General features: G+C 34.9%; 2 protein-coding genes and 1 non-coding gene across 3 annotated transcripts; 1 reads left to right on the forward strand and 2 right to left on the reverse strand.

Annotated features, from left to right (window-relative positions):
• Positions 1-5756: 5756 nt before the first annotated feature.
• Positions 5757-202043, forward strand: LOC138695252 (dual specificity protein phosphatase 22-like). Its single transcript, XM_069819696.1, has 6 exons — positions 5757-5809; positions 154585-154701; positions 165093-165217; positions 184772-184943; positions 196017-196195; positions 201568-202043. The coding sequence occupies exons 1-6, from the start codon at positions 5789-5791 to the stop codon at positions 201899-201901; spliced, it is 948 nt and encodes a 315-aa protein (XP_069675797.1). The 5' UTR covers positions 5757-5788; the 3' UTR covers positions 201902-202043.
• Positions 54388-54459, reverse strand: TRNAD-GUC (transfer RNA aspartic acid (anticodon GUC)). Its single transcript has one exon. It is a non-coding gene; the product is annotated as a tRNA-Asp (tRNA).
• A 35951-nt stretch (positions 202044-237994) lies between the features above and the next one.
• Positions 237995-243903, reverse strand: EMC8-9 (ER membrane protein complex subunit 8/9). Its single transcript, XM_069812926.1, has 5 exons — positions 243674-243903; positions 243383-243459; positions 243213-243282; positions 240933-241027; positions 237995-238430 (listed from the first exon to the last, which is right to left on the reverse strand). The coding sequence occupies exons 1-5, from the start codon at positions 243884-243886 to the stop codon at positions 238265-238267; spliced, it is 621 nt and encodes a 206-aa protein (XP_069669027.1). The 5' UTR covers positions 243887-243903; the 3' UTR covers positions 237995-238264.
• Between the last annotated feature and the right edge of the window lie 42820 nt (positions 243904-286723).

The raw sequence follows: 286723 nt of genomic DNA on the forward strand, positions 1-286723 counted from the left end.
GATGGATAGATGAATAGATGGATAGATGAATAGATGAATGAATGAATAGATGGATAGATAGATAGATAGATAGACAGACAGACAGACAGACAGACAGACAGACAGACAGACAGACAGACAGACAGACAGACAGACAGATAGATAGATAGATAGATAGATAGATAGATAGATAGATAGATAGATAGATAGATAGATAGATAGATAGATAGATAGATAGATAGATAGATAGATAGATAGATAGATAGATAGATAGATAGATAGATAGATAGATAGATAGATAGATAGATAGATAGATAGATAGATAGATAGATAGATAGATAGATAAATAAATTAATTAAATAAATAAATAAAATAAATTAATTAAATAAATAAATAAATCTTATTGTCTTCTATCGTCTGATATCTTCTTCTACCCCTAACTCTTTTCTCGTTCACCATTCCTTCCAGTGCATCATTCAGTAGGCAGTTTCTTCTCCGCCAGTAACCTAGCCAATTCCTTTTCCTCTTCCTGATCAGTTTCAGCATCATTCTTTCTTCACCCGCTCTTTCTAGCACAGCTTCATTTATTGTTCTGTTTGTCCATTTCACACGCTCCATTCTTCTTCATATCCACATTTCAAATGCTTTTAGTCGTTTCTCTTCACTTCATCGTAGTGTTCATGTTTCTACCCCATATCATACAATTCCACATTCCACACAAAGCACTTCACTAGTCTTTTCCTTAGTTCTTTTTCCAGAGGTCCGCAGAAGACGCTTCTTTTTCTATTAAAAGCTTCCTTTGCCATTACTCTCCTCCTCTTGACTTCCTGGTAGCAGCTCATGTTACTACTAAAGGAAGTAACAGATTATGCTGTTTAATTTTAACCAAGGTTCCCTAGTAATTTAAAAAAGCTACTTAAATTGTGTAAATATAGGAAATACAAAGGTTTAAATATATGCTGAGTCATTTAGATACAGATTTTATTCATTTTATATTATTATTATTATTATTATTATTATTATTATTATTATTATTATTATTATTATTATTATTATTATTATTTCATTTTAATGGCAGTTTTATTAAAATTCCCCACGTTGTGTATCGTTGGAATCAATCCATCTTCTGGATTTTGAGTGATACTAGTATTTTGTGCATGTTGATGTAACTTAATTTACATACAAGCTTCTTCGTGACAATGTTTGAAAACAATCGATGTATCGATCTGATATCATGTCCTCCAGACATAAAGGTTACCGAGAAATTCCAAACATTTGTAACCATGGCATTAGACGGTGGCAATTGGCCAATGATCGTCTCACACCCAGGAAAATGAATTCCTCCAACTGTCTATACCTCGATATCAACTATTGTATGGTATGCGCCAAAACAAACAGTACTGAAATTACTGCTTAACTGCTGTGCATGTTTCCATAGCAACGAAGTGTTTATTTATTGTATACTGTAGCAGGCGATCAAGGATTCATCAGATGCATGTGCAAGACCAAGTGCCGAAATATGATGTGTTTTTGTGTGAAAAATGAAATACAGTGCAATTCTAAGTGTCACTCATCTCTCCCTTGTTGCAAGAAATAGGACTCTTTCATTTTAGTAATTTAATATTCTTATGATTTTCATTCATTTAAAAGTATATTTTGCATATTCAAGTATTCATATTCGCAGAATAGTTGTTGAAAATTTTCAGACTTTTTGTATATATTTAATTATTGTTTGTGTCTTTAACATTTTTTTTTGGAAAAATAAATTAAGATTATGCAACTGTATGAAACATTGAATTGTTTTTTTTAATATATTTTTAAATTTAGATACATTACGTTGTATATAATACCTAGGTAATACATACAATGCCTAGAAAAATTATTAAAAAAAAAATAAGAATTTTATACTTTGCCAAAAATCGTCCGGCATTTTATACAGTTTTTAGGCATTCTATATGAAGGGTATGTGTCTTTAACATTTTTTTTTTCTTTTTTGGAAAAAGAAATTAAGTTTATGCAACTGTATGAAACATTGAATTGTTTTTTTTAATATATTTTTTAAATTTAGATACATTACGTTGTATATAATACCAAGGTAATACATACAATGCCTAGAAAAAGTATTAAAAAAAATAAGAATTTTATACTGTGCCAAAAATCGTCCGGCATTTTATACAGTTCCTAGGCATTCTATATGAAGGGTTTGTGTCTTTAAATTTTTTTTTTGGAAAATAAATTAAGATTATGCAACTGTATGAAACATTGAATTGTTCTTTGAAACATATTTTTTTTAAATTTAGATACATTACGTTGTATATAATGCCTAGGTAATACATACAATGCCTAGAAAAAGAAGAATTTTATACTTTGCCAAAAATCGTCCGGCATTTTATACAGTTTCTAGGCATTCTATATGAAGGGTATGTGTCTTTAACATTTTTTTTTTTTTTTGGAAAAAGAAATTAAGTTTATGCAACTGTATGGAACATTGAATTGTTCTTTGAAATATATATATTTTTTTCATTTAGATACATTACTGTGGCAGAGTCTGACGTGTTGTATATAATGCCTAGGTAATACATACAATGCCTAAGAAAAGTATAAACAAAATTAAGAATTTTATACTTCGCCAAAATCGTCCGGCATTTTATACAGTTCCTAGGGATTCTATATAGAGGGTTCAGAACCATAGTGGGCCAAGCGCCATTTACTAAAACCGTATAAAACAAGGGTTAAAATGAAGTTACTACCATAATTCAATGGAAACATATAGCAAGTAATATAAAGTATACACATTCAAACTAAATGATATGTCAATCTTCATTAAACTATGATATTCACTTGACTTTAGCCCTTGCTTTCTCCGTTTTTAATAAATGGTGCTTGGCCCACTATGACTCTGAACTCTTTATATAATGCCTGAATTTTATACTTTGCCGATAACATATATAATAGTTTGAGATGTGAATTATGTGTTGTGTTGATTTCTGCAAATTCCGGTTCTCACAACAAAGGAGGTGTTTATTGTCGAGCATTATTTCCGGTCATACGGAATACTAAAATTACAAACATACTCTGAAAATCAAAATAAATCATTATAAAATGGAGGGCGACATACTGTAAGACTGACTCCGTAAGACGGAACTTCTCGACGACAGCTAACATTGTTGTGTTATTTGGTGTCGCATTGTTAAATCACTCCTGATACCGACGTCCTACTCCGTATGACCGGAAATAATGTTCGACGACAAATATCTTCTCCTCTGTTGTCAGAACCATAATTGCAGCACTAACCCCAACACTAAATGTCAAACTATCATATAAAATAAATAAATATTTGGTTGCTAGGGAAACTTGGATAGCAGATGAGTGATATTTTCAATATTGTTTGTTTTGGCGCATACTATAAATACGAAGAAACCGATGTCAAATAGAAACTAGGGTTACATCTGAAATTAGGACGAAGAGCTTTCAGGAAGAATAAATACCAAGATATCTTTTATCATACTATGAAGTGAAGTCAAGCCCTTATAACAGAAGAGGTGCAGATTTAACATTTTTCATTGCTTTTAATAAATAATAAAATTCACAATATTTCGAAGATTGCTTCTATCTCATTTTTCAAGTAAAATAGAAAGTGAAGCAACAAGGATGTCCTACTCGTTGGGGTCGTTAAAAAAGTTGAATCCACTTGATTGACCTCATTTTTTCCTAAATTGTTTTCTCGTTTAGAACACTATATTAACTCCATCAAAAGATTTCTTTTTCATCAATAAAGATGAATATTATGTAATCAAGATTCTATGTCCATAAACGCCAATACTTCGTTTTCATATTTAATAATAAATTTCACCAGAATAACCTGTGGGGAGACCTCGTGGGAACATGTCGATTCATGGTCTCGCTGGTCAAAAGAACTACCTACGTAATGATATCGCTGGGTACTAGTATGAAGTGGCACAGACTGAAGTAAGATATCAATTAAGTCAATAGATTTCACTTCCAAATTTGTCTACGTTTCTTCAGTGTAGTGCCGACCCACGCTGGAGACGAGTGTCCTATCAGGTTGGAGCTCACACAGTTTCTTCCCTATTGCAACAAATCCCATTCCAAGGACGCGTTCTTGCGTACCTTTAACTTTCTCTTCTTCAATCAATAACATTATCATCATCAGAATCGTCATCGTCGTCATAATCATTATCACCATCGTCATCATCGCCATTATAATGAATTAAACCCCAAATTAGTCGAGAACAGCTAACTCAATAAAACCAAATCACCAAAAACCAGCTGACGAAACCAATCAACTAAGCCAACCAAAATCTCAAGCATTTAACCAAACCAACAAAAAATATAACCAACAGACCAACCAACCAACAAAAAAAAAAAATAACTAAACAAAGCAATAAAAATAAACAAAAACCAACGAAAAATACAACTAAACCAACAAACTTCCTGCCCAAATCAATAAAGAAATAATAACATAACAAACAAAAAACTGTCAAAGAAACCAACTAATAAAACTAACAAAAGACCCAAACATCCAAACCAACAACAAATCCAATCATCCAACCAAACAAATGGAAAACCCAAGTAAACAAATTAAAAAAAAGCAAACAACCAACATAACGAACAAAAAACCTAATCAACTAAACTAACAAAATATATTGCTAAACCAAACAAAACAAAACCAATAAAATACACAACTAAACCAAACCAAACCAACCAAAAAACCAGTCAAATAAACTAATAAATAAACAATCAAACCAACAAAAACCCAACCAACAACCCAAAATAACAAAAATCGATCAACCAAAGAAATAAAAATCTAATCAACCGAACAAATAAAAACTACAGCAAGACAACCAAACAAAAAAATTACCGACTATCCAACTAAACAAACAAAAAATCGAACCAACTAATCAACCAAACAAAAAAAAAAACAATAAACCAAACCAAGATGAAATGCAATCACCAACTAACAACAAACCATCCAAACCAATAGAAAAACCAACCAACCAAATCAATAAAAATCCCTACGAACCAACAAAAACACAACCAAAAAATAAGAACCAAACTAACAAAAAATCTAACTAACCAACAAACAAACAAACAACTGACAAACTCAGTTTGTAAAATTCGATGTTAAGTACAAGATAAATAAAAAAAAATGACTGTAGAAGAAACAAATGTAAATTGATAAATAAAGCAAACGAAGTCACATTCTAAAATTTTATTTAAGTAATTCTTCTGAACTTATTAAGAAAATGAAACAGTTGTATGTGCATTTCGAGTATTTTTAGTTCCTTACCATTTTTCTTTATAAAAATTTCCTGTTAAACATACAGGGAAGATAGAATTTACAAAAAATTGATTTCCCATGTTAAATCCCTGTGTATAGTAAACTATGTTATACAGAATCTTCTCAATGAGCACGTGCGCACATCTTAAAAAATCCAAGGGATGCGGGCAGGAAAAGGCCAAGAGCATCAAGTTTGCCAAGGAGATGACAGATTTTGAAACGCGCTCTTTTCCTCTCTAAATTTACACTTAGTGTAGGCTGAAATTAAAAAGTAACGGTCTGCTGAGAGGCAAGGAGTGCGGGTAAGAACTGCTGGATTACAACAATAGCGAACATTGATACATATTAAGAGAGCAGGCCTGCCTGCCGACACAAATCGCAACCGAGATTGCCCTGCCTCCCTCCTCGCCCCCCAGTGGGTCGGGCGGGTATCGATTTGCCCCGGCCGGCCGGCAGGTTGCGGCCCTCAGTCGAGATGTGAACGCGTCGCAGAGAGGATCAGCCGCCATGGGCAATGGCATGAACAAGGTCAGTACAATCCTCAGCATGCTTCTGTGCACAAGGTCAGGTCGCTACAACACCTGCCACAAGGTCACAAAAGGTAGGTACAACACTAACGCTATCTGTGGCACATTCCCTTCCTGCCAATACACGAGGAAAGTGCAGCATCAATCTGAAACAACTGCCTCAAAATAGAACAAATCCATTTTTTGAAGCTATTCATCACACGAAATAAGGATATTGCTATGGACTAAGCGTTGTTAAGGACTTGTGTTTCGTAACATGTCAAGTGCAGAAGTGTGGTCACGTGACTAAGGGTATTGAAAATAAAACGAGCTCCAAAGCATGCCGCTAAAATTTCTTGTCAATAGTCATGGCAAGTGGAGTGCATAGACACGGAAAGTACAGTATTCTTTGAGATTATTTTATTCCGAGGACGTTATAACTACTATCGTAAGCCCCTTCTATAGGCTAAATAGTCCAAGGATATTAGAAAGCATCAAGCGTGATTAATAACGCAAGGAAATAATCTTTCATTCAAAATTTATTATCAATATGTATGGAAGTTTCATCATATTATAAAATTACTTCACTTACATCCATAGTTATGTTGGCATCCTGTCAATATAAGTGAAACGTGCAGCATGAAACCGAAATAATTGGCTGAGAACAGGACAAATCCATTGTTGGAAGTCATCCGTCACATGAAATCAGGTTATTGCTAAGGGCTAAGTGTTCCTGAGTACCTGTATCTCCTAACATGCCAAATACAAAAGTGAATGTTGTCCTGTGTTGATGTGAACAAAGATAGCTAATAAAATCAGTTGTAAAACATGCCGTTTAAATATCTTGAAGTGCAGTAGCTATTCTTAGATATTATTTGGTTCAGAGAGAGATAAAACTATTGTTGAAAGACCATCCTACAGACAGAGTAAATATATTATAAAGCATGAAGGTTGTCTAGTAACGTATGGAAGTAATTTTTCATTCAGAATGTACTGTCAATGTATATGATAAGTTAATTATGGCCTACTGACAAATTGTTTCACTTGCATCCAGAGTTATGTTAGTATCCAGTCAATATAAGTGAAAAGTGCAGCATCAAAGTGAAATAATTGGCTAAGATCAGATCAAATCCATTGTTGGAAGTCATTCGTCACATAAAATCAGGTTATTGCTAAGGGCTAAAGGTCCCTGATTACCTGTACAGATATCTCCCAACATGTCAAATGCAAAAGTGGGTGTTGTACTGTGATCGTGTGAACAAAAGTACTGTAAATAAAATCGGTTGTAAAACATGCCGTTAAAACGTCTTGAAGTGCAGTAGCTATTCTTAGGTGTTATTTGGTTCAGAACGAGATAAAACTACCCATTGTTGAAAGACCATCCTACAGGCTGTCTGAAGATATTACAGAATACCAAACGTGGCTAGTAACGTATTGGAATGATTTTTCATTCAAAATGTATTAACAGAGTATATAATAAGTTCATTATACTGCCAAATTATTTCACTTACATTCATAGTTGTCAATATAAGTGAAAAGTACAGCATCAAACCGAAATAATTGGCCCAGAACAAAACAAATCCATTCTTGGAAGTCATTCATCACATAAAATCAGGCTATTGCAAAGGGCTGAGCGTCTCTGAGGATCTCTATCTCCTAACATTCCAAATGCAAAAGTCAGTGTTGTTCTGCGATCGTCTGAACAAAGGTACTGTAAATAAAATCAGTTGTAAAACATACCGTTAAAATGTCTTGAAGTGCAGTAGCTATTCTTAGATATTATTTGGTTCAGAGCGACATAAAACTATTGCTGAAAGACTATCCTACAAACAGAGTAAAGATATTACAAAATATCAAGGTTGACTAGTAAAGTATGGAAGTAATTTTTCATTCAAAATTTATTATTATACTATCAGGTTGTTCCACTTGCATTCATGGTTATGTTAGCATCCAGTCAATATAGGCTGAGTGAAAATTGCAGCACAGTTGGCTGATAATTTGCTAACTGAATAAATCCATTATTAAAAGTCACCCAACGCATCAAATCATGTCTCTGCAAAGGCCTAAGCATTACTAAGGAAATGTATTTCTAACATGTCAAATGCAGAAGTGGGTGTTGTCCTGTACTCATGTGACCAAAGGTGACGCAAATAAAATGAGGTCTAAAACATGCCGTTATAATTTCTTGTCAATACAGTCTACAAGGAAAGTGCAGTACTCTTAGGGATTATTTGCTTCTGAACGAAATAAAACTATCGTTGCAAGATCATTCTACAAACAGTCCAACGTTATTGCAAAGCACCAAGCATGAGTAATAATGCATAATATTTCATTTTAAATATTAATGTATATGGAAGATCCACTTCACTATCAAATTACTTCACTTAAATCCAGTCCACACCTGTGGAGTAACGGTCAACGCGTCTGGCTGCGAAACCAGGTGGCCCGGGTTCGAATCCCGGTCGGGGCAAGCTACCTGGTTGAGGATTTTTTCCGGGGTTTTCCCTCAACCCAATACGAGCAAATGCTGGGTAACTTTCGGTGCTGGACCCCGGACTCATTTCACCGGCATTATCACCTTCATATCATTCAACCGAGATGTTGATACAGCGTCGTAAAATAACCCATTAAAAAAATCCATAGCATATAGGCACCCTGTCAATATATATGAAAAGTGCAGCATCAATTCCAAATAACTAGCTAAGAACAGAATATATCCGTTGTTTTTTTCTTGCAGTAGGTTATTTTACGACGCTTTATCAACATCTTAGGTTATTTAGCGTCTGAATGAGATGAAGGTGATAATGCCGGTGAAATAAGTCCGGGGTCCAACACCGAAAGTTACACAGCATTTGCTCATATTGGGTAAATCCTTTGTTAGAACTTATTTATCATGTAAAATCATGCTACTGCAAAGAGCTAAACGTTACTAAGGACTTGTATTTTCCAATATGCCAAATTCAAAAGTGAGTGTTGTTCAATAGTCATGTTACCAAATGCATTACAAATAAAATGAAGTGTAGAACATGACATTAAAATTTATTGTCAATGGGCTTTAACGACTGAATTAGGCATTTCAGAGTACTATGAGACACTATCAAATTTCGTGAGTTTTCATGACATGTGGACATGTTAAAAAGGTTTTCGTATTAGTGCATGAAAAAACAAAACAGGCATTTGTTCTAAAATCCAAGGTCTACTAATATCGTACAAAATTCATATTTCAAATTTGTTTACCATTAACCTATGTAAATACAAATTTACTTTGTGTATATAAATACAAAAATACAGATAAATGCAAATTAAAGATAAATACAAAATACAAATAGAATAACATAATAATACCCTAAGTATAAATAAGAGGACATAATAATGTTTGATAAATTTTAGGACCGAATACGCAGTACTCGTGCTTGGTGACACTTCAGAAATATATTTAAAAAAATCTAAGTACCACAATAATAGCCAATCGAGAACATAACATTTCAAGCAACTACAGGGATCTTATAAATCCCCTGTTACTTTATTTCATGACTAGTTATGTCTTTTATTGAAAGCAATATCTAACAAACAATAAAGATACAATTTGGTTCTAAGCTTAAATACTACACTAATTCATATAAAAAATTAATGACAAAAACTAAAAAATTCATAATTCAATAATTAACTCACCATTATCATTATTCATCAAGGATTAGATATTTTCGCCTGTAGCGTCCACATCTGTTGATCTAGGCCACCCAAAGTCCTTTAGATCGTCCTATATTTCGTTTGTCGACCGGTCTGTAATTTAAAAAATGCGTGGAATTCTACTAGATATCATTATATTTACATAGGATATCCAGTTCTTTATACAGGGTGATTCACGAAATTCTCCTTCGTTTTATGGAGGTGATTCCTGAGGTTATTTGGAACAAAAAAGGTACGGAGTTACGATAATTTGAAAACTGCAGAAAAACGTTTTATTTCAGGATTTCTCTAACAAAAATGCAAAGCAAATAATAAAAACACAAACAATTGATTGTTTATGAATAAATCTCTCTCATTTAGAGTGTATTTAAATCATATTTTCGAAAATGGCTCCCTGAATGTCAAGGCAACAGTCCGCATGGGTGTGAACCGCACGTGTAGCATTTCACAGCTTCACACATTTGTTCCTTATTGTTGCCGCGACATCCATAATGCGTTGAAGCAACTCTTCGCGTGTTTGTACCTTGATCTGATACACGATGTCTTTCATCTATCTAAGATGCAGTAATCTCAGGGTTGAATCTGGGGATTTGGGAGGTTATGATACGTTTCGAAAATGTGTTGTAACTCTGTAATATTATGAATGTGATTCCATTAATTTATTTACATTTTTTGTTTCAAATAACCTGAGGAATCTCCTCCATAAACCGGGGGAGAATTTCTTGAAACACCCTGTATAATGAATTACTTTTTCATTAAAGCCAAATGTATTTAGTTCTTCTCTGAGTGATTAGGATTTTTTATACCGGTAATCTAATTTTGTGTAGCCTTCTAAACTTTCATAGAGTAAACATAGTACCGATATTACATTATTTCAAAATTGTGACATTTCTTAATTTATTGTTAAAAGATCTGATGGTAGGCCTTCCATTTAAAAATAACCTTTACTGTTCTTTTTTTATTAAAACTTTGTTCTAAATACGAGTACTGATAGTTTCCGGTAATTTAATTGAGTTTAACGAATGTTTGTTGTCATGAGTTTAAATTAAATTGCCTGAGGATAAATGAAGGGTTCAGAGCCATAGTGGGCCAAGCGCCATTTATTAAAATCGGAGAAAGCAAGGGTTACAGTTAAGTGAATACCATAGTTTAATGAAGATTGAGAAATTATTTAGTTTTAATGTGTATACTTTATTTTGCTATATGTTTCCATTGAATTATGGGAATAACTTCATTTTAACCCTTGTTTTCTACGGTTTTAGTAAATGGCGCTTGGCCCACTATGGTTCTGAACCCTTCAAATATCATCATGCATTATTCGGAAAAGATAATTCCAATGCAAACAACTGCAATTCTTAAACAACTAAACATTCAAGGTTATAATAATAAGATACAGAAAAAAAATCGAATCGAAACAGAGATGATAAGAATAAAAGATTCCTTCGAATAAAAACAACTGGACATTTGATATAACAACACTTTCTGTTGAAATCTTTTATCATTGTTTATCTATAATTCTGAACATGTTTAATTTTATTGTAAATCACTTTTATTTACAAAAATTAAATTGTGCAATTACTGGAATCAATATATTATTGTTGCATGTTGAAACTGCGAATCTAAACTAATCGTTTGATAGCTGATACATCGAAGCAGAGACGATACAAATGAAACAAATGAACGTAGGGGGGAGAGAGCTATCATTTATTAATATTGAGCAGCATACTTTTAACCACAGTCTGTAATATATACAGTCACGAAGCTTGAGTTTATGAGGGTACTTGAAGCAATAGACTGTGCAGGTACTATTTCGCATTGTTTGTGACGAGGCGATAGTAGCGATCCTAGTGGTTAGCAACTATCTATGGATGCATATTTACTACGTATTGAGCTTCGTGACAGTATCTAATAGACTGTGCTTTTAACTATCAGTCTATTGCGATTCTCATTAGTCAATCTAGCGTCAAGGAGCTTGTTCATTGGCTGAGAAACATTCATTCACGTGGGATTGTCAATGTAAGACAAATTACAAACTAAAATTGTAAAATGAGTCACTTGTTCCAAGATATTTTTTCCATTACTACTTTTTATCTTATATTATCTTTGCCTCAAAAATTCTATTTGCTTGAAGATATTTCTATATAAAAATCAATGCACACATCATAAAGTTCATATAACACTCCTTGTATTATAATCATTGTTTGATATTATTGCTTCGTCATTTGCAAATAAAAAAGGTCATTGTATAATTTTATTGCGTCTTTTAAAACTATGTAGCAATAACATGTTAATTCAGACACCTTTTTGATAGTTTCTTCCATATACGTATATTAGGTTATTAAAAAGTCACGAAAGATTTCAAAGTCCACTAACTTTGTTAAGAAGTATGAAATTGGAATGGAATTTACGGGAAGGGGGCACTTCCACCCGTTAAGGTATATTGCGCTAACCCTCAAGCTAGGCGCATTCCCAAACTCACATCGGCTGACTACACTAAGGTTCGCTACATACCCAGATTTCAAGCAGGCAACCCCCCCTCGTTCCTAGGCCAGCCCCCTCCGTGCGTCGCCAGCCGGCGATCGGGGAAAGCTATTGAATGATCACGAAATAGAGAAATGGTGACAGAATAATGTAGATGCCTAGTATGGGGAAAGTCGGGAGAACCCCGAGAAAAACCCCAACTGCGGCCTTGTCCCCCATAAGTATCACTATGGATTATTAAATGAAAAATCCCAGACCTGACCGGGATTCGAAGCCGGGCCGTCTGTGTGACAGACTGGAGGTCTAACCACTCAGCTACCGCAAGGGTCTTGTTAATAAGTAAGTTTATAAGAACATTTTTATAATTATACAGTTTTGTCGATAAAATAGTAAGGTGTATTCACGCACAAAACAAGACGGCACACTGACGAGTAAATCATTTACTGTCACCTTACAACTTGATTCACAATGCATGTTCCATATTTTGAATTTTAGTTTCCTGGACTCCTTGTGAAACCATCGCAGCATTAACATCGTTTTCCATGGACTTTGGACTACAACAACGTTGTTATTATTATTATTATTACTAGTATTATTATTATTATTATTATTATTATTATTATTATTATTATTATTATAAATATTACTATTGTCTTATATCTTTATACTTCGTATCTCTTATTTACTTTCACCTAATGTTCACATTTTATTATGCATTTTCCTTTCTTTCTATATGTTATACAGGGTGATCCTTTTGGGTATGGATAAAATAAAAATACCGTAAAACATTTACTTACTTACAAATGGCTTTTAAGGAACCCGGAGGTTCATTGTCGCCCTCACATAAGCCCGCCATCGGTCCCTATCCTGAGCAAGATTAATCCAGTCTCTATCATCATACCCCACCTCCCTCAAATCCATTTTAATATTATCCCCCCATCTACGTCTCGGCCTCCCTAAACGTCTTTTTCCCTCCGGTCTCCCAACCAACACTCTATATGCATTTCTGGATTCGCCCATACGTGCTACATGCCCTGCCCATCTCAAACGTCTGGATTTAATGTTCCTAATTGTCAGGTGAAGAATACAATGCGTGCAGTTCTGTGTTGTGTTACTTTCTCCATTCTCCTGTAACTTCATCCCGCTTAGCCCCAAATATTTTCCTAAGCACCTTATTCTCAAACACCCTTAACCTATGTTCCTCTCTCAGAGTGAGAGTCCAGGAGGGGTAACATTAGTAGCAAAAGAACTAGCTAGATATAGAATAGACTTCGTGGGAGTACAAGAGGTTAGGTTAGATGGGAATGGCATATCACAAATAGGAGATTACTTGTTGTATTATGGGGAAGGAAACAATAATCACCAATTAGGAACAGGATTCTTTGTTCATAAAAGAATAAAATCAGCAGTAAAAAAGATCAAATTTATCAGTAAAAGGTTATCATATTTAGTACTTAAGGGTAGATGGTGCGACATCATAGTTATAAATGCTCACGCCCCTACAGAAGAGAAAGACGACCATATAAAGGATAGCTTCTATGAGGAATTGGAACATACTTTTGATCAGTTCCCTAGATATCACATGACAATTTTATTGGGGGATTTCAACGCTAAAGTAGGACGGGAGGATATTTTTAGACCAACTATTGGAAAAGAGAGCCTACACGCAATTAGTAGTGACAATGGAGTTAGATTAGTCAACTTTGCCACATCGAAAAATCTAATTGTCAAAAGTAAAACATTTACTACTGAACTTTAATTATTGAAACATTATGCATACAACATTGAAAGACGGCAGATTCCTCAGAGCTCAACATAACCCCCATTGCGCACCCTGCACAACTCATAATGGTGATGCAATTCAGCCCATGTTCATTGTAACATTAGAGGAATGATTTGTTGAAAAGCTTGAGTAATTTTTACTCTCAGATCATCAATGTTCCTGGGTTTCTGTGAATAGACAATGTCTTTAACAAAACTCCACACGAAGAAGTCAGGAGGAGTTAGATCTGGGGAGTTTGGGGACCAAGCAAAGAGATAGCTGCTTCTCATACTGGGTTTCGCCTGCGACCTCCTGCATGTTTTTTTTTTTTTTTTAACACAGAGCCTGTTTCTACAAATGTTCGATACCACAACATTATGGAATCGTATTTAGGTACATTACGCACTCTCAAATTTAGCATACCAAAGAACACATAGTGACCGCTGTTGATTTGTAGTAGCCATTAATAATCTACGATTTTCATTTGTCCTTTCAGATTATGCAATGTTGATGTCATATATGGAAACTCCCATCTTTTAATCGTAATATAACCAGCAAGAAATTGTTCCTATCATAATAGCTTTATAATAATAAAAAATTAATATTATACTCGTACATACCCAAACGGATCAGACTGTCTACTATGTCTGATTTCTACTGACTTGTTCCGTGTGTGAAATAATGTAGTGTACTTTACTTTGTAAATTTTAGTGTCTTTTGTATCGTAGTTTTACTACGTACGGCAGTATGGCCTTAACTCTGCCAAGTTAAATAAACCATTATTATTATTATTATTATTATTATTATTATTATTATTATTATTATTATTATTATTATTAAAACTATTATTTATCTTCTGGTTTTAATTTGTAAAAAAAAAAAACATATCATTTTTTCATTAAATAATAGCTTGAATTTCTGTATATTTATTTCAGTTGTCATAACAACAATAATGAAACAACTGAAACACAAATTTATCTGAAAATAAACTCACTCTCTTATTAAAAAAATTGTATTATTTCTCTATAGGCCTAAACTTACTTCTTAACAAAATGATCTGGACTTTTAAATGTTTCATTAATTTTGAATAACCCTACATGTTATACCCCTTGATTTTTTTCTTTTCTTTTCTCTTCGTTGTCCCCATACATCATTATTTCGCAATTATCCTACGGGTATATTCCCATTCAATTAACTGCAAGTACAAACGTATTTTTAATTTATTTTTCCACGTTTACATTCATGCAAACAAAATTTGCATTCGCCATGTTTATTAATTAATCTAGAGGTGTTAAATTAATATTGTAAACTGGAGAACAAGTCCTCCTAGCGTAAATGCAAATACTTAAATATATTCAATTGAAATTCATTTGTTTCTATCGTACAATATGAGCTAACAAACAAACAAAAACAATTAAATTAATATGATTTACAATAGGTATTATGTTACAGAGTAATAATAAAGGTATCATAAAATAATAAGTTAATATTAATAATAATAATAATAATAATAATAATAATAATAATAATAATACTTACTTACTGGCTTTTAAGGAACCCGGAGGTTCACTTCCGCCCTCACATAAGGCCTCCATTGGTCCCTATCCTGAGCAAGATTAATCCATTCTCTATCATCATATCCCACCTCCCTCAAATCCATTTTAATATTATCTTCCCATCTACGTCTCGGCCTCCCTAAAGGTCTTTTTCCCTCTGGCCTCCCAACTAACACTCTATATGCATTTCTGGATTCGGCCATACGTGCTACATGCCCTGCCCATCTCAAACGTCTGGATTTAATGTTCCTAATTATGTCAGGTGAAGAATACAATGCGCGCAGTTCTGTGTTGTGTAAATAATAATAATAATAATAATAATAATAATAATAATAATAATAATAATAATAATAATAATACTTACTTACTGGCTTTTAAGGGACCCGGAGGTTCATTTCCCCCTCACATAAGGCCTCCATTGGTCCCTATCCTGAGCAAGATTAATCCATTCTCTATCATCATATCCCACCTCCCTCAAATCCATTTTAATATTATCTTCCCATCTACTTCTCGGCCTCCCTAAAGGTCTTTTTCCCTCTGGCCTCCCAACTAACACTCTATATGCATTTCTGGATTCGCCCATACGTGCTACATGCCCTGCCCATCTCAAACGTCTGGATTTAATGTTCCTAATTATGTCAGGTGAAGAATACAATGCGCGCAGTTCTGTGTTGTGTAAATAATAATAATAATAATAATAATAATAATAATAATAATAATAATAATAATAATAAAAATAATATTAATAATAATGATAACGAAACCTAGCATTAAATTAGTGAAGTCTGTTCCGTTCACAATAAAATTGAATGACTTTTTTTTTAACTGTATCCATCTAAACCTCCCTCCCTTAGGCTTATATAGAGCGAGTCAAACCTAAGAGACCGGCACTCCTGTTACTCTATTCACTACACTCTGGCAAGCAGATCTCAAGCTCTCGCGGATAACGTTCTTACTGTCTTATAGCACTACAGCCTGGCAAGTAATATTCGAAATATTTATTTTAGGAAATGTAGAGAATTTAAACTGAATTTCAGCTGCTCATATTTCGTCCATTACGTTCTATACTTAATGAAGGTGACGGGTGAAATTTTGGTCATTTTGAGTCAAAAATCGCATTTTCGTTTTCTTGTAAAAAAATGAATCAGCAATGTCTTATTTATATGTTGAGCAACTTTTAATGCTCTGCGGCGCTCGAAAGCATAACAATTACGCAAGCTGTTTTCTTACACTTTTTTCAGCACTTTTTTTCAGGTTCGAAGTGAAAAGGCTCTTACAATTTTGATGATAGGAACATGAAATTTTTACAGCATGGTCTATAGATTTTATACTGTGGTTAATAAAACAGCGCATGGGTTTCATGATTAAATAAATACTTTTTAAAATAAAAAAATGAAATATTTATGGTGGGAATGGAAAATTTCTGTATTTAGGTATGCAGTGGTTGCAACATTTTTTCCTCTTTCACAGTAAAGATATAGGTAAATTAATGCGTGTTGTTTTTCCAAATATGTCACTGATCTTGGATAAAAAATTTCATACATTTTACTGAAAAATTGAGCGACACATTTAATTTTGAAATACACAAATTTTTTAAAACATTTTTGTTAATAACTCATAAACTAATTCACTCACATTTATTTAATGTTAAGGTACTGGTTATTATGATCCCTGATGTATAGATCTGGTTCCATTTAGAAATGATTTAATTCATGTAAATATTAAATAGTGTTGGAGAAAATGCGGAACCTTGTCTAACTCCGTTATTAACATATTTTCTTTCGGATATAAGATTATTTATTTTGACACTTATTTTATCGTCAGTGTAGATTTCTATTATGTTTTGTAATAGCAGATTTGGTATATTTTTTCTTGTAAAATGTCAAATAAAAGGTCTCTTCGAACTTTGTCAAAAGCTTTCACAAAATCGATAAATGCTAAATATGAATGTTAAATTTGTTATTTATTTGTGTTACATGTAATATTTACGTACGAAAGATCGAAGTAATGCATTAATTATTTCTTATTGAATGAAGTTAGTACACTGAATATTGCATTTTCTTTGGCAGTGCGTGAAGTGATTAGGCTACATGCTTTTTTACGTACTAGGACTTTACACACTGATAGGCTAACAGTGAAAAAAAAATGCAACTTTATCAAACATAATTAAACAATAAAACCATATTCCTAATGACTATTACACTTTTACTACGTCATACTACTTCTGACCAATGAAACGGTACGAAAGGACGTATTTCAACCAATCATGGCTGCTTATCGCACAATTTTATCGCGTCCCTAGCATTTGTTTAATTTTATCGCGTCCCTAGCATTTGTTTCTTTGTTTGCCAACATTTGAAACTACGCTGGTCTGGACGTCAAAAATATATATATATATATATATATATAAAATTACAAACCACTCCAGTCGATGCACAGCTGTTTCAAATATGACTCGTATTGGCATTCTTGAACAAGAATTAATAAAAATCACTGATCATACCTATGCATCTTATGAAATCCTATTTAGAAATAAATGAAGAGCACCATTCGGAAATCCTGAATAAGTTGAATACACCATGTAGGCCTAAATCAACGAGTTCCACTTCTATTACGCACACGTCCAATATAACATCAATTGAACCACCAACCACATTCAAATTTGAAAATTGTACATGCAATAATTATTCCTTTTAAAATGATTCATGTTTATTTCTTATGTCATCGTCGTTAATTAAAACTTTTCTAACACTTGTGTATATTAGTTAGGTTATGTTATAGCTTCTGCTATATGATATTATGGATAGTCACGTATCAGAGATTGTTTAATATTAAGATTTATTGAAAATCATCTGTCAAGTGGCGTTGATTACTGGGATTCGGATAATTGAAGTGGAATGCAACTGTTTTAAGAAAAATGAAACTGAATCAACAAAGCCTTTTTGACTAGTAACACTGCCATCGTGATATAGATCGAGAACTTCTCGACGAGAAAGCATTGCTAGTAATCATAACTCACTACTGCCATCTAGCATGCATCTAGCGTAATATTTATAACGTTGAGATGGTACAATAATACATTTGAAGACAGTTGTATTTTCGTAAGTCAGTTAATATTTTATTGTATTGGAGTTCTTCGTTACTTCTAATCTTTATATACTTTCTTCTAATCGTGTAATAGTCAATTAAATCCCACTCGAGTTTGATTTTCTCTAGATAAATCAAAACCTCTAGTGAGATTACTGTTGATAAAAAATAACAATACTTGTAAAATACAAAACAAAGCAAAGAATGTTATTTTTTTGTTTGTCTTTTCGAGTTTCATTTTTTTTCCTAACCAATTTCAAAATATTTCAATTCCTTTAAACAGGTTAGCAGGGACGGAAGATAATTAAGTTTTGTATTATATTGTATTATATTGTATTTATTAATATTCCATGGTATTCATACATGCTTACAGCTAGAATATGGAACAAGTCAAAAAAACTTAATACTATTATAAAATCTTAATTTATAGTCACAGTCTAGATGAAATATATACAGAAGAGATTTACAATATAGTCTCCTAGTACAACACATAGTTTTAGTATCAATTTCATGAAGTGTTATTGAATGTCATGAATTCACCTACAGAATAGAAGGCTTGAGAAATTAGGTACTTCTTTAATTTGGCCCTAAATAATTTTACGTTTTGAGTTTCATTTTTTATATCGATAGGGAGGCAATTAAAAATTTTTACTGCCATATAACGCACTCCTTTTTGATAGCACGATAGACTTGCCGATGGAGTATGAAAGTCATTTTTTGACGTGTATTTATGCTATGAACTGTTGAATTAGTTACAAAGTTTTCACGATTACATACGAGGAAGGTTATTAATGAAAAGATATACTGACAAGCCATGGGCATTATTTGTAGGTTTTTGAAAATAGTCCTACACGATTCCCTAGATTTGGCACCTACTATTATTCTAATTACTCTTTTTTGTAATAGAAATATATTGTTACTATATGTGGAATTTCGCCAGAATATTATTCCAAAACTCATTACCGAGTGGAAATATGCAAAGTATATTGTTTTTAAGGTATTGCTATTTACTATCTTTTGCATAGATCTAATAGCAAAACAAGCTGAATTTAGTTTGGGGGTAATTTCTTTAATATGATTTTTCCAATGTAATACATTATCGATTTTTAAGCCAAGAAATTTGGTTGTTGTTGTTTCTAATAGGGATCTATTATTAATTATTGCGCTAGAAATTTGCGACGTTCAATTTGGACATGATTTAAATTGAATTATGTTAGTTTTGTTACAATTTAATACTAATTTATTGACTGAGAACCAGTCACATATTTTGAAGAGAATTTCCTCTGTTGAAGATTGGAATGTGTTGGGGTTATTGGCTATAATTACTATACTTGTGTCATCTGCAAATAATATGGGATGACCTACATCTTTTATTAGGGGGCAAGATCATTTATAAACACTAGAAAAAGTAAGGGACCTAATATTGATCCTTGAGGAATTCTATTATTAATAGTTCCCCATGTCGATGCAGATTTCATAGTTGCTTACTATAAAACGATTTTATTTCGTGTGCAATACTATTTTTAAAATTATACTCATTTCCATAAATTGAAGCACTTCTATATAGATGTGTCGCAAACGAATAACCAAACATTATTTTTATTTGCTGGTGTTAACGCTCCGTTGCGCGCGCAACCGCATGCATCGTAATCATAGCAACGGTCGCGATGTTTGTTTTCGCAAACCCCACATAAATTTGCAGTGTGTTGTTTAAAATACACCGCCTACAGCAAAGTTTGTTGGAGATTTTAATATTGTTTTCTGTAAATATCAATTACCGTAAATTACGTTTTAATATTATATCAAAACTCAACTTGTTTCAAAATAAGTTTATTATTACACTCTATTAAATTTGGATTTAGGCACTAACGTAATATAATATTTATAAATCCTGAGGCAAAATAATGAAACATTCTGTGTTTACTGTTGTTTAAAATGTGCGTAGGATGTTCAAAAAGTTAGTTGCTATTATTACTGTTCAGGCTTTGCTAAGCAAATCATTTTTCTGGCGTAAACAAAGCCAGGTATGAATGAAAATATCCCTGCCGTGACAGTGCGGTCTAGAACATCAGCCTATCAGGGAGACGGTCCGAGTTCGAGTCCCGATCTTGGTTTTGAAGCAGAATAATCTTTCCCCGCAATGATTGGCACCTAATCCGGGATCAGGGGTGAAACACAAAATGACAGAATTTCAAATGCTTATTGTAATAACACTGTGAACCACATTCGAATGGTAATGTTATTAGTAGTTAGACCATGAACAAATGTAATTTGTGTGACTAGCCCAATAACACCTCCTTCTATCGCAGCGGGCATTTGGACGTCGAAGTTGCGTATAAAATTAACCGTGCCGAGGTTTTTCAGTAATATCTCGGCATCGAGAGCAGCTACAAACCTGTGCGACAAGTGGTTTGGTTTCTAATCGTAAGTTCTGCAATATTACGCGATAATAGACACGTATGATAACTTTGTGAACCACAGTGAACATTCTTTTGTGAGCTGGGATTAATTTCGGAATGTTTTGTACCAAAAATATAGTTTCAAAATACCTTCCAGACTTTGATATTTCAATATGAAATTCAAAACTAAATGAATAGTGTCTTAAATTTTCAATCAAAGAAAAAGTTAGGCATCTTCCCCCGATCCACTCTAAATAGCGGTAGAGTTCATTCTCCTCATTTGACAGTGAGTCAAAATGACTTCGATATGCACACTCAGCTTTTCTAAAAATAAGTTTCTTTTTTCTTTTGTACGGAGAGGACCCGCAGACTAGCTTTACAGCCTCTAATGGGATTATTGTGGTTTAAGTCCGAACGGCCACGTTTTTTGTAGATATCGTGGTACCATCTGTCGATTCAGCCATGTAGGCTTAGGATTCGTGTGAAGTTCCATTAGAGTAAAGCAGTGCTGCTCATCGGAGTGACTACTACCGCGGAGGAATCGGAGATTACGAATAAAGCTCTCCACCGGTGATCTCCGATACTACCGTAGGTGGAACAGGGGACATACGGAGGGATGCGGGGGTTCGGAGCGAAGCGACAGTTAGCTCAAGGACGACCGGCGCGTACGGACTGACGGTAGTTGTGAGTGGAATAAAATGGCACCAAATCGGATATCCGTCGCATGGAAATTCTTTAATTTAGTTGAAGGTAATAATAAAGTCGCACACTGTAAACATTGTGGGCGAATTTACTCTAAGGGTGGTGGAACTTCGAATTTGTTAGACCATTTGAAGCGATCGCACAATCGCGAACTTGATGAACACAATTACGCAAAACATTTGATACGATTGCTTTTTAAATTGTTTTAGTGCTATTGCTCCCAAACGCTCACAGTCTATGAAAAAGTCTTGAAATTTCTCTAAAACGTAACTTTCGAGGCAATAAAAAACAAATGAAATATTTACAAGACGACTCGAGTTATATTTTACTGTTTGGATTAAAACATTTCTGAATGAAACTAAAGAAACATCTGGTAATAATAAAATTACAATTATCCTTAAGTTGATATCCACTTATATTTTTATTACAGAGCAGGACTGGCGCGTTTTAGAAGAGGCAGTTCAAATACCGACACCCTTTAACACAATAATCACAATCTTGTCCGCTGAAGAATCTGAATAAATTATGTTGGACGGTAAACTTTATCCCACTGATAGCCCACGTTTCTTTTGTTTCATTCTGAAGCTCCCTTAATATATTTTACGTTAACTAAACCGATTAGAATAATAATTGACAAACCCTGTTTGCGATTAAACGAGAGTTTCTAGGAGAATTAAAGTATAAATGTTATTAATTTGATCAATGACATAAAACTAATACGGCTTTCCACATATACTATGAATTTCAAAACTAGAAAAAAAATCTGTCAGCTAACGTAGCACTTTAAGCAACACAAAAAAAGAGCCGAAGAAAGGGAGAGAGATTAACATAAAAGAGGGATTAAACAACAACAAATTAGAACTTATTTTAAAAGATACGCGGACGTCAGCGGACTCGAATCACTACCTGATCCGATTAAAGGAATGCTCAGCGGAAAGTGTATGTCTGCGCCACAGCACATATACAACCTGCGCGGCATCAATCGGAGGTAACCGGACGTCTCCGATTGAAAGCGCGCAAACAACCGCTCCGGAGAAAACCTAATCATAAGCACCACTAGAGTAAAGTCTTCCAATATTACATCACGCTGACACCGTTTTGGCTAATGCTGTACTAATTATGATAATGAATACCATAAGAAAGAGTGATAGTGTAATGATAGAGGAAAACATGCATTATTATTAAGTCTATTATTATTATTATTATTATTATTATTATTATTATTATTATTATTATTATTATTACTTACTTACTTACTTACTGGCTTTCAAGGAACCCGAAGGTTCACTGCCGCCCTCACATAAGCCCGCCATTGGTCCCTATCCTGAGCAAGATTAATCCATTCTCTACCATCATATCCCACCTCCCTCAAATCCATTTTAATATTATCTTCCCATCTACGTCTCGGCCTCCCCAAAGGTCTTTTTTCCCTCCGGCCTCCCAACTAACACTCTATATGCATTTCTGGATTCGCCCATACGTGCTACATGCCCTGCCCATCTCAAACGTCTGGATTTTATGTTCCTAATTATGTCAGGTGAAGAATACAATGCGTGCAGTTCTGTGTTGTGTAACTTTCTCCATTCTCCTGTAACTTCATCCCTCTTAGCCCCATATATTTTCCTAAGCACCTTATTCTCAAACACCCTTAACCTTTGTTCCTCTCTCAAAGTGAGAGTTCAAGTTTCACAACCATAAAGAACAACTGGTAATATAACTGTTTCATAAATTCTAAGTTTGAGATTTTTTGACAACAGACTGGATGATAAAAGCTTCTCAACTGAATAAAAACAGGCATTTCCCATATTTATTCTGCGTTTAATTTCCTCCCGAGTATCATTTATATTTGTTACTGTTGCTCCAAGATATTTGAACTTCTCCACCTCTTCAAAAGATAAATTTCCAATTTTTATATTTATTATATTTTTATATTTATTATTATTTTTATTATTATTATTATTATTATTATTACTGTTATTATTATTATTATTATTATTATTATTATTATTATTATTATTACTATTATTATTATTATTACTGAATAACTTGAACGTAAAATTTGCACCACTATTATTTCTTGCCGACTTGTAATAAATGCAGACACTGGGTTCATAATTAATGAACCAAGCCTTGTAATACATCCGCAGAACCGAATTTCTCTTAAGTTCAGCTGCATATTAATTAGTGCCCTAAGAATTATGTTTTGTGCAAGCAAAAAGAACAGGTTAGCCGCAATGCTTCTCAACTCATCGCTATATTTTCAGGTCGCAATTCATACATCTTATCTGTAAATCTCTAGCGTGTTGTCTTCATATTTCGGAGGTCTTGGATCTGTTCCCAAGAAGTCTGTCGTGTTCTTTTTCCCCCAGGCGGTATATTCCCTTGTTCTGTTACACGCTACGACCGCTTTCTCCAAATTGGGCCACCGCATTACAGAACGTGCCCGAAAAATGGGAACAAGTTATTATCTTCTTCCCATTTCACTTATTATTTTCTTTCCTTCCGCCTTCTTATTTTCAGTTTTTTCTTCTCTTTCTTTCTTTCTTTCTTTCATTTATTTATTCATTTATTCACTCACTCGTTAATTAATTGTGCTAAAACTTGAGTGCGATAAAGTCAGGGTTGGGTAAAATGATAGAATAAGAAGAGAGAGGAAAGTGTCAGGTGTCAGAAGAAAGTGTGAAAAATGCAGTAAGATAGAAATAGAAGCAATGGATTAAAGTGAACGAACATCTGAATAAATGAAAAATGAGAGAGAGAAAAATTAGTAGTGAAATTAAGTGAAATGGATAATTCATGTGAATCAATGTTGTGGGTTGGGAGTAGCATCAGGGGTACTATAACTGCAGGAGTAGTATAGATATGAATGAACAGGGATGAATATATTTACCTTTAAGCAATATACCTTTGAATTTAAAGGTCATGTTGATTCAGATAAGTTTTTGTGAAATTAAATCAATAATAATATTGTATTCTCAGTCAAACACTTATCAAATATATGATGGCAGAAAAATAAATTCTGTTACATCATGTTACAATTTTAAATATCACAAATATTTTCGACTTTTTATAAGTCATCCTCAGGTCAGTTTTCTGACAGACAATTAATAGAACTAGGTGAAAAACATATCAAACACATTTATACACTGGTAATTAAAATGCTCATGCATGCATTTAAATAAGTATGGTTTCCATAGCCTTAAAATTGATTAATGTATATAAAGTCAGAGATTTAAAATTTAAACACATGGTTGCATTAATGATTGATCTGCCATTGTGTGCGTTTACATGAAGGTTAAACGGCGTCTATGGCCTTAGACTGGACATGTAGAATCGAGGTTCTTTGATCTTTGACTGAACATAGTTATCTGAGCATTTACTGTATGCTTGAATTGTGAAATTAAAAAAAGTTATAAAATTAAAATTGAAAAATTGTACATTATTATCCGATGTGTTGTAGAAAGTGAAGAGGATTCTCAGTCTGTTTCACCGTGGTGATAGGCGTTTTGTCTGAAAAGATTAAGTAATCAAGTTTTATAATTTTTAAAAGTGATATACTACTGGGTTCAAAAAGTTCCCGGAATTTTACTACCATTTTTCGTATTAATATATAACAAGGGATATTATACATTTGTTTTGTTGGTAACATTCATGATGTCATTTCCTTAAAGTTTGTTGATAATGGCGATTGTTGGTTTTGAGTTGCAGGCAATTGTTTATCATAGTGTTTTGTTTGTTCGTCGCATTTTGCAATTATGTCCACAGAGCAACGTACAAACATCAAGTTCTGTGTTTTGTTACACAAAACTCCTGCAGAGACATTAAGATTGTTGGAAGAAGCATATGGCGAAGCAGCAATGAAAAAAAATCAAGTGTATGCCTGGCATAAACGCTTTTCTGGTGGCCGCGATAGCATCAAAGATGACGTACGCAGCGGCCGACCAACAACTGCAACAAATGAAGCAATCGCTCAGCGTGTGCATAATGTTGTGAGGGACGACCGACGTAAAACCATAAAAGAGATAGCAGCAGAGGTCGGAATATCAGTCGGAAGTGTACACAATGTTCTTCACAAGCATCTCAACATGCATTACGTGTCTCAGAAGTTAGTTCCGAAAATGTTGTCGGCAGAACACAAAGAAACAAGAATGACTCTTGCTGGGGACATGATCAGTATGGCTGATGAAGATTGTGATTTCTTAAACAAAATTATTGCTGGTGATGAAACTTGGTGCTACTTGTACGACCCAGTCCCTAAACGACAGTCATCTGAGTGGAAATCGAAAACATCTCCTCGGAAGCAAAAATTTCCTAGGGACACTTCCAAAGGTAAAATTATGGTGGAAGTTTTCTTCGACTCTCAGGGTCTCATCCACCATGAGTTCATTCCAGAAGGTCGTACTGTAACGAAAGAATTGTACGTAGAAATCCTCCGTCGCCTCCGGGACGCAGTGAGAAGGAAACGTCCAGGAAAGTCGGTAGAAAACAACTGGTTCCTTATGCATGACAATGCACCTGCTCATCGCGCAATCATTGTAAAGAATTTTCTTGCCAGGCACAACATAACTGCTTTGGATCACCCACCATACTCTCCTGATCTCTCACCACCTGATTACTTTCTGTTTCTCCGTCTGAAAAGTCATCTGAAAGGACGGAGATTCAATGCTGAAGAGGTTATCGCAAACGCGACGAGAGCACTAAGACGGGTTTCACAAAATGGCTTCCAGGCCTGCTTCCAGGAATTCTACACGCGTTGGCAAAAGTGTGTTGTTGCGGAAGGCAACTATTTTGAAGGGAATGCTGTAGAATAGTGTTTAAGGTACGTTGTTTCTATGATACTAGCAAATTCCGGGAACTTTTTGAACCTAGTATGTATAAGCCTTTATAGGCATTTATGAGATTTTGAAAGTGGGATAAGACCCGGTACTAATTTAAAATTGTAACATAATGTAACAGAATTTATTTTTCTGCCATCATATATTTGATAAGTGTTTGACTGAGAATACAAAACTATTGACTTAAATATACCTTTCGGTGAGGCGGCACTTCACATTATTAGTATACAGTGCCGTCTCCCCGTTTTACAACGCCTCTCGTACAAGTCATGTAGGTCGTTACTTATTTTTAATTTATTGTTGCAATTCTTCCACTAGTCTTTTCTTGTCCGTCATCAATTCTTCCACTAACCTTACTCCTCACCCATTATTATACCAAAATACTATACTCCTAATTCTTGATTCTCCTTCTGTATGGCACATTTCCCCTCACTTCACATCTCTATTATTAAAGATATAAATATACGGAAGGAAGCAATAAACGAAGGAATTAAGAGCGAAGAGAAAGGGATAAATACGTAAATAAACAGAGGAGAGAATAATAGGGAAATAAGTGATGTACGTATTGTAAAATAGAGCGAAAGAAAATTTATAGAAATAATTAAGAAATGGAGTATACAGAGACATATTTGTTTAAGAAAATGCAAGTGAAATAACACCTTATTTAATTTTTCCCTTGTCCTTATAAATTTTAGCTATATAAATGTGCCACGTATTTTACGGTATGATATTTTATGAATGGTAGTACAGTGGAAGCTCTTAAGTTCGACAGAAATCAAGTTCGACGTCCTATAGTTCGACTACATACGTAGGAGAATTAGATACGCCCCTATACGGGCATTAGAAATGGGTTTGCCATTTGAATGGGAATTGGTCCTGTGTCTTGTAGGGATACTTTTGTTAAAGGAAAGCAGAATATTTTATTGATTAGGACATCCATATTGATCACTGATTTTAAATTAATGAACTCTTATTTTTCTATTTGAGAATTGTGCCGTTTGTGAGACGGAACTGTCGAAACCCACTGTGGTACTAGAAGCGCATACACAAGTCTCGGGGCGGGCAAGAAATGCAAGTACATTACTGTATTCGTTGATGGGTAACCAATAAGAATTTGTATTCATTTCACCTGCCACACCCACTACCCTTATTGCACTGAACTTTCAATTCCGTTTTGTCGAACTTAGGAGAGTCCACTGTGCTATGAAACGCCTGACAGTATAGATTATACGCACGTCTTTCAAGATCATTATTATACTCAGCGTAAGCAGGGTAAAATTCGAACGTATTACAGTAAAAAAATAAATCATGAATGTAATCCCATGTGCTAAACTAAAAAGATTATTGTGTTCGGATACACGATAAATTATTTGGTAACCTGTTACGCCACAAAGACCTTCATGGTAAGCCTGGACAGTAGACAGACCCCCCCCCCCCAAGCTTAGACCTTCGCGTTAACTAGTGAGGCGTTCGCAAAGAAAAGAAATCGCCTGAAAGTATTAACTAACCTAAAAACATGGTATTTTTCATGTCTAAAAAAATAACTTCGAAGATTGAGAAATTTTTTACATAATGTGATTCAATATACTATCCCCGATTACCTCTAAAAATATACTCCTCCCACCCTATATAAGATTTAATATGAAAGCGAGAAAAGGAAGGGAGACAATCTAGGTATGAGAGACAATAGAAGAGAATAGATAGGGAAGGATAGAGAGCAATAGAGCTAGGACAGAAGAATAGGAATTAAACGGGAAATACTTGGTAAATGAATATATTAACACAAAAGTAAGTATGTGGGCAGATATATTAAGGTGATGGATCGAAAATCAGAAATGTAAAGGTCCGCAATGACTGTGAATTGGACCACATTCTGCAGAAAAGAACCAACCCACAAACAAATTTACTGTTTTACTTCGGAATATGTATTATATGAATTTCTCGTGTTAATTCTATCGTACCTGGTTTACATGTATGATTTGAGGCTTTCTCGGCGTTGGTTCGCTAATATGTTTTCGCGGGATATCAGCCGAGTTAAGATTTTGGAATGCTCCAAGCTTTCGACTGCTATCTCTGCAGCCATCTTCAGGGAAGTGATGTCCGAACAGAAAGTCGAAAGTTTATATAGATATTAGGCTGTCTCGGGTGAAACGGGATTGGTTGGCGGATCGGCCAATCCGGGGCCGGGAATTGTCATCGCTCGTAAGCTCCGCCCCTCCCGGGATTCCTGCGTGAAGTTTGGCGGGCGGCGAGCCCTGTTCCGCCGGTTGGAATCGGTTGCCGTCCTCGGTCCGTGATCTTCATGACCTTGATTGTAAGAGGGCCTGAGTTGGTCTAAGGCCGGTGTCCATGCCTGACTGAGCTGGAGTCCACTGTCTCTGTTAAAGTTGTCAATCAAGGTCATGAAGATCACGGACCGAGGACGGCAACCGATTCCAACCGGCGGAACAGGGCTCGCCGCCCGCCAAACTTCACGCAGGAATCCCGGGAGGGGCGGAGCTTACGAGCGATGACAATTCCCGGCCCCGGATTGGCCGATCCGCCAACCAATCCCGTTTCACCTGAGACAGCCTAACATCTATATAAACTTTCGACTTTCTGTTCGGACATCACTTCCCTGAAGATGGCTGCAGAGATAGCAGTCGAAAGCTTGGAGCATTCCAAAATCTTAATTCGGCTGATATCCCGCGAAAACATATTAGCTGGTTTACATGTTTCGATAGAATTTAACACAAGAAAGTCATATACAAATTCCGAAGTAATACAGTATTAAAAGTTGTGTAATCAAGATGTATTAATATCTTAATAATCAAATAATTCCAAAAATCCATATTTTTAACAAATATACTTCATATAATACGCTTTTGGTTAAAGCAATAAGTATCTAGTTATATTTTTTCACGATCGTGTTTTTTGTTGTATTTACAGCTATTGTTGTTAGGCCTTGAAAGTTAGAATTCCCACACAGAAATTTGTTGCTACGGAAACCATTCTTCATAATATAAAACTATACTGAAATAGACCAATTACAGTGCACTTATTGTTACTTAGTTACCGTTACAGTATAGTTTTGCTAAGGCTTTGGAATAATATTTCTCTACATTTTCAATGCAAAATATATTGTATTTGCAATTTTAAAAATATCATCGTGCAAAAAATGTTGTACAATACACGTTTGTGAAGTGCATTAGAAAATCTGGGAAATTTAAAAACTCGCTCTTCTCTTTTTTCAGATTTTTCCTCTATTTTGTAAAAAGTACTTCCCAACTCTGTATCGCAGACTAATATACTATTACTTGTGAATTTGACACTCACGTTTAACTTTAAAGTGCATTTTTCATAGTTTAGATATAATGTAGGTTGGTTCCTTTCTGCAAAATATGGTCCAATTGTGAAGTTGGCTGTCAATATCAATTAATTCATTCATTCACTCATTAATCAATCCATACCTCCGGTCACTCACCCATATCTATCCGTCAATAAATTCGTTCGCTCATAGACTCATCCCTACTCCCAACTACTTAACCTATTTTCCCACCTAGCTATGTGAGAATTGTATTGCAGTGTTGGAGTGGGGTGCGGAAGTCACTTGTTGACAGTCGTAGACTAATGCAGCAGCAGCAGCAGCAGTTTGCGGAGGTGCTTTGGAAATAACGCCGAACACTATAAATCATATCTGTCGCCTTTCATTTCTATCTAGGCTGTCAGTTCTGCAGCGTGCTGCAAACTCGTTGCGTAAGGCTCATAGACGACGGCGGGGGATATTTGTGTGTAGCAGAATACCAGTCCTACGAGATTATAGTTTCTTTCTTCTTTTTCTTCTTCTCTCGTCTTCCTCGTTTGTCCTTCCTTAATTTTCCCTCAAGATGGAACCTGCATGTACAGCTCGATTCAACGTTATTGGCCTCTGTCCTTGGTTGTTTGGTTAGTGAGCGAGCTGTATGTTGCGTCATAAGTAGACATAGGATTTTTAGGCACTAAAAATTGCAGTTTTAGGCGCCTAAAATAAGCTCAAAATTTGTAAAATTAGGCTCTATCTTAATGAAAATAGGCATTTTAGGCACATCAAGGTATCATACTTATTTCTTTCACTGAAATTTTTAGTTATACACTAAAATACGCACAAAAAAGTATGTTTAAACATTAAAAAAGAATACTATATTATATTTATAAACAGAGCTGCACAAATTTAATATATTGAAACTAATGAAATAATGATTATTGATATCAAGATTACTCATCTTAAGTTATTGAAATTCAGTTCCATGCTCAGACTTTATTATAATTATCTGCACAGTACACCACCAGAATTTTTTCTAAATTCTCCACAGTTAACCTTTGCCTTTTGTCACTGAGAATCATTTTGAAAGCAGAAAAACTTCTTTCAACCGAAACTGATGTGAGAGGCGCAAATTTTAAATTAGGTACAATAGAAACATCAATACTTACTGGAACATTTACACTTTCCCCCGATATCACTCTTGATACTTTTTCCAACAATGAAAATCCTACATTCTTATTTAATACGTTGTCCCACTTATTTTTAACTTTTTTCCCAGTTTCGCCCAAAGCAGAATGTATGTTCACTTGAGCTTCCTTTACTATTGCTATTTGGCTACAAAGAGATTGTCTTTCTCGTTCTAATTGTTCAATGCTTGCAGGTATGAAAGAAAAGTTTGATGTTATGTAGGCAATATCGTTTTTCACTCGTGAGTCATTCAGACAATCTTTCACTGCTTTCACACACGCTGCACTATCAGTTTCAGGTAATTTATCAATAACTGTGACCACTTCTTTAAAATACTTAGAATGATACACCACTGACTGAATCCAGGTTGCCCATCGTGTAACAACCGGCTGAGGTGGGAGTGGGATATCTGGAAAGTTCTCTCTGAATATTGAAATCCTGGATGGGGCTTTACAAAAACATTTTTTTGTGTTAGAAATAAACGAATTGACAAGAGGAAATTCATTCCGGATTGTTTCAGAAACCCTGTGAAGGCCATGTGCTAGACAGGTTACATGCGTGAGGTTAGGATAAAATGTTTTAAGAAGTGGAGCTGCAGCAGCCATGTACGAGGCAGCATCAGTACAAAACAACAGAACTTTAGAATCGTCTATATTACCTGAGTATAAAGACTGTAGGCCTTTATTTACAAAATAAGCAATGGCTTGGATATTCACTTTCGAATGTTCCTTAACACATACGAGGTGTGGAATCGAAGGTCCATCAGGACTAAGTTTTCCTACTACCATATTTGCTATATACCTATTCATAGGATCTGAGGTTTCATGCACAGAGACCCATATGTAAGAATCACTTATATCCTCCCGAATAGAAGCTAAAGTTTCATTGTATATTCTGTCTAAGTAATTTTTTCTTAGGGTCGACTCAGATGGGATATTTTGTTTGCAGTATTTTTGTAAAAACTGTCTTAAAACCGGATTTTCAATTGCATTCCAGGGAATGTTAGCAGCAACAAACGCTCTGGTTAAATCAGCATAGAAATTGCTGCTGAGATTGGATGAAGTAGGCTGTGTTAGTAAAGTTTGTTGCAGTTGATTTTTCTGCTGAGCTTTAGCCTTATGAGCCGCTCCTTGCACATGCTGCTTTAGGTGGCACTTCTTTTCTTGCGAAATCTAAAAATGTAAAGTAAACTGAATTAAAATAAAATCCTAATTGTTGTATTGCCGTATTTCTATCACAAAGTTAGTGGGTTCGAACAATCAAAATTTTAATGACCTGCAAATACTTTAACTATCGAAATTTAAAAGGTTAAAGTGTAGTGGTCTTAAAAAGAATCATACCTCAGGATAACTCAGTCAATGTATAAATATTATAGGCCTACTCATTAAAATTAATAGAATTTATATATTTCAACTATTGTTACATACCTGTTTGCTACAAATCTTGCAGAATATTATTTTTCCATCATACAGTAAGTGAATTCTGAATATTCTGTTAGCCATTGCCGGATCAATGTAGATTTTGCACTTATATTTTTCGGCATTATCGCGTTAAACTTCACAGGAAAACGTCCTACCGCTCAAAACTTCTCAACACAAATAAGGTGAGGGAAAGAGCAACTGTTAACGAGCATTCAAATGAACCGTTGTTATTGAGATTCAATTGGACAAAAATACAAAGTTCCACTTATTGTTGCATTTCCTGGTAGTGTTAACACTAGGAGGGCCATTCTTTTAAATATTTTGTAACGGTTTACCCTACTAATTCGCAGTTTTACGACTTTTCATAAATATTTCAAAAACAATCTTTCTCCAAAAATTGTGATTTTATGACACTCTGAAGGGCAGTACAGCTAATCGGTTTCAGACCGAAAACAGTCATTTTTATAGTATAGTATATCTCTGAATCGGTAGCAGCACATGTTGTGATTGTTGCGTGCTTCAAAACTAAGGTTGGTTCTTTGTCGGCATTTATGCCTCCAAACATGTTAAATTCGATGAAATCTATTGCGAGTGTCGTGAGATTCAAAACATTTTGTTTCCTTTATCAATGGTTTCATGGCCGGTGTGAAGCAAACTTTCCACTTTTTAAATGCCTTAAATTTCGCAGTGAATGCATGTATAAATTATAAAAAGTAAGAGTAAAATGCGAAACTTTACAGTGAGTTAGGCATTTTTAGGCGAATATTAACAAATTAGGCTCTAATAACCGTTTTAGGGCATTTTAGGGCACTATAAAACTCTTTGAATACCTTTCAATTTCCATGAAACACAAATATTAATAATTATTTTTACTTTTCTCCTAAAGAAACAAAATAGGCATTTGCCCTAGAATCCGATGTCTGGTCATAAGAAAGAAATTTAATCACAAACGTTCATAGGAAGGGAAGAGGGAAGAGAAAGAATGAAAATAATATATATGTTCGTAGTTGAGGGACACTCATGTCAAGAAAATACAGAGTGTTTCCGAGATGGTGTTACAAACTTTCAGGGATGATGGCGAAGGGCACATGCATCAATTTGAGATAAGGAACCCTGGTCCGGAAATGAGAAAGTCGAAAGTTACGAGCAAAAATAGTTCTGTGAAAATTAAATAATTTTATTCCTCCGTACACCTTATTTATGTCTATTTATCTCTACATCTTACACATACTGTATTCATCTGACGTTGTTTACGTTGTCTACTTACAGTATTCCATTCAGTGCGCTGTCTGAGGGATGGAGACAGGAAACTACACTAAAGCAATGCAGATATCATAATGTGTAACGGACATGATCGGTCCTGATATGCACATCTGTAGACAGCAGTGTATGTGTACGAGTTGCAGTGTGCAGTCGATCAGTCCTAGTGAAATGGAGGAGTACACGAGAGCGGAATAAGCAGATCTGATTTTCGAATACGGATGAGCCAATGGGAACAGTAGACAAGCTCACAGATTGTATCGGGACAAGTACCCACGTAGGAGGCATCCGTTCTATATCATTTTTCCACGACTGTTCCAAAAGTTAAAGGAAGGAGGGCATGTAGTGCCAAACTACAATTCCATTTCCACACAACTATTTTTGCTTATAACTTTCGACTCGGTCATTTCCGGACCATGGTTCCTTATCTCAAATTGATACATGTGCCCTTCGCCATCATCCCTGAAAGTTTGTAACACCACCTCGGAAACACTCTGTATAAGTCATCATGGCATTGTTTAGTCAACAGACTTAGAGGTTAGTAACGGGACGTGTAGAAGAATATTGTGTTTTAAGACTGAGTGTACCGCGACATGATAAGAAGGAAGTGTTAACAGACTGTGCGGCCTGACCTGTGCGACCCAGCCCGCCAGTAGTGATGAATAACTCGCTCTTAGTCTATGTATAGTAGAATCTCTCTTAACCGGCACCAAAGGAACCAGGCTAGTTCCGGATACGAGATTTTGCCAGATAATTGAATAAATACGGTATATACAAAAAAAAGTTCGTAATTATTTCATGGTGCCAAATGTTGAAACTGCAGCAATATGAAGTTTATTTCTCTATCATTTGCTCATAAGTAAATAAACATAAAAACTGTGTGGATTTTTCTTATTAAAACACATCATATACCACAAATAATACAAATTTTAGGTTCGAATATTCATGAAAAAGAAAGTTCGTGCAAACTTCCTAATGTGGCAAAACTGACGGCCCAGACTGTGGCGATCTGGCAGATTGAAACTTTTTTTCTGCCCACCCAAAAGTACCGTCGTTTTGGTAATGCCGGTTATTTGGGTACCGGTTACGAGGGATTTTACTGTATTTACTTTTTGCAAGATCCAAAATCCCTGAATCAAGCTGTAGTTTCGAAACGTTTAAACTGTTAAGTTCCAGCACACGAGGGAATATCTTTATTTTCTGTTCACAGTCACCGCAAAGCTAATATAAATTGTATTATTTAAATAAGACAGTTTATTTAGTCCCACAACAATGGAATGAGTATACGTGAACACGGGGTAGCTATATATTACATCACGTGTCGTTCAGTAAACACCCTATTCATAAAAACAAATAAAGCGTACCACAGGGTCACTCTCAGGTTCCTTACTCCTAAACAAGTACAGTATTCTTCAGGTTAGCAATGTTTATTATATTATGCACTACTAGTTGAAATAAAGGTGCTTAAAAGAAGTGCGAAAGTACAAAAGTGAGTAGAGGAATTCAGAAGATAATAATTTAGAAATCTTCTCACCATTCGTGAGCTGCCACAAGGGACAAAGAGTACTTAACCATATAAATGTTTACAAGTTCATTGAACCATTGATTTTGTTTTGATAATGAAACTCCTACAAGTACATAGCTGAAAATACATTTTTAGATTAGTGGAAATATACCTAGTTTTAGAGAGAGAGGCAAGTGTTACAAAAAAGTAAAGAATGCTAATGAACTTAGTTTCATTTCGAATATAGGTGATGCTTCAGGAGAGCAATTGATCCTTTCAATGCAGTTAAGGTTACAATCGGCCACTAGAGGGAACCCAAGAGGTGGAACCTAAACCGAGAGGATTCGATCCGACACCGGGATGGGAATCCGGTGTGGCTTAGTGGATAAAGCATCAGCACGTAGAGCTGAAAACCCGGGTTCAAATCCCGGTGCCGGAGAGAATTTTTCTCCGTTCCACTACTCTTTCATTGTACTCTTAAAGACATCGTTCATGAAGAGTAGCGGTACCTCTTGCTCCAACCAGAAGTCCGATTACTTCAAGCTCTTTTAGCCGGTACTTTTGGAGGTAATATGAAAAGGTAGGATTGTAGATATTCTAAGTGGCGATATAATTGCGTGTAATTTATGCAAGACTCACATAATCTGTTCTAAAGGATGATATTTAAAGCAGCACTGTAATAAAAAAACATATAAACCATTTGAAATTGATAGAAGTGAGTCTGACGGTCTACCTTTTTTTTTCGTCTTCATTTTCTTCCTCTTTTCGCCTTAATTTTTTTTATTATCTTAGTATTTACTTCTCTTCGTATTAATTTCTTTCCTCTCTTCGTTCCCAAGTCATTTTCTTTTGCTCCTTTTAGTCGTTTTTTAAATTATTCCTTATTACCATTTTTCCTCTTTCTAATCATTTATTCTCCTTCTTCCTCTTCTTATTATTTTTCTTATGGTCGTATTTCTGACATACGTATTAACTAGCACACCCAACGGCCAGTACACCAGGAGGTGAGCGAGGATGGCATACGGCGGATTTTCTCGGATTATTTTCACTTCCCCGACAAATCTTCTCCCAACCGGATCACAGTCCGCTCAGGGATTTTCTCTGAAAAAAAAACAAGGCTTGATTTCTAGCAGGTTCTGAAGGACGCCAAAGCACAATGCGCTACTAATATGCTTATATTGCTGTCTGTGCCCGAAACTTCCAACAGCTCTTATATGATACGTCGTCAGAGTTAGGTAACTGAATGTGAAAAATAATGCACTGAACTTTAAAAATTAGATTCCAGCTAGTTTACAATTTGTGTTATTGTGACTATTACACTTTTACTACGTCATACTACTTTTGCCCAATAAAACGGTACAAAAGGACGTATTTCAACCAATCATGGCTGCTTACTGCACTATTTTATAGCGTCCCTAGCATTTGTTTAATTTTATCGCCTCCGTAGCATTTGTTTAACTTTATCGCGTCCCTAGCATTTGTTTCTTTGTTTGCCAACATTTCAAACTACGCTGGTCTGGACGTCAAAAAAAAAACAAACAAACAAACAAACAAACAAACAGAAAATTACAAACCACTCCAGTCGATACACAGCAGTTTCAAATATGACTCGCATTGGCATTCAAGAACAAGAATTAATAAAGATCACTGGTCATACCTATACATCTTCCCTGAAATCCTCTTTACAAATAAATGAAAAGCACCATATCCTGAATAAGTTGAGGAATACACCATGTAGGCCTACATCAACGAGTTCCACTTCTTTTACGCACATGTCCAATATAACATCAACTGAACCACCAACCATTAAAACATTCGAATTTGAAAATTGTACATTCAATAATTATTCTTTTTCAAATTATTCATGTTTATTTTTTATGACATCGTCGTTAATTAAAACTTTCTAACACTTGTATATATTATTTAGGTTATGTTATAACTTCTGCTCTATATGATATTATGGATAGTCACGTATCAGAGATTGTTTAATATTAAGATTTATTGAAAATCATCTGTCAAGTGACGTTGATTACTGGGATTTGGATAATTGAAGTGGAATGCAACTGTTTTAATAAACATGAAACGGAATCAACAAAGCCTTCTTGACTAGTAACACTCCATCGTGATCTAGATCGAGAAGGCATTGCTAGTAATCGTCTTCAGAGTTCAATGAAGATTCCATAGTTGGCACAACTGATAGCAAGATAACAGGTAATCATAACACACTACTGCCATCTAGCATGCATCTAGCGTAATATTTGTAATGTTGAGATGGTACAATAATACATTTTGAAGACAGTTGTATTTTCGCAAGTCAATTAATATTTTATTGTATTGGAGTACGTCGTTACTTCTAATCTTTATATACTTTCTTCTAATCTCGTAATAGTCAATTAAATCCCACTCGAGTTTTGATTTTCTCTAGATAAATCAAAACCTCTAGTGAGATTACTGTTGATAAATAGGTGCTGATTTCGGTCAGAAAATCAATCTTCAAAACCCATACATAGACTAATAAAAAAAAGTACGGTTCGTTCTCGTTTCCTCTATAATCTCACAGAGTGTAAAACTCGTTTAGTTACACTCTGTAAAAGGAAGGTTTCAGTTGGCAGCATCGAACTTTCTGGCTTTTACCGGAGAGCTGCCTTTTGTGAGTGAAGAGGTACAAGTGGCCCGCCCGCTTTCTTGCTTCGCAAATTGAATCCAGTGCGCAGGACTTTGTACTTTATCTTGTGAAGGATCTTGATTGATCGTTGACAAGTGCACGAAATCCAGAATCTTGGAGTTGCATTGCTGCAAACTCCACTCAGATAGCTTTGTTCTCGTTTAAGATTCATACACAATACAAATACTACCAAAGTGACTTAACTTATTCTTTATTATTAGGACCAAGATTCGTATGAAAATATACTGTATATATTATTTGTGCGAAATCGTACGTATTTGCTTGCTTTTCGCACAAAACCAATACGCGGTAAGTGTGAAATACCACATTCAGTATTCCCAACGTAACACACATAACAATTTCCCTCTTCTTACCGCTTAAGCGCCATATTCATTTTACTGCTTTAGGCTTTTAACATATTATTTTTAGAGACGTTTAACATAGTAATAATTATAAATTGGAAACTTACCACTGCAATTTCGCCTAAATTGAACTGTTAATTATTGTTTTTAAATATTTTCAAAAATTAAGTAAACTCTACAATACCATGAAAGTTACTGCATTTGTAATGCAAGTAACATTAAGGAAGCCGTGAAAAAATCAACAAGATTCCAGATGCCGATGTTATTACTGCAATATGTTATATAAATAATATTGTTAAAATATTAAAATGAAAAATAAATCATTACATAAACTTACCGTTTGTTTTAAGTTCGCATTTATGGACTGGGGGGAAAAAAAGACAGACGTATATCACGGCCTGCTGGAATATAGTAAACACAGAAAACATTTTATAGCAACAATGTTGAAGATAGATATATTTGTTTTCCAAAGTTGCCGTCATTGAACAGAAACCAAGATGGAGATTTCATTGCAACTAATTAGAAATTCCTCTTTCAGGTATGTAATAAACGATCTTCGCACAAAATAATGTACGATACACGAGCGGTATGTTTGTTTTCATGTTTTCGGAAATTAAAAAAGCTCAACTACGTTTCGCTTTTTCAATCTTTTCCTCGAACATGAAAACGTCAACATACTGCTCTTGTAACGCATATTACTATTACTTGCTAGTTAAAAGTCATGCAAAATAGGCCTACAGACGTGGACAAAATATTAGACTAAATTGATTATATGTGCAACAAAGCTGTATTTATCGGCAGAAATAATGAACAAAAATGTATTTTGCACAGAAATAATGAACAGAAAATTGAGTCTGGAGGTTACTAATATTTTATTAACACGTTGATTTTGTCAGGGATGTTGGAAACCAAAGTTTGACACTTTCTTTGAATGTCAGCATCATTTAGGCGGATATCAGACAGTGCTAAAATGTGCCCATGTTTTGTTGTAAGCCTCTTTTTGTTCACTTTCTTCTTCAGTATAGATCACAGATGATCAAATTTCGTTCATGTCCGGTCTTCTTGCAGGCCATGGGAGAATATCTTCTGCAGTATATAATTAAAACATCAGTAATACCAACACAGCCAGACAAACTATAGTCTACTTAACCATTGGAAAAATATACCAGAAGATGTAAACAATCATATTTACAACAATAGAGACTCTGTGAATTATACTGACATTTGATATGACGAATTATATTATGTTTCCAAAAAAAACGTTTTAGGGTAATAATTTGTCCACGTCTGTAGTATATTACGGTATAAGATTGGGAAGTGCTTTTTACATAATCGAGGAAAAGTTTGAAAAACGAGCAGAGAGAGATTTTGTAACGCACTTCACGAACGTGTAGGTATTGTACAACATATTTTGCACGATCATACCTTTAAAATTGCAAATACAATAGGCTATATTTTACATTGAAAAATTAGAGCTATATTATTCCAAAGACTTAGTAAAGCTATATTACTGTAATGGTAACTAAGTAACAATAAGTGCACTGTAATGGATCTATTTCAGTATAGTTTTATGTTATGGAAAATGGTTTCCCTAGCAACGAGTTTCTGTGTGGGAATTCTAACAATAGCTGTAAATACATACAACAAAAAACACGATCGTGCAAAAAACATTTTTATACGCTTTGAACGTCTGTGATGACGAATATGCGAAATTAATAGACCATATTTCTGCATATTTCAGGCGTTCCTGTATATAATAGACTATTGTGCAAAAATTGTAACATTTTTTTCAGAATTTTGTTGCATAAATCCTCAAAATTTGTATATTTTATAAAAATAAACATAAGATTTTGGGTTGTTTGGTTGTAAGCACGCAATGTTTTTTCGTTAACTGTTCTCGATAGATGGGTATTCCTTGCATAATATTTGCTCGTCAATATTATGAAAATATTTCTGTCCTTCTCTCCCATTCCTTCACGCAATAAACCACTTAAGAATTTGAGCAAATATCTTGCGATTAGTTTTTCATATGGAATGAGATGAAGCTTGCAATGCCTTGGTTTCCCCTCTCATGTTCGAACATTGCATAACACTAGTCGGTACTATGAAGATATGCGTTTGTTTAATATATTTTGTTTGATTTATTTATACGTATACTTTTGTCATATTAATATAAACAAAAATTACATATACTCATTACTAGAGACCGGAACTTTGGCAGAATGCCTTTTTAAATGTGTTAAATCCATCTTCATTTTGAAAGTAAATCTGTACTAATTATACCTTTGTGATTGAAACGTCACAGTTTTATGTTGCCCTTTTCTTCCTTTTAATATAAATGCCTAATTACAAAATAAATGCTTTTTTACCTTTATTTGATTATTTATCTATTATTTATTAATTTATTATTAAAAATTACTTACATGTATATTGTAATTATTTATTTCTATAACCACTACAATGAAAGTGACTTCACCGAATGTATATTATTGTCTTTCAGTCAGTTCATATTCTCTTTGCAACAATGAGTGCTGCCGTGCAAAAATGTATAACAGTAAGCGTTTTAATTATCGCTTGTGTTTATTTGACAAGGCAACAATGAGTGCGGGTCTAGCGTTATTTTTAACGGTATTTTTTCTTTCAGTTTTCATCGTGACGTTGTTGTAGCTATAGTCCCGTCGCTCTTATTTTCGGCAGCCAATCACGTTGCAGGTCGGCTACATTTAAACGTGTGCGTCTTGTGATTCCCTGATGATGATGATGATGATGATGATGATGATGATGATGATGATGATGATGATGATGATGATGATGATGTCATACATTTCCTAAGGCTCGATAAATACCATAATCGCCCACTATTTTGGCTCTTTCGTTGGCGTTCGCAGAAAGCAAACAAGGACGTTATTTGCCGCTCAATTATTTGCTGAATTACATTGCGTTTGATTTATTATCATAGGAGCTACGACATGATAATGTTTAACGGTGTGGCAAATAGATTCCTCGTATGGTAGCTCGGCAACGAAAGAACAAAAATGGCGAACGATACTACCTACCTAGACTTTATAGAGCCTTCACTTCCTAAGACGTAAGCAAAGAGGAGGAGTCACGCCGGGAATAACAGCATCGCGACTTATAGCTAAATATTTCATATCGCAACATATCAGTACTACCAAACCCAAAATTCACTTTCCAAGGCTACTGGGAAGAAGATTTCTTTGCTTCCAACAGTAATTGCAACATTGAGTCGAAAATCTCAATTTGCATTCGACTTGTGTAAAGCTTTTCTTGCTGCGGAAATCCCTTTGTGGAAAGTGCAAGGTTGTGGGTCTAATGCAAGGTTTTTGTAATTGCCTTTTATTGCGTATTTTAGCTATTTATAATGTCTTTTTGCCTGCCTATTTTAGCTATTTATGATGCCTTTTAATCTCTAGATTACAAAGGATTCCAAATGAAACAATACGGAATGTAATGGAACAAGAAGAAACACTAGTGGAATGACTAGAAAAGAGAACGTTGCAATGGCATGGCCATGTTCAGAGGATGCCAGAGGATAGATGGCCCAAACAGATCCTGTCATGGTCTCCATATGGGAGGAAGAAAAGGCAAAGACCTCGCAGTAGCTGGAGAGGTGGAGTAGCCAGGGTAATGCAGGAGCGGAATTTGAAAGAAGGCGACTGGCTGGACAGAAAACTTTGGAGGATGGCAGTAGGAGGCAACCCCTGAAAAGGGGAGACGCCTTTAAAAGTAAAAGTAAGTTTGATGCCTTTTTGCCTGCCTATTTTAATTATTCATAATGCCTAAACTTCCGGTCTCTGCTCATTATTATGCGTAACTTCGCAAGATATGTGCCTGGCATTCTTATGCAGCTAAAAAATAAAGACGCACGGAGAGGAAGAACTAAGGAGAAAGACACCGATCATATGTAAGGAAAGGGGAAGATTGGACAAATGCAAAGGGAGCTTCGCTTCTACAGAGACTCGGCAAAGATGAACCGAACATAAGGCCTCTGAACGGTTTTCAATGGATTCGGATATTTTAGTTTACATGCGTCACTTCTAAGTATTGTTGGATGCCTAAGTAGTAAGGCGAAGTTTTTAATATCTCGATATCCCCTCTCATGTTTGAGAGGAACAACAAGTTTTGATGGTGAAATCATTGCAATAAGTGAAAGTCTCAGGAATCTTCTATGCCACATCAATAAATTTAGGAATGCAGTTATATTGTCAGACTCCAAAGCAGCTATTCTATCAATCGTCTATAAACACACACCTTCATCTCAAACAGCAGAAATAACTAAAATGCTCTCTCAATTAATATCACTCAATAAAAGAATAGTGTTCCAATGGATACCATCCCATTGTGGAATCCTGGGAAACGAGAATGCGGATGCTTTACCAAAAAAGGGCAGCACTGCTACTTACAGACCTGTTACTAAATCTACGTATAATAATAATAATAATAATAATAATAATAATAATAATAATAATAATAGTAATAATAATAATAATTATATTATTATTATTATTATTATTATTATTATTATTATTTATTTTAGCTGGCAGAGTTAAGGCCGTAAGGCCTTCTCTTCCACTCAACCAGCAAAAAGTGTATATTCATATGCATGAACTTACAAAGAATTCAATAATTTGATTTAGATGAGAGTTACATGTATACAAGAGTTATTTACGAATTAAATAACAAAATACTGTGAACTATTAATTAAACACTGAAATAAACTGTGTAGCAGAATTAAACTAAAATACATAGAATGTTAATATATTACAAATAATTTTAGATAATAGAAAGAGATTATTATGAGACAATTTTGAAAATACAGCACAATCAGGATGATGTCTAAAGAAAAAAGTAACAGTGTAGTCAGTGATAGTTTAAATCAGTATGATTGGAGTGAAATGCTAATAAGGTTATCTTTTAAGCTGTTCTTAAAGGTGTTTGTTGTCTTGCAGCCCCTAATACTTTGTGACAAGGAATTCCATTGGCGCGAGGTGGATATTGTAAAAGATGATGAATAACAAGATGTTCTATAGAGTATAGATAAGAGAAACGAGAAGAAAGGTAATTTGGTGTATTACTCTGTGAAGAGATTTATTAAATCTACATACTTAGACTTCAACAAACAAAATTTGATAACTCAATCCCAAGGGAAAAAATGGAACTCCCTGCATCAAAATCCACAGTTAATTCCCGATTTACCACGAAAATCGTCTGTAGCTGCATTTAGATTGGCAACAGGCCATGATTGTTTGGCCAAACACCTGCATAGAATTGGAATATATCAGTCCCCTAACTGCCCATTGTGCAACTCAAACCAAGAAATGGATTCGGAACACCTCAAAATCTGCGCTTCAGTGGCTGGCCATGATAATATCTTTGAAAAATATTGGAGTGCAAGAGGTCAAATGACTTTATTGTCAAACGCCTGGCATTAGAAAACAACAACAACAACAACAACATGTTTGAACATTGCACGACACCAGAGGATATACCATCTACTGAGTAAAGAAAAATGTCGTCTGGAAGCGTAGGGAAGGGCAGGGTCATAAGTACGGCTAATGACATTATGTCAAGTCATCCGCGCTGGACACTGTGCTGCTAGGACTTGAATGCTGGGCAGAAGCAACACTGATAAAGACCTTCCGTCGGTGCGGTGGACATCCGTACGGGCTGAAAGCGAACGGCTCGCTCTCCACGCTGAATATTAGATTACACGTGTGCTGTGGCATCGACAGGTTGCAAGGGTAGTCTACCTACTCTCATTGCTATGTGACGCGATGACGTACAATAGACATTATTAGGCTTACCATTATACCTTGGTCAGTTTATTTCAGCGTTGTCAAAGCGTGCATGGAGGTCACGAGGTCGTCTATTTCAACAGTGATTTCCAAGTTCGATTGCATATGTAAACAGATCCATGTAAGTGATATTCTAATATTTTCTTACCGAATATAAAAATGAGGTGCTTGGTATCAAAGTTGGACAACTCCAGTTTTGCATTTTTTTTTACAGGAGAGGCGAAAAACTAGATCATTGGAAACCAATGTCACCGTTATACGTACATATTTTAAAAAATTCTCATGGGTCATGGAAATATTTTTTCAGTCTCAAAATGTGATTAAAATTAATATTCAGCTCGAAATTTACGTTTAAAAAGTGGAGTTGTCCATCTCTGAAACTAAGTCATGGAGTTGTCTGTTTTTGAAACCAAATAAATCATCATCATCATCATCATCCTTCACGAATTAGGCCTCTGTAGACCTGTTTCGGCCCCATCTAGCAGTCTTCTAAAAGCTCTTCCTGGTCGACGATGTCCTCTAGGTTTATAATGCATCATAATTTTTGGGATTCTTGAATTTTCCATTCTTCTTACATGATCTAGCCAATGGAATTTGTATCTGCTGATTTTTTCTTCTACTGACTCTACTTCTAATTGTTCTAAAATTTCTTCATTCCTTTTTCGACCTAAAAAAGTATATCCTGCTGTCCTGAAAAATTTCATTTCCGTTGCTTTGATCCTGTTCATGTCTTTTTTATTTATTTATTTATTTATTTATTTAATGACCAAATCTCGCTTCCGTATAAAAGGGAGGGTAATGCTAGTGTATTATATATTTTTATTCTTGTAGATTTTTGTACTAATTTCGCTTTTAATGTATTGTTTATTATTCCTAGAATTTGTGTAAATTTTGTAATTTTCTTGTTCACATCTTTTTCATTTTGATAAGATATTTCACAACCCAGATAATTGAAATTTTGTACTTGTTCGAGGCATTGGTTATTGTGTATTATCTTACTTCTGACTGGGTCTTGTCCTAAAAATGCCATTACTTTTGATTTTTGTGCTGAAATTTCCATCCCAAAATCTTTTAATATTCTATTTAATGTATATAATCCTCTTTGTAAATTATCCTCTGAATTGGAATTATCTTAGGGAAAATTACATTACTTTCAAGCCTCAAACAAGCAGTATAAGGACAGAAACCAAATAAAGACATATTTAAAGTGAAATTGTCTACTCTTGAATCTAAGTCTCTTCTAACTCGGTTTCAAAGCAAATTTACGTAAAACAGTACTTATTCATCCATCGTCGACTACCTAACAAAATAGTATAACATCAACAACAATATTTTATGTTATAGTTATTTGTCTTTTTATGAATGGCCAACGTATACATAGTGAAAAATTGTGTGTTAAGTAATAGCATAATATATCTTCAAGTATACATTATGAAACACAATAAAAAGAAATAGTCACCGGCGTGGCTCAGTCGGTTAAGGCGCTTGCCTGCCGGTCTGAATTTTCGCTCGGGCGCGAGTTCGATTCTCGCTTGGGCTGATTACCTGGTTGGGTTTTTTCCGAGGTTTTTTCCAACCGTAAGGTGAATGCCAGGTAATCTATGACGAATTCTCGGCCTCATCTCGCTATCACCAATCTCATCGACGCTAAATAACATAGTAGTTAATACAGCGTCGTTAAATAACTAACAAAAAAATATGTAATCTTTGACACATTTTATCATACATTTGTGAAACTCAAATCGTGAAATCGACAGAAAGTCTGGGTAAAAAATTAGACTGATATTTATAAGTGTACAGATTCTGAAGATGCTCGGTATCTGCAATGGTCTTGACAGATATATATATATCTACCCCTTATAGCGCTTTAATTAATTGAACCCTCTGCAGCAAAATGGGGTCTCTTTCTGAGCCTTAATAACAGCCGCAATAATTAACTTGTGTTCTGAATCGAACTCCTAGCTGTCTCTTCTGGTTTTGGTTGCTTTTGGTAGCGTGCTAACGTGACATACAGTCCAACCACAATGATAATGTGTATAGGAATTACCTAAAACGCTATTTCCTTGTCGACTTTTGTATAAACGCTATACGTATCCTAGCAACCAATTATTTGTGTCACATATAAACAACAAGAACGGAAAATGTACTCATTGATGTAAAAGTTTGTCTTCGCGTTTCGTTTATGTTCTGTGAAAGACAAAGTTGCAGTAATAAATTCCAGGAAAATTTGAATATACTAGGGAACATGCGCTATGATATTGTGACCCTACGAAAATCTATTTGGAGATTTTCACGAAAATATAGCATCATTAATGTCCAAGAAAGGCTCTATCTGCCTGTCTGTGAACAGAAATTTCTCGTAAACTATTGATACTAATTTGTTAATGTCTAGTATCTGTGAATATAGATAAAAATAATCTACATTAAGCCTATATAAAAAAAAACAAAAGGCTCTTCTTTCTTATTCTTATTACAAACAACGTATTTGCACAAATTCGTGGTAGTATCAAGGATAAAGAAAACGCCCTGACAATAAGATTGTCGCGTAAGATGTATGTGATGTCATCAAACATGAAACCTCCGTACTTTTTCGGATAAAATTTTATTGCATTAAGTTCCAAACATTTTCAGTTTAAGGTAAACCAGACAAAATAGATTTATGAAATTAAAGTACGACAAGCATATTATATTTGAGATTTTAACTTATCTAATAGTCTTTGGAACACAGCATCGATAGTCTATTCGCAAAGTCAATTCTTGAAAAAGGGGATTCCAACGAAGGACGTGGACATCAGTAATTTAAAAAATAAGTTAAGAAAAGTGGTTGGGAAAATTTGGAGAAAAGGGATTAAGTCTGTGGCTCGCTTCTTTTAGGTTCCATACCGTCATTATTTTGTCTTAATGCTCGAGGGAAACCACGGGAAAACAGGATGATAAGTCAATTAGCTTACTGTGTGACTATTATGAATTCCCGAGGAACCATAAAATCGGCCCTTATGAGGGATTTCTCATTTTATTAATATAAAGTATAAATTTACAACAAGTTTATTGGTTCAAAGTAAGCTACATGGTCGCTTCTTTTAGGTTCCATACCGTCATTATTTTGTCTTAATGCTCGAGGGAAACCACGGGAAAACAGGATGATAAGCCAATTAGCTTACTGAGTGACTATTATGAATTCCCGAGGAACCATAAAATCGGCCCTTATGAGGGATTTCTCATTTTATTAATAAAAAGTATTAATTTACAAGTTTATTGGTTCAAAGTAAGCTACATGGTCGGCAGTCTTATCTAGCCTTTTCCTTTTTATCCTAGTATTCCCCTTGTCCGCCTTCCATTTCTCTTTTCTCCTTGCATTTTCCTTTTTCTCCTTGTATACCCCTTGTTCTCCTTGAATTTCCCTTGTCCTTGTATGTCCCTGCTTCTTCTTGTATTCCCCTTGCTTTCTTTGTATTTCCTTTGTTCTCCTTGTTTTCACCTTATTATTATTATTATTATTATTATTATTATTATTATTATTATTGTATTCCCCTTGTTCTCCTAGTTTTTCCATTTTTATCCTTTTATTTCCCCCTTTTTTCCTTGTCTTTCCTTATTCCATTTCTACCTCACTTGTTCTTCATGACTTCCCCTAATTCATCTTGTATTCCCCTTCTTCTTCATGTCATCTCCATGTTCTCCTTGCCTTCCTTTTCTTCTCTATGCCCTCCTTATCTTCTCCGTTTTCTCTTTGACTTCCCGTTATTCCATTTGTCTTCCCCTCGTTCTCCTGGCATTTCCCTTGTTCTCCTTGTCTTCTCCTTCCATCTTGTATTCCAATTTTCTTCTTGTCTTTTCTATGTTTTCCTTCTCTTCCTTTTATTCTCCTTGTGTTTCCCTTGTTCTCCCTATATTCCCCTTGTTCTCAATGTGTTACCTTTCTTCCCTTTATCTTCCCCTTGTTTCTCTTGTATTTATTTTGTTCTCCTTGTCTTCCTCTTATTTTTCTCGTATTCTTCTTGTTCTCCTTATCTTCTCCATGCCCTACTTGTCTTTCCCTTCTTCTTCTTCTCCTTCTTCTTCTTCTTGTCTGTCCTTCGTTCCGCTTATCTTCTCTCTTTCCTTCTTGTTTTCCATTGTTGTCCTTATATTCCCGTTGTCTTCGTCTTTTTCTGCTTGTATTCCCTTATTATCCTTGTCTTCCTCTTACTATCTTTGCCTTCCCCTTGTTCTCCTTATTTTCCACTTAATCTTTTTAGTCTCCTTGTTCTTCTTTCCTTCTCCATGTTCACCCTATATTTCCCTTGTTCTACTTGTCTGCCCCTTAGTATCCTAGTATTTCCCTTGTTCTCCTAGTTTTCCCTTTGTGTGATCACACCCACACGTAGTTCTACGTAAAGATACACCTCTCGATCACTTTGCTGCAGGTAATACTTTGTTTTTATACCCCGTGTAGGAGAAAACAGAAGGAGTGTTATTACCCAGACAAACAACGCCCAAACCCAGACATGGAATGTCACTTGGCAGAAGATGCGACGCTGATGCCCCTTGCGCGTCGGCCTCCCACGCGACGCGTATTGTGGGTCAAGGCCCGTCGTTGCATCTAATGATCACACAGACATTCGCGGTCTGCGGAGATTTCAGCCTGAAGGAGTGTCCAACCGACTCCTCCAGATTTCATGTGCTGCTATGGCAACCTGCTATAGTTGTAATCGATCCTTCGCATGCGTACTGAACATCAAAGTTTGCTGAACTAGAGAAAGTGTTTGTGGTTATTAGATGTTTACATTTCGGTTTAGAAACTTCCAATGTCTGACCTGGGCGATACGAGGACTTCTCACCAAAGGGTCCGCGGTTCGACAGCCGGTAGATATCATGAGATTTGAAACGGTATGGAGGAAAATTCATTTCCTAATCAAATAAAAATGAACTGTATAGAAAATTGTTTATACTGTATGTATCCAATGCACATCCACTTCACTTGCGTGATTCGAATTCCGTATATATCGCGGATAGATGGCAGGACTGTGACCCATTTTCAAGTTGCACACCACTTCGACGGGCCACGCTGTGCATGATGTATATCTGTGGAGAGTTATGCATGAGTGCATTTCCAATGAAGTAACTTTGTAACATTCATTCATTCATTCAGGTCTTTCACTGCAAACCCAGCATTCTCCAGTTTTTCCTATTTTCTGCCTTCCTTCTTGTCTCCACATATGATCCATATATCTTACTGCCATCTATATTTTCTTCTGCCACGAACTGTTCTCCCGTTCACCATTCCTTCCAGTACATCCTTCAGTTTGTTTCTTCTCAACTAGTGACCCAGCGAATTCCTTTTCCTCTTCCTGATCAGCTTCAGCATCGTCCTTTCTTCATCCACTCTTTCCAAAACAACTTAGTTTCTTACTCTGTCTGTCCATTTCACACGCTCCATCCTTCTCCATATCCACATTTCAAATGCTTCTAGTCGCTTCTCTTCACTTCGTCGTAATGTCCATGTTTCTGTCCCATACAATGCTACATTCCACACAAAGCACTTCACTAGTCTCTTCCTTAGTCCTTTCTCCGAGGTCCGCAGCGACTGATTTGGCAAAACTTTTCCGCATATAAGACACTCGTGATTTTGTTTATATTCATCTCCACACTACGTAAAACCATATTACAAGTATTCATCACTATATTTACGAACGCAGTACGTTTTTGTGAACCCTAAACGGAACTTTCGCTCAGATTATTTCAATTCGCACTTGTCATCTAACCTAGAACTGTCGGCCTCGGTAGTGTAGTTGGTATCGCGCTGGCCTTCTATGCTCGAGGTTGCGTGTTCGATCCCGGCCGAGGTCGATGTCATTTAAGTGTGTTTAAATGCGACAGGCTCGTATCAGTAGATTTACTGGCATGTAAAAGAACTCCGGCGGGACAAAATTCCGGCACACCGGCGACGCAGATATAACCTCTGCAGTTGCAAGCGTCGTTAAATAAACCATAATTTAAATTTAATTTTTTCTAACCCAGAACTTGATTCAGATTGTCTTTTTCGAATTAAAAATTTGTCCATGATAAAATCTAAATAAAGCACTTTTGATAAAACAGTCGTCCACACCTGTGGAGTAACGGTTAGCGCGTCTAGCCGCGAAACCAGGTGGCCCGGGTTCGATTCCCGGTCGGGGCAAGTTACCTGGTTGAGGTTTTTCCGGGGTTTTCCCTCAACCCAATATGAGCAAATGCTGGGTAACTTTCGGTGTTGGACCCCGGACTCATTTCACCGGCATTATCACCTTTATCTCATTCAGACGCTAAATAACCTAAGCTGTTGATAAAGCGTCGTAAAATAACCAACTAAAATAAAAAAAATAAGATAAAACAGTCGCACTATCACCCGCTCACCCTGTATACTGAAACTGGCCAATATGTTTTGACGATTCTAAACTATGTTTATTACTAAGTGGGGAGAGTAAACGAATTACTAAGCACTGTTGGAGGTGTGCACTTTCATTCGAATTATCGGCAGGCAGAACAATTAAACTGAGCACTGTTGCAGGTGTTAACGTTTCATTGATAAAATCTGTTTCAGAATAGAGTCCCGTCACTCTTATTTCCGGTAGCCAATCACGTTGCAGGTCGGCTACATTTAAATGTGTGCGTCTTGTGATTCGCTGATGATGACGTTATGCATTTCCTAAGGCTCGATAAATACTTGATAAAATCGCCCGCCATTTTGGCTCTTTTGTTGGCGTTCGCAGAAAGCACACGAGGACGTTATTTGCCGCTCAATTATTTGCTGAATTACAGTGCGTTTGATTTATTATCATAGGAGCTACGACATGATAATGTTTAACGGTGTGGCAAATACATTCCTCATCTAGTAGCTCGGCAACGAAGGAACAAAAATGGCGAACGATACTACCTAAACCCAATTTCAGTTTGGTTGATAGGCTTTCCCCTCTACTCACACTCTCTACCATTATACCTGGTAAGGTTTATCTTGTCTCAGTAGCAATAAAAGCAAGTCCCTTCAAATGAAGGTGGAGATTATAGGAGGGTTGTAAATTTTCAATATTCCTTTCAAAACCTTGTTATTGTACAGGCTACCGGAACTCAATTTCTTGAAAGACAAGCTCAGTGACGGAACTACACAGTACAAAGAGAGATATTTTGTAATTTTATTTTGCGCTACAGAATGTATCAACTGGTCCCTTCCGCCACTGGTTGGATGGACGGCATCGCTCCATTCCCCCATTGCCATAACAATACAGACGAAGTAAGACATATATCCTTTCTCTCTCTTTTCACAGTGAGACAAGATACATCACACAGACTCTAGTGAAGGGGAAGCTGCTACTGTCCATCTTACTAACGTTCGACTAACTGACTTTCAACACAGTGACAAAATTTTGTTATTGAAAATGTTTACCGGTAATCTATATTTCGAAAGCCTATACTAAGCGTTTATATTTCATTTTATTGCTATTTATATCAACTAGCATATTAAAAAGCTACTGAGAGCAGAAGATAAATGTTTTCTTCACCGCTAGTTGCTACTCTACAGCATAAACGACGGAACAATCTGCACTGTGTTACTCCCCCCCGACTTCATAATACAAACTAACATTCCTTAATTTAATTATTAGTTGGAAATATTATAAGAACGACACTAAAATATACTGAAACATGTAATTGTCAAACTTGTGTCACTGTATTTTATATTCACTTATGTACTTTATTTAATATTTTATTTTCTTGTGTGTACAACTTGGGGGGTGCAGGTATAAGAGGTAACAGCTACCGTTCTGTCACTGACGGACTCAGGGCAAGTAGAAGGGGAAAGAAATGCCTTCGCATCCTCTCAACTTGTATGAAATGTCGTTTACATAGACTTTATAGAGCCTTCACTTCCTAACATGTAAGCAAAGAGGAGGAATCACGCAGGGAATAACAGCGTCGCGACTATAAAATGTACCATATCAAAGACTTCGTTATAAATAGATTTTCTGGGTGGCAAACAATTTATTTTTCAGTTCCAAAATTCTGCGACACACCGGTTGGGAACCGCTGCACTAAACCACTGAGTGAAATAGAACAATAATAGCAATAATGAAATGATTACAATTGATAGAACAATTTTAAAACGACTACGAAGTAAATTAATTGCTACGTCAGATTTTAGTTTTCCCGTCGCATCAAATTAGCTTGCTGTGAATATTTATTTAAAGCAAGGTAAATAAAATAAACGTTTTCAATGTTGTGTGGCAATTGTTCAGCCACAATTACGTCTCTTGTGTTGGTGGATTAATTAAATAAAACGGAACTCGCCCGACAGAAGTTCCGGCTTGCGATTAAACTTCCCGTACTGCACGAATCAGCGCTCCGCTCTTCATTGTCGCCCCATGCGCGGGCTTTGATTCGCATCCGAGCTTATCGCACACACGCGAAAAGCGAAACAACGCTGTTCAACGGACCGATATTCATGAATTACGAACTGCAGTATGTCTATTCCAAAGTCCTTAGATATGTACATAAAATGTAACAATTATTTAATTTGTAATTTAATGGTAGGTCTTAAATAACTTATTTAATTTAGTAACCTAAAAATACTAGGCTGGCATGGCCTACTAAGTCCGTAAAGAGGAAAAATATGTATTTACACATATGACCAGACCCATCTAGTGTTAAGTAACGCAGTAACTACAGCTGATGGTCAGAAACGAAGGAATGATCAATGAAATTTTCATTTTAAATTATGAACAATGCAGTTTATGAATACACATAACTGAAGACCGTTATTATTAAAATGAAACAGAGGAATTTAATGGAATGTACATTTAGACTATTGTTACTGAACTCATAATTCGTAAAAGTAGACTAAATGTATTTTGTGCACTTAAGATCAAGGAAATTGACGTTGCATTGTTTGATTTATTATTATTATTATTATTATTATTATTATTATTATTATTATTATGTTTCTCATTAATCTGTAAGTAGATTTCCTTTTTATTTTCATAAGTTTATTTATACACACTTTCATATCTGTGGTCATATCGCGTGTTTAGGATCAGTGGGTATACTAGTAGGCCGTTTTTATTATTATTCACCGTCTTGTTATAGTCAATCATGAATCTTATGAACCTTTACTCCATCATTTCAATTCGTAATAAAATCATTATGACTTACTAACTTTTTTTGTTTTAGTTCATCTCCTCATTTTACTTAAATACAATCTTCAAGATTTCTTATTTCTTCAGTTTCTTGTTTTAGTTTAGCTCTACTGTCACTTCTTCAAGTTCTTGTTTTAGTTTAGCTCTATTTTCCTTCATTATGATTTCTCACTTTTTCAACTTCTTGTTTTAGTTTAGCTCCATTTTCCTTCATTATGATTTCTCACTTCTTCAACTTCTTGTTTTAGTTTAGATCTATTTTCCTTCATTATGATTTCTCACATCTTCAACTTCTTGTTTTAGTTTAGATCTACTTTCCTTCATTATGATTTCTCACTTCTTCAACTTCTTGTTCTAGTTTAGATCTATTTTCCTTCATTATGATTTCTCATTCTTCAACTTCTTGTTTTAGTTTAGATCTATTTTCCTTCATTATGATTTCTCACTTCTTCAACTTCTTGTTTTAGTTTAGATCTATTTTCCTTCATTATGATTTCTCACTTCTTCAACTTCTTGTTTTAGTTTAGATCTATTTTCCTTCATCATGATTTCTCACTTCTTCAACTTCTTGTTTTAGTTTAGATCTATTTTCCTTCATTATGATTTCTCACTTCTTCAACTTCCTGTTTTAGTTTAGATCTATTTTCCTTCATTATGATTTCTCACTTCTTCAACTTCTTGTTTTAGTTTAGATCTATTTTCCTTCATTATGATTTCTCACTTCTTCAACTTCTTGTTTTAGTTTAGATCTATTTTCCTTCATTATAACCTTCATTATTATTTCTCACTTCTTCTACTTCCTGATTTAGTTTAGCTCTATTTTACTTCATTATAACCTTCATTATAATTTCTCACTTCTTCAACTTCCTGTTTTAGTTTAGCTCTATTTTACTTCATTATAACCTTCATTATGATTTCTCACTTCTTCAACTTCCTGTTTTATTTTAGCTCTATTTTACTTCATTATAACCTTCATTATGATTCCTCACTTCTTCTACTTCCTGTTTTATTTTAGCTCTATTTTACTTCATTATAACCTTCATTATAATTTCTCACTTCTTCAACTTCCTGTTTTAGTTTAGCTCTATTTTACTTCATTATAACCTTCATTATGATTTCTCACTTCTTCAACTTCCTGTTTTATTTTAGCTCTATTTTACTTCATTATAACCTTCATTATGATTCCTCACTTCTTCTACTTCCTGTTTTATTTTAGCTCTATTTTACTTCATTATAACCTTCATTATAATTTCTCACTTCTTCAACTTCCTGATTTAGTTTAGCTCTATTTTACTTCATTATAACCTTCATTATGATTTCTTACTTCTTCAACTTCCTGTTTTATTTTAGCTCTATTTTACTTCATTACAACCTTCATTATGATTCAAATCAAGATTTCAGGTATAACTCCCTGTAAAGTTGATTTGAATAATTTCGAGGGAAAAATTGTTCCGGAGCCGGGTATCGAACCCGGGACCTTTGGTTTGACGTACCAACGCTCTACCACTGAGCTACCCGGGAACTCTAACCGACACCGATCCAATTTTTCCCTCTATATCCACAGACCTCAAAGTGGGCTGACAACCGTCAAGCAACCAACTTCGAGTGCACACTAACTCCGTGTGACTCCCGGCTCCGGAACAATTTTTCCCTCGAAATTATTCATTATGATTTCTCACTTCTTCTACTTCCTGATTTAGTTTAGCTCTATTTTACTTCATTATAACCTTCATTATGATCTCTCACTTCTTCTACTTCCTGTTTTATTTTAGCTCTATTTTACTTCATTATAACCTTCATTATGATTTCTCACTTCTTCAACTTCCTGTTTTATTTTATCTCTATTTTACTTCATTATAACCTTCATTATGATTTCTCACTTCTTCTACTTCCTGATATAGTTTAGCTCTGTTTTACTTCATTATAACCTTCATTATGATCTCTCACTTCTTCTACTTCCTGTTTTATTTTAGCTCTATTTTACTTCATTATAACCTTCATTATGATTTCTCACTTCTTCTACTTCCTGATTTAGTTTAGCTCTATTTTACTTCATTATAATTTCTCACTTCTTCAACTTCCTGCTTTAGTTTAGCTCTATTTTACTTCATTATAATTTCTCACTTCTTCTACTTCCTGATTTAGTTTAGCTCTATTTTACTTCATTATAATTTCTCACTTCTTCAACTTCCTGCTTTAGTTTAGCTCTATTTTACTTCATTATAATTTCTCACTTCTTCAACTTCCTGCTTTAGTTTAGCTCTATTTTACTTCATTATAATTTCTCACTTCTTCTACTTCCTGATTTAGTTTAGCTCTATTTTACTTCATTATAATTTCTCACTTCTTCAACTTCCTGCTTTAGTTTAGCTCTATTTTACTTCATTATAATTTCTCACTTCTTCAACTTCCTGCTTTAGTTTAGCTCTATTTTACTTCATTATAATTTCTCACTTCTTCTACTTCCTGATTTAGTTTAGCTCTATTTTACTTCATTATAATTTCTCACTTCTTCAACTTCCTGCTTTAGTTTAGCTCTATTTTACTTCATTATAATTTCTCACTTCTTCAACTTCCTGCTTTAGTTTAGCTCTATTTTTCTGCATTATAATCCTCATTATGATTTCTACTTCTTCAATTTCATGTTTTAGTTCATCTCCTTATTTTCCTTCATTATGATTTCTCACTTCAAGTTCTTGTTTCAGTTCATCTTCCTATTTTTCTTCGTTATAATTATAATAATGGTTTCTTATTTCTTCAACTTCTTTCTTTAGTTCACGTTCTGGTTCTATTTCATTATAGTCTAATCATTATTATAATTTCTTACTTCTACAACTTTCTACTTCAGTTCATCCTCTTGTTTACTTCAGTGTAATAATAATGATTTCTTACTTCTTGAATTTCTTGTTTAAGTTCATCTCCTTATCTTACTCCTTGATAATCATTATTATGATTTCTTACTACTTGAATTGCTTATGTTAGTCCATCTCCTTGTTGAAGTTCTCCATTATAGTGTTCTACGTCATTGTAATCATTCTTAAACTTCATAATAGTGAGAACAATATCATATGCGCAGAATGCAATGCACGATTTATTTTTTATTTGATGAAAGCTATTTTTCCTTCGAGCTGGTAACTTTTTCAACACCCAGTTGATTAGAAACTGTGAGCGCGATGTCCCGACATGTTCCCACGTGGTTTACTTTTTGTGTGGAGGTATCACAACGTCAGAGGTGAGCTCGCAGTGAAAGCCGGTGCTGTCTCAGACGAAATTGAACACGATCCAATCAGTCCGCCGAGCCAATATATCTCACAGTACCAGGGATACCAGGGACCTTAATAAGCTCCTTCCAGATTAGACTTATATCTGTCCAGTTCATTCTGACTATAATCCAAGCCTTACAAAACTGATAAACTGACAACTTGGATGGCCGGTCATGTTTCACCTACATTGAAGTACCGGAAATAATACAGTAATACAGGTTCATTGTTATTTCTTTAAGAAGTAAGTGTACCATATTTGACTAGAGTTTCCTTATAGCCAATTCTCTAGTCTCCCAAATCCAGACAACTCATTATGACCTAGCTTTCCGCGTTATTTCTAAGACAAATGTCAGAATGAGACTTAAAACAAATAGGCCACGTACCTACATACAAGGGACAATCATTAAGTTCTCGGACTGCCTTGAATGTAGGCAATACACAAAACATAAGAAACAGAGAGGTTAGCTAGAACGAAGGAAACGCCTGGAATCTATACTAAATGCATCACATGAAAGACAGAGAAGAAGACTAGCCACAAGGCGTCTAGTCTATAGAGAGATTCCAGGAAAAATGCTATAGATCTTTGACACGTTTGAATAAAATCACGTGTAGAATCTCAGTTGTTAAAGACAATCTGACGCTGTTTGATAGACTGACTCAACAGGAATGGATGCAATGATCTTCACTGACACACGCATGTATGTTTAACGATACAATAAATACAAGTACAGTTGGGAAATATATTGATTGCTCCTTGTAGTTCCCCCTTCAAACAAATATTTTGACATATTTCAAGTTTTAGCTTTTAAAAATAAACTGTCATTGAGATTCTTATTACGCGGAGCATGGAGCATTCCAAAGCACTTCAGGCCAAACAGGCTTTTTGTACACCCGTGATGGAATGAGTTACGTGTCGATTGTGGTAGCAGATTAAACAGAAACCAACATCCGCCACACCACGCATTCCTCTCCAGCTATCAAATCCGTATACTATATCTCTGGTGGTGGTCAGGTGTACGTCACAGTTCTATGAGCCGTCATGTCTCCATAAAAAAAGGAAGGACCCGGGGAGCAACGGTACCTCTTATGCAGATCTACGAGTCGTCTAGAATTCACAACTACTGTCATCTACCAATCTTTAGACGAACAGCGAGGAACATCCACTAAACCCGATGATTGATTCGACGCCACGCTAACACAAGTGATGCCCAATTTTTTGAGACGAAGATTGTAATGAAAGAAGAATTGTAGAGAATGTTGGTGGAATGACAAGAGAAACACGGAAATATCCAAAGAAAGGCCCTCACAACTTTGGGCTTATCACCACAAATATAACTCAGCCATTTTTAGGATCTGAACTCTTAGAATTCTGTGATACTGAATACTCAATGCTGACATAATAGCGATCATAGTAAGTCACTGAATTAGGAAAAAATCACTAACTATATCAGTTTATATAAACGAAAAATAGGTCCAAAAAATTATAGCTGTGGGCCTAATTGTAAACATACAGAAGCCTACAATAAATAAAGAAAATATATAAACAAATATGAAATAGACAAAACAGAAACCAGAATAGTTACGAAATCGGTACTTTTTAATCAAATTAAAAGATGAGACGTTTAAGCTTTGAGCTAACACAAGTACTGGGAGAAGTAGCTGAATATAACAAATATAAAAGTAACAGACGGAAATTTTTCTATGTCAATAACTCTATTATTATAGACAACATCGATTTATGGATTATTTCATTTTCCCTCTATTTCAATAAAATAGGAAGGAATGTTATGGACACTCTGTACATACAATGTTTTGTAGAAATGACGTTAGCACGATTCGGAAGATAGCTACTAGAACTAAATAAAAATATTTAAAATTACATTTCATTTGTTCTGAAGATGGCTACATCTTCTATGACTTAGTGCTCTCGAATTTTAAGTACAGATGACAAAAACGATATGTGATGTCATGAAGAATTCCACTGAAAATCGTTGTTTTGCATTCAGTCCTGCAGTGAACATGTCCTACTATTTTGTAGATCTAATTTTGTTACATACTGTATAGTTTTCTTGAAATGTTTCGTAGAGACTTTTTATTGACACTTTAACAAGGCTGATCTAAGCGGCATGTTATTACAAAACAAAATCCTAGCAAACAGGAAGGATTTCAAGTCTTGCTAGATGCACGCACGCCCTCGTGTTTGCGTTACAAGTTCTCAATCGTGCAATAAACAGCAAACGTGCAACATGTTAGAACCTATTAACGGGAAAACAAGATGGTTATCTACAAATCGTACGCCAACAGCTGACTTGATACAATAAGGTACAACGTGTTCGGATTTCAGGATTGATATCTTCTTTTTATAAGTAATGTAAGGGTAATTAGCATTTCTCCTCGGCAATTAGCACCACATCATCATCATTAGTCTTCGCCCCCTCTTCAACATAGTACCTATACAATATCCATATATCACCTGCAAAGAATTCACTCTATTAAATTGTCTTCCTACACTTCTCCTACTTTTGCTTTAATATGTTTTGTAATTCCAGTTGGCTTCTTTCTTCCAATTATTCTGGTAGCTCTGTAACGTTCTAGCTCTAATACAGTGGACACTGTTTTATTTCACGATGGGTATTTCGAACTAGACACTACCCCTCTTGAAATTACTATATTTTTCCTGTATTTTTTTGTGTAATGAGGAAGTAACATTATGGCATCATCATCATCATCATCATCATCATCATCATCATCATCATCATCATCAATATCTACAAGGATTAGGAGAGAGAACATAGATAGACGTACGTATGCAATTAGGCGTACATCTCGTGTGCAATGTTCTGAAGACGGTCTATTCTATAGGCACGCTTAACTTTTTTGTATCACTAAAGTAAAGATATAGATGAAGGTATCCCCTTCACAGAGTGATTCAGAGGAATAATAAATATTTTAGGGTGTAGCAGTATGGACTAACCTGAGTAAAAAGTTAATATAAACATGAGTCCAATTTTCAGTGGGTGTGGACATACAGCTGTTTCAATGTTATATATATATATATATATATATATATATATATATATATATATATATATATATATATAATTCACAGGCAAACTGAAACGTAGATACTCAATATGAAATAAATCTGCCCAACAGTTAGTAGAAATCGCTGGACACGACAGACTAGTACAGTGAAACCTGTTCAAGACGGAAGTGACATGGTCCTAATATTTTTTCCGTTGTGGACAGGTTTCCGTATTATTCAGATGTTATATTAAAATGGAATATTTTATCATTCGTATACATGAAAAACAAAAATGGCATGCCTCAAACTGCAAGAAGTACAAAATATTCCGTTTAACACTATTCACATTAAATCAGCTTTCTGTCGCTTACTCCGCTGGTGAATCGTCTTGATTAAAATCTCATTTTCTGTATAAATGTTATCGTAACTCACTCATTAATCATTAAAAACAACTAAAGTTTACTAATCTGATTGAATTTAATATCTAACACTATGCTATAATACTGTAATGTATATCACTGCACATTATTAACTAATTGGACTAGAAGCCATCCATCAGAAGCCTTGAATTTGGTTTATCTAATTTCTTTCCCCGTTCAATGGCTTGCTTTGCAGAATAGATCCAGAAATTGGCGTGTTCTTTGAAAGGTCATGAAGAACCCATTCCCACAACAGTTCATTTATTTCCACATAAACAGTTGCTTTCTGGTTTCTTTTGTCACCAATATTGACCGCAAGCCACTCACTCATTATGATCTTTATTTTTTAAAGTGTCACACCTGAGTTTTCCACAACTGAACTTCAACATTATTTCATATACACTTCGTTTCTAATTTTCCTTTGACTCGATAATCTTTACTTCATCACTTAATGTTAATGCCACATTTTACGCAACCTTTTTTGTTACCTGGAAATCACTACACTTGCGCTCTTGTCTAGCTACGACAGTATACGGGTGTGAAACATTGAAAATCTTTGAAGGGACTCGTCTGCCTAGTCAACAGGGTAATAAAATTTATGATCGAAAGGCCAACACATCCTCGCACCCTCTAAAATTTTGCAAAGAAAACTTGTTTTTATCTTAGTGACTTACATATTTAGTATATTCCTTGAAATTACACGCTGTTTCAAAATACAGTTACAAAATATAGTGTGTCCAAAATATTATTTCCGTTTTGAACAGTAGCAGGCAGTTTCCATTTCCGCGTTGGACAATTTCCGTTTTATTCAGAAAAACTTACATATAATGCATACGAATTTCGCCGCGACCAATAAATTGTTCTGAAATAGACAGGATTCCGAATTATTCAGGTTCCGATTTAAACAGGTTTCACTGTACTAAAATTATTATATTTCATATGCATCATTCCCTGATAAATTGACTCGTAGTAACTGAATATGAACAAAATCCGTCCAATAGTTTAGTAGAAATCGCTGTACACAGACAGACTAGTCCTAGAATTATATTTCATGTACATCATTCCCTGATAAATTGACTCTTAGATACTGAATATGAACAAAATCCGTCCAATAGTTTAGTAGAAATCGCTGTACACAGACAGACTAGTACTAAAATTATTATATTTCATGTACATCATTCCCTGATAAATTGACTCGTAGATACTGAATATGAACAAAATCCGTCCAATAGTTTAGTAGAAATCGCTGTACACAGACAGACTAGTACTAAAATTATTATATTTCATGTACATCATTCCCTGATAAATTGACTCGTAGATACTGAATATGAACAAAATTCGTCCAATAGTTTAGTAGAAATCGCTGTACACAGACAGACTAGTACTAAAATTATTATATTTCATGTACATCATTCCCTGATAAATTGACTCGTAGATACTGAATATGAACAAAATCCGTGCAATAGTTTAGTAGAAATCGCTGTACACAGACAGACTAGTACTAAAATTATTATATTTCATGTACATCATTCCCTGATAAATTGACTCGTAGATACTGAATATGAACAAAATCCGTCCAATAGTTTAGTAGAAATCGCTGTACACAGACAGACTAGTACTAAAATTATTATATTTCATGTACATCATTCCCTGATAAATTGACTCGTAGATACTGAATATGAACAAAATCCGTCCAATAGTTTAGTAGAAATCGCTGTACACAGACAGACTAGTACTAAAATTATTATATTTCATGTACATCATTCCCTGATAAATTGACTCGTAGATACTGAATATGAACAAAATCCGTCCAATAGTTTAGTAGAAATCGCTGTACACAGACAGACTAGTACTAAAATTATTATATTTCATGTACATCATTCCCTGATAAATTGACTCGTAGATACTGAATATGAACAAAATCCGTGCAATAGTTTAGTATAAATCGCTGTACACAGACAGACTAGTACTAAAATTATTATATTTCATGTACTGTACATCATTCCCTGATAAATTGACTCTTAGATACTGAATATGAACAAAATCCGTCCAATAGTTTAGTAGAAATCGCTGTACACAGACAGACTAGTACTAAAATTATTATATTTCATGTACATCATTCCCTGATAAATTGACTCGTAGATACTGAATATGAACAAAATCCGTCCAATAGTTTAGTAGAAATCGCTGTACACAGACAGACTAGTACTAAAATTATTATATTTCATGTACATCATTCCCTGATAAATTGACTCGTAGATACTGAATATGAACAAAATCCGTCCAATAGTTTAGTAGAAATCGCTGTACAGACAGACTAGTCTTAGAATTATATTTCATGTACATCATTCCATGATAAATTGACTCTTAGATACTGAATATGAACAAAATTCGTGTAATAGTTTAGTAGGAATTGCTGTACACGGACAGAATACCCAACGCCAATTTTCGATATAAGATTTTTAAAAGATGTATTACGGCGATATCTCGATATCTGTTTTCTTCACAGCACCACAATACTCTCTCTAATGAGAAAGTAAATTCATAGAGAAAAGTCTCTCTCTCTCTTCATATTTACCTATCACGAGTCTTCTATTAGATGCGGTTTGTTTTCTTATCACGTTACAACTTGAAGTTCTGTGCGATTCCACTGCACAAGGTTTGTGTGGCAGATCAGAATCAGAGCACGATTATAATAATGGTGTCTGCCAGGAAGAACACAATGGACGTTATCGCATTGTGGAGAATATTGTGCAGCCCAGACCTGCCAGCAATTGTGAGCACTTCAGAATGCAGGGAGATTTTCTTGTTTATTGTGAAGCACAATAGTTGGAGAAAGTTACGCAAGTGTCCCCATCTGTATGAGAAGAAGCTATTACATTATGAACTAATAGCAATAAATGTGAAGACGGACGTCTTGGAAATGGAATGGGATATTTGCATTGAATTTACTTCTCGTCGGAAGACAAGAGAGAAAGGTGTAGATGGGTAGTGCAAACTGCGGTAAAGTCCCGGGGGAAAAATAAACACAATTCTTTACATTAAACGTGACAGGCAGTTCGAACGTAAGATGAAGCAAAACTCACCAACTCGCCAGCGTTCCCAGAAACCGAAAATTAAAATAATGCTGACTTTCTTCAATAATAAAAAAAGGTCTTATTCATCAGTAATTTGCTCACTTTCCTATCCAGAAACACAAAATGAATTCAATGCCTGTTTTCTTAAATAATAAAAAAGGTCTTATTCATCAATAATTTGCTCACCTTCCTTTCCAGAAACCGAAAATGAATTCAATGTTTATTTTTTTAAATACTAAGAAAGTTCTTATTCATCAATAATTTGCTCACCTTCTCTTCAAGATATCGAAAACGAATTCAATGCTTAATTTCGTCAGTAATAATAAAGGTCTAAATTCATCAATAATTTGCTCCAGAAACCGAAAATGAATTCAAGACGTATTTTCTTAAATAAGAATAAAGATCTTATTCATCAATAATTTGTTCACCTTCCTTTCCAGAAACCGAAAATGAATTCAATGCTTATTTTTTTAAATAATAAGAAAGTTCTTATTCATCAATAATTTGCTCACCTTCTCTTCAAGATATCGAAAATGAATTGAATGCTTAATTTCGTCAGTAATAATAAAGTTCTAAATTCATCAATAATTTACTCCAGAAACCGAAAATGAATTCAAGGCGTATTTTCTTAAATAATAATAAAGGTCTTATTCATCAATAATACCCTCATCTTCGTTTCTAGGAATCGAAAATGAATTCAATGTTTATTTTCTTCAATAATAATAATAATAATAATAATAATAATAATAATAATAATAATTTCATCACTTTTCTTTCCAGAAATCGAAAATGAATTCAATACTTATTTTCTTTAATAAAGGACTTATTCATCAATAATTTTCTCACCTTCCTTTCCAGAAATCGAAAATGAATTCAATGTTTATTTCCTTCAACAATAAAAAAGATCTTATTCATCAATAATTTGCTCATCATCCTTTCCAGAAACAGAAAAAGAATACAATACTTATCTTATTTTCTTCAATAATAATAAAGATCTTATTCATAAATAATTTATTCACCTTCTTTCCAGAAACCGAAAATGAATTCAATACTTATTTTCTTCAATGATAATAAATGTGCTATTCAACAGTCATTTGCTCACCTTCCTTTCCAGAAACAGAAAATGAATTCAATTCTTATTTTTTCTATAATAATAAAGATCTTATTCATCGATAATTTACTCACTTTCTTTCCAGAAATCGAAAATAAATTCAGTGCTTATTTTCTTCAATAATAAAAAACGTCTTATTCATCAATAATTTCCTCATTTTTCTTTCTAGAAACCGAAAATGAAATTATTTTCTGCAATCATAACAAAGATCTTATTCATCAATAATATTTTTACATTCCTTTCCAGAAACCGAAAATGAATTCAAGGCTTAGTATCTTCAATAAAAGTAAAGATTTTATTCATCAATAATTTGCTCATCTTCATTTCCAGAAATTGAAAATGAATTCAATGATTAATTTCTTCAATAATAATAAAGGTCTATTTCATCAATAATTTGCTCACCTTCCTTTCCAGAAACCGAAAATAAATATAATGCTTATTATCTTCAATAATAACAAAGGTCTTATTCATTAATAATTTCCTCACTTTCGTTTCCAGAAGCCGAAAACGAATAAAATGCAGATTTTTTCAATGATAATAAATGTCATTCATTAATAATTTGTCCCCCTTCGTTTCCATAAAACGAAAATGAATACGGTGCTGATTTTCTTGATGTTCAGAAAATTAATATTGATTGATTATTTCTGAGTATATTGATAATTAGCTTAAGATGTTTCTAATTGATTAGTATAAACAATTGCGTAACATGAGCTACAAGACAAAAAATAACAATAGGAACTTGACAATTTGCAGAGATAGATGGCTCTGATTGATTGAAAATAAATGGATTCTTGCACTCTATCGGCAAATTAGTACATGAGAGAAATACTCTTGATTAAAGTTTACAGAAAGCACTGTTAATTAACTTGGATTTATGGAACTAGAACACTACGAATATGTCTAGAAAGAAAATGTCAGTTCTCTGCTTCACCACCGCATCGCTGCTTGTCATCATTACATATATGATACATTTTTACATATTGCATTCGTTATCTCGCTTTCTGCCAATAGGAAACGCTGAACACGTCCATCATCCCAAACATCAAAACAGCAGACTGTCGTGTTTATCAGTGCTCACAACCAGTTTCATAGCGGAAGAATGCTCTTATCTTTTAAAATTTATCAGTGCAGCATCGTGCATGTAAAGTGAATCTAACTGTTCCATTTATTACCGCGAGGTACTTTGTTAAACGTATGAACATAAATTTAAAATATCTGAAGCTTCTGACTTCACAATATTTCATTCAAGGTTATTCCAAAATCACTTCAATATTTTCACAACGGTTACTAGTGAAATTATTTTCGTATTTTGAGTATTGGAATCTATTAACCTTTGTAAAATTTAACTGGATATAAAATTACTTATTATAGTTTTTAAATTAAATATCGTAACGAGGAAAATTTTCTATACAGCCATTACTATATTACTATGTCAATCGTCATTCTCAACAACGTAGCCGTCTTCGACTTTTTCATCGTAAGTTAATGAGTAACAGCGCAAAAATGTCACATTATAATAGACATGAAACTCTGCGAATTAATTATAATCGTAATACAACTTATTATTATTATTATTATTATTATTATTATTATTATTATTATTAGAGATATCTAATTTCCGCAAACCACAGATTCGCAAAATACGGTTTTTCAACTTATGAAAGGACAAATTTTATATTTCAAGCCCTTTCAGGCCAAAATATAGTAAATTTAAGTTCGTGAAATAATAAGAAATTTTGTGTATACGTGAAATTTTTGTTTTAGCAAGAATTTATTCGAAATCAGTATTTTTTCAAGATAACCTTTTATATTCTTTTACGAAATTTTAATTTAAAGTGCCGACAATATTATAAACTGTATAGTTTAAATAGTAGGCCTACAGTATATTATGAAACAAGTTTATAATGTACTTTATGCTCGACCATGCCGAAATGTAGTAATTATACACCTGGTAGCAGTACTTTAATGCATGTCATTAAAGTACACCTATTCATTAAAGTTCAGGTTTTCGATTATTCTCGGATATGCAATCGAAAGATAACGAGGGAAACGTCACGGAGGCTGGAAATCCAATACTGTCGCACAAAGTTATGTTCTGTTACTACAATAATTAGCGTTAATTGTAAATAATATTCAAATAAATTCAATTTGTCATCTCGTTTTTCAATTCTAAATCAATTTCCAGGTTATACCAAAATTAGTTCATGTTATTCTCTACATCAAAGCCAACGACATTATTGTTCCTCGGAAAAAATCAATACTTTCGCGTCTGCGCACATCTCACACGAGCTATGCACAAGATCGCTTCCGATCTTGAGTCAGATACAAATAAAATGAATACGTCTGAATAATTTCAAGTTAGAAATATGGTCGAGCATAAAAAGTCGTATGAAACTTTCCTATAATGGTAATTAAGACGCTCGTATGAAAATGATGAAACTCGCTTGCGCTCGTTTCATAAACAAACATACTTGCGTCTTAATTACTATCATTATAGGCTCGTTACATAATGTACTATTATGGTATGAGTCAATATTTAGTAAACGGGCGAAACGAGTTTCCTAATTTTCACGAATGCAGTAATTTTACTGTTAACATTATAAACCTGTTTCATACGTTATTTTTTGTACGACAGCATTATAAAACAATTAATAAAGAAATGACATCAGATTTGTAATGATGAGTAGTTTGTTATTGTCTATGAAGAAAGAGGTTGCTATGACAACAATGATGTATTAAATATTATAGGACGGCAAATCGTTCATATAATTTTTTACAAAAAAAAAAAAAAAGTCGCCCTAAATAAGGTTCGAATAGATCGGCCTACTAATCAATTCATAAAGAATAATCATGAAAACCAACTGTGTGACAATTTGAAAGGAAAAAGAAAACATTAAGATAAATGATACGAAAACATAGGAAATCATTTACAATAAAAGTTTGTTGGGTACAAATGATTACTAATTATAGCTAAGGATGATTTTAACACATGAGATCCTATGGCATCAATCGTTGCATCAGAAATTTTAAATTGTTTAAGTTGATTTAAAGTTTCTCGTGGGATCGTGCCACGGGCACCGAACATGAGTCCAAAAACTATCCAATGTGTGATGTGGTATTGTGCTCCGAGATGCTGACAACAAGGCTCATATATGACTTAACTTAACTTTATGGCACAAGTTATGCCGTCATACTAGAAGTCATGACGTTTTAGTTGCCATGGTAATATCTTACGGCACTAGTACAATACTTTTTGTTAAATTTTAACTGCTTGTATACTTTGTGACCTGGTAGAGTGTAAGAGAAGGCCCTATGGCCTTAACTCTGCCAGTATAAATAAAGAATTATTACAATACTGTGCCATATTATGCACGATTTTCACTAACATAAAGACTGTTTATAATGCTGAAATACAAAAAAAAAAAAAAAAAAAAAAAAAAAAAGTCTGTACCTATTTCGTGATCATTTGGCATATAACTTAGGTTTTATTAACATTTCTTTATAACTTATCGCGAGCTACGGTACTCAACAGTTTAACAAATCATTTTGTATGACGTCTGTTACATGTAAGTTGTATCCGTTACTGACAAAATTTATTGACAGTTGAAGGCGGCACAGCGCTGTATCTCACACATTTTTGTCCCTTACATTTTCTGTCGAATGTTCATTCAGCATACACGTATTTTCCCAACGAGTTATTGCTCGTTGTATTTTCCTCAAAAGGGCACGCCACTCGAGTCCATTGCTGCCATCCAGCGGTAAAAATGTGTAGTATCTTAACATACTACCACGCGCTCTACATGCAAGATGTTGACTTTCTCTGTCAGGGACCAGCTTTGGGTGACCCCACTGTAGTCGTCCGTCTGATGAATATGAATGCGTCCGTCAGCATCTCTGTGGACCAACCAATCCGGTCTCAACTCGCTTTGTTGCGTTTGTTTAAGCGGCTCGGAGTCGTTAGTGGCTCCATGCCAGGCTTGCCACCTGTGAGAACCGTAATTACCTGCACACAATTACACTCACAGCGCCCCCGTTCTCATATTACACCGCACAGGGTGTGTCCCAAAGCTCTTCACTGTATCGCAATCCGATATTGAAGTGTCAAGGGCCATACCGCCAGGAAACTCTGTACAAAACACGAAGCTTTGTTTACATGAACTGCCGCAGGCAGTTACAAGTTGTTCAGCAGGGTTCAGAGTTTGACCCCCGATAAATCATACAACGAAATAATCATTCTCATCTCCTTCTTCTTTCCACATTTCAGATGTTGTAACTTGTCATGGTCTACAAAAATTTCTTTGTCTTGATGGTTGGTTATAGAAAGTTTGCAAAAAATTCTTGAACATAAAATAATTGTTAGAATCACCAACTTTCCCGTATTTCTCGGGAATTTTCTGTATTCGTTTTAACTATAGCAGAAAGCAATGGTGGATTATTTAAAAAAGATGTAGGTCAAGCTTTGTGCCATTAATGATGAAGTCACATGTCAATTCTATTTATCATACCAATGAAGTAGTTAAGTAAACTTATCCCACTGCTGATCCGGAGCTGTTGTCGGGCGTGGGTTCGATTCCAGCCTGGTTGATTATGTCGTTGAGAGTTATCCGAGATTTTCCCAACTGTAAGTCGAATATCAGGTAATCACTTGATAAATCCTCGATATCTCACAAAATACTATTTCGCTATCACCAGTTCCATCAACGCTAAATAATATATTAGTTGATACTACTTCGTTAAATTTAACAAGCGTTTCTTTCCCCATAGTTCTGCAGTTTTTACTAACTTTCTAAATACAGTCCTATGTTGTGTAGGTCTATGGGATCATCCTTATAAAATCTTGTATCAATTTGTAAACTAGTACATGGTTAAAATTACCTATTTGTTTACATATTATATATACACACTTTTACAAATTATTTTGATACACCCTGTATATACACACACTTTTACAAAGTATTTTGATACAGCCTGTATATTCTTATTGTTGATTGTAAGATAGGAGACCTCTTCAAAGACAAAGTCCTTTCCTATTTTATCTTATATTAACTAATTTCAAATAAAATATATATTTTTTGACCATTATGTACATATATAGACACAAAATTGTTACTGTAAAAGCATATTTTAGATCACAGAAAATAATTTCGTTTATTTAATATTAATATATTATAAAATGGACCTGAAGATTATTACTGTTAGTCGAAAACTTTTATCTATTTAAATATAAAAACATAGAGTATGACTATTATTTATGCCATATATGTTCTATGATAAGTTAAAGAATTAACCGTCCCAACCATACTACTTATGTCACTATCAGAGTGTTGGAGAACAGCGCTTAGAACCGGTTTATATTCGACCGGTTGCAGATCAGCCGGCCAGGTTTGACATTCGTTCGGATATCCGGCCTTGAAGCGGTTGCACCTGGCTAGACAGAACCACAGATATAGAGGACAGAATACCAAGCGCATTTCACCATACAGGAACTCTGATAACATTTTGTAATTACACAAATGGCGTAATTGAAGGAACTCTACTTTTCCTAATTAAAAAACGTGTTAGTTGAAATAGGATTATAGCTAATTGATTGGACACTTTGGTACATTTATCTTCATAACTACTATATAAATCAACTAATGGACACCGGTAACAACAAAGGAAATAAGCGTAATGCATAGATGAAATCTGACGTGTAAACAAATACAAGAATAAAATAAATACAATTACTTACAAAATAGAAGAGCAGATATGTACACACTTACTATTGTAACTTTAAACTCAAAATACACAGGCTGCCTCTGAAAGAGTAATTGTTAATACAGCCTATGTCTTTTAATTATTCTAAGTGGATGTATTATTATTTCTCTAATAAATCGTTTTTAGGGAGATACAAAGTTATTAACAAAAACAAAAGCACTATTAAGTCTAATGATTGTAGCTTCATGATGCGTGCTGTTGCATTATCTGGATTTCCGAATGAATGAATGAATGAATGAATGAATGAATGAATGAATGAATGAATGAATGAATGAATGAATGAATGAATGAATGAATGAATGAATGAATGAATGAATGAATGAATGAATGGGAAGAGAGAAGGAAATATCAATTGAAAGGTACACGATGATAATCGCTTCCTCGCAACGATTTTTGGAACTTCTGGATGGCTCAATATTATCTGTCTTTCATGATCCAGAGCCGTCCAACCGAGTGAGACTCGGACATTCGTTAAACCGAACACTGGACTATACCGCGAGACAGAAGAGCTTCGCATACTGTCTATAGCGCCAATGTTCAGTAGCAATGTGTCTTTTCTATCTTTCGTAACCGGTTATGCACGACTCTAGTCACTATGCAGGTTTCAAAGAAAACTTCTAGGCCTGACCGGTATTCGAACCCTGACTACTTGGTAATGTGGATTAAAGTATAAAACCGGAAAGATATGTACGTCTTACAAGGGGTTGATCAAATTAAGAAACAACTTAAATGTTCACCAGAGATGCGAACAGTACTGTTCCAGTTTCCAGAGACCTGAGCAGGAGGAATTCACTACAAAAGAGGGTGAAGAAAAGGAAGAAGATTTAAAATGATTAACATGCTTAAACACAGGAGCCACAAATCAATGTTCACGATTTCCCGGCACAGGAAACATTTCACTAGCCACGAAATAGGAAAATAATATCAACGCCACGTGAAATGTAACTCTGGTACTTAAAATAGCTTTGTTAATGCTCCGCGCTTAAGTTTATGTGCCGAGACATTTAAGAACGTTTTATAGCTTTCCCGCTAAAAGGAGGAACTCACTTCCCGGTTTCGCCTTACGAGTGTTTAATAAATGATCACGGAAAATGCAATCGCAATGACAGCTCCATTTTAGAGTCATGTCAACAGTTCTTATCATCTGTTATGACTTGATGTCTTCTGAATTTCTAAGAAGTTCAATTTGGACAAGAAAATTTAGGGTCTTCCACCCGTCTATTATACCAAAAGTCGTAGAAAGTTAAAAAGAAGAGGTCTGTCACACTGAAGTCATAGATTTATTTGGAAATGTCTTTTTGGTGAAAGTACAGTAGTTTTATGCCCTGGTTTTCTCTTTATAAGCTGTGGTTTTGCCAAAAAATAGAAAAATGTCCACAAAGTTTATACATACTTTCTCTTCATATGACTACTATTTTCTTATTGGAAGCTAAACAATGATATCACGAGATGTCGTATGATATCCATAGCAAATACCTTGCTATAATAATACCGGACAGCTGTATACTAGCAGCATTGACGTGAGTGCGAAATTACAGTCACTCTATGCGAAATGTCGAGGAACTGACATCTACCGGAGAGGTGTGGTATTACGATCACAAATACAAATACGTATTAACACAGCGAGAATCGGACTATTGTTTAAAATGTGAGGTACTAATGCCAAATAATATATGAGACACTTAAGAAATGTTGAATTGTTACAAGCTCGCTGTAACGTATCTGCAGCGAAACTAGCCACAGAAATCGTGTTTCAAATCATCTAAATCACTAGGGGAAGTAAACATTGTGTTTCACAAACCCCCAAAGAAACAAACGCAGTGTGAAATCGGGGCTCCTTGGTGGCCACCGTGCGAGAGCGCAGTTGTCGTCTGTTGCACGGCCAATCCAGCGCTGCGGAATTTTTTTTCTAGATCATTTATAACACCTTGGTGCCAGTCACCCTGTTGGAAGATGAAGTTCCCCCCTTCCCTATGCATTTGAGGCAATTCCTCAGAGTGCAAAGTACATGTCAATAGCACAGATAGCCATCTTAGCTATTAACTTATGCTTGCACCAGCGCAACAACCAACACAGTAATACCAACAGTGTGTCTTATCGAAACTTCTACAGTTCCTCAAGATGCTTGTCGATATCAGACACAGTTTTTGTTTTATAAACATTGAAAATGTTTATTTCTTTTGTACTAACCCGGTATTCTTTGCAGCTTATTTCCAAAGAATTCCTAGTTTATACTTTATAGTACGTAAAAATATTTAAGGTTTGTAACAAACACGATGTACAATTCATACAATTCAATTTTTAGTCCGGTCTAACTTAATAGTCAGTTAAGCAGCATTTATAAAACCGACCCTAAGTGATATTTAAGAGAGTAGTCTGAATTCTGCTGGGATGGTAATTACATTGCATAAAAAATCTCGCATGTGTTTTATCTGCATATTTTAAACTCGCGCTAATGAAGGTGGAATAGACAGTTCCGTCAGAAAAACGCTAACACCAAGCTGACTCACGCTCTGTATTGATTGTCCTGCGCCCTGCCATAATGAATTAATTAGGCTAAACAACAAAACGACGAATTGGACGGTACTCGTGGAGTTCTCCATCGTCACCAAGGTGATGGCCACACCCTTTGCTTACTAATATAATTTATTTTTATATTTGGATTTTTATGTACTAGTCGTTAACTGAAGGATATTACTGGAGAATCTTTTAAGTGTATTGTAAATATTAGTAATTTAAATATGTAACTGTTTTATTAATTAAGGCTGATTGAGTGGAAGAGAAGGCCTTATAGCCTTAACTCTGCCAGCGAAAATAAAACATTCTAATCTATTCTAAAACATTATATTTATTTATCACGACTTTTACTGACTATCTCTGTGGTCTGATAGTCAACATGCTGACTTCCAGATATGAAGGTCCCGGGTTCGATTCCCCAGCTCGACTCTCAGGAATTTTTCCTTGAAGAAAAAAGTTCTCTGGGTGTCTACAGTCTGAAAATTTGTGTGATTGTGAGTGTGCCGGGTTAACTAACCACTCTTCAAATAAAATGCAATATATCAGGACTGTCGATGGGCAGAAGCCAGAACACAAGTTGACAAGTAACGCCATCAATGAGCACAACCAGAAAGCATTAAGAGATGCTATAAAGTTAACCATGCACTTCAAAAATTACTTTATGCTCGACCATGCCGAAATGTAGTAATTATACACCTGGTAGCAGTCCTTTAATGGATATCGTTAAAGTACACCTATTCATTAAAGTTCAGTTTTTGATTATTCTCGGATATGCAATCGAAAGACAACTAGCAAAACGTCACGCAGGCTGGAAATCCAATACTGTCGCAGAAGGTTATGTTCTGTTACTATAATAATTAGCGTTAATTGTAAATAATATTCAAATAAATTCAATTTGTCATCTCGTTTTTCAATGTCGAATTCAATTTCAAGGTTATATCAAGTTTAACGTTTATCTTTCTCTCTAGATTATATCAAGGTCGTCGACATTCGTTGCCCGGAAGAAATCAATACTTTCGCGTCTGCGCACATCTCACAATTTACGAGATTGCACAAGGTCAGTTCGCTCCCCAGTCACATAAGAATAACATGAATACTTATGAATAATTTCAAGTTAGAAATTTGGTCGAGCATAAAAAGTCGTATGAAACTTACCTGTAATGGTAATTAAGACGCTCGTATGAAAATTATGAAACTCGCTTACGCTCGTTTCATAAACATCCTCGCGTCTTAATTACTATCATTACAGGGTCGTTGCATAATGTACTATTTTACGAAAAATAATAAATGATAAGACGGTACAATTTCTATGAAAGAGTAAATACTCATATTTATGAATATCATTAGCTGTAACTTACTCTTTTTTTCCTGTTTAGCTCTCCAGTTTTACCGACATAAAAACTATGCGGTGTAAGGAATGAGGGTATTTTCTGAGAATTGACACTAGACACGACGCAGAACCGCCTCAGAGACATCACAGGACAATCAAAATCATAAAAGCATTATAACAGTTTTAAATACAGTTTCTGATACACACTATACAGAGTTGGTGACTGGGTAGAGTCGATTTTAGTAGGCTGTGTAAAGTGAACTCAACAACTGAAGAGTATCATATTGTTACGAATTCATGTTCTGTGTTATGCAATTTTATAAACCATGGCATATTTTTCAGTAAATCAACGGAAATTTTCTGTGGAGAAGTTTTTTTAACCGCGAACATTGTGCAAACACAAAGAAATTTCATAATTGAATACGAGAGAAGATAATGATGAAAAGTAGTATAAAAAGAAAAAAAATGAGAGAAGAAAAGCGAGGAGATTACAATGAAAACAGAAACAAGAATACTAAACGAAACAGAAGTGTTATAGAATGTTTCTCGACGCTGGGTGTGTGATCTCCGTGGAGGAGTGCGTATATTAAAACTTCTGTGACCCCGAGTCGGTTTTAATTAGCAGAGCCCCTCGAATGTGAATCGCCTGTCGACCGATCTAGTTTGGAGGTTAAGTGCCTTGTGGGCGTGCGGGAAATGGGAGGATGGACGGTGCACAAATTCGCCCAGTGGCGACACTATTTGCATCCATCATTTCCAGACGTCCAGGAGACCCCATTTTCCAGCAGCCATGTCGGCACCTGCAACACCGTGACGGGTTATTCTCTATTGAAAAGATAATGGTGTAAGTGAGATTGTTTTAATTGGTTATTTAATGACGATTTATCAACTACTAGATTATGTCCACACTTGTGGAGTAACGGTTAACGCGTCTGGCTGCGAAACCAGGTGGCCCGGGTTCCAATTCCGGTCGGGCAAGTTACCTAGTTGAGGTTTTTATCCGGGGTTTTCCCTCAACCCAATACGAGCAAATGCTGGGTAACTTTCGGTGCTGGACCCCGGACTCATTTCACCTCCATTATCACCTTCATTTCATTAGACGCTAAATGACCTAGATGTTGATAAAGCGTCGTAAAATAACCAAATAAAATAAAAACAGTGTTACATGAATTTCACTGAATAGCTATGTAGTTTTATTCGAACAACAGACGACAGAGTCTTCTCGAACCCTCCTGCACTGCGAAATGACACAATTCATTTCAATGTGCAGATTTACACCAGCCATCTCCTCCTCGTCCGTCCCGTGATCACTTGATCACATTTACGTCCCCCTCGCGTATGTGGTACCTAAGAGGTTACGTCCATTTTCGGTTTTCCCCTTCAAAATTTTCTAGAGCTCCTTCAGTGGAGCAGCGTAACCCGGAGTGAGACTAGTGGCCAACAGGCTTGGAGCTCACATATTTAGTTTCGTACAGCCCCCAACCCCTTGCAAGGACGCGTTTGCGTACCTTTTAAATTTGTCCTCCCAATTCTCCTCTTTCGATTTTTCGATTTTTTTCGATCAACCCAATATGGGCAAATGCTAGGTAACTATCGGTGCTGGACCTCGGACTCATTTCACCGGCATTATCACATTCATCTCATTCAGACGCTAAATAACCTGAGATGTTGATACAGCGTCGTAAAATAACCTACTAAAAATAAAAAAATATTTAAAAAAAACTACTAGGTTTTATAGCGTCGATGGAATTGGGGATAGTGACATAGTATTTAGCGAAATGACGCGAGAATATTCCATGTGATAATATGACATTCCGCATTAAAGTTGTGGAAAACCTCGAAAAAAGCTAACTAGGTAATCAGCTCACGTGAGAATCGAACTGAAGCCCTTCGGATCAGCAGGCAAGAGGGAATAAAATATACAGGGTGAACCGTAAGTAATATCATTAATTTTAGGATATTATTCCTTCAGATATTTCAAACAAAAAAGTTTAATACAATTTTGCCCGTGTTTGCTTTCTGTCCGAGATAAAAACTGTTTTACTAGGGCATTCGAAAAGTAATGGCAACACAGTTACTGTTTCACACTAAATTTATTCAGGTTACCTTTGAAATTACAAATACAGTCTCTAGCCAAATCAACAAGACGTTGCCAAATTATTGGAAGACGTGGACTCCATCTGCAGCAGCATTTCTGCATAGCTCTTTCACTGATCAATATAAAGCTCTCCGGAAGTAAACTGTTGATTCAAAGCGAATGCCATGCTTCCACCCAACTTCCAATAGTTCAACATGGTAGGACTTCTTTCTCATAGGCTTCTTTTAATGTCCTAAAGCACTAAGTTGCACGTTTTTCTCTTGCAACTTGGATTTTTATGAAGCACCTTTGTTCGTATCTTGAGGGCTGTATTGTTTACTACAAATCAGAAACAGCCACTGTACAGTATTTACAAAATATGGCTACTTCGAGACTTTCAATATAGCTAATTTATGAAACAATCGCTGCTGTATTACGTAGTACAAGATTTCAATGGTCACCACTAGGAGCACTAATTTACAGCATTGTTGCCATTACTTATCAAATGCCTTCGTATATGAAACATTACATAGCGTGTTTTGGGAAAGCCATTGATTTAATTCCCAGTATGCTTAGTCAGTTTAAGAAAGCAGTGCATTATGGTAATGGATGATGGAAATAATTTGAGTTTTGTCCTTTAAATGTGCAGAAATTTTATCCGAACAAATGTACTTACTTACTGGCTTTTAAGGAACCCGGAGGTTCATTGCCGCCCTCACATAAGCCCGCCATTGGTCCCTATCCTCAGCAAGATTAATCCGTTCTCTATCATCATATCCCACCTCCCTCAAATCCATTTTAATATTATCTTCCCATCTACGTCTCGGCCTCCCTAAAGGTCTTTTTCCCTTCGGCCACCCAACTAACACCCTATATGCATTTATGGATTCGCCCATACGTGCTACATGCCCTGCCCATCTCAAACGTCTGGATTTAATGTTCCTAATTATGTCAGGTGAAGAATACAATGCGTGCAGTTCTGTGTTGTGTAACCTTCTCCATTCTCCTGTAACTTCATCCCTCTTAGCCCCAAATATTTTCCTAAGCACCTTATTCTCAAACACCCTTAACCTATGTTCCTCTCTCAAAGTGAGAGTCCAAGTTTCACAGCCATACAGAACAACCGGTAATATAACTGTTTTATAAATTCTAACTTTCAGATTTTTTGACAGCAGACTAGATGATAAAAGCTTCTGAACCGAATAATAACACGCATTTCCCATATTTATTCTGTGTTTAATTTTCCCCCTAGTATCATTTATATTTGTTACTGTTGCTCCAAGATATTTGAACTTCTCCACCTCTTCAAAAGATAAATGTCCAATTTTTATATTTCCATTTCGTACAATATTCTCGTCACGAGACATAATCATATACTTTGTCTTTTCGGGATTTACTTCCAAACCTATCTCTTTACTTGCTTCCAGTAAAATTCCCGTGTTTTCCCTAATCGTTTGTGGATTTTCTCCTAACATTTTCATGTCATCCGCATAGACAAGCAGCTGGTAACCCGTTCAATTCCAAACCCTCTCTGTTATCCTGAACTTTCCTAATGGCATATTCTAGAGCAAAGTTAAAAAGTAAAGGTGACAGTGTATCTCCTTGCTTTAGCCCGCAGTGAATTGGAAACGCATCTGACAGAAACTGACCCATACGATCTCTGCTGTACGTTTCACTGAGACACAAATGTAACATTTTAAAGTTAATTTTCAAAACGAAAAATAAATCACGTTATAATGTTTCGGTTCCATACGCTAAGCTCTGTCGGATGACCATACTGCCTACACGTTACCCCTGTATTGACTGGATAATTGTTCACCTCTGCTGAGGTCAGCAGTCGGCTGGTTTTCCCTGACCTTCTATGTACTATTGCGTCAAGGATTTAATATACTGTATAAAGAAATATCATCTAGCAACTCCATGATCATTTATGAAGATCCTGCGTGACCCGCTAGATTATGCAAGCTTCACGAAGCTTCATTACGATGAGTCACATCGCTGGAAACTCACAGCAGAAAGGGCGACAGTTACTCTTAGGGGATTATTCCTGTTTTAAGCAAATAGTGACGCGTGTTTATTTGCTCCTGCAGGTATCACCACATATGAAATATTAATAGCGCCGGCCACTGCATTTGCAACGGCAAACAGGAAGACGCGCGGTTTTAACGCTGCATAAAGTCACAGAAACACAGCATTTCAAACATATGAAATGGTAGAAAAATAAGTGCATACACGGTATGCGCCAAAACAAACAACACTGAAATTATCGCTCAGCTGTTGTCCACGTTTCCCTAGCAACCAAGTATTTACAGTATTTACTGCATATTATAACAGTTTGACAAATGTGAATTCAGTGTTGTGTTGATTTCTGTAATTACTACAACTAGGTGATTCTCAATCAGATTATTTAACGTTGTTTTAGGGTTATTATTTTTAAGCATTGTTAGCTTGTAATATTTGGGGCTAAGAGGGATGAAGTTAGAGGAGAATGGAGAAAGTTACACAACGCAGAGCTGCACGCATTGTATTCTTCACCTGACATAATTAGGAACATAAAATCCAGAGATGGGCAGGACATGTAGCACGTATGGGCGAATCCAGAAATGCATATAGAGTGTTAGTTGGGAGGCCGGAGGGAAAAAGACCTTTGGGGAGGCCGAGACGTAGGTGGGAAGATAATATTAAAATGGATTTGAGGGAGGTGGGATATGAAGATAGAGACTGGATTAATCTTGCTCAGGGCGGGCTTATGTGAGGGCGCCAATGAACCTCCGGTTTCCTTAAAAGCCAGTAAGTAAGTAAGCTTGTAATGTTTTTGTTAATGCTACAGTTGTATAGAGCTTTGTGATGTGAAAAAAAGTGCTCAGCAAAAAATGCTCTATACTAAAAAAAGTAGTAAAAAATTAGGAAATCGGTGAAATAATACGGCTATAATGGAGCAACAGTGGAAAGACAAAGTCCACACCTGTGGAGTAACGGTTAGCGCGTCTAACCGCGAAACCAGGTGGACCGGGTACGATTCCCGGTCGGGACAAGTTACCTGGTTGAGGTTTTTTCCGGGGTTTTTCCTCAACCCAATATGAGCAAATGTTGGGTAACTTTCGGTGTTGGACCCCGGACTCATTTCACCGGCATTATCACCTTCATCTCATTCAGACGCTAAATAGCCTAAGCTGTTGATAAAGCGTCGTCAAATAACCTACTAAAAAGAAGACAAAAGCAAGCGGAACTGAACTATAGGAACATCATTTTATTTTTACTAACATTTATTATATTAACCTGGCTATACCTTTCGATTAACAGTTGAGAATCGGAAACACCGTTTGCTACCCCCCCCCCCTCCTTTCCACGACTGGAGTTCGATGATACTGGAGTAAAATACAAACAAATCACTCTAGGTATTAGGTATAGGAGGGAAGAAAAGTAGTTCATCCATTTACGTAAACTAGGAAATATCGCGATTTTGAGTTTGATAGTTTTCATTAGGTTTTTATTTAATCAAAATACAGTACAGTATTAACAATAAGTGTTCTTCACGAACTGAGCTATCCATTCGGACGTATTCATTATGCAGTGTATATTATACTGTCTACAGCACATTAGCATACACTATAGAGAATGAAATTAAATTGAAAAATAATCATAATATGGATATTTAAACACATTTTTGAAAATGGTGGCCGTTCATTTTGATACAGGCTTCAGTTTCTTTTTGTGCATATTATCGCACTATAGACTACTGTACCTAATTCCAATTACCAGTTTCGTCCTTCGTACTAGTAACTCATGTTGAAATAATTCTGTACCTACTCTATAAAAGAGTACCTTACGTACTGTAAATTCAATCTTCATTTCTGCCCGATCCGAAAAGATTAAAATTACTCAGACATGCTATCTACTGTCCGTCCAAGTGGTTTTGTCGCAGGGCTCTTTTATTTAAGTTATTTTATACAGTTGTATAATATTACGTAGACGTCCAATTCCTAACAGAAATTAATGTTTTCATAAAAGGCTAAGATAGCCCAGCTACTATCCTGTATAGGGGGGGGGGGCGAGCAGATGCGGGTGGGGGAAACCGGGATGCGACGTAGGCAAACGGACGACAGTACCCGTGGGTAAATATGATTCAATATTGAAAGCTCTTTCGTCACTGGAAAACGCGAACATATTTCTGGAACGTACTATACTCACTAATTCAGTAGTGTTTACTGTGACCGTAAGGCGACTTTTACTGCATACGCGGCCTTGATTCTATGTAGAGAACGATTGGAAGTTTACTAGTATAGGGGGGAGGATGGGAGTGAAGTACATTCAAAACTTAGGTACAATAAAAATTGAAATAAGAATAAAATGATGTCCCTGTACTTGTAGAAAATCTTCGCAAAAAAAAAAAAAAAAAAAAACTACAGAGAAGGTATTTATCGTCGAGCATTATTTCCGGTCAGTTTCAACATAATTCTTTCTTCACCCACTCTTTCCAGCACAGCTTCATTTCTTATTCTGTCTGTTCATTTCATACGCATCATTCTTCTACATATTCCACATTTCAAATGCTTCTAGTCGCTTCTCTTCACTTCGCTGTAATGTCCATGTTTCTGCACCGTGCAATGCTACACTCCACACAAAGCACTTTACTAATAAAAATTGTTTATTTATACTGGCACAGTTAAGGCCATAGGGCCTTCTCTTACACTCTACCAGGTCACAAAGTATACAAGCAGTTAAAATTTAACAAAAAGTTAAAGAACAGAATACTAACATATTACAAAAAAATAATAAGAATAATAATAGCATAATAAAATCGACACTAAACAACATGAAAATAATACCATAATATAAAAAAGAAAGTAAAATACATTGGAATATAGTGAAAGCAACTCATTTAGTACAAATGGTTAATATGGAAAAACGTAAGGAAGAATATATCAAAATGGAATGTAATAAAATAATAATAAAAAAAGAAAAGAAATACGAAAATTAAATAAAATTCACGATAAAAAGGCTATGATAATAAATTCATCGGCTGATAAAGAGAACAAAAAGGGGAAAGAAGGAAAAAGAAATATATAGCCTATATTTTTACAAAACTATGGCAGAGAAAAGGGCTTATAACTGAAAGGAATCTAATTCAAAAAGTGCAATTTACTAGTCTCTTTCTTAATTCTTTTTCTAGAGATCCGCAGAAGATGCTCCTCATTCTATTAAAAATTCTTCTTATATTCCCCTTGTTTTCCTTTTATTAATTTCAACAGTTGCTTATCAAGAAAGTGAGCTTCCATTTGTACTAAATGAACTACATAATGCCAACGGTTCTACTGCCTCTTTGAATTAAATTTTCCCCGTCTAAAATTATTCTTCTTCAGGCCTGAATCGATCATACATAGCTCTAAGTACAATAACCCTTAAGCCTCCTCGAACGAAAGCTAGCTTCTTGGTTGAAATAACATGACACACATTTCCCAATAAGGTTGTCATTGATCGAGGTGCTTTCTGTTTTGTTTACGTACCCTTATCGATTCTGAGCCAGGCGGTCGCCAGGGAGTGAATGGCGAAGCTTCTCTATTTGATTAAACTTATAATTACGTTAGGTGTCTAGCTCACTTGAGACGAACCAGCCGTCCTGGGACAACAATTTTGCTTTATATCTATTTACCTAAACAGTTACACCGTACGTCTTTCTCGATGTTAGCTTATGAAGTTTTCTAGAGAGAAATTTCAACTTCGCATAAAGATAACAAAGGGGTGTGAAAATATCATCCAGACGACTTTTTATAAACGTTGAGTAACATACTAGAAATTAAACCCTGATCATTTTTTAAGTTGTCTCATTTTTTATCTACTCCAAATAACCTTACTTACTTACAAATGGCTTTCAGAGAACACAGAGGATCAGTGCTGCCCTCAAATAAGAGCTCCATCGGTCCCTATTCTGAGCATTCTCTACCATCATATCCCACCTCTCTCAAATCCATTTTAATGTTATCCTCCCAACTACGTTTCGGCCTTGCCAAAGGTCTTTTTCCCTCAGGTGTCCAAACTAATACTCTACATGTATTTCTGGATTCGTCCATACGTGTTACATGCCCTGTCTATCTCAAACGTCTGAATTTAATGTTCCTAATTATGTCAGGTGAAGAATATAATGCGTCCATACATTATTTCAATGTACCGAAGTACATATGATATTTTCATGCAGGTATTCTGCGTCATCATACGATGAAAGAGTAATGGAACGGAGAAAAATTCTCTCCGCGCCGGTGTGGCTTAGTGGATAAAGCATCAGCACGTAGAGCTGAAAACCCGGGTTCAAATCCCGGCGCCGGTGAGAATTTTTCTCCGTTCCATTACTCTTTCATCGTATGATGACGCAGAATATCTGCATGGAAATATCATATGTACTTCGGTACATTGAAATAATATATGATATGCGTAAATCACGAAGTGATTTAAGACGGCGCTTATTCCGTCGGATCCCGGCCAACTAGTCACTCATAATGAGTGCACCTCAGCACATGTGTGGACTTCGGTCCTATGTTCATAGACATCTATGACGTAGTGCAGAGGGCGGCCACTAGAGGGAACCCAAGAGTTGGAACTCAATCAGAGACAATTCTGTCCGACGCCGGGGATGTATCCGGTGTGGCTTAGTGGATAAAGCATCAGCACGTAGAGCTGAAAACCCGGGTTCAAATCCCGGCGCCGGAGAGAATTTTTCTCCGTTCCATTACTCTTTCATTGTATAATGCGTCCAGTTCTGCGTTGTGCAACTTTCTCCATTCTTCTGTAACTTCATCCCTCTTAACCCCCACAATTTTCCTAAGAACTTTATTTTCAATAACCTTAATCTCTGTTCCTCTCTAAAACTGAGAGTCCAAGTTTCACAACAATACAGAACAACCGGTAATATAACTGTTTTATAAATTCTAACTTTCAGCATTTTTAAGAATGGACTGGATAACAAAAGCTTTTCAACAGAATAAAAGCAGATATTTTTCATATTTTTTTAATAACTGCCTCCCATTGGAGGTAGCCCTGAAGGACTCAGTATACTCTCCTATATGAATTTTACAATAGTAAATGTTTATATAAATTTTGTAGAAGAAAATTAAAATAAACATATATGAATTATAAAGTGAAGAAAAAAAAATTAAACAGAGTGAATATGATGACTCAGAATTTGGCAAGAGCGTTTCAAAACTGAAGTTATGATGTCAGTAGTAAGTGTCTGTGGTAGTTCAAAAGTCTTCCTGAAGCTATCAAAGAACTTGGGAATCACACCACGTCCTCCGATCAGAAAACCAATCACCTCAATGTCTTCAAGCTGGTATTTTGCTTTGAAGTAATCAACTGTTGGCAGATAAATGTTGATCTTTTCTTTATTGACATCCTCCGGCTGACTACTCCCCGTTTCAATCCTTATGGTAGGATCAATTATATATCCTTTCTTGGTAGTCTGGGAATACGCTATGATGTCAATACGTCTAGAGGAGCCATTAGTAGCAAGGCAAAAAACTTCCTCTTCTACTGTCCAAGACTTTTTTCTTAAAGCAGTTGCAATTAAGGATCGAACATGATGGTGTCTGGCATTTCGGAGGAGTAAACCTCTGTTACACTGACCTTGGAGGTGGGCGTTTAATATCATATGTTTATTCTACGTTTAATATCCTCCCGAGTGTCATTTATATTTGTTACTGTTGCTCCAAGGCATTTGAATTTTCCACCTTTTCAAAGGGTAAATTTCCAATTTTTATACTTCAATTTCGTACTCTGGTCACTATACATAATCATATTCCTTGTTTTTTGGGGGGATTTACTGCCAAATTTATTTCCTTACTTCAAGTAAAATTCCTACGTTTTCCCTAAGAGTCTGTTGATTTTCTGCTAACTTATTCACGTCATCCGCATAGACAAGCAGCTGATGTAACCCGTTCAATTCCAAACCCTCTCTGTTATCCTGGACTTTCCTAATGACATATTCTAGAGCAAAGTTAAAAAGTAAAGGTGATAGTGCATCTCCTTGCTTTAGGCCCACAGTGAACTGGAAAAGCGTCAGACAGAAACTGACCTATACGGACTCTGCTGTACGTTTCACTGAGACACATTTTAATTAATCGAACTAGTTTCTTGGGAATAAGTACTAAATTCGACAAGAGTATTACAGTAAATAATTTCTCTCTTAATCGAGTCATATGCCTTCTTGAAATCTATGAATAAATTATGTATTGTGCTTTTACGCTCCCATTTTTTTCTCCAATGTCTGTGGAATGCAAAAAATCTGTTCAATATTCCATCCCTTTATAACCTATAGGCCTACATACAGAGAGAAATAATTGTAGTGCTAGAAATCAATTCCAAGAACGCTGTGGACGTACTTCTTATATATTCTCTCGATTTTTTTACATAACCTTTATTTTTCATCTATGAACAAGACTGAGTCATCAGAAAATGCAGCATACGCGTTCAGTAGAGTGGCTTATTTTTTTTAATGGATTCTGCATTTGGTATCTGCATTGTGCATATTCAGGAGCTGCTTGCATTTTCGTTATCAGGATACAGGAACAAAGTTGAACGCCCACTGGACGAGGCTATTGCGTGACAATCTGAAGTGTATGTATCGAGTAAACACTAAAGAAATTCCAGTGTTAGTCACCATCGCCTTAGAAATAAAATCTGAGTTTCCAGGTCACGTGGAAGCCCGGGGATTCCCAGTACCTGCACTACACGAATTGACCGAGAACTGTTGATGCACGAATAGATCTGTTACGTCCTCCGTATTGATTCATAACGGGGAATTCAAATGAGTAATGCCTTAGGAGTAAAATAATTATCGGCCATAACATATATCAAGGTTACAGTTGCCTCTTCTCCTCCCACTTGTAGTTACCTCACATTCGCGTTTTTCAATTCACTCTCGTCTCCACTTCTCTCCCTCATTTCTTCCTATTTAATTTCTGTCTTCTTCCTCTATTTGTCTTAAGGCAGAGATGGGTATCGTGCCTCACTTGAGAATTTGTGCCTCACTGACCTTCACAGAGCTTATCGCTCTGAGTGACATCATCTTCACAGTCCTCGTTCCTCCCTCACGTAGCTCCTAGGCGTGGGCAGGTTCTATATCAGTTTCATAAGCAATATCAGTGGTGGCATAATGGCATTATCAAAGCAGTGTGTACGCGTTAGAAAACGATTATTTCATGAGAAATGGGAGGAAGAGTTTTTTTGCTGTTTAGAAGGGGAGAACATACGATGTATGTTATGCTCGAAAATCCTATTAGGCATTAATAAATTTAATATACAACGACATTACTCCTTATGTCATAAAGAACATGCTGAACTAGAAGGTAAGACAAAATAAATGTTATTTTTCGTACTATTCCGAAGAACATTTATGATCTTAACATTTGCATAGTATACTAAATACGACATTATACCTTAAACACGCTGCATTAAAAGGTACGAGCAATTAAATGTTGTTTGTACGTATTATTTCCAAAAGAAATTTATAAAAAAAAATATTAAATGTGCGAAGAAAACGAAATATGATTTTCTGAAATTATTTTAGGTCGAGAACGTGCAAATCTATTAAGTAATCTTGAGAAACGCCAGAATATTCAAGAAAATAAACAATGGAATATTATTGGCTAGTTACGCAATTTCTCACCTGTGATTTAAATCAATTCAGCGACGGAGAAACAGTAAAGAGGTTTATGATTAAAGGTGCCGAATTAATTTGCCAAATTGAATAAAAGTTTTCGAGTCTCTCACGTTAACCAAGCGCTTTCCTAATAATTCGCCACTGACCGCCTTAGCGATTACGATAAGGTGACGCAGGTCACAGCAGTTTATATTTCCCATCCTACTCTGCAGTCTCCTCTCCTAGTAAACAAACTATTTCAAATCGAGTGCCTCACGTAACCGAAAATTGTGCCCATGTATGTCTTAAGGTAATTTAAATGTCTCTTTTCTCCCTGTTTGTTTCTTGTTTTAATGTCTGTTGTTTCTTCATTTGTTCCCTGGTTTTCTGTTTATCTCTTGTTTTTCTGTATCTTTTGTTTCTCTATTTCTTTCTTTGTTTTCTGTTCCTCTTGCCTTTATTTGTCTTTTGTTTTCTATTTCTCTCATTTCTATATTTGTCTTTTGTTCCCCTATTTGCTTCCTGTTCCTTTATTTGTCGGTTCTTTTTCTGTTTAACTCTTATTTCCCTATTTGTTTGTTTGGTTTCTTCTTTGTCTGTTTATTTGTTTTTCTCCGTTCACAGATTTTATATTCTTTTACTGGTTTATCTGTCTCTTGTTTGTATATTTTTTTCATTTTTTCTTGTCTTTATATTTGTCATTTATTTTTCTATTTACAGTATTTTCTTTTTCACTTATTCCTTTATTCCTACATTTTCTATTTTTTTAATCTGTCTTGTTTTTCTGTTTGTCCCTTCTTCCTGCATTTGTTGTTTAGATTCCTTTATGTATCTTATCTTTGTATTGGTCTCCTATTTTTCTATTTATTTTCTTCCTTTCTAAATTATATATTTTTATTGATTTTTCTGTATCCCTCTTGTTTTTCTCTTTGTCTCTTATTTTTGTATTTCTTTTCGGTCTTTTTTTCTTCCTATATTTTCCATTTTCTCCTGATTTTCTGTTTGTATCTTGTTTTTCATTTAGTCTATGTGTTGTGTCCATAATTATTGTTTTGTTTCCTCTATTTCTTATTTTTCTATTTATCTTTCTCCTCTCTTTGTTGCTAGATTTTCAGTTTATTTCTGTTTGTCTGTTGATTTTCTATTTGTCTCTTGTTTATGTATTATTTGTTGTTTGGTTCCTTCTTTGCCCCTTCTCTATATCTCTTCTTCGCCTGTTTGTCATAGATTTAGTTTTTTTTTCTCTCAATGTTAAGTTGGTGTCTTGTTTCCCTTTTCGTTGTTTGTTTTCCACTTTGTCTCTTTTCTTCTTATTTTTTTCTTCTTCTCTTCGCTCCCAGACTATCTATTTCTTTCTTGGTTTTCTGTTTATCTCTTGTTTTTATATTTGAATTTTGTTTCACTGTTCGTTCCTTGGCTTTGTTTGTCTCTTGTTTTCTTATTTCTTTCTTCTTTTTCTGTTTGTCTCTTTCGTTCCTATTTGGTTTTTTACTTTCTATTTGTATTTGTTTTTATTCGTAATTATTTTATGTATTTTTTCTTGATTCTATTTATCTTTAGTTTTTATATTTGAATTTTGTTTCACTGTTCGATCCTTGGCTTTGTTTGTCTCTTGTTTTCTTATTTCTTTCTTCTTTTTCTGTTTGTCTCTTTCGTTCCTATTTGGTTTTTTACTTTCTATTTGTATTTTGTTTTTATTCGTAATTATTTTATGTATTTATTCTTGAATCTGTTTATCTCTTGCTTTTGTATTTCAATTTTGTTTCACTGTTCGTTCCTTGGTTTTGTTTGTCTCTTTCGTTCCTATTTGGTTTTTTACTTTCTATTTGTATGTTGTTTTTATTCGTAATTATTTTATGTATTTTTTTCTTGATTCTGTTTATCTCTTGATTTTATATTTTTTCTGTATGTCTATTTATCTCCTGTTTTCCTCGTTACTTTCTCCTCCTCTTCTTTCTCCTTTCCTCTCCCTTGTATAAAGAAATGCGTGCCATTTACAGCCACACTCACACTACTGTCTGCGGTAAGATTTGCAGCAACTCTCCAGATTCCTTTCACTTACCTGTGAACGCAAATGTGGGAAGCAGGCTCACAGCCATCAGGAGGCTACTCCACGATAACAAAGTACCCCACGTCCCGAGCCGCCGTTTTGCCGTATTTATAATTCAGCAACAGCTGAAGCAATTTGCATGAGAGTGCAGGGCTGCCAACACTCGATTCAGGGATCGCGCTACTTTATTCACGTAATTGTTTGTGTTTACACGGTCCTTGACTTTGGTAAGCATGAAGATTATCCAGTTGTTCAGAAGGCAGGGACCGTATCATATGTGACAGCCTCAAATTGAGATTTACGTACGTTCTGCTCATTTCCATCAGACCTCGCATATTTAATTTGTAGGAACTGTGGTTCTCAAACTGTGAACCGCGGGACCGAGCAGTAACTAGGCCTACATAAATTTATTATTTATAATATAATATAATATTTATAAATCCCGAAAAGACAAAGTATATTATTATGTCTCATGGCTAGAATATTGTACGAAATGGAATTATAAAAATTGTAGATTTATCCTTCGAAGAGGTGGAAGAATTCAAATATCTTGGAGCAACAGTAACAAATATAAATGACACTCGGGAGGAAATTATACACAGAATAAATATGGGAAATATCTGCTATTATTCTATATATTATTTAATGTACCGAAATACATATGATATTTCCCGGCGCCGGGAGAGAATTTTTCTCCGTTCCATTACACTTTCATTGTATGATGACGCAGAATATCTCCATGGAAATATCATATGTACTTCGGTACATTAAATAATATATATGATATGCGTAAATCACTTCGTGATTTAAGACGGCGCTTATTCCGTCGGATCCCGGCCAACTAGTCACTCATACCGAGTGCACCTCAGCACATGTGTGGACTTCAGTCCTACGTTCATAGACATCTATGACGTAGTGCAGAGGGCGGCCACTAGAGGGAACCCAAGAGTTGGAACTTAAACTGAGACGATTCTGTCTGACGCCGGGGTGGGCATCCGGTGTGGCTTAGTGGATAAAGCATCAGCACGTAGAGCTGAAAACCCGGGTTCAAATCCCGGCGCCGAAGAGAATTTTTCTCCGTTCCATTACTGTTTCATCGTATGCTATTATTCTGTTGAAAAACTTTTTGTTATCCCGTATGCTCTCAAAAAAGCTGAAAGTTAAAATTTATAAAAACAGTTACATTACCGGTTGTTCTGTATTCTTGTGAAACTTGGACTCTCACTTTTAGAGAGGAACAGAGATTAAATTTATTGAAAATAAGGTTCTTAGGAAAATTTTTGGGGTTAAGAGGGATGAAGTTACAGGAGAATGGAGAAAGTTACACAACGCAGAACTGCACGCACTGTATTCTTCACCTAACATAATTAGGAACATTAAATCCAGACGTTTGACATAAACAGGGCATGTAGCACGTATGGTCGAATCCAGAAATACACGTAGGGTATGAGTTTGAAGACATGAGGGAAAAAGACCTTTGGGGAGGCCGAGACGTAGATGGGAGGATAATATTAAAATGGATTTGAGAGAGGTGAGATATGATGGTAGGGACTGTATTAATCTTGCTCAGGATAGGGACCGATGGCGGGCTTATGTGAGGGAGGCAATGAACCTCCGGGTTCCTTAAAAGCCAGTAAGGAAGTAATGTAACGAGTTTCTTTCTAAAGGATATTGTCAGAACATAAACACAATATTAGGTTATTCAGCACATTATCTATTGTGATGTAAATACTTATGCAGTAACATGAGCTTCTGCCAGAAAGTCAAAAGGAGGATAGCAATGGCCAAGAAAGCTTTTAATAGAAAAAGGAGCATCTTCTACAGACCTCTCGAAAAAGACTAGTGCAGTGCTTTGTGTGGAGTGTAGCATTCTATGGGGCAGAAACATGGACATTACGACGAAGTGAAGAGAAGTGACTAGAAGCGTTTCAAATGTAGATATGGAGAAGGATGGAGCGTGTGAAGTGAACAGACAGAATAGAAAACGAAGTTGTGTTGGAAAGAGTGGGTGAAGAAAGAATGGTGTGAAACTGATCAGAAAGAGGAAAAGGAATTGGCTGGATCACTGGTTCAGAAGAAACTGTCTACTGAAGGATGCATTGGAAGTAATAGTGAACGGGAGAAGAGTTCGGAGCAGAAGAAGATATCAGATGATAGACGACATTAAGGGAAGACTCCACTGAAAATAATGAACATTTTTCCAAATTTTTTTAGCTATTTCACTTATTCAGAACTTATATTTTCATACCCCAAATGGATTCAGCTCAATTCTGATTACAAATACTCATATGTTTACACTTTTTAAATTAAGGCTGGAAGGGGGTGTGGAATTTAAAGAGCTGTCAAAATTGTTTTTCATCGAAAAATTCTTTTTTAAAATTTCTGATTACAAATCTAGTAACTTTTTGTTGGCTCCCTGAAGTTACTACATGAATGTAGCGGAGGAGAATATTAATTTACATAAATATTCATTTCATTTTCAAATCTATTTTTCTGTGTTCATTTTTGTTGATTCAACACCAACTTTCTTATGCCAAATATTAATCAATGTAGGTAGTTGGCCTCCTTCCAGTCCTATCTGGCCATGGCGTCAGTGACGTAGAACTTCTCCCATATTTCTGCTTTCTTACGTTGGTGTTCGAGGACGGTGCTCTCGTATGCTGATGTTGATGGCAGTAGAGATTGCAGCCGTAGGTCTTCTAGTAACATAGGTTCTCTGGTTAGGTCATAGATGATTCTGGATGGTGCAAATCTGGACAGGACAAGTACCCGCTTCAGATATGTCGCTTTCACTTTCTCGAGGTCCTTCAGGTTACTTTTAGTGAGGTATTGCCAGACTATTTCGGGCCAACTACCTACAGAGACACCTGGTGACCAGATTCGCGACTTACGGCTTCCACTTCAAAATATGCCGCAACACCAGCTTTCACGACCCGAACGAAGAGTGCATGTGTTTACTTTGTGACGAACTATGTGAAAGATACCATGTAATGGAGTGTAAAAACCGATTAGTTTCACTGACCAAGTTCTGCAGCAGCGAAAACTAAAATAATATATTATCCTGCACATTGTGCGCACTTCCGTTATTATTAAATATTAATCAATCTGGATGAAATTTTACTGCAAGTATTTATGAGGTAGCTGCATGTTTCTATGCATTTATTTTGTGAGAAATGCTACTAGTTTATTTTATTAATATTTTTTCTTAATTCATTTCTCACAAAATAAATGCATAGAAACATGCAGCTACCTCATAAATACTTGCAGTAAAAATTTCATCCAGATTGATTAATATTTGGCATAAGAAAGTTGGTGTTGAATCAACAAAAATGAACACAGAAAAATAGATTTGAAAATAAAATGAATATTTATGTAAATTAATATTCTCCTCCGCTACATTCATCTAGTAACTTCAGGGAGCCAACAAAAAGTTACTAGATTTGTAATTAGAAATTTTAAAAAAGAATTCTTCGATGAAAAACAATTTTGACAGCTCTTTAAATTCCACGCCCCCTTCCAGCCTTAATTTAAAAAGTGTAAACATACGAGTATTTGTAATCAGAATTGAGCTGAATCCATTTGGGGTATGAAAATATAAATTCTGAATAAGTGAAATAGCTGAAAAAAATTTGGAAAAATTTTCATGATTTTCAGTGGAGTCTTCCCTTAAGATATATGGATCATATGCTGAAACAAAGAGGAAGGCGGAAAATAGGGAAGACTGGAGAAAGCTGGGTTTGCAGTGGAAGACCCGCCCTTGGGCAGAACACTAAATGAATTAAAATTCTCCCCCTTTTCTGCTTCTTTCCATCCATCGTATTCTTGTCTTCCTCCCTCAACCCTTGTTCAGAATATGATACATGAATTAATTGACGTCTTTTTTTCCAAATAAGCAAGGACTGATTCAATGGTCGACGGCTACCTTGAGATGTGTTTAAGGCTGCGAGGATGTTTTTTCTCTCAACGTAATTCTGTTTCACCTGTCATCCCCACTTCATCGCCGTCCCATTAGCGTCATGTCTAGTCTTTGCATATCCTGAATAATCCCCGTAGTTCAAACAGGTCGTGAGATAAACAAATATTTGCAAACGCTCCTCGCCCTCTGCCTCCAAATGAAGTATAATCTCATATTCTCCGGTTTTAGTCAAGAACCCAGAGTTTTTACTTTCCACGCACGGGACTGGACTTTGAACTCTTTTGACACCAAAAACATTTATGTCAAAATTAATTTCGTTTTCGGTGTCATTATATAATTATTCATAAATAATAATAATAATAATAATAATAATAATAATAATAATAATAATCGTCTAAAATTGAGGATTCTTATCATTCCCCACGTGTCTGAATCATCATTCATCATACATTAATTCTCCTCAAAGGATTGTATGTCACATAATACAGTAGAATCTTGTCACAGAATTGTACAAGAGGCAATCAATAAGTTTCCGGACTGCCCTGAATGTAGGCAAACTTCTCCGTTTTCTATAACCAGAAAAACGCCTGAAAATTATACTAAATGTATCACTTGAAAGCCAAAGAAGAAAACTAACTATAAGGCGTAAAGGAAAAGATTCCAAAAAAGTTGCAATACGCCCTTGATATGTTTGCACAAAATCACGTGTAGAAGCTCACAACCAAACATTCTGATGGGGGCAGATAAAAAAGTTATTTTCTTTTCTTCCACCACGTTAATAATGTCAAAAGAAGTGCTTATACAAATTTTGGTCACTCGGCTGCAATTACTAGGCAGTCCAGAAAGTACTTTTCCCTTGGGCCGTTTACAGAAAAAAAGCATTAAGTACATGGAAAGATTTATTTAAACAGATACAGTAACATGAAACTTTAAAATTAAGGTTTCTCAGAACTTCAATTTTTAGTTGCTTCCCTTTTGAATTGGGCCGTCGAAATACAAGTGCAGTTCCAGACTGCCCTCAACACACAAGACATAAGAAACGGAGAATTTACCTAGAACCAGGAAAACGCCTGGAATCTATGCTACATGCATCACTTGAAAGATAGAGAAGTAGTCTAGCCATAAGGCGTATATGGAGAGATTCCAGAAAAAATCGCAATATATCGTTGACATGTTTGCACAAACTCACGTGCAGAAGCTCAGTTTTTAAAGACAATATGATGCTGTTTAATAGACTGACTCAACAGGCATGGAAGCAATGATCTTCAGTGATACGCGCATTTATGTTTAACGGTGCAATAAATACAGTGCAGTTCGAAAATACAGAGTGGACCGCTCGAATGTAGGCTACCTAATTTCAATTGTATGTGACTGGTGAACGGTTGAAGATAGAACCTTACGGTAACGTTTAGCCTATATGAAAGGAAAACTCAACAAGTTTCGAATCCTGTCGGTAGGTGGTGCACGGATACGGTTTCTTTTCGTGGATTGTATCGATTGTCAAAATGGCGACACCGCAGATGAAAGCGCAAACTCTGTTGTGGTATGCGCAGTTTAAATCATTTGTTAGAGTTCAAAGAGAGTATCGGCGAGTGTTTAACCATGATGCTCCAACTGCTAAAAGCATTAAGAAGTGGCACGATACATTTTTAGCTACAGGATCGGTGTTGAAGAAGCATGGTGGTGGTCGTAGAACATCCGACGAAATGGTTGCAAATGTTCAAGCCGCGTATGAGCGAAGCCCGCGGAAGTCATTAAGAAGAGCCTCGCGGGAACTTCAAGTACCAAAATCAACATTGCAACGCATTGTCCACAAACGTCTCAAACTGTACGCATACAAAGTGTAGTTAATGCAACGTCTGGAGCCGGATGACAAACCCAAAGGAGTGGAATTCGCCAATACGATTTCTTTCCCTGGGGTTACGTCAAAGATAAAGTGTACGCCACCCCAGTCAGAGACCTTCGTGATCTTCGGGAGCGCATCATAGAGGCTATTGAGAGCATTCCAGAAGACATTCTCCAACGTGCTTGGCAAGAAATCGTTCATGCCTCGATATCGTCACAGTGACAGCTGGAGCTCACGTTGAGATATGGTGATGTGCATATCGAAACTTGTTGAGTTTTCCTTTCATATAAACGTTACCGTAAGGTTCTATCTTCAACCGTTTGCCAGTCACATACAATTGAAATTAGGTACATTCGAGCGGTTGATTGCACCTTGTAACTATGTCACACGATACATCCACGTAAAATTTCCATAACATTTACATTCGCAAAACATTTTCATGGTTTTCATTTCTGTTATATCGCAGAATATTTTTTGGTTCCGTTACTAGATTATGGAGGACGAACCCAGAACAACAAAAATTTAATGTGGTGTTCGCAAACATATTTACAAAGGGTATATTATATTCGCGAAACATCAAGTAGAAAGAAATAGTATTTCGTGGTCTACGTAATGAATGTACTGTAGATCTGGACTAGTTACTTCACATGATAAAAAAGCAAGAACTTTCACACCATTCGGACCATGCTCCTGATTGAGGAAGAATATAGGCAGCAGAGTCTTTACAATCGATGAAAACGACTGAAGCAAATCTGAAGAGTCTGGATCACACACTATTCAACACATCTCTCAAGGATCTCGAATGAAGCAGCAATTAAATTCCCTACAATGGAAACTGTTCAAAGAGCTTACGGAACACTAGACTACAAACAAAATCTGCCTCCTGAACCTGAACCAAGAACTCTGAACGAGCTGGAAATTACTGCTGATATAACTCTAAATGGTGACGAACTTGACAGTATGACATATCGTCCTTGTGTGAAGAAAAGCTTTGTGACAGACTGTGACAAATTACGTTCACGATAAATGAGGGGCTCACAACCAGACTGGACCAAGTCCACCAGTGGTCAGTTTGTGGATTAATACAATCTCGGATGAAGAAAACTTAGATTTATTCATTGCCATAACAAACAAATTCCATAACTCATTTGTTACTCCACAGAGGGCAGCATTTCCTATGGAAGGTGAAGGTTGCTAAGCACGAGCCAGGAATTTTAAGACTCAATTTCTCGAAATTATCCAGATGGACTTGGTCCACTCTGGTTGTGAACCCCTCAAATATCAAACTCCTAAATCGCACCTTTTCACATAGAGTGGATCGGGGGAAGATGCCTGACTTTTTCTTTGATTGAAAATTTAAGACACTGTTCATTTAGTTTTTAATTTCATATTGAAATATGAAAGTCTGGAAGGTATTTTGAAACTATACTTTTGGTACAAAACAGAAAACACTAATTGCCTTGTTTATAGATACAGGTTTTCTTCTTACTTGTACTGTAGGCATCTTTCCCCGATAGTCGAGTAAGATGGAAAATACAATTAACACATTTACTGATATATGTATTTTACCTGAACTTGGTTTGATACATATATATATATATATATATATATATATATATATATATATATATATATATATATATAACAAAAATGACTTAATCTAAAGCTCATGGACACTTTTTCACTCGTTTATCACTACTTAGGAACACAGTCATTGCACATATTTTATTGCCGTGTGCAAGACTCGTGAAATCACTTCTTGCACACGGTGAATTCAATCCAGTATATTTTTTGACATCATTCTTTTCTAGGAGGCGTTTAAGGGTACAGTAAGAAGTCCCGTATGTTTGCGATGCTCTAAAACAGTACCCTCTGTTATAACATGTTCCATCGCAAGTTGAAGACTGCCCTCAATCCACTGACTTCTTTCAGGGGATCTTATGTAATGTTTACACATTCCATAAATAAAAAATAAAATAAAATTCTTGCAACAAGTTGCCATCTTACCCCCGAAAAAGTGATTATTTTCCCCAAGTATCGGGGTAAGATGCCTAGTGCTGTGACGCAACCTAAGATGGCGGAACAAGGTCGTTGGTTGTTAACAATACAAACTTTAGAACCTTTACTACAATATCCATTACAAAGGTTTGACAGTTATTACGAATTCAAGGATGTATTAAAATTTTAACATACCTTTGAAATTGCTTCGTAGCAGACAAATGAGCTGTTTTCTAGCTTTTATTCTTCTCACAACAAGAACACGTGGCAAAATGAGTTAGCTTCTGCTCTACAGATATTCAAGTGTCTCAGTGATCATGAAAACATGCGCGTGGCGTTCTCTTTTGGAAGAATGTGAAACTACAAAGAAATAAGCATCTTTCCCCGACAGTCATCTCCCCCCGATTCACTCTATCCAGAACAACAGAGGTACTGTCGGCCACTAACCGCCACACTGGTTTAATTATATTGCAGCTTTCAGATTACAAAAGCACAAAGCAGTCAATGAAGTTAATGAGTTATGAAAACCAGTGAATCGTTTGAACCACACAGCAGAGCCACTCGGAAGCGTTGCTGTGGTTGTGTGTATAACGATGCTAAGTTCTCGCCTGAGTAATTCAATGTGATAGTTATTAGTTACTGAGGGAGTAAGTCCGTCTTTCCGACAGGCAGTCAACGCGGTCGGTTTCGTTCCTGGGCATATTTTATATTTTCAGCTCCCTCGCTTGTTTGTTGCGTGCTCTGCTGAAGCCGCACGCCAGCCGACCGGCTGTAAGCTGTGACGTGTTGAGAACCTCAGCCGTCGAATAAACTATTGCAGGGAATACAGCAATGTGCACAGGGAATGCTGCACACGTGGGGCTCACGAAACAAGAGCAGTTATAAGACTGATACATTGCACCACCGCGAAGAGGGGGGGTAAGGACAGTTCATTCAGGGCTGGAGCTGCACATTCGAGTTACGGAAATAAGTTAGTATATTGACAGTTCCAACATTAACTATATTAACGCCATCATAATCATTATCCATGTCTTCCACATTATCGCCATTAATATAATCAACATTAACATCACTATTAACATCATCATAAACGTGATCGATGTCATTGTGATTATAACTGACGTCATCGCCAATAGTATTGCCTTCATTATTATTATTATTATTATTATTATTATTATTATTATTATTATTATTATTATTACTAACGACAACTTCATTATTATTGGCATCATCATTAATAATATTATAATATGGATGTCATATTATTATTATTATTATTATTATTATTATTATTATTATTATTATTATTATTATTATTATTATCATTATTATTATTACTAACGACAACTTCATTATTATTGGCGTCGTCATTAATAATATTATTATAATATGGATGTCATATTATTATTATTATTATTATTATTATTATTATTATTATTATCATTATTATTATTACTAACGACAACTTCATTATTATTGGCGTCGTCATTAATAATATTATTATAATATGGATGTCATATTATTATTAATATTATTATTATTATTATTATTATTATTATTATTATTATTACTAACGACAACTTCATTATTATTGGCGTCGTCATTAATAATATTATTATAATATGGATGTCATATTATTATTATTATTATTATTATTATTATTATTATTATTATTATATTGTTTGTATTTCATCTCATTGCCATTTTCTATCATTCATTCTCATCATCATTTGTTGTTTTGTTCTGTTTTGTATCGTGCAAAACTGTAATTGGCCTTGTGCTGTTGTTTTTGCACGTTAATATTCTAAATAAATAAATAAATAAATAAATTATTATTATTATTATTACTAACGACTTCATTATTATTGGCATCATCATTCGTAATATTATAGTATGGATATCATATTATTATTATTATTATTATTATTATTATTATTATTATTATTATTATTATTAGTATTAGTATTATCATCATCATCTTTATTACTACTGACTTGTTCATTATTATTATTATTATTATTATTATTATTATTATTATTATTATTATTATTATTATTATCATTATCATCATCATCAACATCATCATAGTTTTATCATTATTATTATTTATGTAATTTTCATTTTTCTTGACGCCATCATTACAGATATCATCATTATTAATATCAATTTGTTTTGATTGGACGTTTTAATTGTGGACATTTTTGTAGTGGACTTCCTGTATGGGCTATTGGACATTGTGCTGTGGACGAATTGACCTGGAATGGTAGATTCATATTTCTAAATTTTGCAAAATCCTGTTACCTGGTGTCCTCTTATTCTCAACTGTAATTATCTTTACGTCATCATCATAATAATCGAGGTCATCACCATTAATAACATTAATATTATTAGTTATTACAGACAACATTGATATCATAATTATTAACGTAATTATACGTTACGTTTTTATTACGAGGAGCAAGCCACTTCGACGACCTCTGTATGTGCATACTACATATTTTGAGGTCGTTCCGCCATTTTGCTAAACTTCGTTGCTAATGTTACTGTGAAGAAACTAACAGGATTAAATGCTTCAGCGTATAAATTATTATCTTTTTTTTTAATTTTTAAACTTCAAATGTTTTTAATTTTAAACATAATTGTATTAAAGGCATATACACTACGTGTGTTCACACTAAAAATTTGAAACGATAATCAAGGAAGAATAAGCGTTCTAAATTCTATAAAATATGTTGCTATGGCAATTCAAACATATGTGGGAACAAGGATTGGGGCTGCCCTCAGTAAAAAAAAAAAAAAAGAAAAATTCGTAAATCAGAAACACAATTTCTGAAAAATATCGAAGCTTCCTGCGGAATTGACAGAACTGAAACAATGAAATATACAAAAGGACTGAATATTTTATATTTCGAGATAAAGAAAAAGAAATTAAAATTCGATTTTCGAGAAATATGGAAAGAATACAAGCTTACATAAAAAGTACGAATGCACTGTTTACAGTATAGCTTGTAAAGAGCAACAAAATAAATGGGGAAAATATGAAGTTTAGAGGGAAAGGAACTAAACAGAAATATTTTAAATTTAATGTGCTTTATGTACGAATACTAAACAGTCTTCTGACTCCAGTAGTAAGTAGGTCACATAATCTTTTTTTTATCTTAGAGAACTTGATCCTTACCAATAACTGGCTTCCGTAGTGATCTGTAGCATAATCGCAATACGCCCGTCGGTATAGACTCTTCATTACACACAGATGACGGAGAAGTTGCCTAAACTGAAAGGCGAAGTGCAATTCAAAGTATCCTCTCTTATTCATTCATAATTTTCTGCCCAAGGGAAGATCTTTCACTGCAAATCTAGCATTCTCCAATCTTTCCCATTTTTTGCCTTCCTTTTTGTCTCCACACACGATCCCTGACACAGCCAAGGGCAGGTCTTTCGATGCAAACCCAGCATTCTCCAGTATTTCCTATTTTCTGTCTTTCTCTTAGTCTCCGCATATGATTCATATATCTTAATGTCGTCTATCATCTGATATCTTCTTCTGCCTCCAACTCTTCTCCCATTCACCATTCCTTCTAGTGCATTCTTCAGAAGCCAGTGACCCAGCCAATTTCTTTTTCTCTTCCTGATCAGTTTCAACATTTCTCTTTCTTCACCCACTCTTTCTAGCACAGCTTCATTTTTTATTTTGTCTGTCCATTTCACATACTCCATTTCTCCATTATCCAATTTCAAACGCTTCTAGTCGTTTCTCTTCACTTCGCTGTAATGTCCATGTTTCTGTCCCATATAAATCCACACTCCACACAAAGCGCTTCTCTAATCTCTTCCTTAGTTCTCTTTCCAGAGATCCGTAAAAGAGGCTCCTTTTTCTAAATAAACTTTTTTTTTCTTATAATACCATGTTATTTCTATGACATTACCTGTTAAACACTAAAGATAAATTTTGCTACCAAAAACACTTACTGTCCACACCTGTGGAGTAACGGTCAGCGCGTCTGGCCGCGAAACCAGGTGGCCCGGGTTCGAATCCCGGCCGGGGCAAGTTACCTGGTTGAGGTTTTTCCGGGGTTTTCCCTCAACCCAATACGAGCAAATGTTGGGTAACTTTCGGTGCTGGACCCCGGACTCATTTCACCGGCATTATCACCTTCATTTCATTCAGACGCTAAATAACCTAGATGTTGATACAGCGTCGTAAAATAACCCCAAAAAAACACTTACTGTAGTTTTACTTCAAAACTGGTAGGGGATTTAAGGAAATTCCAATAATGTCGTAAAACCTCTATACTCAAATTCAAGTAATAAAATACAATATTTAGCCTACTTTTTAAACCACCAGAGTATCTCTTTGCATATTCATTTACTGTATATATAAGGTGCAAACAATATATTTCCGAACTGCACTTGTATTTATTGTACCGTTAACAAACATGCCCGTGTCACTGAAGATCATTGCTCCCACGTCTGTTGAGTCAGTGTATCAAACAGCGTCAGATTGTCTTTAAGAACTGAACTTCTACACGTGATTTTGTGCAAACATGTCAAGAACCTACTGCTATTTTTTCTGGAATCTTTCCAAATACGCCTTATGGCTAGTCTTCTTCTCTACGTTTCAAATGATGCATTTAGTATAGATCCAGGCGTTTCACTAGTTTTAGATAACTTCTCCATTTCCCTATGTCTTGTGTGTTGCCTACATTCAGAACAATCCGGAAACTTACTGATTGTCCCTTTTATGTTTACAGAAGACCAGTCAATTTTCAGAAAATAATTTAACCTGTTCCATGTGCATGATCCCTAAATAAACTGACTGTAAAGTACCGGATATAAAAAAAATGAGTAAAATAACTTAAGAGAAATGTCTGTAGAAGCAGGGAGAAAAATACTTATAAAAACAATTATTTTCGTTAAAGTCTCAAAGTCGAAATGTTTTAGCATCTTCAGTAGTTCAATCAAGCGTAGCAAAGGTATTTGTGCGAGATCGTGCGTATTTGCTTGGTTTCCGCACAAAACCAATCCGCAGAAAGTCTAAAATTCCACATTCAGTATTCCCAACCTAACATACATAACAATTTCCCTCTTCTTACCGCTTAAGTGACATATTGATTTTACTGCTTTAGGCTTTTAACATATTATTTTTAGAGACGTTCAATATAGTAATAATCATAAATTGGAAACTTACTACTGCAATTTCACCTAAATTGCACTGTTAATTATTGTTTTTAAATATTTGCAAAAATTAAGTAAACTCTACAACTCCACTAAAGTTACTGCATTCGTGATGCAAGTAACATTAAGGAAGCCGTGAAAAAATCAACAAGATTCCAGATGCCGATGTTATTACTGCAATAAGCTTATATTATATATATATAATATCGTTAAAATATTAAAATGAAAAATAAATCATTACATAACCTTACCGTTTGTTTTAAGTTCGTATTTATAGACTGGAGGAAAAAAAAGACAGACGTATATCACGGCCTGCTGGAGTATAGTAAACACAGAAAACATTTTAAAGCAACAATGTTGAATACAGATATTTTTGTTTTGCAAATTTGCCGTCATTGAACAGAAACCAAGATGGAGATTTCATTGCAACTAATTAGATATTCCTCTTTCAGGTATGTAATAAACGATCTTCGCACAAAATAATGTACGATACACGAGCGGTATGTTTTTTTTCAATTCTCGGAAATTAAAAAAGCTCAACTACGTTTCGCTTTTTCAAACTTTTCCTCGAACATGAAAACTTCAACATACCGCTCTTGTAACGCATATTACTATTACAGTTATCGACCGTTAATCTTTCAACAACAGGGTTTCTGCATTATTTAGTTCTGCTCGGAAGAGTGAAAACTTGTGCATGACGTCTCGATCTCTCCGTAAACATTAACACCGTGGTTAAAATTAACAATAGCTTGTTTTGTGCCCTCCCTTTGCAAGATACACTGTAGCTATGGATAACGAGAGTATGCAAGCAATCTCTGTGGGTTTGTTGGCAACGCCCGCACTGCAAACAGTCTTTGTCCGCGGAGACGGCAGGCGACAATCTCACGAGACGCCGCGCCGGTCACGGGCGTGTTACGTAACGGAAGCACGAACAAGGAAAACACATTAAGGACGCGCACCGAGCCTTGCTCCCTTATTCGATTAGGGTAACTCCAGTTTAGGGACGACTTCATTACGAGTGCGAACTTCCCAGCATACTGACTGCCTTACATGTTAATTTGAGACCATAAGGGGCTGCGTTTATTTAGTTCTTCACCTCTTGTATACAGTGTTGCCAACTGTAGTGTCAGGAAAGTCACCAACCGGTAGTTGAAACGTCACTAGATTCCTTATTATTAAAGCCCGGACTTCTAAGCACAATCAAACAGTAAAATAAGCAAGCAAATAAGCACGAAAAATGGTGAAAATAAGCACCAAAATAAGCAAACACGAATACACGGAAACAATCAAATAAGCACAAAAAATGGTGAAAATAAGCACCAAAAATAAGCAAAAACGAATACATGGAAACAGTAAAATAAGCACGAAAAATGGTGAAAATAAGCACCAAAATAAGCAAAAACGAATACACGGAAACGATAAAATAAGCACGAAAAATGGTGAAAATAAACACCAAAATAAGCAAAAACGAATACACGGAAACAATCAAATAAGCACAAAAAATGGTGAAAATAAGCACCAAAATAAGCAAAAACGAATACACGGAAACAGTAAAATAAGCACAAAAATGGTGAAAATAAGCAAAAACGAATACACAGAAACAGTAAAATAAGCACAAAAATTAGTGAAAATAAGCACCAAAATAAGCAAAAACGAATACACGGAAACGATAAAATAAGCACGAAAAATGGTGAAAATAAGCACCAAAATAAGCAAAAACGAATACACGGAAACAATCAAATAAGCACAAAAAATGGTGAAAATAAGCACCAAAATAAGCAAAAACAAATACACGGAAACAGTAAAATAAGCACAAAAAATAGTGAAAATAAGCACCAAAATAAGCAAAAACGAATACAAGGAAACAATAAAATAAGCACAAAAATGGTGAAAATAAGAATCAAAATAAGCAAAAACAAATACACGGAAATATGATAAATTATTTGTTTCGTAGAACTCTTATCGTATTGAAGGCTGTTGCAGTTTACAAAGAAGGTCATCCTGAGATTTTCATGTGTGAAGCTCCTGTGTCTGTCATGAAGAATGATTTGCAAAATGAAAATGTTCTTTCGACGTCGCATGACGTCACAGACGCATGTGAAAAGCACCACAGTTCTTCTTCGGTGAATTCCTCTTCATATCTGTTTCTTCACCAGAAAGCTTTTTAGAAATTTGACACTATGTTGTAACCATAATTTTTCTGTAATACCTGACTGAGTTTGTCGAAGGCAATTTTTGCAACCTCATGTGTTCCTGAAGATCTTTAAATTTTTTGTCCGGTATCATCCTACAAGCAAGAGAAACTTTATTTCCTGTATAAAAGTATGGTTGTCCGACTTCAAGCAGAATGAAGTCGAACACTATAGGCCAATAGTACTCTTAAAAATAAGTTTAGACTAAGGAATTTACTTTAGTAGAAGAATATAATGTAAGTGAAGGTTGACACTGTTTACATCCTACATTTTGAAGTTCTGGATCAAAGGTTTACCAAAGCACTTGACTAAAAATATATATAACTGTCAGCCTTCACCCGCTTTTACGGTACCTTAGTAAAATTTATTATACAGTAGTTTACAGTTGCAAATTTTTACGAAGATTTCTCCGACAGTAGGGTAAAGGTTGGTAATATTGTGACACTAATAATATTGTGATAGTACTTTTTGAGAAACTTGTCCACGAATATTGATGCAAAAAACCGATCTTCCTCTCGCTCAGTAAAATTGTAAAAAATTCTCAAAAAGAACTATCATCATATTATTAGTATCACAATATTACCAACCTTTACCCTACATGTTAGAATCGGGAAATAATATCACAAAACACATAAAAAAGTGTCTGTTCTTTATTATGAAATTAACAAGACCCTACAAAAGTCTATTTCTACCATCAAATAGTGTGACATGGAAAAGATATAAATAATAACAGATAAGCAGATCTTCCTAAGCTTCCAAAAACTTCTTACAATTTATAATAATAAACAAGAGCAAAAAAATACAAGATACAATGAACAGATTAATCTTCATGTGGTTAATTCAGATTTGGAAAGAAATGTCCTCCAGCTTTCCTACATTTCTCAGTTCCACACAGTAGGAGTGTGTGTCTTCCGCAATAAAGAACAAATTAAGTCCTACGTCCTCTTCGGCAGTGTCAATACATGCGTTCAACATGTAGTATGTTCCTAACCGTGGAATGACTAATTCCAAGACGTGCAGGAATTCTTCTTGTTGCTTAGCCGTGGATTTTCATTTGTGATCTCAATAACTTCAAGTCATACTTCTTCATTTCGTTCTAGTTGCCCTTCTTCATGTCGTAGAATACATGAGAACGTACAGTAGAAATTGGATGCCTACAATCTGGAAATCGTTTCTGATATTCCCGCCCAGCAGTTGCAGTTTCACCATTGCACAAACAATACCTGGACACATTATCAGCATGTTCTTCGTGAAAGTACAGGAATGACATTTTCACAATCACACAATGAAATACAGTCAACTCTGGATATAGTGAACTCGGTCATAGTGAACATTCGGTTATAGTGAACCTAAATCGTACATTCATACATTAAAAAGTACATTAATATTTCCGTTTATAGTGAACCCTCACTTCGGTTATAGTGAACCTTAAAAATTGAAGTTACAAGAGTTGTATCCTGACAAATTCTTCTTTGAAGTCAGACCTTCTTGTATAAAATCGAAATAGTGTGTTGAGAACAACATTCTAAGTTTCTTATTCCTTTAGTCAAAGGACAAGGGTAGGATTAGTGATTCCTAGACAATGAGCTGTACTGTAAATTCAGGAAACGCGTGACGACCTTGCCTAACTCCACCGTCGAAGGTTTGTCATTCAATTCCCAGGTACACCACTTCAAAGTCAAGTGACCTACATATGAATCCTATAGATTCAAAATACCCTATATCCACTTTCACAAATTGAAGGATTTTGACAGTAACTGGTGGCAAATAGAGGAAAATTTCAACCTAACAGTGACTTTTAACAAACCTTTTGCTTTAAATGTATTGGCTTTTTGAACTATATAAATCATTAGAATTCATTCTTAGCAAGCAATATGTGGGTATAACTAAGTTCTGAACAAAATGGTCTTTAGAGGGTTTTGAATCTAGAGGATTCATATGTACGAAAACTTTTTCCATAATTCATTCCCTCAGACACTTAACCAACGTTTTACCTCTCAGCCTTAAAAAGAACCTGATCGAAACTTTAGTGATGCCCCACTTCGATTATTGCGATTCTCTATTCACGAATCTAAATACTGATTTTGCCCATAGACTACAGCATGTTCTAATATCTGCGTTCGTTTCGTTTGTAACATTAGAAAATTCGATCATGTAACACCGTCACTAGAATTGTTGTCTTGGAGTCCACTTAAAGAAAGAAGATTCTTCAACTCTCTCCTATTACTATTTAAAATCATTCACACCTCCACACCCTCTTAGCTACCTAGCATCTCGTTTTGTTTACCTTTCACTACCTCGAACCCGGAACATGTACCTTCTCTCTATTCCTCTGCACAGAACATCCTTCTAATCAACATCTTTCAGCATAACTATTCCACGCCTCTGGAACTCCCTCCCTGACCATGTCAGAGACTGTCGGACAATATCAAAATTCAAATTTAGATTCAAAAATCACATTCTAGTTAATGGAATTGCTTGTTGAACACCTGTCAGGTTGCGCAACTTCGGCTTAACCCATGACATATAGTAAATATTGTAACTATGCTGTTGTAAATTTGACAATTAACATGTAATGTATTATTATTATTATTATTATTATTATTATTATTATTATTATTATTATTGTCAGTTATCAGTTATCACTATCATCATTGCTATCTCTGTTTTTGTTTCTTTTTTTTTTTCTTGTATTAGCTCGATGAGAGCTCTATAGAGTTCTTTTGACCCTGTTGACCCTCTACAGGGCTTTAATTTAATTTGTATTATTTTCATCAGCGTCTGTATTTCTTTTTTGTATTTATATGTGCTATCTGGTGGGATGGAAGAGAAGGCCTTATGGCGTTAATCCTGTCAGATTAAATAAATAAATAAATAAATAAATAAATAAATAAATAAATAAATAAATAAATAAATAAATAAATGAATGAATGAATAAATAAATAAATAAATAAATGAATAAATGAATGAATAAATGAATAAATAAATGAATGAATAAATGAATGAATGGATGGATGAATAAATGAATGAATGAATGAATGAATAAATGAATGAATAAATAAATGAATAAATGAATAAATAAATAAATAAATAAATGAATAAATGAATGAATAAATGAATGAATGAATAAATAAATGAATGAATAAATAAATCAATAAATAAAAAAATCAATAAATAAATAAATCAATATATCAATAAATAAATAAATCAATAAATCAATAAATCAATAAATAAATAAATAAATAAATAAATAAATAAATAAACATACTGTTATTTGTAATCCTCCACCGCCAAAGGATTGCCTTTTGTTCTCAGAAACATTTCAATTAAGACGGATAGCATCGAAACAACGGAAAATGAAATTTTCTTTTATTAAAAGATCCGATGGCTTTCAAAGTCCTTCAACCTCCCCCCTTCCAGTTTCCATCAAGTGACCCCGGAAATTCCAAGGCTGAGTACGCAATCACACCATAACAGCGTTTGTCATTTCTACCTGATCGTCTGTTTCTAGTGTTCGAACAGTGAATGTACTGTTTAAAAAGGTCGAAGCGTAAAGTGTTTTCCTTACAATTTAATGTGCAACACTGAACTATTCTAGAGTGACATAACAGAGAATAGGAATTGTAAAGAATGGACATTGAGCGAATTTCCTTGCTCGCATGTGCTCCGTTAGCGTATAACTCCAGTTTCAAACGCTAGAGGTCAGTGTAATCGAGCACCCGCGAACGGTGGTACAGCAATCCTGATCTGCTGGTAAGACTGCTGAAAATTATTACCTTCATAGTTCTTTATCTAGCACAAATCACAAAATCCACATAGGGCATCAATTCACAACTTTTACTAGATTCGAACCCATGTCCAAGCGGATCCACGGAGTTATAATTCCACTCGCTATTCTTAAAGAACGGCGGTGGCGTGGCATTCACATGTTCTTCAATGCCAAACGAAACTTGCAAGGCAAATAAGTTAAATAACTGATGTAGAGAAAGTGTGTGATACGTTACTAGGTACAACGATTAAAAATTGAAACGAAACTCCTGGTCAGCACATGCACCACCAGGCCTAATACTTGTTAAGGGCAACAGAGTTTATTATTAATCAAACGATATAAATTTGTGTCGTGCACAATCTACAGGATGATCCGTTCGGAAAGACATAGAATAAAAACACTGTGACATGACAACGGTTACTATTTACATTTCATATCGTGAGGCTTGTTTCTCCCGTTTGTGATGTAACATCTCAGTGGTAGCTCTTCCAAAAGCTGAGACAATCTCTGCTTTGAGATCATCAATATCCCTGCAATGACATCGTTCTTCACAAACTCCAAACAAATAAATCGAGTGACATTAGATCTGGAGAATTTTGACATCTTTGGCCTATGAAGTGATGCTCCATCTTGCTGGAACACCACGTCCACGTTGCCTTCCTGTTGCAGCTGTGGTATGAAGAACAAATGATCCGTACAGCATAATTCCTGAACACGTTGCATGCGGCAGAAATAAAAGTTTCACATAATGTTTGCATGTCTATCTTCGAGGACAGTCGTCTAAGAATCTAGTTGGGACTTGAACAACAATAGCAGTTTCGGTTTCGAGGAGGTCCCTATTACCAACAGTCTGTGGTATGTTTTCAAATCCACTTTCTTCAGACATGCGGTACTTACCACAACTTTATCGATTTGTAATTCTGAGTTCTCCAGACATCACATTCACGGTTAAAGCGACATTGAACTGACGTTGCACTTTCAAATTTTGCACATCACAGCACACATTTCGCAAGTTGCCTTGCAAAAAGGCGTTTTGTATATTCAATTGTTAAGTGACTACTTTTGTTGGTAAAAACAATTATTTATTTATTTATTTATTTATTTAATCACTTATTAGTTATTTATTTATTATTATTTATTTACATATTTATTTATATTTATTTATTCATTCATTCACTTATTTATTCATTGATTTACTTATTTATTTATTATTTATTCATATATTTATTTTCTCATGTATTTATTTATTTACTTATTTATTTAGTTATTTAGTTATTTAGTTATTTATTCATTCATCATTATTATTCAATCATGCACTTCTTCATTTGTTTATTTATTCAGCCACTCATTCATTTCTTACTAATTTATATAATCATTTATTTATTTATTTACGTAAATTTAATATTCTATTTATTTATTTACTCATTTATTTATTTATTTATTTACTGATTTATTCATTTATTATTTACTCAATCATTTATTTATTTACTTACGTATCTATTTATTTATTCATTTATTCATTTATTATTTACTCAATCATTTATTTATCTTTATTATTTACTCAATCATTAATTCATTTATTCTTTCCTTTCCTTTTTTATTTATTCTTTCATTCATTTGTTATTAATTTATGTATTCATTTATTTATTTATTTGTTTATTTATTTCTTATTTATTCAATGACCCATTCATTTATTCATTCCTTCTTTTGTTTATTTATTTATTTATTTATTCATTCATTTGTTATTAATTTATGTAATCATTTACCTATTTATTTACGTATATAGTTATTTATTTTTTTAATCATTTATTTTCTCATTTATGTATTCATTTATTTATCTTGATTATTTATTCAATCATTCATCGTTATTCAATTCTTTATTCATTCATTCATTCATCATTCATTCATTCATTTGTTATTAATTTATATAATCTTTTATTTATGTATTTGTTTATTTATTTAGTTATTTATTTACCTATTAATTTATTTATTTACTCATTAATTTATTTATATTTATTATTTATTCAATAATTCATTAATTACTTCACTTGTTTATTCATTCATTTGTTATTAATTTAAGTAATCATTTATTTATTTATTACATATTTATTTATTTCTGTCATAACAGCGGCTTCGGTTTTGAGAACACGCCTACTTCCACGAATGTGTGACATATTAAGAGATCCTCTTTCTTCAGACGTGAGGAACCATAACATTAGCAACTTGTACCTCTAAACGCTTCGAACATCATAACTACGGCGAAATCGACATTGAAATTATATTACACTTGCAAATTTTGCAAAACTACAACACACATATCGCTAGTTACCCTACAGTAAATGATATTTTTTTATTCAGTCGTTGCTAGGTGACAATCTGGCTTCTTTTGTTCGTAAAACAACGATGAAACTCCCGTGTTTCAACGTCATATTGGAACTGAAGTAACTTTTGCATCGCTCCTCATATAACTTTTATAGCGATTTTGTTTTTTTGTCTTCCCAAACTGAAACTAAATTCACTAAGCAAAATCTGGGGCGTGATGGAGAATATATAATCACGAAATTCCAGACAGGTAGTCTCAGATTTTCATAAACGCTCAATACAAAACAGAACAGAAAATAAATTGCAACTAGTGTCGTGTTATTTCAGCCCGCAGCAATTCAATGCGTGTCGTCTATCGCTTGAACAAAAGTTGAGGGTTAATTAAGTGACAATTTTGCTAGGAGGGATGCTGAAACGTGCGTTTCCGTACAAATGCAGCAATCGATTTTGTAAGTAGTCTATTTAAAAGCAACAAGCCGCGAGGTGTTAGCCTGTAGCTTGGGGTGGATTGTCTGATTTAGCATAGTTGATAAGAGGGGAATGACAGATCCTGGTGTAATGGTCTGAAAGCGGAATTCAGTAGGACAGCAGATGAGAGCAACTACAAGTATCACTGCTGAAGAAGAGGGCAAAGTGCAGGGAAAGGAATGAGAAAAAAGAGGACAGGAGACGAAAAACGAACAGGGGATTCGTAGGATCCCTGTAATTGCGTGAAATGATTATGTTCTCTGTTGGCTGTTATTGTGATATTGTAATTTTTAGGGAATTGGTTATTATTTAAAGGATTGTGAATATTACTGAGAGTGAAATAAATTTAATATAATTTATGTGTTATATTTATTTATTTACTTATTTATTGACCTAATATTTATATTTATTTATTTATACATATATATTTATTTATTTATCTATCCATTTACCAATCTGTTAGTCTATCTATCTATCTATCTATCTATCTATCTATCTATCTATCTATCTATCTATCTATCTATCTATCTATCTATCTATCTATCTATCTATCTATCTATCTATCTATCTATCTATCTATCTATCTATCTATCTATCTATCTATCTATCTATCCATCCATCCATCCATCCATCCATCCATCCATCCATCCATCCATCCATCCATCCATCCATCCATCCATCCATCCATCCATCCATCCATCCATCCATCCATCCATCCATCCATCCATCCATCCATCCATCCATCCATCCATCCATCCATCCATCCATCTATCTATCTATCTATCTATCTATCTATCTATCTATCTATCTATCTATCTATCTATCTATCTATCTATCTATCTATCTATCTATCTATCTACCTATCAGCATATTTATTTATTTATTTATTTATTTATTTATTTATTTATCTCTCTATCCGTTTACCTACCTGTCGGTATATTTATTTATTTATCTGTCTATCTATTTACTTCTGTCAGTCTATGTATTTATTTATTTATTTATTTAATTATTTATCCATTTACCTATCTGTCAGTCTATTTATTATTTATTTCTTTGCTTATTTATTATTTGTCTATCCATTTACCTATTGGTCAGTCTATGTATTTATTTATTTATTTACTTATTTATTTATTTATTTATTTATTTATTTATTTATTTATTTATTTATTTATTTATTTATTTATTTATTTATTTATTTATTTATTTATCTATTTATTTATTTATTTAACGCAGGGAATCTTTGAATTCATCATTAGCCACAAGAATGATAAGAAATAACATATACGAAAGAAAGAAAGAAAGAAAGAAAGAAAGAAAGAAAGAAAGAAAGAAAGAAATAAGAAAGAAAGAAAAACAAACAAACAAAGAATGAAAGAAATGTAATAAAATATGGACAGAAAGTCAAAATGAGTGAGACATATACTCGTACAATGTACAGAAATATAAAATAATAATAATAATAATAATAATAATAATAATAATAATAATAATAATAAGATAGTGAAGTACAGAGATTACAATAAACACAGTTTTTAGGTACACACACAAAAGAAGGAAAATTATGGTAATAATTAGCAAGGGTTCTCACATGAAAGATAAAAAAATACATGGAACATGAGGAAACGAAAAAGGAGAAGCACTACAGGAAAGGAAAGAAGACCAATTGTGAGAGAAGAATGGGAGGACTAAAATAGGAGAAAGACGAATAACATATTATGAGAGTAGAAGAAAATAAGAGAAAGGAAAGTGAAATGAGCAAAGAGAAGAAGAAATAAAAGCGAGCAAAAAGACGGTGAAAGAAAGGATCTAAGAAAACCAGAAAGAAAGACGTGCACTATACTCCAAAATGCTATTTCAATGTTGGAATAACTTTTCTACCTTTCATCTTGACATTTTATCAAAATGTAGGAAGACATGACGGAAGAGTGCAAAAAGGAGAGAGAATGTTAGAAAGAATGAAGGAAATTAGGAATATAGTGGGTAGGAAATAATGAGTAAAAGCAGGAATGAAAAAGGGCAAATAAAAGATGACTGTAAAACTTTGTGAAAAGAGACAGATGACTAGGAAATGGAAGAATGTAGGACAGAAGAGATTCAGATACGGGAGCAGAAAAGAGAAATAAAAAAGAGGTGTGTTCTTGTAGGAGATATTTGCTGTCTAATTGTGTAAACTATACAGACAGCAAGCTTAAGTGGATGACTCTAGAGAAGAATGTAATGCAATTAACAAATCCACAGCGACGCAGATCAGGAAATTGGTTGCCATGGCGACTTAACGTGCGTGAGAAGCAACATGTTAGCGGTTTCAGTTTTCAAGCTCTCGGATAGGCGTTTGAAGGGCTTTAACTGCATGCAGCTGGTTTAATACACTGGGGCACAGTTCTATGGTTAATCTGACATCAGACAATGAAATTAACCTACAGTCAAGCTGAACTTAAGGCGTTCGGTTCTGTAAACAGTAATTTAATACCATTAAATTAGTCTTGATCTGAGATCAAATCTAATGAGCACGGTTTCTTTACAGCGACGATCGCCAACGTAGATCGTTGGACGCGACGCAGATCGCTGGAGGTTGCTTCTGAAGCAAATTCAGGACGCACATCGCCGCATACATGTTCAATAATCGATATTTAGAGAAGGCCATGTAGAAACAATGAATCGAGTTATGACAGCAAAACAAATGAGAATTGACAACGATGTACGATGATAAAGAAATCACTTCCTGACAATCATCGCCAGCGTCTATAATCGCCGACGAAGTGCGTCCGGCCATGATCGCCGTAAACAAACCGTAGCTTTACGGTTAGCTCATCTGGCTGTGAAACCAGGTGGCCCGGGTTCGAATCCCGGTCGGGGCAAGTTACCTTGTTGAGGTTTTTCCGGGGGTTTCCCTCAACCCAATATGAGCAAATGCTGGGTAACGATCGGTGCTGGACCCCGGACTCATTTCACCGGCATTATCACCTTCATCTTATTCAGACGCTAAATAACCTAAGATGTTGATACGGCGTCGTAAAATAACCTACATATACACTAGAACATTAAGCTGTTGAAAGAAATATCAAGAATTTATTTACAAAACCGTGTTAGGTGATTTTCCATATCTTAACCAGTTCTGACCTTATAACTTGTTGAATTTGTCTATTCGTTTTTTAATCATCCTGTATATCTGAAGTTTTTCAATTTTCCGTCAACCATAGGAATAAATAATATAAAACCTGAAAAAAAAACAGTTGGCCATAAAATCCACTGTCATGGCCTAAACACTTATCAAGGCCATTCAGTATTCAATTTTGCATGGACATTTCGATCTCTTCCCCAGTTATCTGGGATTCTATGCAAACGAAAATCTTCTCTTATTCCATTATATTATTTTATTCTTCCACTAATACAGCTCGCTCTGACCGATTTTTCTTTTAAATACTGAAATAAATTAATAGGACATTGGTCTTCACTGTATACTAACGAAGATGACTTTTCACCGTTTACCAGCTACAAAGAACAATTTAAGTGTTGTGGTTATGCAGATACTGGTGCTCCATGCATTACTGAAGCAGGGCACCAGTAAATCAAACACAGATAGAGATCAGGGCTGAGTGACAGATATTGATTAATTTCTTCAGAGAACTCCCGTTCTGCATTTGACTGCAGCAATAAAGTACACATGTCAAACGCTTGTGGTTGTAGGCAGTGCATTAAATATTTTATTGACGAAAAATTATATTTTTTCTCATTTGGTTTCCCGTAAACTACTGTGCTGCCGAAATATTATACTAAAAATTAAAGAGTAGGCCTATAAATATCACCTTAGAATTGTGAATGCGTTGCTTGAAAACGTAAATAAATGTACAGGGACATCACTTTATTTTTACCAACATTTTTAACATTAACCTGGCTATACTCGGAAACACTGTTGCCCCCTTCCATTACTCCATTACAGGAGTTTCATGTTGCTAGTGTAATATGTAAACAAATCATTTTACTAAGTATAGGAGGAGAGAAAAGTAGTGTATCCATTTATGTTGTAGGGAAATACGATATTACGATTTTCAGTTTGATCATCACTTTTACGGAGTTTATCAAAATACAATAGAGTAGTAACATTTTTTTTTCAAAAACTCAACTTTTCAGGCGGCTATGTTCATTATGTAATGTCTACTTTATTTAGCATATTAATTATTGATGTTAACATACAATATAGAGAGTGCATTTAAAATGAGGGGGTCATAAGTAAAGGGCTGTAAGTGCACTTAAGTTACTTTTGAGAAAATGGGGTTTAAATATTTAAGCTTTCGTAAAATTGGTGAAATTTTTATTTAAATTTTAATGTGTGATGAGATTAAAATATCCCTTTGCCACTAAAATTTTAGATACTTTAGCTTACACTGGATGCACTTAACTCATGTTATTACCAAAGCTCGGAACTTGGGAACTTGTGTGTCGTGTGCATGAGTAAGGTTACAGGTACAACGTACAAAAAGCTCACCCTGCAAGTGTTCAGGGACAGTCGTGTGTACTAAGAAAGTGGTCACATCGAATGACAGGAAGAGGGACGAGGAAACTGTGTCGTGTCGAAGCCAATGACATTCAGATAATTAGAGGTAAACGGTCTATTCGAGGAATTAGAGAATACGTATTATTCGAATGGGTATTATATAACGTTTGAAAATATACAGTATTTCTTAAATTTTAGGTACAGAATTTCGTGGAGGAATTCTGAGGAGAAACATTATTTTCTTCGAGTGGAGAGTTTATATTTTGTAAGTTGTGCCACACATAAACTAGAGACTAGAAACGGGCATTCATTGAAATACATTGCAGCCCCTTAAATCGGTGGAAAATTTGTCCATAGCCATGGATCAACTCGTAGTGGAATCTTCCCTAGTAGTGACACAGAAATTGAAAACTATTTTCGAGAAAAATTTAGGATGCTTATCTTTCTCAGATACGAGATCAGCTAGCAACTGCTGAAAATCGAACAGGAAACAGTGACAGTGAAAACATTCAGTATTTTATTTCGGCCCAAGACTTTATAATAAAATTACAAACCATTTTCCAAATTTGAAATTTTTTGAAATTGAAGCTTTTAAAAGAAAAATTTGTAAAATTATCCATGATATATAATATTAATAAATGTATTTTTTTACCTTTTATTTCTGTCGACTATATTCATGTTTTTATTGAATATCACTGGCTTCTGTCGAATTGTTAATTTATATTAAATGTGTATTTTTCTCTCTTTTTCTCTTTCTTCTTTATTCTTGCTCTTGTGTTGTATTTATTGGTTTGAATTAAGTTACTTATTGTATTTAGCAAACTGTCCTTGTTAATTTTATGTTATATTATTCACTAAGACCACACCGTACACGAGCCTGGCTCTTACGGTAGTGGCTAGAAACATTTTTGTTTTATAAATGTAATTTGTACTCACTAGGTAGCTACTTAAAATCAATAAAATAAAAAAAAAATAAGTTTGCTCCCGTCACTTCATGTGACGTGGAAATAAGTTTCTTTCGTTTCAAATCATGTTTAACTAACAGACAAAGGAGTTATGGGTTCGAAAATCTTCTCATGTATGTAGTCATACACTGTAATAAAATGTACAGAGCAGAACTGTAAATTTGATATATTTTGCATGTTTATTTATATATATGCTATAAAATTACGTGTTTCAACCTACCATAATATTATCATTATGTAGTTCCAGCCAGGAACCACCTTTATAGCAGACTTGACAGTACCTCTGTGCTGGAAGCGGGAGTTTGTTGACATTGAAGTCCGGTCGCTTAGCCACGTTCAAAGACACAAGTCCCCAAGTTCCGAGCTTTGGTTATTACAAATATCACTAGCATTCCTTTGCTTGTAGCCACCTCAATTCACAATAAGCTAATCTGAATTTTTAAACAAGTTGCTGAAAATGGTTGCTGTTCATTACAATGCAGGCTTAAATTCTTTACGCATATTATTAAAAACATTTTGAAGCATATTCTCTGAAATTGAATTTATCGTTTCTTGAATATAATTTTTTAGTACGATATTATTAATATAGGTTCTTTCTTCTATAGAAAACGCAACCATATTTCTGAAACACACTATACACTGCAGTGTTTACTTCACTGCTTGAAGACTTTGAATGCAACAGCGGCCGTAAGTTTGTGTGTCTGACGGGAGCAAGGACATTAGTGAAGGGGTGAGAGTGAAGTACATTCACAAATGCAGGTACAATAAAAATGCAAGTAAAAATAAAATGATGCCCCTGTATATTTTGTGTACATTTTGTACCGTAGGGATTTTGCCTACCAGAAACTGAAAAAGACTTCAATGTCAATAATTTACAATAACGCATTCAGATACGAACTTATGATATTCCTAAACTGTGAATGACATTGCAAGTTGTTTATCGAATACCTGTACTGAACTACCATCCGCTCGGCAGGAGACCTATGGACAGAGAGCTTGAATCAGCTGATCTGTACGTCTCTGCAGAGTACGTCAGCTGCATGAACCTGCTGAACATGTTGCCACGTCTCTCACGCCAAAATATTAACAAATTTAAGCATGCATTATTATTTAATTTTACGAAAACGTAATAGAAGACACAAATATTTATTTAGGCCTCAACTATTATTAACTCTTTGCTAGATATACCTACTGATGTAATCGTTTTCGTATTTTTCATCATCATCAAATACATCATGGTTTAGGCCCTTAGGCCTGTTCCATTTCAAGAAAATCAGAACTGTTCTTTCCATCTCATTCTGGGCCTGCCAAGATCCCTTCTACCAACTGGTTGATATAGGAACATCTGTACAGAAGTGCGGTTTATGTGCATTCTCATCAGATGTTGGTACCACTGCTGTCTAGAAGAGTCTATGAAGTCAAAAAGACTTTGTATTTGTAACTCTTCACGAATTTCACTATTTCTCTTCTGATCTTTCAATCTGTAACCAGCAAGAGGTCTCAATAATTTCGTATTTTTACTAACGATATAAGCAGTATAACGAAAATAAAATAAGGAAAGAAATATTTTTTTCTAGGAACACTATAAAGTTTTGACCCTATATTGCATGAACATTTTTTGATCCTGTAGACCGTCCCCAAAGACTGTGAAAAGGACGGCACTTATACCCCTTACACCCTGTATATTAAAATAGAAGCAATCATTTTGGGACACGTGGTATACCCACCTACTCTACTTCATAAACGGTGTTTGAACGTACTGTCCCTATAGCATTATCAGACCCGATTTTCGATAACGTGGTTTGTGGTAATATTTCATCTTGACATCACTGTCTTAGAACGAACCGTTTCCCCACTCCGTCCACCAGTAAAATATGCATGTGTAGAAGGCGTCCTCATGTTTCGGTATCCCCGAGCTTCACTTTCAATTATTACAGGCTGTGTTGGACTTCGATTTGACCCCGAACAGGCATGGCCTGTCTGCGGTGAGGGGTGGCTTCATCCGTAACGATCGAACAGACCGGCCTTGTTCCGGAGGACCACGGTTCGATATCCTGTGCGTCTGCGAAAAAATGCACTGTCTCCGTAATGTCTGTCCGTCTGAAACAATTCGGACTTAACTGTAGTGATTTTATACAGGCTAACACTGCTTGGTGTCAAAAAACTGTGTCGATAAAAACCAAGCTGGAATGAATTAGGAAAATTATGTAGTGTATTTCATTAAATCTGTGGTGTTCGGGTAAAGGGGGATAAGTCTTTTTTTGTCCAGGTGGAATTTTGTTCCCCAGATGAACACACAAGTTAAATTATACAGGTGGGTGTGCAAAAATCAAAGAATACTAGCAGTTGATGTGTTTTATTTGTGTAGAAAATTATTTGTAATAAGGGTTCCAAGTTTAATTTTCATTTATCTCCGAACTCATTTTTATGACTTATCTCCCTTTACCCACACACCACAGAAATGTGTTTTAATTAGTAATTGAATTCAAGCAAATTAATGTATGTGCGATTGCGATGATCACTATTGATGTAAATTGCGTCCTATGAATTGGTGGACTTGTGAATGTACAACGCGACTGTATATAGACTGATTCGGCGTAGGAAGAGGGTTACAGAACTGTAAGGATGACTGCGATTAAAAATAGACGTATTCAGTTGAGAGACTTCATAGAGGACAACAAAATAGAGAGAGGATGAGGTGCTGTAGAAACACAGAAATTTTCAGAAAAGGAAGAAAAGTTCGAAACAAAAACAGGAAAAGGTAATGTAGATATAAAGAAAGAAAGAAAGAAAGAAAGAAAGAAAGAAAGAAAGGAAGAATGGAAGAAAGTAAGAAAGAAAGAAAGGAAGAAAGGAAGAATGGAAGAAAGGAAGGAAGAAAGAAAGAATGGAAGAATGGAAGAAAGGAAGAAAGAAAGAAAGAAAGAAAGAAAGAAAGAAAGAAAGAAAGAAAGAAAGAATGTAAGAAAGGAAGAAAGAAAGAAAGGAAGGAAGAAAGAAAGAAAGGAAGAAAGGAAGAAAGGAAGAAAGAAAGAAAGAAAGAAAGAAAGAAAGAAAGGAAGAATGGAAGAAAGTAAGAAAGAAAGAAAGAAAGAAAGGAAGGAAGAATGGAAGAATGGAAGAAAGGAAGAAAGGAAGAAAGAAAGAAAGAAAGAAAGGAAGAAAGAAAGAAAGAAAGGAAGGAAGAATGGAAGAAAGTAAGAAAGAAAGAAAGAAAAAAAGGAAGGAAGAATGGAAGAAAGAAAGAAAGGAAGAAAGGAAGAAAGGAAGGAAGGAAGAAAGAAAGAAAGAAAGAATGGAAGAATGGAAGAAAGGAAGAAAGGAAGAAAGAAAGGAAGGAAGAAAGAAAGAAAGAACGAAAGAAAGAAAGAACGAAAAAAAGAAAGAAATAAAGAAAGAAAGGAAGGAAGAATGGAAGAAAGAAAGAAAGAAAGGAAGGAAGAATGGAAGAAAGAAAGAAAGAAAGGAAGGAAGGAAGAATGGAAGAAAGGAAGAAAGGAAGAAAGAAAGAAAGAAAGAGAAAGTAGGAAAAAATTATACATAGAAAAGAAGATGCGAGGACAGATAGAAAAAAAAAACAAATAAAAGTAGAAGAATTAAAAAAAAAAGACAAAGGGAAAATGTTAATTAAATACGACGAAAAACAAAAAGCAAAATAAAACAGGAATGTAAGAAATTGGAGAGAGAAAGAAACAAAGAAAGAAATAACACAAAGAAAATAAAAATAAAAAGTACGGGAATTAAAGATAAAAACAATCAGAAAATAAAAAAAACGAATTGAATGAAAAATAAATAAAAAATACACCGTGTCTCGCTTAGAGGGATCGAGAAATAAATGCTCACCATTTACAATCAGATGAAGATATTGCTTTGATTTACATCTGACAAGATGCAGAAACTGTCCAAGTTTATGCACCAATGGTTTAAAAACAGTTGCATGGCCATGCGTATGCGCACTAACGTTTATCGTGGAAACAAGCCTGGCGCCATTCAGTAGAACATTCCATCATTGGACCATTCTCCTTCATCGAGGCGACAATAAAAGGGAATGTGTATCTGGACATGTCCAGAACTTTTGTTGTTGATCAATTCCCCCAAGATCGGTTTTTCAGCAACAAGGAGAACCCTTACCTGGCCACCTAGGTCACCCGACTTGACGCCCATTGACCTCTTTCTAGGGCTTATGACGAATGTTGTGTACCAATGTGGTACAGTTGACACTTTGGAAAAACTGAGACAACGCATTATAAATGCAGCTACGCTAATCACTCCACAAATGTTATGGAACACTTGGCAGAAGGTTGAGTACCTTTTGGATGTCTTCAGGGTAGCTCGAGGCGCACACATAGAGTTGCACTGACCATTCTCCGAAACTCGGAGAGTTTTTACATCAAGTTGTAGAAAAAGTTACGTTATAAAACCATTATTTATACATTCAAAAAAGAAACGCCAGAGATGTAGACGAGAAAAATATGGCAAATCTAGAACATGAAGAAACGACGAGGGAACTGAAATATATTACAAAGAACTAGGAGCTAAAGAAATGACAAAAGTATAAAAGAAAGAATATCAATAGAATTATAAGAGAAAACAATAGAAAAGCCAAAGAATTAAAAGAGTAAGAAATGACAATGAAGCAAAAAGAAATACCAAGGAATTAAAAGAGAAAGAACTGACAAAGAAGTAACAAAGAAATAAATGCCAAAGAACTAACACAGAAAGAAATGACAAAGAACTAGAAAAGAAAGACATGTCAAAGAATTATAAGACAAAGTAATGACAAAGAAGTAGAAGACAAACAAATAACAAAGAAGTAGAAAAGAAATGACAAAGAAGACGAGAGAATGAAATGACAAAAAAGTAGAAGATAAAGAACTGAGAAAGAAGTAGAAGGGAAAGAAATAACGAAGGAGTATAGGAGAAAAAGTGACAAATAAGTAGAAAATAAAGAAATGACAAAGAAATAGAAAAAATGATTAAGAGAGAAGAAAGAAGGAAATCTCAAAGAATTAAAGGAGAAAAAAATAAAAAATAGAAGAGAAAGAAATTACAAAAAACTACGAAAGAAAGAAACTCCAAAGAAGTAGAAGAGAAACCAAACGCCAAAGAAAAAAGAAATAAATGACACAGAAAGAAATGTGTCAAAAAATGAAGAAGATATATTGTCAAAGAAGTAGGAAATGAAGAGATACAAAACTAAACAGAACACAAATAAATACAAGAGAAGTAAGAAATAAATGCGTAAGTAGTAGAAAGTAGAAAAGAAAAGAAGTAGTAAAAACGTAAAATACAGATAAAGGGAGAAGTAAATAATAAAAATAAAACACATAAGACGAAATAAAAAAGAAAAGTGAGGAATAGCATTAAATAATGCAGTGAAAGAAGGCTAAAAAGGAGGAAAAATAAAGGTAAAAGAAAGAGCGATGAAATAAGAAAACCAGAAAGGACAGAAGTGGAAAAGAAAAGAAGATGGAGAAAGAAAAGAGAAATAATAAATAAAATAGAAATAAAAGTAATGGTAGAGAAAGGAAGAAACAAAAAGGAAGAAAGTTGATAAATGATTTGGAAGGCAAACTTACTGTTACCCTAACATGAGAAGGCAGCAGTTCTGAACTGTTAAACTCAGGCAGGATGTAAAATTCTTGGTCTTTGCTTGTAGCCTACAAGAAGTGCATCAGTAGAGAAGACCACCAGACGTGACGGTAAGAGTTGCGAATCAGTTTAAAGGGATGATGGTTGATTTCAACGCTGCTGAATAATATATAGCATCGGCGTGAAGGAGACGTGATCCGCATGTGGAGGAGGCTGGGATTCTGCCAGTCAATGAACTCCAGACCACAACCCGCTGGATGGACCCATTCTACACCTGTGGGTGGAGCCAAGTTAGCTCACCTGGTCCCATCAACTCTTCAATGATTTAGATATCTGGACTTTCACGCAACCTTTTTGAGTTCGAGTCTCAGTGAGACCTGGAATTTTTATGTAAAAACTATGCGATAGCCTTAGAGTAAATCTTTAAGATCAGCAAATAAAAACGTACAAGAATGGAGCCTGAATGAATTTTAATGTCATGAAGGATAATTATCTCATGCCTCCATGTTAATTATAGAATCATTAGAACTAGGTCCCAGCTGCTGAAGCCGTTAACCTTGCAAAGTAGGAGCTATGTTTCAATTTACGTTTTACTTTAAAGAGAGAAAAATTTTTAAAGAGGGGAAACCTGTGAAATTGACGTCATTTTCAATAAAAATTTCTCCTCCCTTCCTCTTGCATTCATTCATGTATTCACTCAGTCATTAATTCATTCACTCATTCATGCAATCATTCATTCATTTACTCATTCATTTTTTGTTGCCTATCTTAAAGATTTACCTTATGGCTGTAGCGTAGCATGTGTCCACCTTAATAAATCTGTTTTCCCCGGTTCCTGTTTAACAACGCTCGATGCAATCACATTAGGCAGTCGTCGAGTCTGCAGATGGGCGGTCCCTCTCTTTATGATTGATTGCTACGTCGCACTCTTACTCTTGCGTGACGTCAGTTCTTCATTCTTTGTTTCGTAAAATTGCCAGTTCATAATTTTCCTTACATCGCGAGGTAAGCTTCAGAAGCAACATGTTGGTTTTGAATTCGTTCTTTACGTTGCCGTAACTCAAGTTTCTAATTTTGGTAACAACTGCAAGATCACTGCACTGGGAATCTGGGACATAGAATATCTTTCTGAAAGAGTATCGTATGTGCCCAACTGACAAGTATAATCATAATAATAATAATGATAATAATAATGATAATAATAATAATAATCATCATCATCCTTGCATGTATTGGGCCTAGTAGCCGTTACGGTCTCTTGCCAACGCTTGAACGGTCTGCCCAAGGATCTCTTGCCCACAGGATGGTAATTTAAAATTTGGCGTGGAATTCTTGAACGAGGCATTCTGATGACATGTGATCTCCAGTTTTGTCCGTATTTCTGTAGGTATTCCGTAATCGGTTCAATCTGCAGTTCTTTTATAATGTCAAAATTTCTAATGTGATCCATTCTCGTGTATCTCGCTGTACGACGCATAAATCTCATTTCTGCCGCCGTTAATCTTTGTGAATCAATATTACGAATCGTCCAAGTTTCACTACCAAAACAGAGTATAGGTCTGGCCAATGTTTTATAAATTCTGGTGCGCGTGTGTTTTTGTACTAAGGTTGGTTTGAATATCTGATTAATTATCCCCATTGCTCTGTTGAATTTAATAATTTTCTCATCCAAATCCTTTTCTTCTTCATATGAAATTTGGTAACCGAGATAACTAAAATTTTTTACTTGTTCGATGATCTTATTATTGATGCAAATTTTGCTACGGACTGGTTCCTTTCCTAAAAAAAGCCATCACTTTAGATTTGTCAGTTGAAATTTCCATATTGAAACTTTCTGCCATTTGATTAAAGTTGTAAACCAAACGTTGTAAATTATCTTCTGAAGTTGCCATAAACACAATATCACCAGCAAATAATAAGGGACAAAATAATAATAATAATAATAATAATAATAATAATAATAATAATAATAATAATCATCATCATCATCATCATCATCCTTGCATGTATTGGGCCTAGTAGCCCTTACGGTCTCTTGCCAACGCTTGAACGGTCTGCCCAAGGATCTCTTGCCCACAGGATGGTAATTTAAAATTTGGCGTGGAATTCTAGAACGAGGCATTCTGATGACATGTGATCTCCAGTTTTGTCCGTATTTCTGTAGGTATTCCGTAATCGGTTCAATCTGCAGTTCTTTTATAATGTCAAAATTTCTAATGAGATCCATTCTCGTGTATCTCGCTGTACGACGCATAAATCTCATTTCTGCCGCCGTTAATCTTTGTGAATCAATATTACGAATCGTCCAAGCTTCACTACCAAAACAGAGTATAGGTCTGGCCAATGTTTTATAAATTCTGGTGCGCGTGTGTTTTTGTACTAAGGTTGGTTTGAATATCTGATTAATTATCCCCATTGCTCTGTTGAATTTAATAATTTTCTCATTCAAATCCTTTTCTTCTTCATATGAAATTTGGTAACCGAGATAACTAAAATTTTTTACTTGTTCGATGATCTTATTATTGATGCAAATTTTGCTACGGACTGGTTCCTTTCCTAAAAAAGCCATCACTTTAGATTTGTCAGTTGAAATTTCCATATTGAAACTTTCTGCCATTTGATTAAAGTTGTAAACCAAACATTGTAAATTATCTCCTGAAGTTGCCATAAACACAATATCATCAGCAAATAATAAGGGGCAAAATAATAACAATAATAACAATAATAATAATAATAATAATAATAATAATAATAATAATAATAATAATAATATAAACTAAACTTTGTGAAACCAGAAATCTACTTTTTTTTCGTATTTCCTTGATATTTTTCCCCTCCGTTAATATTTCTTTAACTAACCACTAAACCGGGCTTTCCAGATATTATAAGGAGAAAATAGAGATGTTTTCCAGGTATTTCCTGGCATTTGCCTTATGGTTAAGGGAAAACGCTGAAAAACCTCAACCAGGAAATTCAACCCGAACGGGAATCAAACCCGGGCCCTCTGCGTAACGGACTAGTATGCTGACTCCTACACCACATAGATCGCCTAATGCGTGTTGTAGGTGGCTTATATTGATATAACTGATATTCATGGGTTTTCCATCGTACAAAACAGAATTAACTTGCAGAATTTGCCAGAAAATGTAGAAAAGTTACTTGTGATGTATTGTAACCAATGTTGTGCCCAGCAATTTAAGATCTCTCTCTCTCTCTCTAAGTTGTTTTTATTTTTTCTTCTCATCAGTGTAAAAATTCAATAATCTAGTTCTTCATTCAGGTAAGGACTTGATGATGTTGAAAATCTGTTTAATCACGCGGATTTACTGTATTTTATTTTATTTGGTAGCATACTAGATATAGACAAAACAGTTAACCAATCTCTAGAACTCTATTATTTTAATGTACCGAAGTACATATGATATTTCCATGCAGGTATTCTGCGTCATCATACGATGAAAGAGTAATGGAACGGAGAAAAATTCTCTCCGGGGCCGGGATTTGAACCCGGGTTTCCAGCTCTACGTGCTGATGCTTTATCCACTAAGCCACACCGGATACCACCCCGGCGTCGGACAGAATCGTCTCAGATTCATCGTATGATGACGCAGAATATCTGCATGGAAATATCATATGTACTTCGGTACATTAAAATAATATATGATATGCGTAAATCACTTCGTGATTTAAGACGGCGCTTATTCCGTCGGATCCCGGCCAACTATTCACTCATAACGAGTGCACCTCAGCATATGTGTGGACTTCGGTCCTACGTTCATAGACATCTCTATGACGTAGTGCAGAGGGCGGCCACTAGAGGGAACCCAAGAGTTGGAGCTTAATCTGAGACGATTCTGTCCGACGCCGGGGTGGTATCCGGTGTGGCTTAGTGGATAAAGCATCAGCACGTAGAGCTGAAAACCCGGGTTCAAATCCCGGCGTCGGAGAGAATTTTTCTCCGTTCCATTACTCTTTCATCTAGACCTCTAGTTTATAAATGCTTATTCTCTATATAGTTATGTAAATCTGCTCAAAATAATTAAGAAATGAAGGTATTTCAGCACTAAAATATTTTATGTTTACCATATTTTGCCAAAATAAATTTCATATTTCAAACTACCTAAATTGTCTTCATATTTTATCGATCTCTAGTTATATACAGGGTGAACCGTAAGTAATGTAATTGATTTCAGGGGATTATTCTTTGAGATATTTTAAACAAAAAAGTTTAATACAATTTTGCTCGTTTTTGCTAAGATAAAAATTGTTTTATATGAAACATTTCATAGCGTGTTTTGGGAAAGCCATTGATTTAATTCCCAATATGCTCAATCAGTTTAAGAGGGCAGTTTATTACGATAGTAATTTATTGAAAGAATTTTAGTTTTATACTTTAAATGCGCAGAAATTTGATCTGAATAAATGTAACGTTTCGGAATATGTACATATGTACATATGTACACATGCATGTATGATAAGACTTTCTTGTGTTAAACTCTAACGTACCTTGTTTACATGTTTCGACCTATTTATGGGTCATCCTCAGAACTGGTCGTTGTTGGTCTTGCTGCCTCTTGTTCTGTTTCCTGTGAGGGTGCGTTCGTGTGGTATAGTGTAGAGTCAAAGAGTGTGTGTGTTTTGAAATTGAGTTGTGTGTTGAGAATTTCGTTGGGGTGTGTTTTCGTGTGTCTGTTTATTTCATATTGTTCTAGTGTGTTTAGTTTCTGGCTTTTTGGTTGAATGTGTAGTATTTCCATGTCTGTGTTGATGTCTCTGTGGGTGTGGTTAGCATTTGTGATGTGTTCTGCATATGTGGAGGCGTTTTTTAATTTTGTTATGACTGTGATGTGTTCTTTGTAACGTGTTTGAAATGATCTGCCTGTCTGTCCTATGTAGAACAGAGACATCAACATATTCCGAAGCGATACAGTGTTAAAAGTTGTGTAATCAAGATGTGTAACGTTTCGTTCTGAAATAGTAATATGCGTTACAAGAGCGGTATGTTGAAGTTTTCATGTTCGAGGAAAAGTTTGAAAAAGCGAAACGTAGTTGAGCTTTTTTAATTTCCGAGAATTGAAAGAAAACATACCGCTCGTGTATCGTACATTATTTTGTGCGAAGATCGTTTATTACATACCTGAAAGAGGAATTTCTAATTTAGTTGCAATGAAATCTCCATCTTGGTTTCTGTTCAATGACGGTAAATTTGCAAAACAAAAATATTTATCTTCAACATTGTTGCTTTAAAATGTTTTCTGTGTTTACTATACTCCAGCAGGCCGTGATAAACGTCTGTCTTTTTTTTTTCCTCCAGTCTATGATGAGTCTGGAATCTTGTTGATTTTTTCACGGCTTCCTTAATGTTACTTGCATCACGAATCCAGTAACTTTAATGGAGTTGTAGAGTTTACTTAATTTTTGCAAATATTTAAAAACAATAATTAACAGTGCAATTTAGGTGAAATTGCAGTGGTAAGTTTCCAATTTATAATTATTACTATATTGAATGTCTCTAAAAATAATATGTTAAAAGCCTAAAGCAGTAAAATCAATATGTCACTTAAGCGGTAAGAAGAGGGAAATTGTTATGTGTGTTAGTTGGGAATACTGAATGTGGAATTTTAGACTTTCCGCGGATTGGTTTTGTGCGGAAAGCAAGCAAATACGCACGATCTCGCACAAATGAATTTTTCAATGTTATAGGCCTATTTGTTCGGATCATATTTCTGCACATTTAAAGAACAAACTAAAATTCTTTAAATCATTTATTATCATAATACAGTGTTCTTTTAAACTGACTGAGCATATTAGGAATTAAATCAATGGTTTTCCGAAAACACGCTATGAGATGTTTCACATAAAACAATTTTTATCTCTAAAATGAAACAAAAACGAGCAAAATTGTGTTAAAGCTTTTTTTTTTTAGTATCTCAAAGAATAACTCCCTGAAATTTCTGAAATTACTTAGGTTCATCCTGTATAATGGGATATAATGAACATCATTTCAAACAAATGATAGCAAATCATCTCAATACGTTTTAAAATCCGCATTTATACGATACGAAAACTCTACATTTTATACAAAATACAATACAATTTCACACTGTTTCAAACAAATGGCAGGAAAATTCTTAGGGCCGGTATTATAAACTCCGTTTAAACCTTACGTTCAGTTTAAACTGAAGTTTTTCATTTTGCTTCGTATTATAAACCTTAACTACCAGTTAATCTTGAGTTAACTTGAGTTTAACTTGATCGGCAGTTCTTTGCCGTTTAAACTGCAGCTAAAGGCTCAACAGTGCAAGATGGCGATTCCCGCAATACACATGGATATTGCAGATGTTTTCAAAGAGCTTATGAGTTACGATAAGTGAATGATCAATATTACTGAACGACTATGGCGGCCAAGAATTTTTCGAAATAGAGTGCACCACTTCGAAACATAAATGAATATGATTTTTAAAAAGATTGAGGCTTTCGAAGTAGACAGTCCTAACCTTCAAAATTGACTTTATAGTCCTAGCCTTGTTTCGAAAAATTGAAATTGGGATCCAACATGTAACAGAAAAATGAGAAAATGCAAAAATATGTTTTAGGGATTTAATTTAAAGATTATTTGAAAAGATAAATGATTTCTTTTTTTATTTTTGAAAACATTCTATTGAATCTCTGCATCAATTACTAGATATGCTGCACTACTTTTCCTCTGGTAGTAGACGTACTGAAAACGATGGAAGATTTCGAAGGTGTCCATAAATCTACCATAAACCTATTGAGCATTGCTACTGTGTGTTTCAGACAGTCTGCTGGTAAGATTTGCTATGGGGCCTGATTTATAAACACACTAATAATATTACCTAATTTTACTAGACTCATAAAAATAATTGAATTCTGTTTCATAAATATTCTAAACAACACATAAAATACTCACACTAATAGTATTACTTCATTACTCAGTTGATTCTGTATGGAGTTACGTTGTGGATGGTCATGCAAGGTTTAGTTTTTTTATTGGGTTATTTTACGACGCTGTATCAACATCTATGTTATTTAGCGTCTGAATGATATGAAGGTGATAATGCCGGTGAAATGAGTCCGGGGTCCAGCACCGAAAGTTACCCAGCATTTGCTCGTATTGGGTTGAGCGAAAACTCCGGAAAAAACCTCAACCAGGTAACTTGCCCCGACCGGGATTCGAACCCGGGCCACCTGGTTTCGCAGCCAGACGCGCTGACCGTTATTCCACAGGTGTGGACTGCAAGGTTTAGTGTGGTTGCATTGTGTTTGGGAATATAACGTTGGTAGCTAGCGTTAAGAAACTATTTGAGGTTAAGCATATTGAAGTACGCGGTATTGGTCCTCTATAGGTTTTTTATGATAGGCTACTCTCTCCGATATCGAAGAACAAAGATGTTTCTTAATGAAGATTCTCCACGAGCGTCGGCTATTTGAAATCAATAATGTAATTAAACGGCTGCGATCGTCTTTTTTTCTTTCCTAGCAGTAATACCAATCGTATTCCACTTACCCTAGTACAAACCCTAGTAATGCCGCACTTCGATTATTGTGACGTTTTGTTAAGTGACGTAAGTTCTGAACTGTCAGTCAAGTTACAGCGAGCTCAGAATATGTGCGCCAGATACGTGTGCAACATCCGACGATATGATCACATATCACCGTCCTTCGCAAGTCTCTCGTGCCTCCGACTTAAAGAACGCAGAACTTTACACTCTTTGTCTTTACTGTAGCGAATTCTGCACACCTCAACACCAAATTACCTTTCGTCTCGTTTCTCTTATATATACTCTAACCACTACGTAAATACCAGATCACTTATCTGTGGCACGCTAAGTATACCTCTTCATAGAACATCTTGTTATTCATCATCTTTTACAATATCCACCTCGCGTCAATGGAATTCCTTGCCACAAAGTATTAGAGGCTGCAAGACAACAAACACCTTTAAGAACAGCTTAAAAGATAACCTTATTAGCATTTCACTCCAATCATACTGATTTAAACTATCACTGACTACACTGTTACTTTTTTCTTTAGACATCATCCTGATTGTGCTGTATTTTCAAAACTGTCTCATAATAATCTCTTTCTATTATCTAATATTATTTGAAATATATTAACATTCTATGTATTTTAGCTTAATTCTGCTACACAGTTTATTTCAGTGTTTAATTAATAGTTCATAATATTTTGTTGTTTAATTCGTAAATAACTCTTGTATACATGTAACTCTCATCTAAATCAAATTGTTGAATTCTTTGTAAGTTCATGCATATGTATATACACTTTTTGCTGGTTGAGTGGAAGAGAAGGCCTTACAGCCTTAACTCTGCCAGCTAAAATAAATCGTTATTATTATTATTATTATTATTATTATTATTATTATTATTATTATTATTATTATTATTATTATTATTATTCCACTACGGTTTAACTTAACCAAGACTCTGTAATACGGCACGTTGAGTTAAACTCGCGGTTACGTTTAACTTAGGTTTAACATAATCTTTAGATTAATCGTATTTTATAAAACTGGGCCTTAATCAGTTAAAAATAGTACTTTCACAATATTAAATCACTAAATTATGTGTAACTAACTCTTAAACTCCACATTACACAAGAGAAGATATCACTATGACAGCATTTTATGAAATTCAACTACGTATAACCAAGAGATCCTTATTTCACTTAAATTCATTACAGAAAATTTATACGTTAATTTCATGTGAGAATTAGTTACAGTACCCATACCTCGCTGTAAACATTCTAGCGGTGGCTTTCGCCAGTTGTGTGGATTATGCATGGGGCAATACCACCCATTACATTGCACGAGTTCTACTGCAAACAGCCAATGCATCGTATTTGTTCAGCAAAGAAATATACAGTGTTTGTAAATATACGTACCAGCATGATGTTTACGTATTTATGATAAACTAAGCGGCCCTTATTTATAGGGTTTGAGTAAATATGGCATTTTAATCCAAGTTACCATAACAGAACGATTTATTGAACAATGTGAACTTCGCTTCTGGTACTTTTTTTCTGTTCCTAAATTCCCCGTTTCTAGAAAGCAAAACAAGGCTGACAGGTATACAATGTGTAGCCAAAAGGCCAAGGCTAACACACTGGCATAATGCTAAATTGACACATTGACAGAGACAAATAAATTGTATGGGAAACTGGATCCAGCGATGTCTACAAGAATTGATACACTACATTGATAATTAAATTAGGAAATAGTTGCATGACAGACAAGGGAAGGGCAGACTAATTGACAGAGATTTTTAATTGGTTTATTTTATGACGCTTTATCTGGCGTCTGAGTAAAATGGAAGTGAAATAAATTCAGGGGCCAGCGCCGAATGTAACCCAGCATTTACTCTTAAAGTGTTGAGGGAAACCACCGGAAAAACCTCAACCAGGTAACTTCTCCTAATCAGGATTTTAGGCCGGGCCCGCTCGTTTCACGGTCAGACATGCTAACAGTTACTCCACAGCGGTGAATAATTTACAGAGATAAGGCTTATTCACAATGAAAATTAAACATAACGTAAGCGCTAACTTAAGACTATAAACGTTACGGTAAAATCAAGAAGTCTTACCATCATTCACGATGGGAACATAAACATAACAGCAAACATACTTGGCAACCATGGAAACATAACAACGACGCCATTTCCTCATATTCTGTCGTATACTTCAGCGCTCCACGATTGTGTTCTGTTTGCAAATCACGTAAGCATAAGCATGAAAGTTTGAAGTCTTACGGTAATGTTTATGTCAATGCTTATGTGAATCATTGTGAATGATCCCATTTGGTAGCCTGGGCGCAAACTTCTGTGTTTATGTTACGGTTATGTTTAATTTTCGTTGTGAATGGGCCTATAGGCTGACAAATTATATTTACATTAAACAAAGAGTAAACATAGTTAAGGGGTTAAGTACAGCTTACAGCTGTAAAATTTTTGGAAATATTCAACATTTATTTCCTCCATTATTGTATCTTGTACAATAATGAAAATTGGTACATGTAAAACTCTGTTCTTCTGCTATATGAAAAAAATATTTTTACGATTTAAAAAAATATATATATATATTTTTTTTTTCCAAAATTCAAAATATGCAGTTCACTGTGCAGTGATGAAGCGTTTCCCTCATAACTCATAAACTTGTTAACTTTTTCATGTTCTCTCTTTTATTTTATTGCTGAAACTCATGTTTACAATATCATACTCTTTCAACTACATTCCTTAATAAATAATATTTTTTTTTTAATTTTGTGTTAGAAGAAAATACTGACATTTGACCATTTTGTAAAATAAATTTACTTTTTATCAGACAACCTATCAAAGATAAAGAAGTGATCTTGCATCATATTGTAGATGACATGCATAAATACATACAAGAAATTTAATCACAGAATGTTGGATAGTGTTTGAGTCATGTGGGAAACGCTTCATCACTGCACAGTGAACTGAATTTTGAAAAAAAAAAAAAAATTTAAATACTTTTTTAAATCGTAAAAATATTTTTTTCATATAGCAGAAGGACAGTGTTTTACACATACTAATCTTCATTATTGTACAAGATACAGTAATGGAGGAAAAAAATGTTGAATATTTCCAAAATTTTACTGCTGTGAGCTGTAAGTACATAATCCCTTAATTTCATGTAATTTTCGCCGCGTTACAATTCATTATTTAAACATATTTTAATTGATAAGATATAAGTTTTAGATGCACAGTTTCTTCCTCATTCACTATTATAAACTATGTGAAAATAGTACATTATGCAACGAGCCTATAATGAAGGAATTAAGAAGTGAGTATAGATATTTATGAAACGAGCGCAAGCGAGTTTCATAATTTTCATACGAGCTTCTTAATTATCATTATAGGCGAGTTTCATACGACTTTTTATGCTCGGCCATATTTCTAACTTGATATTATTAATTTTAATTGTATCTGTTCCGTATGTTGTGAGATATGCGCAGACGCGAAAGTATTGATTTTTTCCGAGGAACAGATGTCCACATTGACCTTGCTAGGCCATAAGAACCTACAGAGATAACATTGAAATTAAATTAGACATTGAAAAACGAGATGACAAATTGAATTTATTTGAATATTATTTACAATTAACGCTAATTATTATAGTAACAGAACATAACCTTCTGCGACAGTATTGGATTTCCAGCCTCCGTGACGTTTCGCTAATTCTCTTTCGATTGCATATCCGAGAATAATCGATACTTGCGGTTTTATAACGGTAGAAAGCTGACCTGTCATTGGCTGAACAGTTGTAACCTGAGTCGTCATTGGCTGAAAGACCTGACCTTTAATGAGTAGGTGTACTTTAATGACATGCATTAAAGGTCTGCTACCAGGTGTATTATTACTACGTTTCGGCATGGTCGAGCATAAACATTTTAAACTCGCATATATATATATATATATATATATATATATATATATATATAAGGGTGAACCGTAAGTAATATCATTAATTTTAGGGGGTTATTCTTTGAGATATTAAAAAAAACGTCTAATACAATTTTGCTCCTTTTTGTTTCCTTTTCGATATATATTAAACATTTCATAGCGTGTTTTGGAAAATCTACTGAAGTCTGAACTAAAAATAACACTTTGTACACTACTATTTAGAAAAGTGGGGAAATCATTATCTTTCTTTCTTATTCCGCTTAACTTCTCTTTTTATCTGATTTACACACCATTGCAGACATAGGAGGAAGATTCATTGAATCTTCTTTTCCAGTATTCTCTAGTTTTTTGTTTTTTCCAGTATAGTAGGCCTACGTACATTCGGTAGTGCGTTCGGACTATCGGACGTTCGGACCATTGAGGTTCGGATTATCGAGGTTCTACTGTATCCAAATTTAACGAATATTTGTGGGAGGAAAATAAGCCCTTTGATAATCATTAAACATCTCACTTTCATCAACTTACCACACATGATAAAACCTGCCGTAATGTACCGCAGCCGTGATTGTACACCATTGACGTATTGTATTGTTATTGCCGGAGTTGGAGCAGAAATCATGAAAGCGAGTAGTAATATATTGCAGCATGAAAATATTCCCTTCCCATCGATCGTCCTCGTAGCGTGCATGCACCGTTCGCCGTGTCGGGGCGTTTTCCTGCTGCTTCCACACCACTTTAATGCTTCGAAATGATTTCGTAGCAGACAGGATCCCGCAAATACCGGCGCTATAACATTTCATGCGGAAACGAAACTAAAACACATCTCGATGTAAGCGCATCCCGCATCTTACAGCCGAGATCTCTCCAGTGAGACGTTTAATCTCATGGCTGAGGATGACTCCTCTTCATCGCGTTGTTTGTAAAAACTAATATTGAAATGTACAGACCGAAGTAATCTCAGCAGACATACCAGAAATAAAAGAGTGATACAAATAAATAGGAGAGAAGGGACAATCCGTGGTAAGAATAAACATGAGTATATAGTATATACTGGACTTTTTTTAGTATATACTCTTGTTAGTAAGAATAAAAACATTTGAGTACCTACTCATTTTTGATAACATACTCATAACATGGAAGCATAGTAGAATATACTCAAGTGTCCATCTTGTACAGAATATATATTCAAGCTTGATAAGAATAAAAGCTAGTATATTCTCATATTTATAAGTTCGTTCTTATGTTATTCTGAGTATGGTTTGTAGCAGGCTAAATGCTGAATATTTGTTGAGTTGTGTTCAGTTTAAAGTTAAATAAAAAAAAATGGCAGAATTTATGAACGATGTAGTATCTCATGGAAAAATATAGAAAAAAGACTTGAACTTCAGAAGCCTTTAACGCTTCACAAAAGTGAATGTGAAATTGGTTAAACACGTATTTGTTCTTCATAAAAAAATAACCTATAAGAATATGAATGGCTATCAAATTATAAGGTTGGATTGTATTGTTAAATATAATTAAAAATTACAGTTTATTTTGTAAAATTTTAATTGCAAAATGCAATTATTTGTAACTTTAAATTATATATATATATAACTCTCTATAATAAAAAATAGAATTAGCATAACTGGAATTCTAGAAATGGATTGTAATCGCTATCCAACATCCCATAATGACGATTTTCCAGTACTATTTTCTTGTTTCCTGTTTATTAACGTCACTTATCTCATTCACTCTCTTTTTTCATGTTTATTTATTTATTCATTTATTTACTTATTTATTTGTTTAATTTATTTATTTATTTTATTATTGAATTAATTAATTAATTTGTTTATTTATTTATTTATTTGTTTATTTATTTAATTACTTACTTATTTATTTACTTACTCATTTATTTATTTATAAAAAGCAAAACACAAACCACTACAGCATGCGGATAGAATGTGAAAGTCTATAAAAAAAACTGAGCATCACGGTCCAATGTGGTCAAAGAGGATAGGTAACACGAGTACATACTAACTTTTAAACGATCAAGAAGGCTGTAGAGATGAGTATATATTCACGTTAGGTAGAATGTCTTTATTCTTACGAATATGAGTATGTTCTAGTGGTTACGAGTATATAATCACAGGAAGTGCTCATACTCAAAAGTATAAACCTTGAGGAAGTACTTAAGCTTTATTCTTACTACCCAATGATATAACAAATACCTATAGAAAAATACAAGATACTTCACTTCAATTGTAAGTCTTCATTAGATTGATGTAGGTCTAATACATTTTTTGCACAGTTATATAAATTAGCTGTATTACGTCACCTCAAAAGTTTTTACTTCAATTTTGACGTAGAATTACGTCTTTCTGCTTACTATGTACATGGATGGAGGGGTAACTTGCAAATTGACCGTCACACGAAAATACAACCCCTTCTTTTCCGATTAATTTCTTTTATTCCCTTTGTTCTGCTTCTCTTTCCCACTGTACTTATTGTTTTCCCTTTGTTCTCTTCCTTCTAATCCTCTTGTTTTCCTTGTCTTCCCCTCGTTCTTCTTGCATTCCACTTCTTTTTCTACTTGTCTTTCCCTTATTCTCCTTCACTTCCCCTTGTTCTCCTTGTATTCCACTTGTTCTCCTTGTATTACCCTTGTTCTCCTTGTATTACCCTTGTTCTCCTTGTATTACCCTTGTTCTCCTTGTACTTCCCTTGTTCTCCTTGTATTACCCTTGTTCTCCTTGTCTTCCCCTCGTTCTTCTTTCATTCCACTTCCTTTTCTACTTGTCTTTCCCTTGTTCTCCTTCACTTACCCTTGTTCTCCTTGTATTCCACTTGTTCTCCTTGTATTACCCTTGTTCTCCTTGTCTTCCCCTCGTTCTTCTTGCATTCCACTTCTTTTTCTACCCTTCTTTCCCTTGTTCTCCTTGTATTCCACTTGTTCTCCTTGTATTACCCTTGTTCTCCTTGTCTTCCCCTCGTTCTTCTTGCATTTCACTTCTTTTTCTACTCGTCTTTCCCTTGTTCTCCTTGTATTCCACTTGTTCTCCTTGTATTCCACTTCTTCTCCTTGTCTTCTCCTTGATCTTCTTACATTACCCTTGGTCTCCTTCTCTTCCCCTCGTTCTTCTTGCATTCCATTTTTCCTTCTCGTTGTCTTCCCTCTGTTCTCCTTCACTTACCCTTGTTCTCCTTACCTTCCCTGGTTCTCCTTGTTGTCCCATTGTTCGCCTTGCTTTCTCCGTGTTCTTCTTGTCTTTCTCTTTTTCTCACTTTCTTCCCTTGTTCTCCTTGTATTTTACATATTTTGCTTGTATTCTCTTTATTATCCTTGTATTACCCTTGTTCTCATTGTATTCCACTTCTTCTCCTTGTCTTCCCCTCGTTCTTCTTGCATTCCATTTTTTCTTCTCCTTGTCTTCACCTTGTTCTCCTTCACTTCCCCTTGTTCTCCCTGTCTTACTCTGGTTTTCCTCGTTTTCCCATTGTTCTCCTTGCTTTCTCCGTGTTCTTCTTGTCTTTCTCTTTTTCTCACTTTCTTACCCTTTTTCTCCTTGTATTTTCCATATTTTTCTTGCTTCCCCTTATTTTCCTTGTATTAATCTTATTTTCTTTGTATTACCCTTGTACTCCTTGTATTCTACTTCCCCTTGTCTTCTTCAGCCTGAAGAAGATGGCAGAGCTAGCCGTCGAAAGCTTGGAAGCAAATCTCCAACTCAACTGACTGAGAACCCGAGAAGAGTTATTCTATATCAAACGCAGGGAAAGCCTCAAGTCATTCAATAATAATCTTAATACAATAATTATCTATTATCAGGTAGTACATCTCACTTGACGATATGTGTCAGAGGAAATCAATTGTTTTTATGCATCTGAACTCTGATTAGTGGAATATGTAGCTAATCGGCGACGTATGCATTGGAGGGGGAAAGGAACTGGCCACTCTACCACATTATCTCCTGGTCTAGTTGCCTCATGAGTGATGTCTTATTGGTGTTACTTATGAGGTTCAAACCTGTCTTCAGACAGTTGACCGAACAAAAACAATACAATACAATAATAATGTTGAGACAATAATAATCTTAAGACAAAGCAACAGAATGGAATACAAGCCATATCATTTTCAGAAATGTATTACAAAGTGTATTTGAATTATTTAAGACTCATATAAAATATATCTATTTCTCCTAAGCTATGCAATCTATTTTAAGTGCGAAGAACTCTGTAAATGGGGCAATAATAGTATGAATTTATATTTACTTACGGGATAATAGTACATTATGCAACGAGCCTATAATGATAGTAATTAAGACGCAAGTATGGTTGTTTATGAAACGAGCGCAAGCGAGTTTCATAATATTCATACGAGCGTCTTAATTACCATTATAGGCAAGTTTCATACGACTTTTTATGCTCGACCATATTTCTAACTTGAAATTATTCAAATGTATACATTTTATTTGTATCTGACAAGATCGGAAGTGATCTTGTTCTAGGTCGTAAATTGTGAGATGTGCGCAGACGCGAAAGTATTGATTTTTTCCGAGGAACAATAATGTCATTGACCTTGATGTAATCCCGTTAAACTTGATATAACCTTGATTATTGAATTCGACATTGAAAAACGAGATTGCAAATTGAATTTATTTGAATATTATTTACAATTAACGCTAATTATTATAGTAACAGAACATAACCTTCTGCGACAGTATTGGATTTCCAGCCTCCGTGACTTTTCGCTAATTCTCTTTCGATTGCATATCCGAGAATAATCGATACTTGCGGTTTTATAACGGTACAAAGCTGACTTGTTATTGGCTGAACACCTGTAAGCTGAGTTGCCATTGGCTGAACACCTGTACTTTAATGAGTAGGTGTACTTTAATGACATGCATTAAAGGACTGCTACCAGGTGTATAATTACTACATTTCGGCATGGTCGAGCATAAAAAATATTATGATACTTGTAAGAAGCGCTGGTTGGGACATACATATTGATTTAGTCTAGACGATCGCTTTTATTCTGGTAGAAACACACTGTAGATAATTATATATCAGACGAAATTAACATGTTAATTAATAACACTTTTGATCCGAAACTAATTAGCACGGAACAAACAGACTAAAACAAAGTCTGGGATTATTATTGTGATGTACCGAAGTCATAAAGTCTCGGATGTTTATTTTCTGCAAAAGACAGAATTAATTATTAGCTCTGTCAAGAACTTGTAATCCACCATTCATTATCGAAGACGCTTTAACTGTGTTCCAATTTAGTAGCGCTCTGATATTACAGAAATAAATTTAATGTTGTTATAATGATTAATTTCGAAATGTCACTTGCTCTCAAGCAACACAAGGAAAACTAGCGGAACCAAGAAATGTAAACAAATGAGAATCACTTTTTACTTTCTCATTGCCTACAGCATTCATGAATTAAAATAATTGAATGTCGAGATTTCCATGGAAACACATTTTCAGCATCACTGATATGAAAGAAGCGCTGTTACCATCTTTCGGCTGTCTCTGTACAAAGGTTTCTTCTATCAGCGTCTCTCAAGTAGGGGTCGTGGTGTGCCATATCAGGGGTCGCGAAACTTAAATAAAAGTCCAGTTGATTTGGTTCGAATGTTTTCGTTTTGTTTCGGTTTACAAATAGAGCCTAAGGGTCTATGATGAGAGAAGTAATTAATGAATGGTGTGCAATATATTTTCTCTTCAAGTGTAGGGTAACGATTGGTAATATCGTGATATGAGTAATATTGTGATAGTTCTTTTTGAAAATTTATTGCAATTTTACTGAGCGAGAAGAAGATCGGTTTTTTGCATCAACGTATTAAGGAATGTTCGTTGAAAGTTGCTGCACAAAACCGGTCCTTCTCTCGCTCAGTAAACTTGTAATACATTCTCAAAAATAACTATCATAATATTATTCGCATCACAGTATTACCAACCTTTACCTTACATCGACTCTTAGGACAAAAATCCACATTTTCCCCTTAATGTCTATAAAACTTTGATGACATGATCCTTGGGAGTGAACTAAGCAATTTATATAATTCAAATTTGAAAATCGAATTTGGGGGTCCAAAGAAAATATCTTTTTGAAAAAATATATATTAAAATTTTGTACCGACCTAATTCCATAGAAATTGACCCAGGGTAAATCTTCTTTCGCGAAAATGATCCCCTATATATAGAGAATGTTACATACCAAAATTATTTAACTTGAACCTTATATACCATATTATTATATAAGCACTTTATATATATATATATATATATATATATATATATATATATATATATATATACATGTATTTGTATATTTTTGGAATAAAATAATTGTAATCGATTGAAAATAATAATTTTGGTTTATAACATAGCCACATGTTTAAGCTTTAATTTGGTATCTCAATAAAGTCTCTTGACTAATTGGAAGTCTACTTATTGTGCGTCGGAAGGATAACAAATGTCGGAAAATGTGAAATAAGAGAAAACAGACACTGAAGATAGGGTATGGAATAGAAAGTACAGTGCGCTTATATTACAAATAGCCAAATAATTATGAAATTGTTGAGATAATATATATTATATGGTATATATTTTTTAAAACTAGAAGAAATGAGGTTCCAGATAAGGCAAAAAAATTATTTACCAAAATTTTGAAGAAATCTGACATTTCTAGAGTGGATGAATAGGTCTACCTTAATTTGAAGCGTCATTCCGAAACTAGTCCCAGCTAACAACAAATTTTTCATTATGGTTCACTCAAAGTATATCGCACGTGCCTACTATCAATTTAATAATGTATAACTCACGATTTTAAATCTTTGGTTCCAAGGCAAAATGTGATATGTTATAGCTTACACTTTTTCAGCAGCGATCATTTTAAGTTTGAACGACTGCATAAAATGATAAGAATCATGTTTCATAACAACGGGTTAGAGAGAAAAATAATAGAAATATGCTTGTCATCTATTATCACAATAAAGATACCAGCAGGATGCACAACATATCGGAAAATACTGACAGGTCTGTACCTGTTATTAGAGGAGAAAATCGCTCCAACGCTGGGGATCGAAATCAGGACCTTGGTTCTACGTTCCAAGTGCTCTAACCACTGAGCTACGCCGCAGTTCAATCCACAGTACCGGATCGAATTTTTCTCCTCTAATAACCATTGTTACCATAACAGATATATTATTCTGTAGGACCAAAAATTAATCTTTACATAGGTCTGTAGCTACTCTCGATGCCGAGATATTACTAAGAGAGGCCTCGAGCCATGGTTAATTTTATACGCTCTCATGCCCGCAGGTTCATAGTATTGTTACAGTAAGCATTTGAAATTCTTCCAGTTTTTGTTTCATCACGGATGCAACTTGTGTCAACAGGGAAAATGAGAATGTCTTCAGAAAACCAGCCCCAGCTCCATATTTACCTACAACAAATGCCATTTCAACTCGCCAAGGTTTGAGCCGTGTCTCCTGGTAGGAAATCGGCGCGCTAGTATTTCGGCTAACGGTGCGTCAAACTCAAGACGTCTATCGTGAAATGTCAACAATAACGTTAGGTTGCGTGTGGGAATGCAATGCGGAAGTACAACACGTTGCAAAATAGTTTTATTACCTTTCTTCAAGAAAACCAACAGTTCACACGCACAAGGTTTTTTGTTTCCGTGGCAACCAAGAAGCTTTTTCTACTCCTACCTAGCGAATCTATGCAGTAACAAGCTGCAAACACGTGTAGGTTAGCAGGTTTTGCACAACAGATCTGAAATTCTCGCTTGCTACTGATCAACAGAAGTGATGGCGTGTGAAACCAACACTAGACATCTAGATACTGTGAACCGCTCTGATGTTGGATTACACAACACAAGGTCGCCGTAGGCATAGGCCCTATAGACATCGCAAGACAATCACAAGACAATGGATAACCATCCAGTTCCATAAACGGAAGATAAATTTTTGCCTACGCCGGGAATCGAACAACGGACCGCTTGGATGGACAGCGCGTACGCTATCTCAGTGGCACCGCGGAGATTAATCACGTGAACTAAGATAAATTCGTGGTGTAAGCAATAGATAATATGTGAGAGGACATAGTCTATTCATAGATACAGTGTGTTTGAAAAGTCATGGTAGGGTTTTAAGCAAGTACCGGTATGTAATTGTAACGAAACATGGTAAAGATATATGAAAGAATAACTTTCTTAGTTTTCTCTGTGCACTCACTGAAGTTTGATGTGAACTTCTCTTGTAGGTCGGCAGATATTTAAGTGATACTCCAATTTCTGCCACACACGACCAACTTAAGAAGTCACAGATGTGACAGATTTTCTTATTTACTCTTTCAAATGGTCAATGTCGTTAATGGATACACTGTACAGATATTATTGCTTTTCATAAACCCATTAGCAAAGTCCAGAGAAGTGAGGTCCGGAGAGCGCGGTGAACATTCCTTCTATCCTCTCCTTTCGATCCATCTCTATGGAAATATTTCATGGTAAATTCCGGAACTAAGCCATAAATGTGCAAAGGAGCACCAATTTGCTAAAATACTGCATTGGTGTTGGTAATTTAGGGTACTATAAATAGTTCCAATACCGAAGAAATTCTGTGTGACGACAGGAGCTTCCACGAAGAAAGGAACCAATCGCTTCATTTCTTGCAAAATCACACCATACATTAATTTTCGGGCTATTGCGCACATGTTCAACAATGCTATGAACGTCATCATGAATCCATATTCTCGTATTGCAACAATGAACATGTCTGGGAACATGATAAGTAATGTAGAGTCAGTACTAAATACTATACGATATAAAAATTGTTCGTCTTTGTAATATTAGATCGTAAGTAACCATGGCAACCATGACAGGAAAAAAAATTGAGGAGTTATTGTTTTGTTTTTACTTTTTTTGTGTGTGTAATGTACGATATGAGTAAAAGCAGATTTTCTTCACGAATTGGAGTGTTTAGCATATGTGTGTGCAAACGTCATCAAGTGAATTAAATCTATTTACGCAAAAGTGTAATAAAAACTTTTTTCCAACACCTCTTAATAAATCGTTATAATGGACTAAATAAATATTATTATAATGATGTAACATTAAATAATTAATATATAAAATTATCCTTTGCTCTAGAGTATGCCATTAGGAAAGTTCAGGATAACAGAGAGGGTTTGGAATTGAACGGGTTACATCAGCTGCTTGTCTATGCGGATGACGTGAATATGTTAGGAGAATATCCACGAACGATTATGGAAAATAATGGAATTTTACTGGAAGCAAGTAAAGAGATAAGTTTGGAAGCAAATCCCGAAAAGACAAAGTATATGATTATGTCTCGGAACGAGAATATTGTACGAAATGGAAATATAAAAATTGGAAATTTATCTTTTGAAGGGGTGGAGAAGTTCAAATATCTTGGAGCAACAGTAACAAATATAAATGATATTCGGGAGGAAATTAAACACAGAATAAATATGGGAAATGCATGTTATTATTCGGTTGAAAAGCTTTTATCCAGTCTGCTGTCAAAAAATCTGAAAGTTAGAATTTATAAAACAGTTATATTACCGGTTGTTCTGTATGGATATGAAACTTGGACTCTCAATTTGAGAGAGGAGCATAGGTTAAGGGATTTTGAGAATAAGGTGCTTAGGAAAATATTTGGGGCTAAGAGAGATGAAGTTACAGGGGAATGGAGAAAGTTACACAACACAGAACTGCACGCATTGTATTCTTCACCTGACATAATTAGGAACATTAAATCCAGACGTTTGAGATGGGAAGGGCATGTAGCACGTATGGGCGAATCCAGAAATGCATATAGAGTGTTAGTTGGGAGGCCGGAGAGAAAAAGACCTTTAGGGAGGCCGAGACGTAAATGGGAAGATAACATTAAAATGGATTTGAAGGAGGTGGGATATGATAATAGAGACGATTAATCTTGCTCAGGATAGGGACCAATGGCGGGCTTATGTGAGGGCGGCTATGAACCTCCGGGTTCCTTAAAAGCCAGTAAGTAAGTAAGTATAAAATTATCCTTTATATTTGTGTTACTGTTGCTAGGAATAATAGTAGGATATAAAAGTTTACAAGAGTCATTCGTAGCTACGGCAACGAGTGACTAAGAAAACAGAAATAAAAATACACAAGTCATGTTCCTAGCAACGGATAGCTTTACATGTATATTGAATATCAATATAACAACGGTCTATTTTATTACGAGGTATTTAATATCACCATTATTTTTCTTCCTATGACAGTGACGAGTTACTGTTTATCAAAGGTGTGAGAACAGTTATATAAGTCTACCTTTACATCATGAAAATAAAAGTATGAGTATGAACGAATAGGGAAGAATATTAGTTTATATTACAGCACAATGTGTTCTAATAAATTACATATCCTTAGCGAATATGGCTATAACACTGAAATACTGACCCTAAAGCTTTTGTTATTCTCAATGTGTTATTATTATTGTTGTTGTTTTGTTGTTGTTATTATTATCATTATTATTATTATTATTATTATTATTATTATTATTATTATTATTATTATATTTTATTAACAGTTTCCAAAAGCCTGGGTTACTTTCTTCTGAAGTGTGAATCCACAAATTCTGGGACGAAATAAAAACAATTAGAAAGGAATATATGTCAATTTATATAACGGCTAGAATTTCAGTTTTTCATGCAGGTAACCCGGGTTCAAATCCAGGTGGAATTTATGGTGGATAAAACGATGATTGATTATAGTTTTTCTCGGGTAGGCCTACCCTTCATTTTTTCTACCGGAATTGCACCGTTATTGAAATATCATGTGTTACGTAGTTTCCTTTCCATGGTGCACTGAAGGCAACGCCTGCGGCGGTAAAAAGAACCACAGTTTTGACACGTCGCTCAGAGATGGAGATGCTTGGGTGAAAAACGCAAAGCCAAGAATCCGTCATTGAAAAAAATACATTTAAACGAAATGCAGTCTATGTTTTTGAAATGTGAAGAATTTTCACGTCGTGCAAAAACCGACTTGTCTATACGCCACTTTTGCAGTGGACGAGTTTTATTCAAGCCGTGTCATCGACAAAGGCCAAGGGATTACTACATTATCTTACTTTACAAGTTTCAAAGCTTACACCATCTCCCCTTTCCATTTAATTCACTAATTCGGTCATTTCAGTAGACTATGTTCTGTGCTAATAATGCATTTACTTGGGTGCTACATATTGTGCCTGAATTCTATAGAAATTGGCTGAAAATAATAACCACATCTAATAGGAACTATGATGAAGGATGGGTGGAGTGGAGAAAAAGCGTCAGCACGTAGAGCTGAAAACCCGGGTTTGAGTCTCGGTGCCAGAGAGAATTTTTTTCCGCTCCACTCATCCTTCATCATATGATAACGTAGAATTTCTGCACGGAAATATTATAAGTACTTCAGTACATAATAATAATATGATATGCGTAAATAATCACTTAGTGATTTAAGACGGCGCTCATTCCGTCGGATCCCAGCCACTTACTCCCTCGTAATGAGTGCACCTCTGCACATAGTGTGTTGGACATTGTGCCACTGTCACTCTTCTGTGACACAGTGCATGAGGGTTGGCCACTAAAGGGAAACTACAGTAAGAGGTGGAACTTAAACTGAGAGGATTCAACCCGGCATCGGAACTGGAATCCGGTGTGGCTTAGTGGATAAAGCGTCAGTACATAGAGTTGAAAACCCGAGTTCGAGTTCCGGTGCCGGAAAGAATTTTTCTTCATCCTTCATCAAATGATAACGCAGAATTCCTGCACGTAAATATCATATGTACTTCGGTATATTACAATAATATAAATAGGGACTACTACTTAATCATTTTTATAATTTCGTATTAATTTTCGTAAACGAATTAATATCACTGGGCCGAGATGTAGATGGGAGGATAATATTAAAATGGATTTGAAGGAGATAGAATATGATGCTAGGAACTGGATTAATCTTGTTCAGGATAAGGGCCGATAGCGGGCTTATGTGAGGGCGGCAATGAATCTCCGGATTCCTTAAAAGCCAGTAAGTAAGTTCCATTCAACTAGAGGATAAAGACTAACCTTTTTTTATATATTTTAGTGCTGCTTATATTTTATATTTATATTCTAATAGACAACATAGTTTGTTAAAATTTTATTTTATTTTATTGATTTATTAATACTTAAATATTTTATTGTAATTTTTTATTCAATCTGATAGCCTGTATACCTACTAGAATCATTAATCAGGTGATAGAGCATCAGGCAGTGCAATAATTTCTATACCGCATACTGTAAGCACATCGATCGAAAACAGTTTTCAGTCTATGATACCATTCACCGTGACTCTTCGGTTGGATGTTTTGCTTTCTGCGGAGTCAGGACACGCGGCAGCCAGCCTGCTGCGTATAATACGGGACGAGCGACCGACCGCGCGTATGTCACGACTCTCGGTCGGTCGTTCTTAATGAAATGCAGAGCTCTAGTATGTAGACCTACCGGTCGCCGGATGAACATCACTAGTGATTAGCGACACCTTTCTTATTAAGATTTATTTATAGTCCATTTTAGTAACCTACTAAACATGCCTAATGAGAAGGGTTCCTGACTTTTTTCAGTACTCAGGGGTAATAAACGAGATTTTATAAAGTATAGTACGAGGTGCATCCAGAAAGTAAGTTTCCCTATTTTTTTTAAAAAAAGAACACACACTTTCAGGAAAACATTTATTGGCAACAGGTACAGCAATGTTTCAGCTATTTTTCAACATAGCCACCATCAGAATTGAGACACTTGTATCGTGGGATCAACTTTTGTATCCCTCTGTCGTAGAACTCTGCCGCCTGCGAATGGAACCAGCGTGTGACAGACGTCTTCAGCTCTTCGTCGTTACCAAAACGCTCACCGGAGGACAGGAATTTCTTGAGGAGAGAGAGAGAGAGAGAGAGAAGGAGGGAGGGAGAGAGTGAGAGGGAGAGAGAGGGGAGAGAGGGGGAGAGAGAGATGTTCGGCCCGTAGACCTGACAAAGCTGCCGATGAATTTCAATTGGCGCAATGCTTTGTGCATTAAAGAACTTTATCACCGACCGAACCTCCAGGCGGCGGGAGAAGGAATAAGAGCTTCCATTTCGGACCACTGTTGCCACGCTACTGGCACCAGGCGGGACCTGTCCGGCTGGTATATGATTGATACGTCATAGATCTGTTACGCATGCGCAATTGACACGGCTAATTACGTTTACTTTCAAGGGGAAAAAATCGGGAAACTTACTTTCTGGATGCGCCTCGTATTTAGTATTTATTGCTACATACAAGACAAAATACACACAGTTGTTAATTCGGAATGACTCAACATGTAATCTATAAGCCTCGTCTGATATAGCCTTCTTTAGTTTATGTATGCGAGACGCTAATCGTCGCGAAATTACTTCAGAATCAATCAACGACTATGATTATCGAAGGCACCGATCTGTGTCAGTGTTCATCACTGTTAATACAACAATCTTCTCGCCGGAAATTCTAATAGAGAACATGCATGGCTCTTATATTTCGTCGAAACTTGGCTTTTTAGTGGGTAAAACAACACATGAATTCGCTAACTGTATATATATAAAAGAAAAATAAAATGCGATAAAATTTTTAAAATATCACGTGATTCTAAAAACACCATGTCGTAACAATATAACAGCTATTTCCAAATTAGATTCGGTGAATCAACCTATCCTGCGCCTAGTTTTCTTTTCACTTCCATCCATTTCTTATTTATTGCACAAATTTACTATAGTACACTGGACTGCAAAAGAAATGCTGAGTCGAAGTCGCTATCGATTTGAAATATTATCGTGTTACGAGGATTTCGCTGAGGACATACACAGAAGGCATTGCAATAAAATAATTATACAAACACATCTGAATTGGCCTGAATTTTCTAAAGAGTTTTATTCCATGCAAAGGAGAAATGTGTAGTTAAATGTTTCAATTACATTCAGTTTTCAGTTATGTATCTGTATTTATAATAACATTTTATACTCATATTTTTATAATAAAATTGATACTTTTTGTTAATACAATATGAAACGTAACTGGCCGTATATATCGATTGTAACAATGACAGCATCCATGGATAATAAGGAAGGCTGTGGAATACCATATAAACTGCAGTTTCACTATTTTGTGTAGTATTCTTATTAATGTTGTAAAATAAAAGTATATGAATAATTTAAAATCAATTCATATTAAATAATAACCTGAACATGTTATAAAAGTCGTACTTAGGCCTACATGTTTTTAAAAAAGAATCTCATGAAAATAGCTTTCCACCTCACCATGTTTGCTAAACGATATAATTTCGTATCGAAATTTCTTTTGCAACTCAGTGTGCCTATTTATTGATGAAAATTCAACCGGAGAAATCTTATTTGGTCCACACCTGTGGAGTAACGGTCAGCCCGTCTGGCTGCGAAACCAGGTGGCCCGGGTTCGATTCCCGGTTGGGGCAAGTTATCTGGTTGAGGTTTTTTCCGGGGTTTTTCCTCAACCCAATACGAGCAAATGCTGGGTAACTTTAGGTGCTGGACCCCGGACTCATTTCACCGGCATTATCACCTTCATATCATTCAGACGCTAAATAACCTAGATGTTGATACAGTGTCGTAAAATAACCCAATAAATAAATCTTACCTGTGGTGTACTTTGTATACGCGCAACAACACATTTCTCTTGTCATTTTTGTGCGAGACATAATTTGTATGAGTATACACAGAGTGATTCACGAGGATTTACCGTCACTTACGGAGCTTTCTTCCGAAGACATTTTAAACAAAAAATATCATATATATATATATATATATATATATATGTGTCCTGATCTCAATATTTTCAGAGTTACACTAATTTGAAGTTCATAGTAAAATACTTTTTTTCTTTTTTTAAGGTTAAAAAATATTACAAATAGAGAATGAACTATTTTTTTTTTTTTTTTTTTAATTTTCGACCGACCAAAGGCCGTTTTCCAAAGTTATCTATTTTTGTTTTTCTGTTTGTTTACATTTGTTTTTACTTATAGTAATACAATCACAATACCCATGCCCGAGGCGGGACTCGAGCCCACAACCCTTCGGACCAAGCGACAGGGACATGCCGTGCCCCTACCGCTTGAGCCATCCGGCCCGGCGATTATTCAGAAGTGTCATTTCTTTAAAGGGTTAGATACAGCTTAAAGGAGTAAAATTTTGGAAATATTCAACATTTTTTCCCTCCATTACTGTATCTTGTACAATAATGAAAATTAGTATGTGTAAAACACTGTCCTTCTGTTATATGATAAACATGTTTTTACGATTTAAAAAAAGTATTTATATATATATATATTTTTTTTTCAAAATTCAAAGTTCACTGTGCAGTGATAAAACGTTTCCCTCATAACTCAAAAAGTATCCAACATTCTGTGAAGAAATATTTTGTGTGTATTTATGCATGTCATATCTACAATATGATGCAAAATAACTTCTCTACCTCTGATAGAGTGTCTGATAAAAAATAAATTCATTTTAAAAATGGTCAAATATCTAACACAAAATAAAAAAAAATATCGTTTACTAAGGAATGTAGATGAAAAAGCATGATATTGTAAAGATGAGTTTCAGCAATAAAATAAAAGAGAGAGAACATGAAAAAGTTAATAAGTTTATGAGTTATGAGGGAAACGCTTCATCACTGCACAGTGAACTTTGAATTTTAAAAAAATATATACATAATTTTTTTAATCGTAAAATATTTTTTTACGTATAGCAGAAGGATAATGTTTTACACATGCCAATTTTCATTATTGTACAAGATACAGTAATAGAGGAAAAAATGTTGAATATTTCCAAAAATTTTACTGCTGTAAGCTGTACCTAACCCCTTAGTTGACTAGTATTCTGAAGGTAAAAATGTGTTGTTAATTGCTTTGTATAGATTTTGTTTTTCAATTTTTAACTAAAAATTACATCATTCTTACGCACTTGTCACAAAAATTGTTACAAATCATACGACTTTAGGAACTTGATTCTTTACAGCTTAATTATGCATCCTAATGTACAGTCTTAAATAATTTACAAGAGTGGCGTGATTTGTAACAATTTTTGTGATAAATGCATAAGAAAATGTAATTTTGTAGTTAAAAATCTGAAAACAAATTCTGTACGGAGAAACTATGGAATTTACAACACATTTTTAGCTTCAGAATACTAGCTAATTAAAAGAACCATACTTATGAATAGTTCATTCTTTATCTGTAATACTCTTTTACCTTTAAAACTCAAGAATAAAGGTATTTTACAAACAACTTCAAATTAGTGTAATTCTGAATATATATTGAGATTAGGACAAATGTTTATATGACATTTTTTGCTCAGAATGTCTTCTGAAATAAGCTCCGTAAGGGACGGTAAATCCTCGTGAATCACCCTGTATATCGCACTGTACGATATCTCGGAAGTCAAAATTATAAAATCTAAAACTAAAAAAATACTTACTCAGAGCTCCTTTAGATAATAAAATATAGTCAATAGCTACTAAATAAGAACATAAGTAGTTACAACTTCATTGTATCGAGAGACAAAAATGGAGAGAGACCAAAAACAGTGAGTCAGCTTTTACCGGCATTGAATGTAACCTGTCGCAAGCCAATATCTCGTTATCTTGGGAACTGAGCACTGTACAGACAATCTGGGCCGTGTGACAGTTCGAGTATTGTCCACATTTCTCACAGTTCGCTGAACTCGAAAATTGAGTTTCCGTTAAAAAGAAACAAAGTGGAGCGTCACAGAGCTCCAAACCTACACTATGTGTAAACATTAATGTTTTGTTCACCCGGCTACATGTCAGGATATCAACCTGAACTGTGCATTAATTATAATATGGAGGGTGCCGGGGGGAAAGGGGCGTTGTGTTATGTTTCACACTTCGCGAAAACCAACTATTACGCTAACGCAAGCTATGCTTCATCAACGAACGCCGCTCGATTAGCTCTACGTGTAAATATACGGAGCAGGTTTCTTTACAGCTTCCAGCGCGAGCTGCAACAATCTGCGCTGGTATTCATCGCTTTGGATTGATTTGATTTCAAATTGACAGCGATGATCGTCGTTCATTTAGAAAACAAAAGAATGATGATATCACAAATATAGCTCCAAAACATAGTGTATTTAGCAATTTCTTGCAATAATAAATTATGAATCTTTAATTAATACAGGGACATAATTTTATTTTACCTCAATTTTTAGTGAACCTGAGTTTTTGTATGTACTTCACTCCCATCCCTTCTACTAATGAAGTTCCAACTGTCCTCCACACAGAACCAAGGTCGCATATAGTACTGAGTTAGTGAGTAGGTATAGTACTTACTTACTTACGTACTTACTTACTTACTTACTTACTTACTTACTTACTTACTTACTTACTTACTTACTTACTTACTTACTTACTTACTTACTTACTGGCTTTTAAGGAACCCGGAGATTCATTGCCGCCCTCACATAAGCCCGCCATTGGTCCCTATCCTGAGCGAGATTAATCCAGTCCCTACCATCATATCCCACCTCCCTCAAATCCATTTTAATATTATCTTCCCATCTACGTCTCGGCCTCCCCAAAGGTCTTTTCCCCTCTGGCCTCCAAACTAACACTCTATATGCATTTCTAGATTCGCCCATACGTGCTACATGCCCTGCCCATCTCAAACGTCTGGATTTAATGTTCCTAAGGTATAGTACGTTTCAGAAATATGTTCGCATTTTCCAGTGACGAAAGAGCTTTCAATATTGAATCATTTTCGCACAGGTACTGTCGTCCGTTTGCCTACGTCGCATCCCGATTTCCCCCACCTACTTTTACTCGCCCCTCTGTAAAGCTAGTGGCTGGACTGTCTTGGCTCTTTTCCGAAAATATTAATTTCTGTTGTAATATTATACAACTGTTTAAAATAACTTAAATAAAAGGGTCTCGTTAAGTAATTAACTGTCACGTGATTTCCCCTCTTTCTACGATCCTGCGACATAACTACTTGAACGGACAGTAGATAGCATCTCTGAGTAATTTTATCTTTTCGGATCGGGCAGAAGTGAAGATTGAATTTACAGTATGTAAGGTACTCTTTTATAGAGTAGGTACAGAATTATTTCAACATGAGTTACTAGTACGAAGGACGAAACTGGTAATTGGAATTAGATGCAATAGTCTATAGTGCGATAATATGCACAAAAAAAAAACTGAAGCCTGTACCGAAATGAACGACCACCATTTTCAAAAATGTGTTTAAATATCCATATTATGATTATTTTTCAATTTAACTTCATTCTCTATAGTGTACGCTAATGTGCTGTAGACAGTATAATATACACTGCATAATGAATACGTTCGTATGGATAACTCACTTCGTGAGTAAAAACACTTATTGTTAATACTGTACTGTATTTTGATTAAACAAAAACCTAATGAAAATTATCAAACTCAAACTTGCGACATTTCCTAGTACGTAAATGGACGAACTATTTTTCTCCCCTCCTATACCTAGTAAAGTGATTTGTTTGTATTTTACGTCAATATCATCGAACTCCGTTCGTGGAAGGGGTAGCAAACGGTGTTTTCTATTTTCAACCGTTAATCCAAAGGTATAGCCAGGTTAATATTAAAAATATTAGTAAAAATAAAATGATGCCCCTGTATGTTTCCAATTGTACGATATGAGTTCCAAAAATAGAGAGACCTGCCTACCCATAAAAAGGAAATGTTGTGGAAGGAGTTGATGAAATTATAGGATTATATCCATCAACGCCACCTTTTTCAACGGGCACTCCTTTCATATCCGTTACGTCGTAGCAGCACAGGTAGGGCCTACATACTGTACAGGTTTATATATCTTTATGCTCGACCATGCCGAAATGTACTAATTATACACCTGGTAGCAGTCCTTTAATGCATGTCATTAAAGTACACCTACTCATTAAAGTACAGGTCTTCAGCCAATGATAACTCAGCTTACATGTGTTCAGCCAATGAGAAGTCAGCTTTGTACCGTTATAAAACCTCAAGTATCGATTATTCTCGGATATGCAATCGAAAGAGAATTAGCGAAAAGTCACGGAGGCTGAAATCCAATACTGTCGCAGAAGGTTATGTTCTATTACTATAATAATTAGCGTTAATTGTAAATAATATTCAAATAAATTCAATTTGTCATCTCGTTTTTCAATGTCGAATTCAATAATCAAGGTTATAATATTATAATATTATCAAGTTTAACGGGATTATACATCAAGGTTAATGACATTATTGTACCTCGGAAAAAATCAATAATTTCGCGTCTGCGCACATCTCACAATTTACGACCTAGAACAAGGTCACTTCCGATCTTGTCGGATACAAATAAAATGTATACATCTGAATACCGGTAATTTCAAGTTAGAAATATGGTCGAGCATAAAAAGTCGTATGAAACTCGCCTATAATGGTAATTAAGAAGCTCGTATGAAAATTATGAAACTCGCTTGCGCTCGTTTCATAAACATCCATACTCGCTTTCTTAATTACTATCATTATAGGCTCGTTGCATAATGTACTATTTCTTGATCAAAAGCCAGTAGTAAATTTTCTATTGTATGTGGCACAGTCAAATGTACCTTCAGGAAATTTCTTATTTATATTCAGTTTTTTTTTTCTATTATAGTTTGTCTTATTAGTTCTATTATATTATTATATATTATATATATGCTTGTTTGTATTTTCTATTTAATTATATTTTATTATTTATTAAATCAGATCCAGCCTTACTTTATTGTTGCTCGCTTTCACTGCGCCATGTTGGTCAAATCCCTATTCACCCCCAAGATCTGACTCGGTAGACATATCCAATATGCTGTGTGGAACGTTTCACTAGTCTCTCTCTTTTTCCAGAAGTCCGCAGAAGATGCTCCTTTGTCTGTTACAAGCTTTTTTACTATAGCTATCCTCCTTTTGACTTCCTGACAGCAGTTCATGTTACTGTTTACAGTACAAGTATTTGAAGCTATCCATTTCCTCTACTGCCTCATTTAGAATTTGCACATTTACCTTCTTTATTTTTCTTACGATAACCTTGTTGTTCGTCTTGTTTGCATTTATCTTCATCACATATGTTACAAATTATTGTTAACAAAACAATATTAAACTTTCAGTGTTAGGGTTTAAAATTTTGTCATCTAATATGTAAATCTACTTTTCTTAATTGCTCGCGCATCTATTAATTTGAGAAAAATTCGTTCCGACACCGGGAATCGAACCCGGGACCTCTCAGCTCTGTGTGCTGAGCGCTCACTCCATTTGAGCTATACCAGGACACGATTCATTGCACCGGCCGAACTTTTCTCCATAGTATCATCAATAGCCTAACTACCTGCATTTTTAAGACATTCAATATTAAATTTAGTCTCAAAGTGCACACCTGTGGAGTAACGGTTAGCGCGTCTGGCCGCGAAACCAGGTGGCCCGGGTTCGATTCCCGGTTGAGGTTTTTCCGGCGTTTTCCCTCAACCCAATATGAGCAAATGCTCGGTAACTTTCGGTGCTGGACCCGGACTCATTTCACCGGCATTATCACCTTCATCCCATTCAGACGCTAAATAACTTAAGATGTTGATAAAGCGTCGTAAAATAACCTACTAAAATAAAAAAAAAATAAAAAAATTTAGTCTCAATATCAACATATTATAATAAAATTAGAAAACTATTGAAGGACAGCATTTTTGAGAAAAGACAACCCCAAGGAATTACCAGCATGGAAATCTTCTGTACCTGTCGTCTAAAGGTTTTTAGGAAATCACAAAGCAGAAAATTATCGCCAATTAATAGAGACGTTACTAAGAAACTACAAAAAAAAAAAAAAAATGGCCTGCAGTATGCTACTGTAGATCCACTTATTACATTAACATTTGGACTTCTTTCCTGAGATTTTTTTTTTATTTTTTTAGTTGGTTATTTAACGACGCTGTATCAACTACTAGATTATTTAGCGTCGATGAAATTGGTGATAGCGAGATGATATTTGGCGAGATGAGGCCGAGGATTCGCCATAGATTACCTTGCATTCACATTACGGTTGGGGAAAACCTCGGAAAAAACCCAAGCAGGTAATCAGCCCAAGCGGGGATTGAACCCGCGCCCGAACGCAACTTCAGACCGGCAGGCAAGCGCCTTAACCAACTGAGCCACGCCGGTGGCCCTCTTTCCTGAGAACTTGGGGACTGTAGGTGATGAGCAGGGAGAGCGATTTCACAGAGACATTGCTACAATTGAGCAAGGGTATCAAGGAAGATGGGATCCAGCGACGATGGGGGATTATTGCTATTTTTTAAAAAGAGAAAAGAGTTCTCATAAGAGAAAAAAATGAAGGTATTTTTATCTTTCTCTATTTTATTGCACGAAGAGTGGTTTTTTATAAATCTTTATGCTCGACCATGCCGAAATGTACTAATTATACACCTGGTAGCAGTCCTTTAATGCATGTCATTAAAGTACACCTACTCACTAAAGTGCAGGTCTTCAGCCAATGATAACTCAGCTTACATGTGTTCAGCCAATGACAAGTCAGCTTTGTGCCGTTATAAAACCGCAAGTATCGATTATTCTCGGATATGCAATCGAAAGAGAATTAGCGAAAAGTCACGGAGGCTGGAAACCCAATTCTGTCGCAGAAGGTTATGTTCTGTTACTATAATAATTAGCGTTAATTGTAAATAATATTCAAATAAATTCAATTTGTCATCTCGTTTTTCAATGTCGAATTCAATAATCAAGGTTATAATATTATAATATTATCAAGTTTAACGGGATTATACATCAAGGTTAATGACATTATTGTACCTCGGAAAAAATCAATAATTTCGCGTCTGCGCACACCTCACAATTCACGACCTAGAACAAGGTCACTTCCGATCTTGTCAGATGCAAATAAAATGTATACATCTGAATACCGGTAATTTCAAGTTAGAAATATGGTCGAGCATAAAAAGTCGTATGAAACTCGCCTATAATGGTAATTAAGAAGCTCGTATGAAAATTATGAAACTCGCTTGCGCTCGTTTCATAAACATCCATACTCGCTTCTTAATTACTACCATTATAGGCTCGTTGCATAATGTACTATAATAGCTGGTCAGTTATTAATGTAATAGTTTTATCATATCTAAGCTGCCCTTGGAAATTTTCATACAAAAAATGAGAACAAAGCAATTTTTAATAGGTAAAAAATCTTGATTTTTTCAATGTATCAAATAAGTATCTATATAATACGAAAACGTGACGTGTTACGAATTTTTCAATGTCATTTTCGTGTTCAGCGCATGCAAATTAGTTAAGATCAGCCTATTTTATTAATGTTTTGAAAAAAAAAAGTTCAAATTTGTTGAGTAGTGTAATGGATGACCCACAACATAGGAGATAATGGTGCTGAGCCAAAATAAGCGCCTCTACATATAAAAAGAAACGTCTTTTCAGTTCAGTGCATGCATTGGTGTTCTCAAGTTTTGAGTGTCTCTAGCTTTTCTTTGTGCTTTTTTTTATTGGGTTATTTTACGACGCTATATAAACATCTAGGTTATTTAGCGTCTGAATGATATGAAGGTGATAATGCCGGTGAAATGAGTCCGGGGTCCAGCACCGAAAGTTACCCGGCATTTGCTCGTATTGGGTTGAGGGAAAACCCCGGAAAAAACCTCAACCAGGTAACTTGCCCCGACCGGGATTCGAACCCGGGCCACCTGGTTTTCTTTGTGCTTAAGTGAATTTTTAACTAAGCGAGATGACTCAATTTAGCTAGGACTACTCTAATTTACAAAGACGCTTCATGTACGATTTATGTGCGCTAGCGGATTTTGCACACGTATAAGTTCTTACGTTGGTAAGAATGTTGTCACCAGAATCAGAGTGAGAGGCAATTTGGAGAACACAGTCCTAACATAAAAACATCTTTTACAATCCACGAACAAGAAAATTTTGCGGTATTTATTAACATATTCACGAGTTTATCGACTTTTCTGCAATGATCATGAGGAAATTTTCATTAGCGTTTCTGAATGAAATTTTACGCCCACACCAAAACATTGTTCATCAATATGAGTAGTATGCATGTAACATTTAACGACTGTCTTTTGTTGTTGCAGGTGTTGCCCGGCCTGTATGTTGGGAACTACCGGGATTCGAAAGACGCTTCTCAGCTGGAGCGCTTCGAGATCACACACATAGTGGCCATCCACGACGCAGCGAGAAAGTTACATTCCGTAAGTATGCTATTCTCAAGACTATGACGAATTCAGCAACAATTACAAGGAGAAACAATAGAGGTACACATAGCTACCGAGCTTTCATTTCAAAACTTCCCAGTCTAAATAACTATTTATTTCAATTAAATTTAATTTAAACAAAAAACATGTCAATTTAGGCATTGTGGGGGAAGTTTAAAACCTATATTGTTGTTTAGTCAACTGTCGGAAGACATGTATGAACCTCACAAGTGATACCAAAAAGGCATCACTTATAAGGCAACTAGGCCAGGAGAAATGGGGTAGGGTGGCCAGTTCCTTTCCCCCTCCATTGCATACATCGCCAACTAGCTACATATTACACTATTCAGATTTCAGATGCATACAACAATTGTTCTTCCTCTGACACAATTCGTCAAGTGAGATGTACTGCCTGATAATAGATGTAGGCTACATATCAGCCAGAACCTCAACCAGAGAATACATCTATATTATGATACTTAAATGTGAAGGAATGTTCATTTGTTTATACATCTTATTCATTTGTTTCACATATCGTCGCCTGGCAACATGGATTGTTGTTATTGCCACTTGGTTGTAGGATGAAAACACAGTTTATTTTGTATAATTTCCTAAATTAAATGTTCAAAAACTGCTTCATTGTTGGCTAGACAGTAATACAGTCTATTTCGGAACTCCTCTTCCTAGCATTGCCATTGTATCAAAACCATACATAAATAACATAAATCCAAACTTCGGCTTTTATTATCCCCTATGCTGTTTTTAAATGTTTAAAGAATAGGTTTATATTACACAACCATAATATTCCTTAACATCAGTTTGTATTACTACTTAAAATAACCTGTAATCGACAATAGTCTTTGGGTGCACACCTGTGGAGTAACGGTTAGTGCGTCTGGCCGCGAAACCAGGTGGGCCAGGGTTCGATTCCCGGTCGGGGCAAGTTACCTGGTTGAGGTTTTTCCGGGGTTTTCCCTCAACCCAATATGAGTAAATGCTGGGTGCTGGACCCTGGACTCATTTCACCGGCATTATCACCTTCCTCTCATTCAGACGCTAAATAACCTAAGCTGTTGATAAAGCGTCGTAAAATAACCTACTAAAATAAAAATATAATAGTCTTTGTAATTTTATTCTCTTCAGCTCTAATCAACCCAGGTTTCCAGGCGACGATAGAAAATAAAATATTTGAAACAAATGAATGAGATTTATAAACAATTGGATACTCCTTCACATTTAAGTATTATATTATAGGAGTGACATTTGAAATTTCAGAGGGGAGTTGGGGGAGTGAGAGGATGAAACCTAAAATGAAATAAACAATGGTTTCAAAATGTCCCCTCAATATCTAAATTGACGTGTTTTTATTTCAATTTAATTTACTTAGACTGAGAAGTTTCGAAATGAAAGCCCTCCCTTTACATACGTATAGTTTAATGTCACATGTAGCCTATGCATTTTTGTTAAGAACAACACGCACTTAAAACATTCATTCATGAATGTTTTTTTTTTTTATTTTCAATGTAACTACAGATTAATTTTATTTACCAATCTGCAGTTAATTCCCAACCCCCAATGATTTATACCTCCCACCGGATGAAACTGTTTCAACGCAATGCAATGAAAGCTTAGAGATAGTTATGGTGATATTTTATGTCCGAGTCTAAAACCTGTCTGCAGTTTATCGTATACTGCTTTACAATATCGAGACGAGGCGGAAAAAAAAAAAAACATGCTATACATGAAGTAAAGCAACCTTAATAAATTCTCGATCGTTTCCTTTGAACAGCTATCTTTCAAAATCCCACAATCATAAATAAAGTAATATAGTTTCGTGGCAATAAAATTTCAATAAAAATGTTTCCATTACTCGTTTCTTACATTTCCGTTTAAATCTAACCTCAATATAAAACTCCAGACTGTCAGCCATTTTGTTGTTATTTTGCTAAGAAAAGATGATCTGAAAGGAATAACAGATTTTAAGCTTGAGGCATTGCCTGCGTTAATATCTCGTAGCAATTCGCTGAGAACAGACGCATTTGTCTAAGTCACGATGGCGAGCACCACAGGATTACCATGACAAAGGCCTGTTTGTGATTGGATGATTTATACGGAAGCCTTGGTAACTGAATGGCGTCTCCGACGCTCAATTGTTAGCCAAGAGCGTACGTTGTGCACGGCCTTCGGAACTTCTCAATGAGGAAGTGGAAAAAAAAGTATTCTTATTTTCAAATTATATTACTTATATTCATATTTCATCATTTGAATTCTAACAAATAAAACAGGAGACTTAGTATCGTCTGCCAAAAGCTTTTACAAGATAAAATAATTGTTATAAGTAAACATAAATATTTCCACTTCGGTTGTAAATTTATCGAAGTCCATAGGCCTACTTCATGGTCCTCCATGTAGGCTATGGCGCATCTTTCACACCGCAGGCTCGTGGTGTTATATTCTTCGCTAGTTGCAGCGAAATCGACCACCGTTTCTGCGGTTGTAACTTTAGTTCCTAAAACCCATGTAGAGAGAAAAATGTTTATAATCAACTTAAAATGAATACGATTAAAATTGTATCTCTCATAAGAGCTGTTCAAAGTATTCTCCTGCTTCAATGCGCTTTCGTATCTCCGAATTTTATTTTGAAACAGGCTATCTGACTAATCTCTTATTGAGAAATGTTCGAAATAACTTGTCGGATAGGTATTTTCTTCCACTTTTTACACAACTTAAAACCACAGAAAAACACTGCAATATGCTATCTCAATTTAAGGACTAGGTATGGGTACAGCTTACAGCAGTAAAATTTTGGAAATATTCAACATTTTTTTCTTCCATTAGTGCATCTTGTACAGTAATGAAAATTAGTATGTGTAAAACTCTGTCTTTCTGCTATATGAAAAAAAAAATTTTTACGATGTAAAAAAATTATTTATATATATATCTTTTTTTAAATTCAAAATGGTGCCAGTTCACTCTGCAGTGATGAAGCGTTTCCCTCATAACTAAAAAACTATTCAATATTTGTGATGAAATTTTTTTGTGTATTTATGCATGTCATATCTACAATATGATGCAAAATCACTTCTCTACCTTTGACAGATTTTCTGATAAAAAATAAATTCATTTTTAAAAACGGTCTTATAACATAAAACAAACAAAAATATTATTTATTGAGGAATATAGTTAAAAAAGCATGATATTGTAAACATGAGTTTCAGCAATAAAATGAAAGAGAAAGAACATGAAAAAGTTAACAAGTTTACGAGTTATGAGGAAAACGCTTCATCACTGCACAGCGAATTGTCACCATTTTGAATTTTGAAAAAAAAAAAATACATATATTTTTTTTAAATCGTAAAAATATTTTTTCATATAGCAGAAGGACAGTGTTTTACACATACCAATTTTCATTATTGTACAATATACAATAATAGAGGGAAAAATGTTGAATATTTCCAAAAACTTTACTGCTGTAAGTTGTACCTAACCCCTTAAAAATACTACACTACTACACTACGCGTGAATTAGCAATCCTTTTAGTGTTCTTAAACAAATAGAAAAAAAAGCATTATGCATTTCACTACACCATGCACAAATGAGTAGGTTCAGTGTTCTCAAATAATTTTATTATAAAAACACAATAACTTATACATTACGCACGAATGAGTAATCCATTCAGTGTTCTCAAATAATTAGAAAAAACGCAATAGATTTCATTACACTATGCACGAATGAGTAATCTCTTCAGTGTTCTCAAATAATTAGAACAGACACAATAGATTTCACTACACTACACACGAATGAGTAATCCCATCAATGTTCTCAAACAAATAATAACAATAGTTAGCACTACACTACGCACGAATGAGTAATTCCTTTTATGTTCTCAATAAATTATAAAAAATACAATAGCTTGCACTATATTACGCACGAATCAGTAATTCCTTCAGTAACTCCCAATAGACTGAGGTGAAATGCACGCATGCAAAGCCCAAGAAACGCCCTTGAACTCGGTGCGTACGACGTGCGTACGTGTGGGAGACTTCGTTTCTGTACGTCCCGACGCTTAAGGCTCATTCACAATGAAAATTAAACATAACGTAAACGTTAACTTAAGAATGTAAACGTTACGGTAAAATCAAGAAGTCATATCATCATTCACGATGGGGACATAAACATAACAGCAAACATACTTGGTAACCATGGAAACATAACAACGACGCCATTTCCTCATATTCTGTCGTATACTTCAGCGCTCCACGATTGTGTACTGTTTGCAAATCACGTAAGCATAAGCATGAAGGTTTGGCGTTGCAAACTTTCATGTTAACGTCTTACGGTAATGTTAATGTCAGTGTTTATGTGAATCATTGTGAATGATCCCATTTGGTAGCCTGGCCGCAAACGTCTGTGTTTATGTTACGGTTATGTTTAATTTTCATTGTGAATGGGCCTTTACCCCCGTATTGTTAAAGGGATTACAATTATTGTGAACAGTGAAAACAACACTGTTTAAAGCGTAACTGAACTGAAAAATTGTAAATTTGAATTTTTATATTCTCATTGCGTAGTAGACATAAGAAAAATTGTATTGTATACTTTTATATACGTCTTAATATCAATTCAGGAATCCGCCCCTGAGCACGAGTTCTACTCTTTCAGGAGCGAGCTGAAGTTTTTCTGTTTATTTATATTTTATGTTACAATTATTAGCAAATTAAAAAAATAATAACTAATGAAAACGTAAAAAAACCTTTCTCAAACTGGAAGTCGTAAAAAAAATAACGTATACAAAAGAAATAATGTACCTGGTAAAAAGTACATACTATATTTAAAACACATTTATTACACGTACAGTTGTTAAAACATATTAATTAAATACTACTACTGCTTTTGTTTACTATTTAAAAGTTCGTCTTACGTGAATCTGCATTAGAAATACATAATAGTAGATTTAAAATTTATAAACTATCTTACTTCAAGAAAATAATGTTTTTCCCCCTTTCAAACGCTGTCTTTTAAAAATGTTCCGCATGTTATTCAATGTTAACTTAGGAATCGTGGTTCCCCTGCTAAAGGGATGTATAAACCTCATTCTACAGTATAACGCGCAACTTCGCGAATATACGAATGCACATAAACCATAAAATTATAATACATAACAGTGACACAAGCTGACGACATAAGAAACAAAATGTAGGTAGAGCACTACTTACCCGTAGCGCGCAGTACAGAATAAGGACTGCAGACTTCCGCACAGGAGGGTCAGTCCAGAAGTGATTCCGGATAGAGGCGGAGGTAATAGGTAATAGGACTGGAGAAATACCAGATGGCCCTGCAGCAGCGAGGAAAGAAACATACAGGAGCTGCTGTCAAAACACATAAATAAAGAAGTACAGGGTGCTACGAAAGAAAATTCACCACAAAAAAAGATGTACTTAAAGACTTAGGACCAATTCCACCAAACATATTTAACTTTAATTGTTACTTAAAGCTTTTTAATTGACATTTAAAGGGACAATTCATTTCATCAACACAAATTAACAATTATTTTATGTGAAAAAGTCATAGCATTTTTAGGCAAAGATAATGATTTAATTCCCAATATGCTCAGTCAATTTAAGAGAGCAATGTATTGTGATAACAAATTGAAGCGTGCGTTTCCAGAACGTTGTAAGTGCTAGTTTGTAAAGTTTACAGTAGGAACAAAAATAGTTTTATACAGTACATACAACGTTGTGACTTGCACAACCTGAAAGTGCACTACTTTATTACTTGGAGCAGCACTTTCGTCTTAACCTTTCGTAATATTGTCAAACAGGGCACCTACAACAGATATATGTGAAAAAATATATTCTCCCGGTTTCGGAATTTACAACGTTATGGAAATGCACGCTTCAATTATTGAAAGAATTTTAGTTTTTTCTTTAAATGTGCAGAAATCTGATCAGAACAAAATGTAACTTTTCGTTCTACAAAGAATTTTAAGATGTTACGTTTGTTCGGGTCAAATTTCTGCACAGTTTAAGGACAAAACTGAAATTCCTTCAACCATGTGTTATTATAATACACTGCTCCCTTAAATTCACTGAGCGTACTGGGAATTAAATCAACGGCTTTCCCAAAACACCCTATGAAATGTTTAATATAAAAGAATTGTCTCGAAAAGGAAGAAAAACGAAGCAAAATTGTATTAAAATTTTTGTTTGAAATATTTCAAAGAATAACCTTCTGAAATGAATGACATTACTTACGGGTCACCCTGCATATTTTATTAAGAAACAAGCAGGCTGTAAAAACGTAAGAAGCTTTAGCTATTTGACTTTATTTTAAGTCTACATTACAATACTGAAATGCATACATACTAAATCGGCTTTAACTTCCCTCATTAAGTTAAACCATCTTCAGTTGAAGAGGCTTTAGTAGCTGATGAAATTGGTCATTACACATAAAGTTCAGTTAATTAAAAACCGTTAGGGTTGTATAAAGTAATGAAAGTTCCGATCTTGGGATATACTAGCAAGCTGTGGGTGATGAATAGATCTCGGATTTTTAGGCACATAAAAACTAACTTTTAGGCACCTAAAATAGGCCCTGAATGTATCAAAATAGACACTAAAAACATAGATTTAGGCACCTAAAAATACAATTTCAAGCCGCTAAAATAGTCTTTCATGCAGCTAAAATGTAATTTCTATCAACACAAACTATCAATCAATCAATCAATCAATCAATCACAGGTCACATTGTCACACAATTGTACCTACACCGATTTCACATTTCTGATAATTAATCCTACTTGTCTGTGGTGTAATAATCATGATGAAGATCTGAAACACATTCTTCTATACTGTCCCACACAAACTATAGTAATTATAAAAATGCAATTAATTAGTGAATATTAAGCATTACGGTATACAGTGACAAAAACAGTGAAAAATATTTCGGTTAGAAACTTTATTTTTGTTAAGTCTTAAATTATGAATACCGCCACGTAATTTTTAATGAATTCATCGGCCTCATTGCTCTAAGGCTGCTAATACATAAGTGTTCATATTACAATTTAATTAATTAATTTACCAATGAATTTACAATTAACACATTATTCATAATTAGCATTGCAATACATAACAACGTTTTTCTCTAATTTTATATAGTGAAACTTTGCCTTTTCTTAGACAATCATTTTATAAGCGAAAAAAATTCTTCCCAATGATACCGAAGCAATGGATGCATATTTAAACCTAGCAATATTTGCCATGCTGAATTCTTTAGGGAGAACTACACCCTCCCGATTCATCACATTCCTACTGTCTGCTCAGATACTCGACAAAACCTGCCAGGAATTTATTTATTTCTATAACGAAACTAATACGAGATATTTGAACCTTACACACCGCATGACATTCAAAACTTTCTCTTTCACTGCTACACGACATTTTTAAAATGTATAACTTACGTAACGAATAGAAATAGGCAATTTTAGGCTCTAAAACTTATAAAATAGGTCTCAATGGTCAAAATAGGCTTTTAAGCATCATAAAACCGCATTCAAACGTTCATATTTTATATAAAATGTGGAGATATTTAACTAGTTTTAGTTTATTCCTAGAGAAAAAAATAGGCATTTAACCTAAAATACTAGATCTAGTGATAAAACAATAAAAATGACAGTCACAAGGTAATACATACTTTCTCATAATAGATTTGTTTATACAGCAGTTCCCGACAGTTTGTAACTGTCATGAACATGCGCACTTGAAATTTACGAGCAGTAAAGTCGATGTGGGCATGCTCATGACAGTTCAAAACTGTCTTGGAAACTTTCAGAAACTGCTGTACAAACAAACCTTATAAGTTTTAAGCGTTTTATAACAATTCACTTTTTTTATCAGTTCCAAGTGACCTTATTGTTTACAGTATAAGCCTAGTGTCGTGAAATTCACGATTGAGGTACAAAAGAGAAAAATTGTAACGTTTGACATGAATGGTTTACTGTAACGTCACTCGAGGTACTATGGAAACGGAAGAGTAAGATGAATTCCGTGCCCCTTTTTCTATGCGGTGCTCGCGACAGAAGGGATCCTAGCCGTTACACTGTACGAGTAACGTTGGAGTAAACTTTCAGGAAAATGATTATTATCTTCATGTGAGACCCACATAATTTACTTACATACAAATGGCTTTTAGAGCACCCGGAGGTTCATTGCCGCCCTCATATAAGCCCGCCATCGGTCCCTATCCTGAGCAAGAATAATCCAGTCTCTATCATCATATCCTATCTTCCTCAAATCCATTTTAATATTATCCTCCCATCTACGTCTCGGCCTCCCAAGGTATTTTTCCTTCCGGCCTCCCAACTAACACTCCATATGCATTTCTGGATTCGCCCATACCTGCTACATGCCCTGTCCATCTCAAACGTCAGGATTTAACATTCCTAACTATGTCAGATGAAGAATAAAATGCATGCAGTTCTGCGTTGTGTAACTTTCTCCCTCTTAGCCCCAAATATGTTCCTAAGCACCTTATTCTCAAACACTCTTAACCTCTTTTCCTCTCTCAAATTGAGAGTCCAAGTTTCACAATCACACAGAACCGGTAATATAACTGTTTTATAAATGCTAACTTCCAGCTTTTTTTAGAGCAGAATTGATGACAAAAGCTTCTCAACCGGACAATAACACGCATTTCCCATAATAGTTATTCTGCGTTATTTCCTCCCGAATGTCATTTATATTTATTACTGTTGCTATAAGATATTTGGATTTTTCCACCTCTTCAAATGATGAAGTTCCAATTTTTATATTTCCATTTCGTACTATGTTCTGGTCATGAGGTATAATCATATACTTTACTTCCAAACCTATGAGCATAATCCAAATCTCAGCGCTGAGCAATCTGATGGCATCATGGTGTTCCGAATTTCAACGATGACGTCACTGATGCTCCACCGGTGTCGCACCGGTTCCATCAGCTTGCAGAGGTGGTGGCAGTCTCCATCAGTGAATCTGATTGGTTCTTGTATAGGGCGGGAATTAGCAGACGAATGACATCGTGCACTGTTGTGTCATGGCGGTGTGTTCTGCTTTAGTTCTGCTGTATTGTTTGTAATGAGCACAACGTAAAAACAATATGTTAATGGCTTATGAGCGAACATGTCAACGGACCCGTTATTACTACCGGTTCAAGAAATAAATTGTTTATGCTCTCTTTTCTTAGAACGAGATGGCAGTATGGAAATTTCGCAAAATCTTGCTAGCGTAGCACAATAACAACTTGTACAGCCGCCATGATAGCCATCGAACCTTCCAGCAGTTTTGTTCCTATTTCGCTGCAGTATGACGTCATTGTGTCCACCGGTCCGGTGAGATTCGGAATACGCTGTATCTCTTTACTTGCTTCAAAGTAAAATTTCCATGTTTTCCCTGAGACCCACGTAAATGTTTGCTAAATATAGGCCTATAAATTATTTATAGATAAAAATTCGGGGCATATTTTTCTACATAAAAATTTGATATAATTTACGTACATGTATTTTAGCAATAACTAAGTGATGTAAAATTTTCAAGTAGATAAAATGAAAATTGTACAAATTACAGAACTCGGTAGCGCATAGCCTTAAAGTGGATATAGACTAATCATCTATACTGTTTTCGCAGTAAGAAAAATCCTAATGTAAACACAAGCACGTAGCTGTCATACCCGTGATTGGCTCCCAGTCGAAACACTCACACGACGCAGGAAAATATGGTCCGTATTTGGAAGCTATCATCTTGTATTATTTAAAAATAAAAAATTGAATTCTAGTTGTTAAATACAATGAAACATATAACTTCACTCATATGTAAAACGATATGTAAAAGAAAAGCTACTTTTATATTTTGTTATGTACTATGAACGCGGATGAATACAAACAGTAATACCGAGGTAGTCTCTTCTTGTAACAAGTTGGCGTCCCTTCACGTTAGCACGTGGTACTGAAGTATGGCTTCTGCATCCTCGGTGTGTGTGGTTATTAATCGTAAGACTGGAAACCCTCTCAAATAGTCTTAAATGTATACAATAAGTTATGTGAGTTTTAATTACAGTAATTATAAAGTAAATATTTCCTAAACAAATGAATGCATAGTAGTGAGGTTAGGCCTACTTGACGAGTAACGGGAAATGTTTAACATGAAACAGAATGTACAACAGTAGGCGGGAACACGTACTGAGAATCTATGGCGCCAAACAGTGGCCAATGAAGCCTCACTTCAGTCACGTGCTATTGTTTATATTAGGATTTTTCTTACAGCGAAAAGATTATACAGAGACGTAGCCTAAGCCTGTCTGTTGGAAAAGTGAATGTGCTGGGTGTTTAAAGTGTGCAACTCGTGTGATTGCAGGACAAGCACTACCTGTGTGTGATGGCGTCAGACACTCCGGATCAAAACCTCACTCAGTACTTCCCGCTGTGCAACGACTTCATACACGCGGCCAGACTGCGGGGAGGCAACGTGCTCATTCACTGGTGAGTCGGACATCGATCCCTCGCGACTTAACCCTTTCAGTTCCAGTGTCCGTGAGTTCCCACGAGCACTGTCGTTAAAATATCATAGCTTTGCACAGAAACCTTTGACAGCCAGTCTTCATGTGTTGACTTGAACATTGTGAAGTTGCAGTCACAATGAAAACTAAAGAAAACTAAAGACCTTTCCAGCGACAACAAAACGAAACTTCGCCGTGCTCATAATTTGTGTGTACGTTTTGTAAGCAATGTTCGTAAATATGATCATATCACTCCATCCCTGGAAACAATAGGTTGGCTCAAACTACTGGGTGTTCAGTTCAAAGTGTGTCATGGCTCGCTGTATGCCGTCATGTGGCTAGCCGATGAGCCTAGAGAATTCAATCTTCCTACACTTCCGCAGAGGTGTATAACCTATGAGGCAGAGAAGTTGCCTAGCAAGTACGGCGTTCATTCTGAAGAATACGTACCGATGCGTACGGTAACGCCGGTAGTGGCAGGAATGTGAACTGTTTGGAAATACGTACTGTCGGGATATGGGGAGAGGGTTAAGACGATTACTTACGTATTTGTTGACATTAACTTCGACGGTCAACATGGACACGGAGCATTTGATTTGTGTTGTGGAATGTTACCGTACGCAACCGGTGATAACAAATACCCTGCGTACGACTTGCCGGCGCAAAACACAGTTCGAAAGAGGTTATGGTAGCACACAGACCGTACAGACCGCCATCTGTTGCTACGACGTTCAAGTTATACCGTACACGTTCTCAAGTTCAGATTGAAGAACGCCTTAAATAATACGCAACTTCTCTAACATATAAGCTGAAACTCGCTTCAAATCGGTGACCCAACAACAGTGACGTCATGACACACTTTGAAATGAACACCCAGTAGATAAGAAAAGAAATTTACATCCACTTCTCCTTCTCTTCGAAATCTTGAACTCTTCTATTCCTTCGTACCTGTCGTCTCGCTTCACTTACCTTTCTTCCCACTACAATCTGAACACACGCTCTCGCCATGAAACAATACTAACAATACCATCCCATCGCACCTCCTCATACTCATCCTCTTTCACAATAGCCCTGCCAAAACTCTGGAATTCGTTACCTGCTAGCATCAGGGACTGTCGAAATAAAATTGAATTCAAACGCAAACTTACTAGGCAGTTGGTCAGTAATTGAGACTCGTTCAGACATGGTTTCTTGTAAATAGTTCTCTTAATCTATCACAAAATATCTCAATATATGGTAATTTCATCACTAAAGAATTTTGTTATTCTAGGTTTAATTTGTAATTTGTAATTCAGTAAATACAAAAATATTCTTTGTTCTTAACTTCTATGATAAATTGTCTAGCTTTCATTAATCAGGTAATCTTGTCGTACTTTAATTTTTATTGTAATTGTAATTGTAAATTTAATGTTAGGCCTAATTGTAATTTTATTGTTCATATTATAGTTGTAATCCCCCGGTAGATGGGCAGAGAAGGCCTGATGGCCTTATCTTTACCAGGTTAAATAAATAAATACTAAAAATAAACGTAACACAAACACAGAAGTTTGCGGCCAGGTTACCAAATGGGATCATTCGCAATGATTCACATAAACACTGAGATTAACATTCCTGTTAGACGTTAACATGAAAGATTGCAAACTCTAAACTTTCATGTTTATGCCATCACCTGCTAGAACGCATCCATGCATCCGATGGCTACTAATACTGCCTGCTCATTCAATGGTCAAACATGTAACATGGCCTCCTATATATGCCTATATCCATAAGCGACTTCACTGACCGTTAGGAGCTGCTGTCTAGCGACAATTCTTTTCTATTCAATAAATCGCTCAGTTACAAAAGCTGTTATGTGACAGAATTAAAAACGGTTTTCAAGTTAAAAATGCAAATTAACTAGTGTTGTGGGATTTAATCGATTAATCGATCAATTTCTGTTGTACGATTAATCGATCAAAAATATTTAATCGAATAATCGAGTCGATTAAAATTAATCGGTTGTAGTTGATATTAGTTATTATTTTGTTAATACAAACTCATACTAAAAATTCCGACAATATTTATCTCTCGCAAATTGCTTACTTAAAAGCATAATAGTACTGTTATTTTCTAACGGTAAACCAGGTAGCGCAGGGAAAATCTTTGCACAAACACTTCAGAAAGAGGTGGAGATATAGGACAGTGACCTAGTCTACCTTTATTGAAAGTTGAAACACAATGCAAAAGCCTTATTAAGTTTTATGGTTTTCCAAGAAAACGTCCACCTTGTTGTCAGCTCATCTTCCTAGCATATGAAATACATACTTTTCTGAGATTCGTCCCCCTCATCCCTTATAAAATGGCCATGTCTACACTGTGTGCAAGTGAGAGCGTAACTACCTTCTTCTCTTTCTAAAATCTGGTAATTCGATTACAATAAGGGCCAGTCTTCTGTTTCGACCGCTGTACTTTTGCAGTTGCAGTTTCTGTATTGAGTTTGTATATGAAGGTTGTGTGTTTAGTTTGATAAAGAAAAAAAATCAGTTTTCTGTGGTTTGTGAAAAGTGTAAACTCCATTATGTCATATGAGAATTTGAGAAGCAAACATGGTGAAACGTTTGGATTTAAATTGAACGATCGTGGAGAAGTGCTTGAGAGAAAAAAAAGTTTTTTTTTTCGTGTTTAGTGATGCAGGAAACATTGTTACTAAACGTAGAGCGGCACTTAATTCGGAACATGTGAATGCACTCACATGTTTAAAATCACGGATGAAGCAGTATTAACTAGGTGAGTCTTCATACTTTCTGTTATTTATGTTTGTCTCAAAAGTTCCCGGGGACGTTGACACAATAAATTATAAGCCTCATAATAAATATATTATTAAGTAATTAAAATAGTTGTTTTGTAATATAACGATACAATATATACAGATATACAACATTTAATACTTATGCTTATCACCGAACACAAGTTAAATTTAACAATAATTGTGTATTACAGTATATTAAAACATTTTTTCAATCCGATCAATGTCGATTAATCTATCGATTAATCGATTAAATATTTTGATCGATCAACAGCACTAAAATTAAGTACATACTAGTAGGGCATTTTATGGAACTTGTAAGGTTAAGCTATTATTTCTGTTCATAAGAAACTGACGAGGCCTATATTTGAAAAATGAAATGAAGTGAAATAGATTCTGTATTTCAAATGTTCAAGAAGTGCTGAATCTCATTCTGAGTTCCTGACTCGTGAGTACATAGATGCTAAATATGTCGAGAATCTTAGCTCCCGTTATTTAAAAACCAAGCATTTTTGAAAATTAAATCCACAGACCAATTTCCGGACATTCGCTTTGATTTTAAAAATTCCTCCTGGGCGGTAATTTAAGCCTTGAAATTGAGAATGTGTCGTACAATTAAGAGGACACTGAGGAACAAAGTCAGAAAAGACACAATGATAAAGTTCTATAAAACTATGGCAATCCCGGGAGCGCTATATGACAGTGAGACATGGACAATGTCATCTAGAGATGAAAGTAGATTACAGGCAACAGAGATGAGGTTTCTGAGGTCGGTACTGGGAGTAACAAGAAGAGACAGACTTAGAAATGAAAATATAAGAAACCAATTACAAATTTATAATGTAAATGAACAGATAGTAAATTATAGGCAAAAATGGCTGGAACACGTAGAGAGAATGGGCGAGGATAGATATCCTAAACAAATTATGCATTATATACCTAAAGGGAGGAGAAACATTGGTAGACCTAGGAAAAGATGGATCAATCAATGAGTGCAACTAATTTGGAGCCGCAACAAGTCTTAAAAGGCTTAAAGCTTGAAGAAGAAGAAGAAGAAGAAGAAGAAGAAGAAGAAGAAGAAGAAGAAGAAGAAGAAGAAGAAATTGAGAATAAGTCCGGGAAAATGAGGAAGTATGGTAACGTGAGGTTTCCATTTCCATTGGATAAAACTAATGTGATATTAACTACAGGGACATCATTTTATTTTTATTTCAATTTTTATTGTACCTGAGTTTTTTAATGTACTTCACTCCCACCCCTTCTACTAGTAAACTTCCAACCGTTGTCCACACAGAATCAAGCGTATACAGTCAAAGTCGCCTTACGGTCATAGTAAACACGAACAGTACTGAGTTAGTGAGTATAGTACGTTCCAGAAATATGTTCGCGTTTTCCTGTGACGAAAGAGCTTTCAATATTGAATCATATTTTCTCACAGGTACTGTCGTCCGTTTGCCTACGTCGCATCCCGGTTTCCCCCACCTGCTTCTGCTCGCCCCTCTGTAAGACTAGTGGCTGGGCTGTCTTAGATCTTTTTTGAAAACATTAATTTATGTTAGGAATTGGACGTCTACGTAATATTATACAACTGTTTAAAATAACTTAAATAAAATGGGCCTCGTTAATTAATTAACTATCATGTGATTTCCCTCCTTTTTACAACCCTGCGGCAAAACCACTTGGCCGGACGGTAGATAGCATGTCTGAGTAATTTTATCTTTTCGGATCGGGCAAAAGTGAAGATTGAATTTACAATACGTAAGGTACTTTCTCATAGAGTAGGTACAGAATTATTCCAACGTGAGTTACTAGTACGAAGGACGAACCTGGTAATTAGAATTCATTACAATAGTCTATAGTGCGATAATATGCACAAAAGAACTGAAACCTGTATCGAAATGAACGGCCACCATTTTCAAAATTGTGTTTAAATATCCATATTATGATTATTTTTCAATTTAACTTCATTCTCTAATATTGTACACTAATGTGCTGTAGACAGTATAATATACACGGCATAATGAATACGTCCGAATGGGACAGCTCAGTTCGTGAATAGTAACACTTCTTGTTAATGCAGTACTGTGTTTTGATTAAAGAAAAACCTAATGAAAATTATGAAACTAAAAATCGCGATATTTCCTACTTTACGTAAATGGATGAACTACTTTTCTTCCCTCCTATACCTAGTCAAGTGATTTGTTTGTATTTTACGCAAGTAGTCTATCATCGAACTCCAGTCGTGGAAGGGGGTAGCAAACTGTGTTCTCAGGTATAGCCAGGTTAATATTAGAAATGTTAGTAAAAATAAAATGATGTCCCTGTATAAATATCATTTCTCTCTCTCTCTCTCTTGACTTATTGTGTTGAGAGAGTGTTGTCGGTTTATTACTTTCACTTCACTTTAAAATCCACATGCAGTTCCCCCCTTGCAATGCATTTATGCTCCTCCGCCCACAGAAAAAATATCTACACTCAAGGAATGCAGGGTCAAAGCCAGAACCCCTGGAAGATAGGCAGTCTGCACAAACAATGCAGCAGCACTCAGTTTTACCGCATAATTGGATTTCTCTATTCGTGTCGTAAACGACAGAGAAATAAAAGTACACAAAATGTGGTTAAATTTGTTTGAAAGTTCAAGAGGGAGAGGAAGGGAATGAACTGTAGGCCACGTCTCGCCTTCCGTCGGTCGGGAAGTTTGAAAATTGCGATCATTTACATTGGGTACCAATTACGTGGAGCAGCTGCCGCTCCGCGCCGCCAGGAGGCAGTTCAGTGCCTCAACGATTTCTAGGCTCTGAGCTGTTGTGTTTAGATCACTTTATCGACAGGTAGGAGAAAAGAAATGGGGAAGGAGGGAAGAAACTGAAAAAGAGAGGAAGAAAGCAGTGGATAGACGAAGGGAAATTATAAAAACAAACAAAAGAACAGTAGTCTGAGGATCACGTAAGAGCAATTCCTAAAAGACTAATTTGGCCGTCTCCTCAGTGTTGCCAACTAATACTAGATATCACCAAAAGAGGATAAAATAACACAATGTCATGTACAAAAATAATAATAATAATAATAATAATAATAATAATAATAATAATAATAATACTTACTTACTTACAAATAGCTTTTAATGAACCCGAAGGTTCTTTGCCGCCCTCACATAAGCCCGCCAGCGGTCCCTATCCTGTGCAAGATTAATCCAGTCTCTATCATCATACCCCACCTCCCTCAAATCCATTTTAATATTATCCTCCCATCTACAATAATAATAATAATAATAATAATAATAATATAGTATTAATAATAACGATGTCTGCTTATTTACCACAACTCATCTTTATGTTGGTGAGGTGTTTTCTATAAGGTTCAATAATTTGTGAAAGAGTATATTTTTTCTTCTGGACCTCTAGCACTTTATGTTAGTAGTTAGTAGATTAGTGTATGATCTAATATTAAAATGTATTTTGTCTGACAATATGAAATTCATTGGTTTGATTAAACAGTTTACGAATCACGAGACCTAACCTAAAAATATAATTTGTTTGATCACGTGAAATGATTAGTATGAATTCCGAAAACGAATGCCACTTTGAAATGTATGCTTTAGAATATTTACTCCATTATTGTAATAGAAGTCTAAACACGAAATAAATAAATTAAAATGTGAAATGATATTTCTATCGATTACTCAAGGGCATGCATCACACGAAATATGTTATATTTATTTACACTTAGCCTACCTGACTCTAATCTTGAAATTGTCACCACAACACAAAGCAACACATAAGTTACAATAACTATTATATATTAATATTAACACTGATATTAATTAATTATTAGTATGTTCAAATTTCACTAGCTTCCAGTAATGGGCTCAGAAATCTAGAACAATTTGAATTTTCAGAATTTAAACTAATGACAATTTGTGTCACTGCTGCCAACATAACAGTTATAAAATCATTACCAGTTGTATTTCTCAGTACCGAAATTAGAAACGAAGTTGGCAGAAGAAAATTCAACCTGCAAACTATAAAATCACCATAATCCACTAGCTTATGTAGTAATGGGGGAAAATGGTTAGGTTTCACCCTTACGGTATTAAGTAAGCTGACCCAGACTATAGTCTGGGATTTACCACTACTGGGGAAGAAATGACGTTTCCAAAGTAAATTTTTTCGACTTATGGGGGAGATATACAGGTTTCAGCACTGGAAATTCAATATTTTATTTTTCTCAGCAACTAATGACTCTTTCACCTTGTAATTTAACATGCTCAGTATTCATAGCTTCTGTAATTACAAACTTTTTTCACATTTACTAAAACTTTCACCATTATGAGTAATTATCATAACAAAAAAGTGGCCGTTTTTGTGCACTGATATGATAATGTCCACAAATATGAACATTTCTGAGCCATTATTTTTTCCATTTATTGTCAAATGAACAATATGAACTACAATCTTTGAAACGTTCACAATAGAAGTTTTTTTTTTCTTATGAGAAGTTATATTTTTACGGTCTTACTAATAAAAACTCTTTATACAGACGTTTAACTGTCTTATACTTATACAATGAGTAGCTCGTTTATAAGTCGTGTGTAAATTCCTTACTAATAATCACTACATATGTCGTGTATAATAGTATAACTGTTACACAGCTACGTCATAGTTTCGTCATTACTTCGTTACGAAAGGTAATAGAATATCTGAGGTTCTCTATTGCATCCGGTAGAGCGCTCTAGTGTGGCGTGTTAAATATCGATAGTACAACTGGCTCTAATCGATTACCACACTACATTTTGGTCAGAGTACAAGCTACAGCAATATTATTCTAATAATTCTATGATCTTTGGTTTGTTCTTCTGTGGTTACAAGGTAACCATCATCATAAAATGACAGTCGATACGAACAGCTGTTAGAAGGGCGGCCATTTTTTCGCTATATACTACGCTTAAACAAGGGGTTTCGTGTATATAACTACTGCAAAGCAATTCCCATTGTATAGTTACAGCCTGTGTATACGTCCATAGCTTATTCACGGTTTATTAGTAACGTTTTCTGTCTCAACTCTGCATAAGTCTCGTATAAAAACTATACACTGTTTATTAGTAAGACTGTCAATGTTTTAGGTACTTTTTAATAAATTAGTATCTCAATGTTCGTGACCATCTAAATTTCTAAATATTCAAATGAACAACTGGTAAGAAGGTGGACTGGGCGCGCTGGAGACTAAGGAAAGGATTCTGCAAGTGGCCTATCTGCAGTCAAGGGATCTATCAATGATGAAACAGAACTGTTGTTCCCTCCTTTAATTGTCTTTGTTTTAATTGTTTAATCTCTTTTCAAATCTCAGTAATCGTATTAGTTCTGGATAAGGTTACCAGGTTGTACAATAATATTATAGATTCGTACGAATATTACAGATAAGCCTAGATCATACTCGTAAATACCCACATTGCTCTGCGTTATAGGCTTTGGTCCACACCTGTGGAGTAACGGTCAGCGCGTCTGGCCGCGAAACCAGGTGGCCCGGGTTCGAATCCCGGTCGGGGCAAGTTACCTGGTTGAGGTTTTTTCCGGGGTTTTCCCTCAACCCAATACGAGCAAATGCTGGGTAACTTTCGGTGATGGACCCCGGACTCATTTCACCGGCATTATCACCTTCATTTCATTCAGACGATAAGTAACCTAGATGTTGATACAGCGTCGTAAAATAACCCAATAAAATAAAAAAAATATAGGCTTTGACGGTATACTGTATTTTATTTCATGGAGTGCAGTTTCATAGAAAGGACTCTGCCGACAGACCTTCTACTGCCCCCTACTAATTGATTGTCATAAATAAATGTCTTCCTTACTGTGACGGAAATCTTGTCTTCTTCTGTCAGTAACCAATCACAACCCTTGTTCAGAAGAATTGACAGGCTCCTGTCAAATCCACGTGGAAGCAGAGTTGCTGCATCTTTTCCGAATTCCAAGAATCCCCTAAGTCTCACTGTCTCATTTCGAGGGTCACCAGGATTGTGACAACTGTGCAATGTTGGGACAAGGGAACAGGATGGAATTGTCAGAGGTGTTTGTGTAGGAAGTCATAAATCTGTAAGTGGGTGTTCAAAGGAGCCACCTAACTGCACTCTTTGAAAAAAATGGAGTATTTTTTTTAAGATGTTTTTATTAAAAGTACCAGGTCTCTTGGACCCTTGCCTTATACAAAAATATAATTTTATAAATTGAAATGTAAATAGGTTTTGTTAAAGAAAATTGATTACTAAGACCGTCAAAGACGAAAGTAAAAAAAAAAAATGGAGTATAACAACTTTTGTCATGTAGGGCTTTGAGTTCTCAATTCACGACTGGCCTACGTCTGTGTTCATTACACAACGGAGTGGGCCATGAAAATTTTAGCTCTCCTTGGCAACGGTTTGTTGTTAATTGATTTATATTATGTTTCTTACTAGAAATAAAACTATTCCTGAGTCTGATTTACTTATTATATTGTACTAGCTGAAAGTACCCGGCGTTGCCCGGGTTATGCTTTTTGCTTCTTTTTTATTTAAACTGATTCTTAGACTTTTCGGAAATCTCAGAAACTCAACTATAGACAACCAAAACGAATTGTCTTTAATAAGCTTCCCTCCTCCATAAAGATGAATCTTTACATAGCGTCACTTACATGAATTGATGAACTTCTTCGCCAAATGCCTGAAAGGATTAACTCAATTTAAAACAACTGTACATCAGGCAACGAAGGAAAACATTAATACAGTGTTATTTTCAGTCGGCTTTCGTACATTTACATATTACGTTAGCAACATGACAAAAGTATCATTGAATTGCTTTTTGATAGGCCTATATGTAAAATCTTCTTTTATTTTTCCATTGCTTTGTATAAAATATAGTTGAGAATGTGGAAAACACGCAGTTTTTAAGCTAATGTCTGCAACTTTGAACGACTGTCCTTGAGCTTAATTTTAATATGACCATTAATAATGCTAGTGGCACTGAAATTGGAGTTACTTAAAATCAAAAGGCACGTTAGTGTGTATCGTAGGAATATGTGGGATAAAAACATCATCTTCTTTCGTTTTTCCAGTTAATATTGTCATATCTATTACGATTTGCATGAGTTTTTTCACATCAATTCTTGTCTCATTACATAATTTTGGTGGGTCAATATTTCGTAATAGTACTATTGGTGATTCAATATTAAGTATTCAATTATGTAGTAGCAATTCTTGTGGTTCTAAAGAATTTAAGAATTCAGTTATAAAACACAGCCTGCTCACTATCTACAACTGCATTCAGAAATTCATAATACGTCCTGAACTGTGCAAAGATACTTATTGTATGAATTGTGTAGATTCTGGCCTTCATGACGTATCAACAATGTTTGTGTTATAATTTCCATGGCCTCATGAAAGTCGATATTGAATACAACAGACAATAATAAAAAACAATTCACTATAGAAGATGCATTTTAATATTATACATGAATGTTTAATCGTATTTATTTCTATTTTTATTTTTTAATCAATTTATGATCCATTTACACAATTTTAATGTAGCCCATGTTCTTCTCCTGGCTATGAAGGTTAAATGTGCAAACTTTAGCAAATATCGGTCAAAGCGTATAGATTTGTATAGGGAACATACACACATACATATATACATACATACCCACATTCAATTTTATATATTAAGATTCACACTACAGTCAGGTTTACTATGCTGCCATCTAGTTGTTACATGAGGAGTCACGTCATAACTCTCATTTGGATTGCATTAGCGACTGTAATGCCATCTCGTGTTCGTTTACGGCGATCCTGGCGGTTGTTCTCTTCAAAGTGCAACCGATTTTAACATAGGAATGAGCAATCTATATATGATCTGGGAGATAAGGCATTATACAGAGTGATTTATATAGAACTGACACATTTCTTTCATTAATTGTTTCGAAACGAATTGTGCTAGCGACAACTTATTATACCTAAAATGTAGAGGAATTTTGGGAGATTATTTACCTCTAAAGCAAATGTTGAAAATGTCCTCCATCCTGCATAAGGCACAACTCAACACGTCGTTCCATGTTACTGGCCACTCGTTGGAGGACTCTGTTGTCAATAGCTTGAATGTCCTGTGTGATGTTGTGCTTCAGATCGTTCAATGTCTGGGGACGTGTGGCGTAAACCCTGTCTTTTAAGTAACCCCATAGAAAGAAGTCCAGCGTTGTCAAATCCGGAGATCTCGGTGGCCACAGGTTCCTGGAAATTATTCGGTCGTCAAAGAAACTTTTCGCAGCTCTCTGACACATTGAGTAGGTGTACCCTGTCTCCTACGACAAACGTCTTAATGATTTTTTGGGTGAGTGCTCCAGTCGTGCTCTTACGTCAACAACAACCGTGGGAAGCCTAGATGAACGATGCTTGCCCTTTTCACTCACCAGAGATCCAGTTGTTTCCAATTTGTTTACCAGTCCCAGTATTGTGTTTCTTTTGGGAGGATTGAGAACACCAAATTCTCTCTGGTATGCGCTCTGAGTAGCTGTAATTGAATTCGTAATCCAGTATTGCTTCACAAGGAAGAGTCGTTGATTTAATGTGTACTGCATTTTCACGTTGACACAAAATGTCGAAAACAGCTGCCAACAATAGGAATAAAACATAAACATCTGCGCATCTAGTGCTGCCAACAATAGGAATAAAACATAAACATCTGCGCATCTAGTGACAAGGAATCGAAACTCCAGAACATTCTGCTTAATTTGGTGCTAAAATTGGGTCATTGAATGAATTTCCAACGGAATAATTAAAGAAAGAAATGTGTCAGTTCTATATAAATCACTCTGTAATATAAAAAAACGTCTAAAATGTACGATACATTACATAATTCTCTCTTTTTCGTTTTCCTACTTTTTTTTTTTTGCCAAAAACTAATACTGATTGCAGAAAGGTCGTAAGTCAACCAATTTTACATTTTTTTTTTTTTTTTGTCAAAACTAAGATGTCAAAATTTATATTACACTATGTAAACTATTCCTATCGATTATGTTTATTGATATTATTTTTGACAAATATCAACGTTACGTGGTTAACCTTAGAAACAGTTTTTTGCTGTTCCTGAAAAGTTTATTTTTTGTGACTCATGTCCTTTCTGAAATGGCCGATTGGAATATAAAGAAGAGAAGAAAGAATAAGAGGAAAAAGTAAAATAACTGTAGAAAAGAGGAAGAATTAAAAAATAATGAGGTAAATAAAAAAAGAGAAGTAAGAAAGCAGTGAGTGCGTGTCCATAAAGTTGATCGATCCATACGAAGCGCCTCGGCCCAGCCGGGGGTCTCTTCAACCTGTGCAGTGTTTTGTTTGCTGCCACATGACGGAACCCACCCCCTCCCACCCCCATCCCTCAAAAGTAATACCCGCACTCGTAATCAACAGATGGCCAGAATTTCAACCCCGCACAAACACGCTTCCTTTCAATGCGGAGCCGCTTCCATCACAATGGGATCTGAGAGAGTCCTGTCTCCAGCTGGCACAGGGACCCACCCGTCCCTGGCACCACCTAGCCGCTCTGCAGTGCCTTCCATGTCACAAAGCACCGCTGGATTTAGCATTCCGCTGCACAGGAGAAAAATACCGCCAAGATGTAATAACCTCTCCTACAGAAATACGCTGACTTATACCGGGTGTCACCTGTGCCTCTTTCATTCAAAGTTATGAATTGTGTTGTATTAATTTATTAACATTCCATGGTATTCATACATTGCTTACAGCTAGAATATGGAACAAATCAAAAAACTTAATAATACTATAAAATCTTAATTTATAGTCACAGTCTAGATGAAATAAATACAGACGAGATTTACAATATAGTCTACTAGTACAACACAAAGTTTTAGTATCAATTTCATGAAGTATTATTGAATATCATGAATTCACCTACAGAATAGAAGGCGTGAGAAATTAGGTACTTCTTTAATTTGGCCCTAAATAATCTTATGTTTTGAGTGTCATTTTTTATATCGATAGGGAGGCTATTAAAAATGTTTACTGCCATATAACGCACTCCTTTTTGATAGCACGATAGACTTGCCGATGAGTATGAAAGTCATTTTTTGACGTGTATTTATGCTATGAACTGTTGAATTAGTTACAAAGATTTCACGATTACATACGAGGAAGATTATTAATGAAAAGATATACTGACAAGCCATGGGCATTATTTGTAGTTTTTTTTAAAATAGTCCTACACGATTCTCTAGATTTGGCACCGACTATAAATTATTCTAATTACTCTTTTTGTAATAGAAATATATTGTTACTATCTGTGGAATTTCCCCAGAATATTATTCCAAAACTCATTACCGAGTGGAAATATGCAAAATATATTGTTTTTAAGGTATTGATGTTTACTATCTTTTGCATAGATCTAATAGCAAAAAATGCTGAATTTAGTTTGGGGGTAATTTCTTTAATATGATTTTTCCAATTTAACACATGATCGATTTTTAAACCAAGAAATTTGGTTGTTGTTTCTAATAGGGATCTATTATTAATTATTGCGCTAGAAATTTGCGAGGTTGATTTTGGGCAGGATTTAAATTGAATTATGTTAGTTTTGTTACAATTTAATATCAATTTATTGACTGAGAACCAGTCACATATTTTGAAGAGAGTCACATTAATTTTGGTTGCCAGATTCTCTCATCAGGAATCCAGGACAGGTGATGATACAACGTTCCTATCTTAATGTGACTACACATTTTAATTAATTTGTGGTGTAGTGTAGAACAAACTTTACTTTTTGTCACGTGGGTTGGACCCTTAGGTCCAAGAGAACTATTACTCATTACATTACATGTTTAGGCATTTATTTTGGTTAAAATAGGCAGGCATATAGGCACTAAAAATAGTAAAAATAGGCAGTGAAATATGCATTTATTATTCATGGAAACAGATAAAACATAGACAAATACTTAATAAACTAGTCCATACGGTACTCACTTTCCTTGGTTACATGTCACAACAAGATGCTTTTTTAAGTTGTCAACTGTTATAGTAAGCCGCCTGTCAGAGAGAACGTTTTTCATGGTGGAAAAAGAGCTTTCTACTCCTACTGAAGTGATTGGAGCAAACTTAAAACAACTTATTTCAGAAAAACTGTCTCTACTCTCTTTCACAGATCGGGAAAAACCGACGGGGTGTGAGAAGGGTTTAGAGACTTCAAAGTACGCGTGACTTGTGCGTGCAAGCGACAACAGTAACGGGACCTGGAGGCTTGCTTTTAATAATTCCCTCATCCCCTTTCTTTCGCTGGTAAACCCCGAAGTGACCTGAGCACTGAGGGATTATAGTGTTCAAACGTCTTTGTAAAGTGACAAAAAATGGAATCGGTAGGGGAGAAAAGTTTACGATTTCTTGGAAACACATGTATTGCTGAAGAATAAGATTCTCGGCAAATATTTGCGTGAGGATAATATACTGTATATTTTTAATTTGTACAACCGTTCTTCTTTGTTTTTTTTTAAATATAATTTATGTGCGGTTTATTTTAAATGCATTAAAATAAAGAAAATGTATAATAACGACGTAGAAAGGCTATCAAAAGGCATTTAACCTTAAAATAGGCAACGGGAGCTAAGACAGGCAAAAAATGCAAAATAAAATTGGGCATGTCGTCCCCAAATGTGTGGAAACGTGTTTATCTCTAATAAATCTTTCATACATACACTCAGTTTAAAAAAAAGGCATTTTGCCTAACATCCGGGCTAAGTGGCCGGGATCCGACGGGATGAGCGCCGTCTTGAATCACTAAGTGATTACTTACGCGTATCATAATGAGTGCACCTCTGTACATAATGCGTTGGACATTGTGCCATTGTCACACATCTGTGACACAGTACATGAGGGTAGGCCACCAAAGGAAAAACTGAGAGGTAGAACTTAAACCGAGGGGATTCGATCCGGCATCGGAACTGGAATCCGGTGTGGCTTAGTGGATAAAGCGTCAGCACGTAGAGCTGAAAACCCGGGTTCGAGTCCCAGTGCCGGAAAGAATTTTTCTCTGTTTTATCCATCCTTCATCATACGGTAACGCAGAATTCCTGCACGGAAATATCCTATGTACTTTGGTACATAATAATAATAATAATAATAATAATAATAATAATAATAATAATATCTCCTTCTACTCCCACACACTTGGTCGCACGCTTATGAATCGCGCGCGTCGCATTCCTTAACTTATCAGGGCTATTCTCCTGCTACATTATGTTGTTGATATCTTTCATACTGGATAAGAATAGTGGGGAGTGAATAAGTTTGTCTTAATGTGTTAAATGTTCCAGTAATAGTGTTAGGGTTCGAAATCTTACGATTAGGATAACGGTAGCGATATTCGGCCGCAACAGCTGTTGCATTTCCCTCACACACATCATAAATAAATACCACATCGGCATATTCCTCAGTTGTAAATTTAAAAGGCATCGTGAAGTAACTAACAAGCTACTAACTTCATAATATATGACCATCAACTGAACACTATTAGTACTCTCTATATACCTTGAACTGAACATGCGACAAATGACTGTCGATGCATTGCAAAGTAAACGCATGCGTTGACATTTGAGAGCTCTAATCACACTAACATGTTTAGAAAATCAATTATTGTTGTTGTTGTTGTTGTTTATTGACATTTCTGGCTTTAAGCCAGAGGCCGTTTTAGCATCTTATACAAGCAGGATGCCCTATCCAGCCATTGTACATAAATAATAATAAAAATGTATTTACATATATGACACTATTTCTGGCATAAGTTCCAGTAGATGTGTGAGTGCAGTGATTGATTCCTTTATTTTGGTGTGGGCCTAATTTGTTAATTTGCGATATTTAAGGAATGGTGAACGGGAGAAGAGTTCGGGGTAAAAGATATCAGCTGATAGACAACGTTAAGGTATTATATGGGGAGATTAAGAAGAAAGCAAGAAATTGGGAAGAATGGGAGATGCTAGGTTTGCAGCCAAAGACCTGCTCTTGTGCAGAACACTGTGCATACATGCATGCATACATACATACATACATACATACATACATACATACATACATACATACATACATACATACATACATACATACATACATACATACATACATACATACATACATACATACATACGTAGGCTACATACTTTTTTTTTAGATTTTTAAGTTTCCCCTTCCGGTGGCAGAAGTCAATGATTATTTCTGAATTATGTGAGATATGAAAAAACTGTATCAGGAAAATATGCTCCAAACCACTTCAGAAAAATGTTCCATTAGTGACGGTAAAACTTCGTGAATCACCCTGTATATGTGTATATTTCCGATTTTTTTAATAATGTTTAATTGAAATTAAAATTTAATGAGATCATTTTGGACAAAAAGCTCAGACACGTAAAACCTGCATATTTACAGCTTAAGGAATTTCATTCTGCTGCGCTTTATTGTGTTTTTCATATAAATGTACGTAAACCAGGTTCTAGAATTATTTTACGCTCAAAATTCTGTGGCCCTAAACCGTATTTGAGCATGTAAACCTCAGCTCAAATTGCAAACTCTGAACAGCGGAGAACAACAGCTGCGCTTATTATTAATAATAATAATAATAATACCTTCATCCCCTCGTCGTACTGTGATATGACGTCACTACAATAAAACTGCCCCCAAACTGCAATAAAGCCCCTTTATATTATGAGGACAAAATAAACCCAGAGGCAATACTTCATTCATGAACGCTAACACACCACTGCTGAGATATACGAGTGTGGTCAACGCCGATGTTAACTGGAGTGTCGGTAGTTTAGTTACAACGCTATAAAACAAACGACTTTTGTGTACACATTAACTGAAACTCTCCAGATAAAAGGCCTGTGCAAGCAGAACATCTACTGCAATGTTTATAGGAATATAAATTGTTTCCTACGCCCTTTCATTTGTTTAAAATTCAGGACCGTATCCAAGGTGATTAAAGGGCATTACAGTAGCATCTTGATTAACAGAACTAAAATTAACCGACAACTTTTATTTTTTTATGCTCGACCATGCCGAAACGTAGTAATTATACACCTGGTAGCAGACCTTTAATGCATGTCATTAAAGTACACCTACTCATTAAAGGTCAGGTCTTTCAGCCAATGACGACTCAGGTTACAACTGTTCAGCCAATGACAGGTCAGTTTTCTACCGTTATAAAACCGCAAGTATCGATTATTCTCGGATATGCAATCGAAAGAAAATTAGCGAAAAGTCACGGAGGCTGGAAATCCAATACTGTCGCAGAAGGTTATGTTCTGTTACTATAATAATTAGCGTTAATTGTAAATAATATTCAAATAAATTCAATTTGTCATCTCGTTTTTCAATGTCTAATTTAATTTCAATGTTATCTCTGTAGGTTCTTATGGCCTAGCAAGGTCAATGTGGACATCTGTTCCTCGGAAAAAATCAATACTTTCGCGTCTGCGCACATCTCACAACATACGGAACATTGCTGAAGGTCAGATACAATTAAAATTAATAATATCAAGTTAGAAATATGGTCGAGCATAAAAAGTCATATGAAACTCGCCTATAATGGTAATTAAGAAGCTCGTATGAAAATTATGAAACTCGCTTGCGCTCGTTTCATATCATTATAGCCTCGTTGCATAATGTACTATTATGCTCGACCATGCCGAAATATAGTAATTATACACCTGGTATTAGCCCTTTAATGCACCTCATTAAACTACACCTATTCATTATAATTCAGTTGTTCAGCCAATGAGAAATCACCATTGTACCATTATAAAATCGCAAGTATCGATTATTCTCGGATATGCAATCGAAAGACAATTAGCGAAAAGTCGCAGAGGCTGGAAATCCAATACTGTCGCAGAAGGTTATGTTCTGTTACTATAATAATTAGTGTTAATTGTAAATAATATTCAAATAAATTCAATTTTCCATCTTGTTTTTCAATTCTAAATCAATTTCCAGGTTATATCAAGACTAATGTTCATGTTATTCTCTAGATTATATCAAAGTCAATGACATTCGTGCCTCGGAAAAAATCAATACTTTCGCGTCTGCGCACATCTCACAATTCAGGTCAGTTCCGCTCCTCACTTACATAACCACAACATGAATACTTATGAATAATTTCAAGTTAGAAATATGGTCGAGCATAAAAAGTCGCTTGCGCTCGTTTCATAAACAAACATACTCGCGTCTTAATTACTATCATTATAGGCTCGTTGCATAATGTACTATTAATATGTCATTAAATAAAATAACGCCACCATGATTCGCTGGTGTGCCTAGAGAAAATGAAAATAGTAAAGGTTATCGTCGCAAAAACTGGAAAGGTAAAAGTGAAAGAATTGTTGGCCTTAGCAAAAGCAAATGATCTGTAAAAATATTTTCATATAGTTTTCTTCATACACAAGCACCTGTTTCAAAGTCACTATTTCCTCAGTTTGCAGAAGTATTGCAGCAAGTGATAAAAATGGTTAATTATGAAAAAAGAAGCCACTAAAACAAGATTATTTTCATATCTTCTGTTCTGCAATGGATTCTAAATACCTACATCAGCTGCTTATTTACACAGAAGTTAGGTGGTTATTACATGGTGAAGGTTTTATGAACTGTAAAACTCTTGTACTTTTTTTTTATTTTGTCTGAAGAGTCTGAATGTGCCGATTTTCTCAGTGATGACAGATAGTAGTTTTATCAACAGTAATCTCACTAGAGGTTTTGATTTATCTAGAGAAAATCAAAACTCGAGTGGGATTTAATTGACTATTACACGATTAGAAGAAAGTATATAAAGATTAGACAAAATGAAGTTCTCTAATACAATAAAATATTAATTGACTTACTAAAATTCTATTTCACTACTGTTAGCTTCACCAAAACATTTGAACGGAGCCGCCATTTTCAGTTGACTGTCTATGCTGTCAACAAATGACGATCGCAAAGCATGTTTTATAGTACCGTGAAGAATTTGCAGTTTGAAATGTTGGCAAACAAAGAAACAAATGCTAGGGTAGTGATAAAAACAAACAAATGCTAGGGAAGCGATAAAATTAAACAAATGCTAGGGAAGCAATAAAATTGTGCGATAAGCAGCCATGACTGGTTAAAAGACGTCCTTTCGTACCTTTTTATTGGTCAAAAGTAGTATGACGTAGTAAAAGCACAGTCTAGTATATACAGTCACGATGCATGAGTTGTGATGGTGCTAGGAACAATAGACTGTGCCAGTACTATTTCGCATTGTCTGTAATGAGACGATAGTAGCGATCCTAGTGGTTAGCAACTATCTATGGATGCATATTTACTACGTATTGAGCTTCGTGACTGTATATACTAGACTGTGGTAAAAGTGTAATAATCTGATTTATTCGTATTTTATGATCCTCATTTCGACCTAGAACCGTAAAAAAATCTCCTAGGGTGGAATTTACCCCAGGTTTGTAACCACTGGTTTAGATTCTATGAATGTGCAAAGTGATTTTGCATTACATCTTCAGTGTGCCAAAGATTCAAAAACGGTGGACTAGAGCACTGGACTTGTAATCCTGTGGACACTGGTTCGATCCCCAGTGTAGGCCTACCTCTCGTTAGTCTCGTATAAAAATTATACACGGTTTAATAGTAAGACCGTAAGTATTTGCTTTAGTAGAGTTGTATTATATTTATGCACTGACAATTTTTACGATGGCGTATTGTCTTTATGTTGGCAGCCTTGCAGGGATGTCCCGGAGCGTGACGGTGGCCGTGGCGTACATAATGAGCGTCACGTCGCTCAACTGGAAGGAGGCCCTGAAAGTGGTGCGCGTCGGACGGGCTGTGGCCAACCCTAACTTCGGCTTCCAGAAGCAGCTACAGGACTTCGAGATGTTCAAGCTGGCAGAGGTATACAACTGACTCTTTTTGTTGCACAGCGAAGAAGAAAGAGTTCAAAGCGATCCACAACCAATCCAGCTCACAAAAAGGTTGTAGTCGTTGAAGGATATCGTAATCGCCTCGTTTACAGCTAGAGAGGCTATTCAGGCATTCAGTGTTGCCGGATAAGCATCCCATCGGCCATGAATAACACTTTTTAGTTTAAAAAAAGTGACTGAGATGTCCGTTAACTAAATTGTAGCAAATTTAAATCAAGAATGAAGAAGAAAACGGGTAATTCTGAGAAAATTCGAATGGCAGGGGTGTAAAAAAATGAATGTTGCGAAGATGACACATACTTCCTTTTTACACAATAATTCAGTTCCATTATCATGTTGAAAATGGTACTGTCTGCAGTTAATGTCGTTTCGCCGACAGTCACCTGTCTGCTATTCTGCATACACAGACGCACAAAGTCTACTGAAATTATCGGCGGAAAAGGAGTGGGTTTTTAAATAACTACCGGTATGCATCGGAATACAGCGAATGAGTTTAAATCAGATATACAGGGTGATTCTCGAGGATTTGCCGTCACTTACGGAGCTTATTACCGAAGGCATTCTGAGCAAAAAATGTCATAGGCCTATAAACATTTGTCCTAATCTCAATATTTTCAAAGTTACACTAATTTTAAATTGTTTGTAAAATCCCTTATTTCTTTAGTTTTAAGGGTAATAGTAATATACGTTACAATAGCGGTATGTTGACGTTTTCATGTTCGAGGAAAAGACTGAAAAAGCGAAACGTAGTTGAGCTTTTTTAATTTCCGAGAACATGAAAACAAACATACCGCTCGTGTATCGTACATTATTTTGTGCGAAGATCGTTTATTACATACCTGAAAGACGAATTTCTAATTAGTTGCAATGAAATCTCCATCTTGGTTTCTGTTTAATGACGGCAACTTCGGAAAACCAAAATATCTTTCTTCAACATTGTTGCTATAAAATGTTTTCTGTGTTTACTATACTCCAGCAGGCCGTGATATACGTCTGTCTTTCCCTCCCCCAGTCTATAAATGCGAACTTAAAACAAACGGTAAGGTTATGTAATTATTTATTTTTCATTTTAATATTTTAACAATATTATTTATATAACATATTGCAGTAAACATCCGCATCTGGAATCTTGTTGATTTTTTCACGGCTTCCTTAATGTTACTTGTATCAGGAATGCAATAAGTTTCGTGGAGTAGTAGACTTTACTTAATTTTTGCAAATATTTAAAAACAATAATTAACATTGCAATTTAGGTGAAATTGCAGTGGTAAGTTTCCAATTTATAATTATTACTATGTTAAACGTCTCTAAAAATAATATGTTAAAAGCCTAAAACAGTAAAATGAATGTCGCGCTTAAGCGGTAAGAAGAGGGAAATTGTTATGTGTGTTACGTTGGGAATACTGAATGTGGTATTTCACACTTACCGCGTATTGGTTCTGTGCGGAAAACAAGCAAATACGCACGATCTCGCACAAAATAATATTACAGATAAAGAATGAATTATTCAGAAGTATCATTTCTTTAATTAGCTAGTGTTCTAAGTTTACAAGTGTTGTCAGTTGCTTTGTACAGATTTTGTTTTTTCAATTTTTAACTAAAAATTACATCATTCTTACGCACTTGTCACAAAAATTGTTACAAATCATACGACTTTAGGAACTTGATTCTTTACAGTTTAATTATGCATCCTAATGTACAGTCTTGAAGAATTTACAAGAGTGGCGTGATTTGTAACAAATTTTGTGATAAATGCATAAGAAAATGTAATTTTGTAGTTAAAAATCGGAAAAAAAAAAAAAATCTGTACGAAATAACTATGGAATTCATAACACATTTTTAGCTTCAGAATATTAGCTAATTAAAGAAATGATACTCCTGAATAGTTCATTCTTTATCTGTAATATTCTTTTACCCTTAAAACTCAAGAATAATGGTATTTTACAAACAATTTCAAGTTGGTGTAACTCTGAAAATATTGCGATTAGGACAAATTTTAATATATGATTATGTCTCATAACGAGAATAATGTACGAAATGGAAATATAAAAATTGGAAATTTGTCGTTTGAAGAGGTGGAAAAATTCAAATACCTGGGAGCAACAGTAACAAATATAAATGATACTCGGGAGGAAATTAAACACGGAATAAATATGGGAAATACCTGTTATTATTCGGTTGAGAAGCTTTTATCATCCAGTCTGTTGTCAAAAAATCTCTAAGTTAGAATTTATAAAACAGTTATATTACCAGTTGTTGTATATGGTTGTGAAACTTGGACTCTCACTTTGAGAGAGGAACATAGGTTAAGGGTGTTTGAGAATAAGGTGCTTAGGAAAATATTTGGGGCTAAGAGGGATGAAGTTACAGGAGAATGGAGAAAGTTATACAACACAGAACTGCATGCATTGTATTCTTCACCTGACATACTTAGGAACATTAAATCCCGACGTTTGAGATGGACAGGGCATGTAGCACGTATGAGCGAATCCAGAAATGCATATAGAGTGTTAGTTGGGAGGCCGGAGGGAAAAAGACCTTTGGGAACGCCGAGACGTAGATGGGAAGATAATATTAAAATGGATTTGAGGGAGGTGGGATATGATGATAGAGACTGGATTAATCTTGCACAGGATAGGGACCGATGGCGGGCTTATGTGAGGGCGGCAATGAACCTCCGGGTTCCTTAAAAGTCAGTAAGTAAGTAAGGACAAATTTTAATGTTTATGTGACTTTTTTGCTCAGAATATCTTCGGAAATAAGCTCCGTAAGGGACGGTAAATCCTAGTGAATCACCCTGTATATCTGATTTAAACTCATCCACTGTATTCCGATGCATAGTTATTTAGAAACCCACTCCTTTTCCTGCAATAATTTCAGTAGACTTTGTGCGACTGTATGCAGAATAGCAGATAGGTGACTGTCGGCGAAACGAGCCAACGTCATACGCATGCGTGTCAACAAACGGATCGAATTACTGGCACGACACTTACCCAGATTACGAAACAAGCTGGGAATGCTGCCCGTCAAACATGCGTATAATACGCAACACCTGTGTAAGCTCTGTTATCCTGAAACATTAATTAAAAGCAAGGTTCATGGGCTTCCAATGAAATTTTTCACTTAACGTCCCTTTTCAATTACATGGGCTATTAAAACTGATTAAATAACTAGAACTGTAATTCTTTGTTCCACATCCAGTTTAAACTATAGAGGCTATCAGAAAATTTCAATCCTTATTTAACATTCCCTTCAAATGACAAAAGCTATTTATAGACGATTAGATAATTGTAAATTATTTATTTAATGTCCCTTTTAAAATACAAAACCTATTCAGAAACGATAAGCTGATAAATATACTTGTAATTTGTTCATTAAACGTCCTTTTAAACTACAGAGGCTATTCATAGACAAGATGATAATTGTAGGTATTTTATTACTGTAATTACACTGAACAACAAGGATTTTGCTCCGACTTAAAACAATGTGTCCCTTATGGTTTGGTGTGCGCTGAATCCGAAAATGCATCTCTTTTCTTCGTGTCACGTAAGGTTTTTAAGATATACTATGATTTCACTTTTCGATAAGCGCTCCTCCAGGAAACATCTGACGCGCGTTGAGGGTATAAACCAAAACAAAAGCTAATGTATTTTATGAGTTTAATACTTATTTACGGTTTATTATGGTTGTTGGTATGTTATTTTGTATTTCTAATAAATAAACAGATATTGTTCTCTTCTATTAAGTAAACTTCATAACAGTTCAAAGTGAGGTCTATGCAATGAACAAACAAAAGTGTGGTTTTCATTCATTCATTCATTCATTCATTCATTCATTCATTCATTCATTCATTCATTCATTCATTCATTCATTTATTTGATTCCATAGATCTTACATGAGCAATGAAGCTTTAAGATGTGGAACAAGTCAACATTTTACAATATTACAATTACAATTTTTACAAATTTTTATAGTTTTACAATGTAGTAATTTTCTACAATTTTTACAATTTTTTGCAATTTTTTTTTTTTGCGAGATGTAGTGAGATGAGATGTGGTCCGAGGATTCGCCAAAATATTACTCGGCATTTGCCTTTTGGTGGGGGAAACCTCGGAAAAACCCAACCAGGTAATCAAATCAAAGGGGGGTAATCAAATCAAAGGGGTTGATGCCAAGGACTCGCCATAGACTCGCCATAGACCATCCGGCTTCAGTCCCACGGCTGGGGAAAACCTCGGAAGAAACCAAAGACCAAAGGGGGATCCAACCCAAGCCCGAACGCAGCTCCGGATCAGCAGCCCAGCGAGTCTGCCGACTGAGCTACATCGATGGCTCTACTAAAAGTATACAATACATAGCCAATCAGATTATTAAATTTACAAACGCAAACGATCATTCATACAAAACAAGTTAATTAAATTTAAGGCATAAACAATTCAACCAGTTGTGATATACAGAAATTGATAATACATATCATGCAAACTACTTCAAATTAGAAACACAAACAATTTATCAGTAGAGCTATATAGATTACTATTCAATTTAAAGCATATACAATTCATCGGCCAAAACTATACAAATATATACAATACAAAGTAGCATACTTTCATTAAGCTATGTATGTAAAGGAAAAGTTTACTAGTTTGAGTGAAGAAAAATTAAAAGAGGACATTTTCATCGGTTCACAAATTCATAAAATTATGGCTGACCCTTTCTTTGAGGAAAAACTTTCCGTTACAGAAAGAATGGCATGGCGCGCTTTCAAAGACGTTTTCTCAAATTTCCTTGGAAATTCTAGGACAGAGAACTACATAGAACTTGTTGTGGAAACCATGTTAAGTGCATATGATGAAGTTAAGTGTAATATGTCTCTCAAAATACACTTTTTACATTCTCATTTGGATTTTTTTCCTCCTAACTTTGGAGCGGTAAACGACGAGCATGGGGAAAGATTTCATCAAGAAATATCTGGAATGGAAAGGCGATATAAAGAAAGATCATCATCCAGTATACTTGCAGACTATTGTTGGTTTATTGTGAAATACAGTCCCAGGTCTAGTTATAAACAAAAGTCATCCAGAAAATTATTTTAAATGTAAGTTCAAATTCCAAGATTTTTCTCATTATATGCATGAAATATTTTATTGTTGTGTTTTAAACTATGTTACATCATTTTTGTATCCAGATCATATTTTCAAGTATTATGAGGAATTTTGAATCCCTAGTGTGTTATAATTTTATCAGTAGCAGCGAAAAATTAAAAACAAATAAGTTTTGTCATAAAAAATTAAATTAATTTTCCCCAGAAAATGGTACGTGATGGGGCAATTTGGATGTTAAATTCAGATTTAGGGCACACATATTAGTAATATTCGCCTATTTTTATTTCGGAGCAAGACAAAAAGTAAAAATTTGTTATTCAGTGTTATTTATTTATCGCTTCTTTTAAGCTACAGAAGTTACTCATAGCCAATAAGAAGATAATTATAATTGTAATTCTTTATTTAACGTTTCTTTCAACTAAACGATAAGAAGATAAATAATTGAATAACTCCAGAATAAGGGTCTAAGTATACATATAGGGAAACAATATACCCTTATTCCGGGGGGTATTCAGTTATTGTAATTGTAATTAATTATTTAACGTTTCTTTGAAACTACACAGGTTATTCATAGACGATAAGATGATAATTGTAATTCAAGCGTGTGATTCCAAAACTCGCTCAGTTCATTTGGCCATTTTTAAGACTTATACACATGCATATGGTTATGTTTGAGACAACTAAAACTATATTTTAAGCTTCTTTTCTTCCAAAACAACGCCAATCCTTGTCTAAAATTTTGTATTATTGTGCTTGTCACTTGAAAACTCGCTCAGTCGGTAGTAGACCAGTGGATAAAAAAACTAGCCCAGTCTTTTCATAAAAATGAACTGAAGGCGTTTGGGTATCACATACTTTAATTGTAATTATTTATTTTATAATTATTTTTTTATTCATAGATGATAACAAGATAATTGCAAAGGCAATTCATAGACGATAAGACTACAGGGTGATCTGTTTGGATATGGATAAAATAAAAACACCGTAAAACATTTACTACTTAGGCCTACTTTATTTGTTAAACTTTGTGCATACAACACTGAAAGATGGGAGATTCCTCAGAGCTCAACATGACCCCCATTGCGCACCCTGCACAACTCATAACGGTGATGTAATTCAGCCCATGTCCGTTGTAACATACGAGGGGTGATTTGTTGAAAAGCTTGAGTAATTTTTACTCTCAGATCATCAATGTTCCTGGGTTTCTGTGAATTGACAATGTCATTAACAAAACCCCACACGAAGAAATCAAGAGGGGTTAGGTCTGGGGAGTTTGGGGGCCAAGCCAAGAAATAGCTGCTTCTCGTACTGGGTTTCGCCTGCGACATCCTGCATGTTTTTTTTTTTAACACAGAACCTGTTTCTACAAATGTTTGATACCACAACATTATGGAATCATATTTAGGTACATTACGCACACCATACTCATATCGAAATTTTCTTTGAACTCTTTTAACATTCTCAAATTTAGCATACCAAAGAACACATTGTGCCCGCTGTTGATTTGTAGTAACCATTTTAATCATCTACGATTTTCATTTGTCCTTTCAGATTAAAATAAATTATGGTTTATTTAACGACGCTCGCATCTGCAGAGGTTATATCAGCGTCCCGGATGTGCCGGAATTTTGTCCCGCAGGAGTTCTTTTACATGCCAGTAAATCTACTGACATGAGCCTGTCGCATTTAAACACACTTAAATGCCATCGACCTGGGCCGGGATCAAACTGACAACCTCGAGCATAAAAGGCCAGCGCTGTACCAACTACGCTACCGAGGCCGACTCTTTCAGATTATGCATTGTTGATTGTCATATATGGAAACTCCCATCTTTTAATCATAATATAATCAGCAAGAAATTTTTCCTGCTATTATATTAATAGCTTTATAATAATAAATTAATACTAGTGGCTTGTGCAGCAAATGCTGCTGGAAACTAAGTTCGTTAGACGTTCAAATAAAAATTTCTCAGATTTATTTTCAATGAAGAATACTTGTCTTTTTAATAGTTATTTGCTTCTATAACAATGAAACATACTCCCTCTGAATGGATTTTTTGAGGCCAAATACTTTTTCTTGAACCTATCCAACTTCAGTTTTTGAGTTTCAACGCGAAAACGCAAGTATCAATGTCAGGACGATAGCAGTAGCTATTTCACGTCATTGTGGATTGTAGGCGAAAGTTAAAAAAAGTCAGGTTTGCTAAGCTTTCGAACAATAGCATTTTCGTATAACTGCTGCATGTAGAACTTGAAATGTAGAGCATAAAATCATTTTATCCTACTAAGAGATCTTGCTGAAATGATCTGGAGACTACAAAATTTTCTAGGCCTCTTATTTTATCAGTAAGTAATACCTTTTGATCTTTCCTTAGGAACTGTAATTTTTGGGCTCTCTCGAGCCAATACTGAAGACAATGACACATATAAATATCTACACTACACCACTATTAAGTATATGAAAAAGACCCAACCCCACTGGGCTAATAAGTATAAAAATATTTGATTTTTAATAATATTACTATCTTACTTAAGTTTTGTAGTTACATATAGCAGCCACTCAGTAAATTATAGAAATGAAGATCTAAATTAAGATATTCTCTACATTTACTTACATAACCTCAAAACGTTTCACTTTCATGTCATCAATATAGCATCAATATTATGTACAATTAATGAAAAATAGATGTATCATGATATTAACTATAATAATATTTAATTTCTAATGATAATAATGTCATCAAACCACCTCAAGTTTCGTAGATTTGAATATCCAATACACAGCTGTACTCAGAAAATTATTATACACTGCAGAATCAGTTTTTAATAACAAATTGAATTGAGCTCTAAGTATGTCGGCAATCCTGCAGGTCATGGCCTCCGTGTAATAGCCTATTGTTTATTGTAGTGTGTGTTTTGTTCTGAAATTCAATCAAGTCGGCCGTGATTCGATAAAATTAGTTCTCAAAACTGACAACAGATGGATTTTGGAAAATAGGAAAATTATGTAGGAAAATTGACATTTCACTGAAAACTACTACTTTTCCGAAAAACTTTGGGTTCCAAGCTTCAAAATGAGGGGCCATTTATTAAAATCCGTTCAGCCGTTTTCCCGTAATTTCCATTACCAGTTCAAATTATATATATATATAGATTATCCATACCCAAACGGATCAGACTGTATATTGCATGTTGTCTATTGCCAGTGTGATGAACAAAAAAAATAAGACGAGCGAACGTCTTGCACAATGGATTACGGAAGGCGATAGAGAAGCCTCTATTAGTCTGCGCCTGCTAGGAAGATTGATAGGGTCGATAGTGCAGCACGCAATCAGCATTCCAGAGCCATGTGGCGGCGATCGCAAACTTCTTCGATCCGTACTGCACCGCCAACCACGCGTTTATGAGCACACGGCGACATCCCGTTAAATTCGTCTGGTGTTATAATGCAAATCGACTTTTTATAGCCAGATAACACAGTCTACAAGTCTGAAATCAATAATTCGATTTTATCGGTTATATTTTAATGGCGCTGTATCAACTGGCGTCAATGGAATTGGACTTAGGAAGATGATATCAAAGTTTTCTATGGATTTCCTTGCATTCGCTTTACTGTTACAGAGAAAATCGGTACCTGACGCGGATGTGTCTTAGTAAGACCAAACCAAGAATTTTCTATGAGATTATCTAACATTCGTCTTGCAATTATAGGCGAAATCTGTACCTGACGCTGATGGAATTAGTCTTAGCAAGATGAGACCCAGAATTTTATATGGGATTACGTAACGTTTGTCTTACATTTGAATTGCTTCATAAAGAAAGGGTATCAGTCACATTTTTTTTTCGAAATTGAGTTAACATTGATTTTCCCATCGTGAATGTTCAACACATCGTTTTATCAAGAAAGGAAGTCAGTTCAACGCTTCCTTCATTGTTATATTGTGATCGGAATGTGAGCGTTTTGTAAAGGAAGGGCACCGGTCCGGACAGTTTTTCTTAATTTCCCACAACTTAGCTAAAATGGACTGATGCCCTTTCTTTATGAAGCGATTCGTTTAAAGAAAATCAGTACCTGGCGTAGATGGGATTTATCTTTGTTAGCAAGATAGGATCAAGAATTTTCTATGAGATTACCTAACATTCGTCTTACAGTTAGGAAAATTAGGTACTGACGTGGATGGAATTAGTCTTAGCAAGATGAAACCAAGAATTTTCTATGAGATTACCTAACACTCATCTCACAGTTAGGAAAATCGGTACCTGACGCGGATGGAATTGGTCTTAGCAAGATGAGACCAAGAATTTTCTATGAGATTACCTAAGACTCATCTTACAGTTAGGAAAAATCGATACTGACGTGGATGGAAATGATCTTGGCAAGATGAAACCAAGAATTTTCTATGAGATTACCTAACACTCATCTTACAGTTAGGAAAAATCGGTACCTGACGCGGATGGAATTGGTCTTAGCAAGATGAAACCAAGAATTTTCTATGAGATTACCTAACATTCGCCTTACGGTTCGGAAAAATCGGTACCTGACGCGGATGGAATTGGTCTTAGCAAGATGAACCCAAGAATTTTCTATGAGATTACCTAACATTCGTCTTACAATTAGGAATAATCGGTACCTGACGCGGATGGAATTGGTCTTAGCAAGATGAGATCAAGAATTTTCTATGAGATTACCTAACATTCGTCTTACAGTTCGGAATAATCGGTACCTGACGCGGATGGAATTGGTCTTAGCAAGATGAAACCAAGAATTTTCTATAAGATTACTTAACATTCGCCTTACAGTTCGGAAAAATCGGTACCTGACGCGGATGGAATTGGTCTTAGCAAGATGAGATCAAGAATTTTCTATGAGATTACCTAACATTTGTCTTACAGTTAGGAACAATCGGTACCTGACGCGGATGGAATTGGTTTTAGCAAGATGAAACCAAAAATTACCTAACACTTGTCTTACAGTTAGGAAAAATTGGTACTTAATGCGGATGGGATTGGTCTTAGCAAGATGGAACCAAGAATTTTCTGTGACATTACCTAACATTCGTTTTACAGTTAGAAATAATCTGTACCTGACGTGGATGGAAATGGTCTTAGTAAGATGAAACCAAGAATTTTCTGTTGCATTACCTAACATTCGTCTTACAGTTAGGAATAATCGGTACCCGACCGGATGGAAATGGTCTTAGCAAGACAAGACCAAGAATTTCCTATAATATTACTTAACATCCGTCCTACAGTCCGGAAAAATCGGTATCAGACACGGATGAAAAAAAAATTGATCTTAGTAAGATGAAACCAAAAATGCTCTATGAGATTACCTAACATTTGTCTTACAGTTAGGAATAATCTGTACCTGACGCGGATGGAACTGGTCTTAGCAAGATGAGATCAAGAATTTTCTATGAGATTACCTAACGTCTGTCTTATAGTTAAAGGAAAAATTTGGACCTGACACGTGCATAATTCGACCCTCCCAAGTACTAACATTGTAATTCATTTTTTACATTTTTCAGGAGATGAAAATGAAGTTTTAAAATGATCGTGTAAATTAGTGTATACAAAAAATTTAGAGTAACAATAAGATTTTACATACAATTGGGAAGGTTTAGAGCTATACAATGATAGTACTGAAAGAAAAAGAAACAATTAAAGACCATATTAACTAGTACAACTCAAAACCATAAAAAATTGAGTTACAATGTTAGTACTTGGGAGGGTCGAATTATGTCCTCTACACGATGGTGTATGTCATTTAATTCTAGGTTGTATAGTTTCTGAGACATAAGCGTTGACTACGGCATGTCGAAGAGTGTCGCGTGTCATTTTCATACTGCTATCCATACCTCGGACCAAAATAGACGTATTCACGTCAAAATAAAAGACAGCCAGAGTATGAAAGTAACAGTGACTGTAACTGTGACATTCAAGGAGCGGAGAAGACTGAAGGAGAGGTACCCAAGCCTGGCGCTGGTGTCGCAGGATGAGGAGCAGTGCCGGCAGATGCTGTCCTCGTACCAGTCCCTCATCCTGTCGCGGGACCTGTGCGAGGGGGACTGCGCCATGGGGCAGACGTGTCCGACAGGAATGTGCAGGGGTCCAAGCAAGAGGTAAGCTACATTTCACACCTCTTCAATCACAGTTACCTGCACTGGCGAGCAGCAAATATTAACATACTAGAATCAGTTCCGAGACAGCCCATAAAGGGCTAAAGTCTACCAGCCGATTGTTGGCCCCACATCCACAAGGTGAACGGTCATCCAACCAGTACTGTGGTAACATGTGGTTAGCACAATTATCCCTCCAGCCGTTATAGCTGGTTCTCTAACCGAAATTCTCCACTCATTGTAGCTCTCCAAATTCATCATGACGCTGGATGGGCACCGGCCCCATACACTGGTCAAAACTGCATGGGAATATTTCTTACCTCTTGAGGACTGCAACCAGCGCTTATTCCGTAAGGTTAGTTCAAGACATGGCGCTATAGACCACGCAGATACATGAGACAAAAAATACGTTAACAGCATTCACTATATATCGATGGCCTAGATCTAACACTACGTATGTGGTTTTTTCAAAATTTTCAGGAGAGACATAAAACTATTTATTATGTATACATTCTATCTATTTGAAGCACTGAAAAGCACAATAATCAGTAAGAATACTACATTTTTATTGATTATTGTGCTTTTCACTATTCTTACTGATTATTGTGCTTTTCAGTATTCTTACTGATTATTGTGCTTTTCAGTATTCTTACTGATTTTTGTGCTTTTCAGTACTCTTACTGATTATTGCGCTTTTCAGTATTCTTACCGATTATTGTGCTTTTCAGTATTCTTACTGATTATTGTGTTTTTCAGAATTCTTACTGATTATTGCGCTTTTCAGTATTCTTACTGATTATTGTGCTTTTCAGTATTCTTACTGATTATTGCGCTTTTCAGTATTCTTACCGATCACTGTGCTTTTCAGTATTCTTACCGATTATTGTGCTTTTCAGTACTCTTACTGATTATTGTGCTTTTCAGTATTCTTACTGATTATTGTGCTTTTCATTATTCTTACTGATTATTGTGCTTTTCAGAATTATTACTGATTATTGTGCTTTTCAGTATTCTTACTGATTATTGTGCTTTTCATTATTCTTACTGATTATTGTGCTTTTCAGAATTATTACTGATTATTGTGCTTTTCAGTATTCTTACTCATTATTGTGCTTTTCAGTATTCTTACTGATTATTGTGCTTTTCAGTATTCTTACTGATTATTGTACTTTTCAGTATTCTTACTGATTATTGCGTTTTTCAGTATTCTTACTGATTACTGTGCTTTTCAGTATTCTTACTGATTATTGTGCTTTTCAGTATTCTTACTGATTATTGTGCTTTTCAGTATTCTTACTGATCATTGTGCTTTTCAGTATTCTTACTGATTATTGTGCTTTTCAGTACTCTTACTGATTATTGTGCTTTTCAGTACTCTTACTGATTATTGTGCTTTTCAGTATTCTTACTGATTACTGTGCTTTTCAGTATTCTTACTGATTATTGTGCTTTTCAGTATTCTTACTGATCATTGTGCTTTTCAGTATTCTTACTGATTATTGTGCTTTTCAGTATTCTTACTGATTATTGTGCTTTTCAGTACTCTTACTGATTATTGCGCTTTTCAGTACTCTTACTGATTATTGTGCTTTTCAGTATTCTTACTGATTATTGTGCTTTTCAGTATTCTTACTGATCATTGTGCTTTTCAGTATTCTTACTGATTATTGTGCTTTTCAGTATTCTTACTGATCATTGTGCTTTTCAGTATTCTTACTGATTATTGTGCTTTTCAGTATTCTTACTGACTATTGCGCTTTTCAGTATTCTTACTGATTATTGTGCTTTTCAGTACTCTTACTGATTATTGTGCTTTTCAGTATTCTTACTGATTATTGTGCTTTTCAGTATTCTTACTGATTACTGTGCTTTTTAGTATTCTTACTGATTATTGTGCTTTTCAGTATTCTTACTGATTATTGTGCTTTTCAGTACTCTTACTGATTATTGTGCTTTTCAGTATTCTTACTGATTATTGTGCTTTTCAGTATTCTTACTGATTACTGTGCTTTTCAGTATTCTTACTGATTATTGTGCTTTTCAGTATTCTTACTGATCATTGTGCTTTTCAGTATTCTTACTGATTATTGTGCTTTTCAGTATTCTTACTGATTATTGTGCTTTTCAGTACTCTTACTGATTATTGCGCTTTTCAGTACTCTTACTGATTATTGTGCTTTTCAGTATTCTTACTGATTATTGTGCTTTTCAGTATTCTTACTGATCATTGTGCTTTTCAGTATTCTTACTGATTATTGTGCTTTTCAGTATTCTTACTGATCATTGTGCTTTTCAGTATTCTTACTGATTATTGTGCTTTTCAGTATTCTTACTGATTATTGTGCTTTTCAGTATTCTTACTGACTATTGCGCTTTTCAGTATTCTTACTGATTATTGTGCTTTTCAGTACTCTTACTGATTATTGTGCTTTTCAGTATTCCCGGGTTCGAATCCCGGTCGGGGCAAGTTACCTGGTTGAGGTTTTTTCCGGGGTTTTCCCTCAACCCAATACGAGCAAATGCTGGGTAACTTTCGGTGCTGGACCCCGGGCTCATTTCACCGGCATTATCACCTTCATTTCATTCAGACGCTAAATAACCTAGATGTTGATAAAGCGTCGTAAAATAACCCAATTAAAAAAAATTTCAGTATTCTTACTGATTATTGTGCTTTTCAGTATTCTTACTGATTACTGTGCTTTTCAGTATTCTTACTGATTATTGTGCTTTTCAATACTCTTACTGATTATTGTGCTTTTCAGTATTCTTACTGATTATTGTGCTTTTCAGTATTCTTACTGATTACTGTGCTTTTTAGTATTCTTACTGATTATTGTGCTTTTCAGTACTCTTACTGATTATTGTGCTTTTCAGTATTATTACTGATTATTGTGCTTTTCAGTACTCTTACTGATTATTGTGCTTTTCAGTATTCTTACTGATTATTGTGCTTTTCAGTATTCTTATTGATTACTGTTTTTCAGTATTCTTACTGATTATTGCGCTTTTCAGTATTCTTACTGATTATTGCGCTTTTCAGTATTCTTACCGATTATTGTGCTTTTCAGTATTCTTACTGATTATTGTGCTTTTCAGTATTCTTACTGATTATTGCGCTTTTCAGTATTCTTACTGATTATTGCGCTTTTATTTGCTTTTCAGTATTCTTACTGATTATTGTGCGTTTCAATATTCTTTACTGATTATTGCGCTTTTATTTGCTTTTCAGTTTTCTTACTGATTATTGCGCTTTTATTTGCTTTTCAGTATGCTTACTGATTATTTCAATATTCTTTACTGATTATTGCGCTTTTATTTGCTTTTCAGTTTTCTTACTGATTATTGCGCTTTTATTTGCTTTTCAGTGTGCTTACTGATTATTGCGCTTTTATTTGTTTTTCAGTATTCTTACTGATTATTGCGCTTTTCAGTATTCTTACAGATTATTGCGCTTTTCAGTATTCTTACAGATTATTGCGCTTTTCAGTATTCTTACAGATTATTGCGCTTTTCAGTATTCTTGCTGGTTATTTGCTTTTCAGTATTATTACTGATTATTGTGTTTTTCAGTTTTTTAACTGATTATTGTGCCTTTGAGTTTTCTTACTGATTATTGTGCTTTTCAGTTTTCAGTACATCTCACTTGACGATATGCGTCGGAGGAAGAACAATAAGTGTGTATACATCTGAAGTCTGATTAATGTAATGTGTAGCTAGTCAGCGATGTAATGGAGGGGGAAAGGAACTGGCCACCCTACCCCATTATTTCCTGACCTAGTTGCCTCATGAGTGATACCTTATTGGTGTTACTTATGAGGTTACAACCTGTCTTCGACCATTTCAATGAACAACAATAAATTGTAAATGCGTATTTCCGTGAATATCTTGAAATAGATTTTTCTGTAGCTTCGGTTATCGTCAGCTTATACTTTTTTTTTCGAAAGATGAGACATAAGAATTAAGCGGCCGTATTTGGAACTACAGCACTACGTTGCCAATTTGGGCAATCACGCAATCAGCTGATGCAAACTAGCAGCTGATGTTAGATGGCTGACGTTAAATCATAAATTGACAATTGAAGCGGAGGTATAAAAGAATACAAAAATCTACAGAGAATGGAACACAAACGTATTAATAGCGAACACTGTGTGCACAACAAATGGCTCCAAGAGAGCCATTGAGCCAGCGTATTGGTAATTAAGTATGGACACTTCGCGTCGGTACCTTTGATGTAGCCGGACCGAATTCAATGACCTTCAAGCCAGCTAGAGCATGAGATTCTGCTTTCTCCCTAGAGTTGGCGCTGACATCACACCAGCTAGCAGTCGACACAGCGGAAATATAACACATATTATGTACTCAAATAAAATAAATTGGATCCATAAAATAATAAATCCGTCATTAACTGCAATGTCTAGACTCTAGAGTTCCTTTATAATGAGAGTTGAGACGTTGACCCCAACAACAATTAAAATATGTAATGATTTGATAGCGCTGAAAATGGAAAAACAAAACTCTTATGAGAAGTAAAACCATATACCTATGTTATATTATATACAAATATTAAACGAATTCGATACTTAATTTTATAATGCATTATATAATTTATTATATCTGAAATATATAAAAAGAAATATTGTTACAACTAGTTTGCCACTGAGAAATAAGGAAAAGCTGTTAACTCGAATTTATTTGAAGCAAAGCCTAACTGGATTATGCAATAAGGTAGGCGATGTTTGGATCCTGTGTCTCAACTCTTACTTACTTACTTACTTACTGGCTTTTAAGGAACCCGGAGGTTCATTGCCGCCCTCACATAAGCCCGCCGTTGGTCCCTATCTGAGCAAGATTAATCCAGTCTCTACCATCATATCCCACCTCCCTCAAATCCATTTTAATATTATCTTCCCATCTACGTATCGGCCTCCCCAAAGGTCTTTTCCCCTCTGGCCCCCCTACTAACACTCTGTATGCATTTCTGAATTCACTCATACGTGCTACATGCCCTGCCCATCTCAAACGTCTGGATTTAATGTTTTTGTGTCTCAACTCTACTCTCAATTATTATCTTAACGTATGCTCGATTACACTAACCTCTAGCGCTTGAAAGTGGAACTAAACGCCGGCGCACAGAGAAACAAAACACAGGAAAATTCGCTCAGTGTCCATTCTTTATAATCCCTATTCGCTGCATTGAGCACTTACTACGTGGGAAATGTAACTTTGACAACTCAATCATTGTTACCATAGCAACAGGTCTCCCACCTATTTAATATTCAGTTGTTTTTCCGATCGCAGAGCTAATGTTATATCTTGCCTATAAAAAAACAGGTATAAGAGTCTGCTTGTTCAAAGCTGTGTGTTCCTTGCTGCAGGATTTTCAGGCGCAAGTCCAGCACCAGAGGCACCACGCCGCCCCAGTCTCCGCGCATGCTGCCCGCCACCCCAAGCATGACCCGCAGCAGCAGCAGCTCTCTGAGTCGACGTCCCCGCAGCGGGCCCGCAGGACTGCATTCCTACACGGGGTCTGCGCCCCCTTCCCGAGCAGGCTCGCGGCTCGATGTGTCTGAACTGCCGCCTGGAGTCATGAGCTGGCAGGACCGACGCTCGGGCTCCGCCCCGACCACGCCGATGGCTTCCCCCCCAGTGTCGCCACAACACTGGCCACGCAGGTCATCGACGATGGTCCGAAAGCCGAGCAACACGTAACAGACTCTGCACACGATGCATCTAGAACCGTCCCACATTGTGCACTAGGAAGGGTGATAATCTTCTGTTAGCTTACAGCTGCCAGTGGTTCCCCACATACGAGACTCGGTCCGAAATTAATGCCTTCTATTTTTAAGCGCAAACAAATTGTGGCTGTGCCGCATCAGTATTGGAATCTTCCAGTTTGTATTCAGGCTTCAACCCACTAGATGACACAGCTACAGCAGTGAATCAAAAGAGTAATAAAAATTCAAGAATTTCTTTGCTACCAGTCAACATTTTGAATAATTTGGAGGGAAAAATTGTTCTGGGGCCAGGTATCAAACCCGGGACCTTTGGTTTAACGTACCAATGCTCTGCCAACTGAGCTACCCGGGAACACTACCCGACACCGATCCAATTTTTCCCTCTATATCCACAGACCTCAAATTGGGCTGACAACCGTCAAGCAACCAACGTTGAGTGCACACTAACTCTGTGTGACTTAAATTGTGGTTTTCTGTTAACGAACAGTGACGTGTATTATGCAAATCAAGCTTTCACGTATAACTCCCTGTAAATTTGATTTGAATAATTTGGAGGGAAAATTTGTTCCGGGGCCGTGTATCGAACCCTAGAAATTATTCAAATCAACTTTACCTCAAAGCTTGATTTGCAGTCAACATTTTGGTTCCCAATATGAACCAGAGCGAACCTAAACCTGAAAAGCAGTGAATGAAGTAGCAGCACAAACGTTTTTCTGCAAACAAAGGGTTCAAGATTTAAGCCTGGTTCAGACGGTGCGTGTTTCTGTGATGGATTCCAAGGTGGCTGCGCTGACGGGTAGCCTGCGTGGTCACTTGCCGGAAGTAATGCGCTCTGGTGGCTCCTTGGATGGCTAGCTTGCTGGATTTCGAGGGTAGGTTCCTTGCTATTTTTCGTGATGGTTTGCAGGCTGGATCCAAAGATGATCATATAATATCACCACTGAAACCATGCCGCTATGTTCGTTCTTTTCCAACTAAACCTGTTTTTTTTTTCTATATTGTTTAGTTCCTAAGAAACAACAATTAAATATCGGAATTTAGCTGTTTTGCACTTATGGCATAACAACTTTATTGCGACATTTACTACTGTTAATGTAGGACTTTAGTTGTTTTCCACTCACGGTTTAGTTTCTTTCTGACCATGAGTGTTGGCAACAGATGAAGCAGCAGATGATTTTCCAATTTGAACTGTGAAAAGAGCCAGCTCCGTGTGAACAACTACCATCACCGTAGGCAACACGGGAGCCAGCAAGTGAGCACGCAGGGCAGCCATCAGCGCAGCCACCTTGGAATCCATCACAGAAACTAGCACCGTCTGAACCAGGCTTTAGGAATCTGCTGTAAAAGTCATGCACAATGTTTTCTTGGACTCATAAAACTATACTTATAGCGCCGTTAAGCTGTGGATTAAAGTTGCATTCTCACAGAGTATTTTAGGAGATATACTAAGATTGGATCGCTCTTGCACCGAGGTAGGTAACTGAAAAGAGGTAGACCTAATCTTTGTGTAGTTCCAGAAACAAGACCATAAACGCAGCTTGCTACTGTGAGACAATGAGGAAACTAAAGTTCACTATTGCACAAATTCGACAAAAAGAAAGAGAGAAAACATTTTTATCATGACAACTCAAGATCTCAAACTGCAATATTCACAGCAAAATGCATTGAAAAATTTCGATGGACTGTTTTGTCACTGTGCCGTACAGTCCTGATCTTGCTCGATCAGATTCCTATCTGTCTGGACCAATGAAATATGCACTTTTGTGGCAGGACTTCTTCAATACTAGTTCTATGATCAAAGTTGTTAAGAAGCGACTTTTACACCTCATGGATACATAGATTTATTGAATGCTTGCGAAAGTATATTGAAAATGGAGGTGACTTTAAAGATAAACATGACTAAGTGAATAAAGGCATGAACTATGAAAGAGTACAGAGGAAAAAACAAGGATGTCTATTTGTGTCCGAGTTTAACATTTTTTCGTCATTCTAAATTTTGTTTCGAGTAATTCCATGGCAAAAGTCATACTTTGAGGGAAAAAAATTGTATTGACACGTTCTTCACAGACAAAGACAGAAGTAAGTCAAGCTTCTTTGTAGGTTGGTTTCTAAGAGAAAACAGCCTGAAGAAGTAATCATATGTATACATACATGCAGGCTATGCTTTTATTTCATTAACGAATATAATACAGTATGTTCTCTTCAATCAACGTAACACATTTCGTATAAATCCTGCTAGGTAAGCTCTTTGTAACATTTGCGTGATAGTATTTTAAATATTCTTCAGGCTAGTTTAATTCTTTCAATATTTTTATTAATTCACAATTAATTTACTACAAGCTTAATAAACAATACTTTTATGGTTCTTTGACAACATTCATTAAAAGATAATTAAACATTTTGTCCTTCGGTAACATTACATGATATCAGTGCCGTAAGATGAAAAATGTTCCCTGGCAGACCACTTACATGTATACCCTTCTCTAATGCATTAAATAATGCAAAATTCACGCTTACTTACACATATACGAGTATGAGACATTTTCGCGTCAATGTATTTTCATTAACAAGTGAACAGTACATGGAAGAAAATCCACAAAGCAAAACATGCTCTCTTCAATTCGCTTTTGCACCCAAGTATATCTAAATTAGAACATTTAAAAAAAAATACTTTACTAAAAATGTTGTAAAAATGGACATCCTTCTTTTCTTCTGCATTCTACAGATATAAATTCCGTTTTGACGTGAATATGCTTTTTTTCGAGGTACACTGACGTTCAAAGATATTTGACCTTACTAATCGACAGTGATTGATAATTAGTTGGTGTAAGTGTGGCTTCTTTAGTTATTACTTCTATGAATAGATGGCGAAGATAACAGTCAGTGTTGCCAATCGTACATAAATATACTCGCATTATAGAATTCAATTTTTCATCCCATACTACTGATTGTAAAACAATACTGGGTTTAGCTAGAAACTGCTGATATTGTCAAATATGACAATATTTTATGCTTAATCTAGATAATAAATTTCCCTGACACTTTTTTAACCGTTCCAATAGTGGTGCCACCTATTGAGAACTAGCGGAACTCTTTCAAAGTTTGTCAATTTGTTGCATCTTCGGTTCTGACATCCCGTGGTTGGAAAGTTCGCTTACACGATCATAAAATCGTAGGTTAGATATCTTTGAACATCAGTGCACAACTGATAGGAATACCTTTACATGTTTATACTTGTTTTTTTGAAAGATGGGACATGACAGGAGCGTTGCGATCGGAAAAACAACTGAATGTCACATAGCGTTGTAGGCCTGTTGCTGTGGTAACAACGGTTGAGTTGCCAAACTTACCGTTCCCACATGGCGAGTGCTTAATAGCTCTCTTGGCGACATTTGTTGTGCACACAGTGTTAGCATTAGTACGTTTCGTCTTTGATTCTCTGTCGATTTTTGTATTGTTTTCTTACCTTTGCGTCAATTGTCAATGAATGTTTTAACGTCAGCAATCTGAACGTCAATTGATACCTTCCATCAACTGGCAGCGTGGTAGTCCATATTGACAACATAGCACTGTAGTTCCAAGTTCGGCCGCTTAACTGTCATGTCCCAGCTTAAAAAAAAAAAAACAAGTTTAGCGTAACACTAAGTTCAAGAAGTCTCCGCTAGATATAGCATATGCCAAAGTAAACACGTACTGCCATCTGTCTTGCGTAATTACTTGGAATTGAACAAGAAACGAGAATTATCTAATGTAGTAAGCAATTAGCTTTATCTGCATATAACAAGATACTATCTCTGAACGAGTCTATGTAATAGAGGGGAGCAAGTGAAACCAAAAATCAAATAAAATAACAATATGAAACAATTAAGCACTATAGCCTAATAATAAAAATAATAATATAATAGGAAACAAAGACATATTCACGCAATTATCAGGTTTCTGTGTATCCCCTGACACATTCTCTTTTGCAATGGACTAGTATTTGAGAAATTGAAATAGCAGGCAATATTTTTGTACCGTTTCTCGAATGGAGACCGAACATTTAATAAAGTAATGGGAACCACTGGAGTTAGTTTTGGTTCAACTCTAACCAGGCTGACAAAACTTCAAGCAAGAAGACGTGCTGACGACATATTTTTATGTTAACAAATGTTGCGGACCTCTGTTTATACTATATTTTCTTATCTACACTCTCTACTCCCCTCTTGCAGGCGCTGTGTTGTAGTAGAAGACGCCGCCATGATATCCAAATGCACTAGCTTAAGTCTTATGACATTCAGACACATGGGCTTAAATTCTGTACACTTTAAACTTCCCCACATCTCTTCAGAGTTTGAGCCCTCGTTTGACATTTTTATACCTACCTCTTCTGATCCTGTTTTCCAATCACAAGTGTTCTGTAGCGAGATATGGTGGATCCTGTCGTAAAAGCACAATGTTTATTTGTTCTTTGCTACTTCGCATTTTGTACAATGTTAGCTCTTGGATTGCAGATGTTTGAGGTATGAGTATTGTGTAGAGATGTAGCTCACAAACAGGTATGAAGAACTTAAGATATTGAATTCTATAATACTGAGATTAATAATTTTGAAGTTTAGTTTAATTTACTGTTTTGAAATTTAAAAGAAACTATCAGGATATACCAGGAATAGATGTAAGAATAAATTTAGACTTTTTTTTTCAAAAATTGAAGAACGGACCATTTTCGGACCATATAAATAGAGGTAGCCTTCAGCTGATGGAAAAAAGTATGTGCGTTATTTCGAAAAAAATATACATATTCTGTACCTTTTCAACCTCAATTTTGGAAAAGCTACTCTCAATTACGGAAAAGATAATTTTAATTTCGGTAAAGCTAACCTAAATTTTAGAAAGTGTAAATTCAATATTGGAAATGATACCAAACTCAGAAAAGAATAAAGTAAATTTAGGATTTGAAGGTTTTTCTCACTTTTTTTCAGCTATACTCGTATACTAACACTATAGGCACGAAAAAGTTTAAAGCAATTTTGCTTGTTCTTGCTTCCATTTCGAGATAAAAAAATTTTTATATGAAACATTTCATAGTGTGTTTTGGGAAAGCCATTGAATTCATTCCCGAAATGCTCAGTCAATTTAAGAGAGTAGCGTATTATGATAATAAATGTCTGAAAAAAATTTAGTTTTTTCCTTTAAATGTGCAGAAATTTGATCCAAACAAATGTAACATTGTAAACTTTATTTGCAGAACGAAAAGTTACATTTGTTCAGATCAAATTTCTGCACATTTAACGAACAAATCTAAAATTATTTCAATAATTTATTATCATAATACGCTGCTTTCTTAAATTGACTGACCATATTGAGAATTCAATCAATTTTTAGTAGATTATTTTACGACGCTTTATCAACATCTTAGGTTATTTAGCGTCTGAATGGGATGAAGGTGATAATGCCGATGAAATGAGTCCGGGATCCAGCACTGATAGTTACCCAGCATTTGCTCATATTGGAAAAAACCTCAACCAGATAACTTGTCCCGACCGGGAATCGAACCCGGGCCACCTGGTTTCGCGGCCAGAAGCGCTAGCCGGTACTCCACAGGTGTGGACTAAGAGAATTCAATCAATGGCTTTCCCAAAACACGATATGAAATGTTTCATATGAAATAATTTTTATCTCGAAAAGGAAGTAAAAACGAGCAAAATAGTATTAAACGTTTTTTGTTTGAAATATCTCAAAGAATAACCCCTTGAAATTAATGACACTACTTAGGTTTCACCCTGTACACATATTAAAATTGATTCTGCATATTCTCTCAACAAAGCAGAAATAAATATGAACGTTTACTGACAATATTCGTTTACATGGCAACAGGAATTGTTGCGATTATCATAATTTATACTAATTTAATGCAACTACGTCTAATTTAATATTATAATATTATTCAAAATAAAAATAATTTAAATACTATTTAATTTTTCGAAATTAGATTTATCTTTTCCGAAATTGAATTTCCTTTTTCTGAAATTATTTTACAACTTCCGATCTTTATTTATACTAGCCTAGTACCTCCGAAACTTAAATTATTTTCTCCGAAATTGTATATAGTTTTTCCTAATATTAACATTTTTCGAAATTTAGATTGAAAAGGTATAGAATTTCCAATCAAATTCTAAATTACATGCCTAATGGGAAGTGTTGGTTGCTAGAGAACTGTTATAAAAAGTGAAATAGGCTTGTAACAGGCCAGTAGGGTGTAAATTAGAATATCTATATTTTAAAAAAATATATATTTTAAATTATGATAGTAATGCATTATTATATCAAAGATGGTCCGATCAATTAGGCAACTGGAACAGACTAACATGGGCCAAATCATGGAATAAGAATTAATACGATAGTGAGATGAATTTAATTTACTTTACATGTTAAGCAACTAGATTCTAGAAATAAGGTCCAATCAAGCTGATACTCATAATGCATTAAAACAGTCCAAACTATGAGATTAAAGAATAATTTAATCTACGAGGTGGCCCATAAGTCCAGCATCAATGGGTAAATTACAGTACCGGTATGTTTTCAATGTGATCTTCACCAATGTCAAAACATAACTGTTGGTAATGTATCCATGTTCCGCAGAATACGGGACACCACGTCCAGCTAAATGTCAAGGCACACTGCAGCAATTCGCTCATGCAAATGGTGCCTGTACCTGATCTTTACAGAGTACAGTGTATACTTTCGATTTCAGGTAGATTGATAAGGCTGAATCTAATGGATTTAAGTCAGGTGATGAAGAAGATCATTTCACTAATCCCCTGCGACCAATCCAGTGCAGGGAGGAACAAAACACCCGTACAGACCTCAGCATTTATGTAGGACTTTTGGGACACCTTGTATAAGGTCATTCACTAAATAGAGAGATAAATCAGAACAATTCAGTATATACCACACTTTATGCTATAGTCTTTTGTAATTTGTCTCCTTAGTTACTGAATGGCTCACATATTTTTGTAAGTTAATAACTAGACAAATTTGCTTTAAAGACTAGAAATAAGACAAAAAAATACACAAAAATGATCTGGTCAAACAACCAGAATGCGCTGAAACAATCCAAAGCTTAAATAAAAAGAAGATTTAATTTATTTTGAAAGTTAAACAAATACACAAATATACTTGAGATGCTAGAAATGTTGAGACGGTTTCATCTAGGATAGTCATACAAATCATAACAAGAACGGACTAAAATAATAGTCAAAAACCGGAAACGATGGAAGAATTTGATCTATTCTGTAAGTTAAACAAAATGGGATGCTAGAAATATTGATGTAACTGTTACAACTCACAATTAGAACAAAATAAAACAGTCCAGTAATGATAATGATGATGATGATGATGATGATGATGATGATGGTGGTGGTGATGGTAGTGGTGGTGGTGGTGGTGGTGATGATGATGATGATGATGATGAATACAACAAACTGTTATCACCTACATACTGTTAAAACTAGACATAATTATACTGTACGTGATTTTTTTTAATTTGTGCCCTATCCATTTTTGTGAATTTACACACATACACACATACGATCTTTCATAAGTAATTGATCACTCGATAACTTTACCGACAAGAATGAGTTTGGAACATGTTGTAGTTATCAGTAACGAAGCTAAGTGTAAATACTGGGTACGCTGAAAAAAATCTTCTTGCCTTGTATCTTTTCATAGAGCAGATTTTTATCAGTTTTCCTATCAAATTTTTTGTGACACAGACCCCACACGAAATTAATTGTCTCAGAGCACCATGACAATTGAAAATTTCTGTTTTGTCTTCCTCCATCCGCTAATTTAATATGTAAATGTAGTGTCAATCCCCTATCTTTGTAAGCTCATTTTGTTTCATACGTTCAACTTGAAAACGGTTTCTTTTTTAATTCTACAAATAATGACCTCAATATTCTCTCAGTATGAGCCATTTTACACAAAATTAATATGTAAGGCACACACACATATGCACTTTTGATTAAGCTAACACTCAACAACGTATCACATAAGGCTTCTGCCACAAGCCTCGCACTGAACTCTCAATCCTGGAATTACTGCCAACAATGAACTTAATAATTATATGGAAGGATCGGAGTGCAACCAAGTGTTACGATACATCGTTATTACGAACTTATAGGCCTACTGTTACTAGGAATAATAACTCAAACTTTTTGGATAGGCTAAGCCTTAAATGCCTCTTAAAAGATTCGCCACTGAATATCCTTGTCAATAAAAATATTTTTTGGTGCCATATAGCCAATCTAGTCACAAATGTGCCCGCTAGAAAGCGTCACTATTCCATGCGTAGTCGGCTCGGTAGCGTAGTTGGTATGCGCTAGCCTTCTATACTCGAGGTTGCAAGTTCGATCCCAGGTCGATGGCATTTAAATGTATTTAAATGCGACAGGCTCATGTCAGTAGATTTACTAGCATGTAAAAGAACTGCGGGATAAAATTCCGGCACACTGGCGATGCTGATATAACCTCTGCAGTTGCGAGCGTCGTTCAGTAAACCATAATTTAACATTTTTCCATGCGTAGTGTGCACTTGCTATTGCTATACCTGACATCCTGTGTATCGACGCATTGTTGGCGTGCAACAGACGGGCAAATGCCGTGCAGGCGTTTTAACTCTGTTAAGTACAAAGAAGAAAAATCGTTGCCTGACTTGAGAATGGGAACATGCTTAATTTGAGCCACAGGGTTCCCGATCTCAAGCCAACCAGCTATTTTTCTTCTTTGTAGCAGATTAAACACATTTTATATATTAAATAATTAACAGGTATAATATCCAGAAAGTAAATTGTGTCATCAACATCAAAGCATCGTGTTGCGTAACTCCTGCCCGCTGGCTTTACGAGAGCTGAACCCAGGACGGGTACGTACACGCCACGCTTTGCTCATTGTGCGCCAGATATACGCTATGCGATGACTCTTCATGTCCGACTGGTGGTATTCGTGAATCCGACGCTGACAGGTGGGTCATCCTGCCTCAGTCCCGTTTCGCGGACGAGTAGTCTGATAAGCCCCATGGGCCCGTAGTCTCAAGCCCTTCCTATATCAACATCTAATACTCGTACTAATACACCACAGTCTAGTATATACAGTTACGAAGCTCAATACGTACTAAATATGCATCCATAGATAGTTGCTAATCATTAGGATCGCTACTATCGCCTCATTACAGATAATGCGAAATAGTACCTGCACAGTCATTGTTCCTAGTACCCTCACAACTCAAGCTTCGTGACCGTATATACTAGACTGTGCTACTATCAAGACTTCATCTTAGCCTATTTTTACTACTGCTGATGAGGGGGAGATGGAGAATATTGGTGGAATAACAGACGAAAACGGAAATACCCCGAGAAAATCTCTCTGCAACGTCTTTGTTCACCACAAATTTCACCACGATCTATCAGAGGATCGAGCCTCGGCCTCCGGGATGGAGGAACAGCGCTCTAATACTTAGGTCACAGACGCGGCCAATGCCTATCACCCTCTTATGTTTTCTGACAACAGCTGTCTACATTTTACAAACTCCCCAGAACAGTCCACCCAATGTCAAGAGCAATACAGCGAGGTAATGTGACGTCACAGCGTCTTTTCCTGTCCACGTCTGATACATAAAACAATTTCACTGTACTATCTTAATTCCTGCTTACTTACAAATAGCTTTTAGAGAACCCCGAGGTTCATTGCCGCCCTCACATAAGACCGCCAATGCACATAAAACGAAGTATCCGTTCAATTAGTCCACACATATTAATATAAGTAAATCGTATGTTCTGCTTTTGCAGCATTTATTGTAATGTATAAAATTAACAGTTGTAATATTGAAAATTACTTACATTCTGGAGTCTCGATCTCTGATGACATAAATAATAACACAATTCCATTAATATGGACTGATCTTGCATTTTGACATTCAAAACTGCTAAATATCATTTTAAAAATATTTAAACACATTACAATGATTACTCAGCTGTAAGAAAACATAACCTGAATAACGCTCTTGATCATTATTGGTCATAGACGTTTGACGCAATCGACCCCGATTGGTGCACTGATTAAATTCGATAGCTCGTTATCAATTGACATTGAGATCTAAAAATCGATTTACACTTGAGACCTACTTGAGACCATTGTTATACTTTTTTTCTCATTGTTAACTCTCTAGCAGAGTAATTATTAAACTGTGGTCCGCGTACCCCTGGAGGTTCGAAAGTTAATAGGGGTCCGTAAGTGAGTTTTAAAATTAAAATTATTTTTAATATGAAACAATATAATAAAAATACCATGCAACCCCAGCAACAAATGTAAGTTATCTTAATTTTAATTTTCAAAAATATTATAATAAGCTAAAACTGATCAGGAAGAGAAAAAAGAATTGACTGGGTCACTGGCTAAGAAGAAACTGCCTACTGAAGGATGCACTGGAAGGAATGGTGAACGAAAGAAAAGTTCGAAGCAGAAGAAGATATCAGATGATAGCCAACATTAAGATATATGGATCGTATGTGGAGACTAAGAGGAAGGCAGAAAATAGGGAAGATCGAAAAATGCCGGGTTTGCAGTGAAAGCTCTGCCCTTGAGCAGAATACTATGAATGAATGAAAACTTTTTGTTAGGTACTAAGGAAATTAATTTTTGAATAACTTACAAATTGAACTTAAATTTTTGTAATTTGTAAATTGAAAAATATATAGCTTATAACATATTATGCCTTGAAACTATGGAAGAGACTAGTGAAGTGCTTTGTGTGGAGTGTGATATTGTAAAGGGCAGAAACATGGATATTAGGACGGAGTGAAGAGAAGCGAATAGAAGCATTTGAAAAGTGGATAAAGGTGAAAAATGAAGAGTGTGAAATGGACAGACAGAATAAGAAATGAATCTGTGTTGGAAAGAATGGGTGAAGAAAGAATGATGCTGAAACTGACTAGGAAGAGAAAAACGAATTGGCTGGGTCACTGGCTGCCTACTGAAAGATGCACTAGAAGGAATGGTGAACAGGGGAAGAGTTCGGGGCAGAAGAAGATACCAGATGGTAGACGTCAATAAGATATATGGAACATATGCGGAGACAAAGAGGAAGACAGAAAATAGGGAAGATTGGAGAAAGTTGGGTTTGCAGTGAAAGACTTGCCCTTGGGCAGAAAACTGTGAGTGAATAACTTGGAAAAAAAAGGGGGGGGGGAAGAATGGAGGATACTGGGTTCGCAGTTAAGGACCTGCCCTAAGGCAGGAAACTATGAATAAATAAATACATAAAAAAGATATTCGTATCTTGTACTAAGCAAAAATATAAAATTAACGTGTTAAGGGGTCTGGCAAAATGTATATCATATTTTCATATCTCTCGAAGGGTCCTCGAGTACTACAGCTTAGAACTGCTGCTCTAGCATCTCTAATTCTTTGTTTGTGCTTATTGATTGCGTTACTTGTTAACAATGAGACTTTATCTTTTTTACTTTTTTTCGGCCAGAGGCCATTTTTCTACGTTTTCCTTTCTGTTTTCTCTTTTTTCTGTTTTCCAGTATCTTAAACTAATATGTCACAACACTCATGCCCGATGCGGGACTCGAACTCACAACCCTTCAGACCAAGCAATAGAGACATGCCATCCTCTACCGCTTGCGCCACCCAGACTGGCACGTTGAAACTTGTGTTCATGTTTCTTCCCAACGACAGTCCTGATATATTGTATTTTATTTGAAGATTGGTTAATTAATAACCCTACACACTCACAATCACACTCACATTCATACAAATTTCCAGACACTAGACACCAGCGAATTTTTCTTTTTTTTTAAAGAAAATTACTCAAGAGACGAACCTGGTAATCGAAACTGAGACCTCTATATCTGGGAGCCAGCATGCTGGTCACATGAGTACAAAGGGAATCACATTTGAGATATGGTTTACATTTTGTGCAATTTTAATTTCGTTTTATTAGTTATAAAGAATTGGCAAGTAATACTGAAATCTTAATAACATTCTGAAATGATTTTTATATTTTCCATTATTGACATAAACTTAACACCTATTTAATATTAATAGCTATATTGTAAAATTATTAATTTAAATTACTGGTACTCTAAGAAAATAATGGATGTTTTGACCTGATTAGTCAACCGATTATTATTATTATTATTATTATTATTATTATTATTATTATTATTAATGCATTCAGAAAAAAGTAAGGCAAGGAGTCCCATGTCGCAGATTTACAGCATGAAACTGGGATCTGTCTCTAAATGAAACAACTAAAGGCAAAATTTATCGACCATTTCTTTCTCAAATCAAAATTCAGCAATGCTAGTTACTAACCTTATTCTCATAAGAACATTCAGATGATGTATTCGTCCTTTACATTGCTAGACTGGGAAGGTCTGAGTTTATGTAACTAGAGGTATGTGACATTGACATTGCATGTAGCTAGAAACCAAGTGGTTTTGACCCTTGGGATCGATTCCACTTCATAATGGGTTCAAGAGTAATAGTACTGCACAATAGTGACCATTTCAATGTACAAAGAATTTTCAGTCAGGAGAAAGGTACGAAAGATTTCTTTGGGATTCTTCACCATTTGTACTCTTCGAATTCATTAATATTTTAAACTATTCTTGTTTACATAACATTTGATATTATTCCATATTGTTTATATCTCTTTTTCAGAAACTGAAAGTTTTACATATCCTATTTATTATTATAATTGTTAAATTCACTGTTTGAACTATATAATTGTTACACAATTCATTTCTATTCTGGACCTTCATGGTCAACTGCAGTTGAGCAGCAGACGAAATTTTTTAAATTTTATTAGTAGTTCTGTGATGAAATGCAGTCATTACCTTTCTGCCAACAAAATCTTTTTTTTTTCTTTCAATAATGAGCACTTGACTTCTTTTGCATCATTGACTCAATGTCCCCCTCTAGGAGGAATATACGGTACTGTACTTGTAGACTCTTTGTTGCAGAATGTTGTCCTTGATGCACAGACTTTATGATTATAATGGTTATTGGAGCAATGGGGGAATCTCAGTAAGAGAAACGGGAGTATCCCGCGAAAACCGAATCAATTAACACAATCTTTGTCCGCCAAAAATTCCATATCGATCGACCGGTATTCGAACCTGGGTTACCAGCATGGAAAATCAACATTAGTTGTTCAGCTAATGGTGTGTCTCTGACAATGAAAACTGATCTATTACATTAATATTATACACCGAATAACTAAATGGCTGTAGGGCTTTGTATGAAATTAATAATTCTTACAAAATAATATGGAATATAATAAAAATAGTTAACCTAGAAAATCTGTCACACAAAAACACACACACACCCACTCCCTCACTCACTCACTCACTCACTCACTCACTCACTCACTCACTCACTCACTCACTCACTCTCTCACTTTCTTTTCCTCGTCCTTATATACCTGGATTTGCTAGGTTTTAAAGCTAGATTTCATTACCACAATGGCTGCATAAATTAAAGAATTTGTTTTCTATTTGGTTGTACCTACCTCAATAAAACTTAAAACATTGTTTCTAATTTTGTTTTATTTTATAAGATGTCCAGATGATGACGTAAAAATATCTATTTCATGATTTTCAAAAAAATTCACGTTTTCATTAACAGTGAGTGATATTAATATTACGAATGAAATAATGACTTAATACGTCTTGTATTGACTGGATTCTTAATCAACATCAGTAATGTTCAATAAAATGTAAAAGAGGATGATGATGATGATGATGATGATGATAATAATAATAATAATACTAATAATAATAATAATAATAATAATAATAATAATAATAATAATAATAATAATTTATTTGAATTGCCAAAGATAAGGCCATTCGGCCTTCTCTTCCACTCAACATACAAAATTTATACAAAAAAAATTTTTTAATTTTACTATCATACTTCAAAGAAACAATTTGTATCAAGCTCTATAACATGCCCAAGTTAAGCAAGAGCAACACATTACATTAAAAAAAAAAAAAATTGAAATGGCAGGATCCATTTTGAGATCACAACAAAATTAAGGTTTCATCTAGTAGGAGGAAAAGCCAAAATACTGTAATTTCAACGCTTAAGGCTACAAGGGATATTATACTAGCAAATATAATCAAACAAGTTACAGAATTTAAATATTTAGTTTATAATATAGGTACCACCTTGAAAACTACAAGCTTAAACGTAGTAGATTCACATAATTATGTCTATGAAATAACGCAGTGTACATTGAAACAAAGAGTAAAAAAAGAAATATAATTGAAATAATATAAAGTTATGGCAGGCACTGCGGATATTTTTGCATGGCTGTGAAAGAAAAATGGAATGAATTTCCTACTTTTTGCTCCTGGGTACACTATGTTTGATTATAAAAGAAATAAAGATATCAAGCAGGAATATTCAGAATATCTGGCACATAATCAAATTATGTAGAAATAATGGAAGGATCATAATATGTTGCACATTCCAGACTCTAGAAACTCAGAAATAGAATACCATATCTATAAAAGCTTAAAGGATAGCAAAGATTTGAATGGCATGAAGTAAATAACGTGAACAACCTTAAAGATGTGGAATAAGCAACAGATCTAAATCTTGATGATGATTATTATTATTGCAACTGAAGCGTCAGAAAGTAAGAAACAGTTACTACAAATTAAAAGTTAAGTTACATTAGAAGAGAATGTAAAAGAACGAATAATGTTGTACGTACTGAAATTTGATTATGTGTACGAACAGATTGTTTAGCTGGTATGGTAAATGCTATTTCGCCTATATTTTTACACTTTACATCTATATACATTATATAGAGCAACAGATTATGATAACCGTAAGCTTTTGTGAAATGACAAGCTTGTGCAATATGCACAGATGCTTCCAACTATTAGACATAAAAAAGTTGTAACAATATATAGTCATATGAGAAATGGTTTATAATCTGCAACAATAACATAAAACAGTACCGGTAAACGGAAAAAGTTACTGTAATTGTATTTATTTCGTGTACTGCTTGATTATCGATCAAAATAGACGATTTAATCAATTATTTTGTTAGGGTTCTGCAAAACAAATGAAAGAGTTGTTTCAATTGGCTTCACATATATATGTATATTAAATGAAAATGGCGATGTTATGGTGTTAGTGTCACAATCTTAGAAGACAAAACGATTTCTGCATTCCTGCTCTTTGGATTAATGGACAATCTTTAAATCTTCAAGTCTTTCCTTTCTATAATGGTGTTTTCAAGGGTGTTTCCTGACAACTGTATAATTAAACATCTGTGCTCAGTATATGTAAATATGGATAACAAGTGAACAGCGGCAAGCACAATAAGTGTAGTGAACGTGAAGTGAGAACAATCAGTGGAGAACATACCTCATCTCTGTGCTGTATATACGCTGAACACTGGCCTCTAGATATGTTGGCAGGGTTCACTGTATCTATAGATATTAATATAAAAAAAGCTTGAGAAGAGAATGTACAAAGATCGAAGGGGTTGCTTGTTGAGAATTGAATTTTTATACATTTCCTACAACGTTGTTAAATGTCAATCTTTGCTTTATTTTTTTTCCCCCTTCAGCTGGCCTGAAGGAATGCTTTATATAGTGTTGTGGTATGAAATTCTATTTTTGTTACTGTTATTGTTACATCAGATGACTGAAATGGGATAATTCAAAGCACTTACTATTAAAGATAGTTATTTACTGTATATTTCATAGATGTCTCTGTTCTGGTTTGGCAATGCGGGAACATGATTATAATTTGTGGAAGAAAAGTTTGCAGTGGACTTTCTTCTTCAGGTAAAAAAAAAAAAAAAAAAGAGAGAGAGAGAGAGAAAGAGGTAGCAATGTGCAGACATTAAGAAACTTCAAAAATTACTTTTACTTTCCAATATATACAGGGTGTTTCAGAAATACTTTGACAAACCTTGGGGGCATGTTCCTCACACTAAAAACAAGGAAAAAAGTTCACATAAACATATTTCCGAAAATCCTTAGTTTTTTAGTAATTACTGAAATTTGTGAGATATACAGCGGGATATACGAAATGGGATCACAAACGCAATGAAGATGTAATGGAAGAATTACAACTAGAACCTGTAATTAATCACGTAAAACATTATCAGAACAACTGGATAAATCATCTGCATCGCGTGCATAGAGATAGAATCCCAAAAGTCATGCTCCACTATCATCCAAAAGGGAAGAGATTTCTCGGTCGTCCAAAGAAGTGCTGGATTGAAAATTCAACTGTGAGATCGTAACAGGCCATTTGGCCTAATACTTGAAGGGAAGAAGCAGAAGAAGAAGAAGAAGAAGAAGAAGAATGAAAGAACATAATGAAACATCTGTTAGATATTATCAGTTTGGAGCAAGTGTTGCAACTTTAATCAATTCAGAAACCTATAACAATGAAAGTGGAAGCAAGAGGAAAACATTTTGAACATTTGTTATGAGTTTCTGAATTGATTAAAGTTGCAACACTTGCTGCCAAGTTGACAATATCTAACAGATGTTTCATCATGTCTTTTCATTAATAACTAAAAAACAAAGGATTTTCAGACATATGTTTATACGAGCTTTTTTTCTTGTTTTGGTGTGAGAAACATGCCCCCAAGGTTTGTCAAAGTATTTCTGAAACACCTTGTAGAAGGATAACCAAACAGGACATGATTTTAAATGGGCAAACAACTTTCGAATTCATGGCAATGTCTTTTTACACACACTTTAACATCTGTGGTCATAAAGCGTGTTTAGGATCTGTAGGTATACCAGTAGGTCGTTTTTACTATTGTTGAGTTCCTGTTTCTATTGTGTGCTGCAGATGGTTTGTGTTCATGTAACTGATTATAGATTTTGATTAATGTTTATGATATTGGTGACTGAGGCGGCGATGAATCATGGCATGTAAATTTCGAATCCAGCATTTGCCTTTGTGACTGAGGGAAACCATGAAAAACCCCGGCCAGATTGGTCAGCCACAGGGTTTGAACCTTGGACCTCCCGAATACGAGTTTCAAAAGTTACAGTCCGAGCCAATTCACTCGGTAATGACAGTATTGTGTCATCATTTCGTGGCAATATTACATGTTTTGTTCGGATGCCCAAGAAACGAGAGCAAACTGCAGGTGACAAGAAGTCTGACCCGCTCAGCAGTGTGATAGTCACTGCCACTGAGATGCTAAATGCTCCTCATTAAAAAAACTCCACAGAAAATGTAGGCTACGTTTATTTGCCGAAAAAATATGTCATGGTTCCTCAAATTGCAAAACACAGAAAATGAATTCGCAAAACGTAAAAATTTATCAATTATTGTTGAGTTTTTATTCCACAGCCTACGAAAATCCATTCTGTGTTATGGAGACCATGGTTATTTTCATAATGTAAACAAGATAACTAAATTGCATACAATAAAATTAGTTTTACTCATGTAGTTTTTACTTCGTTTGCATTATTATGACCTTATAGAATACTTTATAAACCAAACATTGTCAGTGGCCAATTTTGTACAAGGCTGTAGGCCTATAGTCTTTTAATGAAATACGAGATATAATTTATTTACAATTTTTCATTAAAACAAATGTTAGAAAAAATGTTTGATTGTATGATAGTAAGTGCTTTGATCAACATGAAACGTAAAAGTAACCAGCACAAGTTCAGAAATTGTTTAAACTAAACATTTATGTCATTAAATAACATTCACTAACAAGAGACAATAGTAAAATGAAGTGGACAAAGACAATATTGTGGTCTACATTATGTAATATGACGTTCTTAAAATTTTCTAATATCTCTCAAATTTAGATGTGTTTACCGTTGTCACATTAACTACAAATTACACTTTCATATTCTTAAACAAAATGTGTATTTCTGGTTCGAAATCTGGTGTCTTGCATGAATTCAACAGTTTTACATGCTAAAACACTTTTCAATATTTCAATAACTGATCACTTTTCTCGTGTTTTCTCTTAACTCGAACTTTTAGCCACAGACCACTTTTGTCTCTTGTCAATTTTTCGATTTTACAATATGGTTTCACAACTGTTAATTTTTCCTATCGCAGCTATAATAACGTAAACCGGGGTTACTTTGAACACAGAGGAAACTTTGACCATTTTTTCAGAAAATCATATTTAGGTTTCTACATGCTCCACTTGTTGTAGATGGAAGTAAATTTGGTATGAGAATGATTTTATGATAATTTACCTTCATCTATAACAAATGCAGCATGTAGAAACCTAAATATGATTTTCTGAAGAAATGGTCAAAGTTTCCTCTGTGTTCAAAGTAACCCCAGTTTACGGAATCTAAAATCTTTTACTTATCTCTTGGATTTTTTTTCCAGTTTTTATAGACTGCATTATTATTTTAACATTTCCGTGACCCATAATAATTATTTTTTTAAATATAAATAACAAATGCTAATATTTCAATAATATAAAAAGACGTTATAAAAAATATGTCTGAAAAAAGTTACATTGTAAGTGAAATTTACTACCAGAAATAAACAGATACAGTATTATTTCTTGTATTCAGATTATAAATCAATCTAAGACATGAGTGTATTATCAAGGAATTTAATCTTGTTAGTCATTATGCATAAATGTTGATCCCACTTCATTCATCTACGAAACCAACTACTGCACAAGACCTGTTATATGAATGTATCGTGAATTTATATCCACTTTAATATGCAATGTCTAAAATGATGCAATTTATATTTTAAGGAACAGAAAAATTATATATAAAAATATGTATGTACGATAATATTGATAACAAAACATATGAGGACTATCCGAAGGATCAAAACAACAAAAAGAACTTCACCTCAACACAAATCTTATTTTACCGTATTCCCAAATTACAGTATATTTTACATTGCAGCAAGTATCTTTTCACCTTGTAGGAAAATACGTACTTAAAATGACCTCGATGTCCTAAATACAAGCCTGCCAAAGTCTCGCCATAGAACTTCTTATTCGTTCACAGATGTCAAGTCTTTCCGAATTCATGGGAGCCTTGTTTCATGCATTGGTATAGTGTGAAATAAACAATCACTTTCAAAAATGTTCTCAGAAATAAAAATCTGGTAAATTCAGGTCAGGAGTGCATGCAATAGTCTCATAAATTTAATAACACTACCAGATTTTGTTTAAAACTACTAGCATGGCCCTCTATGAGGTATAAAAGCAATGTTTATAAATATTTAAATGGGGCCATATATGTTGACTCTGTTGGTTAAGGGAAAAACTAACTTCACACAAATACAACTTGAAAAAAAAATGCATATATTTACATCAACTTCTTTTTAATTGTTTTCAGATCCTGAATCCATCCATGGATAGTTCCACATGTTATGTTAACGCACACATAATAACACACAAAACAAAATGTAAACATACACAAAGTATACAAAAGAAAATATTTATTCATATTAGACTATATTCTATAAAAAATGTTAAATACTTTCAACACAGAAAGATATTACTTCACAGAAGACTATGTTTTTCAACACTAACTAAACCCTGAAGTCTCATTAGACTAACTTATGAACACTGGTAGGTAACTAATATATACCATTCAATATATTCTTACAAACAACTCATAAACCTAATTCTATCAGCCTACTGTAATTTAAAATAAACTTGATTTGTGATGCAAGTTAAAAGAACTTGAGATAAATTTGTAGAGCCTGAATTGAGATGCAAAATGTATATTACATTGGCTGTACTCTGGAACTAAATATAAAAATTATATTCTCAAAAAAAATTTGTCATTCGACGATTTTATATCTATTTGATTGTGTTTATAAATGTATATTTATAAAAACAAATAAGTTGTATGCATATCTTCACCATTTCAGTGAGAAAATGCATATTTTATTTACATATTATTTCACACTTACTAAGTAGTACTTCTTTCTTCACTATGTTTCTACCCTCCCCCATTTCGCACCGACTTATAGATACAATCTAATGCAAAGCAGGGGAGGCTATATTATCTTTTAGACCCACACTAAACAGGCGTGCGGTCAACACAGCACAGGGCCAACAAGGACAGCACGTGATAAGGGATAAACACCCAGTCTTGTGGACGGAAGATAAATTCCTTCCATTGTCCATGTCGGGAATCGAACCACATACTGCATGGGTGAGGAGCACATGTGCCATCCACAGGGCCTAGGCAGCTTATACATGTAGTGAAAATTTGTATTATTTTCCTTTATATTCTACAGAGGTACCAGTATTATGTTATTCTTAAATGCTATCGTCAAACAAGATATTTTTTGAGTTTCAATATACAAAGCTATAGAACTAAAAAACCATTACCAGTTTTTAATTGTCAATTGTTTTCTGAAACCTAGCGATAGTTTTATTATTATTATTATTATTATTATTATTATTATTATTATTATTATTATTATTATTACTTCTGTCATCGAAATGTTATCATTAAAATCATCATTTAGCTTTCTGTGGATCTGTAAAGAAATTCTATAACATTTTCCTACTTAAGGCTTACCTATAGGCTATTATTTTATACAGGACAAAACGATTGTCTTAACATACGTATAAAAGAATCTCCAGTACAATAACATAACACACAAAGAAGAAGAAAATATTCAATGATGTGATGCCTCTGCTATTGCAATTACCCTATACTAAAAGGAATTTATATTTACAGGGACATTTTTGTAATTTTAGTGTACGGTACATGTGTGTGCATATTTCGGTATTTATTTTAGCATACATATCCGGGCTCCACAAATCAGCTGCTTTAACAATAATACTCTTTAATAACAAAGGAATAAAGTAGAATATCAAGTTCTTATTTCTTGTATAAATTAGCAAATACAATGATGAAGGTCAATAGAAAAATTTCGTGTGATTGAATTCATTGAAACTTCAGAGAAATAGTGATATTGAATCGAAAATATGTCACATATATAATTCAAGTTTATTGAGAATTATGTAGTTAAATTAATTAAGGTGATATTATTATTATTATTATTTTATTGAGTTAAAACTTCAATATTACTAATAATATTTGATTCTGTATGTCATTTTTTGACACAATATTAAGTAGGCTACCACTAAATAGATTACTTGATTCTCTACACATGCTTACATTAAAACAAATACCTACCTCTGTAAAATCAGTAATTCTTAACAAATGCCAAAACTGTTCTTAAGACATATTAGTATTAATGTATTTAACATCTGCGTTAAAATAAGGTTTCCTATTATTATATAATCATGAAAGACCAAATTATCTACCTATAAAAGAATTAATAATCATTACAAATCAATTAAGATCAAAATAAACTGGATTAAAAATAATTGTACTATAAGATTATCTATTATTTAGACATGGAACTTGAAATTATCTGTGTATGTAAAAATTAAGAATTACAACAAATCAATAAGAGTTCCAGGCAACAAGCTAGTTCAGTTGGTAGAGCAACTGGAAGGTTCTGGGTAAAATCCTAGGTGGTAACAGGTTTTTCTCATTGTCAAAACTTCTAGAACAGCCCTGAGATTTAGTCTCCTATCAAATAGAGTACTGGGGGATAAAAGGCGATTGGATCATGGTGTCGACCATACCACCTCATTCTAGAGCTGAGGTCAAGAAAGTATGGAGCTCTACCTCCATGCCCCTCAAGCACCTTCTTGATTTATACAGAGGGGCCCAAAAAATGTGTACACACTTTCACAGATGTTATATTACATGGATTCTCAAAGTTTAACTGAATTACTGCAGGAATGTGTAGTGTGATATTCTATTAAATTTTATTTTAGTTGATTATTTAACGACGCTGTATCAACTACTAGGTTATTTAGCGTCGATGAGATTGGTGATAGCGAGATGATATTTGGCGAGATGAGGCCGAGGATTCACCAGAGATTACCTTGAATTCACATTACGGTGTGGGAAAACCTCGGAAAAAACCCAACCAGGTAATCAGCCCAAGTGGGCATCGAACCCGCGCCCAAACGCAACTTCAGACTGACAGGCAAGCGCCTTAACTGACTAAGCCACGCCGGTGGCTATATTCTATTAAAAGATAAATGCCAGAGCCAACAATGCAACTGGCAGGACAGTGAAAAAATATGCTGAATGTTTGTTATTCAAGGAAAAGGTACAAGAGGAGGAGGGGGCCACTGACGTAGCTTAGTCGGTTAAGGCGCTTGCCTGCCTGTCTGAAGTTGCGCTCGGACATGGGTTCGATCCCCGCTTGGGCTGATTACCTGGTTGGGTTTTTCCGAAGTTTTTCCCAAACGTAAGGTGAATGCCAGGTAATCTATGGCGAATCCTCGGCCTCATCTCGTTATCGCCAATTTCATCGACGCTAAATAACCTAGTAGTTGATACAGCGTCGTTAAATAACCAACTTTAAAAAAAAAAAAAAAAAAAAGAGGAATTTTCGAGCAAAATCATTTGGACTAGCAAAGTATAATTTAAGCAGAATGGTAAAATGAATCACCATTATCGTGTGTATTGAACTCCAGAAAATCCATACATTACTGGCACTTGTGGTGCAAATTGCTATCACAATATCGAGAAATGTGAAATCTTGTAATAAGAGAAAGTACTGCAACAAGTCTGTGATAATTGTGAGCTGTGAGGAATGTGCCAAATTTTAAGCAACTCAGGTACAGTTATATAGGCTAAATACCAGTAACATACAGAATTGATATATTATATTACTATGATGTACCGAAGTGCATATGGAGTTTCAGTGCATTTCCATATGGAGCAGAATCGGTAGAATGGAGAAAAATTCTCTCCGGCACTGGGACTCGAACCCGGGTTTCCAGCTTTACATGCTGACGCTAAGCCACACCGGATCCAGGCTCTGATGCCAGATTGAATTCCTCCCTGGTGCCGGAGAGAATTTTTCTATTCTACCGATTCTTCTCCATATGGAAACACAGATTTACTGCAGTGAAACTCCATGTGTACTTCGGTACAACATAGTAATATGATAATGTGTACTTGCTCACTTCGTGATTCAAGACGGCACCATATTCCGTCGGACCCCAGCCACTTTGCCATTCATAATGAGTGCACCTCTGTACTTGTGGTTGGAGATTGTGTCTACTGTCACACATACTGTGACACAGTACATGAGGGTAGGCCAACAAAGGAGAACACAGTAGGTAAAACTTAAAATGAGAGGAATTCAATCCAGTATTGGAGCCTGAATCCAGTGTGGCTTAAAGCTGAAAACCCGGGTTCAAGTCCCTGTGCCAGAGATAATTATTTTCTCTTCTACCAATTCTTCGCCATACAGAATTGAGATTCAGTTGTTTAACTTTTTACAAAATGTATGAACTATTAATTGCAACAAATTTTACCTCTAACATTATTATAATTGTTTTAGTAGAAGTTGTTCTTGCTGTTGATGCTTATGTCCGCCAGCTACTTTCTCCAGAAGACTATTTTGATTGGAAAAAAACTGATGCAGCTCCATAATAAACACAATAAATTTCATAATTGACAAATTTTGAGGAATGGCTTTAAAAAATAAACTTACTATTCTTCAATTTTTTATAGTACTGTCTAATTACCAATTGCAATTGATACCAGCAAATTCAAAAGAATTAACTACTGCAATTTATTTTTACCTATTATCAAAAGCCAACAACTCAAATATTAAAGAAAGCAACAATGATTGGAGAAAAAAAAAACTTCAGAGTGACAAAGCACTCCTAGAAAAAGAGATCAAGATGCAGACAGACGTACAACAACTCATATTATGGTATACAACTCAAGATTAGCAAAGATTTCACTCAACTCTGGGAGAAACAGAATTATTGCAATCTTTTTTCAACATCTCAGTCTCAAATGAACTCGATCAGATGTCATTTTTGTCATCCACTGACTAAACAAGAGTTCATCTAAAGTTGATCTCATAGTCAGTTTGTAAAGCATTATCAGAATGCGGGACAATTTCCTCAAAATAGGGACAGCGTCAATAAACTAAGGACAGGAGCATTAGATGGTGATAGTTGCTGATTTCTTTACCATGTGTATTCTAGAGATTATGACTGAAATGTTTGTGAACTCAAATTCCTATTTGTCTTGTTGTGGAGAACAGTAATGTTCTAAAAATTATTATTATTATTATTATTACAACAAATATGAATAGTGACTGGCATTTTTAAGGATTACTAGAATACTGGTACTTTCAATTGTTAGTACTAGTGTACCATTTTGGCTTGAAAAACAATAGTCTTCTGTTTATAACACAGAAATTACAATTCATCAAATGACATTTACTTTATATGAAACATGTTACTAAATGTGTATAAAATATATATTTAACATTTTGTATCAGATAAAACTTTATATAAAATAAAACTTTCCCTATCTCACATGTTGAAGTACTAACAAGAAATCAACCAAGCCTCACAAATGTTTTTGAAAAGAATAGCACCTGATTGCAACAGCTGTGCTACACTTTTGGGCACAAGTCGGCAGTTGAGAATTTCATGTGCAGTGGTTTGTTGTGTATTTTTTTTTCCAAGCCACTGAAGTATTTTTGTAGTCCTAGTGTTGATAATTTACTGGCACAAGCATGTTGAAAGTGACCTTATTTGTTTTATTTGTTGTATGAGAATGATGCAGGATAATAAACTGTTCTCTCTTCTTCTCTCACCTTGCTGTCATGCTTAGTTTTCCATTCCAGTGCAAGACTTCTCTGTGCTCACGAACAAACAACGTGTATTACCTACAGTTAAGAATGTTACAGCTACCAGGGTTAAAGATTCTCTCATCAGAAATCTAGAACAAGTGACGATATTCCTACCTTAACGTGACTACACATTAGAATTAATTAAATTTGCAATACATTCGATTTTATTCGTTTTATATGTTTCAACTAGAGCTTAAACTTTTAATTTTGTTACAGTTTTGCAAGATTATGAAATTTCTCTTAAATTATTGATAAAAATCTGGAAAAATAATGTCATATTACAGCCTGATGTATACAGAAAAAAAAATGCATGATACAATATTTAAATCCTATCAATAAAAAATCAATTTCCACAGAGAATAAAGAATTAAGATACCGTATAAAACGAAAGTCATGGGATTTTCGGGAGAGAACCCAATTCCAAGTAAGATCATGATAAATAATACTTTAATTGAACGTGTTAATTCATTTAACTATTTAGGTTATAACCTCTCTTACATCACTGATGAAGATATGTCAAACAAAATATCTAAATTTATAAAAATCACTGGCGTAATTAACACCGTCTTCAAATCATCCCATGTTCAGAAACATACAAGGCTAAAGGTATATAAAACACTAGCTCGACCGGTCCTCACTTACGGTAGCGAGGCATGGACAATCAGGAAAGCTGATGACAGCTGAAATGAGGTTCATGTGACGAACAGCGGGATGCTCTTTGCTGGAACACCGTAAAAATGTGGACATATTGCAGGAACTAAAAATGGATCCTATAGTTAATTTTGTTCAACAATATCGACTTCAGTGGAAAAAACATGTCGAAAGGATGGATCGCACACGATGGCCTAAACAGATTCTTACTTATGTACCAAGAGGAAAGAGGAAATTGGGAAGACCACGCAAGCGCTGGCATGAGACCGTAACAGATCCTGCAGGGTCTAATACATGAGGGATATGATGATGATGATAATATATAAAACATACTATATTATTATCATTTTTATATCAATACAACCTGATGATGACAATGAATATAGGTTGGACAGAGTCTTGAAAAAATGAGTAAGAAATTTTAAAAATAATTTTATAGAAATAAGAAATAAATTGTACTTTTCCAATTCTTTTGACATTTCGGAACAAATGTAACTCAATCCAGGACACCATTAAAATCCAGAGCAATCCTGGGAAATCCAGGACATCTGGCAACCCTGTCAGCTACTGGTAAGACAACTTTCACTAGAAATTTAGTTCAGTTCATTATATAGATTAATGTTAAGAGAAATTGCTTTTGAGAAGTAAAAATATACATCTTGATTACACAACTTTTAACACAATATCACTTCGGAATATATATTATATGTCTTTCTCATGTTAAATTTTACAGTACCTGGTTAACATGTTTCGGCCTGCTATTGGCCTTCTTCAGAACTGGTTGTTGCTGGTCTTGGCACCTTTTGTTTTGTTTCCTGTGAGGGTGTGTTTGTGTAGTGTAATGTGGAGTCAAAGAGTGTGTGTGTTCTGAAACTGACTTGTGTGTTGAGAATTTCATTTAGATGTGTTTTTGTGTGTCTGTATATTTCATATTGTTCTAGTGTGTTTAGTTTCTGGCTTTTTGGTTGGATATGTAGAATTTCCATGTCCGTGTTGATGACTCCACATTACACTACACAAACACACCCCCATAAGAAACAAAACAAAAGGTGCCAAGACTAGCAACAACCAGTTCTGAAGAAGGCCAATAGCAGGCTGAAACATGTTAACCAGGTACTGTAAAATTTAACACAAGAAAGACATAAAATGCATATTCCGAAGTAAAAATATTTGTTATGCATTGGTGAACCACTGTAAGAAAATATTAAAGTGAGAGATTTTAGAATCTTATAATAAATTTAATACTATAACAATTTTTGTATTAAAATTTATTATACACGATATACCATTGAAATGTACCTAATTTCAATCACCTGCAAAAATTTAAGTGATTCATATAAATCTGGTGGTTTTTAAAATAGCATAACTTATGTGATTGCATAAAAAGAACAGAGATTTTGTGATGCATGTCAAATATCTTCAAAAGCAAACAATCTTTTAGTCACGGAATTTAATAAAAATAAACCAAATCTACACGTTCACTTTGCTTAACATTTTTACAATAGTGTATATAAGAGATGCTTAATCACAGACAATGATTGACGTTGGAGCTATTCATGGTAAGGTGTATGCACATTCTATTATTCCATATCACGAAATGTCAAGGATGTAGCAAACAAAATTCGTGCTGAAGCTTTTCCAAAATTAAAAGAAACTGGAAAAATCGCCATTTGGTTTTAAAATTAATAATTTTTATTCAATCTCATCTAGAATTTCCTCCTTGATTTCTTGAATGTACAGTATTTACTTCTGTACTGTGCTGTTGTGAATATAACACAGCTACAAAATATTATAAGTTAACTGTTCCGTTCAACTAGAGCAGAGATGTAAATGAGGAGAAATCGTGCGAGACGTATTGCTCTCCTCCTTACCAGCCTACAGCACTGATGTGATGCAGAAGTATTTGAAAAATCGCTGAGGGAGGGTTTGCGAACCTCACTCAATTCCATCACACACACCTAAATCGGTAGGGGGAGGTAATGAGGGGAAATCCCTCAAGTGACATTTTTACATTTCTGAACTAGAGGATAAAGAATAACATTTTTAAATCATTTTTTAGTGCTGCTTATACTTTATATTCTTATAAACAACATAGTTTAATATATATTATTTTAATGTACCGAAGTACATATGATATTTCCATGCAGATATTCTGCGTTATCATACAATGTAAGAGTAATGGAACAGAGAAAAATTCTCTCCGGCGCTGGGATTTGAACCCGGGTTTTCAGCTCTACGTGCTGATGCTTTATCCACTAAGCCACACCGGATACCACCTCAGCGTCGGACAGAATCATCGCAGATTAAGCTCCAAATCTTGGGTTCCCTCTAGTGGCCGCCCTCTGCACATCATAGATGTCTATGAACATAGGACTGAAGTCCACACATGTGCTGAGATGCACTCGTTCATAGACATCTATGACGTAGTGCAGAGGGCGGCCACTAGAGGGAACCCAAGATTTGGAGCTTAATCTGAGACGATTCTGTCCGACACTGGGGTGGTATCCGGTGTGGCTTAGTGGATAAAGCATCAGCACGTAGAGCTGAAAACCCGGGTTCAAATCCCGGCGCCGGAGAGAATTTTTCTCCGTTCCATTACTCTTACATCGTAACATAGTTTAAGATTTTATTTTAATTATTGAATTTTTATTATTTAAATATTTTATTATAAATTTTATTCAATCTGATAGCCTGTATACCTACTAGGTTCACTAAACAGGTAATAGGGCATCAGGCTGTTTAATAATTTCCATAGTGCATACTGTAAACACATCAATCGAAGACAGTTTCCAGTCTATGATACCCCTCATACGACTGGGACAACCAGTAGTTCGTGATGCTTCATTGGGTATTTTGCTTTCTGCGGAGTCGGGACACACGGAAGCCACCCTGCTACACATAGTACAGAGCAAGCGACCGATCACACATATATCACAACTCTTGGTCATTCAGTCGGTCTTAATGAAATGCAGAGCTCTATTACTTACTGATAAATGTAATATTTCAATCTCTGTTAATTGAAACAAGGGAGAAAGAATAAAGGGAAAAAGTGTTAAAAAAATACCACAGATTGCTGTATAGATAAAATATATATTGGCTTATCAATGCAGATCTTTCTCTAATAAAATTCTTTCCATCTTTTATTTTATATACATACGTATAAACAATTAATACTGAAATCTCATGTAGTATTAACAACGCCAGTTAACATAACACAACCAACCTGAACTTTCCTGCATTGAAAAACATGCACCTTTCCACAGTACAAGATAACAAACTGTAGGTGCTTAAATAAAAAGTGATTTTAAACTTTTAATGGTACACAGTAAAATAAAAAATTAATAACATACATAAATTATAGTCAGATATTTTCATCAATATTACTTCAAATAAGGAGATTTAAGGGGTTTTTAATTCCTCAAACTCCAGCTTTATGGAATAAAGTATGATTTACTACAAGTAAGCTTCAAATAAAGGTTCATTATACGTGATTTCACTTCACATAGAAAATACTTTGTGTTGTTCTTTCTTTCCTCTCTTCTTACTTCTTTAAACCTATCCTCTTGTTTTCCTTTCACTATAAAACCCTCGAAATTCTCCACTCTTTAATCTTTTAAAAAATTACACTCCAATTTTGCAAAGTGAACTATATTTTACTACAAGACCTCACAATAAAGTGAAGTTCACGTTATACAGTACATATTTTGGATTGTCTTTTGCCTTTTCTTAATTCTTTTCTCTTTTATTACAAAAGCCTTACACTCAAACTTTTCCAAGATAAAGTACACTTCTATACATGTAAGTTTATGGTAAAATAAGAATTTTTACTCTCCTTTTACTTTATCATTTTCTCTGGATTTTCTCTTTCTTTCAAAGTCTTCTAATGCCAGCTTAATTTTCCAAAATATATCTAACTACATGCAAGCTTAAGGTAGTAATTATATATTAATGGAATTCATTTCGTATAATGTCGTATCTTTTTTGTAGTGTTGTCTTTTGTTCTTAAAATGTGCGACAATATGTATAAAAAATCACCATCAACCATCATTATGATTCCACTCTCTTGTTATCCTAACATTAAATTCAACTGTCTCAAAACCTTTACTTACACTTTACAGAAAGGAAAATTTATATATATTTTAATTTGCTGCTTCAAAGAAAGAACATAAAAAAAATTATTTGTGGATATTTACAATCCATATTATACCCAATTTAGTGGTTTAAATCATTTTACTAATTTTTCTTATTATGTTTACCCCAGCTGTCAAGCTTGCTGTTTTCTTTGGTAACCTTTAATTACCGAAATATAAGTATTTTCAATTAGTGGACACTTTTTTTTTCCTCTTAATTATCTGTATAATTTCATATCGTTCTTTACAAATATAAAAAAAATCTAAATATTACAACAGAAATTATTTTTAAACACTCACATTCTCTCTACAAAGTAAACAAATAAAAAGGAAACTAACATCTGTGACTATCAATTTTCGAAAACTATCATATTTTATTTAATAAGATGATTAACTACTGCTTTTTACATTCAGAAGATACTTCCACAGAACAAGATCCTTAATGGTATGAATAAACCTGAGAATTTGCATGCCATTGACAGAAAGATATGCATAACATCACATATCTCAAAGTCAGGGAACCACTTTACAAAACAGGACTTGATAACTCACCTAATGAGAAACAGCAAAACTTGGTAATGGTAATCACAAAAGATCTCTATCACCTGAATAGAAATTCTTTCCAAAAACTAGATGAACACAAAAGAAGACGTAGGTGAAATGCAAATATATGACACACAACACAAAGAAATGACTTTTAAACACTCTTAAAACTTAAAAAATGTTGCGATTAGTTGACCATTCAGTCTATATGAGGGTTGATCAAAAAGTTTCCAACTTGAGTCAGTGACTGTGAGTATAATCACTACCAAATAAATACGAAGCATTTTTTTTTTCTTGTAAGTAGAGTAAAACTCTGATTATGAATCATCTGATCAAGACAAGAGAATATCCGATATTTTCTTTCGTGAGTTCATTTTTTTTTGTATCGGGAGCAATTTAAGAAACTCCTTTTAATCTTCTTTTGAATGAAATTATTAAACATGTAAAACAGAATTCTAGCTACAGAACTGTAAATAAAAATGCTGTCATATGCTGAGAAAAAAGGAATACTGAAATATGGAGATCAATTGAAGACTTCACAGAAATAAGGATATAACCAACAAAAGTGTAATTCATGTTTCAGGAGAAAGGAAAATATTTTAAGGGGCATATTTCATTTTGCATGCATTTTCTGTCACAACCATTTGACTAATCAAGGATAGAAGTTTATTCAATCATTGAACGCAATAATTTATTGTTATAAATAAATACTTTAAAATTTCTTATTCCACCTACATCAGATATTTCAAGAATTTAACATTATATTCTCTTCTGGTGAGGTCTTCACGGAAGAGAATGGAACTATACCAGATGTAATTGAACAAAGAAACTGAAGTGGTACTAACATATTTGCATTAAGGTAGAACCACAGTCTAGTATATACAGTCACAAAGCTCAATACGTAGGGAATATGCATCCATAGATAGTTGCTAACCACTAGGATCGCTACTATCGCCTCATTACAGACAATGTGAAATAGTACTGGCACAGTCTATTGTTCCTAGTACTTACTTACTGGCTTTTAAGGAACCCGGAGATTCATTGCCATCCTCACTTAAGCCCGCCATTAGTCCCTATCCTGAGCAAGATTAATCCATTCTCTATCATCATATCCCACCTCCCTCAAATCCATTTTAATATTATCCTCCCACCTACGCCTTGGTCTCCCTAAAGGTCTTTTTCCCTCCGGCCTCCCAACTAACACACTATATGCATTTCTGGATTCGCCCATACGTGCTACATGCCCTGCCCATCTCAAACATCTGGATTTAATGTTTCTAATTATGTCAGGTGAAGAATACAATGCCTATTGTTCATAGTACCCTCATAAACTCAAGCTTCGTGACTGTATATACTAGACTGTGATAGAACCTTCATTATCTGATTTATTTAACAAACTGTTCATTTTAACTCCTTCAGTACAATAGATAATCGGTGTTCTACTGTAGATGTAAATGAAATAAATCAATAGTCATGTTTTTTCTATGCGTAATTTATCAGACTAAAATTTCAATATTTTTATTTGGCAAGACGTAGTGCAAGAGAATAGATGGCAGGACAGTGACAGATGGAGGATATCTCATACTCGACTTCACAATCAGCGACATGAGTCTAGATGATAAAGATTTTTATACTTTGTAACCAAAAACTGCACAACTGAACTCCACCCTTTTTTTTCAATGGATTCTTTCATCTGTAACTCTTTCTTCTTTCAGAAACTTAAATTGGTAATAATGATAGAAATACAGACTATATTCTTTCAACTGAAAAAAAAAAAATCACAATGCACTTCATACATTTCAACAGATGAACATCGAAACTACTATCAGTAGTGTTATGACTAATGAAAGCTGAACATTTCCTAGTAAGAGGGCCACTTGAAAGGAATCCATGAATCTGTAGGTGAGATCAGACAAGAAGGAAACAGAAATTCAGTCTAGAAACTTTTTGATTAACCTTCATGCGAATATTCTTTTGTCCAAAAAGAAAAAAAAAATAGTACAAAAACAAACAAATTGTTGTGCTATAATAGAAATCTCCCCATACAAAACACCAGAATTCAAAGAACTAAAATCAGCATCAAAATCGTTTATAAGCCATACATTCCTGTTTGAGCTTTATTTTCTGGAAATAGATTATTGTGAAGCAGAAGCATAGCAAAAATGGAACTAGGAGTTTTTTATGAATTCTTGCACACATTTATCTTCTCATATCTGTACAAAATGTGTCAATAGGGTGTAAATCAATACCAGAAATAATAATAACAATAATAATAATAATAATAATAATAATAATAATAATAACTGGAACTCAATTACAAGCTCAATAGTTAATCAGAGCTGCTGACAGTAAGTTCAGAAACAAATTTATATCTTTCAAAGAAATAGCTATTACCATTACCCTTAGCAGTTATACGATAGTTGGTACACTTTAGATTTTCAGTTGTGAAATAGTTGAAGTTTATGGAGGGAGGGAGAGAAGGAGAAAGACAAGCAGGGAGGGAGGGAGCGAGAGCAAGGGGGAGGGGGGGAGAGAGAAGCTGATACAACAGAATTTGTAAGTAACTTACAGATAAATTGGAATAGTTTTTTTTTTGTTTTTTTTTTTTTCCAACATTTAGGCCCATCATTGCTCCGGACGCACCGCAGCCTTAGGCTTATTGTGCTACCTATGTTTTATAATTTAATACTGATTCATCAGCCTGTTACCTTGATTAAGTTATACAGTCCAGATATAGAACTCGGTTCAAAATCTTTTGGTTCTAGAGAATCTTTCCCAAAGATAAGGTATCTTCTGGGAGCCAATGTGTCACAGGAGCAAATAATGTGTTGGGCTGTTTCAGTCTCCTTCCCGCAGAATCTACAGTCTAGGTTAACTTGAAGTAAGCCCATTAAATTAAGATCCTTTTTCACAGGTGCATGACCCATGAGAAAAGCTGTAACTGCTCTCAGCTGAAATCTGTTACATTGTAGTAATATTTCAGCTCTTTCATTGCATGGTCTAACAATAAATTGTTTCCTTGGTTGATACCTGGTGTCTTAATCCAGGTTTAATAGTGTTGAACCTTGGACCATTTAATTGGAATAGTTGATATATTTTTTATGTGGGTAGTGAAAATGCGGCTGTGTATGTACATTTAATTGCAGAAAAGCTATGAGAGTTCTGTCAACCTAAACCAATAATCTTCTCGCTGTTAGAATAATCCTAATGTGAACACAAGCACGTGGCACAGTGGGCAGGATCACGTACTGAGAATCGATGGCATGAAGCTGCAGCCAATGAAGTCTCACTTCAGTCACGAGCTATTGTTCACTGTAGGAGTATTCTTTATTTCGCTAAAAAATTAGTAAACAATGAGACTAAGTTGTCAACTCTCTTAACATAAGATGTGAAAAGGAGAACACAAAGAGAGAAAACAGTCTAAAACAGAGGAGGAATCATGAGTGAAGAACTGATTCCAAAGTTCCTCAAAGTAGGAAGGGGTGAGCAATATGTAACTTATACCACTGTGATAACAATTCCTTCAAAACAACATTTATGCTATGCTACTGCTATGCAGCAGAAGGTTAGACATTATAAACGGTTTCGACTTCCTCATACAGGATTATGTTTAGAGTTCAATTTCTTATTTTCTGTTGTCACTGAAAAGATTTATCCTGCACAATATAGACTGTCTTCTGGAAAAGCCAATCAATATTTATTACTTAATTATTTCACATTTATAAACAATTATAGGATGCAGCCAATATCCAGTTTTATAAAATGCTACGACTGGAATATGAAGCAGTTGAAGTTCACAGTTGTCCATTATCAGATACGGATTATGTAACATGCTAAGGTAGTGCGACCTCGTATAGGGAAGTTCTTCACAAATGCCACATTTGACATAAGCATTCTGGTAAGGTCTCTGTTTCTTCCAGCATTTCATTCTTATTAGCTGCCATGTTAATAGGTGTTATACTGTTCAAAACAAATACAATAGCTTTGCTGTCAAATTGTGAAAATAAGCTGTATGTTACCTTCAACAAATTCTTATTTGAAATATTCAACAAGTTCTTTGTGGGAGAAGTATCACAAAATATTCCATAAATATTTCCTCTTCTACACCAGTGGTTTTCAAACTGCAGCACTTTCTCCAGAACTGTTCAACTCTCTTCAACCTTTACATTGCAACCCATTAGCAGACTGACAAAGATTTTTAATTTCGTCACGACATACTGATCTAGAAAAAATTTTACATGTACAAGGAAGACAGCAAATACGTTATTCCCTTAGCTCTCCTCCCTCCCAATCTCCCCACCAAATAAAAATGCGATGAGATAAATAATATAATTTTTCATGAAGAAATCTGTTACTTCCGAAGCAATTAGAAAAATATTTGCTCAATGCTATAGCAGACTATTTTTTTTGTTGCAAAAATCACTGCTAGTTGTAGTAAACATTCCTTGGTTTATACAAACGCCATTTCTGAGACAGACATATGACGACAAGGCTAACCATTTGCTTTATTACAAGAGTCACTGTCAAACATAAGAAAAGGTCGTGAATGGATTGAAAATCTATTTTCACTGAATGTGAAGAGTATACATCTTGACACCAAGCTGGAGGACAAGTTAATTGGTGATAAGTGATTGAAAGCAATTTTTCACTAAACATAACTTTCAAAATTCATAAAATTCAAATTCATCAAGTCAGACTATTTTAATTAATATTCCAAATGATCCATCTGTATAAAAAAGGGTTTTTGACAAAGGCTAACTTGAATGATGATGTGTGTGGCTGTATGTCAGCTTCTATTAGAGGTGAAATTTCTTTGTAACCAAGCCCAACAACAGAAGTGTCGTAAAGTTAAGATAAGCCTATGCATTATCGTTTACTACCTTTTACGTATGGTTTTCTTCAAATTGATTCTTTTATTGCTTTGGATAGAGTAACAACAAATATATTTTAAATACAGTGGATCATGAAAAAAAGACTGAAGATCATTTTCCTATGCCACTATGGTCTTTGGTCAGAGAGTACTTTCAAAGAATTGATTTTTTTTTTTTGTCAGAAAGCCATGGATATAAGCCGCACACTAGTGGCTTCTAATTAATGTTTTCATAGTTTTTTTTTTTTTTTCCCCCCAGACTTTCAAATCTTCATATATATCGCGCATTGGTAAGATGGCCACAAATGCAAAAGCTGTACTAATGAGATATTTGAAGCTCAATGTGTGATTTGCAATAGTACCATATGGACTTAATTTTAACCTACTCCTTGTGGCCATATAGAAAAAGACAGAGATAGTTTTTCTCTATTACACAGCAGCATTATCTCAATTCATGAAAATGCAGTTGTGGCCCTCTTCTTCCCAAGATGCGATATGTATGTGTGTGTTTGTGTGTGTATAAAGACAACTTTCAAGCCAGACCAATGCAAAGAATGTTTCTTAAAGAAAAAAACACACTTCTGCATGTATATGAAAAATTACATTTCATAGAAGAACTTATTTTTTATGCAAAAGAGGCATAGATATTTATAAAGAAATCAAGGGAGCTGTAGGCCCAAAAGGCTTGAAACCACTGCTCTACACATTTCAACAACTGGATCACAGTATACAGTTAGTGCTCGAAAGAGTATTGGACCCATTTTCTTAGAAAAACAAACTCTTAATAATGTATTAGCCTAATCTCGATCCCATATTCTACTGAAATTGGTAGACAGGAAAAAGTAACTATTTATTTTTTATGAAGAACAACGTCACTGCACATATCACTCACCAATTATTCTATAAACAGAATTCATGAAGTTTTAAGTGACTGTATTGACAATGACTTCTCATTATTATCTACTAAAGGAGGTTGAAAACAGACTCTAACAGTAGTCCTCATTCCCTAGGAGAACTCCAGTGGAGAAATCAATAACATTTTACATGGAGATCTTCAGCTAGTTTTGAGGAGCATATTCTGAAGTTGTGACGAGGCATATATTATAAAAGCATGTAGCCATCATTTCGAGCATTTATGCTAAAGAATAAATATGTATATGTAATTGCGGAAATAGAGTAAAATTTACAGATAGAGGAGACAGCTCATTCTTATACCAGACGTGAGAGAGGAGACAGCCATTGAGAGTCACAAAGAACTTCCCCATATGTGCACATGTGTGAAGACTGCTTGACATTTGTGGATACTGTGGAAAAGTCTCGATGTTGCACAAGTGACAGATATTTGCTAGTGTTGTCCTGTCACACATCACACGTGACACACACTTTGCTACCCATCTGCTCCCATTTCCTCTTCTACTTCTTTATTTACAGTCTGATTCGTCCAATCCAGTGTCAGATCATCTAAATGGTTATCGAAATCCACAAGCTCTTCATACACACGTCTCTGCAGAAGGGATGCTGCTGCAACTCTAGCATCATTTTCGAGAGATACGCTGTAACACAACAAGATTACAGTTATTGTCACTGGCACAACAATCCACTAAGAGCGCTACCTAACCTTCTCCAGAAGATTGATAAAATAAGCCACAGCTCCGAACTGGTAGGCAAGCACCTCAGCCGACTGAGCTACACCAGTGGCTCCTAGGGATTTCAACATTAAAATCTGTATAATGAAATTCTTAACAGCTCCCTCCCATTTGTTTTGCTGGAAAAATTTACTAAAGGTTTTTTCATAGCGAAAAAAGTTCTATATCCATCTATTCTATTAAAAGTTGTTGTTGTTTTCCAATGCCAGGCGTTTGACACAGTCATTTGACCTCTTGCACTCCAGTACTTTTCAAAGATATTATCATGGTCAGCCACTGAAGCACAGATTTTGAGGTGTTCTGAATCCATTTCTTTCTTTGAGTTGCACAATGGGCAGTTAGGGGACTGATATATTCCAATTCTATGCAGGTGTTTGGCCAAACAATCATGGCCTGTTGCCAATCTAAATGCAGCTATAGATGATTTTGTGGTAAATCGGGAATTAACTGTGGATTATGATGCAGAGAGTTCCATTTTTTCCCTTGAGATTGTGTTATCAAATTTTGTTTGTTGAAGTCTAAGTATATAGATTTAATAAATCTTTTCACAGAGTAAATTATTAAAAGTAAATTTTGTTCTACACAAAATAAGAAACATAAAAAGTTAAATGATTGTAACCATTAATTATATCCATTTGTGATGCATGCTATGGGTATCCTACAAGCAAAACTCAGCTCAGACTCCTCGCGCCGCGCATGCTATACCCCTCTTACCCCCCTGCAGTAGGCAGGTTCTTTGATAAGCGGCTACTGGTACGGTTGCGGACATGTGCACTCAAAGAGCAGCTGTAACAATAACCAATTAAGTGAATATAACATTATAAGATGTCAACATCGTCTCTTTCTAAGTCACAATCAGTATCTGTCTTCACTGGAACTGTCCTCATATTTAAATTTTAAATATTTAAATTAAATAAAATTAATATTTAATACTGGTATTTAATTTAATAAATTAATAATTAAATTAATATTTAATATTTAAAAGAAAACTTACAAATTAAACCAAACCCTTTAACTCTATTAAATATAGAATATCTAAATTTAACAGAAGAAATACTGAAATCAGAAGTAAACACTGAAATACTGAAACAATTGTCTTTAGAGACAATTAATATTACGTAACCTCCACAAAACTGGCTTCATTTATACACCGACGGATCCTTGATCTCCAGAGAACAAGGTGCCGGTGCAGGTGTTACGTGCTGTCTCTTCTCACTTTATAGATCTCTTGGGTATGGAACAACAAGTTTTGATGGTGAAATCATTTCAATAAGTGAAAGTCTCAGGAATCTTCTATTTCACATCAATAAATTTAAGAATGCAGTTATATTGTCAGACTTCAAAGCAGCTATTCTATCAATCGTCTCTAAACACACACCTTCTTCTCAAACAGCAGAAATAACTAAAATGCTCTCTCAATTAATATCACTCAATAAAAGAATTGTATTCCAATGGATACCATCCCATTGTGGAATCCTGGGAAACGAGAATGCAGATGCTTTAGCAAAGAAGGGCAGCACTGCTACTTCCAGACCTGTTACTAAATCTACGTTTTACTCTGTGAAAAGATTTATTAAATCTACATACATAGACTTTAACAAATAAAATTTGATAACACAATCTCAAGGGAAGAAATGGAACTCTCTGCATCAAAATCCACAGTTAATTCCCGATTTACCACGCAAATCGTCTGTAGCTGCATTTATATTGGCAACAGGCCATGATTGTTTGGCCAAACACCTGCATAGAATTGGAATATATCAGTCCCCTAACTGCCCATTGTGTAACTCAAACCAATAAATGGATTCGGAACACCTCAAAATCTGTGCTTCAGTGGCTGGCCATGATAATATCTTCGAAAAATATTGGAGTGCAAGAGGTCGAATGACTTTATTTTCAAACGCCTGCCATTAGAAAACAACAACAACAGATTGGTAAAATAAGATACAGCTCCGAACTGGCAGGCAAGCAATTCAGCTGACTGAGCTACATCAATGGCTCCTAGGGATTTCAACATTAAAATCTGTATATAATGAAATTCTTAACAGCTCCCTCCCCCACTAGTTTTGCTGGAAAAATTTACTAAAGGTTTTCTCGTAGAAAAAAATTTCTATATCCATCTATTCTATTAAAAGTAATTTTTGTTCTACATAAAATAAGAAACATAAAAAGTTAAATGATTGTAACCACTAATTATATCCATTTGTGATGCATGCTAATCATGGTAGGCTGTGCGTCATTAGAATCATTTAAGTGCATTTAACAAAAGCTAAATAAAAATTATTTACAGTTAGTTTACATAAAAAAATTCGAATTGAAATTGATTTTAACTTATAATCAACACAATAAAAAGACAACACGGTGCACAGGCTCAACAGTGGTCATGAGAAGCTTGGGAAAAGTACTTACCTTGACTTTTCCTTTGATTTCCATTTTCCATCCACAAACTGAGACACACAAAGAGCCACATTCTCCATGTTCAGTGTTAACCTCCTGTTATCTATCTGTAAAATTAAATTTCAATTAATTAATTAATCAGCAGGTTTTACAATCTTCCTGCGCCCACTTAATATTCTGCTGCTCTTCTCCAACCTTCTCTGTTACTTCATCCTTTAGTCCTTTCCCTATGCTGCTTAAAATATAAAATTTTAGGCTGTTACACTTTTCTTTTTTCTGCCAACTGAAACACATTCTCTTATTTCTTTCCAATATCAGTCTCTGATATTTCTCCAATTAACTGAACCACTGTCGCAAGGTCTGCCCACGTTTCTCCATCCAGCAAGAGATCACAATTACCAACATAACACACGAGAGGTCCAGGAGGAATTACTAATGCAATGGACCAGACAGTATATACTTAATTCTCATTGTACATATGGTAACACTTAGGACGTAATACTAGGAATTTACAGGTAAATAATTTTCGCTTATAATGTTGTAATTATTTCTGAAGGAGTAACTTGGTAGTAAATATTTTAGGGGGTTGCAGAATGTACCATTCTGAACAAAAAAGTTCATATAAACATGTGTGCAATTTTCAATGGGTGTGGAGAGACAGCAGTTTGAGTGTTAAGCATAATAAACCTTGCAAATGGTATGAAGGAAAAAGAAATGACTACACACTACTGACCACATACAAAGGAATAGTATGCATTGCTCTTCTCATACTGTTTCAGACCAGCACTGTTCATAATGGATGTACAGAAACAACTGTTTGTAGTTTGAATTGAATTGAATTTAACTGAGGGGAGCCACTATGGCCCAGCACTGCGACCTGTTAAGATCTATTGCGCTGACCATCTGGTGACGCATTCCCAAATCCACACCGGCTGACCACACTAAGGTTCTCTGTGTGCCCAAGCAATCCCACTTGTCCCTAGGCCAGCACCCTCCATGCATCGCCAGCCGGCGTTCAGGGAATGCTATGGAATGATAACAAAATGGAGAAATAGTGTAGAATGATGTAAATGCCTAATTTGGGGAAAAACGGGAGAACCCCAGGAAAAAACCCCAACTGCGACCTTGTCCACCACAAGCGTCACCAAGGATTTTTTCATAATCGCAGACCTCACCGGGAATAGAACCGGGCTGCCTGCATGACAGTTTGAAGGTCTGACCATTCAGCCACAGCAAAGGTATGTTTGTAGTTTCCTTGGCTACAAGTATGGGCATGTTCTTCCAACACAACGGAGTACCTGTAGATTTTAGACGTCAGGTGACACAATCTCAAATCCCACATTCCCCGAACGATGGATCAGCTGTAATGGTCACATGCAATGGCCACCAAGTTCCCCAGACATTGCTCCTGTCGATTCTTGTCTGTTGGGATGGATGAAAGGCGAAATGTAAAAAAACAAAGTAAGCACAAGAAGCGAATTCGTCGCTCGCATTATGAATAGTGTTGCCCTCATAAAAGAATAAGATGACCTCAGAAGGGTAACATATACAGAGCAGAAAACTGCACTAAACTGTTGAAATGTACTGATACTATGTAAATAAGCAAAATCATTAAGTCGCTTGTTTTTCCTTCTTGCCACTTGTGACACTAGTTAAGCGTAAAACTTTAACAGCTGTACCTCCACACCCATTCAAAATTGGACACATGTTCATATGAAATTTTGGTAATTTTAAAGATACAATGGAAAGGTAGATCATACAATACCTCAGCCTCGATCACTTAAATAATCTCAACTAACCCATTAACCTTGTTACGAATCTCGGCTTAATGTCACTTAGCTATCACCTCATTTAACCCATCTAACCCGTAGAGAAACTTAAATCAGACATTGGTCCCTCTCTCTTCCATGACATCATACCTTATCATCGTATCTTCAAAATTATCGAAATTTTTTCTCAGAATAGTCTATGCTACTATCCTCTAAAATATGTAGTTACTCTATTTCCTTAATTACCCTGTATAAGCCGAAAAGGATGATATAAATATTCGGTACGTCAAGGCAGTTGTTATTCGTAAAAGAAGCGCTTAAATGACTACTAAGCTCTAGATTTACATGGAAGACTAATCCAAATTCTTTCAATTTGTCTTATGCTTTATATTGCCCACTGACAATACACTGAAGTGCATAAACTAGATTCAATGGATACTAAAATACACACAAATGTTTCGACTGTTTCCACAGGCCCTGTAACAGAAGATGAAAAATCAAGTACTAAGGCGTATATACTTACTACGACTAGGCAAGCAGAACTGAAGTTCTCAGCAATTTTGTCTGCTATTCGCTGCCCACATTTCTCATAACTGTCAAAACAGAAAGTTACATATTACCAGGCCTACTACAGATACAAAATATTCCGAATAATAATCTTAACATTAACGTAACAAATGTGTTAATACTTACCTTAAATCTTTTATATTTTCATTCGCTAAATAATATCCTGCTACTACAAGACCGGACGTCGTCGCCATATGATCAATCTAGCAATAAAACATATAATTGTAGTATATAAGTACCTACACTTATCTGTTTAACCTGAATGTGCTAACCACATATTGAGTGCTAAATTACGTTATTAACATTACTCTCATCAAACGGCCGATCGCTCAACTAATAAAAATCACTGCATTTTTTGTTCTAATTATATACTGAACTCTGGTAGTCCAAAATAAACAATTTCAATTAAATACAAACCTGAGTAAGAGCAACCTCCGCCATCGGGGTTACGTGTAAACAAAGATGAAACAACGGTATCGCATCACAGATAAACAATCCTCTTCCTTTTTTGTCATCCTTAGATTTTTGTTCTTCCGCTAACAGTATTCCGTTTATAGCACAATGTGGATATTTAGCAGCATGTAACATCATTTTACAATAAGCACGAGCAGAAAACTTGACGTCTGCCATGTTGACTACGTCACTACATTACTCAAAATTGATTGGTAATGTGGATTAGATTTCAGGCCATCTATTGGAAGAAAAACTTACTAATTTCGATTATAGACTTGTCGATATATATCACATTCAAACGTATATCGACTTCCTATCGATAGTATAAACTATAAAGTTTGATTGATTAATATTTTGAATACTGTCTATGCAAAATAAATGAAATTTCAATAAGCCAATTGCATCAAACCCAAATAACGAGTCCATAACTCTGATGTCTTTCAAGCATTAGTTGCTCCAGTGATCCAGCGCCAACGCAAAATTAAACGCCAACCATATTTTTTAACCACCTCTTTACCACACAATCTTCGGAAGTGCAAAATTTGTTCAGTCATATTCAGCCAAATATGCTCATTACTTTCTTACATTTAATTCATATTGGTTCCTTAACTATCTCTTCGCAGCTTCTCTCATTGGTGTACATGAACTTGCAATAATATGATGTTTTAATTTATGAAATCTTTTCTTATTCTTTTAGCTTTTTTTCTGTTTATTATTGTTTCAAGGAGAAACGAGCAATTCTAGGTAACGTGCAACATCACCTAGGAAAAACACTATATAACGTTATATACGTAATCAGGGCTATTGGCAAAATATGTTTCCATTAAATTTAATAATATCAGTATTCAGTGGCGCCGACTTTTGGAAAACATTGGGTGAGCTGAAATACTTGAGTTTTAAGTTAAAATAAATAAATTTCATAAATAATAATAATAATAATAATAATAATAATAATAATAATAATAATAATAATAATAATAATAACGTCCCGCGCCGTGGCGTTGTGGTCAAGGCATTCTGCCTAGGACTCGCGTTACGGAATCCACGTTGGTTCGAGTCCTCTTGGGGGAAGAAGTTTTCTCTTGAAATTTCGGTAGCGAAATCCGGTTACGAAAACCAACTGTAACGCCGGGGGGATCATCGTACTAACCATACGATACCTCCATTCCGGTTGGATGATCGTTCACCTCTGCTTCGGCATGTAAACGTGAGGCCAGCAGCCAACTGGTCGGTCTGGGCTCTTAAAGGGCTGTCGTTCCTAGGATTATTATTATTATTATTATTATTATTATTATTATTATTATTATTATTATTATTATTATTATTATTATTATTATTACGGCTCAACGCTTGGCCGCACTGAATTGCTTGTCTTCCATCTCAGTAATAATATTATATCCATGAGCAGGCTTAAGATAAGATGTGTAATTCCTAAGTTATTGATTGTTGTCAGCTTGCCGGTGATGATAATACATCAATATTATTATTATTATTATTATTATTATTATTATTATTATTATTATTAATGCTTACCATACTTTATACTTTATAAAGTATAGCCTACTCGTATTAAAACAATTATATTTTGTGAGGGGGGATAGAAATTATCCCTGGCAGGAATGTTAATATGAATTTTGAGAGGGGGATAACTTTCCAACAGGGGAGAAATCCCCCCATTCCCCTCGTTAATTTGCACCCTGGGAGTAGTGCGGGCTTCTGATGCTGACATTGGAAGGGCTCCGAGCCCTGGGGCGTATTAGGCTACCCGTCTGCGGATGGAACCTGCCTCTATCAGGGTTGAGGCAGGATGGTCCACCTGTCAGTGTCGGATTCACGAATGCCATACAAGCCAGCTATGAGACTTGAACAATCATCGCATATATATTGGGCGCACAATGGACCAAAAAGTGCCTCGTGAGGGACGCACACACCCTGTTTATGTATAGAAGAAACCGTATCAGAAATCTACGTCAAGATTATTATTTTTTGATCCTACAGTATACATCTGTTATGGTAACAATTAATATTAGAGGAGAAAAGTTCGCTCCGTTGCCGAGGATCGAACCTACACACCAAGCGCTCTCACAATCGAGCTACGCCGAAGTCTAATCCACAGCATCGGATCGAACCCCTCTCCTCCAGTGTTTTTCCCTTTGTGGCCTGACTCCAAGTTGGGCATGTATGCTGACATGTTATATTAAGACAACTGTCATTATACAAGGAGAGCACTCAGTTAAGTGACTTGGTGGTCGGGATTCCACAGTAATATACACAGTAATCTGTACAGTAATATGCACTGTTGCTCGAAGAATCTTCGATCCGGTGCTGTGGATTAAACTTCGGCGCAGCTTAATGGTGAGAGCGCTTGTTACGTAGAATCAAGGACCCGGGTTCGATCTCGGCGCAGGAGTGAATTTTTCTCCTCTAACATTAATCCTTATCAGAAATATTGTACATGCTTGGATACCTAAAAAATGAAAATAACCTGAAAATATTATCTGGAAATTTCAATTGCAAGAGTCCATAATTAATAGTTGCAATTACGTACAGAAGCCGCAGGGAATGGGTTGAGTAGCCCTGCATCCCCAGCTGAGCCTGGCATAAGTGGCAGTAGCGCTTGACGATAACGGAATTCACACTATAGGCCTAACAAGCAACCCTCTCAACCCGCTGTAGAAGAAAAATTCAAACTCAAAGCCTAACATTTATATTAAATTTATAAACACTGTTTGTATACGATAACCGTTAACAAATAAACATCAAAATTGTATTGTCCTATTACGAGTGTTTTGTGCTGGTGATTGATTTCCTGTGCCTTGCTCGGTAGAAACCGCACTGCTTTCATTCGTTTAGCTGCAGTAATTGTGTCCCAATACGTAAAACTTGAAACTGACATTTTTTACTGTACATGGTCGTTGAATTCAATTACATTAATATATACTACTGGGTGTTCAGTTCAAAATGTGTCATGGCTCGCTGTATGCCGTCATGTGGCTAGCCGATGAGCCTAGAGAATTCAATCATCCTACACTACCGCAGAGGTGTATAACCTGTGAGGCAGAGAAGTTGCCTAGCAAGTACGGCGTTCATTCTGAAGAGTACGTACCGATACGTACGGTAACGCCGGTAGTGGCAGGAATGTGAACTGTTTGGAAATACGTACTGTCGAGATATGGGGAGAGGGTTAAGACGATTACTTACGTATATGTTGACATTAACTTCGACGGTCAACATGGACACGGAGCATTTGATTTGTGTTATGGAATGTTACCGTACGCAACCGATGATAACAGATACCCTGCGTACGACTTGCCGTCGCAAAACACAGTTCGAAAGAGGTTATGGTAGCACACAGACCGTACAGACCGCCATCTGTTGCTACGACGTTCAAGTTATACCGTACACGTTCTCAAGTTCAGATTGAAGAACGCCTTAAATAATAGGCAACTTCTCTGACATATAAGCTGAAACTCGCTTCAAATCGGTGACCCAACAACAGTGACGTCATGACACACTCTGAAATGAACACCCAGTATATACTTCAGTTCGCATTACGGTACCTATTTTCGTGAGCAAAATATTATTTACGCCACAAGTGAAATAAGTGACGAAAAAAAATTATGACAAAATGTTAAATAAACCTTTTGAAAACAATCCTTTAGGAGTTAGTATAGTAGTGGGAAATTTTCTTAACATTCAAAATTGGGCCTCTACCGATGAAGGCCTATTCCACATGGCCACATCCCTCCTTTAACAATTGGTCAAATACAACCTTTGAATAGATTTTCTTCAGCAGCGGAAGTCTTTCAGAACTACTGACAAAATTAACATTCCCTGAAGTATTTTTTTTCGTACAATCGCTATCTTAAAACTGCAATTCTTTCGTTATTAATTTTCCTCGCCATGATTCTGCAGAATGATTAAATTTTCGTAGTAACCGACAAGACCTGGGAATGTAACTTAAGGTAGGCTGAAGTTGCAAATTTCCAGAAGTCCACAAGGTGAAGGGATCCTACCCATTGTCATTATTACTTACTTACAAATGGTTTTTAGAGAATCGGAAAGTTTATTGCCGCCCTCACATAAACTCGCTATCGGTCCCTATACTGAGCAAGATTAATTTAGTCCCTACCATCATATCCCACCTCCCTCAAATCCATTTTAATATTATCCTCCCATCTATCTCTTGGCCTCCCCAAATTCTAAATGAGCCTCTGGTAAAAGAACTAAGGAAGAGACTAGTGAAGTGCTTTGTGTGGAGTACGAGGCAGAAACATGGACATTACGACGAAGTGAAGAGAAGCGAATAGAAGCATTCGAAATGTGGATATGGAGAAGAATTTTTATTTTTATTTTATTGGGTTATTTTACGACGCTTTTTCAATATCTAGGTTATTTAGCGTCTGAATGAAATGAAGGTGATAATGCCGGTGAAATGAGTCTGGGGTCCACCACCGAAAGTTACCCAGCATTTGCTCGTATTGGGTTGAGGGAAAACCCCGGAAAAAACCTCAACCAGGTAACTTGCCCCGACCGGGATTCGAACCCGGGCCACCTGGTTTCGCGGCCAGACACGCTAACCGTTACTTCACAGGTGCAGATGCAGAAGAAGATATCAGATGACAGACGACATTAAGATATTATGTGGATCATATGCGGAGACTAAAAGGAAGGCAGAAAATAGGAAAGATTGGAGAAAGCTGGATTTGCAATGAAAGACCTGCCCTTGGGCAGAACACTATGAATAAATGAATGAAAATAATAATTGTCTTACTTGTGTCTTACACACCACCTCATTCTAGTGCCGAGGTCATGGAAAGCATGGGGCTCTACCTCCATGCCCCCCAAGTGCCTTCTTGGTATGTTACGGGGATACCTTTACCTTTACCTTTTTTTACTTGTGTCTTACTCGACTTAGTGTAAGTATAGATTAGTAACATGTATAATAGCAGCGAAATTACTAATAACGAATAAGTATTTATATACTAATAATAATTACTTACAAATGGATTTTAAGGAACCCGCAGGTTCATTGCCGCCCTCACATAAGCCCACCATCGATCCCTATCCTGTGCAAGATTAATCCAGTCTCTATCATCATATCCTACCTCCCTCAAATTCATTTTAATATTATCCTCTCATCTACGTTTCGGCTTCCCCAAAGGTATTTTTCCCTCCGGTCTCCCAACTAACACTCTATATGCATTTCTGGATTCGCCCATACGTGCTACGTGCCCTGCCCATCTCAAACGTCTGGATTTAATGTTCCTAATTATGTAAGGTGAAGAATACAATGCGTGCAGTTCTGCGTTGTGTAACTTTCTCCATTCTCCTGTAACTTCTTCCCTTTTAGCCCCAAGAACCTTATTCTCAAACACCCTTAACCTCTGTTCCTCTCTCAAAGTGAGAGTCCAAGTTTAACAACCATAAAGAACAACCGGTAATATAACTGTTTTATAAATTCTGACTTTCAGATCTTTTGATAACATTATTATTATTATTATTATTATTATTATTATTATTATTATTATTATTATTATTATTATACACTTTTCGTGAAGCGCCCTGGTATTAATTTATTTACGACTACACTCCTCACAATAAGGAATCTGCAGCTGGTTTAACTTCAAGCTGTACGAGGGCCGAGACGGGCAGTAGGCGGAGCCAGAGTGTAGTCGTAGCCCTGGAAGAAAGGTTCAACGTCAATCAGCGATATTTTACACAACTTGTTTCTGTAAGTTTTCAACGTCTTACAGTTGAAATTTGCAGGTAATATTTACAGGTTATCTTTATTTTTTAGGTATCTCAGCATATCTGCAAAATTTGAGGTAGGGTGTGTTTCCCTTTTCGGTAGAAAAATCGCCGCGTCTGTGCCAGCGCACTGGTCTTCCATCCTAGCGACCTGAGTTCGACCCCCGGAGAGGTCATGATAGAATATGTGGTGGACAATGCAGACGTTGCAGAGGGGTTTTCTCGTGATACTCCCGTTTCTTTCTAAATAAAAATTATGGATTCAACTACAAAGACTTTATTATGACGACAACAACAATGACAAGATAAAAATACACGAACGCAATTTTTTTTAGTTTGTGAATTAGCAAGGGAAGGGATTTTAGCAAGAGAAGTAATGAATTTATTATATCGACAATAATGACAGAGCAAGAAACCACAAGAACGCAATCTTTTTGAGCTACTGAATTAAATAAAAGCATTTTCACGTAATATAATATATATTTTTAGAGTAATCTCATGAAACCCCACCATACATTTTTGGAGACTGTATTAATAAGAGCTTATCTACATAGTGCATATATGTACGACAATAGTGGGAGAATTGTGAACATTTTGAGAAATATAACTTTAACAATTTCTGGAAAAAAACGAGATACAATTTCTACAAATGTTAAGTAAAAAATAAAAAAAAAGAGTACCAATTTAAAATTTCTTATTTGGTACTTAAATCAGAGACAAGACGTAGAGAACAAGTGTTGAATTTGTAAGTAAAGACTGAATAGGGGTTGGAAAATGAAATTCGCAATTTAAGAAAATGAAGCTAGATAGACCTGCATGGACAGAATAACCTGTTCTTGTCTATCTTTCTCACGCCCGCTGCACCACATACACGTTTGTGCGTGCGTGCGTTGACCAATTGGGAAGCGTCTTGTATGTCCGTCTGCTATCATTGCATTTCGTGGAGTCGCCTGTATGTTTTTCTGCATCAGTTTCGTTTCCTTTAAACTCTGTGTGACTTTACAATTATTATTAAATAAAACGTTCGTGTTAATATATAAGTGACAGAAAGAGAATGGATTTCTCAAAGGGGCATAAATAGACGAAGTTTGAATTCGTTGGTGTACAAATTGTCGTCGAATTCGTAGGTTGTACCTCGTAGCATATGCCGTGTGTTGATTTCATCATCATCATCATCATCATCATCATCATCATCATCATCATCATCATCATCATCATCATCATCATCATCAACAACAACAACAACAACAAAGAACTCAGCCGTAACTCGTCTTTGAATTGAAGGCTCTTACCAGATCTTCAGAAGATCATATGATAATTTGTGACAGCTAAAACAAATTAAAGGGCAAGCTTTATCCGAGTTATTCGCTCTCCGTAGTCTTTGTCCATCACGTCAACAATTGAATAGCTAAGCGGAAAAACGTTGCAAGCGCCAAATTAAAATTTTACAGAAACTGAAAAAGAAATACTTGCCAGTGTTACCTATTCATGTAAGGGCATTACCCATCAATGCTTTTATACGCAAGCTCAAGACATATTTGATTTAAAACCCTTTGTATAGTCTTGATGAATTTTGTAATATTAATTTTTAATGTTATTTTTTTTATTGACGTTGCTATGCATTATTTGTAATGTCTTCAACATTAATAAAGTATCTATCTATAACTGCGGAATTACAGAACAGAACTGATACTAAAAATGAGCTAAATTTCACCTCAAGGGGGCTAAATATTTCTATCATCGACATGCCTTCGCAGCAACACTACCACTATCACCAATAATAATAATAATAATAATAATAATAATAATAATAATAATAATAATAATAATAAGCTTCTCTAAGCGTATCATTCCTCTTAAAATTCTTGCCATGTAGTCGTCTTCCTTCTCTTCGTCTACTGTTTCAATCTGTCTTGAGGGTCCAGCTTCACATTCTTTATCGTCACTTTAATACACAACACTCGTTCCTATGCGGTCAATAACGTTATCTGGCAATTTATAATATGTGTAACAATCTTGTGTGTAATCCTTACCGTATTGAGAAGTGTAAGAATGGGCTGACAGCGAAGTGATAAATTAAATAATCGCACGAGCCTCGATTTACGATTTATTTTTAATTTACTTTACATTGTTGGAGTCATTAGCTAATCACTGGATTTTAAAATATTCCTCCCCTCCCTTCTACACTCTAACCGTTGCTTAACGAGATTATATAATTAATATAATAATATTTATATAATATATAATAATAATAATAATAATAATAATAATAATAATAATAATAATAATAATAATATATATTATAATAATCTCGTATGCAACGACTCTTATACCATTTATACAAAGACGAATGTGGTAATTATTATTAAGAAATGTCAATTGTTACATAAGTTACAAATTCACATTACGTTAAAAATGTTAAAGTCTCGACGGTAAATTATAAAAGAAACCCTAGATTTTGCGCCAGATTTTATCCTAAAGAAGGGGCTTTTTCAAGAAATGAGTGCCAAAAGCGAAATACAAAAGGCTATTTCTAGCTCGAAAAGGGCTAAATTGGCAACGCTGCTGATGCTTAGAGTTGTGACGTTTTCTCAAAACATCTTATCAACCGCCTAGATTCTACAGCTTGTATTTCCATTTCCAACCAATAAAGTTTATTACAGTATAGAACAGAGTAAGCCTACATGCAACGTGTTTATATTAAAACGCTGCAATAGGATATAAAATTATAAAATGTCGCTTGCAACGTTTTACTGCTTTGCTATTCAATTATAAAATTACACTTGTACGTTAAAAGTATTGTTAAATATAGAACTGTCAGCTTCTGTAACTATCACAAGAGCAGAATATATTAATCATATCCCCAATTTAACAGAAATGTGTGGGATTGTGAGTTTGCGAATAGGAGAGACTTAGGAAGAAAGCGGTCGTGTTCTATTTTAAAATTCTATCCAAGCATTTACCTTATGGAAAAGAAGGCAATGTGAACGTCAGACAGGAAAGCGGATTTCAGTGTTCGAATGCCGGACCTCCAAGCGGCGGGAGTGTGATGTTGAGATTTTATTTGCTTTCGTCTGAAACTGTGATTAACAGTGCATACATTTTCAGTTTTCTCTCATATCGACTTGAGTTTTGTTTACTTTTATAATTGTGTACATCTGTGAGCCGGGAATGGCTATGTCCAGAAAGTGTGGCCACAACCATCCCAACTTCCTTCTCTGGACCGTGGAAATGTGACATTCGGTGAGTAACTGACATAAAAGTTTAATTAATATAAGACTCAGCCACAACATGAGATATCTCAGTTCGACGACACACACATTTCATCGTACATATGACCACCAACCAACTTTAATAAGCTTATTGTATGGCATATATTGCAAAAAGTTAGCACTAACCAGAGCTAAAGTTCAATAACACTTTTGAAACAGCTTTAGCAATAGACAATAGCTGGCTTACCTAGGACACTGTCACTGTCGTAGATCTGGGACAACGAACTGGTCTCATGATCCAAGGCTGCGCTCGAGCGGCTGGCTTATCTAGTTCGTTTCTCCGAGTTTTCCTGAACTGTAAGACAGATGTCAGGTAATTTCATGGCGAATCCTCCGTCTTATCTCATCACGAATTACACTAGTACTCGCAATTGACACAACATTGTCAAACAATTTATTAAAGAAGTAAAAAAACACGCGGTACCGATACTAGCCTATTTAATTGACATGCTATAAAATGTAAAATTTGTAATTACTAGCTAGTCAGTAATTAGTTTATTACTTAGTTGTTAGTTAGTGAATTAACAGTTATTTCGTTATTGGCACAACCAATTAGTTGGTACTTACTTGTTACTCAATGTTACAGAAAAACATTTATCAAACATCCTTAAGATTACATTACAATAATAATAAAATATATGTTAATCTTTCGTTTGCTAATGCCATGTTTAATATAAATAAATAAAATGTGCGTAGGAAAGTATCAACAATTTATTACTGCTCCAATATGCAATGAAGAATCATTAGGCCTACAAATAACTTCGATTGTGAAACTAGCAATAAAGAAATTAAACAATTTAATGTCCAATATTTAATAAATACACTTTGATTTAAAAAAGTGAATGTAATATAATTTGTATAGGGCCTACCTTCTTATATTTAACAATGTATATAATTTCATAGCAATAACGTTTCTAAATTTCCACAATGGCGTCAACTTCGGATTCAAACTAGATATTTTAACAGTATTGTTACATAAAACTGTATTTTTTGTGTGACAATTTGCGATACGGTAGCAATTAGTTACAAAATAATCCACTTTTAGATTTAATAATTATACTAAAATATATATCGTTTGATTTCTGCAAAGTCGTGTATGTTATCTCATTAACATGGAAATTGTATTGACGTGCTTTTGGTATGAACATGTAAATTCGGAATTAACTTTATAAAAAATAATTGTTCCGGAGTTCATTCGCGTCATCTTGTGAACCCCGTTGTCATTTGCGCAATCATTTCGTCGCAGTATCTTTTCTAGTGTGGTTGGAATTTGCATTGTCTGCCTTCGTAATTTAGATAAGGTAAACATATTTTAGGAATTGCTGTACATTGTCTATATCAAACTTTAGCTGTCCCTGCCTAGGTCGTTCTTGCACGCATGAAAATAACAATGGATTTACAATATTTGGCAAGGAAGTACTATGTGACTCAAAAGGAAGACGGAAATAACAGAAGGCTTACGGTTTCATGTATGGAATTATGGACATTATAAGTGCAGTAAGGGTTTTCATGTACAAAGAAGATTGTATATCGAAAACAAACATTAAATGAAAATTGAATTATTATTGTATATCGAAAACAAACATTAAATGAAAATTGAATTATTATTAAAACATCAATTTGAGTGTTATATTACCCTATGTGTACGCGCGGGGAATTATTTCGTACTGCATAGCAACTCGCGCCTTGTTTCGTACCGCTCCTCATGCTCATTACACAGTAGGTATAATCAATTTCTATGCATCGAAACTGCAGTAAACAATTTTTACTATTGCAATTAATCCAAAAATAAAATCGAAATTATTGTGTTATGAAATGTCATTAAACATTATATATTTTATACTTATTTTAATTAACAAATTCGGTTTACGTAAATTTGAAGATAGCGCCATTTCTCTTCCAGTTTTCCGCGTACAGTGTTCGAGTGTGGATGTGTTGTTACGAAGCTCAAGATTATTCGTGCTTGCCTAGCGTCGGTGCAAATTCAGGTACAAATATAGTGTTATTGTTCTATTTTGATGTATTAATTGCATTTTTATTTAATTTTCTACATGAAAATACTTTTAAATAGTTATTTTTTAATTCTATATTGAAATGATCTTAGGCCTAGCTACCTAGAGACAACTTCGGATAACTTTTACTGTAGCATTATTGTCATTGTTGTGTCGAAAATTTATTTATTTATTTAATTATTTTAATGAGAGGTACATAGATAACTTATTTTTTACCTAAACACAACCCCAAGATTAAAACAATAACTTGATACAACTTAAAATTAAATCTAATAAAGGAACTAAAAGCTAAGAACTAAATAGAGGCATGAGGGTGTCATCATAAAATCATAATATAAGGTATGTATGTATGTATTTATTTACACTGCAAGTGGACAAGCACCCGGTGGCAGTGGTATACACAATATAAACAATAGACAATAAAATGCGGACATTATTTACATGTTTTCTTTTGCAGAAATCATTCCAATTGAAAGTATGTTTGCAGATGATTATGAAATCTCTAGAAAGTACTACAAAAAATGGATTTCGTACATACGTACTTGTATACTCAAGAACAGGAACGTAGCTGTCCATGTAGCGCATGCGTAGCATCATTTTTTATGAAGTACCGTTGTCTTTGAAAAGAGAATGTTCGGTGCACTTCCATCATTAAACAAACGGGACGTCACTACCTAGAACCGGTTTGCATGGGAATTCTCAGTGTATTAAACTACGTAGGTGCCGTATGTAATTTCACAGCCTAATAATAATAATAATAATAATAATAATAATAATAATAATAATAATAATAATAATAATAACCTTTAATAACAGAAAAACATTCACAAATGTCACAGGCTTCGTCATACACAATAATAATAATAATAATAATAATAATAATAATAATAATAATAATAATAATAATAATAATAATAACAAATATCACATCTATACAGTACATTAAACGACTATCTACAACACACATTTTGTAGCATTTAGATCAACGGTACACACATTAATGGACCTTAATCCTTACAACGTTAAACTAAATACTATAAGATGATAAGTGCATTTATTGAAGCATAATAAATTATACAAACTCATTGTATACAAGATCCTTCGCACGAGCTCGTACGGCCATTCGTGCTGTAGCTATGCACAGTTTGAGTCTTCAAAACGAAAATAATACCTACTAATAATAAAATAGTGAAACAATAGTTATTATTATTACTACCGTTATCATTGATTACCACTATTATAACTAATCTAACTTTATACCAAATTTCACAAAAAATAATACAAATAAAATAAAAGGGAGATATGAAAAACACACACGCACAGTGACACACACACACACAGATATATACAGTATAAACAATTCAATTTAATCCAATAGTAGTAAAAAAAAGTGGAACTTAAACATAATAAAATAATAAACACTGACACACAAACACAAAAAGAAGTCATAATCATTACACTAATTTATCACAAAACTCACATTACAGAAAACCTACATGAATGCGGAAAAATACTCTCTGACCCTGCATCATGTAGAAGAAATACTTATTTTATAATAAAATAATAAACAATAACACACACACACACACACACACACACAAAGAAGTCAAATTCATTACAATAATTTATCACAAAACACACATTACAGAAAAACAGTATGATGCGGAAAAAATACTCTCTGAGCATGCGTCATGCAGAAGAAATACTTACTTTATAATAAAATAATAAACAATAACACACAAACACAAAAAGAAGTCAAATTTATTACACTAAATTATTACAATACACACATTATCCATGATGAGGAAAACTACTCTCTAAGCATTCAAAATGCACTAGAAATATTTAATTATTTAACAATACGACGAAACACATTTTTAGTAGGAATGCAAACATGAAGAAGATAAACTTCTTAACTAGGTCTACTACTACAAAACACGTATTATTATTATAATAATTAAAACACTTCATAAAGGGATCCTGGAATAACGAAGTTCATATATGTTAATTAATTGAAATTTAATAATTAGAACTCGACCTTATCGGGATACTGAAATCTTGCAGATAAGTGTTAATTAGTTAAAATTTAATAATTAAAACACGCCCTTATTAGGATCTTGCAATCAACCAGATGATGTATTAATTAGTTGAAATATAATAATTAGAACCCGCACTTATAGGCATCATGCAATAATGCAGATGATGTTTTAATTAGCTAAAATTTAATAATTAGAACATGCCCTTATTGGGATCCTGCAATTATGCAGATAACTGTTAATTAGTTAAAATTTAATAATTAGAACACGCCCTTATTGGGATCCTGCAATCATGCAGATAAGTGTTAAAATGTTATGTTTTATTTAACGACGCTCGCAACTGCAGAGGTTATAACAGCATCGCCGGATGTGCCGCAATTTTATCCTGCAGGAGTTATTTTACATGCCAGTAAAACTACTGACATAAGCCTGTCGCATTTAAGCACACTTAAATGCCATCGACTTGGACCGGGATCGAAGCCGCAACTTTGGGCATAGAAGGCCAGAGCTATACCAACTCGCCAACCCCGTCGACCAGATAAGTGTTAAATAGATAAAATTTAACAATTAGAACACGCCCTTATTGCGGTCCTGCAAACATTCACTTAACTAGTAATTAGTAAAAATTTAATAATTAGAACATGTACTTACTGGGGGTCCTGCAATCATGCAGATAAGTGATAATTAGTAAAAATTTAATAATTACAAAACGCCCTTATTGAGGTTCTGCAATCATGTAGTTAAGTGTTAATTAGTTAAAATTTAATAATTAGAACTCCCATTTATTGGGGTTATGCAATCATACAGTTAAGTGTTAATTAGAAAAAATTTAATAATTAGAACACGCTCTTATTGGGGTTCTGCAATCATGCAGTTAAGAATTAATTAGTTAAAATTTAATTATTAAAACACGCCCTCATTGGGGTTACGGAAACATTCAGTTAAGTGTTAATTAGTTAAAATATAATAATTACAACATACCACTATTGGAGTTCTGCTATCATGCAGTTAAATGTTGTTTAGTTAAAATTTAATTATTAAAACACGCCCTTATTGGGGATATGAAATCATGCAGTTAAAAGTTAATTAGTTAAAATTTAATTATTAAAACACGGCATTATTGGGGTTATGCAATCATGCAGTAAAGTGTTACGTAGTTAAAATTTAATAATTAGAACACGCACTTATTGGGGTTCTGCAATCTTGCAGTTAAGTATTAATTAGTTAAATATAATAATAAGAACACGCCCTTATTGGAGTTATGCAATTATGCAGATAAGTGTTAATTAGTTAAAATTTAATAATTAGAACACGCCTTTATAGGGGGTTCTGCAATCACGCAGTTAAGATTTAATTAGTTAAATTATAATAATTAGAATACACAATTATTTTGGGGTTCTGCAAAAATTCAGTTAACTCATAATTAGTTAAAATTTAATAATTTGAACACGTCCTTATTGGAGTCCTGCAATGATGCAGTTAAGTGTTAATTAGTAAGAATTTATTAATTAGAACAGGCCCGTATTGGGATTCCGCAATTATGCAGTTAAGTGTTAATTAGTTAAAATATAATAATTAGAACACGCCCCTTTTGGGGTTCTGCGATCATGCAGTTAAGTGTTAATTAGTTAAAATATAATAATTAGAACACGCCCCTTTTGGGGTTCTGCAATCATGCAGTTAAGTGTTCATTAGTTAAAATTTAATTATTAGAACACGCCCTTATTGGGGTTCTGCAATCATGCAGTTAAGTGTTAAATAGTTAAAATTTAAAAATTAGAACACGACCTTATTGCGGTCCTGCAAACATTCACTTAACTAGTAATTAGTAAAAATTTAATAATTAGAACATGTACTTACTGGGGGTCCTGCAATCATGCAGATAAGTGATAATTAGTAAAAATTTTATAATTAGAACACGCCCTTATTGGGGTTCTGCAATCATGCAGTTAAGTGTTAATTACTTAAAATTTACTAATTAGAACACGCCCATATTGGAGTTCTGCAATCATGCAGTTAAGTGTTAATTAGTTAAAATTTAATAATTAGAACACGCACTTATTGGGGTCTGCTATCATGCAGTTAAGTGTTAATTAGTTAAAATTTAATAATTAGGACACGCATTTATTGGGCTTCTGCAATCATGCAGTTAAGTGTTAATTAGTTAAAATTTAATAATTAGAACACGCCCTTAGTGGGGTTCTGCAATCTTGCAGTTAAGTGTTAATTAGCTAAAATATAATAATTAGAACACGCCATTATTCGGGTTCTGCAATCATGCAGTTAACTGTTCATTAGTTAAAACTTAATAATTAGAACACGCCTTTATTGCGGTTCTGCAATCATGCAGTTAAGTGTTAATTAGTTAAAATATAAAAAATTAGAACCCGCCTTTATTGGGGTTCTGCTATCATGCAGTTAAGTGTTAATTAGTTGAAATTTAATAATTGGAACACGCCCATACTGGGGTTCTGCAATCATGCAGTTAAGTGTTAATTAGTTAAAATTTAATAATTAGAACACGCCCTTACTGGGTTTCTGCTATCATGCAGTTAAGTGTTAATTAGTTAAAATTTAATAATTAGAACACGCCCTTACTGGGGTTCTGCAATCATGCAGTTAAGTGTTAATTAGTTAAAATTTAATAATTAGAACACGCCCTTACTGGGGTTCTGCAATCATGCAATTAAGTATTAATTAGTTAAAATATAATAATTGGAACACGCCCCTATTGGGTTCTGCAATGATGCAGTTAAGTGTTATTTAGAAAAAATGTAATAATTAGGACACGCCATTATTGGGGTTCTGCAATCACGCAGTAAAGCGTTAATTAGTTAAAATTTAATAATTAGAACACGCCCTTATTGGGGTTCTGCAATCATGCAGTTAAGTGTTAATTAGTTAAAATTTAATAATTAGAACACGCCCTTATTGGGGTTCTGCAATCATGCAGTTAAGTGTTAATTAGTTAAAATATAATAATTAGAACACGCCCCTATCGTGGTTCTGCAATTATGCAGTTAAATGTTAATTACTAAAAATTGTATAATTAGAACACGCCCTTATTAGGGTTGTGCAATGATGCTGTTAAGTCTTAATTAGTTAAAATTTAATAATTAGAACACGCCTTATTGGGGTTCTGCTATCATGCAGTTAAGTGTTAATCAGTTAAAATTTAATAATTAGAACACGCCCTTATTGGGGTTCTGCTATCATGCAGTTAAGTGTTAATTAGTTAAAATTTAATAATTAGAACACGCCCTTCTTGGGGTTCTGCTATCATGCAGTTAAGTGTTAATCAGTTAAAATTTAATAATTAGAACACGCCCTTATTGGGGTTCTGCTATCTTGCAGTTAAGCGTTAATTAGTTAAAATTTAATAATTAGAACACGCCCTTATTTCCGTACTGCAATTATGCAGTTAAGTGCTAATTAGTTAAAATTTAATAATTAGAACACGCCTTTATTGGGGTTCTGCTATTATGCAGTTAAGTGCTAATTAGTTAAAATATAATAATTAGAACACGCCCTTATTGGGGTTCTGCTATTATGCAGTTAAGTGCTAATTAGTTAAAATTTAATAATTAGAACACGCCCTTATTGGGGTTCTGCTATTATGCAGTTAAGTGTTAATTAGTTAAAATATAATAATTAGAACACGCCCTTATTGGGGTTCTGCTATTATGCAGTTAAGTGTTAATTAGTCAAAATTTAATAATTAGAACACGCCCTTATTGGGGTTCTGCTATCATGCAGTTAAGTGTTAATTAGTTAAAATTTAATAATTAGAACACGCCCTTATTGGGGTTCTGCTATCATGCAGTTAAGTGTTAATTACTTAAAATTTAATAATTAGAACACGCCCTTATTGGGGTTCTGCTATCATGCAGTTAAGTGTTAATTACTTAAAATTTAATAATTAGAACACGCCCTTATTGGGGTTCTGCTATCATGCAGTTAAGTGTTAATTACTTAAAATTTAATAATTAGAACACGCCCTTATTGGGGTTCTGCTATCATGCAGTTAAGTGTTAATTAGTTAAAATTTAATAATTAGAACACGCCTTATTGGGGTTCTGCTATCATGCAGTTAAGTGTTAATTACTTAAAATTTAATAATTAGAACACGCCCTTATTGGGGTTCTGCTATCATGCAGTTAAGTGTTAATTACTTAAAATTTAATAATTAGAACACGCCCTTATTGGGGTTCTGCTATCAAGCAGTTAAGTGTTAATTACTTAAAATTTAATAGTTAGAACACGCCTTATTGGGGTTCTGCTATCATGCAGTTAAGTGTTAATTACTTAAAATTTAATAGTTAGAACACGCCTTATTGGGGTTCTGCAATCATGCAGTTAAGTGTTAATTACTTAAAATTTAATAGTTAGAACACGCCTTTATTGGGGTTCTGCTATTATGCAGTTAAGTGTTAATTAGTTAAAATATAATAATTAGAACACGCCCTTATTTCCGTACTGCAATTATGCAGTTAAGTGCTAATTAGTTAAAATTTAATAATTAGAACACGCCTTTATTGGGGTTCTGCTATTATGCAGTTAAGTGCTAATTAGTTAAAATATAATAATTAGAACACGCCCTTATTGGGGTTCTGCTATTATGCAGTTAAGTGCTAATTAGTTAAAATTTAATAATTAGAACACGCCCTTATTGGGGTTCTGCTATTATGCAGTTAAGTGTTAATTAGTTAAAATATAATAATTAGAACACGCCCTTATTGGGGTTCTGCTATTATGCAGTTAAGTGTTAATTAGTCAAAATTTAATAATTAGAACACGCCCTTATTGGGGTTCTGCTATCATGCAGTTAAGTGTTAATTAGTTAAAATTTAATAATTAGAACACGCCCTTATTGGGGTTCTGCTATCATGCAGTTAAGTGTTAATTACTTAAAATTTAATAATTAGAACACGCCCTTATTGGGGTTCTGCTATCATGCAGTTAAGTGTTAATTACTTAAAATTTAATAATTAGAACACGCCCTTATTGGGGTTCTGCTATCATGCAGTTAAGTGTTAATTACTTAAAATTTAATAATTAGAACACGCCCTTATTGGGGTTCTGCTATCATGCAGTTAAGTGTTAATTAGTTAAAATTTAATAATTAGAACACGCCTTATTGGGGTTCTGCTATCATGCAGTTAAGTGTTAATTACTTAAAATTTAATAATTAGAACACGCCCTTATTGGGGTTCTGCTATCATGCAGTTAAGTGTTAATTACTTAAAATTTAATAATTAGAACACGCCCTTATTGGGGTTCTGCTATCAAGCAGTTAAGTGTTAATTACTTAAAATTTAATAGTTAGAACACGCCTTATTGGGGTTCTGCTATCATGCAGTTAAGTGTTAATTACTTAAAATTTAATAGTTAGAACACGCCTTATTGGGGTTCTGCAATCATGCAGTTAAGTGTTAATTACTTAAAATTTAATAGTTAGAACACGCCTTTATTGGGGTTCTGCTATCATGCAGTTAAGTGTTAATTAGTTAAAATATCATAATTAGAACACGCCTTATTGGGGTTGTGCAATTATGCAGTTAAGTGTTAATTAGTTAAAATATAATAATTAGAACACGCCCTTATTGGGGTTCTGCTATCAAGCAGTTAAGTGTTAATTACTTAAAATTTAATAGTTAGAACACGCCTTATTGGGGTTGTGCAATCATGCAGATAAGTGTTAATTAGTTAAAATGTAATAGTTAGAACACGCCTTTATTGGGGTTCTGCTATCATGCAGTTAAGTGTTAATTACTTAAAATTTAATAATTAGAACACGCCTTATTGGGGTTCTGCTATCATGCAGTTAAGTGTTAATTACTTAAAATTTAATAATTAGAACACGCCCTTATTGGGGTTCTGCTATCATGCAGTTAAGTGTTAATTACTTAAAATTTAATAATTAGAACACGCACTTATTGGGGTCTGCTATCATGCAGTTAAGTGTTAATTAGTTAAAATTTAATAATTAGGACACGCATTTATTGGGCTTCTGCAATCATGCAGTTAAGTGTTAATTAGTTAAAATTTAATAATTAGAACACGCCCTTAGTGGGGTTCTGCAATCTTGCAGTTAAGTGTTAATTAGCTAAAATATAATAATTAGAACACGCCATTATTCGGGTTCTGCAATCATGCAGTTAACTGTTCATTAGTTAAAACTTAATAATTAGAACACGCCTTTATTGCGGTTCTGCAATCATGCAGTTAAGTGTTAATTAGTTAAAATATAAAAAATTAGAACCCGCCTTTATTGGGGTTCTGCTATCATGCAGTTAAGTGTTAATTAGTTGAAATTTAATAATTGGAACACGCCCATACTGGGGTTCTGCAATCATGCAGTTAAGTGTTAATTAGTTAAAATTTAATAATTAGAACACGCCCTTACTGGGTTTCTGCTATCATGCAGTTAAGTGTTAATTAGTTAAAATTTAATAATTAGAACACGCCCTTACTGGGGTTCTGCAATCATGCAGTTAAGTGTTAATTAGTTAAAATTTAATAATTAGAACACGCCCTTACTGGGGTTCTGCAATCATGCAATTAAGTATTAATTAGTTAAAATATAATAATTGGAACACGCCCCTATTGGGTTCTGCAATGATGCAGTTAAGTGTTATTTAGAAAAAATGTAATAATTAGGACACGCCATTATTGGGGTTCTGCAATCACGCAGTAAAGCGTTAATTAGTTAAAATTTAATAATTAGAACACGCCCTTATTGGGGTTCTGCAATCATGCAGTTAAGTGTTAATTAGTTAAAATTTAATAATTAGAACACGCCCTTATTGGGGTTCTGCAATCATGCAGTTAAGTGTTAATTAGTTAAAATATAATAATTAGAACACGCCCCTATCGTGGTTCTGCAATTATGCAGTTAAATGTTAATTACTAAAAATTGTATAATTAGAACACGCCCTTATTAGGGTTGTGCAATGATGCTGTTAAGTCTTAATTAGTTAAAATTTAATAATTAGAACACGCCTTATTGGGGTTCTGCTATCATGCAGTTAAGTGTTAATCAGTTAAAATTTAATAATTAGAACACGCCCTTATTGGGGTTCTGCTATCATGCAGTTAAGTGTTAATTAGTTAAAATTTAATAATTAGAACACGCCCTTCTTGGGGTTCTGCTATCATGCAGTTAAGTGTTAATCAGTTAAAATTTAATAATTAGAACACGCCCTTATTGGGGTTCTGCTATCTTGCAGTTAAGCGTTAATTAGTTAAAATTTAATAAATAGAACACGCCCTAATTGGGGTTCTGCTATAATGCAGTTAAATGTTAATTAGTAAAATTTTTGTAATTAGAACACGCCCTTATTGGGGTTCTGCTATCATGCAGTTAAGTGTTAATTAGGTAAAATTTAATAATTAGAACACACCCTTATTGGGGTTCTGCAATCTTGCAGTTAAGTGTTAATTAGTTAAAATTTAGTAATTAGAACACGTCCTTATTGGGGTTCTGCAATCATGCAGTTAAGTGTTAATTAGTTAAAATTTAAATATTAGAACACGCCCTTAGTGGGGTTCTTCAATCATGCAGTTAAGTGATAATTATTTAAAATATAATAATAAGAACACGCCCTTTTTGGGGTTCTGCTATCATGCAGTTACGTGTTAATTAGTAGAAATTTTATAATTAGAACAAGCCCTTATTGGGGTTCTGCAATCATGCAGTTAAGTGTTAATTAGTTAAAATATCATAATTAGAACACACCCTAATTGGGGTTCTGCAATTATGCAGTTAAGTGTTAATTAGTTAAAATATAATAATTAGAACACGCCCTTATTTCCGTACTGCAATTATGCAGTTAAGTGCTAATTAGTTAAAATTTAATAATTAGAACACGCCTTTATTGGGGTTCTGCTATTATGCAGTTAAGTGTTAATTAGTCAAAATTTAATAATTAGAACACGCCCTTATTGGGGTTCTGCTATCATGCAGTTAAGTGTTAATTAGTTAAAATTTAATAATTAGAACACGCCCTTATTGGGGTTCTGCTATCATGCAGTTAAGTGTTAATTACTTAAAATTTAATAATTAGAACACGCCCTTATTGGGGTTCTGCTATCATGCAGTTAAGTGTTAATTACTTAAAATTTAATAATTAGAACACGCCCTTATTGGGGTTCTGCTATCATGCAGTTAAGTGTTAATTACTTAAAATTTAATAATTAGAACACGCCCTTATTGGGGTTCTGCTATCATGCAGTTAAGTGTTAATTAGTTAAAATTTAATAATTAGAACACGCCTTATTGGGGTTCTGCTATCATGCAGTTAAGTGTTAATTACTTAAAATTTAATAATTAGAACACGCCCTTATTGGGGTTCTGCTATCATGCAGTTAAGTGTTAATTACTTAAAATTTAATAATTAGAACACGCCCTTATTGGGGTTCTGCTATCAAGCAGTTAAGTGTTAATTACTTAAAATTTAATAGTTAGAACACGCCTTATTGGGGTTCTGCTATCATGCAGTTAAGTGTTAATTACTTAAAATTTAATAGTTAGAACACGCCTTATTGGGGTTCTGCAATCATGCAGTTAAGTGTTAATTACTTAAAATTTAATAGTTAGAACACGCCTTTATTGGGGTTCTGCTATCATGCAGTTAAGTGTTAATTAGTTAAAATATCATAATTAGAACACGCCTTATTGGGGTTGTGCAATTATGCAGTTAAGTGTTAATTAGTTAAAATATAATAATTAGAACACGCCCTTATTGGGGTTCTGCTATCAAGCAGTTAAGTGTTAATTACTTAAAATTTAATAGTTAGAACACGCCTTATTGGGGTTGTGCAATCATGCAGATAAGTGTTAATTAGTTAAAATGTAATAGTTAGAACACGCCTTTATTGGGGTTCTGCTATCATGCAGTTAAGTGTTAATTACTTAAAATTTAATAATTAGAACACGCCTTATTGGGGTTCTGCTATCATGCAGTTAAGTGTTAATTACTTAAAATTTAATAATTAGAACACGCCCTTATTGGGGTTCTGCTATCATGCAGTTAAGTGTTAATTACTTAAAATTTAATAATTAGAACACGCCTTATTGGGGTTCTGCTATCATGCAGTTAAGTGTTAATTACTTAAAATTTAATAATTAGAACACGCCCTTATTGGGGTTCTGCTATCATGCAGTTAAGTGTTAATTACTTAAAATGTAATAATTAGAACACGCCTTATTGGGGTTGTGCAATTATGCAGTTAAGTGTTAATTAGTTAAAATATAATAATTAGAACACGCCCTTATTGGGGTTCTGCTATCATGCAGTTAAGTGTTAATTACTTAAAATTTAATAGTTAGAACACGCCTTTATTGGGGTTCTGCTATCATGCAGTTAAGTGTTAATTACTTAAAATTTAATAGTTAGAACACGCCTTTATTGGGGTTCTGCTACCATGCAGTTAAGTGTTAATTACTTAAAATTTAATAGTTAGAACACGCCTTTATTGGGGTTCTGCTATCATGCAGTTAAGTGTTAATTAGTTAAAATTTAATAATTAGAACACGCCCTTATTGGGGTTCTGCTATCATGCAGTTAAGTGTTAATTACTTAAAATTTAATAGTTAGAACACGCCTTATTGGGGTTGTGCAATCATGCAGTTAAGTGTTAATTAGTTAAAATATCATAATTAGAACACGCCCTTATTTCGGTACTGCAATTATGCAGTTAAGTGCTAATTAGTTAAAATTTAATAATTAGAACACGCCTTTATTGGGGTTCTGCTATTATGTAGTTAAGTGTTAATTAGTCAAAATTTAATAATTAGAACACGCCCTTATTGGGGTTCTGCTATCATGCAGTTAAGTGTTAATTAGTTAAAATTTAATAATTAGAACACGCCCTTATTGGGGTTCTGCTATTATGTAGTTAAGTGTTAATTATTCAAAATTTAATAATTAGAACACGCCCTTATTGGGGTTCTGCAATCATGCAGTTAAGTGTTAATTAGTTAAAATTTAATAATTAGAACACGCCCTTATTGGGGTTCTGCAATCATGCAGTTAAGTGTTAATTAGTTAAAATTTAATAATTAGAACACGCCCTTATTTCGGTACTGCAATTATGCAGTTAAGTGCTAATTAGTTAAAATTTAATAATTAGAACACGCCTTTATTGGGGTTCTGCTATTATGTAGTTAAGTGTTAATTATTCAAAATTTAATAATTAGAACACGCCCTTATTGGGGTTCTGCTATCATGCAGTTAAGTGTTAATTAGTTAAAATATAATAATTAGAACACGCCTTTATTGGGGTTCTGCTATCATGCAGTTAAGTGTTAATTAGTTAAAATATAATAATTAGAACACGCCCTTATTTCGGTACTGCAATTATGCAGTTAAGTGCTAATTAGTTAAAATTTAATAATTAGAACACGCCTTTATTGGGGTTCTGCAATTATGTAGTTAAGTGTTAATTAGTCAAAATTTAATAATTAGAACACGCCCTTATTGGGGTTCTGCTATCATGCAGTTAAGTGTTAATTAGTTAAAATATAATAATTAGAACACGCCTTTATTGGGGTTCTGCTATCATGCAGTTAAGTGTTAATTAGTTAAAATATAATAATTAGAACACGCCCATATTTCGGTACTGCAATTATGCAGTTAAGTGCTAATTAGTTAAAATTTAATAATTAGAACACGCCTTTATTGGGGTTCTGCTATTATGTAGTTAAGTGTTAATTATTCAAAATTTAATAATTAGAACACGCCCTTATTGGGGTTCTGCTATCATGCAGTTAAGTGTTAATTACTTAAAATTTAATAATTAGAACACGCCTTTATAGGGGTTCTGCTATCTTGCAGTTAAGTGTTAATCAGTTAAAATATCATAATTAGAACACGCCCATATTGGGGTTCTGCAATCATGCTGTTAAGTGTTAATTAGTTAAAATTTGATAATTAGAACACGCCCTTATTGGGGTTCTGCTATCATGCAGTTAAGTGTTAATTAGTTAAAATATCATAATTAGAACACGCCCATATTGGGGTTCTGCAATCATGCTGTTAAGTGTTAATTAGTTAAAATTTGATAATTAGAACACGCCCTTATTGGGGTTCTGCAATCATGCAGTTAAGTGTTAATTAGTTAAAATTTAATAATTAGAACACGCCTTTATTGGGGTTTCTGCTATCATGCAGTTAAGTGTTAATTAGTTAAAATTTAATAATTAGAACACGCCTTTATTGGGGTTCTGCTATCATGCAGTTAAGTGTTAATTAGTTAAAATTTAATAATTAGAAGACGCCTTTATTGGGGTTCTGCTATCATGCAGTTAAGTGTTAATCAGTTAAAATTTAATAATTAGAACACGCCCTTATTTGGGTTCTGCAATTATGCAGTTAAGTGTTAATTAGTTAAAATATAATAATTAGAACACGCCCTTATTTGGGTTATACAATTATGCAGTTAAGTGTTAATTAGTTAAATTATAATAATTAGAACACGCCCTTATTTGGGTTATACAATTATGCAGTTAAGTGTTAATTAGTAAAAATATAATAATAAGAACACGCCCTTATTTGGGTTCTGCAATTATGCAGTTAAGTGTTAATTAGTTAAAATATAATAATTAGAACACGCCCTTATTTGGGTTCTGCAATTATGCAGTTAAGTGTTAATTAGTTAAAATATAATAATTAGAACACGCCCTTATTTGGGTTATACAATTATGCAGTTAAGTGTTAATTAGTTAAATTATAATAATTAGAACACGCCCTTATTGGGGTTCTGCAATCATGCAGTTAAGTGTTAATTAGTTAAAATTTAATAATTAGAAACACGCCCTTATTGGGGTTCTGCTATCATGCAGTTAAGTGTTAATTAGTTAAAATTTAATAATTAGAACACGCCTTTATTGGGGTTCTGCTACCATGCAGTTAAGTGTTAATTAGCTAAAATATCATAATTAGAACACGCCCTTATTGGGGTTCTGCAATTATGCAGTTAAGTGTTAATTAGTAAAAATATAATAATTAGAACACGCTTTTATTTGGGATCTGCAATTATGTAGTTAAGTGTTAATTAGTTAAAATATATTAATTAGAACACGCCCTTATTTGGGTTCTGCAATTATGCAGTTAAGTGTTAATTAGTTAAAATGTAATAATTAGAACACGCCCTTACTGGGGTTCTGCAATCATGCAGTTAAGTGTTAAATAGTTAAAATTTAATAATTAGAACACGCCCTAATTGGGGTTCTGCAATCATGCTGTTAAGTGTTAATTAGTTAAAATTTAATAATTAGTACACGCCCTTACTGGGTTTCTTTTATCATGCAGTTAAGTGTTAATTAGTTGAAATTTAATAATTAGAACACGCCCTTACTGGGTTTCTGCTATCATGCAGTTAAGTGTTAATTAGTTAAAATTTAATAATTAGAACACGCCCTTACTGGGGTTCTGCAATCATGCAGTTAAGTGTTAATTAGTTAAAATTTAATAATTAGAACACGCCCTTACTGGGGTTCTGCAATCATGCAATTAAGTGTTAATTAGTTAAAATATAATAATTGGAACACGCCCCTATTGGGTTCTGCAATGATGCAGTTAAGTGTTATTTAGAAAAAATGTGATAATTAGGACACGCCATTATTGGGGTTCTGCAATCATGCAGTTAAGTGTTAATTAGTTAAAATTTAATAATTAGTACACGCCCTTATTGGGTTTCTGCTATCATGCAGTTAAGTGTTAATTAGTTGAAATTTAATAATTAGAACACGCCCTTACTGGGTTTCTGCTATCATGCAGTTAAGTGTTAATTAGTTAAAATTTAATAATTAGAACACGCCCTTACTGGGGTTCTGCAATCATGCAGTTAAGTGTTAATTAGTTAAAATTTAATAATTAGAACACGCCCTTACTGGGGTTCTGCAATCATGCAATTAAGTGTTAATTAGTTAAAATATAATAATTGGAACACGCCCCTATTGGGTTCTGCAATGATGCAGTTAAGTGTTATTTAGAAAAAATGTGATAATTAGGACACGCCATTATTGGGGTTCTGCAATCATGCAGTTAAGTGTTAATTAGTTAAAATTTAATAATTAGAACACGCCCTTATTGGGGTTCTGCCATCATGCAGTTAAGTGTTAATTAGTTAAAATATAATAATTAGAACACGCCCCTATTGGGTTCTGCAATGATGCAGTTAAGTGTTATTTAGAAAAAATGTAATAATTATGACACGCCATTATTGGGGTTCTGCAATCAAGCAGTTAAGCGTTAATTAGTTAAAATTTAATAATTAGAACACGCCCTTATTGGGGTTCTGCAATCATGCAGTTAAGTGTTAATTAGTTAAAATTTAATAATTAGAACACGCTCTTATTGGGGTTCTGCTATCATGCAGTTAAGTGTTAATTAGTTAAAATTTAATAATTAGAACACGCCCTTCTTGGGGTTCTGCTATCATGCAGTTAAGTGTTAATCAGTTAAAATTTAATAATTAGAACACGCCCTTATTGGGGTTCTGCAATCATGCAGTTAAGTGTTAATTAGTTAAAATTTAATAAATAGAACACGCCCTAATTGGGGTTCTGCTATAATGCAGTTAAATGTTAATTAGTAAAATTTTTGTAATTAGAACACGCCCTTATTGGGGTTCTGCTATCATGCAGTTAGGTGTTAATTAGTTAAAATATCATAATTAGAACACGCCCTAATTGGGGTTCTGCAATTATGCAGTTAAGTGTTAATTAGTTAAAATATAATAATTAGAACACGCCCTTATTTCGGTACTGCAATTATGCAGTTAAGTGCTAATTAGTTAAAATTTAATAATTAGAACACGCCTTTATTGGGGTTCTGCTATTATGCAGTTAAGTGTTAATTAGTCAAAATTTAATAATTAGAACACGCCCTTATTTGGGTTATACAATTATGCAGTTAAGTGTTAATTAGTTAAATTATAATAATTAGAACACGCCCTTATTGGGGTTCTGCAATCATGCAGTTAAGTGTTAATTAGTTAAAATATCATAATTAGAACACGCCTTATTGGGGTTCTGCTATCATGCAGTTAAGTGTTAATTACTTAAAATTTAATAATTAGAACACGCCTTTATTGGGGTTCTGCTATCATGCAGTTAAGTGTTAATCAGTTAAAATTTAATAATTAGAACACGCCCTTATTTGGGTTCTGCAATTATGCAGTTAAGTGTTAATTAGTTAAAATATAATAATTAGAACACGCCCTTATTTGGGTTATACAATTATGCAGTTAAGTGTTAATTAGTTAAATTATAATAATTAGAACACGCCCTTATTTGGGTTATACAATTATGCAGTTAAGTGTTAATTAGTAAAAATATAATAATAAGAACACGCCCTTATTTGGGTTCTGCAATTATGCAGTTAAGTGTTAATTAGTTAAAATATAATAATTAGAACACGCCCTTATTTGGGTTCTGCAATCATGCAGTTAAGCGTTTATTAGTTAAAATTTAATAATTAGGACACGCCCTAATTGGGGTTCTGCTATAATGCAGTTAAATGTTAATTAGTAAAAATTTAATAATTAGAACACGCCCTTATTGGGTTCTGCAATCTTGCAGTTAAGTGTTAATTAGTTAAAATTTAATAATTAGAACACGCCCTTATTGGGGTTCTGCAATCATGCAGTTAAGTGTTAATTAGTTAAAATTTTATAATTAGAACACGCCCTTATTGGGGTTCTGCAATCATGCAGTTAAGTGTTAATTAGTTAAAATTTAATAATTAGAACACGCCCTAATTGGGGTTCTGCTATAATGCAGTTAAATGTTAATTAGTAAAAATTTTATAATTAGAACACGCCCTTATTGGGTTCTGCAATCTTGCAGTTAAGTGTTAATTAGTTAAAATTTAATAATTAGAACACGCCCTTATTGGGTTCTGCAATCTTGCAGTTAAGTGTTAATTAGTTAAAATTTAATAATTAGAACACGCCCTTATTGGGGTTCTGCAATCATGCAGTTAAGTGTTAATTAGTTAAAATTTTATAATTAGAACACGCCCTTATTGGGGTTCTGCAATCATACAGTTAAGCGTTTATTAGTTGAAATTTAATAATTATAACACGCCCTTTTTGGGGTTCTGCTATCATGCAGTTTAATGTTAATTAGCTAAAATTTAATAATTAGAACACGCCCTTATTGGGGTTCAGCAATCATGCAGTTAAGTGTTAATTAGTTAAAATTTAATAATTAGAACACAATTTAATTGGGGTCAAATCTTACTAAGTTTTTTCACGTTATTCTGTTTGTTAAATATAAATCACGAGCTATTCATTCTGATATTGATATCGTTGGTTCAAGCACATCTACAAACCTACCACTGCATCAATCTTTTCCTCGTTCTGTTCCTTAGCATCCACAGCATCCTCTTTTGTTATTATTTATAGCATTCGTTGTTTATTTCCTATGTTTTTTTATTCTTTTTCTCGTAATTGTTTCTTTGTTTCTACCTCTATGATCTTGCAGACTGTTTATTTTGTGATCTTCGGTTGCTATTAGGAGGTTTTTTTTCTTCAGGTTACAATCATAAGGGAACATTAAGTATAATTTGTATTTAGTTACGCAAATTTTTAATTATTGAGTAACATTTCCGATCATCAATTACGAATTTTTAAGAGAAATACTCCTCTGACTATCACATGATTTCTCGTTTAAACACAAACCGCCATCAAAGCATTAAAATTGTCTTCTTTATTATTCTGCTATTATCTTATTTTCGTTATTGTTATTAGCCTTCTTCATGGACTGTTTCGTAATCTTATTATTCTTTTAATCTTCTTTTATTATATTCGTTTATATTTCTTAAAAATTTTATTGTCTCTGAGTAGGTCTATATCATCTGTGATCATTTTCGACTTACTTGTTTGTTATGTTGCGGTATTTCTGCAGCGATGTGACATAAATAAATACAATAATCAAGTTTAGATAGGATTAATATGTATTTAGTTCCACGAATTAAAAGTTACATATCTGATCATTGGTTACGACCGTTTTCAAATTTATTTCATTGTACTTCGCAGTTGAGTCCTCATTTCATATTTCTTCATAGTAATGACTACGTACAAAAATATTCGTAGTTATTAATACATTATTGTATTGTGCTATTTAACGTAAACATTAAAGATGAGGAACTTCCAAAACTATGATTATTATTATTATTATTATTATTATTATTATTATTATTATTATTATTATTATTATTATTATTATTATTGTTATTATTATAATAATTATTATTACTATTATTATTATTATTATCATTATCATTATTATTATTGCGTTAGTAATAACTATGATTTACAAGACAAGTTGTTCACTACACTAATAAGTACGTTTCAGACGAATAGGTCAGTCTTTCTATACGTGACAGCAGTTTTGATGACAGGGTGAACATATGATCAAATTCTTTATGTAACAACACACCAACTTATTTTTCTCCATGTTGAAATCAATGTCTGATAAAAACTTTTCCCAAACAAGAGTCAACGCCAAAATGTTCGAACCACTCTTATTTAAACAAAGAACTGACGCCAAACCTCAAACAACTGACTAACACCAGAACTGTTGACACCAACCGTTCGGAAACCTGGCTAACGTTCCTTCTATACATTCTTCTCTCAACATCCACACATGGCGTACAACCCTGACTGACATATCGCTAAACATTCAAACCACCGGAATAAACTACTCTTATTTAAACAAAGAACTGACGCCAAACCTTCGGACAACTGGCTAACACCAGAACTGGTTGACGCCAACCGTTCGGAAACCTGGCTAACGTTCCTTCTATACATTCTTCACTCAACATCCACACATGGCGTACAACACTGACTGACATATTGCTAAACATTCAAACCACCGGAATAAACCACTCTTATTTAAACAAAGAACTGACGCCAAACCTTCGGACAACTGGCTAACACCAGAACTGGTTGACACCAACCGTTCGGAACCCTGGCTAACGTTCCTCCTATACATTCTTCACTCAACGTCCACACATGGCGTACAACACTGACTGACATCGCTAAACATTCAAACCACCGGAATAAACCACTATTATTTAAACAAAGAACTGACGCCAAACCTTCGGACAACTGGCTAACACCAGAACTGGTTGACGCCAACAGTTCGGAAACCTGGCTAACGTTCCTTCTATACATTCTTCACTCAACATCCACACATGGCGTACAACACTGACTGACATCGCTAAACATTCAAACCACCGGAATAAACTACTCTTATTTAAACAAAGAACTGACGCCAAACCTTCGGACAACTGGCTAACACCAGAACTGGTTGACGCCAACCGTTCGGAAACCTGGCTAACGTTCCTTCTATACATTCTTCACTCAACATCCACACATGGCGTACAACACTGACTGACATCGCTAAACATTCAAACCACCGGAATAAACTACTCTTATTTAAACAAAGAACTGACGCCAAACCTTCGGACAAGTGGCTAACACCAGAACTGGTTGACGCCAACCGTTCGGAAACCTGGCTAACGTTCCTTCTATACATTCTTCACTCAACATCCACACATGGCGTACAACCCTGACTGACATATCGCTAAACATTCAAACCGCCGGAATAAACCACTCTTATTTAAACAAAGAACTGACGCCAAACCTTCGGACAACTGGCTAACACCAGAACTGGTTGACGCCAACCGTTCGGAAACCTGGCTTACGTTCCTTCTATACATTCTTCACTCAACATCCACACATGGCGTACAACACTGACTGACATCGCTAAACATTCAAACCACCGGAATAAACCACTATTATTTAAACAAAGAACTGACGTCAAACCTTCGGACAACTGGCTAACACCAGAACTGGTTGACGCCAACCGTTCGGAAACCTGGCTAACGTTCCTTCTATACATTCTTCACCCAACATCCACACATGGCGTACAACACTGACTGACATATCGATAAACATTCAAACCACCGGAATAAACCACTATTATTTAAACAAAGAACTGACGCCAAACCTTCGGACAACTGGCTAACACCAGAACTGGTTGACGCCAACCGTTCGGAAACCTGGCTAACGTTCCTTCTATACATTCTTCACTCAACATCCACACATGGCGTACAACCCTGACTGACATATCGCTAAACATTCAAACCGCCGGAATAAACCACTCTTATTTAAACAAAGAACTGACGCCAAACCTTCGGACAACTGGCTAACACCAGAACTGGTTGACGCCAACCGTTCGGAAACCTGGCTAACGTTCCTCCTATACATTCTTCACTCAACGTCCACACATGGCGTACAACACTGACTGACATCGCTAAACATTCAAACCACCGGAATAAACCACTATTATTTAAACAAAGAACTGACGTCAAACCTTCGGACAACTGGCTAACACCAGAACTGGTTGACGCCAACCGTTCGGAAACCTGGCTAACGTTCCTTCTATACATTCTTCACTCAACATCCACACATGGCGTACAACACTGACTGACATATCGATAAACATTCAAACCACCGGAATAAACCACTATTATTTAAACAAAGAACGGACGCCAAATCTTCGGACAACTGGCTAACACCAGAACTGGTTGACGCCAACCGTTCGGAAACCTGGCTAACGTTCCTCCTATACATTCTTCACTCAACATCCACACAAGGCGTACAACACTGTCTGACATATTGCTAAACATTCAAACCACCGGAATAAACTACTATTATTTAAACAAAGAACTGACGCCAAACCTTCGGACAACTGGCTAACACCAGAACTGGTTGACGCCAACCGTTCGGAAATCTGGCTAACGTTCCTCCTATACATTCTTCACTCAACATCCACACATGGCGTACAACACTGACTGACATATCGCTAAACATTCAAACCACCGGAATAAACCACTATTATTTAAACAAAGAACGGACGCCAAATCTTCGGACAACTGGCTAACACCAGAACTGGTTGACGCCAACCGTTCGGAAACCTGGCTAACGTTCCTCCTATACATTCTTCACTCAACATCCACACAAGGCGTACAACACTGTCTGACATATCGCTAAACATTCAAACCACCGGAATAAACTACTCTTATTTAAACAAAGAACGGACGCCAAATCTTCGGACAACTGGCTAACACCAGAACTGGTTGACGCCAACCGTTCGGAAACCTGGCTAACGTTCCTCCTATACATTCTTCACTCAACATCCACACATGGCGTACAACACTGACTGACATATCGCTAAACATTCAAACCACCGGAATAAACTACTCTTATTTAAACAAAGAACTGACGCCAAACCTTCGGACAACTGGCTAACACCAGAACTGGTTGACGCCAACCGTTCGGAAACCTGGCTAACGTTCCTTCTATACATTCTTCACTTAACATCCACACATGACGTAAAACACTGACTGACATATTGCTAAACATTCAAACCACCGGAATAAACCACTATTATTTAAACAAAGAACTGACGCCAAACCTTCGGACAACTGGCTAACACCAGAACTGGTTGACGCCAACCGTTCGGAAACCTGGCTAACGTTCCTCCTATACATTCTTCACTCAACGTCGACACATGGCGTACAACACTGACTGACATCGCTAAACATTCAAACCACCGGAATAAACCACTATTATTTAAACAAAGAACTGACGTCAAACCTTCGGACAACTGGCTAACACCAGAACTGGTTGACGCCAACCGTTCGGAAACTGGCTAACGTTCCTCCTATACATTCTTCACTCAACGTCAACACATGGCGTACAACACTGACTGACATATCGCTAAACATTCAAACCACCGGAATAAACCACTATTATTTAAACAAAGAACTGACGCCAAACCTTCGGACAACTGGCTAACACCAGAACTGGTTGACGCCAACCGTTCGGAAACCTGGCTAACGTTCCTCCTATACATTCTTCACTCAACATCCACACATGGCGTACAACACTGACTGACATATCGCTAAACATTCAAACCACCGGAATAAACCACTATTATTTAAATAAAGAACTGACGCCAAACCTTCGGACAACTGGCTAACACCAGAACTGGTTGACGCCAACCGTTCGGAAACCTGGCTAACGTTCCTTCTATACATTCTTCACTCAACATCCACACATGGCGTACAACACTGACTGACATCGCTAAACATTCAAACCACCGGAATAAACCACTATTATTTAAACAAAGAACTGACGCCAAACCTTCGGACAACTGGCTAACACCAGAACTGGTTGACGCCAACCGTTCGGAAACTGGCTAACGTTCCTCCTATACATTCTTCACTCAACATCCACACATGGCGTACAACACGGACTGACATCGCTAAACATTCAAACCACCGGAATAAACCACTATTATTTAAACAAAGAACGGACGCCAAATCTTCGGACAACTGGCTAACACCAGAACTGGTTGACGCCAACCGTTCGGAAACCTGGCTAACGTTCCTCCTATACATTCTTCACTCAACATCCACACATGGCGTACAACACGGACTGACATCGCTAAACATTCAAACCACCGGAATAAACCACTCTTATTTAAACAAAGAATTGACGCTAAACTTTCGGACAACTGGCTAACACCAGAATTGGTTAACGCCAACCGTTCAGAAACCTGGCTAACGTTCCTTCTAGAAATGTCTTCACTCAACATCCACACACGACACACGATAATTTGGACAGTTATTATGAGTGGAAATTATTATTATTATTATTATTATTATTATTATTATTATTATTATTATTATTATTATTATTATTTGGTACTATTCACATTATTATTACTTGCGAGGGATGAAGTTAGAGGAGAGTGGAGAAAGTTACACAGCGCAGAACTCCAAGCATTGTATTCTTCAGCTGACATAATTAGGAACTTAAAATCCAGACGTTTGAGATGGGCAGGGCATGTAGCATATATGGGTGAATCCAGGAACGCATATAGAGTGTCAGTTGGAAGACCTGAGGATAAAAGACCTTTGAGGAGGCCGAGATGTAGATGGGAGCATAATATTAAAATTGATTTGAGAAAGGTGAGATATAAAGCTGGGGATTGGATTAATCTTGCTCAGGATAGAGACCGATGACGGTCTTATGTGAGGGCGGCAATGAACCACCGGGTTCTGTAAAAGCCATTTGTAAGTCATAACTATTATTATTATTATTATTATTATTATTATTATTATTAGAATACCAGCTACTGTCTTCAAGGCAGTTTGCTCGTTATGCTAATAATAAGTAGAAGGGGTTAGTCATTATGAATTACGTAGGCCTCTGTGATGGGCCTTACCACATAGTTTGAAATGCTGCTTCTTTCGAGATAGTCGTGATTTTATTGCTATTAGTTTTCCCGTTTTAATATTCTTCCGTGAAAATAATACATAAATTAAACAACTTATTGCATGTGAACCTTAGAGTGACGGCAGTATTTTAGTTGGTTATTATATTAACGCTAGAACATCACACTTAAGAAATCGTCAATTGTTATATTATAAAAAACCAAACACTTCAGGACACAAAAATTCACCAGTGTTAAAAATGTGTTCAAATTTCAATGAAATATGTAAAACATGGGATCTAGATTTCTGCATTTCTTACATGGAATACAAACATTTTCTTATTAATATACTGAAGGTAGTTGATTTTACATAATATTGCTATTTGTTACTCTGTAATTTGCCAATTATAGCTACATTTTACATTTTTCGCTATGGTATCTATATTTAACTATTTTTCATGTATTTTATTTTGTATTTTTCATTTATATCTATATCTGTATCTCTTATTTAGGTAGTATCTATTCGTCTGTTCTTTTTTTTTTCTTTCCCTTTCTCATTTTCCATTTTAATTTGTGTTTACACCTGTATCTGTTTCATCTCTTTTTTTTTTTCATGTTATCTATGTTTTTTTTCTTTTTTGTAAACGAATATCTGTACTATTATAATTGGGGCTTGCCCTGTTACAGGCATAAATAAATAAATAATATAAATAAATAAATACCTGTAAATAAGTAAATAAATAAATAAATTTTACGACGCTTTATCAACTGCTTTGTTTATCTAGCTTCAAAATGAGGTGTAGGTGATAATACCAGCGCAATGAGTCCAGGGTTCAGTGCCGAAAGTTACACAACATTTTCTCTTAATGGGTTGAGGAAAATACTCCAGATAAAACCTCAACCAGGTAACTTTTCCCAACTAGGAACGACAGTATTGAAATAAGGCAGATATTTAGGAGAAACAGGAAAGCTACATAGTTCAAGCAGCGAGACGTGTTATTTAAAACTCAGGCAGGTAGGCAACCACGTTATTTAGAGTAATTAGTCGCAATAGGTAGCTCGGATAGGCAGTCGTATTGGTTGATATTAATTCGTACAGTCAGGCGTACTATGGAAATTCGGACAGAAGCGTGTGAATTGGAGCAGGCAGGAAACACAGCCCGACATTGTTTAGTTGAGACATTCAGTTTGTTAGGGGAAATAGTCAGGCGCGTTAGATAGTTTAGATTGGGAAAATAAGTATATGTGTTACAGATGGAGGAATATACTGTGTTAGATGGATGAGGAAAAAGAAAAGTGTGTTAATAAGTGAATAAAGTGTGTATATTCAAAATATTAAAAAGTGAATTTGGTAAATGAAAAAAGGAAGTATAGCAAAAAAAAAAGCCATCAGATGGTTACTGTAGGTGAAAGAGGTAGTTAGATAAATGAAAGAAGCAAGTGTGTTAGATAGGAGAAAGAAGTGTGTTATATAGATCAGGCAGGCAGATTTATTATAATTTCGTCCGCGGTTGCGTGTGAAGTGAATATTGTGTTGTGCCTATCATTTGGATTAACGGAGTATGCAGTGAAGACATGAAGCCATCGGACTGGATAAAGGCCAGTGAAAAAGTTGTTCCATGTTAGCACTTTTTTGTATTTCCTTTTTTCCAGGAGTTCAGGTTATGTAATAAGTGTTGTATAGAACAGTTTTCTTTTGTACTCATGTCCTTTTCTACACAGGAACAGGTTAAGTACATTAGGGTTATGTTCATGTGTTTGTAGTGTTTCATTGTTGCATATGTTTATGTCTTTTCTCCACAGGAACAGGTTAAATACTGTACATTAGTGTTATGTTCATGTGTTTGTAGTGTTTCATTGTTGCATATGTTTATGTCTTTTCTCCACAGGAACAGGTTAGGGCCTAAGTAATGTACATTAGTGTTATGTTCATGTGTTTGTAGTGTTTCATTGTTGCATATGTTTATGTCTTTTCTCCACAGGAACAGGTTAGGGCCTAAGTACTGTACATTAGTGTTATGTTCATGTGTTTGTAGTGTTTCATTGTTGCATATGTTTGTGTCTTTCTCCACAGGAACAGGTTAAGTACATTAGTGTTATGTTCATGCGTTTCTAGTGTTGCATTGTTACGTATGCTTGTGTCTTTTCTCCACAGGATAATACTTACCGTGCTTTCTCAATAACCTGCAAACTAAAGCGTGATGGAGAGAGCATAGAGTTTCTAAATTATGTTTGGAAAGCTCTGTCAGGGGAAGTTAGGGTTAGTAAACATAGACGACATATATCCCAAATAGGAACATGCTGGTAGGCCTAATTTATTTAGGAACTGGTAGTCTTCATTATTTGTTCTACTGCTGACTTTCTCTGCTTTCTATGTGATCAGAGTTTAATTTTTACTTCGTTTCAATTTGCAACGTAGTTGTTTTGTATTTCAATCTTAGGATTTTAAAAAAGTAAATTTCACAATCAGAAACTCAAATTAATGAAATAATTAACGTAATATCATTTAAACTAATTTGAGATAATTCAAGCCGTTCTTTTTCACTGTTTGAAAAAATGTAGAATAGACAATTTCTAAATAAAGCATTAATAGTCAACATATTACAATAAATTCGCTTTGTTATTTTGTGTCGTTTGAAGAAATGAACAAGTATAACTTCTCATTGCATATTAAAAATATTTTCACCATTAAGCCAGTCTATCAGCGAGAGAAAAAGAAAAAAAAAATGCGTAATAGAAAACAATTTTAGTTTGAGAAGACGAAACGAAGATGGAAATGTTTAAGGTATATATCACAAACAGTTGAATGTTTTTTCCTTAATTTGTTTTCATGTTTCGCAATGTTATGTGTTTTTTTTTGTTTTGTTTTGTTTTGTTTTCAGGTCCCGCTCTGCAGAGTAAACGATAAACTACAAACTGCCAAACTTACGTATGTGGTAGGCCTACATTATAAGCCACTGAAAAATAATATATTGTATTATAAAGTTTTAGTCTATTTCTCACCTTAATTTAATTTTTAATTAAACAAAATACCTTGTGTGTAGGATGGGATTTATAGTACTAGATCACATAAAGCTATTGACATCAGTAGAAAACATTTAATTTACCGGTACAAGAACCTGACTATCGGAAAGTATTCGTGATAAAATGCTACCTTTGTAAAATACTTCCTTTCTCCATAAATTAAGTGCATATCACAAAGCTCCTGAACAGAAAATCACCAATCTCCGTTTGTCATCTACTACAGTTTAAAATGATTTTCACTCAGTGATATGTGCTGTTCAATATTGAAGATCCTATGGGCTCTTGGTTCATATCCCGTGATCTTGCTCAGAGAGTTTCTAAATCGTCTGCTGTTATTCGTTCTTACAAAAATACAGGACCTTCGAAACTATGTATATTTTCTGGGTAAATCAATACAATTAGAAGAAACTGTTATTGGATTTGTTTAATGGGCTGTGTCATACCTTACCACCTGCATAGGTTTGGCAGATTATGGTTTATGCTCTGTGTCCTGTGCCTCATCGTGGCGAGCGGGTGAAACAAAGAATGATGCATGTCACAAAACGATTAATCATTTCGAAAGTTTCTTAAAAATTGTCAGTTAATTAATCTTCTCACTATGCGAAATATACAGAAAGCATTGTTGATTTCACAAAAAGCAATCTCTCTTAAATATTAAGCATAGAGTTATGTTATTACCTAAAAATTACCAACATTGGTCTCAGTACAAATATTTTGTTATTCAACACTTGCGCTCTGGTTTTGAACTCCGGACTCTTTCAGCATTTTTTGCAGTCTGTATAGAAAAATATAAATTTTTACTTTGTATTTGCCCATTCTTAGCACACTAGACTAAACAAGCACAATAAATTGAGTCCGTTATATTTTGCAGACATGTGGAATTATGTTTTAACATACAAGCTCTCAGTACTTTTCTGCATTAGTACTAAATATTCTCGTATTTGTTGCATAATGCTGCAGTTGGATGTCGGAAAAAGACTTGATTAGCATGTACAGTCTTAGAAAAAAGTTTCGTCGCACAGATTACTTTACAAGTTCCAGAAATGAGGCAGTGCGCATGATCAGAGGACGAGCAACCTGGTTTACAAGAAAAAGACTAGTTGAAATAATAACATTAGTTTTGTTTCGTTATATGTCTGATCCTTTTTAACTTTGCTCTAGAATATGCCATCAGGAAAGTCAAGGATAATAGAGAGGGTTTGGAATTGAACGAATTACATCAGCTGCTTGTATATGCGGATGACATGAATATAGGCTATTAGGACAAAATCCACAAACTAATAGGGAAAACACGGGAATTTTACTTGAAGCAAGTAAAGAGATAGGTTTGGAAGTAAATCCCGAAAAGACAAAGTAAATGATTATGTCTCGTAACCAGAACATTGCATAAAATGGGAATATAAAAATTGGAAATTTATCATTTGAAGAGGTGGAAAAATTTAAATATCTTGGAGCAATAGTAACAAATATAAATGACACTCGGGAAGAAATTAAACGGAGAATAAATATGGGAAATTCCTGTTATTATTTGGTTGAGAAACTTTTGTAATCCGGTCTGCTCTCAAAAAATCTGAAAGTTAGAATTTATAAAACAGTTTTTCTGTTCAGTTGTGAAACTTGGACTCTCACTTTGAGAGAGAAACAGAGGTTAAGGTGCTTAGGAAAATATTTGGGGCTAAGAGGGATGAAGTTACAGGAGAATGGAGAAAGTTACACAATGCAGAACTCCACGCATTGTATTCTTCACTTGACGTAATTAGGAAAATTAAATCAAAACATTTGAGATGGGCAGGGCATGTAGGACGTATGAGCGAATCCAGAGATGCATATAGAGTGTTAGTTGGGAGGTCGGAGAGAAAAAGACCTTTGGGGATACCGAGACATAGTTGGGAGGATAAAATAAAATGGATTTGAGGGAGGTGGGATATGATGATAGAGAATGGATTAATTTTGATCAGGATAGGGATCGATGGCGGGCTTATGTGAGGGCGGCAATGAACCTCTGGCTTCTCTAGAAGCTGTAGGTATGTCTGATCATGCGCACTGCCTCCTTTCTGGAACTTACAAAGTATCTGTTTGACAAAATTTTTTTCGAAGACTGTTCTTGGTTACAACTGACTTCTCACAAAATATATGCGCTAAAAATTATACTAAACAAAAATGTAAAGTGAATCATAAAGTATATTATAGAAAATATTACGAAGGGTTATAGCTAAGCAAAATATTGTTCCCCGTATTGGTTGTCTTTCGAAATGATCAGTTTTAAATTTACTTGGTGTATGCATCCTTCTTTGGCTAAAACAGGATCAATCGAGCTATTACTGTATCTGAATAATTTCAAGGAAAAATAGTTCCGGAGCCGGGTATCGATCTCGGGACCCTTCGCTTAGCGCGCGAACGCTCTTCCGACTGAGCTACCCCAGGAACTATACACAACACCGTCACAATTTTTCCTTTGTATCCACACGACTCACATGAGCTGACAAGACGCCAGAACTCAACTATGAGTGCACACAAATACTTGTGTGACTTAAATTGTGGCTTTCTGTTAGTGTACCTCCAGTAACGAATGTATTATACAAATCTGGCTTTCAGTTATAATACATTCATTACTGGAGGTACGGTAACAGAAAGCCACAATTTAAGTCACACAAGCATTTGTGCACTCATAGTTGAGTTCTGGCGTCTTGTCAGCTCATTTGAGTCGTGTTGATACAAAGGAAAAATTGTGACAGTGTCGTCTATAGTTCCGGGGGTAGCTCAGTCGGAAGAGCGTTCGCGCGCTAAGAAAAGGGTCCCAGGATCGATACCCGGCTCCGGAACAATTTTTCCTTGAAATTATTCAAACCTGCTTTACAGGGAGCTACTACCTGAAAGCCAGATTTGTATATTACTGTATCTGTTTAGCCATGTATTGTATACCTGTATATATTTATCAAGCTATGTAGGCGTATACATATTTAGATATCCAGTTACATTCCTTTTTTTCCTTCCTGTCAGACTTACCTGCGTACCAACTTGCCTATCCACGTAGATTCCCATCTAACCATTATTCATGGCAATCAATTCAGTGAATTAAACTTTTGTTTTCTCACGTCTTAACTGATTTATTGGCAATGGTATTTGCAGAAACATTCTCCTTGTAGAAGATTTTGTGTTAAGAGTCAACAAGGGGAACCAGTATGAGGAGCAATAGGTATTAGGAAGATAGGAACATATGAAGTATATCGCCATTAGGTGAGTATCAACGAAGAGGTAATTATTAATTTAATTTTTTTTTTTCATAATTATTACCATCATCATAAAAAATTAAGGGTAAACAGACGCGAAATTGTGACAAAAATGGAATTCTTTTATTGCTTTAATGAAATAGTACATACTTTTCTCAGAAATTTAAACTACATTCTAGTGGATATTAGGGTTAGTTATTTGCTTAGCTTATAATATAGTATACATTTCATGAAACACCTCAAAATCTGTGCTTCAGTGGCTGGTCATGATAATATCTTTGAAAAATATTGGAGTGCAAGAGGTCAAATGACTTCATTGTCAAATGCCTGGCATTAGAAAACAACAACAACAACATTTCATGAAACTTGTGAATTGTAAGATTGTATTTTAGTATTTAATTTCATCTCATTGCATTTCATTCATTCATGTGTATAAATTATAAAACTTTGTAGAGATTTGCTGAATTTATAGATTTGTAAAATTGTATTAATTTCATAATTGAAGCGTAAGATTAATTCAATAGGAGACTTCATTAATCAATATCATATAATAATAATAATAATATTATTATTATTATTATTATGTATTTATAACCCTAACATACCTATCTCAGGTAAAATAGGGTTCTCTGTAAAATTGGAGTATAATAAATAAATACTGAAATATTTTACTTGTCTGAAGAAGCGATATTTTACTAGTACTTAACTTATTATTCCCAGAACATGAATGTTACCAGCAATCGGAAAGTATTGGCAATAAATTTGAATAAGAAACAAAAAAAAAGTTTCCTTCCCAGGCAGGATTCGAACCACGAAAGTCTTAGTTACCAGTCTGTCATGCTCTAAAGTGAACAAGGCTCTGAAATCAGCTATAAGGGTCGGTCCGGTTTTTTTTTTGCCACTACTGTACATACAATGGATGAAATTTGGTGATTTTTAAATAAGCATTAAATCTTCAACTTTTTATATGCACTTTGCTTAACTAAATCCAGATGTGTGTTGAAACTAGATGTGTGCATGCTCAAGGAAGAGTTTGCCAATGAGCACAAATGACTCCACATACAGGTTATACTCTAATTGCAGCCTAGGGATGCCAGATTTGGAGATGGGAAATAAGGAACATCTTTAATCGATTTTCAGTTTCTTAGGAAGAAACACCTTTTATTGAATACAAGAGAATGTATTATGTATTAAGTAATAAAATAATTATATTATGATTTATGCATTATAAATTATTATTTATTACAGTATAACTATACACACAATAAATTATATTGTAGTCTTCACAATACGTACAGTCGACCTGGTTGGCAAGTTGGTATAGTGCTGGCCTTCTACGCCCAAGGTTGCGGGTTCGATCCCGGGCCAGGTCGATGCCATTTAAGTGTGCTTAATTGCGACAGGCTCATGTCAATAGATTTACTGGCATGTAAAAGAACTCCTGCAGGACAAAATTCCGGCACATCCGGCGACGCTGATATAACCTCTGCAGTTACGAGCGTCGTTAAATAAAACATAACATCAATACGTACATGTATTTCTCAATTGAAGATGCCATAAGTAACAATTTTTTTCTAACAACATCTTCTTGTTAAATTCATTACAGCTTTCATCATTGCTGAAATATACACAAAGTTCACTTCTCATAAGATTTGCAGTACCTACTTCTGTATCTTTCTTTCCACATTTTATAGCCATTACTGAAAATATTCTCCCCATAAATGCATTTGATGGGAAAATTCTTAGCAAAAATTTGATTACCCAATTCATAGTACATTATGCAACGAGCCTATAATGGTAGTAATTAAGACGCGAGTATGTTTATGAAACGAGCGCAAGCGAGTTTCATAATTTTCATACGAGCATCTTAATTACTACCATTATAGTAATTAAGACGCGAGTATGTTTATGAAACGAGCGCAAGCGAGTTTCATAATTTTCATACGAGCATCTTAATTACCATTGTAGGCAAGTTTCATACGACTTTTTATGCTCGACCATATTTCTAACTTGAAATTATTCGTAAGTATTCATGTTATTGTTATGTGAGTGAGTGCAATAGCGTACCTCATGAATTGTGAGATGTGCGCAGACGCGAAAGTATTGATTTTTTTCGGGAAATGAATGTCGACGACCTTAATATAATCTAGAGAGTAAGATAAACATGTCTTGATATAACCTTGAAATTGAATTCGACATTGAAAAACGAGATGACAAATTGAATTTATTTGAATATTATTTACAATTAACGCTAATTATTATAGTAACAGAACAAAACCTTCTGCGACAGTATTGGATTTCCAGCCTCCGTGACCTTTCGATAGTTGTCTTTCGATTGCATATCCGAGAATACTCGAAAACCTGAACTTTAATGAATAGGTGTGCTTT

Source organism: Periplaneta americana, chromosome 2, assembly GCF_040183065.1.
Source record: "Periplaneta americana isolate PAMFEO1 chromosome 2, P.americana_PAMFEO1_priV1, whole genome shotgun sequence".
In the NCBI taxonomy this organism is placed as follows: domain Eukaryota; kingdom Metazoa; phylum Arthropoda; class Insecta; order Blattodea; family Blattidae; genus Periplaneta; species Periplaneta americana.

Bases quoted from the DNA above. Each gene is read 5' to 3' on its own strand.
- EMC8-9 (XM_069812926.1), bottom strand. From the start codon at position 243,886: ATGGCAGACGTCAAGTTTTCTGCTCGTGCTTATTGTAAAATGATGTTA. The intron at 243,283-243,382 runs GTAAGTATTAAC...CTGTTTTGACAG, and splicing joins GAAAATATAAAAGATTTAAG to TTATGAGAAATGTGGGCAGC. The intron at 241,028-243,212 runs GTAAGTATATAC...TTAATTTTACAG, and splicing joins GTTCTGCTTGCCTAGTCGTA to ATAGATAACAGGAGGTTAAC.
- LOC138695252 (XM_069819696.1), top strand. From the start codon at position 5,789: ATGGGCAATGGCATGAACAAG. The intron at 5,810-154,584 runs GTCAGTACAATC...TTGTTGTTGCAG, and splicing joins TGGGCAATGGCATGAACAAG to GTGTTGCCCGGCCTGTATGT. The intron at 154,702-165,092 runs GTAAGTATGCTA...GTGTGATTGCAG, and splicing joins CAGCGAGAAAGTTACATTCC to GACAAGCACTACCTGTGTGT.